General features: G+C 43.4%; 6 protein-coding genes and 2 long non-coding RNA genes across 14 annotated transcripts; 2 read left to right on the plus strand and 6 right to left on the minus strand.

Moving 5' to 3' along the window:
• Window positions 1-32,024: 32,024 nt before the first annotated feature.
• Window positions 32,025-78,540, minus strand: Lgi1 (leucine rich glioma inactivated 1). Its single transcript, XM_005063633.4, has 8 exons — window positions 78,007-78,540; window positions 77,524-77,595; window positions 59,651-59,722; window positions 59,482-59,553; window positions 46,557-46,628; window positions 43,798-43,967; window positions 43,351-43,515; window positions 32,025-35,420 (listed from the first exon to the last, which is right to left on the minus strand). The coding sequence occupies exons 1-8, from the start codon at window positions 78,219-78,221 to the stop codon at window positions 34,585-34,587; spliced, it is 1,674 nt and encodes a 557-aa protein (XP_005063690.1). The 5' UTR covers window positions 78,222-78,540; the 3' UTR covers window positions 32,025-34,584.
• A 10,978-nt stretch (window positions 78,541-89,518) lies between these two features.
• Window positions 89,519-98,648, minus strand: LOC121134263. Its single transcript, XR_005871333.1, has 2 exons — window positions 98,545-98,648; window positions 89,519-90,255 (listed from the first exon to the last, which is right to left on the minus strand). It is a non-coding gene; the product is annotated as an uncharacterized LOC121134263 (long non-coding RNA).
• A 20,419-nt stretch (window positions 98,649-119,067) lies between these two features.
• LOC101831558 (protein FRA10AC1 homolog) lies at window positions 119,068-148,094 on the plus strand. 2 transcript variants are annotated; one of them, XM_040744923.1, is made up of 14 exons: window positions 119,068-119,247; window positions 121,788-121,864; window positions 123,525-123,620; window positions 123,745-123,790; window positions 126,238-126,314; window positions 128,314-128,397; window positions 129,364-129,448; window positions 132,789-132,834; window positions 135,130-135,243; window positions 136,930-136,972; window positions 138,311-138,423; window positions 141,247-141,285; window positions 146,661-146,742; window positions 147,773-148,094. In XM_040744923.1, exons 2-14 carry the CDS (start codon window positions 121,788-121,790, stop codon window positions 147,813-147,815), a joined length of 945 nt encoding a protein of 314 aa, XP_040600857.1. In that variant the 5' UTR covers window positions 119,068-119,247; the 3' UTR covers window positions 147,816-148,094. The 2 variants fall into 2 exon arrangements, with proteins under 2 accessions (XP_040600857.1, XP_040600861.1); XM_040744927.1 differs by having other exon boundaries at window positions 119,072-119,247; window positions 146,664-146,742.
• LOC121140210 lies at window positions 123,098-127,365 on the minus strand. Its single transcript, XR_005877011.1, has 2 exons — window positions 127,289-127,365; window positions 123,098-123,473 (listed from the first exon to the last, which is right to left on the minus strand). It is a non-coding gene; the product is annotated as an uncharacterized LOC121140210 (long non-coding RNA).
• Window positions 148,095-149,839: 1,745 nt separating the features above from the next.
• On the minus strand, window positions 149,840-198,960 carry Pde6c (phosphodiesterase 6C). 2 transcript variants are annotated; one of them, XM_005063635.2, is made up of 22 exons: window positions 198,338-198,960; window positions 194,327-194,479; window positions 194,136-194,225; window positions 193,138-193,278; window positions 184,859-184,933; window positions 184,312-184,376; window positions 184,149-184,215; window positions 182,368-182,415; window positions 175,128-175,277; window positions 174,067-174,210; window positions 172,707-172,775; window positions 171,097-171,243; window positions 170,749-170,856; window positions 170,230-170,339; window positions 164,260-164,347; window positions 159,777-159,877; window positions 157,095-157,199; window positions 156,944-157,007; window positions 153,269-153,343; window positions 153,096-153,179; window positions 152,435-152,609; window positions 149,840-150,157 (listed from the first exon to the last, which is right to left on the minus strand). In XM_005063635.2, the coding sequence occupies exons 1-22, from the start codon at window positions 198,767-198,769 to the stop codon at window positions 150,096-150,098; spliced, it is 2,553 nt and encodes an 850-aa protein (XP_005063692.1). In that variant the 5' UTR covers window positions 198,770-198,960; the 3' UTR covers window positions 149,840-150,095. The 2 variants fall into 2 exon arrangements, with proteins under 2 accessions (XP_005063692.1, XP_021080377.1); XM_021224718.2 differs by lacking the exon at window positions 193,138-193,278 and having other exon boundaries at window positions 198,338-198,959.
• A 6,939-nt stretch (window positions 198,961-205,899) lies between these two features.
• On the plus strand, window positions 205,900-212,307 carry Rbp4 (retinol binding protein 4). 2 transcript variants are annotated; one of them, XM_040744940.1, is made up of 6 exons: window positions 205,900-206,017; window positions 206,352-206,480; window positions 206,572-206,708; window positions 206,857-206,963; window positions 210,488-210,700; window positions 212,010-212,307. In XM_040744940.1, exons 2-6 carry the CDS (start codon window positions 206,370-206,372, stop codon window positions 212,045-212,047), a joined length of 606 nt encoding a protein of 201 aa, XP_040600874.1. In that variant the 5' UTR covers window positions 205,900-206,017; window positions 206,352-206,369; the 3' UTR covers window positions 212,048-212,307. The 2 variants fall into 2 exon arrangements, with proteins under 2 accessions (XP_040600874.1, XP_005063693.1); XM_005063636.4 differs by lacking the exon at window positions 205,900-206,017 and adding an exon at window positions 206,109-206,242.
• Window positions 212,308-214,494: 2,187 nt separating this feature from the next.
• Window positions 214,495-234,003, minus strand: Ffar4 (free fatty acid receptor 4). The gene is made up of 3 exons (XM_005063638.4): window positions 233,344-234,003; window positions 223,203-223,331; window positions 214,495-215,127 (listed from the first exon to the last, which is right to left on the minus strand). The coding sequence occupies exons 1-3, from the start codon at window positions 233,908-233,910 to the stop codon at window positions 214,738-214,740; spliced, it is 1,086 nt and encodes a 361-aa protein (XP_005063695.1). The 5' UTR covers window positions 233,911-234,003; the 3' UTR covers window positions 214,495-214,737.
• Window positions 234,004-260,830: 26,827 nt separating this feature from the next.
• On the minus strand, window positions 260,831-279,534 carry Cep55 (centrosomal protein 55). Of its 4 annotated transcripts, none has more exons than XM_013112445.3 (9): window positions 279,404-279,534; window positions 276,923-277,117; window positions 274,450-274,725; window positions 272,347-272,415; window positions 267,459-267,609; window positions 265,731-266,038; window positions 264,577-264,648; window positions 263,279-263,404; window positions 260,831-261,969 (listed from the first exon to the last, which is right to left on the minus strand). In XM_013112445.3, the coding sequence occupies exons 2-9, from the start codon at window positions 277,103-277,105 to the stop codon at window positions 261,769-261,771; spliced, it is 1,386 nt and encodes a 461-aa protein (XP_012967899.1). In that variant the 5' UTR covers window positions 277,106-277,117; window positions 279,404-279,534; the 3' UTR covers window positions 260,831-261,768. The 4 variants fall into 4 exon arrangements, with proteins under 4 accessions (XP_012967899.1, XP_021080405.1, XP_021080411.1 ...); XM_021224746.2 differs by having other exon boundaries at window positions 279,199-279,464; XM_021224752.2 differs by having other exon boundaries at window positions 279,183-279,464.
• Window positions 279,535-283,957: the final 4,423 nt, after the last annotated feature.

Genomic DNA, 283,957 nt, shown 5'->3' on the forward strand with positions numbered 1-283,957 from the left:
AATTCTCACAAAAATCCTAAACATGACTACTGTAAAAATGTAAGTGCTGCTTCTCTTAGGTATGCTTTATAGTCCTGTGGGTCCCTTTCCCTTAATCTTCATGCTTAAGCCTATATTAAAAAGATCTTCCATAAAATGCCTAACTCTGCTTTACTATAACTGGCTAGTCCTGAATTCTTATCAATGTTAGTTTGACTTGAGTTGAGATTCCTGAAACCCTAAGGGAGCTCCTCTAGGCTTCCAAGGGTAACATAGGGAGCTGTGTCTCTTTTACATGTGCCCCTGTGGTAGTTTGAATGTAATTGGCCCCCATAATCCCAAAGGGAGAGGCACTAGTAGGAGGTGTCATCTTGTTGAAGTAGGTGTGGCCTTGTTAGAGAAAGTGTGTCATTGTGGAGGGAGGGCTTTGAGGTCTCTTTTGCTCAAGCTTTGCTCAGTGTGACACTCAGTCTACTTCTGGTTACCTGCATATCAGCATGTTGCAGCTACCTCTCCAGCACCATGTCTGCCTGTACACTTCCATGTCCTGCCATGATGATAATGGACTGAATCTCTGAACTATAAGTGAGCCACCTCAATTAAATTATTTCTCTGTAAGAGTGGCCATGGTCCTGGTGTCTCTGTACAGAAACAGAAACCCTAAAACAACCCCCAAATGTTGACACTGTGACCTTCTAAAGTCACAATGCTGCTAAGACTTGGACCATGACTGTCCAGTTCTTCAGACATCCCATTCAGTTAGTACTGCCTGGCAACACAAATGCCACAGCTGTCATCTTAAAGGAAATAGGAGATAATTTATTCTAGAGCCATTTGGAATGATCATGGCCCAGGAACACATATTTAGGTTACTCTAAATCTCATGTTCCAATGTGGAAGCAGTTTCATGAGGTTTTTATAGCTTTGCCAGACAAAGAAAGTCATAAGTCAAGGCACGCTTAAAATGCATTTGTGGTACATCAGAGAGGCAGGGAGAGCAAGATGGGTAAAGCTTTTTTATAGGCCCAAGACATTTTTATTTTGGGCATTGGTCTGCAAAGGTTTTTATCTATTAATATTAGTGACCTTGTAGAGGTGAGCAAGTTCCAGAGGGTTAGAACTAGCCCAACATAAGGCAATTAACCTCTGGCCCTGCAACATTCTAATCTCTCCCTGGTACTGAGAGTTCAGCCAGTCAGTCTCTGAGACATAACTTCTGTTCAGGAGTTTCCATTCACAGTCCTAGGTAAATTTTCAGACACACCTTTGTTTGAATGAGACATGAACTAATCTGTCTTATGCAGAGAGTGACTTGAACTCATAGATTCTCAGGTCCAAGAGCACACACTGTTCACCTCATTTTTATTAATCCCAGGCTCCCTTGTCACTGTCTCTAGGCTTCCTTTGTCAAACCAGCCATCAAGTAGACTAGAATCCTAGGTGTTAGCCATCCAGGCAAAGGCAAACCTGGCCCTGCCCCTTGGGAACCTGGCACGCATGGCAGGTGGCACTCTGGCTCTGTAGCAGGTGCAAAGGTCCCTTTAAGAGCCAAGCTCCGCCCACTTCTGCTGTCTCTCTGAGGAGGCATCCATCTCTGTCTCTGTCTCTCTCTCCCTTTCTTTCTCTTTCTCTCTTCCCTCCCCTTACTCCCTTACCATCCTCCAATATACTTTCCACATTAGTTCTTCCTGATGGTGTATTTGTATCTGCCATGGGATCAGCCAAAGGTCCCATCTCGAGCCATATTCATAACACTTGGATGTGTTGAAGCCAGGGTTTTCTTCACAGTATTCCTGTTATCAATGAGCTAATGAAGGCCAATTACAAAAACTGTTGAGAGATAATTAGTGAAATGAACCGGAAATGTGAAACTACAACTCGGAGTGTCCCTTACAGAACCTTCATCAGCCACTGGGAATGATAAACACGAATGAAGATAACATGACACACATTTGTGTGGATGTTTGACATCTTACCTGGGGGAGACTTTTTTACCCAGTAACCGCTGACCTCCAAAAGCTCACAGAACCTTTTAAAACAAAAAGAGCATTAAGAGAGTCAGCTACAAACCCAGTGAAGATTACTTCTCTTCAAGGGGACTATGGCAGCAGAATGTAGGTTCATTTTCTATGGCCAATTAATTCTGTCTTTCTTAAGCAGCGTGTCTGATTGCCTCAAGCTACAAAGAGCCTTTTTCTTTCTTTCTTCTTCTTCCTAGAACAAAAAGCTATCTGCATAGCCACAGTTAATACAGACCAGCAGGTGGTAAATGGCTGCTCTTCCCGATAAAGGCAGCTGGTTACTTGGAGAAGCTGAGATGCATTAGAGCTCTTGATTTCAGAAAAAGAAAACACAAGAGCAAGAAATCAATTGGTCTTGAGCTATTTGTGAACTAATGGGCACCCCACGGTCCCTTTGTAAACCCTGGGTTCTTGGGGGGCCAGCCAGCACTCTTTCACCTTCAGCCAAAGTCCCCATCCCACCTCCTCTCTGCTGTGATCCTGGAGTTAATGAACTCACGGGTGCTGAAGGAGGATCCTTTCAGTTAGCTAAACCACAGCTCTTTATAAGTCTGTCCAAGCAGGCCTTTGTTAGGTCCAAACCTCGGACAAAAGGCTGGGGTACCTATTTAACATATCAAAGCCGACCTGGCAGCTGGGTTCTTCCTGCATCCCCCTAGCCATTACCTGCAACAGGGCCCTCCTAGCTGGTATACCCTGCCTTCCCCCCCTCCCCCAACTCACTATCCCAGGGGCTGGCTGGCCTGCCCTTCCCTATATAATCCAGACATTTCAGTTACCAGCTGTCTTTGTATTGTGAACCTCCTGGCTGCTATACCTGATTTCCCACACACACACACCTCCCACATGACCCAGCTCAATCTGCTCAAGTCCAGTTTGCATTACTCCAGAGATCCCTGCCTCTGGCTATGCTGTTTTAGTTTCTTTACTGTGCCCATTTTTCATCCAGTAAGTGTGAGTGGTAGCCAGAACTGCAGTATGTTAGGGTAGTTTTCCCTGACAAGAAGGCTCGGACTTGACTGGTTAGAGTAATTCTAGCTGGTCTAGGATGTAGTGGTTGTCTCTGGTTATTTGACAACTGACCTAACAAGACTTAGGGTTTCTGAATAGTGGCAACAAGGAGCCTCTGGATTGGTTAGTCTGCATAGACTGCCACACTACCTGAGAGTTTTCCTGTCTTTGGGGATTGGTTAGCACCATAAGGGCTGCCATTCTAGGTCAGTGAGCCAGGAGATCTAAGTATCAGAATGCCAAAAATAAAATTTCATACAAGGGCAGAAGAAGTGTGGTGCTGGACTGTTTGCTCTGGTTATCACCGTGAGCTGTCCCTGAGGGAGGACAGATAGTCAGGAAACGGAGGGAATGTGAGGATGGAAAAGCTCACTAACTTATATATACGTATAATTTATTTATTTTATTTTATGTGCACTGGTGTTTTGCCTGTATATATGTCCGTGTGAGGGTGCCAGATCCCCTGGAACTGGAGTTACAGACAGCTATGAGCTGCCATGTTAAACCCGACTCCTCTGGGAGAAGACTCAGTGCTCTTAACTGCTGAGTCACTAGTGTGAACTGCTGAGTCACTGGTGTGAACTGCTGAGTCACTAGTGAGCATCCCACACACAGAACTGCTGAGTCACTAGTGTGCACCCCACACACAGAACTGCTGAGTCACTAGTGAGCATCCCACACATAGAACTGCTGAGTCACCAGTGAGCATCCCACACACAGAATTGCTGAGTCACTAGTGTGAACTGCTGAGTCACTAGTGAGCATCCCACACATAGAACTGCTGAGTCACCAGTGAGCATCCCACACATAGAACTGCTGAGTCATTAGTGAGCATCCCACACATAGAACTGCTGAGTCACTAGTGAGCATCCCACACATAGAACTGCTGAGTCATTAGTGAGCATCCCACACACAGAACTGCTGAGTCACTAGTGAACATCCCCCACACAGAACTGCTGAGTCACTGGTGTGAACTGCTGAGTCATTAGTGTGCCTGCATTCTTCTAAAGCTTGCATTTGATTCTTCTGCTGTCCTGTCTGCTTTGCCAGTGAACTTGCTGACTGTGTTTTGTTCCTGCTTGTCCTGAAGTTCTTTTCTGTGGGGGAAGTGCAGATCCTGTCTGCCTTCAGTGGAAGACAACCCTCATCGATCAGTCTGCTGGATTCCAGAACCTGTCCTTGTCTCTGTCTCTGTCTCTGTCTCTGTCTCTGTCTCTGTCTTCCTCCCTCCCCCTCCCCCCTCACACACACACGCACACACACACAAACACACACACACATACACATACACACACACACACACACACACACACACAGAACAGACAGGAGTCACTGAGCAAATAAGTAGAGGAAAATGCCAGTGATGTGACCAAGTGTTTGACCTCTGTGTGGTATTCTATGACAGGGACAACAGTGAGACCTCAGTTCACTAGCACAAATGTGCAGAAAGAATTTTTAAATTATTTCTCTTTCAAAAGTTCTATGTAACTCTCACTATCCTAATAAAATGAAAGCAAAAGGGAAATAGATTAATATTTAAATAAATTTAAAATCTATTGGCCTGGACAGGACATCTGCACAAGAATCTTGCAATAATTCTTCAAAGACTGAACGTTTTCTGAGAGTTATAGTTTGTGTTTGCGTTTTGGCAGCCAAATATCCCAATAGACATGCCTGAGCAAATTCTAGGGCATTTTAAGTAGCTATTATCTCTCTGTCTCTCTCCTTGCCCACTTTTATGCTGTTCATTTTTCTTTAATTAGACAAAGTCCCATTCTGTAAACCAGGTTGGCCTGTTTTGACCTCAGCCCCCCAGGTGCCAGGATTATAGGCATGAGCCACTGTCCTTAGCTTGTCTCTTAACCCAGTTCTCACCTTTTCCCTCACCAACAACGTCTCAGCGATGCCTCCTGAGTGCCTGGCTTACTGATTAATGAGGCTGCATTATTGAATGATCACATGTGCTGTGTGGCACAGCGGTTACTGCAGTGGGTAAGCCACAGGCTTGGTTCTCAGGACGCTTCTGGGCTTGGGAAGAACCACTCTTAGTTTTTTTCTAGTTATAAATGTTTATTATCCATGTGGGTGGTCTATGGACTGAAGATTAAGAATCTTAGTCTAATGGGAGGTATTTGCTCCAACAAGTGGTGTTGACAGCTGAGATTCTGGGAAGCTGGCTGTACATCAGGAGTGTCATTAAAAACTCCCCTGGAGATCCCAGTCCTGAAGACAGGTCAACTTCAAAAGCCCAGCAAGGGTGCCCTTAACTCTAACACTACCTCCAAGCAAAGTGACCCTACTCAGTTCTGAGAACGGGTGAACAGCAACCAGAGCTACAGACTCCACACAGAATCAAATTCAAAAGGAGAAGAAGCAGGGCAGTCTTGCATCAAAAGAAAACTGTGTGGACAGATTGGGGAAGTGGTTCCAGTCTCCCTAGTTCAAGATGGACAGGAAACTAGGAAGCTCTGGTTTTGGCCTGCATTAGAAAATGGAATTAGGGGGTTGGAGAGATGGCTCAGTGGTTAAGATCACTGACTGCTCTTCCAGAGATCCTGAATTCAATTCCCAGTAACCACATGGTGGTGCACAATCGTCTATAATGAGATTTGTGTATAAAGAGATCTGGTGCCCTCTTCTGGCACGCAGGTATACATGCAGGCAGAACACTGTATACATAATAAATCTTTTTAAATATGGATTTTAGACATGAATCAGGGAAGTGCCAGCATAAAATCCCATTGCTAGAGAGTCTGAGAAACAGAACCTTCATCCAGAGACTGACGGAAGCAGAGGCAGACACCCACAGCTAAACACTGAACTGAGCTCCTGGAATCCAGGGACAGAAAGGGAGGAATGATGAGAAAATGAGTTAAGACTGGGCTGGTTTAACCCACAGAAACAGGAACAAGGGGGAGCTCTTGGACCCCAGATTGATGGCTGTGTGGAAAGCATGGGACTGACCCAGACCCCCTGAATGTGGGTGTCAGTGAGGAGTCCTAGATAATCTATGGGGCCTTGAGTAGTATTTATCCCTGGTGTACAAATAGATTTTGAGTGACCATCACACAATGAGGGATGCTTTCTCAGCCTGGACTCTTGGGGGAGGGCCTAGCCCTGTTCTGGATGAAATGACAGACTCTGGAGATCCACCATGGAGGGCCTCACCCTCCCTGGGGATAGGAGTGGAGATTGGGTGGGGACTGGGGGGCCTGGTGGGGAGGCATAAGGTGGAGGGGAGGGAGAAGGAACTGGGATTGACATGTAAAACAAGCTTTTTTCCAACTTGAATAAAAATGAATAAATAAGTAAAAAGAAAGAAAATGCAAGCAGGATGTGTTTAGTGTTCATAGTGGTTGATTCAAATACATGTGACCAAATTTCTGAAAATTTGTCTGGGACAATTCTGTCCATAAAGGAAAATGCATATCAGTTGGAAGTTTTAACTTCTTAAACTTAAGACATGGTGAGTGTAGAAAACTTCAAAGATCAGAGCTGGGGTGCGGGTGGTGGGCAGAGTTATAAAGGCAGGAATACACTTCCATCAAAATATTCACTGGGCATTTATTATAATTTATGTTCATTATTTACTTCCCATAATTGTCTTTAAGAAGTAGCACTTGAGCCAGGGAATGGTGGCAAATGCCTTTAATCCCAGCACTTGGAAGGCAAAGGCAAGCAGATCTCTGTGAGTTGGAGGCCAGCCTGTTCTACAGAGATTTGTTTCAAGACAGACAGGGCTACACAGAGAAACCCTGTCTAGAAAAACCAAACCAAACAAACAAGTAGCAATGATTGCTTGCTTTTTTTTTTAATAGATGAGAAAGTTAAGTCTTAAAAGACTGGAAGATAAAATGAATGCCCCCAAGAAAACTTACCCAGGCTGTTGCAGGACAGGGTTCATTTTGAAGACCATCTCAAAGAAAGGGAAGGGGCTCTGGCTTTTATAGTCACAGGAAGAAGGGAGTAACCCAGATAGGAGTTCTAAAGGACAGAGACCGGTCTTATGAAGAAATAGGGGAGGGCAGAGAGACCCTTTGCTGCTTTCAAGAATACAAAAGGGTGGTAGAATTTCTTTACTAGTTATTTTCTCAGAGCTCAAGTAAAGTTCGGTGTTGTCACAAGGTTAATCAGCCAGATTTCAGGCCCAGAGTGACTGGTGCAACCCATTCTAGAGCTGTTGTCTGAACAATCAGAGAGATTCTTTAGTCAGAAAAACCAGCAAAGGAAGATGCAGAGAGCAAGATCCAACCCTGTGACTTCTGATGTGACCACAGGACTTAACTCCAATTAATTGGCTCCCAGGACCAGTATTTGGAAAACCTAGCAACTCGGGACCCTTGTCCTGGGCTGACAGAGTAGTTTTCCCAGGCCCTTATACACAAGGGGAACAGCTGGGAGCTAAGAGTGTCTGGTTGTGCTTTTCTTGGAAGACTCCATATGCCCCCCGTGGGTTTGAACAAGCAGACAAATATGCAAGCTCCCTGGGAGAGTGCTCCTACGCTCCTTGTCTGAGCCTCTGGGTGACCTGAGTCACTAAGTTGCTAGACTACTTCACGTTAATTAGCTGTCATTCTCATGAACTCATTAAGCAACTTCAAGGACCTTTACCGCTCTGTTGACTGAAGGGTAAAATGAGAATGAGCTTCTACACTTCAGTGGCTTAATAATTAAAAGGCTAAGAGGCAGTTCTGTGTTTCCTAGTGTGAGAGGCTTCAGATAAACTTTCTCTAGGGCTTCTAATACCAATCTTTTGTGGGGAGTTGCCTCATTATATAGCCGAGACTGGCCTCCTAACCTAGCCTTTTAAATGCTGAGATTGAAAACCGTGTCCCACCATACCCTGGATGGACAGTCTCTTATTTAATAAATATTTGAGTATCCATAATGTGCTAGCACTGATGTGGACTGTTAGGTCCCCAAAGTAGACACATTCTTCCTCTTTTAAAGCTTACAGCCTGGTGGACTAAGAACAGCAAATAACTAAGTTATGTAGAATGATAGAGCATAATGTGCACATTGGAGGGAAGCAGAACCTGGCATGGGAACTTGGGAGTGACATTAGCCAGCTTTCCAGTACTGCAGACACCACCCATGGTCAGCCCACTTACCAGGAGGAAGAGTTCACTTTGGTTTATGCCTTTATAGTTTTCAGTCCATGGCCACAGGCCCTATCCCTTTGGGCCTGTGGCAGCACAGTACCGCATGGCGGGAGACCGCACGGTGGGAGACCGTGGATGAGAAAGTTTTTTCAGTTCATGGCAGCTGAGAAACAAAGAGGAAGAGGAAGGGCGAGGTTCCTAATATATCTCTTTCCAAGTCATGCCCTTAGTAACTAAATTTTTTTCCAGATTTTACCATCTCCTGGCAGCATCCCAGGCTGGTGACCACACCTTTAGCACGAGGACCTTTGGAGGACGAGTAAAGACCAAAGTTTAATAGAACTATAGACTAGGTGGTACCTTTTATTGGTGAATTTATTTAAATTAAAATTGCATAAAGTAAATAACTATTTAAATTAAACTACTTAAATTGCTTTGTGAGATAGGGGCATTGCTATATAGCCCAGGCTGGCCTAGAACTTATCATCTTAGCTTAGCCTCACAAGTGCCTGGACTATAGGCATGCACCACATGCCCAAGAAATTTTAAATTATTTTAATTGATATGTAAAGACATATAAACTGTATTAATAGGATACCATGAGCTGTTTCTATATGTGGATGTTTCCATATGCAATGTGGTTAAATATATCTATGTCCTCAAGAATTTATTACTTTTTTATGGTGGAAACTTTCAAAATCTTTCCCCCTAGTTTTTAAAAACACATAGTACATTATTGTTGTCCACAGTCACACAACCTCTTACTCCAAACTCTAACTTTGCAACCACTGGCAACTCTTTACAGAGGTGCAGTTTAGATAGTGAAGTCAATATGGGAGTTGCTATGCCACAAAGATCTGGACAGGAAAGAGAAAGCCTTGGATATATCTGTGGCAAGGTGTTGCTGAGAGTAGGGGAACCAGTCCCTGGGGTGTGAATGTGCTGGTGTGTTCAAGAATCTCAGCACAGGTCCGGCACAGGTGAGGATGGGGAGAACATGTGGGCAGAGGTTGGAGAGGAGACGGTGGTGATGTCGGGAATGCTGTTGCAAGGACTTCACTTTGAATGCAGCAGGGACGATAGCAGTTATGTTACCAGAGCTGTAGTCTTCTCAGTCCACTCCCAAGGGAAGAGGCTCGGTGCTTTGGAGTCACAGGGGACCCAAGACATGAACCAGGATTGTAACTGGCAAGGTCCAGACATCATTGTAGGACACAGACAGAAAAACTAGGCCTGACACAAAGATGCCAACATGGTGGTGACATGGAGGGAACAAGCAGAAAGGGCCAGACAATGTTAAAGACACCGGTCAACAACCTCTGCCTTTAGGAGCCCTCCTTGAAGGGTCTCCCACAGGCCCTCAGACTGTTCTACCTGTCCATCCATCTATGGCAGTCTGTCTGTCTGCCTTCCCTCAGAAGCTCAGCTCCCATCTTACTTTTCCATGGTGTCAAACTCCATGCCCTGAAAGATTAATGAACAATTAGTAACACTTTGCATGTATTGAACACCCATCACAGGCTAAGCACTGTTTATATATTTGAAATGCATGAACTCATTTCCTTCTCTGAGCAACCCCATAAAATATAGATCATCACTGCTCCGTAGTGAGTAAGTTGAGGCTGGGAATGGTTAATAACTTGTCCAAGGTTTACCTGGTATGTTATGATGTCACAATTTTAACCTACTCAGTTGGGATTCAGAGGCTGTGCAACCATTACAAGATGGATAATTAAGTGAACGGATCCAAGTGTGATGGCACGTGCCTGTAATTGTAGTAGTCTGAAGCCTGAGGCAGGAGGATCGTGATTATGAGGCCAGCTTCGGATACCTAGTAGGTTTCAGGCCAGCCTGGGATATACAGCAAGACCTTGTCTCCGACAAGAACAACACCAACAATATCAACCAAAGGGACAGACATGCCAGAGCTGTAATTCAAAGTTTGAATTAGTGTTCCCAGAGGGATCAAAAATAAAGAAAACGTCAAATTTATGTTTGGTTCTTAGTAACTTGGTAGCATTGATGGACAAAAGCCCAGGGAGTGGAAACCACCTCGCCTGTGACTGAAAAGAAGGTGCTCAGTGCATGCAACTCTTGCAACACTCACTGGTTCTCCGGGCTCACTGGGCAGGCCACTCCCAGGTCCTGGAACTGCCAGCCTTGCTGAGGCAGAGGCAAAGGTGGGAGGTGGCACCAGGAAGGAGTGTCAGGGGAATGGAATATCTTTATAACTTTCGCATTTTGAAATACAGCTTGCCTGTGTCAGAATCCAGTGGGTTTTGAGAGAGCAGGTGAAATTCCAAGGTGTGTCTTGGAAGACTGAACAGCAGGCAGGTCAGCTATCCACAGCACATGCAAAGGCACGTGCTGAAGAGCACTGGGTTCCCGGGCAGCGGTGTCACCAGAGCAACCCAACAGCCAAGGCGGGGAAGAGGCAGGAGAGAGCGGAAGCTGCAGCAGCGAGACGGGGAACTTTCGCCTTCTCATAGGCTCAGAATTGCTGGGGCTTTTTGTTTTGTTGGTTGTTTTTGCTTTTTGCTGTTTTTGTGAGTAAAACCTCAACCCAAGCCTGGTGTAGGACTAGTGCTTGGGGGGCTGAAACGAGATGTTTGAGAGTGTGGCTGGCTTGGCTATGTGGTAAGATGGTATCTCAAAACACTATAGAACAAAGCTCCCTTAACTCCCAGCGGCAAGACTTGCTGGTGTGTCTGTGGCCGTGTCTTTGGAAGTCCTGGGATCATGTCACCTTCCCTACTGAGCATGTGGCCTCACTTCCGTTTCCTGAATCTGAGCTGCTGCGTGTCCATCTGCGCTCTGACAATGCCGACTCATTCATTCTTGAGGCTGGGGTGTGAACTTCTACCGTCTGCAGGGTCACGATGTGCAAATACATTGAGTGTGAATGAGCACAGCTCTGGGCAGGGTCGATCTCTACAAACAAGCACAGTAGCTCTGGAGAGGAGTAGAAATACCAAACACTGGAGAGCCAAGAACCCATCTCCATGGTTCAGTTACTCACACAGACATAATGAGTGTCTTTACACCTCTAACTTTCCCATTGTCTTAGTTAGGGTTTCTAGTGCTGTGAAGAGACACCATGACCATGACAACTCTTGTGAGGAAAACATCTAATTGGGGTACTTTGCTTACAGTTTCAGAGGTTCAATTCATTATTATGGCCAGACATGGGGGTGTATAGGCAGACATGGTACTGGCTACATCTTCAGCAGAAGGCACAGGAAGTAGAGTGTGACACTGAGCAAGGCTTAGACAAAAGAGACTGCAGAGCTTGCCCCCACAGTGACACACTTCCTTCAACAAGGCCACACCTCCCAACAGTGCCACTCCCTGTGAGTTTATGGGGGCCAATTACAGTCAAACTGCCACACCCATCTTCACTCATATGCCATCTCCTCCCTTGAGCCTTTTTCTGGTCACATTACCTAAAATTTCCCCCTCTATCCATATAAATGTTTTCTATGGACCCTCCCCAATCTGGCAGAGGATGTATGGATGTTTCCAGATGTCTGTGTGTAAGAAGTTTAACCCTCCAATTTACATGCAAAGGTGTTGAGAGGCGGAGCTTCTGAGAGGTAACCGAGATTAGAAGAGGTCATGAGGGTGGGGGTGCCTGGAATGTTATCTGTGGCTTTGTAAGAAGAACAAAGGAGATCTGAGCTAGCAAATTTGCTTTGGCTCCCTAAGCGGTGCCCTTCGCCAGGTTATGGCGAGGCAAGGAGGCCGTCATCTGGCTCAGAGTAGAACCTTCTCTGGTATGTCCCTGGCTTCAGAACTGTGAGGCAAGTTGGGTGTCTGTGTGATTCTTGCTTTGTTTTGAGACAGAGTTTTATTGTATAGTACCCTGGCTGTCCTGGAACTCACTCTGTAGACCAGGCTGGCCTCGAACTTACAGAGATCTGTCTGCCTCTGCTTCCTGAGCACTGGGACTAAAGCTGTACACCACCACACCCAGCACTTCTGCTCTTACGAATTGCCAGGCTTAGCTACTTTTTTAACAGTAACAGAAAACTGACCAAGGCACAGAACACATATTTTACTAATTTATATACTGTATTGCCTGCTGATTCCCTAACATATGAGCTTTCTGAAGGCAGGGGTCTTTGTCTACTGTAGCATGAGATTAAAGTAACAAAATATTTTTGAAATTTTCTTTTCTTTTCTTTTTTTGTTTTGAGACAGGGTTTCTCTGTGTAATAGTCCTGGTTGTCCTGGAACTGGCTTTGTAGACCAGGCTGGTCTCGAACTCACTGAGCTCCACTTGCCTCTGCCTCCCAAGTGCTGGGATAAAGGCGTGTGCCACCATTGCTCAGCTCAAAAATTTATTATATTAATATGTATAGGCTTTGCTAGGGATACAGAGGCTCTGAAATTCAACTTTAACTAGATAGAACATTGTCCAGTCATGAGAAAGAGACCCACAACTCAAATAACAAAAGAGAGATGAATGAAAGACTAAATAAACACAAAAACCAGGAACCCAATAGCCTATGTCAAGTTAATTAACCACTTAATAAGCTTGATAGTCCTTTTTTCCCCTCAAGACAGGGTTTCTCTATGTAGCTTTGGAGGCTATCCTGGAACTCACTTTGTAGACCAGGCTGGCCTTGAACTCACAGAGATCCACCTGCCTCTGCCTCCTGAGTGCTGGGATTAAATCCATGCCCCACCATTGCCCATCTGCCAATTTGAAAGGCTTAATCAAACTCGTTTCAAAAAATATTAATTTTATTTTATTTGTGTGTGTGTGTGTGTGTGTGTGTGTGTATGAGTGCCACACATGTGTGCAGGTATCTGTGGAAGCCAGAAGAGGGAGTCAGATCCCCTTGAGCTAGAGTTACAAGTGGTTATGATGGGCCTGACATGGGTGTAGGGACCCAAACTCAGGTCCCCTGGAAGAGCAGCAAGCAGACTTAATCACTGAGCTGTCTTTCCAGGCTTCTTAATCATATTCTTGGTTATTTCTTGAAATGGCATAGATAATTCAGCTGCCTCCTTTTTCACACCACGTCATAACCACACACATATAGACTTTAGAAGGGTAACGAATTCACGAGTATTCCCCCCCCCCACATACACACACCTCGGGTTTTGAAAAACTTTATAGTTTTCTGGTAAGAAGAGATCACCCTCTGCAACAGATAACTAAAAATTTGGATATCATTGTCTTCATATTGGAAACTAGTGGACATGCTTCATTTTATCCATGTGGGGAAAGGTTTAAAATTCTGTTTTCCAATTTTCTTCTTTTGTTAACTGAACCCTGAGTTTCTAGTGGCTAACACAAATTGGCTTCTTCACACCTAACTTAAAATTATCCATCAATCAACAGATTATAGGATGCTGTGCTTACATTTTTCATTGTTTTAAGACAAGGTCTTATTATCTAGCTCTAGGTGACTTTCAAACTCCCTGTGTGAACACAGAGGCTGCCTTCAAACTCATAGGCATCCACGTGCCTCTGTCTTCCAGGTGCTGGGGTTATAGGTTTTTGAAAGTTGATTTTTATTTATTACAATGACTCACCTACATTTACTTTTTCTGATATAAAATAAAACTGAAAAAATTCATTTGTCTGCCTTAAGTCTCTTCATGTTGGAGGGTTTTAGAAAGCAAGAGTCAGGAACATATCTCACTTCTGGATTTATGCTGGATAGAAACTCCCTTGCTCTTTTCTGTCTGTGCCAAATCAGAAGCTTCACACAGCTCGGCCAACTTGTACAGTCAATGGATTTTCAAAGGTATGTCAGGATCCACAATGGTCTGTATGTATTTTGGAGAGTGGAGCAGGAACCCACACTTCTCTTCAGAGGATTTATGCTTGTATGCACCTGTAGATTCTGTTATTCTAGAATTTCAACCCCACAGAAGCCCTGTGCTAGGGCTAGTGCTGACTCAAAGTCATTTCCTCCTAAGGCTTCCCCTCCCCATGTAGTTCTCTTCCTCAGTCTCTGATTTCACAGGTCTGCGTTCTCGTAACACTTGCACAGGAGACAAGGGCCAGCCTGGTCCAGGTACTTACTCCCGTCCAAGGGAGATTCAGAGGAAAAGGGAGGGATGATGGGCCTGGTCCTGTACCTCCTTCGTCTTTTGGTGACTTCAGATGAATCTGGTTCTTTGTTCAAGATGCTGTTCAATGAGAAAGGTTCTCATCTCAGACCTTCCATGGAAGATCGACCATGCACGGGCTGTCTCCGTGCAGGTCTTTGGGGCAGTAAATTTACATCTATAATAAGCACCCTCAGGTAAATGCGAATGCTGATGTGCGGCTGATCTGTGAACATTTTGAGAGATGCTTATGTGATGCGGGCCCACCTCTTCTTTCTGACAATCTGCTTTGTTTTAAAAACAACCTAAAAGCTTAATTCATCCAACAAACATTTGTTTAAGCCAAACACCTCATGAGGAATATGGATCAGAGCCATAAAAAGAGCTGGTCACAGGGCTGGAGAGATGGTTCACAGGTTAAGAGCACTGGCTGCTTTTCCAGAGGTCCTGAGTTCAATTCTCAGAAACCACATGGTGTCTCACAGCCATCTAAAATGAGATTTGGTGCCCTCTTCTGGTGTGCAGGCATAAATTCAGGCAGAACACTGTAACAAATAAATCTTAAGAAAAAAAAACTGGACTTGATTACACTAAAATTTGGTCATAAACTGCCCCTGCAGCCCCTCTGCAGCGGAGGTTCACTGTGGCACCAACTGAAAGGATTCTGCTGTTAGCATTCCCGGCAGCCGAGTAGGTCCTTTCTAGCTGGGGATCCATCTTCCTGCAGGCAGTGGGTATCTGTGTGCGCCCTAACTCTGAGAGCCAGACATGAAGACAGCGTGGGTTCTAGACATTAAAAATGCATGCACTTTCATTTTCTGCTGGAGAGAACACGATAAATACCTGGATGTGGTGGTTACACTGATTTGGCAGAAAGCCTCTGGCCTCCAGTGATGTATTGTCACAGGCTCCCCTGAGCTGCTTCACACTGGGGTATTTTTGTGGAATTCTGAGAATGAATGAGTGGCTTGCAGAAAAGCCTCCAGAGTTGAAAAACAAAACAAAACAAAACAACAACAAAAATATGCTGGAAAGAAGCAAGGATTTCTAGCTGATTTTGGGGGTGACAGACACCTTCAGTTCTTCCTAAGGTGTGACCAGGACAGTTTACCTGAAACTGTCTCAGGATTACCTTGTTTCCCATTTTCTACCCATCCATCCATCCACCCATCCATCCATGCATGCATCCATCCATCTGTCTATCCTTCCATCCCTTCATCCACCCAACACGTGCTAATTGACAGAGGATACATGCTCACATGCTCTTACTCACCACACAACAGAATTTCTGAGAAACCTCTGCCATATGAGTGAAGATTTTAAAAAGCTGTTAATATTTTCATTTTAAAAAATCTCCCCAAGCCTCATTTGCTTTTCTTTGAGATAGGCATTCCTGCTTCTCTTTCATCTACATCAATAATTTATTAAAAAAAAAAGAATTACTGGTTCCCATAGCAACTTCAAAGGTTAGCAGCTGAGCTAGGCCAGCAAAGTCTTCAGAAACTGTTTATCACAGAATCACCAAGTCTTCTAAGCGGGCGGGGGGGGGGGGGATCTGCTTAAAGCATTTAAAAGCCAAACACCATGAGAGAATAAACATACCCACACACCTCTGCTGCCACACTGTTGGGTTTCCCAAATGCTGGCATCTTCTCACAGTATAGAAAGGAGATAAAGTCCCTTGAAAGACGTGTGTACTATGTGATGCAGTGTTGGAAGAAAGAACTCTTCTAAAAAGAGATTAACATATTTTTTTTGCAACCAAGTTTCCATGGGTTGCATCTGGGTATGGAAGTTCACACCTATAATCCCAGCACCTGGAGGCATGGTGGCTGGAAGCTGCAGGCTGGGAGCTCACATCTAAGCTGAAAGCAGGAAGGAGAGAGAGTATTGGGAATGGTACAAGGCTTTGAAACTTCAAATACTGCCCCCAGTGGTATACGTCTTTAACAAGACCATACCCACCAAGCCTCCCTAAACAGCACTGCCAACTGGGTACACAGTATTCAAATATCTGAGCCTATTTGGAGCATTCTCAATTAAACCGCTACGTGAAGCAAAGTATCATGGTGTCCAAAGAGTGAGGACTGAAGTCAGTCTAATGTCCTGAACCTTGAGCAGGCAACCCTGAAAAGTATGGTTTTTTGGTTTTTTTTTGAAACAGTTTCCCTGTGTAGCCTTGGCTGTCCTGGAACTCCCTAAGTTTATATTTTATTTTTATTTTTAAATTATGCATATGCATGGGGGGGGGGCTCTGTGCACATGAATGCAGTGCCTGCGGTAGCCAGATGAGGGCAGTGGATTTCTAGTCTCCAGAATCAAACTGAGAAGCTACTCTGTAAATCCATTAAGCATCTCTGCCAACCCTACAACACATATTAGAGATTATCTATGCGAAAGAGGGAAATTAAAATGCTGACTTTCTTAAAAACTTGCTGGAGCCTGTAATTCTTCTTATGGGTCTGATCACTCGATGCATAGCTACATAGCTGGATTTTCTTCTCGTTAGTGTCCCCAAATGTCTTCATTCTGCCTCCTCTTCTATCACAAACCACAGGAGCCTTCATCTTTATTTTTATAGGTTTTTTGCTATTACAAGTGTCAGTGTGTGTGCATGCATGCACACTGGTACACAGGTGTAAGTGTAAATGCCCTGTTTCTCATTCCAAAGAACTTGGAGCACAAAGAAAATGGATTCATTTGCTCTGAGGATTCTGCCCTGAAAAGGTAAGAATGACAGTATTTGGCTCAACTGGAAAACACGTGCTGGGGGCCAGAAACTGATTCCAGAAATGTCACTTGAGGAAACCAAGTAGTGGAAATAGAAGGCTCATGACAAAGGCGTTTATGGGAATTTTACATTTTTATTGTAAAGATCTGGATATAATACATTTTCTAACAGCAGAGAAATATTTGGCAACTGTAACATAATTATTTTCAAAGAACATATAATAAAAGCAAGAACGTTGTTCTTGACTACTTTATTTTTTAATTCAGGGAAATCAAGGCAGGACATTATATACGCTAGGTGTGGTGCTCTGAATGAAAAAGGCTTATAGGCCCATATGTTTACAGGCTTAGCCCTTGTTTGGTGGAACTGTTTGGGAAGAACTGGGAGGCGTGGCCTTGTTGGAGGATGTGTGTCATTGGAATGGGCTTTGAGGTTTCAAAATCCCATGCTGTTCCCGGTGTGCTCCCTATAGCTTGTGCTTATAGATCAGATGTAAGGTCTCAGCTACTTGTCTAGTACCATGCCTGCCTGCCTGCCTGCCTGCCGCCATGCTCCGCACCACGATAGTCATGGACGTGCTCTCTGTAGCTGTAATTCCCAATGCCTGGTTTCCTCTCTAAGTTGCCATGGTCACAGTATACCCAGCAAAAGAAAGGTAACTAAAGTAACTAAAAGTAGCTAAGACACTAGACAAATACTCAATTCCCAGGGTCATAGCTTCAACTGTCTTGCTATTTTGTTGTTGCCATCACTTCACATAAGTGTGCCTAAAAAGAAATAAATAAAAGTGCAGTAAGAAGATAGAATGATGGAAAACACAATAAAATGCCACAATTGCTAATCTCTTGGTGACTTTCTTACTTTTTCAAAAGCTAAAATTGTTTACATCTTGATTTTTTAATAATGTATATTATGTTTTGGAATCATTTTAAATGCTTAATATTTTATTTTATGCATACCCTATGCATGCCTGGTACCCACAAGGCCAGAGGAGGATGCTGGACCCTCTGGAACTGGAGTTACGGGCAGTTGTTCTCTGCCATGTGTGTGCTGGGAATCAAACACTAGTCCTCTGTAAGAGCACCAGAGGCATCTCTCTAGTTCCTTTAGGAGTCATTTTTATAATAGGAAGAAATACAGATATGTTGACAAAAAGCCTAGAGATAGAGATAGGGATGAAGTTTTAAGAGGGTTTTTTTCTTAGTGATTTCAGATAGTACATAGGCATGCCACAAAGTGGCTGATTCTAAATCATAATTGTGATGACATGCAGGTGACAAAAGCAGCTCCCATGTTATGTGATCAAGCAGATTTTCAATTTCAGAGCTTATGCAGTTTGGAGAGCAAAGAGGCAGAATTGGCGGGTGGCAAGGACCCATAGACCGCAGACTAGTGACCAGGAGCCCTGAGATGCCGATACAGGTCTGTGGACAGCGGCCTGACAGGAGCCGGCAGGTTGTGCGGGGCTGCTGAGCTGTGCCAGACACTCTTGAGGGTACCGAAATACAGACAGAGAAGATAGGCACGGGTCTTGCCCTCATGAAACAGTCCAGGGCAGGGTTCAATCTCCTCTTTATTTTTTTAAGGAATTTGTTCTGACTTTGTTTTATTTTGAAGGCATATATAAGTAAGACAAGCAAATAGATGAATAAATAAAAGTTCTTAAAATGAGAGGGTGGGGAGGAAGGTGAGAAGAAGGGAGGGGAGATGAGGAAGTGAGGAGGGATGGGAGAAGGTGAAAGAGGAGAGAGATACTTTGTGGGCCTCAAATCTGTCTTTCCTTTCTCCCCTTCTCTCTGTCTCTCTCTCTGTCTCTCTCTGTGTCTCTGTCTCTGTCTCTCTCTCTCTCCCTGCCTCTCTCTCTGCTTTATTGGGTCGCGGGAGAAGCACAGACTAGTCCGTTACTCATCATTTGCTTATTATTTACATTTAACAGATGACTCTGGTTTGCTTTGCTCTAATCTGTCTATCCGGTCTTGTAGGGAGGGCTCTGGTTCCATCACTTGAGCTGCAGAGCAAAATCTCCTCCTGGTATTTGAAGACACCCGCCACCAGGGGGCAGCCCTGCGCTGTGGTCACTTGGGCGCTCTGGTCGCCTTCCCACAGGTCTAAGGGCGCCTTCTGGTCCCATCTCTAACTGCAGCTACCTCCTCATCAAGCTGTGTCTGTCCGTCCGCACTCTAAAAGACCCTGTAAATCGCCTTTCTAATGTAAGGGACCCACGGTTGCCTGAGAAGCCCGTCTTCCCGAGTAACTGCAGTTTATTTTAAAATTCTTTCTTTAAAACTCTGAGTTTAGCTCCAGCTATTCACATTCCTGGCCCCTGAACCTTGACCTGGTGACTCCTTTTCTCCTTTTCTCTTCTGTCCTTGGTTTCTGATGCTCTTTGCCCACTCTTCTCTACACCTCCCACCCTCCTGCTGCTCTGTCACTATGGTTACGGTGGGGACCAGTTTCCACGCTGCCGGTTCCATAGCTTCCGGAGTAATTTCCCCAGTGAATTCCAACTCAGTTATCTTTGTTCCAGTCTCTTTCCATCAACAGATGAGAGAGAGAGAGAGAGAGAGAGAGAGAGAGAGAGAGAGAGAGAGAGAGAGAGAGGGAGGGAGGGAGGGAGGGAGGGAGGGAGGGAGGGAGGGAGGGAGGGAGGGAGGGAGGGAGGGAGGGAGGGAGGGAGAGAGAGAGGGAGAGAGGGAGAGAGACAGAGAGAGAGAATTAGCAGCTCAGATACCACGATTCCCCAGGTACCAGAATTTAGTTGTTTCCTCTCCTTTTGTATGAAAGCCCTTGCCTCCTTCTCTGCTGTAAACCCAAATTCACACAATACTTATTAAACCAGCTCTTGGTTTTGTGGATGTGAAAACATTAAATATCTGTGTTCCTTAAATAGTTTTAATTGGGGGAGTTAAAAGGATCTATTTTTTAGAAAACAGTAAACTCAAGTAGGAACCCATGCTGTCACATGGGAGAGACAGCAAGGCAAAATGTCAACCAAGTCAGCTCAAGCCAGAGTTGAGCCCTCCTAGGGAACAGCCTATAGCCTGTAATGAGGTTAAAAGCCAATGCTGGGGCTAGGGATGTTCCCAGGGAGACAGACAGGAAACATTTCCATGGATTTTTGAGCAGCAACAATGATTCTGGAAGACCTTGGTATAGTAGCATGGGTTAGAGCAGGGACAGCGTGTCAGTGAGTGTTTGGGATTCTGTGTGCTGGACTTCTGGGTGCTCAGGATCCTGTGAGCTGGGGAATTTTCCAGATTTCTCTTGAGGTACAAGATAACCTGCTCACATCATGCAAATACTCATTCAAAGGAAGCAGCGGAATTATGTTAGCCTTTTCCCTAATCCTGTTCAAACTATGATTCATGGAGTCTATTCCCAAAGAAGACTCATCTGATGGACGTGGTCCAGTGACATGCATTTAAACAGTGTAAGGGCTGGAGCCCACAGACACACTTCTGAAAAAGTCCCCCCTGCTCCCATCCACTATCCCTCCAGGCTCTTTTCTGAACCCCTGGATGTGAGAACACCACTGACCTTCTTCCCAGCCTATCCTCTAGCGGACTTAGTGCTCTCTCCAGCCCACAGACACTTCTGAAAAAGTCCCCCGTTCCCATCCACTATCCCTCCAGGGGCTCTTTTCTGAACCCCTGGATGTGAGAACACCACTGACCCTCTTCCCAGCCTATCCTCCAGCGGACTTAGCGCTCTCTCCACCAGCCTTTCTCGTTTCTGCTTCACAGAAGTCCTCAGACAGCTCCCGGGAGAGCTTGGGAAAGCTTGGGAGTGAGTAGCAAAAGCCAGACATTGAACACACAGGTCTCCTGGAAGAGTCAGTAACACATGAAAGTAAGGCCTTTGCCTAATCAGGAACAGGAACAAAGCTAGTCATGTCTTCTCTGAAACACCTAATGGCAGGACAGGCATCTCAAGTGGCGGTGGCCCTTGTACCACTGACTCCCTATTCAAGTATACGGAGTCTTGCAGCAAATTCAACCACTTTGTCTCCACACTTAATCATCTAAGAAAGAGGCCGCTTCTGCTGGTCTGTGAAGCCAGCTCTCTGTCTGTGTGACCCGTTGCATAGGTCAGAAAATTGCCCCTCTTCGTAATAGGACGGGAGCTGAAGGACTGTGGGGAAAAGGAAAGAAAGTGTTTATGCCATCCCTCTTCGTAGGGGACAGGAGGACATTGACAACCCTGATAGTGACTCTGTTTGGGCACACAGGGAAAGCTGTGTGATTGTTCCAAGGTGACTGAATTGTTCTTTTTTTTTTTTTTTTTTTTTTTGGTTTTACGAGACAGGGTTTCTCTGTATTGTTTTGGAGGCTGTCGGTCCAGCCCGGCCTCGAACTCACAGAGATCCGCCTGCCTCTGCCTCCCGAGTGCTGGGATTAAAGGCGTGTGCCACCACCGCCCGGCGACTGAATTGTTCTTATCTTAGTTGAGCCCTCATGAGTTGCTAAGTCCGGACTCTGAAGTTGGTGTTTTGAATGCTCGCTCACCAGCCTGGTGGGCGGGGCCACCAAAGGAGGCTCTTTGAAGGCTCTTTGATGTCTGTCCTTATTCTGCCTCCTGATCTGCGGTGATGTGAGCAGCCTCTACCACAGACTCTCACTGTGTGAACTGGGGTGCTCTAGGATGCCTTCCCTACTCTTCCTCTGTCCCCCCAACCATCCTTCTCATCGGGTACAGGCTGGACCTTGGCAAACATTCAGCAAGGCTAATATCATTCTAGGTAGTCTGGGACTCTATTTTTGGGCGAGATCCCCAGAGTACTCTCTGGCAAGACATTGTCTTTTCAAAACTTTCTTGCGCAGGTTAGGCAAATCTTTTCCAGTTTGTTTCTTGGAGTGTAGATGTCCACAATTACTACATAGGGTCACTTAAACTACATGCGAGGGCTGGCCAGTTCTGCTGGCAGCTCTCTGATGGGCGTGGTAGACCTGTTCTTGAGCCATGGCCCCCTCCCCCAAAAGCTGTGCTCCATCTTGTTCACCTCTCCTTCTTTGGGACCCCTTGACAAGTACCAGGCCCCTACTGTGAGGGTACATGGCATGGAGCCATATTGCAACTTCCAGGTAGAGTTGATCTCTCATGCCTAGATGAATGATTCTGGCGTTTATCATAATGGCTAATGGTTTGTTTCTGGGAAGGACCCAAAAGTACAGTCAGAGAATGTCTGAGATCATCAACTCTGCTCTGGTTCTTATTCGATTTGTTGTCAGGCAGCGGTATCTTTTCATCTTGTACCTGCACACTGGGGTTGTTCTAACCCAAGGGCCTTTGTAGGATAAAGCCGCTCGCTATGATGTAGTAATAATTGTTACAGCTGTGACTCACTTTCCATAACATTCATGACAAAGGAGAATATAGAAATCTCCTCTATTAACATTAGTCACCCACCCTTAAACATTCCTGTTTTTAAATGTGTGTGCATGTGTGTGAGTTTATGTGCACTATGTGATGCAGATGTCTGTGGGGGCCTAACAGGGCATCACTTCCACTGGTGGAACTAGAGTTACAGACAATCCCCTGATGTGGGAGCTGGGAACTGAAGCCAGGTCCTCTTCAAGAACAGCAGGTGCCCTTAACTGCTGAGCCATCTCTCCACACCCAGCCTGACCCTTTATGCTGAGAGTAAAGACTCACAAGATGCCAAGGGAGTGGAATCAGAAATCCTGGAAATAAAAGAAACTGAATTTAGAGGGTCAGTTATACATGCCAGGTTTCCTTTTATCACGCACTGAGTCTCGTGCAGGTTGGAAGCGTGTGACCTGGGGGTGTACTTCTGGGTAGATGTGCTTGTCTTTGCCATGGGAGCCTTTTTAGTAGATGGATCTGTTACAAGTGGTCTGTATGCTGCCTTCAGTATAAATATAACATTGACCATCTGGCTCAGTCACCAATGTCTGCCAGGATACTGGCATCCGAGGCTTGGTTCAGGTGTATGAGGAGGCAGGCCCACCATCAAGCCAACAGTGGTCTCCACCAGACAGATGGACTGGATGGGGGTGGAGGGGGTTGGTGCCTTTTTCTTTGTGAGGAAAATTTCCCCTTTTAAAAGCTGTTCAAGTGTTATGTGAAAGTCACATTAGGGACAGCAAGGTGGATCAGTGGGTAAAGGTTTTTGCTACCAAGCTTGCTGACCCGAGTTCAATCCTAATGACCTACAAGATAGAAGGAGTGAATGGACCCCTGACAGGCACACACACACACACACACACACACACACACACACACACCACATGCACACACATACACACACACACCACATGCACACACATACACAATAGGTGGATATAACAAAAATAAGTTTATTTTAAAAAGAAAATCACTTTAAAAATTAAACAAGACTATTGGGTGGTGGTGGCACATGCCTTTAATCCTGACACTTAAGAGGTAGACGCAGGCAAATCTCTACAGAGTGAGTTCCAGGACAGCCAAGACTACACAAAAAAAACTCTTTCTCAAAAAACAAACAAACAAACAAAAAACAAAAAACACCCCCCAAATTAAACAAAGCAATTCCAGTAATAGCAGGAGTCCCCTCCCCCACCGCTCTCTAGCCTCCTTCTCCAGAGACAGACACTTTCAGCTGTTTTATCTATTTCTAATGGTACCTACTTCTGTTGTCTAATGGAGGAGTGTGCATGGGCTGAAATTCCTTGCATTATCTGCTCTGGATGTGCATCTGTTGATTTATTATTAGAGTAGACGAAGATTTTGCTCTAGGCACTATCTCCTAGTCACCACCCCGTTTTCCTCCTTTCCACAGGACGGGGGTGGGGGGTGAAATGGCATTATAGTATGAACAGCAGGTCCCCTGAGTACAGGCTGCTAAAACGCGCATCCCAGTTCTGCGCGCTCAGGAAACTCGGGTAGTTATCCGGCATAACAGGATGCTGACGAAAGGGCACATAGGTGACTGGAATAACTGAGTGGGTTAAACCACAGGAGCAGTGCGTTAGCTCAGAGTGAGTGTTGCATAATGCAGACTTCCAGTTAAGTCTTGTTAGTGTTCAATTAAAAATTGGTATTTAGGGGCTGGGGTGATGGCTCAACTGGTAATGCTTGCTGCTTAAGCATGGGAACCTGAGTTTGATCCTCAGCACCCCTGTAAAAAGAGAAAACCAGCTTTGGCAGCCCTGGTGCTGGAGAGACAGAGGCAGGAGAATGCCCTGGGCTCACTGGTCAATCAGTGGGAGACCCTGTCTCAAATAGTAACATAGAAAATTGAGGAAGACACCTGATATTGGCCTCTGTTCTGCACACACACACACACACACACACACACACACACACACACACACGCGCACACACACACGCACACACACACACACACACACACTAACATGTACGAGCCCACACACATAAACACACATGCACTTGTTTCAAATCCTTATCCTCTGTCCCTTTCTTGGTTTATTCCTTCATCTTGGTGGAGGACATCTGCAGTATCTTCTAGGGAAAAACTCATAGGAAGTAAAAGTTACAGTACCATATGAACCCAATACTTCCATCTTCTGTCTAGCAGGAAGGTCAGGAAAACAGACAAGGTTGGGGAGCCCTCTGTTTGGGTCCGGGCTTTAGGCATTTCGTTTGTTTAAGGACTGCGCTTCTCACAGGTCTCTGCTGTGCTTTGCATCCCTGGGTCTGGAGTCTTCATCTCTTCATCCAGACAGTAGGGCAATAATGATTATTGTGATGATTAAATAATTAAATGTGAGGAGAATAGAATCTCCCCCCCCCTCTCTCCTCCATCCCCCCCTCTGTTTTTTGAGACAGGGTTTCTCTGTATAGCCCTGGCTGTCTTGGAACTCCCTCTGTAGCCCGGGGTGGCCTCAAACACACAGAAAGCTGCCTGCCTCTGCCCGGAGTTATAGGATTAAAGGTGTGTGTCACCAATGGCCGGCTCCAGGTTTGTGGAAGAGCTCTTTCTGTTTAGTCTTTTAATATAGCGTGTCTGCTTGCTCACACTCTATTCCAAATACCAGTCTTTTCCCCTCCTCTAAACCTTGGTGATTCTGTGCTAAAAATACTTCCCATTTGGTGAGTGAAATGTCACACCTGTCAAACACCAACATACCAAATGCTGCTTGCAGATCCTTAACCAGGCAAAGCCAAGTGAGCAGGAAACTGGCATGCTCTGTAGCCTCGTTCGGGACACCTCAGCAAGTTATTATGCAGACTCAGCTAAGTCATCACGGTTGCCTTGGGATGCTGGACACCCAGAATCCATCTACTCTAAAGAAGGTAGGATAAGGTCAAGCTTTTCAAACCTCGTTTGTCTTTGTTTTTTGTTTTCTATCCTCCCCCTCTCCACCCCCACAACAGACTGGTTTTTTTGTTTGTTTGCTTGCATTTGGAACTGGAAAGGACTTTAGGATCATCTGATACAGTTCCAACATTTTATTTAAAACAATTGAAACCCAAAGAAACTTAAACATTGTATTCTGGGTGACACTTTATTGTGCCCAGAGTGTTGGGGAAACTTTCACAGCTATAGGCTTGGTTCTGTTGGCCTACTGCTGCCCCCTGGGATGTGACTGTTTATTCCAGATGTTCCAAACCCAGACTATCAACTTCAGCATCCTCCAGGAGGTATTTCAAAAGAAAAATGAAAATTCCTTTGTCTTATTCTTTGAAGTTTCAGGTCCTATGAGTATGAGGCTGGACCCTAGGGGATTAAGAGGTGTATAATTGGTATAAGAAGTATGCCACTGGCAGTGGGCTTTAAGGTTTCAAAAGCCATGGGTGTTCCCTGTTAGCTCTCTCTCTTTCTGCCTCATGGTTGCTGTCTCAAGATATAAGGTCATACCTACCTCTCTAGCACCATGACCGACTGCTTATTGCCATGCTCCCAATCAGATGGTCACGAACACACTTCTCAAACTACAAGTTCCCTGTAAACAGTGTCTTCTACAAGTTGCCTTGGTCACGGTATCTCTTCACGGCCATAAGAGACAATGCATGCCACATTTCAACTACCTCAGTTATGTTTCTGTAATGCAGTCAACAGGACTCTTGACTGCCTTGATACCACAGAGATCTGAATCTTGGATAGAGACATGGTTATGTGCATTTGGAAAAATCCAGATAATTTTGATACATTCCCTGAGCATGTGGCTGTGAGGAAATGGGAGTCTGCTTTTCCTCACTGGACACTTCTGCTTGAGACTAACATAAGATCCTTTAGAAAACTCAGCCATAGTCCTACAACTAGAATGCAGGAAACCTGTCCTGAGTCAGATCTGTCCTCTTTCACATACGCATCACCACACACCTTAAAAGCAAAGGCACACATCACTTCACAATGCAACTTTGCTCCATTTTGTCATTCAGACATGTTTGACTTTTATTGGCACAAAAGAGAGACAGAAGTTTGAAAAGCTATCCTTCACAGAGTGTTCCCTTCACCAATACACCATTGGCCATGTTTAAACAAAAGCAAGTTCTATTAAAATAGGAGCAATTTACCAGAGGCCAAAATCCTTCCATGAAAATCACAGTCCTGCTGTTTTGTGAAATAGAATATTTGTTTAACTATGTAAAGATATATTGCATTTGTTTATGCTGAAATTGTTTAATTGTGGAAAGGAGTGTTACTGTTTCACCTTGTCTGCCTAAGGTACCTGGTTAGTATGATAAAAAGTTGTACAGCCAGTAGCTAGGCAGATGAGAGATAGTCCAGGCTGGTGGGCAGAGAGAAAAGGGGAGCCAGCCAGACATGGGGCAAGCAGGGAAACAGAACAGACAATACACAGATAAGGGAAACAAGCCTTGGGGCAGCAAACCCATTAATGGAAATTGGTAAATTTATGCTTTAAAAAGCTAGATAGAAGCAAGCCTAAACTAAGGCCGAGTATTCATAATTAATAATAAGTCTCTGTGTCATGATTTGGGGGCTGTTGGTCCAAGAAAGGCTGCCACACTGTTGCCATCTGTGTTGGAAAACAAGAATGCCACTGGTGCTTCCCCCTGGATGTCTGGCCTCTCCACTCAGTAAATTTGACGGACCGTAATGGCAGAACCTACTGGGTTTCTCTTTCATCTCCTCTTCTGGAAGCCCACGCACATTCTCGGCAGTCACAGAGAAGGATAAGACCACATATAGAAGTCTTCACTTACCTTCTTGATTATAGCCCCTATACAGCAGGGTATTGCTGGTCAGTTACCCAGTACGAGCCTTGAGAACAAACTGGAATGGTTCAATGCATGTCCTACTCAAAGTTGTTCCTCTGGACTCCACCATGTTCTGTGGTTTTCTCACACATGTACTCTCTCACACTCACACCACCACACATACACACACTCAAAAAAAAACAAAAAGAGGCAGGAAACGAGTTTAGTAGATACAGGTTCCTGCTGCCAAGTCCAATGACCTGAATTTGATCTTTAGGACCCACTTAGTAAAAGGAGAGTGTCTCCTACAGGCTGTCTTCTGACCTCCACAAATGCACCACACACACACACACACACACACACACACACACAGAGAGAGAGAGAGAGAGAGAGAGAGAGAGAGTGAGAGACAGAGAGACAGAGAGACAGAGAGACAGAGAGAGAGAATGTGAATTTTAAAATACATAGATACATTGTAAAAAGTATGGCCATTTATCCCTGGCTTTAAATGGGCTTTGTCTGCCCATCCCACAATGAAGGATGTTCTCTCAGCCTGGACTCTTGGGGGAGGGCCTAGGCTCTGCCCTGAATGAAATGACAGACTCTGAAGATCCCCCATGGAGGGCCTCACCCTCCCTGGGGAACAGAGTAGGGATTGGGTGGGGGCTCAGGGACCTGGTGGGGAATGGTGGGGGATGAGGGGAGGGAGAAGGAGTTGGGATTGACAAGTGAAGCAAACTTGTTTCTAATTTAAATTAAAAAAGAGTAAAAATAAGTATGGCTATCTAGTAGAGTTATTCAGCAGCTTAGATTTAATCTTCCAACCTTCCCTATAATTAGCATTATTCATAATTTATAGAACATGAATTAACTTGTCTATGATCATAAAACTAGTAAAAAGCCACACTGCAATACAAACCCAGGTTTTCCTAACTGTAAAACATGTGTCACCACTACACCTATTGACCCAGAAAGAGGAATGTTGGGGGTAGCAGCAATATTGGTCTATAGACCAAAGAACCCCTACAAGACAAGGTTGTTATTGCTGTCCGACTCTTAAAGGCCTTATTTCTGCCGTATTTGCCCATGATCTGCATGCTGGCTTTTTATAAACAACCTTTATGAATAAGGTTAATAAACCCTTTAAGGATAGATAACTTCTCTCAGATTATTTTCATTGTGCCATCTACCACAGTGTGCTGCACATAGTAGGTGTTTAATAAACGTCCTCAATAAAATTGAACTTTCTGTATCCTTAAGTGTGGAACTTACCAATGTGTTACCTGGGACAGGTTCCTGAGTGTGTGCCTGTGTCTCTGGCAGTTTACAGAGCCCCGAGTTTTTAATTCAGATTTTGTCCTTGGGCAGTTCCTGGAATGTTACCAATGATAGATACCATCCAAGGGAGCCTTTCTTTGTTGCTTAACCAGCAAAAATGACCACGAGCAAGTTATCTAGCCTTTCTAGATGCTTTCCCATCTGTGGAACAATGCTATCTATAATCCTAGAATTAGAGGAAGGAATGATACAGAAGAAGCTGGCTAGTAGTCAGTACCTAGTAAGCATCACTTGCGATATTTTTTGGTTTGGGGAGGGGGGAGTTTGAGACAGGGTTTCTCTGTGGCTTTGGAGGCTGTCCTGGAACTAGCTCTTGTAGACCAGGCTGGTCTCGAACTCACAGCGATCAGCCTGACTCTGCCTTCTGAGTGCTGGGACTAAAGGCATGCACCACCACCACCTGGCAACACCTGTGTTATTTAAAATATTAAAGGATGCATCCGATGCTATGGGTGTTTTATTTATAACTGTTAAGTAAATACAGAAATACAGGGCAAAGGACATGAAGGATAAAGGTCCCAGTGCCTGAGGGACAGTTTTTCTGAGGTTGGCGTTTAGGTCCTCAGCATGGGAGGAAGCTCCCTGGTTCCCACTGACTAGTTGGTTGTGGGTCTGCGCTTCTCTCCAGGATGACCATGTCAAAGGATATAGATGTTTAGAAAACACTGCTGTCAACTTTCCTGCCCCTTTGCTCTTGACTTGTGGGTAATCGGTGGGCAGGAGTCTCTGTGGGGCCGAGAACTAACAGGAAAGTAGGAAGCTGCTCCTGAGACGTTCAAACAGGAATGCCAACTTGTTTTCCCCCTAGTAGGTAGCGCTGTTTTACAAGCTGGAGCTTCAGGTAGAATGAAATGGAAGGGTTACAGGAGCCTGGGATGCAGTCTTGACCCTCAGGGATGCAAAGTCTGCTAGAAAAGATGGCTGCATCAGCAACTAACCACATGCAAGGCAGACTGAATTATGACCCTTATTTGTAGTAAAAGCAATGGGTTGGCAGAGCCAGAAGAGGGAGAAATCCACGTAATGGTAATGGGTTAGATGTGGGCAGAGGTTCCAAAATGTAGGAAAGACGGGGAAAGAGTGCTGTAGGTGGCTGAGTAGCCTGGGCACAGAATCATGAAGTGCTTCTGTGATTGGGTACCGGAAAGTAGAAGTGTATAAATCACGAAGAATGTTGGGGTAGGAGGATAAGCATCATTTTAGGACTCCAAATCGTGGCATCTCTAAGAGGCCAGATGTCATAGGTATCAATCACATTAAAATGCCTTCCCTGTGCCCATCAGGATTGACATATTATGATAATAGCTATGCTGAGTGAGTTGAACTGTAATTAGCTAGTGCTGCGTTCCTACAGATGAGTTTGTAGGACCAATGCCAGACAAGAAGGGTTTAGCATCAGTGTGAGCTGAGGTTAACAAAATCTGAGGTATTGTCACAACAATTAAGCATATGATCATTTCCCCAGAAATTGAGATTAATTTTAATTGCAAACATTATTGATTTACAATATAATTACAAATCAGTGGGTCCAAAATACATCAGAAGTCTTTTAATTTTCATGATCCAAAACATTTTGATACATTGAAATTTCGCTTTAAAAGTTGAAAAGTTATGTTCTGGTTGAAATAATAATTTTTAAATTAATTTCACAAGAGGACTCAATGAAATCGAAGACAGTAATAGAAAAGATGTAGTTTGAATTGCAGAGAGAGACGAAACTATCTGGGATTTTTTTTTTTCTATCTGGTATCTCATCTCTGTCACAGCAAGTTTCGCCCGCACATTCTCTTAGTTGGGGATAACTGATAACAATATTGACCCAAATAAAAAGTGTGTGTGTGAGTGAGTGTGTGTACGTATGTATGTATGTATGTGTGTGTTTGGGGAAGTATCTCAGATAATTGGGATCAGACAGCACAACCAGACCTCTTGAGGTGTGGTGCAGGGAACAAACATGGACTAGCTGCCTTCCTTCTCCCTCTCTCCCCTCTGGGGTGACATGTTGAGCTACCAAGAGGCCCATTCAGGAATATAGGACTTATTTGTCTAGCTTCAAGGAGTGCGGAGAGAAGATGGGCTTTGCAGTTGGTGTCTTTGCAGTTGGCTTTGGCTAAGCAAAAGCCTTACCTGAGCCCATGCTTCCTTTCAGGAATAGCTACCTTCCAAATCTAAGGAGAATGTGCATCTTTAAAGTGGTCCTCTTGCCCCAGCTTGGACCACTCAGAAGACACATCTCAGTCCCAGAGTTCAAGACGGAGTCATCAGAGGCTTTTGCTGACATCCGGCCCCTCTACCTAATCCTGCTTCCATTCCCTCCTTCCTAGATGTTGACTTCATGAATTCACCCTAAAAAAATGCTCCCACAACAGTCTTACAGTTTGGTTGACAGGGAGTCTACCCTGGTACACCACACCTCCTCATCTCTCTGTTGCTGTCCCTCCCTGCCTGACTCTCTTTCCTTTGTGATCTCTTCCTTCTGCCCTCCCTTTCTTTTCTTTTTCTCACCCTTTCTTTTTCTCTTCCCCCCTTTCTCTGCTCTTTCCAGTACACCTGTTTCTCTTCTTATTCTTCAGACCAGCATCATGGTGCATTGGCCACCACAACTGCTCAGAAATGGTGACTTCAACCCCTTGGTCCCTGTCATGGTGGTATAAACTCCTGATACCCCACCCTGACTCACATTCCCAGTCCACGCACTCATTCCACAGACACTGGAGTCAATGATCAATGACAGCTCATGGGTACCATTCTCTAGAGGAGTATCCTTAATTGGCCGAAACCTCTTCTAAAGTTGCCTGAGAAGTGATACCTTGCACCCTTATGCTAGTGGTGCACTTCACTCTCTTGAGTACCCATGGGATGAGTACCCATTGGGATAGGCTGAGGCCAGGCAACTATCTTTGCCCAACATCCTCCTCTGCTCTGTATTGCTCCTCTCAACCCACCTCGGGAAAGCACTCTGCTTCTAAAACCCCTGATTTAAAACTATCATCTTGCATATCTGGTGCCTGTGCTTAAAGTCCCAGCCTCTGTAGTCCTGGTTCCAAATGTTCAAGAGAGATAATTGACTGGGCCTCATACCTGGACCGGGAGTGCACCCAGATCCTGTCACCTGTGGTCAGAGAGGGTTGTACAAGTTGTATAGGATATTGTAGGTGAGGGACATATAAAAGGCTGGCCAATGTCTGTGAAAGTAGGCCCTACCTCAGGAGGGTCTTAAATTTATTTTCTCCATCTCCCCACTCTTTCTTGCCCTGTCAACAGTATTCAGGTTAGAGAGTGACAGAGTGACTTTTTGAAAGAACACCTTGCGACAGAAAGTAGACAGGCCTGGATGACAGTCTGAATTCACCCAGCTCACCTCCCAGCTCCATGGTCAGGCTTGAAGGTGAATTACTAACACTGCACAGTCAGGAGACTGTTGATGCTTAGTTTCCGCATCCTGGAACTATGCTCGGAACAAGGTAAGAGCACTGAAACAGTATTGATAAAAATGACCACCCTTTAAAAGATAGAGTGTGATCCAAAAGTGTTCAATGTGCGGGACGGGAGTGGAGCCAGACAGGTGACTACCATGTAGAGCGTGTTTATACAGGCCACTGTGCTCCAAGTGTTTTGTGCACCTTCTCATGACAAATCACCCCAAGCATGTCCGTTTCAAACAATCACTTTATTATGCTCACGGATTCAGACAGGGATATTGTGGATAGCTTGATGCTTTCTAATGGCTGCCCTTCTGCTGGGAAGGTCTGATGTCCGATAGTAACTTGACAGAAGGATCTGGAGTTGCAGGCTTCCCAGGACTGGTGGCTGATGATGGCTGTTGGCTGTGACACCAGCTGGGTCTGTTGACCAAAGCACCATGAGGTGATTGCTCCATGCGGTTTGGTTTTCAACACAGAACAATGGCCTCTGGTTAATAAGACTTCTTATGCAGCTGTTTGGGGCTCTGCAGGCAAGGTGTCCCAGTTTGCAAGGCAAGAAAGAGTTCATGGGGTTTATGACCTAGCATGGAAGCCAAACTGTATCATTTTCACCGTAGTCAATGAATTACAAGCAAGTCACCAACCATTCAGACAAAGGACAAGTGAGTCAGACGCTAACCTCTTAATGAATTTGGGGCAGGGAGGGTCTCACAGAGCATGGGGCTGTGGGGTGTGGTGGGGGCTATATTTGGGAAATACCATCTGGTACTCTTGAGTCTTCTCATTTAACTCTCCTCCTTGGTAGTAGGTATTGTTGTCCACCTTTACAAACAAAGAAGTGGGCTCAGGTGGGCTAAGTACCTTGCCTGTGGTAAAGCTTATGCATGGAGGACCTGGAGTTCTACCCAGCCTGTCCAGAGCAGGCCTCCACCAGCAACCCATGAGCTGCTTATTGGAGCAGAGAAAGAGGGGTTCCAAGGCCACGTCTCCTAGGTGCAGGATCAGGAGTAGTTAAGCTTTCTTCTCTCCTCTAACCCTGAAGCTAGACCTAATATCTTTTATATACAGGTAATAAAATCTGGTCCTTATGAACAATGATCCAAGGTGTTGCAAACTTCTGTGGAGACTGTGTCATTTTTGGTTGTGAGCATAGCCTTTAACGGCTAAGACATCTCTCCAGCCCATGTCATTTTTATGGGGACCCCTGATGCCTCAGTCTACCACACTTACACTAGGCCTGGGGAGCTGCTGTCTGCCCACCTCCACCCAGTGGGGGAACATAAGCAAACTCAAAAGTCCTCCATAAAGGCAGCGCACACAACCAGTTTGTGCTAGCCATGTCTTCTCCCACACAACCCCCTTTTGAAATTGTGTCTTCCCGTATGTCAAACAAAGAGCATAGCTTCTCCAGAGCCACAGCTGCTACTCCTATGACTCTCCAAATCTAGACTGTTCGGTGACTCTCCACACTCATTGCTTACTCTATAGACCTTCTTGTACTTTTAGCCCACTTCCATCCTTCCTCTAAGACTGCAGAGGGCAAGCATCACACCCCACTCCTACATTAGTTCCCCACCACCACACTACATTCTCAACAAGTACTCAGGAAACACTAGGTGGGCCAGAGGGGCTTGTGGAGGTTACTGTAAGGGAAGAAGCCACACATGTTTTCAAAAACACTTTTGTTTGGTGCTGGGCATTGAACCCAGGGCTTGACACATGCCACACAAGTATGTTTCCATGAAACTATATCCCCAGCCTTTGACAAACATTTTTTGAAAGTCTACTATGTACATAACAGGCAGTGTGCAAAGTACTAATGACTCAAGTGATCTGGAAGCAGGAATCTAGAAAGTCAGACATGAGCCTCGTAGGCACTGTGTGGCAGGTCAGTTACAGCAAATCCAGTGTCTAGAAGCATAAGAGTTCTTCATCGGAGAGAGGCCTCCAGAGCCAGCGTGGGAGGCAAGTGCTGTTCATGAAGTTACAATCTACCAGCTGTCAGGCGGCTCTAGAGTTAGATATTTAGAAAGTCCTGGATCAGGGACTATTCAATCCTAAATCTTAAATTCTTCTATAAAATGGCTGAATGGTATTTGTAGCTGAGTCTATCAGATGGGACAGGATGGCCTTCCTCCTCATTACAGGTTAGTCTTAGCATAATAGGTAAGCTCTCTCCCTTTCATTTAAACGTGTTACCCTTTTTATCTCAAAGTGTCCCTAGTAGTCATGACTCTGAGTGTTCAAAATCCACTAATAGAACCCAGATAAACATGTTTACAAATTATGGGAAATCATTTCTTTTTTTTAACTTTACTCAATAGTCATACCATAAATCCTTGATCCAAATATAATCCTATTATATAAAACTATTTCTTCAACATACAATCAACAAGAATCAAACAGCTCTTGTAAATAATTACCTTTGGGATATGAAAGAAAATGTAAACATTTTATTTGGCAGTTGTTTCTGAACACGTGAATAAATAAATGGAAAAGTACATATGAATATTTCTTTTTCGGAGTAACAGATACCATTAAACACTTATGTACACATCTTCACTGCAAAGAACAGTTATATAATGAAACTTTGTCTTATAAAAGGTAACTTCCCACACCACTGGATTGGACAGTTAAGGATGGTGATACTGGTAGTATTGACTTCGACAGTCTCAATGTTGAAAGGCATTCATCTGCAAGTGTGATAAGAAGAGTCATCATGCATTGAGTTCATCCAGGTCACATACTGTAGAAAGTTTCCGATGGCAGCCATGGAATTTGGTGTCTCATGCGCTTAAGTCAACTATGACATGTTTGTAAATCTGTGTGTTCCCCTTAAAACTAGAAGCAAAAAGGAAATTACGCTTATTAATGGACACATGTGTAAATGATCTGGGTGCTTGAACATTTAATTCCTGAAATTTCACAAATTTGGCTTTCTCTGCGTCCCAGTTATATACTTGAGTAAAGGAGTAATCACTTCCAAGAATTGCATATTGGTAATTATTTATCTGAAGGGGCTGGAACACCATGGATCCCCGCGACGGCATCCTCTGAATGTCCTGGAAGGAAGAGCCACCCCACTTCATGACTTTGGAGTCGCCAATGAATCTGGTCAAGCAAATGTACACATCGCCTTTTACAGAGAAGTGTTTCACAGCGTACACGTCCTCCATGTTGGGAATGTCAGTTTGGTTAATAAATAACTGTGTTGCTTTGCTCCACTGGTAAATCACAGGGCGCTGGGAACTACTGGACAGGATTAAGTGAGGTGTTCTGAGCGTCAGTGGTGTTCTGGCTATTTCGAGGTATTCCACATCAGTATCTCTGTACCAGGCGTGTAAGGATTGGTGGGAGTAGAATCCATTTCCATTCCATTTGTAAATGGTAGTAAACCCAGCTTTGGAACTGTCAGCAACCACAAAGTACCAGTCGTTTTCAATCTTGAAGGTTTCGATGTCATTGGGTTTTCGGATTTTGAGAACTTCAATATCCTGGATTTTTATGAATTTGTTTGCAAAGCCATCTCGCTTATAGATATGAGAGCCACCAAACAGCTGGGCCACAATGACATAGAGCTGAGTGTCAATGACTATAGGCTTGCACACCACAGTGGACGTGCCTGAGGAAAACAAGGGAGCTGTTAGTTGTATGGCCATCCACTTTGGAACATGTAAACACACAGGCTAGGGCTATACAACTTCCACAGAAATCAGTCTAAAGGAGAGACTCCCTTGGTCTACTAGGCAGGACCAATCCCCAAGGCCAAATGTCCTCAGGTTCTGAGCCTTTACACCCGTGGGCCTTGTCATAAACAATGAAGTTGCCATCTCACCTTCAACCTGCTCTAGATCTTTAAGGCACAGAGATATGACCTGAGCTCATTCCTCTCACTCCTTGTATTAAGTATTGTTTTCCCTGACATACATGATTTAATTCCCCCAATTGTAATTCAAAGTGCTCATTTCTGAACATTCACTATATGCTTTGTCACATCATTAAGTTACTCCAACAACCTTGAGATAAATGTGTTCCCCTTTCTTATCTTTGTTTTTGTGTATCTGTTCTTTGGCAACAGAGTTTTGCTATTTTGTGTCCAGGCTGGCCTCAAACTCAAACTCACATATCTCCTATTTCTGCCTTCCAAATGCTAAGACTAAAAGTGTGCACCACCATGCCTGTTCATCTTTCTTTTTCTAGATGAACAAACTCTTCCAGACTCAGAGGGGCTAAATTCTGACTCCAAATGACAGAGCTAGGGATTCAAACATGGATCTATCTGAGTCTTTGGGCTAAGTATTTATTTAGACAAGGTCTCACTATGTAGCCCTGGTTGGTCTGGAAGTATTTACTGTGTAGACAAGGTTGACCTGGAACTTTAGGACACTGGCTGTAGAGGAAAATAAAAAGGCAGAGGAAGCTTTGTGAAAAGTAAAAGAGGAGCAGGTATTGCCATGGGTTGACATTCCTTAAAGTTCTTTAGTGGAAACCTCAGATGAAAATAAAGGTCTATCAGTGGCCTATGCTGGTGTCTGTTAGCAACTTTTATAAATACAGTCTCATAGAAAGAGTTCAGACTTGGAGACCCAAACACCTACATCACAAATCTCTACCCTAGACTTTTCTGCTATAGCTCTAGGGTATTGAGGGAAAGAGTCCCTCTAATAATTGGAAAAAAAAAAAACAAGGCACACGTGCACACTCGTGAGTGTGTGTGTGTATGTGTGCATGTGGAGGTCAGAGGTCAACCTCAAATATCATTCTTCAACTGTTGCCATCTTGGTTTTGGAAGTTGGGTCTCTCACTGGGACCTGGAGTGCCCTAATTGGTTTAAGTCGACTGGCCTATAGCCACAGGGATCCTCCTATTTCTGCCTCCTCAATGCTGGGCTTATGAGTGCACACCACCATGCCCAGGGTTTGTTTTTCTCGTTGTTGCTGTTTGTTTGTTTTGGTTTAATTTGTTTTTTTTTTATGGCTTCTGGGAATCAGACTCAGATTCTCACACTCACATAACAAACATGTTACCAACTAAGCTATCACCTCTGCCCGTACTTGAGACTTCTTTCAAGTTTTCTCTTCTGCACAATAAGGATTAGAGTGTGTTAGGGATGGCCATCGGATTTCATCTTAGGTACCCATGGAGACTGAGTTATTGTGACTGTTTGATGAGCATGTGTTGAGAAGGATTCTGTGCTACATATGTATTCTGCAAGAAATAACATTACAGGTGGGCAGTGATGTCTGTCCATGATGGAGAGACTAGCAATCATAATGATGTGTTATTTATGATCTGTGTGCTTGAAAATGTGTAAATCTCCAAATCCATGTGGAAATATAACCCTCGATGCAACAGTCTGAAGAGCTGATGCCTCTAGGAGGTAATTAAATCACAGCAATGGGGCCCTCAGAAAAGGCCTTGAGTCATTTTAACGTTTTTTTGTCCTTCCTTTTGCTCTGTGCATCCATAGAAAAGGGGCTGTCTTTGAAGTAGAAAGCAAGTTCTTACAAGACACTGAATCTGTTGGGCTTCCCAGCTCCCAAATCTGTAAGAAATACATTTCTGTTGTTTATGAATTACTCAGCCTAAGGTATTTCATTACAGTAGCAGAAACAAACTAAACTGTCATCTAAAACAAAACCTATGAGCAGGTGAGTCATTCCTTCTAGTCTACAGTGTCATCCAGAGCAAGCTGAACACAGTGGCTTGTGTATGTAATCCTAACACTTGGGCTGAAGCAGGAGATTGTTGGTTCAAGGCCAGCCTTGATGACGCAGCAAGCTCCTTAATTAAACAGTGGCTGATGGAGTGTGTATTCATCAGAAGGCCTTAGGTTAGATAGCAAAGAGCCCAGCTGCTCCACATTGGGAAACTCAGGAAGAAAGAGAACTATGACCTTTCTTGGAGAAAAAGGGGGGTTCTAGAAGAATCTCAGTTTGGATAGATCAGTTCACCTCAGTATCAAGCAAGGATTATTTGCCATCTCTGGCAAATGGATGTCACTCACCTGCCGCAGGCAGGGAAATTAAAATACATGCATGTCTCGGTGGATACATATTCTAAACTGATTTTTGCCTCTCTCCATTCAGGAGAGAAGATTAAAGATGTTATTTCTCATTGCCTGCAGGCCTTTGCCTACATGAGCGTTCCTGATGCCCTAAAAACGGACAATGGCCCTGCTTATGCCAGCAATCGCTTTGCTGCCTTTTGCAGGGAACATCACATTGTCCATTCTTTTGGTATTCCTCACAACCCCACGGGACAGGCTATTGTGGAGTGCACCCATGCCACTCTCAAACAGTATTTTAAGAAAATAAAAAAGGGGGAGTATGTTACCTCCCCCAATATTCAGTTATCCACCATACTTTACATTTTAAATTTTTTGACCATAGACCGTAATAATTTGTCTGCTATGGAGAGACATTGGAACAAACCCTCCCAGTCCTTGGGATGGGTCAGATGGAAGGACTTAATTACAGGAAAATGGCAGCCACCCACCCCCCCCTATTAGCTAGGGTCCGAGGGGCTGTTTGTGTTTTCCCTCCAGGAAGTGAGAAGCCCATTTGGGTCCCCGAACGGTGCATCAGGCATGTCGACTCCAATACTACTCCGGATACTAGGAATGCTCACCATGATAAAGATAATCCAACCATTGCTGAACACTCAGGTAAGGGAAATATGGGCGTTGGTGAGTATTCCCCCCCATGTTGATGCCAGTTAGTCATTCCAGCTCCCTGTTCATCAAATTTTATAACACCAATAATACATTGGGAGCGGCTGCCGCCAATGAGATTGAAAAGTCAGAAACTAGACATTCTGAGTTTCCCCCTCCTAAGCCTGATACCAGGGTCAGAAAGTAGGGGAATCCAAGAGATTGCCAGCGGCATACGCCTTTAATACCAGCGGCATACGCCTTTAATACCAGCGGCATATGCCTTTAATACCAGCGGCATACGCCTTTAATCCCAACACGCCTTTATGAGGGAACATCCTGGGTTGAAAGTTGGATTGAAAATGGGTGAATAGCCGGGCGTTGGCAGCACACGCCTTTAATCCCAGTACTCGGGAGACACAGGCAGGCAGATCTCTTGAGTTCAAGGCCAGCCTGGTTTATAGAGCAAGTTCCAAGACAGCCTCCAAATAATACAGAAAAAAAAAAATTGGTAACAAGCTGGGCGGTGGTGGCACACGCCTTTAATCCCAACACTTGGGGAGGCAGAGGCAGGCGTATCTCTGTGAGTTCGAGGCCAGGCTGGACTGACAGCCTCAAACAATACAGAAAAATCCTGATTTAAAAAAAAAATGGGTGAAACAAAAAATTTGTAACAGTAAAAAGGTACTGGTATTAAGTAAAGAAAAAGAAAAAGACAAAGGTATATAGAATGGAAAATTTTGTTTACATTTAAGTTCTATTTTGTGAGTCATCTCTAAAAACTTTTGGCCAAAAGCTTGGCCTCTCCACCTTGCATCTACAGAGTTACAAGGAGTAGGTACAGCTGTACCCCATGACTGTAGCTCAAATGGAGGAATGATAGAGAACATACAGGACTTTTTAACCTCTTAGTTCAAGGATTGGCTGGAGTTGTTCTTTTACATAGATTTCAATTAAGGAAGCTTCATTGCAACAGACTAATCATGACCTAGGGAAAAAGGATGACTGAAAGATGCATGCATGTTCTGAATGTATGGTGTAGCCACACCGGTATGTATGAAATGTGATTGTGAATGCGTGAGTGTGAACTGCTTATATGATTAAAAGGATACTTAAATCCCTTCAAAAATAGTTAAGAAGCTACCTAGATTGCTTTAAATATAGCCAAAAGGAACATCCAGCCAGTCTGTTAATGTTTTAACAGAAAAATTTAAGATGCAAATGAGGCCTTGTCAGCTAGTGAGAGCTCTACAGGTTAGATTGGGAAAGACTGCTCACAGACTTCAAATAATTTTCAAAAGTTATTTGGACACAGTATAGTTTACAATCTTTGAGTGATTTTCAGAAGTTTTTGGGAAATATTTAATGGATATGTCCTTTTTAATGGGCATCTACAAATAATCTAAGTAGTAATCCCAATTTATCTAGATAGTTAACCAAGGAGGGTAGACAAATCCTTCTACTATTATGGTCCAGCTTCAACAGTTCCAAAAAAAATTTTTTTTTAGAAAATAAAAAAGGGGGAATAATGTCCCCAGTCCCCACATGACTCATCAAATAATACACTCCTCATTCAAAAATTTTATAATGTGAATGCCAGTGAGCTTCAGACAGATTCTGGCATGATGGAACTTGAACAACCATTGCTCAGGTCAAATGGAGACATCCATGCACTAAACAGTGGAGAAGACCCTAATTTGGGGTTGAGGGCATGTTTGTGTTTTCTTGTAGGAAAAGAATAAAAGCTTCGGCATGGAGCAGAGAAAAACTGGACCTGAGACCATGGGAGCCTACCTAAGCCAGTTTGAGTGAGATCTCCTAAATCAGTGTTCCTGACCCTTGCTGTCATCGAATCTAGAGCCCAAGAAAGAAAGAAAACAGTCGGTTCGAGATTTCCAGTTTCTCAACAGACCTGCTGCATCAACCTTCCGGACCCATGAGTTTTCATCGTGAAGCCAATAGAGAAAAAAGGACCCATTTAAAACATTTGGACAATGGTATGGACTGTGATGAGGGGCAAAAGCCTCTTTTCAATAATTGAACAGGACATGGTCACTTGAAATATCAGACTTGGTGGTTCCTGTTTCTGGAATCGTGCCTAGGCCAGTGTATTTTTCTGGAGAAATGCAACTTGTCCTAATGTGACAAAAAGGAGACTTTGACTCAAGTCGCATAATCAGCTGACGTTAAATCAACAAACTGCATCACCACAGGAACAAATTGGTGCTCTGTGGATAGTGCAACAAGCCTATTGTTCATATTTTTCATAATGCTACATGTGTAACATCAATGATTGTACCTAATGTATCTGTGTAAGTGCACTTTCTAAATGCTTTCCTGAGCAGATCTTGGAACAATTGTAAACTTCATCAAATTGTAAATGTAAATCACATGCGGGTTACCCTTGTAACAGAATGTAAATCACGTGTGGGTTACCCTTGTAACAGACGAAGGCTGGTAGAATGTTATGGCCCAGATCTGGTGATGGGTACGGTGATGGAGAGGCGCTATGTCAATGGGGGTCCTGGAAATGGTGGCAGTGGCGGTAGGCATTCTGGCTTTATGCCGGGCTCAAACGTGCTTTGTTCCAGAGGCAAGAGATCGGTAACCAAGTATTGCTTAGCCTAGCCCATGGCAATCCCGATAGCCATGAAGGTTGGTTACAGATGATTTAAAGTTGGGGTGCTCTGATGCCGGGCAACTTGTGGGGAAGACCCCTCCCGCCTAAGACAGGGGTTCAAGGTCCCCCAAGGATGGGAAAGGGAGGGTGACCCTACTTGACCTAAGCCAGGAGTGCCTCATTTAAAAATAAAAAGGGGTGAATTGTGGGAACACCAGACCTTGAGCAGAGACCCACTTCCCCTTCTGCCTGGGAGTAGGCAGCTGTAAGACAATGTTTACTAAAAACATGTTTACTAAAAACAATACAATGCCTGGGGGCATTAAGTTCCTGGAAAAGGCCTGCCCGCAGAAACCACCCTGACCTCGACCTTGTCCAAAGACTAACCACCTCTTCTGCCACGCCCAGATCAGTTTCTGGGGTCAGGGCAGAACCAGCCAGGGTAGAGGAGAGAGCAGAAGCTTCTCTGGTGGGAGCCTTTCTTAGGAAGTTTTCTTGAACCTTTTTGGAGCCTGCTTAAAGTTTTCTTTACATCGTTGAACGAGTCTCTGTGTTGTCAATCCCCGACACCCTCCGCACGTTCTCAGACACAGGCCGCGCAGCAGACACGACAATCAAGCAAGGATTATTTGGACATTTGATGATGGATAGGTTTGACGGTCACTGGTAAATCTAATTAATGGCTGTGACTCTTTGTACCTTGTCTAGTGGTACACCTTATACCCTGCTTTGCTGGAGATAGAGTCTCACTGTATATCCCAAGCTGGCCTTAAATTCATAAGCCCTCTGCTCCAGCCTCCCAAGTAAGTACCAGGGTTACAATGGTGTGGTACCCTGTCCAGCTAATGATGGCAAGAGCGTGCCATCCTGCCAGTTCATCGTCAAGATGTTAAAAAAGAACAGCTTTCAGAACTATGTTGATTGATATCTTACAATTTTAAAAACTGTTGAAATGGCAACAAAAGTTAAGAGAATCTCTCAAGTAACAGTTCTCATGGATAAAAAATGGACTCTATGAACAAATTAAGAAAAACATTGACAATAGGTTTCCACACTGCAGGATTTTTCATAATCTACTATGTTTATTATGAACCTTCAAGAGGCAGATATGGCTTACAGATTTACTGGCCCACAAAGCCCTTTTTGTTTCAAGGAATGCATTAACATTTTATTAAAATGTGCAGCAGAGTCTGAGAGTTGAGAGTTTGAGGGCCTTCTTATTTAATTCACTTACTCCAAATTCAAGCAGATTTAATTATGATAACCATATTTTTGTGCTGTGTGTATTCATTCGTGTGTTTGTGCTGATCCCAGCCATACAAACTCTTTCTTAGGGCTAGAAACAGGAAACTGTTCATTTTCACTTTCTTTTTCATTTTAAAAAAGTTCTCCCCCACCCCACCCAATGTGTGTGTGTGGTGTTTATGCATATATGTATTGGGGGTGCACTCACCCTTGTGTGCTGTGCAGAGTTCAGGGGTCAATGTTTGGTGTCTTCCTCAATTGCTTCTCCACTGTTTTGAGATAGGGTCTCTCACTGAACCTGAAGCTCACTGATTTGGCCAGATTGGCTAGCTAGTGAGCCCCCAGGCTCTGCCTGTCTGAGCTCTCCAAAGCTGAAGTTACAGGCAGATACTTGCCACTATGGCAGGTTTTTGCAAGGATGCTAGGGATCCAAACTCAGTTCTCTGTGCTTGTGCAGCCAGCACAGCACTCAGAGAGCCTTCTCCCCAGCCATGCATCCTTCTGTTAGTGGGGTCTTGTTTGTTTAGGGACAGGGTTTTGCTATGTGGTTGGGCTCAGTTGATCCCCTGCCTCAGCTTCTAAGTGCTGGGATCCCAGATGAGCACCACCAAGCCCAATTTATTTTACCTTCTTATTTTCAAGTTAGGAACAATGAGATTAAAGCTAAGGCAATGGACTTGTCTAGCTAAATAGTGGCAGAACCTAGGTTAGAGCTCATCATTGTGATTCATTGCTTTTACTCTGAAGAAAAGTAATCCTTTAGAGTATATTTAGTATGCTCAGTACTATGCTAAGTTTCTTAAATACACGATCACATTTCCTTACTAACAGCCCTGTGATTCAGATACTATTCTTATTTAAGTAAAGGAATTAAGGATTAGCTACAATTTAGCAGGCACTCTCAAGTCACTTAGTAGAAAGTTGGGGTTAATGCCACTAAGACCAGTCAAAGCATTTCTTATAAACTCTTCCATTTCTGTTGCCCTTGGTCAAAGCAGTTTAATGTTCTACTCAATATTGTTAGATTCTTCATACCTGTAATGTTGTCATAATTCCGGAAGGTCTTCTCTACATGGTCCCATTCCAGGAAAATACATTTTCCAGTAAAAGGCTGAGCAATGACCACATATTCATCATTCATATAAGAAAAAGTATCTATGGACAGTGACTGATAAGGTAGATCTTGGGATTTTGCAAATTCTGCAAAAAATAGGAGAGGAGGATGAATAAATGTGAGCTAATACTAATGCCTCGCTCCTTGGCTAGATCCCAAACACTCACAAGAAATATATTTATTTCAGAGAAATAGTAAAATGGCAATTCTACTGTTTTTAAAGCATGTAAAGTTTTAAAGGTTCATAATGTTTCACACATTACATTTCTCAGATGGTTCTATACATATTAAAATCAATTTTTATATTTGCAAAAACGTACCCTTTTTAAAAATAATTTTCTGCTATAAAATGGGTTTCCATACATTACCTGTAATGATACAATCAAAATCCTTGGGGGAGAGGCTATTGATTTTGCGTTTCTTATATTCCGGGGGGCCTTCGCAGTAGATGTCTTCCACGGTTGCATTGGTGTGGCCGAGCCATTCCACCAGCCACTTCAATTTACAGTCACAATTAAATGAGTTCCCTCTCAGGTCCCTGAAACAGAAACCTCTGCTGCATTTGCAGTACATGGGTCCTGTCATGGCCCAAGCATGACCAACTTCAGCATTAACCTGCACATGCTCTATCATTAATGTTGAACTTGACTGACTGTTCTTTCAGCTTGGGTTCAGATAATGATCACAGAGCACCCTTTAAGGCTACCCCAGAACCTCATAACCTGTTCTTGTTTGGATTCAATGGTGTCTTAGACCAGAAGAGTGGACTCTAAGGAAATAATGCACGAGTCATATGTCTAAGCTGCATTTTTTTTCTATAGGGATTCTAAAGAAACCTAAAGAGAAATAATGTTTCATTTCTTCCAACACATTAAAATTTTCATCATCTGGGTGTGTAATCAATATAAACACTGTAGACATAGCAAGTTGATTAATCAATATTCTATTTTCTCCTTTTTTGATATTATCTTTGGCGACCTCTGTAGAGTTTATCCTTATATCTCAGTTTAGATGCTAAATTCTCATCAGAAGTACATGATCTGTATTTAGAGTTCATAAAGTTTATAGTTCAAAAATAGATTCACATATATAAGTTATTCCAAATGTGATTTTCTAATATACTAAAATGAGAAAAAAAATTCGACTTAAATCTTTAAAAAAAAGTAATGGCCCTGAGTGTATCTGTGCATGTTTAGCTTATTAAAAGGTCAGGCTCAATACCTAGGACCAAAATAAATAAATAGACAAATAAATGTAAAACTGAAAGCTTGGTGCCTCATTTGTATTAGCTGTGCACTCTAGGGACCCGTGGCTATCAGCGACCAGTGGCTAAGTTATTCGATCTAGAAGACAGAGTGTGGTGATTGCTGTATGATATTTAATTAAATCCAGTGAGCCACTGGCTTTTCTTCTTCATAGACATAGTTAATCTTGACCCAATTCTGTGGTCTACAAATTCCACTTTAATAAGAAATGACTTTGCCATAGTCGAGTTAATGCAGACATACTACCTACAACAACCCATGCCTGTAATAAACTGTGTGGCAGCATTTAAACGAGTTTAAATTTCCACACATGGTTCTGACTCACCAATTCTTTATTTACTCTGCGAAGATCTTCCATTTCTTTTCTGGTCACACAGAATTCATAAGATACATGCTGCCCATTCTTCACACAGCACATAAATAATTTTAAATGTGTGAGTATTTAAATATTTGGTAAAGTATATGTTCATTAAAAAATCATAACAAATCCACTAAAAGATAAGTTATCATGAATCCTTGTATTTTCTAAAATAATCCTTGATTTGGGTTGAACTCATTCTGGGATTCCCTGGGAGACTGAGCCAGATTTTAAGTGTTACACTGACACAGAATGAGATACAGGCCCCAGGATGAACTAACTATACACTAGGCAAACCATGGGGCATTATCTAACTTCCAAAACATTCCTAGAAGTGACCTTATCCCAAGAGTGCCAGCCCTTCTGGCTATTGTAAATCAGAGCAGATATTTGTGGGGTTCTCAAGGAAGGTTCTTGATTTGGACACTTGCTCAAATGAATCAGTTTTCAGTAATTGGAAAAGTAGGCGTGATGGAAGAGTTGGTTACAACTGCAAAGAACAAAGAGGATTTTATCAGCTTTTTGATTTGAAGTTAAATTCTAGACTTAGGAGGAAATTCTTAACTTGGGTTTTTTGTTGTTATTAGAGAAAGCTGTTTTGTAGATATTAATATAGATCAATATTCTCTGTGTGTGTTATTACATTTACTTTCTCTCTTGGTTCCATCAAAATCTGAATGAAAAAGTAATTTAAGTCTCATGACACATTTATATTTAATTTTCTTTCTATATATTTAATAGCAAAGTAAGTGATAGTAAAAAAAAAAGTTCCCATACATCTTTTCATTTGTTCCTTTATTCTACTTTATGACATTTAAATGCCCTGCTAATGTTCTGGAAAATTTAAGGAGACTAAATTGCTTTGGGGAGGGTTGAGCATATAGAACTTGCTTTGCTTACCACAAAAATATACAAATTCCTTGCGAAGATCTTTCACTCCGAAGCTTAAAAGTCAAAGTTTGAAAGCTCTTTTGTTTGAAAAGGGGTCAAAAGTAATTAAGTTCATTCCCTTCCTGGGGCTTAAGCCAAATTCCTGGGGATTAAGCCTAGAGTTGTTGTTCAGGCTAATGAGAGAAAAGGCAAACTCTCCTCCCTTCCCCCACTTCCTGCTCTGTTTCTGTTGCCTGACCAACCCATGGGTGTAACCTTTCATCTTACTCTGTCAGTTTCCCAGACTCCTTTATGTTTTTTCTTTGTAGCCCTACTTCCTGGACCTCATGAGAAAAAAGAGATCTTGAGATTTTTGTGGCGGTCTCTCCTTTCCAGGTTCCCCCACTCATCCTCATGGACAGGCACACACTTTGTCAAAATAATGCAGTACTGTGTATTCAGAATTTCCTATGCTAAATCATAAAAGAATCCAAACATTTAATCTATGTAGATTTAAGAGTGAAGTCAATTAAAACACTCTAATTTTAAAGCCAATTAAAAACACTAATCATCAATATCAGGTCTCACTAATCATTTCACATTAGTTAGCCAGTGATTTCTTAGGTCCTCTTACACATTTGTTAAAGAATCCAGGCCTTTGAAAATATCTTTTGGGAGTGTCTGCAGATTGTTGTTTGCAAGACTCCTGGAAAGAAAAAAAAAGTGATACAAAAATGTAGTGAAAAATTAAATAAACACTATTTATGATAAAGGTTATTTATAAGTTCTTTTTAAAAATCATTTTCAGTCTATTAAATTATATGGAGTACTTTTGTTTTCCCAAGATACTACTCAAATTTCTGTTGTTGAATTTTCAATTTCTGACCTCTTTGTTTCAACATCCACTTAGCACTGAGATAGCACTTGATACGTCTTGATACTGACTTGAGGTAACAGCATCAATAAATAAACCATCAGCAGATTGATGCTTGGGCATCCTTCTTTGAATTCATAATCCGAGGCTCATACTCTACAGGTCCAGTCTAGAAGGTGCTTCCCAAGTGATGGCTGATGGCCGACCAACCACACTAATGGTAATTTTCACACCCAAATGCCCTCCGGCTTTTGGCTGGGACTTTGACTTCCTCCCCCACCTCCCCTGGCTTCCGAGAGCAGCTAAACTTCCAATTCCTTTGTCTTCGCGTCCTTTCTTCTTTCTGAAGGACATTCTCTTGTTTCTGGCTTTTGCCTTTTCGGTTCATCTTGGCAAAAAGCTTTCTTACTAATGTTCCTTAGTCCATCCTCTTTAATTATTCCTGTCTTCAGATTCTTACCCTGTTATCACAGAATTATTTTCTTTCTCTTCCTAGTTTGTGCTTCACACATGACTAGAACGAGTCTGATAATGGTTAACAAGCAGGAAATAGTTCTGAAGGTAACAAGGTAAGAGAAACCGATGCATATTACAGAAAAACAGACACGATCAAGCCCTGGGAAGGAAACCAGGTACTGACACTTTTGGGGGTTTTGTCACAATAGCATTTAAACTAGAGCAGAAGGGCTTCTTGTTGGTCTCAAAGATCTTTGAGAATTCTCTTGACATCCTTTTAAAACATTCACCAGGGTCCTCTCTGTCTTTTATCTATTCCCCTTAAATAACAAGCATGCATGGGTTTTAGAAATTAATTATGCTGTTTTGTTGGTTTTAGAAATTACTACTATAGCCTGGCATTCATTGGTGGCTCACACCTTTAATCCCAGCACTCTGGAGGCAGAGGCAGGCAGATCTCTGTGAGTTTGAGGCCAGCCTGTCTACAGAGCGAGTTCTAGAACAACCTCCAAAGCAATACAGAGAAACCCTGTCTCGAAAAAAAAATAGAAAAGAAATTACTACTAGATGCCAAAACTTGTTTTTCAATGAACCATGGAATGTAAGAATGGAAAAAGAGTCAGCAAGTTCAAGTCTCCTTGACAGTGGGTTTGGTAGTGAAGGGCGTGGTTTTGCTGTCAGTCTGAGCTGGGTAGAAACCATCACCGTATTGCAGCTGGATTACTTAGGTTCTGCATCTTTAAGAGTCATGCTACACAGGTGCAGAACACCTGCTGCAGGCCACGCGTTGGGGTTTGGTCCCCAGCCTCTGCTGTTACTGGGAAATGGTAGACATTTAAAGGAGAGGGGTCTAGTGGGAGACCACTTGGGATGCATCCTGGAAAGGTGATTGTGACTCTTGTTCCTGCCTATGCTGGTTAGGCTTTGTCAACTTGATACAAGGTAGAGTCATCAGAGAGGAGGGACTCTCAGCTAAGACAATGCCTCCATCAGACTGGTCTATAGGCAGGCCTGTGGGACATTTTCTTGACGGATGATTGATGTGAAAGTGTCCAGCCCTCTGTGAACCGTGCCATCCTTGGGCAGGTGGTCCCAGGGTACGTAAGAAAGCAGGCTGAGAAAGTTGCTTCTCCTTCAAGTTCCTGCTTCTTGCCTTCAAGTTCCCGCCTTTGCTTCCTTCAGTGGACTGTGACTGGGATACAGAAGCCAAATAAACCCGATCCTCCCTAAGTTGCTTTGGGTGGCAGTTTTTATCACACAATAGAAAAGTAACTAATACACTTCCTATTTGTCTATGTTTTGTGTGAATATTATGACTTTAATTCCCCCATGCATTCCCGCCATGATGTGCTACCATAGCCCTAAACCAATCACAAACCTCAAGTCTCTAAAAGTGGGAGCAATATGAATCTCTCCTCTTACAAGTTGATTATGACAGGTGCTTGTTACAGTAGCAAAATAAAATAAAATAAAACTGACTAAAATACAACTCAACTTTGTAATTTTCATTTTAAAATGAAAAAATAACGATCTCATCTCAAAGACTGTTAGAAAAAGAAAGTGAAAATAAAGAAAGAAAATGAGATAACCTAGGATAATATTTGCTATAGGGATTGCTCTAAAGAAAACAAACAAACAACAACAACAACAAAAAAAACAGGGCTAGGCTGTGGAGGCAAAGGAAAAAGTCTCCTGTATGCACATTGTCCAGGAAACAATATTCAGAAATGGATGAATAAACTGTCATGGTTGCCCACATGTAGCAAGACAACGGATGATGTGAAGGGTTATTAGTCACAGAATTGGATGGCACCTCATGTCTACGTTTGGTGAACAGTAAGACCGAGATAGCTGCCTGGCCTAAGAAATGGACCAAGAGGAGATAAGGCGGACACATGAAGAAGGCGTTCCTGTGCTCTCCGCCCTGGACTGGATTTCAGACAGCTTCTCTGGGTCCTGGGAAGCCCTGGTGACATTAGTGTCGCATTTGGATGAGCAGAGCTCAGGCAGAGGGGTGTGAGAAGACAACACCCAGGAAATAAAGCTGGCAGAGCCTGGGAGTAACTTCGGAAAACCGAACGGGTCCTGAGAAAGCAAGCTTCTATGCAGGCTGAGTGGCAGGTGTAGAAAATATACCACAGGCACAGGAGGGGATCGGCAAAACTGTAGGCAAACGTGAGGTGGGGTAGAATTAGGGTCATGGGCCAGTTAAGGGTGTTTAACAATTCTTGAATGAGGAGAAATCGGAAATACTAGCATCCCATTGCATACACATCTGCCATTGTCTGCAGCTGTGAAGAATTGGGATCAGGCAACATTTCTGTTAATAAGCGAATATGAAAATAAGCTACATTCACAATTAACACTCGATACTTCATAGATTTACAAAAAGGGGGCAGATTCTGATGCATTATAAAATGCCTAAGTGAAAACAGACTCAGAGTCAACAGTATGTAGAGTGTGCTCTCCAGGCAGAGAGGATATAGGTCTATAGGTTTACAAAGGTCTATGGGAATACATACACACTGTTGATGGAGGCTATCCCCCTGAGGCACTGCTGTGAGTCCTGTGTATGTTAAAGCCAGTAGTGAAAAGGGCCTGGGGCCTCCAGAGTCCATCACAGGTGCCTGAGGGCCACAAAGGAGGGATGCCTAGGGCACTAGGCCAGGGCTACCAAGGGTAAAAGGCTCTTTGCAGCTTGCTCAACATTTGATTTTTACCAAAAGAGTAAAGAGAATGAGATCTGGGGCCTATTAGGCAGCTTGGACAGATGCAGGACCTGAGACAGCACTTTCTGCTTTACTTTAAGATTAGGGTTATTGGGTTAGGTATCCTTCAGATTCCACATTGATCCTCAGCATCAAGTTTTCCAATCTGCAGTACATTTCCTCAGACTCCCCACATCCCTGCATGCCAGCTTCACAGAGAAACAGTTTCATATTATCCTCTTCCACGGCAGAAACTCTCGTTGAAACGCCTGATGTAGCTCCAACCCCCGGTCTCCCTTAGTTAAGGACCTGTCTGAGCCCCATCGTGGTCAGGAATGTGCCCCTGCCAGGCTGGCCTCTCTGGGTGTCTGTTATCACAGCTGCAAGAAACTGAGCAAAGAGTGGGTTTCATTCACTGTGACAATTAACAAACACAGCTACTAATGACTTTGTACCTACTCCTTTGCAATGGATTCTAGGAAAACTGTTGTGCCTGTGGGAGAAGTTTTATGGTTTACGTGTGTCAAGATCCCAAAATGAATCTTTTCTTGTCATGAAAACTTATAGCTTATACACTTTAAAAGATGTAGTATTTATTTGTGTGTGATTTTGTTTGCATGAAATTCTGTGTGTATGCCTGTGAATGTGTGTGTGTGCCTATGTGTGTGTGTCTATATGTGTCTCTGTATGTTTATGTGTGTGTGTGTATGTGTTTGTGTGTGTGTGCCTGTGTTTATGCCTATTTTTGTGTCTGCATCTGTGTGTATGCCCTTGAGGTCAGAAGCGTTTGCCAGATCCCCTTGGACCTAGAATTATTGGTGGTTGTAAGCTAGTTACCCAACATGAGTTCTGGGAACTGAATTCCAGTTCTCTGGAAGAGAAACAAATGCTCCTAACTGCTGAGCCATCTCAATTTAGAACAGTGAAACCATCATTTTCTCTTTCTTAGGAAGAAAACTCCATGGCTTAGTAGTCCTAGGGGTTTATCTTTTGCTTTTATTGACACACATATTGATACATATATCCATGTACTAATTATTTCACCACACTAAGACGTTTTTTTGAGAAGGCAAAAATTATTTTTAAGGCAATGAAGAAGAAAAATACTCATCATAGCCAAGCCTTCTTCCCATCACTAACACAGCCACCTAAAACAAGTGAGTCTGGTACCACATCACTGATCCTGTGCTCCAAGATCTCTCGTCTTTGTTGTCCTAAAGAGCAATGACCTGCAAGAATGGAACTATGAACTGGTGTCTGGACCTCGTTTCTCTTCAAAGCTCTCTTCTTTGAGATACTCTGATAAGTGCAAGGGTTAAATCAGAGCCAAGTTTTATTACTAGCCATGAGAACTTCTCTTAGGAATAAGAGGAAGAAACCTTAGGAGTGTGAAAGGGAAAGTGGTCTGGGAACCCCATGGCCTCCTGAGGTGTCAGGCTTTCATCTGGGATGAGCTGAGGAAAAGTAGGGCCTTGCTTTGACCCAAGTCAGCCTCTGCCAGATTCAGTATCAGGTTCTGCAAATCAGCTCCAGAGTGCAGTGGAAACTGGTGGGGGCTGGGAATGGGAGGCAGGCTTGAGTTTTGGCAATTTTCTATGAAGCCAGTTCTCTTAGGTCGGAATGCTCTCCAAGTTCTAATCTTGCTCTTAAATCACATTTTTGTACTTTTCCCTGTGAAATGCTTATGGCTTCATCTTTAATAATAATCAGATGATTCTGGAAGCGGTACTTTAAGCCACATGGTTAAGAGTCACTGCCTCTGACAAGGGTTTTTTTCTAGGAAGTAGAGAGACTTGGACTATCAGGTGGGGCTAATGGAGGGGTGAGGACAGGGCAGCGAGAGACTGGAGAGAGTGATTCCTCGCCATTCACTACTCCAAGGGTGGTTCTGCTTCCAGAGCTTGAAGAATATGTTGGTGCCCTCAGCATATAACTTCAAATAAATAAATATTGTGGGATGGCAGGGAGGGAGGGAGTGGGGCAGGGAGAGAGAGGGAGGGCGGGGTGAGCCAGGAAGGGAGGGAGGGAATCAAGGAGGGAGAGAGAGGAAGGGAGGCTGGGAGGAAAGGAAAGATGCCAAGGGAGGAAGGGAAGAAGAGAGAGAGGCAAAGAGGGAGGCAGGGAGGATGGGAGGGAGGGAGGACGGAGGGAGGGAGGATGGGAGGGAGGACGGGAGGCAGGGAGGACAGGAGGGAGGGAGGATGGAGGGAGGGAGGGTGGAGGAAGGGAGGACGGGAGGGAGGGAGGACAGGAGGGAGGGAGGATGGAGGGAGGGAGGACGGGAGGGAGGGAGGACGGAGGGAGGGAGGACGGAGGAAGGGAGGACGGGAGGGAGGGAGGACGGAGGAAGGGAGGATGGGAGGGAGGATGGGAGGGTGGGAGGACAAGAGGCAGGGAGGACGGGAGGCAGGGAGGACAGAGGGAGGGAGGACGGAGGGAAGGAGGACGGGAGGGAGGGAGGACGGAAGAAGGGAGGACAGAGGGAGGGAGGACGGAGGGAGGGAGGACGAAGGGAGGACGGGAGGAAGGGAGGATGGAGGGAGGGAGGACAGGAGGGAGGGAGGATGGGAGGCAGGGAGGATACGAGGGAGGGAGGACGGGAGGGAGGACTGGAGGGAGGATGGGAGGGAGGGAGTACGAGAGGCAGGGAGGATGGGAGGCAGGGAGGACGGGAGGGAGGGAGGACTGGAGGGAGGATGGGAGGGAGGGAGGACTGGAGGGAGGATGGGAGGGAGGATGAGAGGGAGGGAGGACGGGAGGCAGGGAGGACGGGAGGGAGGGAGGACGAGAGGGAGTCCACACTGGGTAGAGGAAGATCTCTTATCTAGGCACAGAAAAAAGCAGGTGACACCTCTCCAGGATTCAGCCATGTGGGCTTCAGCCCAAAGACATTATCCAAACCTGGTTTATTTTCCACCCTTTTAATGCCATTAGCATAGACTTCAGGGACTAAACTCCTTCATGAGCTGTCAGGTACAATCCATACCCAAGCTATTGTAGCACATTTAACTTTAAGGCCTAAATAGTTGGTACAGATCTGAAGTTTCCTAATGAACAAGCCTTTTTTTTTTTTGTAATTTGGAATAAAAGAATAGTTTATGGGCAACGATAATAATATGCTAAACATATTGATTTCTGGTAATATGCAGTGATCCTTTCTCCCTTCGGTAATACATTACCAGACAGTAGCTGTGGACCAGTGGACCCAGGACTCTTTGCACAGGTATGTCAAAGTATCAGCAGCCTATATGTTGTGGAATGGCTGCTGCTAACTGCTGAGTATTGCCTGGGGGTAGGAAGGGTGTCTACAATAGCTGCCAAGCAAGGTCCCCCCTTGTGGTGGTTTGGAAGAAAACAGCCCTCAAAGGGAGTGACACTATTAAGAAGGATGCCTTGTTTGGGTAGGTGTGGCCATGTTAGAGGAAGTATGTCACTGTGGAGGCAGGCTTTGAGGTCTCATTCATATATGCTCAAGCCATGCCCAGTGAGACAGACCACTTCCTGTTTCCTGCAAATCAAGCTGTAGAACACGGGACTACTACTCCAGCACTATGTCTGTCTGCATGCCACCGTGTCATACCATGATGATAATGACATGTAGACAAACATGGTAAGCTATCCCAATTGCATGTTTTTCCTTTATAAGAGTTGCCATGGTCATGGTGTCTCTTTCCAGAAATAGAAACCTTAACTAAGTCACCTGTGTTCCAAATTCAGTTAGGAGGTCTTCATTTTAGCCTTTGTGTTGATGCATGTATAAGGATTAGTATGAGATAGTGGGTAAAGAGGAATTTCTGCCACCAGACTGCCTAAATTCAAGCACCAGGGCAAGTAATTAGCTTGCTTGTTCCCAGATTGCTCATTTGTAAAATCCTGGTGTTGGTAATCTGTAAACTGATGGTGAGGATCAGGGATGCACCTCGGAAAAAAGAGGGCTTGCCTAGGATGTAGTTTGATTATTAGAATGCTTGCCTAGCATGGGCGAAGTCCTGGGTTCGAGTCCCAGCACTGCATTAACCAGGCATGGCAACATGACTGTTGTAGTCCCAGCACTTGGGAGATAAAAGAAGGAAGATCAGAAGTTCAAGATCATCCTTGGCTACATAGTGAATTTGAGCAGGTGGGGCACATACGCCTTGCCTTGAAAATAAAGAAAGAAAAAAATGGAAGAAGAAGAAGAAGGAGGAGGAGGAGGAGGAGGAGAAGTGAGAACGAGAAGATAGAATCAATTTGGAGCCTCACTGGCCACAGAAGAACCCTGCTGATCTTAGCCAGAGCTGCTCCAATAGAAGGGAAAGTGAGTGGCGCTACAGTGGGTACTAGGTGTTAGTTAGCACTCCTCAGGTATGCCTAATCAAGAGGAAGTGTGTCACCAATGTCCAGGGATGAGGGGCTATTAAACCCCAGTTAACTTTGCTCACAGAGAAGGTGGTAATTGTTAAAAATGAGTTTCCCTTCACTGACAGTGAGGATAGCAAGGTACTGGGAACACGTAGCTCTCAGGCTTGTTTGGAGATTAAATGAGTGGATAGTTGCAAAGTGCTTAGAAGGGAGCCTGGAGAGTGCCCGTGCACTCTGGAGCCTGGAGAGTGCCCGTGCACAGGGAGACGCTAACCTGCCAGTCCTGAGTCAGGACGGCCAACGCTACAGTGCTCTCATGACCTCTCTTCATTTCATAGCAAACATAGCATGTGAAGCTGTAGACTCCTGGAGACACAAGCCCAAAGTGAGGAGGGTTGCGGGGTGGGTGGGTGGGGAGCACCCCAGATGGCTGTGGGTGTTGCTTTCTTAGCAGCACAGCCCCGTGGCACTGAAACAAATGTGTTGTCTGAGCCAGTCTAGTCTGCCATAGCAGCAATGGGTTCCATTGCCGTAATCAAAGGTTTTCTCAGGCAAACTCCAGAGCACCAAGGTGGGTGCGATGACGGGAAGAATGACTGTGTGCCTTCCAAAATGCCTGACCCTAATCCCTAGCTTCAGAACTAGGTGTTCAGTGGGGGATGCGTTCTAGGTAGACTCTGAATTGAAGCTACACTTTCAAGAGCCTCTGTGGCACTGTCACTATGGAGAACCTGGGGGAGAGTGAGCGCATGCGTGAGAGCAGGCCCGTAGGATGTGGAAGGTGGTGGTCCCAGCCATGAAAATTCACAGTGCTGTTTGCTTTTTCCCTACCCTGTGTCTTGGCACATGATGCCATAGGCTACCTTAGAATTCTGACAATACAAAGGCCATCATTAGAACTGAGCCAATCCCAGTGCCCTACCCTAGACTCTCCCAAAACTGTGAGCCGAGTCCTCCAGTATTTAATTAGAGTTATAAAAGTATGCCTGCATGATATTAGGGCACTCGGAATGAAGCATTTCTTAGAGGGTCTCTGTACTTAACAGCTTTTGTAGGGGCTGAATTTACAAGATGGCCACTATACCTGACTTTTTTTTTCTGTGCTTCCTGGAGCTTGAACTCAGATTCTCATTCATCTAAGACAAGCATCTTACTGGACTGAGTTATCTGTTGTGACTTCACATTAGGAAGTAAACCTAGCAAAACAAATATATTTTAAAAATTCATTGTTTCTAAAGGAATGGACCCAGCAGTCTTTGCAGCAGATCTAATATCAGGCCAGAATGGAAAGAGTTGGGTTTAAAAGTGTGCATTCAACTCTAAGTCTCTGCATTTGGAGAGCGGGAACAAAGGCAGCCTCTTCAGTGTCTCTTTCATTCTTCTTTTGAAATATTTGTTATGTCTATTTTTGTATATGTATACAGAAGCTTGTATGCGAGCATGTACACAGCACAGTATATATGTGGAGCCTGGAGGATAATTTACAAAGAGTTGGTTCTCTCCTTTCTCCACCACGTGGATCCTAGGATCCAACTCAGGCCATCAGACTTAGTACCTTTACCCATAGAGGCACCTTGCTGGCTCCGGGGTCTTTTTCTTGTCTCAAATATACATCTCAAATCATGTACCAAGATCTGGTCAGCTTGATGAGAGCTCTCTGGTTCTGCTTTAACAGACACAGTAGAGCCTTCACTGGATGCCTTGCTGAAGACCTGGGCAATGTCTGGCTTTGTTATGATGAGAAGGGGAGCAGCGTCCTCTCAGGACATAATTGACACTTTCATTTCATGGCTCCAGGAGGGCAATGTCACTGCCCACTCCTTCTGTAAGGTCAGCTAGAGACTACAGGGAGGTGAGAGTGTGAGTCAGCTTTATAAATTCCTGCTGTGGTGTACACAGGCCAGAAGGCTCGTTGACAATGCCTCACTGCTAGAATGCTTGCCTTTCAATTGGAAAGAACTGACCAAAGGTGGAGGAAGTGCTCTTTGAAGCCTAAAACCTAAAAAAAGAAAGAAAGAAACGAATGGCCCAAAGAAACGCCAGGCTTCTTTATAAGCAGTAAATAATGGGAAGTGAACCAGATGTACTGCGCAGACAGAGACACTGGGCTTCAAGGGCTGCCTGCTCCATCCTTAAAGAGAAGAGAGAGGAAGCAGGAAGCACGCCTTCGAGAAGAGCATAATCAGAAAGGAGGCAAAACATGAACACAGTGATATGGAGTGAGAAGATATTTCTTTATCCAGTTCCTTTTCCTGTTCCAGAAGGGGCTCCTTCAAGGTGGAATGGATCTCACTCATCTTCATGGGTCTTAACTCCTCGTAAAGGGTAAAATGTACCCCAGCAATGACAGCTTGGACCATACAATGTTGCCACTTATGTAGATCAAAATAATAGCAGTATCATGGATTAGGTACAGACGCAAAAGATGAAGGGTCCCCTTTGCTCAGTCAGCTGTAACCCCATTCTTTCATCGCTCCTGTTCCCCATCTTCAGCACCATCTCATTGCTCGTGTGATCCTTAAGGTGCACACCTTTCTCTTGGAAGATCCACTTTGATTCCCCCTTTACCTTGAAAGGTTCTAGGGAGTCATCACACGTTGCACCAGTCTCCTGTCCTGACACCATTAAAGCAGGCCTTTGTTTTCATCTAAACTTAAATTACCACGGCATCTGATGGGCAAAATGGGCTGCAGTCAGACAAGATGTGTTCTTCCACTTGGCGCTGTGCAGAATTTTCCTTTCTTTCCCCATTCTTGGCTTTCCCTCTTCTCCCTTCTTTTCTCCTTTCCTTGGCTCCTCCTTTCCTCTATCCTCTTCTGGTGAGTTACTGAGAACATTTCCCCTTATCCCGTGCAAAGAGGCAGAGGAAAGCTCCAGGTGCTTAGATTGGAGCAGATACACCCTACCAAGTTGGGCACAACACGCTTGTATTGCAGGCTCCTAGGGAGGATCTTACAGCCTCTGAGTGGCATGCTGATGCTGTTAGACAGGGACCCTGTTGGATGGTACATATATGCATCAAGGAGATGTGCCTTAGTTATTTTTCTATTGCTGTAACGAGATACCATGACTGAGGCAACTTATAGAAGAAAGAGTTTATTGAGGGCTTACAGTTACAGAGGGCTAGAATCCATGGCCATTGTGGTAGGGAGCATGGCAGCCGGCAGGCAAGCATGGCCTTGGAGCAGTAGCTGAGAGCTTGTATCTTGACCCACAGGCACGAGGAATAATGTAAGTTTTGAAACTTCAAAACTTACCCCCAGTGGCACACCCACTCTAACAAGTCACACCTCCTAAGCCTTTCCACAAAGTCCCACCAACTAAGCCCATGGGGCCTATTCTCATCCAAAACACAACAAAAGATAGTGAATATCCACTCCACCTTCGTGTTTTATTTTATTTGGTTTTGTCTGAAAAACATCCTGCAGAACTAGACTCTCTGATAAAAAATTATGTAATATCAGTTCTGTTCCACAGCTGTCTTCATATCATATTATACCACTTACAGGAAGGGCATTGCAAATGGCGTTTATATTGCAATGACCATAGACAAGCCTTGAGAGAACAGGATTGGGTTTTATAAAATAAATTTGGCTTTTAGCTTCCTCTTGTTGCAAACCAAATAGCAAGGGATACTGGGGCCTGGGAGGTATAGCAGGATGCCCACATGGACACACTAGAAAGTAGGTTTTGGGGGCAAATGTTACTCTGCTTCAACAGGGCTTAGAAAAATCTGGACTGAGGAACTGTTAGATTAGCTCAAGATTGACACAATGAAGATGACACATAGATCTCCTACATCATCAGCACAGATGAGGCTCATTTTAGGTGTTTAAGAAGTCGCCACTGAATGATTGAGTGGCCAGTCCAATTTAGTGACTGAGTTGCTGTTTTTATAGTTACATAGGAATCAGTTCAATAATCATGTATTCTCCTCAAGATTCTGTTTCTGATCTGAGCCTGGTGCTACAGGCCCATAGTCCCAGCTACTCAGGTATCTCAGGCAAGAAGATCACAAATTCAAGGCATGTCTAGACTACAGAACAAGTTCAAGGCCAGCCTGGGCACCTTAGTAAGATGCTGTCTCAAATAATAAAGCAGGACCGTGGTGGTGCACACCTTTGATCCCAGCACTTGGTAGGTAGAGCATATGGATCTCTGTGAGTTCAAGGCCAGCCTGATCTACAGAAGTAGTTCTAGGATAGCCAAGGCTATACAAAGAACCCTGTCTCAAAAAAAAACCCAAAAAATATAAAAATGGGGGTTCAGGGATGCAACTCAGTGGTAGGACCCTTGTTTCAAATGAAGGCTCCAGGTTCAATTTCTAGTGTCACAAACTGTTTCTTCATCTCTAACACGAGTAGATGTTATATCTCTAATGTGTATTTTCCGTAAAAATACCTCACTGTTCTTTGTATTAAAGAGGTGGAATAGACCAGAAGAAAAATTTACATGGTTCATGTGTTAGAGGGTTCCCCCTTCCCTGCTATGCCACAGGCTTGGTGATCCCTGGCTGAAGAGCTTGCCCTTTACATTACAGATAACTAAGGAACAGCCCTTTCCTCTACCCACTAGTTAGATCCCCATGTTGTGACAAGTAAGCACAGCTCTTAATTCTTCACGTTTCCTGGGAAATAAAATTGTCCCTAGTTAAGAATGACTGCTGTATCTTTAATCATCCATGGAATAGCTACTTTTTCAGTTGTAAAATAGACTGTTCAGGCACTATATAGACACTGCTGATGGCTACATCAGGTTTAAATACAGATAATGTCAGAACTTATACAGTGAGAAAAGAACAGCAAATACCAAATTAAAGTCAACTGATAATCCTCCAATGACATAGATTTCTTTTCTAATTATGCTCCATCTGGGCTAAAAATAGCAATCATAATCAATTTCCTGAGAACTTGCTGACACATGACAGAGAGGACAGCATGGAGAGAAAGAATTTGAGTTCTTAAATTTTCATGGGCACTCATAAAATGGGTGCTTAAGCTTAGGTACCAAACTGAATTCATGAGCTCAAAAAATGAAGGCTAGGGCGATGGCTCAGTGGTAGAGTGCTCACTCAGCATGTACAAGGCCTTGGGTTTAATCCCAGCACTGCAGAAACACCAACAGACCCAAATCAGCCCAACAAACAAAGCTTGAAAAGTAATAGCAACATCCATACTTACAGGTGAATTAAGGACTTGAGTCCCCGGAAAGTATGCCTTGAAATGGACTTGATATTGTTGTTTTCTATGAATCTGCAAGAGGTGACAACATTTTTGGTCAGGCAGCCATAGGAACTGAGGGGTACCTGTCCTCAATCAGCTTGGGCAGGGGAAAGGTTGTCTTACTTACAAATATTCTAGATGTGGAAGACCAATAAAAGCATCATCACTGATCACATCAAAGGAGTTGGATGTGAACAACCTGCCCAGAAAAAGTACACAGTGAGAACAGTTAAACTGTCGGCCTGTTGATCTTCAGTGCTTTCATCTCTCAGAGAGACAGGTGGAGCTTGACACAGATAAATGGTGGTTTTCTGTAGTGTTTATGCAGAAAACCTTGGAAGCTTGTCTGACTCCTCCTGAAATGCTTAGTGAAGGGTTTGCTCGAAGCTCCTCTCTGCAGGTCATGGGGTCACACATACAAGCAGAGCAAGTGGGCAGCAGACAGAGCCGGGTCTACATTTTCTGTGGTACTACGACAAAGGCACTAGTGATCATTTTTATGTGAAAACATGCTCTGGAAACTTCTGGAAGAGTCTGACAGGCCAAAGTAATGGGGGGTTGGGAGTTTAATACTGGGAATTGTAGGGGGAAAAATGTAGCCCCATTATTCTGTGATAGCTCACGGCAGGTATAGTGAATGGTCATGAACAGCAAACACCAACGAACCTTCTTTGAAAACGGGACAGGCTGAAGATGGGAAATGATGACACTTAGGAGGCAATTGAGGCCATTTTATTACTAAATAGTTAAAAGAAACACTTTTACGTGGACAAATTTGTTGGCACTTTCAAAATCCACAAGGACCTGGCTTCATAATCACTGAGGATAAAGGGCATCAACAAATCTGTCACCACACCCTGTTGAACCCTTTGGAGAAGTTGCCAGTTTTCTAACTGAAAACCTAAAAACAGGTATTTTTAGACTAAATAATTGGATTGTGTGCCAGGCAATTTAATGACAATGTAATAATCCTGTTAGTAAATCTTGTGATATTTTTACTTTGGGAGTATAGGTTCATTGTAATTGCCAGTAATTTGTCAAGCCACTTCCTTCTGAGCCCATTAATCAAGAAGATTAAACCAGGAGTTTTTACTTTCTGAAGTATTTTTAAATGAGTAATTTATTTGACAGAATAATCAGGAGAGGGTTAGACATGAACTTATAAGTTTTGAAGCTGAAGGATGGGAACACAGGTGTGAATTTTACGGTCAAGTCTATTTTTAGAGACGATATTTTTCCATAAAAAGATGGAGGTAGAGGATGAACCAGCCTAATGAAATAAAATGACCTCTTCTGTTTCTTCCCAAACTATCAATCCTGGAATGGTGTTGAGTTCCCTACTAATCCCTCTTCCCTCTGGCGTCATGGCTTTTTACTCAAGTAATTCACTAGACTCTGAAAAGCCAAGAGCAACTAATGAGACACATATTACAGCCTGTACTTATTAAAACGAAGTCCAAGGTTCATGACTTCCCTCTGGTAATTGTCTCCTCTCATTTTATGGTTTTGGAAAGCTACACGACGCTCAGCTTTACTCCTAGGTAAGCTGCCACCCAAAGGCTTGAGCAGGGTTAGGGTTTTGTTTCTGTCCGTAAGGGCAGCCACGGGAATGAAGAAAGAGAAATACAGCAAGCAGCAATGGAAACAGATACGTGCCTCTCGGGCTCAACAGTTTACAAACTGCCCTGTGGTTCACCAGCAACTTCATCCCATACTTCAAGATTCCAGAAGAAATAGCTTTCATCAGTACCACCCCTGATGTTAAATCAGAAGCAAGATAGACTGGAAAATGGGTACCAGTGCCCATCCCTTGTTTATGCATGTCATAGAGATGAAAGATGGGATTTCTTCTAGAATTTCTGTTGGCCTGTTCAGTACTTATCCTTAGTACTTGGGATAGCAACCATTTCATTGTGAAGACTGAACAAATATTCGTTGAACAAATTCACTTCCCAGCACATTGTTAGATTACAATATTGGATATAATCTTAGAACAAGGACTTGCTCTTATTTGTTTTAGTGCCTCCAACTCCATCCCATTGCCTAGTTTTTTTTTCCATTGCATAGTTTTGAAAATGAAATGTTTGCTGAACTAAATTTCAAAGATTAAAACCTCTGGCTAACTATAACTACAAGCAAGATATCCTAAGTAAAGTGGTCAGAACATGATGAAGTTCATGCTACATGGTTAACATAGAAAGAACAAAACCAGCTGAACAAGTCTATGCAGATAGACATCGACACAGCGGTTGTTCTTGGACATTCTAACTGAAAGTGAGCACAAAGGCTGTCTCTAGGGTGTAGTAACACTTGGTTTCTTAACTTGGGTGTTACACACCACACAAGGGTGCTTATTTGTAAGCAAACAAAAAGCCATTGAGAAGTAGTATACTTGCAATGGTGTCCTTTTCTTTATGTATAATTATACTTCAACTTAAATTTTTCTTATAAAAGCTAAAAAACATTCTTCTGGCTGAGATAATAATGAATATCAGAGCTTTTTAATTCTAAACTCAATAGTGGTTTCTATGAACATGGGATTGTAAAATTATACATATATTCTAAATATACTTGAGTGACTTATTCATTTTATTATTCAATATAAACTTGAAAAGACTCATAAATAGAATCATTCTATGAGGAAAACAAAACTCAAATTCTTAATTTTTATAGAGTCTTACAAATACATTTTATTTTGTCAGGAGGTGGTGGCACACGTCTTTGATCCCAGCACTCAAGAGGCAGAGGCAGGCAGATCTCTATAAATTTGAGGCTTACATGGTCTACAGAACTATTTCCAGGCCAGCCAGAACTGTTACACAGAAAAACCCTGTCTTGAAATTTAAAAAAAAAAACATGTTGTTTCAATGTTATGATTTATGATTAAATCAGATAAATCAAGTATTCTATGGTCTCCATTAAGGGAAATAGTATCCTCCCACGCCCATATTCATACACGACAGTTCTAGGGCAAAGCAGAATGAATGTGTTTTATTTTACATAACCCCTGGCCCTTTTCATGGATTATTATGGCTAGAAAGACATAGTTTTTCCCTCAGAGTAGCCAATTCCTAGATTGGGTAGCACTCCACAATCCAAATGGCCTGGCCCAAACAGGTATTGGCTAAGATAATAATACTCTTCTTCAGTTTGTGGAATTGATGGCTGAAAGACAAAGTCAGCCTGTAGAGGAGCTAAGGAGAGCTCTTGGGTCAACGACAGTTAAGCATGTGCAAGGACCACATATGAATTGACCTCATGTGGAGCCCTCACAGAAAGAACAGTGTTGAAGTCTGCATGGGGGAGATGCCTTGATTTGTGTGGGATCCAAACAGGGCTTTGCAGTCTTGGATGCACTTGGAATCACCCAAGGAACTTAAAAATACTGACAACTCATTCCCACTCTCAAGGATTCTAGTTAAATTCTATACTTGGAGGGTGGCCCAAGCTATTTTAAAGCTGCCTGAGTGGTGTGTGCCGCCAGGGTGCAGAGAGAGAAGCTTCTGGGTCATGTGACACCGGTGTACTTGTGGTGACCAAGAGTCCTCTGATCCTTGTAGTAGTTGCTGTGAGGCATGGACAGGTTATGGGTTTCCCTGTCCCCAAAAATATGCATAATGAGAGTCTGCAATAATCTGAATCAGATGGGACGAGCGTCTTCACAAGAGCCAAGTCCTGGAGGTGTTTGTGGGGACCAGTGTACAGTCTGAATGCTTTGGTACCCTGAGCAGGAATCAGAGGTCTGGCCAACAGACTTGCCAGTAGATAGCCCACTTTGTAAAGGTGACGTGTGCTGTCCCATAAGACCTCTGAAGTCTCTGCCACTTCCTCTGTTTCTAGGGAAGGAAGAAACCAGGCATTTTCCCACTGTCTTGGTGGGGTAAGTCAGGGGTGTGCCTTGACCTTTCTAACTCCCCCTAAGGGATAGCATTTTTTAATATTATCATGAAACAGGCTGTGGGAGGAATGGGGACATTTTTTTAAAGCCCAGGGAGTGTGTTTCCTTATCAGGAGGAAGACATAGAAAGACTGCATAGATCAACTATCAATTCCAGGCAGGCACTGGCCTATTTTAAAATGGTAGTTACTGCTTTTAAAACACTGCACACTTCTCTGCCTCCTGCCTGGGGCATCTCATGCGGCCTTCAGAACTAACAACTATGAGAAAGTGTAGATCGAGTATTGCTATCTGTTTGATAGAAGGAAAGGGAGGTCCAGAGGGTTACTCCAGGCTTTGCTGAAAATCTTAGGCCCAAGACCCCTCAGTCCAACACCTTTTCCTGACACAGGGTGGCTTCTCAGTGTGGGATCGAGATGACATAAATAACAAAATGCCAGTTTTGTTCTGGTGAATATCTGTCACACAGCTCAACTCACATAGACTTACAAGATATGAGTAAACGATAATTCCTTTTTTTTTTTTTTTTTTTTTTTTTTTGGTTTTACGAGACAGGGTTTCTCTGTATTGTTTTGGAGGCTGTCGGTCCAGCCTGGCCTCGAACTCACAGAGATCCGCCTGCCTCTGCCTCCCGAGTGCTGGGATTAAAGGCGTGTGCCACCACCGCCCAGCGATAATTCCTTTTTTTGGAAGGAACTAAATGATCAATATAAATAATCTCAAAATCACGTCTAAATGTTATCATAGCAACCTAATTTGGGGGGGTTGGTTTTTTGTTTGTTTTTTGAGACAGGGTTTCTCTGTATTGTTTTGTAGCCTGTCCTGGAACTCGCTCTGTAGACCAGGCTAGCCTCGAACTCACAGAGATCCACCTGTCTCTGCCTTCCAAGTGCTGGGATTAAAGGCATGTCCCACTAAGGCCCGGCCAACCTATATATATATATTTAAAAGCAGAACATTTAAAAATTTGAATGCAATTTTCACATGATATACATGTCTCATAGAAGTTCAGGAAAATAGAGAAAAACTTAAAAAGTAGAGAGCACTGTTATACTACCCAGGCACTGATATGTATACACATGACACATATCACATATGTTATATCTGCATGTGTATGTTTATCAAGTTGACAAAAGCTGTGTATTATTGTGTGTTTTTATTTTCTGTTTTGGAATTTGGGAGTGGGTTGGGGGGTCTCACCTTGCATTAACACTAGCCTAGAATTTACTTTGTAGTCCAAATTGACTTTGAACTTGTGATCTTTGCAACCTGGCCTCCCAAGTGCACAGCATCCCAACTTGATTTATGTACTTTCCATTTGTTTTATTTTATTTTATTTGATCATGAACTTTTTTTCAGGATGATGTTTTAATAATACAGTTTAATAGATGACTGAGTTTCATATTATGGCATTATCTAAAGAGAATTCCAGTTTTTAATTATCTACCACAACCCCCTTTGTATGCAAACTCCTTACATGTCTCTATTTCCTTGGGACTGACTTAGAGTAGATTCCTGTTGAATTAAGGATTTTGGTTTGCTTATTTTTTTTTTTTTTTGCTTTGTTTTGCTTTGTTTTTGGATTAAGGATGGTTTTAAGTCCCTAGCTTTTATGAAAGCTCTGCAAATCACATGTCTGACTCTGGAGTACAAAAAGGCCTATTTCATCATTTCTTCACTAACATTTAATTTATCACTTTTTTCATATGAAATCATGAGTTCTTAATTCACTTGGGACTTAGTTCTGTGTATAATGTAAAGTAGGTCATTTCCTTGGTTCTTTCATAAACATTACTCTGCTTTTTATTAATAATTAAAGGACCTCTAACTTTTGAGTGTTGTTCTTTCCAAATGGCTACCATTTTACTAGTTTTTTAAAAAATCCAATAGTGAATTTTGGACTTATTTATTATACCCACTACTTCTTAATATAAAAATTGTTTTATTTTCTAATTATCACTTATTTTTTTCTAATTTCCTTCTGGTATTTATTGAGTTTAACACTCAATCATATTTTTATTCTTTCTGTGTAAACATGAAAACACAGAAGTATGTCTTCACTGCTGTGTACAATAACAAGCAAATTTTGATTCATAATAAGCTTTAAATTACATATTTCATTTAACCATCAATTAGAACAATATTTTCCCCTTTCTTTCTTTCTTTCTTGTTTTCTTTCTTTCTTTCTTTCTTTCTTTCTTTCTTTCTTTCTTTCTTTCTTTCTTTCTTTCTTTGTCTTTCCTTTCTTTTCTTCTTCTTTTCTTTCAAGACAAGGTCTCACTGTATAACCCTGGCTGGCCTGGAGCTCACAAAGACCCACGGGCCCCTGTATCCTGAATATTGTGATTAAAGGTGTGTATCACTATGCCCAGTTTAGAATAATGTCTTTGAAACTGTCTTGTTTTAACAAGCTTTCATAAGTTTATTGACAATGCACACTGTGGCCAGAGGACATGACTTGACGTGCTAAGTCCTGCCCCCACGCCTGTGGGGCTGTGTACGCCTGTCTATAGGGGTTAGGCATGGCTTTTGGCCACAGCTATGGCCATAGGTTGTTGGGGGAAGGGGTTCTGGTTGGATGAAAGCTAAGATCAGCTTTCAAAAGGAAAAGAGTAGGCAGCGCGGCTACCGGGGAACATAGGTAAAAACAGAACCTGGGGTCAGCAGCGAAGAGAGTGAGGTGGCAGAGGGCGTAAGAAGAGAGGTCTGGCTGGAGGTCTTCTAACTTAGCCGGGGTGCAGCTGACGAGCCAGCACAAAGGTCCATTCAGAGAAAGGACAGGGCAGGCCCAAGGAGTCCAGAAGTGGTTTCTTGCCCTGGTTTCTTCTTCCAAAGGCCAAGAAAGAAACACTTCAGAAGGACCAGAAAGCCTACATCTTGATTCCCATTTGGCCACAGATTCTCTACTACATGCCAATTCTCTCTGTCTTATTAGAGAAGGGAGCTGGATGAGATAGTTTCAGAGGCCACCTTCAATCCTAAAGATATCTGAGTCTAGGTTTGTGGCACTGTAGGCATGTAAGCTGGGATGAAGGTCTGTCTGCAGATGGCAAAATGTGGGGGAGTACAGTGCTTGCTGAGAAAATCTCATTCTCCCAAGTCAGGCTGCCCACTTGGCCCTGCCCCAGGACCCCTGGCCCTAATGATATTCACTCAGGTACCACCTGAACATCTTGACTGTCACCAGAATTGTCACTGGCCTATGAAAGGCCCGCCCCCATTCTTTCACCTAAAGCAGGTCCTCCTGGCAACAGAGGGAGGATGGTTGAGGAAATTCTTCCTCACAATCCATCTCCTGTAAAGGGTGAAGAAAAGAAGGGCCAGCAGTGGCCTCTGGCCGTCACCTGGAGACTGCATCAACGGGATATGGAATACAGAACCAGGTTTCAAAGCGTGTATCTATCACTTATTATTGTATGTTATTACATTAAGTAGTTGAATGTGCTCACTCTCTGTTAAAATGGGAATTATAATAACAAAAGGACTCCATGGATGAGCCTACAGAATCCAGTGAGAGAATGTAGATGAACAGGTCTCTTGTGCATCTGCCAGGGAGTATCTACACGAAGAAAACACCAGAGATGGGGTGAACCCAATTCAGTTTCAGGTTCTGGCAGCCATTCCTGCCAGATCAGACTGATAGGTATGCTCCGGGCTATGGTCCACGGGCAGTGTTTGACAACATGCAGTACATATCCAGGTTCTTCTGGGTCTGGGCATATGTATACTATATATACACATTAAGGAGGACAAACTGCACACATTATAGCTATTGGAGGATGTGGCAGCATTGCGGGAGGGACTTGTCAAAGTGTTTAGAGTCTTGCTTAGCCAATTCAGACTCCCTGGTTGTTGGTAATGTTCATTATCCAAAAGAACAGGGCTGACTGAAGAATAATTAACAATAGGCTGATGGTTCACGTCGGCTAAGCACCCATGTTCTGAGTGCATGTGCCACGTGAATAATTTACATCTGAATATTTAAAAATATGCTCTTAAGACGGAGAAGCACTAAAGTGGGAAGCCTTGCTGAAGAACACATTATTTGACAGTTATTTCTGACTTTCATCTTTGAAAAATATTTTCAATGTAATTCAGCTGATCTGCCTCCTTTCCAATAAGGATTGGTTGTGAAGAACCTTAGTTTGGCTTCACATAACCAAGGGTGTGTGTGTGTGTGTGTGTGTGTGTGTGTGTGTGTGTGTGTGTGTGTGTGCACTCTAGAGACATGAAATCTAATTCCACTATAGACAGGCGAGGAAACAGAGCCTGGCAGAGGATAAGCAATATGTGACAAAGGTGTCTTTTTTTTGTCATTGGTGGAACAGAATTAGAATATAGACTTCAAATCTGTAAGAGTTTTCTGGGCATGTGCCTACCCTTTATGATCTAGTTCATCAAATCTCATCTCACGACAATCAAAATGCTTCCTTTCTAGAAATGGGCACAGCTAGCCAACGGTTCCCTCTCTCTGTGTTTGTATGACATTATCATCTATCTCCCAGGAACACCAAGGAGTGATTTAAATTTTATCTGAAGCTGGATCCGTGACAGGCCTCCTCTTCAGCAGCCTGACATCTCTTTTATCCTCCAATGCATGCTGCAATGTGGGTTTTATAGTCTCCACTTAAAACAGAAAGAAAACTGAGGTGAGAGGAGGTGAGGCCATTTAAACCTTGTAAGTGGCACAGGTGGAATTCTGGGCTCCTACGTGATTGTCCCACTGGGACTAGTTAATGTCCATGAGCACAGCTAGCTTCCTCACCTTGGTCCCACCAGCCCTGCCCAGTAGCCACAAACCAGAACAATGTTTCCCAGGCTTCATTCCCTTGCACTCTGACCCAAGACCTTCCAGGTACTGAGGGGATCACATGCAGAAGAAATGGTAGCTAAGTTTAGAAGAGTGGGTTGAAGGGATTAATCAGGGTTCTTAGCTTTGCAAGTCCTTTCTTCCCTTAAATAGACTCTTCAAAGGGGGAATTAAACATGCAGGTTCCCAATCTAATTGGTGGCAGGACCTGTCAATCACTGAAATCTACACAAACTGAGGATCTCATGGGACGTGTCCGGGGCAGTGCTGGTTCAGCCACAAAGAAAACAATAATGAGAACATTCAATTAAAAACAGTGAGAGTACTTCCAAACTGTGCAGCCTTTTATCCGATGCCTGCGCTGCAAGTCATTATCTACTTCCTGGGAGAGGACCATCTACTTGGAGGCCCCTAAGGAAAAGACAGATACATGCCAAACTACTTGACCAGGTGGATATCCTGGAGGTGAGACACAACAAAACCATTTTGAGTCATCTCTTGATGGATCAGATGGCTTTGTCTCTCCTTTAGAATGGTAGGCGTGACCTGTCCACGCTTTGCCACCATGTCACTTTAGAACAAAGTGAGATATCAATGAGAAAGCTAATAACTCAGTTTCGTGTGTGGACAGTTCTAAAAGACGTTCTGTAGAACCTGTGTTCTAGGGGACATTGAGAAGAATAGAACAGCTTTAGTTACAGTCTTTTCTATGCCAAGGTGCATTGTGAGCAGCCAATCAGGGATGGAGCATGCCGTTGTCCTCATTGGAGCGCCCAACTTTATTCTTGCAGATGAACTGGACACAGGTTTAGAGAACACTGCTCTCTGATGTAACTCTGAAGGAAAGAAGAGGCCTTTTCTTTTACTAGTTCATTTCTCTTTCTGTCAACTTGCCTGTCTCTCTTTTCAAGCAAGGAGACCAGCGCTTACACATACAAATGAAGGCTGCAACCTAGGGAAACTAGGAAGTCCTTGCCAGCGATTCTGCCACTCTTTTGAGAGAGCATTTGGAACTCCATTTCAGTCATTGTCCCCAGAAATCGGGCCACATTTGCCCTGAATAACCTTGTTAATGGCAAAGGGTGACCCTTTGACAGGGGATTTGACTTGGGGAACAAAACTTTGCAAAGCCCAAGATTTATTCATGTCAGAAGGAAGTAAACAGAAGCAGTTAGCAGTAAGGGCAAAGGTTCCAGTTCACTTCTGCTGCTCATTGGGACTCACCAGACACTGAGGGGGCTACCTGGGCTTAGACTTCCTCTGTACCAAGTGCGTCCTCTGGACTTAGTGCATTCCTCCATACTCAGTGTTTTCTCTGGAGAGAATTCTGTGCACTTAAGAAGCTCATGATGATGAGATAAAAATTGAAATATAGAGTGGACAGCACCAAGCAATGGACAAGTATCCAATGCCTCTAGCCAAAACTTAACTGGTTTTATTGATGGCTTGTAAACCTTGAGTGAGACTTCTTAAAGAAGAGTAGATATACTTAGCTGTGGAGACATGGGATAAATTCATGACTCTTCATGGGGGATTCTCTGACTTATTTGTACTTACACATTTTAGCTTCTATTCTTTAGAGATTCCTTTGATTTTTTTCAAAAATATGGTATGTGTATGTACGTATGTGCATGAATGTGTGTATGCATGAGTATGTGTGCATGTGTATGTGTGTGTGCATGTGTGTATGAGTGTGTATGTGTGTGCATGAGTGTGCAAGAGTATTATGTACATGCATGTGTGTGTGCATGCATGTGTGTATGCATGAGTGTGTGTATGTGTGTATGCATGAGTGTGTGTACGTGTGTATGCATGAGTGTGTGTATGTGTGTATTGCATGAGTATATATGTGTGCATGCACATGTAGAGATCAGAGGTTGATATTGGGCATCTTTCTCTCTTGTTTGCCTCTGCTTTTGAGACAGGGTTTCACACTGAATCTGGGGCTCACTAACTCAAGAAAATTAGCTAGCTAGCAAATTCCAAGGATTCCCCCCACCTCTTCCTTCCCAACACAGATATAAGTCACGGTGCCTGGAACTTTTACCGGGTGCTGGGCTTGAACTCAGGGTCTCAAGCTTGAGTGACAAGCTATTTATAGACCAAGGCATCTCCACAGCCCCAGTTCATTGCCTTTTATTGCACTTTATGTAGGCAGACAGCCACCGTCTTGCTGTGTAAGTGGGTCCAACAGTTCCTTTTTAATCTTAGATCTATATGAGTGATACTAAAATACTGTTTCTTTTCAGCTACCACACAGAAGGCCCAGTTAGGCCCCATTTCACTATTTAGGGGACTATTATTAGTTTTGGTTGTTTTTGGTAGAGATATAAGGGGCTGAACCTAGGGTGTCATGAAATCAATGCATTAGTATTTTTAGCAATAACTATAAAGCCAATGCTATATCATGGGTTCTTTTAATTACCAATCTAATTTGCTGGTTTGTGAGAATTGATATAATTTTTATGTTTCTTTAACAAAGTGATTTCTATGTTATTGTAAACTGTTCATAGATTAGAATATAGCAGATTTCTAAAAATATATTTTTGAATTTCTATTTTTATTAAATGTATTTATTTTGTATGTATGTAGGTCCACCATGTGTGTACATTATCCACATAGGTAGGAAGAAGGTAGTGGAACTGGAGTTATAGGTGGTTGTGAAAAACATATGGGTGCTAGGAACTGAACCTCTGTCCTATGCAAGAGCAAATCCTCTTAACCACTGAGCCATCTCTCGAGCCCCACATAATAGAATAGAATTTTAAAATTGGATAAAGCCTCAGTCTTAGTGTAAATGTCCCCCCAATGCCAGCTCATGCTTTGTTTTGTCTTTATCCTGTTTAAAATATGCTTCCAGATTTCTGCTTTCCCTAAAGGGATGGGGGGGGGGTAATGAGCACTTCTCTTGTGCCATATTCCCATTAGCAGTAATCAGTGGGAGACAAGGATGCCACTTTTGAGTAAGTCATATCTTCTCCAGGTTGCCTGTCACCACTGCTTCCTATTGCCCCACACCAACTGCTTTCTTCATTATCTCACCACCCCAACTAGCATGTGAGTTTAAAGCCATAACTTAGTCTTCCTTTGGTGTTTTATGCTTATAAAAGCTGAAGCCCAGTAACATTTCATGTCCTACCCAATGCTACATAGTCCATTTATGGCCAAACTGGATTTTAGAGTCCTACGTCCTAAATCCCAGTTTAGACCTTTTCTCATCCTACTGTAGGGCCACCCATCTGAAGACTGGCTCGGGTTCCTTATTTTAAGCAGACTCAGACATGTTTTACAACCCGCAGTTCTGCTTATCCATTCATGAGGGAGAAGGGAGAGGGTTGCACATTTGTTTACAGGTGAATAATATACACTTCCTACGAAAAAAATTGAAGGCAAGATTTCTCAGCAGGTTCTGAGAGAGACCTGTGCATAGACCCATAGAACCTTAGAGCTGGGGTTATAGATAAGCTCAGATGGTAAAAGATAGCAGTGTGATACAATGACAGGTTCAAGCGGAGAAAAGAAAAGAAACCAATCTCTGTCATAAAGCCAGTTTCCACTGATTCAAAGGAACAGTGTCATTCATACAGTTTAAACCTTGTTGCTATCCAATGCAATAGGTTGTATTGCAAATAACCATTCCATACCCATAGATGTCAAAGCTTGGCTCAGTTTACCCCGAATCACACAACTAGTAAGCATCAGAGAGGGGACTCAAGAGTGTCTGAGCACAAAGCTACTAATGCTTGCCACATTGCCAGCTCACCAGTGACGCAGAGGTGACGTCACAGCTCCTACAGAAAAGCACCTGCGATAATTCCTCTGCCCATGTTAACACCACCAGCTGGTGTCACCATCGCCACCAATGCTGCACATGGTTCTGATGACAGATTTTTAGGGTGACCTTGCATGTCAATCACCTTTGTGTCCCTCACAAAGTCCAACACTGTACCTGCTATACGGGTCACCAAAATCTCTTGTTCTAGTTTTGTTATTGCTTTCAACTACACCATAAATACTTGCTTTTTCCCCTCCATTGATACCTGATAAACACTGATTTTAACTAGGCAGGTACAAAGAAGCAGGGGAATTACGTGTTCATGGTTTTCTCATCTTAGCAATGCTTCTGCGGCCTCTGGACAGGGTACATGGACTATTTACCATTCACAGACGAGAGACCTGTTGGCGCCTTCAGTCAAACTAAGAACCCAGGAGGCTGAACATGCAGCAAAGTGGAGAAAAGGAGGCTGGAGATAAAGTGGGTCTCAGATAGGCTAGATGCTTTGCCTCCAAAGTGCTGGCAGTCTCGTTAGAAGAACTTGGAATATCTCTTTGCATTTGTAGTGTGTGTGTGGGGGGGGGGGGTTAGGTCATTGTGACCGACCATTTTCCAGTACTCTACCCCATGAATTTCTGTGAAGCTGGGATCTATCAAACTTTAGAAAGATTGAAACCATGGCCAAGGTACGAAAACAAAATGCTTTACTAGAAGTCTGTGGCTCTGGGGATTGGCATCCACAAATAGATAGGAAGCAAAGTTTGGCCTTTTACAGTCCCAAGGCTCTTTCCTAAGCATGGCTCACTGCTGAGCCTGCATGTCAGTCAGTCATGGACCAGATGTAAGCACAAGTAAGTAACAAACTCCAGTCAGTAGTAGAGGCATTCAGAACATGGGAAACCAGATTAAAACCGAGACGACTCCTTCTCATGTGGTTGTCCCTGGTGTATATGGGGAGAGAGAGGCTGGGGTCAGTATTGTGATTGACAGTCCAGGACAACAGGAAAGAGCCAAGTGCTATTAACACCAGCAGCTCTGGCACTCTGACTTTCTCCCTTCCTAGGAACCATTAAAAGCTTCCAAGCACTTGGGTGGCACAATGAGAGCTATTGTTTCAAAGAAGGTAACACTAATGGAGAGGGCTCTAACTGGGGGCAGTGCTGCAGAAGCCTGCAAGTCCCTCGGGCAGGAAAAGTTCTGGGAGAAGAGGAAGAGGCAGCTTCTCAGGCTGCTCAGAAGGGAACTCCCCAGGTGAAAGTGGGCATCAAGGGAGGAGGAGCAGGTCACCCTCAGGCTTCAGGCCTGAATAACTGGAAGGATAAAATGGGTTTTCAACAAAAGCACCCCCCTACAGAAGTAGTTTGTGCACACAAAAAATCAGCCATTTGGGCTGGGGTGTAGTTTAGTTGGTAGGATGCTTTCAAAGCATGCATGAAGCCCTAGGTTTGATCCCCAGCACCGCATGGTAACAGAATGTGATGGCCAGGTGTGGTGGCGGACCCTTTAATCCCAGCACTTGGGAAGTGAAGGCAGGAGGGTTAGAAGTTCAAAATCATCCTTGCTGTATTGAAGACACTGTCTCAAAAAACTTTAATTAAAAAGTTAAGGAGATCAGACCTTACATACCTATAGATTCTAGGGGAAAAGGGAAACTTGGGGTTGGGGGGAGCTTGGTAGACAAAGCTGCCTCAGTGGCATCTGTGGGACACATACCAAGACATATCCATCTACATATAACCAGCTAGGAAAGTGTCCTCACACTCTTGAAGCTGACTGGTCTAGCTTGAGTGTATTCATTGAGTATTGCCACATAGAGAACCCAGGGGCTTTAAAGGGCAAGAGCATCCATGGATATCAGCTCTGAATGAATAAAACAGTGAAGGTCTTAATGAATTACTTTGGAAAGAACAAATTTATTTCTTGTTCATGCTATATGTCTCCTATTTGTTTTGTTTTTTTATTTCTTACAGACTATATATCTATGTGTCAATTGTGCATTAATTTTATTAAATACTATTTTCTCCACATCAAGGTAAATTATGCATCTCACCCAAGACTAAACCTCATTGGGGAAAAAAATGGATATTTTTTTCTGGCCTTATTGAATCTGTACAGTTTTTGTTCTGTTTGAGTGTGATACTAAAATTACTTCTGGAATTCATTGCCAGAAAAATAGGAGTGTTTTAAGAGTTGAAGGGCCTTAATTCATTAACATGGCATAAACAAATTGCAGCAAGGCCACATTTTATTCTCTTAAATCTGAGACTCCTGTCATGAGCCCGCATCACTGGGGATTTCAGTCTGGAGCTGGGAAGGAACAGGGTTGTAATGTGTGAAAACACATTTCTCCAAATCGCACTCACTAAAAGCACCACTCTAGCACGGAGAGCAACCGGGAATGCATAACCATGCTCATTGGTTATGTTTCAAAATTGGCCCTGTGAAAAACATGAAGGAAATGACATTTGCTTGGAACTTTTTTCCCCAGAAAGGATATTTTAAAAGAATGTTTTGTACAACTCATCCGATAAAATTTTTATTGGATCATTTTAATTTTTCTCTCCTCTCTAGCAGAGTGTGGGTTTTATTTTTCTTGTTCTCCAACACAGCCTACCACACAGCCAGCCACAGCTTACCAGTATATTTCCCCAAATACTGCATGTAATTTAGGGTACCCCATTTGCTTCTCTAAGAACCTGAGGCTGACATTTCAAAAAGAACTTATCATCTCTCTTATGTAAGGTATGAAGAAGCATGTGGGATCATAAGCACCATATCAGGTTGTTGTGGTGGGTGCTAGAAATGGGTTACCCCATCACAGACCCCCTCCTTTTATTTTAATGGGATCTCACCGTGTACGCAGGCTGACCTCAAAATCTAACCCCTCCTGTCTCAGCCTCTCCAGCACTACTAGGGTTACACGGGTGCACTACCACATTTAGCTGGAATCAGACATTTCTTGTTCTATTCAAACAACAAAGAAACCAACTTCCTTCAATAATGGCCAAGCAGAATTGATTCTAAAATTTCTCTTCACAGACATATAACGGATCAGTAGGATTCATTGCCAACCCTACATGATGCCTTTGGTCTTCCTGTCCCAGGGGCAGGTCGGTAGCAGGGAGGGTTCTCAGGGCACAGGGCAGTAAGCACTGTCCACAGGCATGCCAGAGCCACTGAGTTCCTTACTCAGTGAAAATTATTTCACTTGGCCTTTTCTTGAGAAGAGGAAGAAGCAGAGACGATGAGCAGGATGCATGGGAAATGGTCTTTAGAAACAGGGTCCTGGAGCCTGTGGACAAACTTTGACCTTTGATGGTTTTGCATAAGGTCAGTGTGGCCAAACCTACCGAGTTGAGGACAGCTAAATGAGGTAACTAAGGACATACAGGAGAGAACTACCAGCTCCTTTGTTGTTTCTGAAACCTGAACTGCTTTTAGAAATAAAGGCTGGAATGTTCCATAGGAACTCAGAGCATGGGACAGAGGGGCATGGCACACACTCGGTGTGGGCTATTTAAAACCAGTCCCTTGGCTTCCCTCTGTGATTCTAAATAGGTGAAATCACATTACCCCCGCGGCAGCCGGTAACTATTTCCATGACACTGCCCAGCATCTGTGCTCAGTGTGGCCGGGTCCACCCAATGAAAACAAAGTAGAGCGCAGTCTAGGCTCTCAGTGTCCAGCTAATGTCCACCTAGTGTCAGGCTGACAGAACACTGGGGTGAATGAGAATGCTTGAGATTTAAGGACTGATCTATTGGACTATCCCAGGAAGAGGCAGGTGCCTTAGCACAAAAAAAAAAAAAAAAGGCATTTTAAGCAAGTCATTTATTTACATGACCAAGAGTCACCATAAGCAGAACTAATCACAAAGACATAGACGTTGTCTCACTCTGTATTAAAAAAAAAAACTGTCGTAAAATTCTTTTCTTTGACATGTTAACACTTTGTATAATCAAACGATAAACCCTTAGGAATTCTTCACTTAATTGGCAATCGCTCAGAGGCGTTAGCCAGGGGAAGGACATTAACGATCCTTGTTACATAATGTCAAAACACCCAATCAAGTTTATAAATGTAATGAAACAGTTGAACCAGTTTGGGGATTTCCTGTAGACCCCACAATATCTTAAGTAACTTTCAGCATCGTATCTTGATGTAAAAATTTAAAGCTGCAGCACTTATAAAATGCGTAAGACTTTGTCACATGCTGAGCTTGACCTAACCCTGCATGTGATGGGTCTCACCTTTGACTCCAGCAGAGGGGAGGGAAAGGGAGAAAGACCAGAAGCTGAAGGCCAGCCAGACTATGCGGTAAGGTCAAAGTCTGCATGAATTTTGTGAGACCCTTCCTTTAAAAAAAGTTTTATGTACTTGAATTTCTCTTTGATTACAACACTTCAAAATATGTCTTATAGCTTCCATTTTGTAGCTAAGGAAGCTGAGGGGAGGGGACATTCAGTCTGCACAAGACTACGTGACAAAGTTCCAGTGAGTAGTGGGGCAAGATCAGTGGCATGAGATTTGAACACAGGATTCTCCAATATCAAATTCCCACTGTTTGCCTGTGTCTAAATAGCCTCATGAAATGGCAAAACAAGGAAACAAATATAAATCTAGAAAGCAAATAAATTAAAAACTTGGATCTTGATCACACAGTTAAGATACCTCAAATTCAGTATATTGACAGCAGACTGTGTCTGCCTTGGGAGTGTCTATCTGGCAACCCAAGACTGATTCTGTGGGATGGAAAGACCCCTTGACCCTCATGTGATACCCCATTAAGAACTAGACTCCAACTGTCAAACATTACACATCAGAACAAATTATACATATTTCATTACGTCTGTGAAGAGATCTCATTTCCTAGACCAATGCTATTTTTGAATATTTTCAGACATGGACTGAATATGTGGTTCCCTTGTGGCCAACTCAAAACACAGCATGGAGTATTTGCTATATTAATATCATCTTTCCCTTACTGTGAGGGGACTAGTTATAAATTAGATTAGATTAGAAAGCAGTCTCTTGAGAATTGGTATTTTAAGGAATTACCTAGAAAGAACCAATGGTGTGGTTTTTTCCCCCCTTCTTTCTCCCCACATGGTAAATCATACAGAGGAGCAGCCTGCCCCAGATCCCTGAGAAACAACATCTTGAGCGCATATGTTATGCTGGGCTCTGCATTGACAAATCCAAGAACTCCAGCGCAAAATAACCAAAGTTCCCAAGTTAAAAATGAAAGTAAGATCATCAAAATTGGTATTCTTGTTACGACATCCCAACAACTTCATAGACAGCATTACAGGTTATCGAATTTTCCCATGCAAGAATCAACCTGCATTGTGGGTGTGAAGTTACAAACAGCCCCATCTACCTCCCGCTGTACTGATATCCTCACCCTTTGCAGAAACATCGTCACATTCAACACAAATAATATTAAGCTTATTTTACAAGAAGCCTTATCCAAATATATGCCACATTAAAAATAGTCATGATATAAATATTTCTCACAAGAGCTGCAGCGATGGTGTGAATAAAAAACTCCCTTCTGAGATTTCAGTAAAACCAGATCTCACAAAGGATCTGAAAGAAAACAAAACACACACACAAAAACAAACAGACACACACACAAAGAGACACACACAGAGAACAGACCTTATGTTAATCCGATTTGCCACAACATTTGTTATTTCCACACTGTTTTATAAAGTAATATTCTGCTCCTTCCCAGATGAAGCAAGAGAGAGAGACGAGCTGCTCCAGGTACCTCAGAATAAGGTCCAGGGTGGGGGCTAGCTAAGCATGGTCAGGAGCAGCTTATCGAAATCACAAATTTTCAATACAGCAAAATGTTAGTGCTGTCAAATGGCCAAGCATGCGAGAGGAATCCCCCCCCCACTCCATGCCCCTCTCAGAATACATACAAACCCCCAAATCTACCAGCTGGAATTTTTTAAATTGCAAATTAGATATTAAAATGCTTACGGGCCTTACAGTGAGATAACATCAGGAGGGACGGTGCGTGGAATGGATCTTGCATTCTCACATAGAGCGTTATCTTTGGTACAAGTACACACGGCAGGGCATTTTGGCTTCGCTGGTTTCTTCCCCTCAGTCAGCAAAACCACAGAAAAGAGGCATAGGAAATAGGCAATTCTTTTCAGGGGGATGCAGGCATTTCCCATCCTTCTGCTTCTTCCTGATTCCATGCAGTCGAGAAAATATCCCCACACATGAACAGGGCTTCTGGAATTCAGCTGCTGATTGTCTTGCTCTAGGAACAGGTCACATAGGAGTCCACCCTTCTCTGCCTCTGTGTCTGCCTTTTCAAATCAGGGACCTCCAGCTGATTCGTGAGCTGTTCCTCGCTCAGGCAGAGAACTGCTCGGGGGGAAGAGACCTGTGAGGTGCTGTGAGATGGGAGCGAGCCAACTGCTGGAGGAAGAGAGCCGGCTCGCATCACAGCAAACAGTGAGCACAGAGCAGTCTTCGAAGGCAAGCGAAGTGATGTAACAGAAAATAAACAGCTTTCTGCGTTCACCGGGAGGCCCTTTAATTGTTACCAAAAATAGGACGGCATTATGTCTTATTAGTGGGTGGGTGGGCGGGCGGTGGAGCAGTCATCTCGGCATAGGATGCGGGCAATCTTGGGAACCTCTGGGAATTTGCTTGTCGTGCAGCAAACAACCTAGTAAGGAACACTAGCTTGGGGGGGCAGTCTTGGTTGGGAAAACGAAGTTAAATGAAACTCTGTCTGCCGCTAAAGCCATGCTATTCCTTGCAGAGTCCACCTGGGTGATGCCACTGTTGAAAGATAAACCCGAACGCATGGAGACTGTCACTTTCAAAGGAATGCATGTGAATGAATACTTTTCTGGCACTTATCAGCTATTATGAATTATTGTATTTTCATAATCCTCTACCACTATGTACAGCCCACTTCTTCCACGGTGAGGGAGGTGACAGAATTGTAAACCATCTCTGTGTCTAATCTACTCTCCTCCCTTCCTGCTCTCTCCCTTAGGCAGAGTTATTCCAAAAGGCTGGAACGAACTCCCTGCCAGCAGGAGGCAGCCAACTCGGGCTTCCTGGGGCTTTGAAAAAAAAAACCCAGCGGGCTGTGATAAAGGGGGTGGGGAAGGGGGAGAGGATGGCGGAGTAAGCAGGAAACCAGGCTTTGAGATCTCAGGTCATTTGGGACTAGCTGATTTTAGACAGGGGAGCTATCAGGTTTGTAGATTGGGGACCATAGGGTAGATGGTCTTGTCATGGCTGTGAGAATCAAATAAAAACCGCAGGCTCTTGTATTGCCATATATGATAGGAAAGAGGACACTCCCTTGGAAAAGGAAATTTGTTTAATGACAAAATCAAGATGACCTGGCCTTGAGGTGGGGTTGTCCAGTCCAACAGGGTGACGATATCCTTAGGAGGGTAGAAGAGAAGGTCTTTACCATGCCAATGGCAGCCACCTTAAGGTGGCACAGCCACTCTAGTAAGTTAGGCATGGTCCTTCCTCTCCTTGCTTCTTAAATTGAACATATGAAAAGGATTGTCCACCTGCCCGTACCATTATGAAACAAACCCACCCCTCCCCAAGGTCCATTCATTGCCATTCTCTTCCATCTTGTAGCTGACCTTAGGCTAACTCCAGTTACCCCTTTCGTTTGTAGCGTGTGCTGGTCTTGAACTTTCTTTCATTCTGTCCCCAAAGATGTGGGCTTGCAGGTAGGTGCCACCACCCTGGGCTCAATTGCTCCTTTAACTCTACTGGCTTTGTGAGAAGAAGGTGGTAACAGTCCTAATCACTCTCTTATTGAATTGCTGGGATGACGGTGGTGGTGGTGATGATTATGATGATGATTCCAGAGGACTCTATGGAAGTAGAAACTCTGCTTCAAAACCAGGGCCTGCAGTCACCGTGCACATGGGGGACATCAAGCGTGCCTTTGGAGCAACACCAGAATGCATGGTGTAGTCACAGTAACCATATATTCATCTTCAAGCATAACACTCCAGTGTTAAAATAAAGGGGATTGCATTGGTCAAAGAAGTCAGGGCATGGTTCCCTGAAGAAACAATGAATGAGTGAGTTCCAAAGACAGGAGGGAGGAGGGGCAGCGTGTGCAAAGTCTGGGGTGCTCTGAACAGTCGGAGGATGCTTATGCAGTTTCAAGCAGTAATTTTTTCTGGTGTATGTTTCAAAAAGACCATCTCAGAGAAGTCCTGACTTTGAAATGGATTGTACTATTGCTTCATTGTAGGAAAAGAATGCAAGAGACTGTTCTTAGAAACCCAGACCTTTGGGCAAGTCTCAGTTAAACATTACTGTGTCACTTAAAAGTTGGCTGCAAGTTGAATTTTTTTAATTGAATTCTTCTGCAAGTGCATGATGGGAATCTCTCTCTATAATGTGATTACACTGTGAAAATTTTATGCAGACTCATTTTATTCAAACAGCTGCTGTCTTAATTTCCTAATTTCTAATAAACTTTGTAACTACAAAGCAATGACCTCAAAAATTTTCAGGGACCTTGGATTCAATTCCTTGCACATTGATGGGTACATTGAGGTACTGAGCCACCATATAGATGCCTGTTCACAGAGCCACTACCCTGCATGGGGCAAAACAAATGGCAAATATTTGGTTCAAACAATCAATGTAATCAAACAGGGCATTTGCTCCCTCGGATTCACTCTCAAATAAAACCAGCTATCAAGTCCGATAAGCCTTTGGCTTGGGGCTTCTGCCGCCACACAGTCTTTCTGTTTTGGTGTGGTGAAGCCAGGATGAAAACTTTACCCCTGCCATTCGCTTGTAGCAGCTCAGCTCAGTTTAAGCAGAGAAAAGACCACTAGGGGGAGGGGGGCACTAAGGACAATTTACAATGGGCATTTTGAAAAGACAGTAACTTTTTCTTTTTGTATGGCATTTAAAGCCCAGACTTGAATTCCTTATTCAGTTAAAACGCCCACCAAGATCAGGCATAGTTTAAACCATGCCACGCAGGGTGCTGATAGCCTTTCTGGGAATATGCTCCAGAAATGAATCTGAGGAAGGGCTTAGGAAATCTCGAGAGATTTGAGATCAGACTAGAGACCATACTGCTGGTGATGCCTCCCCTCCTACTCTCCCGAGAAGTTCTCCCGAGAAGTTCTAGGAGTAGAACGCCTAGATGTACAAGTGGCAAATCAGTGCTTGATAAGACCGGCAACCTACCTGTGGACAAGGTGGCCTTTGGGAGAGGGGCCCAGGAAAGATGAAAGAAAACAGAGATGGCGTGCGGCCCAGGGGCGCTGGAAGGCCTAGCTGAAATGGGCTCAGAACCCAGTCAGAGATACAGAGGAGCAACTGAGAAGAATCTACGACTGTCTCTGCAACTTGACAGAGGTGCGACCATGGACCTACTTAACTCACAGTTTTCTCCTTGTTGATGGGGACAATCATCGCACGTAGCACATAGTTATTGATAGGACTGAGTAAGATCACATATCTAAATGTTTGGTGTTGGTTTGATACATAAGAAAGATTCTTCATCATCATCATAGAAGCAAGCCATTAACTTTTGATCATGTGACTCCCAGTACTTGGGAAGCAATGTTTTCACATAAATATGAGGTCAGTTGATGTGTATAGTCACCCTAGGAAGCGGACACTTCTCTTAGATGGCAGGTTCTGGTGGTTTTAAGAGTCTAACCACGTGAGGGAACCAAAAGGAACCCACCAGTCTGATGAGAGCAACTACACCTAGAGCTTGAGAAAGAGGAGGCTACACAGAGAGAGGGTGAGTATTCTTCTTAACCAAAGCTCTTGAACATGTGTGAGCTGAAGAGGGTGAGAGGACCCGTTCTGAGATCCCTGTACCAAGGGGTCTCCTCTAGTTAGAGACACCGCTGTGAGTGCTCAGAACAACTGCACTGAGTGGAGGTTGCAGGCTGCTGAAGAGATTGAGGCAAACAGCATCCTCATCCCGGCCAAGGCTGAGGTGCCCCCAGTCACTGGATTCTTTCCTCCAGGAGCAGCTAGGTCAGCCTTGGTGGCCCAAGCCCCGCAGCCGTTGTAGGAACTGGCAAATCACCCCAGCTGAGAGCCAGAGCCAAAGAGAAGGATACCACAAAAGGTTTGGGAGCACGGGTACAGCGTTCCCGGGCCATCCTCGGAATGACTGAAGTGGGTCCCAGGAGTGTGCTGGCCATCTAGAAGAGCTAAGGAAAACAGGGCGGAGAGGAACAGCCTGTGCTGTGGGTATGAGCCCAATTTTCCCCTCAGGCTGGCGTGGCCTAGGAAACCCCACATTAGCTGTGGTAAACAAATCATTAGGAACCTTAAAGAATCAGGCCTGGCCCCACCTCCTTCTGCAAACACTCGGACAAGCAAAGCAGTGTCATTTTGAGCAGCTTTCTCAGCAGATCTGGGGTTTTGAGTTAGACGCAGCAGTTAGCTGGGAAATCAACCTGGTGGGTACAAGTGGACTTTACAAGTACACAATTCTGAATACAAACCACGGACGCCTTTGACTCCATTCAATATGAATACGTATGCGAGCCCGTCCTGCTGAGATGAATTTTGTTTCTTATAAGTGACTTACAACTGGAGAAAAGAAAGAATGGAGTGCAGCGGGAAAGGGGAAGGAAGGAGGGAAGGATATAAACCCTCCCAAACACTGTATCAGAATATGCTAAGGGTCTTTGATCACTCCAGGAGTCTGGAAAGCAGCAGGGGCATGATCCAATAAGCTGCACTTGCTGATGGAAGGCAGAAATTGGACCTGATAAAACATTGTTTCTAAAATTTACTAGCTCTGTGACCTTGAACACATTGCTTAGCTCCTCTGTGCCTCATTTTCCACATCGATAAGGCCAAAATAATACCTTATTAGCATTAAGATAAATTACATTGTGCTTGTGAAGAAGGCATGGTTCTGAGAGAGTTACACAGGAAGTAGGTGTGGTAAGGGTGGCCAGTGAAGGGACAGATCTCTACAGGGATTCAGGAGTAGTACCATTTAGGACTCCTTGGTAGCAAGTGACAGACTCAGTTGTCAGCTCTGCCAACCTAAGCATACAGGAACCTGTTTCCATGGTGATAGGGAGCCTCTAGAATCCCAAGAAAGGGTTGGCCAAACAGGCTTTGAGCTAGAAAAACTTGTGAGAGCTTAGGGACCTTGGTGGCATTCTTGGATGAGTCCTTATCCTCATGTATCCCCTCAAAGGAGAGAGTCTGAAGGCTGAGCTCCTGTCAGGTGCCCATCATCCATTTGCCATGAAAAAGCGAGGATCTTGACTGGCATTGCCATGGAGGTGTGTGACGGGATAGGGATGGCTTCTGAAGGAGAGCTAGGTGCTGCTTCTAGAGGCACAGGAATGGACACTGGGCAGACAAAACCAAGGTGCATGTATCATGGCACCAGGAGATCCTAGCTAATATCTGCCTTTTCTCTGGACTCTCACACCACACCCAACTTCACTGTTTAACAGAAAAATGATTAGGAAACAGATTGGACAAACAACTATGGATAATTTCTCAAGGACAGCTAAACTTTGGTCTTCTAATGATAGAATCAATGGATTTTTACTTTTTCTGGTCCAAGAAAATAAAGCTTTGGCTCAGAGGAGAGTTGAGAAGCTATAAAAATGAAGTCAGATGCTTACATAATGCCATTACATGACAGCTGACATTCTAATACACATTCCATGTCTAACTCACAGCAATTCTTTATGCTGGAGATTATTATTATTCCCATCCCTGTTGTTTCCAGAAAGAACTATATTTATTTGCTCTATAGTCACAGAAAAGGAAACACAGGAGGGAAGAAGCTTGGCCAGGGCCCTGCAGCTAGTGGCATTGGTGCTGGGATCTAACCTGGGACTTCTGACTCTGACGTCCACAGTACTAGCTGCCTCCCTAATGAGCCATGGGGAATGGGATATACTGTATGCTGCTTTAGAGGACAACAGTACCAGCACCTTAAGACATTGCTATGGAACTACATTTCCCAGCATGCAGCTGAACCAGCTATCATCTTAACTCCTTCTTTACCAAAGTTCCTCATTGTCTTGTGTAATATCATTTTTTTTTCAATGACTAAATCCAACCTCTCTTTAGGATGACTGTGAAATTACATGACTGTAGACTAAGAGGCAGTAGATAATGGAATGGGTGAACTTCTAGGTTAAAATAGCTCCTGTATTGTCTACAAGAGGAGGTTGGAGATTCAACACAATGAAGATTTATAAGCTTAGAATATATGCACTGTGAAAATTCAGCATGGGTCTCAAACTGCACTGATCCTTGGAGTTACATGAGGAATTTTTAACGCTTATGGTGCATATGCCACATAGAGGTTATAATTTAGTTGTCGTTATTGTTTTGAGACAGGGTTTCTCTGTGTAGCCCTAGCCGTTCAGGAACTCACTATGTAGAGCAGGCTGGCCTTGAATTCAGAGATCTACTTGCTTTCGCCTCCTGAGTCCTGGGAGGATAGGCGTGTGCCACCATGCCTGGTTATAATTTAGCTGTTTTTTGTTTTAAGTTCCCCTGTGGAAATCTAAGGGATCAAGTAGTAGCATAAAGCAGGAGGCAGTGTGATGCTTAGGGAGGTGTCAGGGTGGTCAAGAGGCAGACAGAACAAGGAGAAGCCTCTTCTGAAGAAAAAGGTGAGGCACAATAAGGCTGTTCCTGGGTGTCTTGTTCTTGGCTGAAGTGGTCAGTAGATGGTTCCTGGAGTGTGAGAGTTTTATAGAACAATGCTTGGTAGCGGATGGAGTCTGGACCATTTGGTTCATGCGTGAATGACACACCCACCTTAGGAAGTCAGCTGCTATCTCTGGGGATTGGCTAGAGAAAGGCAGTCCCTCCAGGTCAGCCTGGTTCCAGATGCCAAAACATCAGAGTCCAGAATAGAGTACAATTTTCTACCTACTCTTCAATACGAAGCTGATCAGGTCATATACAACTAGAGATAAAATGGGAATTTGAAGATCACCCCAGTCGAAGTGATAGTCTTCAAGAAAAAGACAAGAAGAAAGTAAAGTGAGCACTTCATCTAGACTGGGATGGCCAGTATTGCTCATCTCAGTCCAGAGAGAAGAAAGGCACCAAACTTGACTGCTTATTGTTGCTTTTATCTAAATTTATTTAACGATTTTTACCAACAAAGACTCTGGAGTCAGAGGCTGGGGTGAAAACCTACTAGTTCAGAGAGGTTGAGGAGCAACTAACTGAACTTCCTCCTTCACTGGCATCTCAGAAAAAGAGGGTTCTTCTGCCTCTCCAAACCAAAAAAAAAGACCACCACACTCAAAGTCCTTTCCTACTATTTCTTGTGCTTCTCTCTATCCATCTTCTGGACTCCCTCTGACTCTCTCTGACTAGTTTCTGTCGACTAGTTTCTGGCTCCACCTCCTTATCCAAGGTTGATTTTATTTAATTAACAAAATCTCAGGTTTCACAGTGTGACTGAATATTCCCAACAACAGAGACAATCATAATATAACTCCATTTCAATGTTTATTGCAGGGCAATAAAAAAATCTTCTTTAGAGGCCACGCATGCAACTTACTTCTCTGTCCCTTTAAGGTAATGGTCAACAGCCAGGAAAAGTAGACAAAATGGTTTTGTAGAAAAGAGAAGTCGGTTTAGAAGTGGGAGCTTGAACTTTCGTTTACTCTAAAAACATTAAGTCACATTTTGTTTAATTTTACCATTGATCTTTATTTCTGACTTTATACATTTTCTCCTTCCTCTTCAATGCCGAGCAGAAAGTGAATGGTGGCTCTTGCTTAGGTCTTCAAGAGAAGAAGCAACTCCTAGCTCATGCTAGCAGCAGAAATTGAGCCCCCCCCCCCCCGCGCTTTTCCTCTGATTCAGTTCCTTCCCAGAGAAGGAAAAACAGTCGTTTTTGGTCATGATGATGACAGACAGTGTGATGATGATGATGATGATGATGATGATGATAATGATGATAACCTATATCATTGCCTTATATTGTTCCAAACTGTTTATAGTTTTGGACTCATATCCCACTTAGTTATTATAGCACAGTTTGGTTATTGACCTCCATCTTCTAACTCAGGGAACAGAGGTTTCTCAAGCTGTCCAGCTGGCTTTACAATAAAACATTCAGATCTTAGATTCAGAGCTTAATACTCTCTCCATCTCCACAGAACCATCTCCTTGCATCACAGCCGTTTCCTGGAATAAAGATAATCTAGCCTCATTCACAAGGGAGCAAGCAATATCTGTGTGAGTGTAGGGCCTCCATGAGATGGTGAGTGTTCGCTGTCTGTACACTAGTCTATTTGCATAGCCCAGGATTGGGTCGTGGAAATACTGGGTATGGAAAGATTGTCTCTGAAATATAGAAGAGAGCAATGGATCAAGGTGTAACTCTGCCATATGTGAGCTGTGTGACTTGGGTACCACTCTTAGCACTCTGATTTTCAAAGGCAATTGTTGGGCTGAGTAGTCTCTAACAGTGTTCTCCATATAAATTGCTTTTGTCAGTAACCAAATCAAGGACAGTACTGAACAGAGAGTTGCTTGAGTGTTGTACAGCTATGAAAATATTAGTCTATTTGCTTTTTTATTTTTTTCTATAAACCTGAAGCTAGTGAATCTTTGAACATTATTTGTGGATATTCCTGGATGCTAAGGGAACTTTCAAGACAAACTGAATGATTAGCAAGGAGAATGTTATAGAAGGCAATGGGAGCAGAGGACAGGGAGGCATGTGAGGACTTATTTGTTTTGGTTCTAGAATTTCCATTTTGAATTTTTGGGTATCAGTCCAGAGCACTATTGCCTTTCTAGCAAGTCTTTGGAAACATGGGAGGGCAGTTTTGCCATCAATCTAGCTAGAAAATTCCATCTGCATGTGTTGGATGAAGAATGCTGTGACTGAAATTTTGGGTCCTTCATACACAATGAAAAAATTATCCTGTCCCAAATGTACTTACATCTCAGGGCAATAAGGACCAAAAGAAGACTGTGTTGTTGAAAATATAGCAAAAACTTTTGGTATATTTTTCTGAATGTTGATCAATAAATTATTCATTAGCTGGGGAACCTGAATACTGCTCATACAGAATCAAAAGCAAATAGACAGTTCTGGTAAGAACTGTGTAGTGACTGTGTGGCATTGGCCAAGACTTGCCTTTTCTTTAGACCTCACTGTCCCCATCTTTACAGACTAGAAGAAATGCTTTCACTTTGTGTATGTGTACTGCCTTTAACCAGAATGCATAAGTTCAAAACAAAAACAAACAGAACAGGCCATATGGAAATGCCACAGTGAAACCCTTAACATTCACAATTTGTATGCAGTAATAATTATGATAGCCCATACAAGGTGATCCGTGCCTGTGGGAGGCAGAGGCAGGAGGAGCATAAGTTTGAGGCCAGTCTGAGCTACGTAGCAATTTCTAACTAGTCCCGTTACATGAAAAGACTGTCCAGAAAACAACAACAGGTAAACAAAAAGAAGTAAACAGGACTAAGTGATCTCAGGTAATAAATTATGATCTTAACTTTTAGAATTTTCTCAGAATTATGTATGAATATTTGAATTTTATCAGATCTAAGTACTCTGTTCATGAGCTACCCTGGCACAGAAATCTGTTCTACAAAGGAAGGTTGTCTGGAAATAAATAAGGATAATTCTAAACCGTGGGCAGAGTCAAAATAGCTTAGCTAAAATATATTTGGGGGGTGGTGCTATCGAAGAGCCATGGCCCTCAGAGGTCCTGCCAGTGCTGGGACACTGAATTATAAAACAGAAAACAAAGGCTCTCCATCCTCCTAATGCCCGCCAAAGTCACTCTGAAGACAGCTCTCAGCAGCCCAGAAAAAGTGTTAACTGTCCTTTGAATTTTTCCTTTTCTAAAAAAAATGTCATGTTTGTGCTCTGGTTTAAGATTGTGAAATTAAGTGGAAAATCATACAACTAAACTGGGAAAGCTTCAGAGACTTGGACTGCGTGTTGTTGGATGTTAGGCGTTTGTCTTTTGTCTTATCCCTTCCGAAGGCTTCTGTTTCATTTTGTCTCACTTTGTACTCTCACTCTGGAAGAACTAAGTGTGTTCTCTTGCTGCTATGACTTGCGGCCTCTATTTTACCCCTTAGTTTCAGTAGGAATGGTGACCCGAGAAGCAAAGAATTTGACCCCAGAAAATAGCAAGGGGATGAGAGAACTGGCTGTGAGCACGGGATTAATACCCTGTGGATCCAGGGCCAGGGTGACTTGCAATAGCTTCTGGGCTGTGCTTTAGCTGGGCCTCACATGTGGCAGTGCCCCACTGCTCTGAGTAGTGCAGGCAGGAAAAGGGAGAAAGCCTGACCTTAGGCATCCTACAAGCCCAGTGCTTCTCATGTGTTGTCGTGACTGCTACTTCACCAGCCTTGCACGAAGGCACTTAGGTCCTCATTGTGCAGACGAGGAACCAGAGTCCTGGGAACTGTAGTGATAGCACAAGAACATATACTTTCTAATCTGACTTCAGTCAGTTTCCAAACCGTTCATAGTGTACTTCCTAATTTATGGGGTCTATGAAATCTTGGACAGTTCTTACCTTTGTGAGCTCCTCCTGGCTCTAGAGGCTCTCAGGAGACACCTACTGGTTCTCAAGACTCTGGGGACACCCGAGAGATATATCTAGTGTGAGGGTTATGGGTCAGGTCTTGACTTTTCCATTTAACCATTGGCATCTAGTCAAGTATTTTTGTTTTTTGTTTGTTTGGTTGGTTGGTTTGGTTTGGTTTGGTTTGGGTTGGGTTGGGTTTTGTTTTGGTTTCTTCAAGACAGAGTTTTTATCTGTGTAGTTTAGCTGTACTGGAACTCCATTTGCAGACCAGGTTGGCCTCCAACTTACAGAGATCTACCTACCTCTGCCTCCTGAGTGCTGGGGTTGAAGGTGTGCACCACCACCACCGGCCTCTGGCTAAGTTTTTGTGTGTTGGGATCCCCAGTTTCCTCACTGATGGTATGGATACACTATGTGCTTCCCAAGGATTGCTGTGACACAGAAATGATATACATATGACAGTGCTCTGTTTGTGGTGAGTTGTGATTATTCTAACTGGCCTCCTGTTATCCCATGTCTTCTCACCTAATATGTTTCCTCCTGAAGCTGTCACAGGACCATGGAAGGAGAGGATTAGAGGAAAAAATAGGTCTTAGAGCAGAACGGATCTGAAACTCTGTGATCCGGATCAAGACCAGCTCCCCTACTGCTTCTCAGCATTTTGGCTAAGATCAAGCAAAGACAGTATCCACTGAGCCTCGGACCTGAGTTCCAGGGACTCTCCTTCAGTGCAGGAGTAAACCTCAGAGCCGTGAAGAGGCATAGCTCAGGCCTCTTTTCTGGAGCAGAGTCGGGTATAAGAAGGGTTATGTTAATGAAAGATCCAGAACTTTCAGGATGTGTTAGTATCAACAAGAAAATAGGTCTTTTCATTATTCTTCAAGATTAATACTAGTAATAGCACAGAATTTGGTTTATACACTGCCTGAGATTTGCTGGCTGTAATTATACTGCTTAGATTATATCTATACAACACTGAATCTGTTTAATATTTTTTACTATGAACAAATTTTATTCCTCCATTACCTCTTTCAACAAATGTATGTCCTCCATGTGGAACACAGTGTGTGTCACTAGACGTTCTGAAATAAAGAGACCTACATAGTTCCTGTCTTCAAACACCACATGGTCGTGATGTAGAAGCAAGCAATTAAGCAAGAAGACACAAAGTATAGGGGAGGGTCAGACCATCAAGGGGGCAGCAACTGCCCCACAGAATCCTGACTGACTTGGGAATGTTTACACCAAACTCAAGTCTCTGTGACTGTTTTAGTCCGTCCAAGGGGGCTCTACCAGGGGCTGTGGCTTTCCTGAGCCCATTAACTGTAGGCGTCTGTCAGCTGATGTGGCAGTGGACAGGTCCCCTCTTAGACATTTTGCTCAGAGAGAGAGAGCAGGAACAGTCATCCCCGCTTCACCTTCTAGTCCTCACAAAGACGATGTGAAGGGGTTCAAGACAGGAGAACAGGGAGAATGAGGACTAAGGGAAAAGGTACAAGAAAAAGGCACCGTTCTCATTGTGTTTTCCATTGAGCACTGCACTGAGAATCTCACAATGTAGTACACTCCATCATTCATTTTTCACAACAGCTCGATGGGGTCTGTATACAGGATGTGCCCATCTTCACAGGAAGGAAGAAAGTGCAGTCAGTCATTCGTAAACCTGGCAATGGCAGAAATAAGATCTGAACCCAAGGATATATAGTTGGTCATTTCCTTTCTTTTAAAACAACACATTTATTTGTATGTGTATATGTGTGTAGTTGGATGTTTTTCTCTATCCCATTGGTCTCCTTGGACCAGTTTCTCTCCGGCCCACCAGGTCCCCAAAGCCAATTATGGAGTAATAACTCAGAGGCTAATATATTAAATACAGTTGTTTGACCAATGGCTCAGGCTTCTTAATGGATATCTCTACCTATAAATTTACCCATTTCTAATATTCTGTATTTTACCATGAGGCTTGTAACTTGTTACCTCACATCTTGCTTCTCCAGCAACTACATGGCATTTCCTGACTCTGTCTTCTTTCTCTCTGTAACTCTGAATTTCCTGGCTAGCTGTATTTTGCCTGTCCATTGATCAAAACATTCATCAACCAATAAAAACAACACATATTTGCAACATGCAGAAAGACATCCCATATCATGCGGGCACACGTGTCACAGTGTATATGGGAGGAGTCAGTTCTTTCTATCTTCTGGTCCCAGGGATTGAACCAAGGTCACCCACCAGGCTTGGTGGCAAACAGTGTTAGCAGTTGAGCCATCTTGCCAGCCATGGTAATTTCTCATTAAGCCTATTTTTCCATCTTTTTTATTTTTCTTTTTAAATTCCCCCAAGGACAAGAGTGAGAGACACTATTCCTAGAAAGGGCCTTCAGGCAGAATGAAGACAGAGATCCACGGTAGGAGTTATGGCAAGGGGAACATGAGGAAATAAGTGCCATGTCCCAGTCTCTCCCACCTTGTCAGCCCCTGTCCTGGCTTTTGTCTGTCACAGTCCAGTGCCCACACCCTTATCTTCCATGCTGCAGCTCCAGGACTTTGGGTCAGCCTGCTCGGTGCCTCATTTCTAACTGCTGACTGTTTCTTGCAATCAGAATTCTTAGTATCCCCGCTGTGCCTGGGACTCAGTGTTGACGATGTTGCCTGGGAAAACAATTATCCCAGACCCTTCCATTGTAAAGAGTGCACTGAAGAGCAAACCGAAGGTTGCAGAGCCGGTCAGGACCTCAGCAAGATGGCCAGAGTCTTGTTACTTGGCTACCCCTGGGCATTTATGAATTCTTTTTTATTACATCTGTGAAATGAATCTCAATGGGAGTGAGCATTCAAGCTAGCTGTATGCTTGGAAACCCTTCACTGAAGGAAGTGCTCTGTACTTTCAAGTCCACACACGGAAGACCTCAGTGTCACTGGATTTGAAAACAGCAGTTTAAGAAAGGTAATTAAGTTGAAGTGAGGTCACAAGGTAGGGCCTCGTTGGGGAAGGAGTGGCTTGGGCTGTGTCCTTGAAAGATTGACTGGAGAGAAGGCTTAGTGGTTAAGAGCACTGCAAGCTCTTACAGAGGACCTGGGTTGAGTTCCCGGCATCAAACAGGGCAGTTTACAGCCACTTGTAACTAAAGTTCCAGGGGATCTGACACCCTCTTGTGGCCACATTGGACCAAAGCATGCATATGCTCACACATAAAATAACTTGTTTTTGTTTGGTTTGGTTTGGTTTGATTTTTTAAAACAGGGTTTCTCTGTGTAGCTAGCACTGGAGGCTGTCCTGGAACTTGCTTTGTAGACCAGGTTGGCCTCGAACTCACAGAGATCTGCCTGTCTCTGTCTCCTGAGTGTTGGGATTAAAGGCGTGCGCCACCAATGCCCGGCCAATTATTTTTTTTAAGGTAAGAAAAAAAAAAGAGAGAAAGGAAGGGAGGGAGGAAGGGAGAAAGGGAGAAAGAGAGGAAGAGAGGAAGGAAGGAAGGAACACTTTTTCTCTTGCCTTTCTGGTTGCTCTTTCTTTTTCCTCAAAAGCTGTGAATCTGCTAGACGGTCCTGCTCTACCATGCCATTCTGGGCCTATGAACAGTTCCTTTCCACAGGCCCAGAAACAACACAACCAGTCACCATGGACTTGTTGCAGGTTACCCTACTCAGACACCTTGGGGGAGGGGGTGAGAAGACTCAGCACCAACAACTCAGACACTGAGAGTCAGTGAGTAGCAAAGCTGCAGGCTTTCTTAAGGAAATTAGACCGCCTTTATACCCCTTCCCAAGGTCACATTGGCTCAGGCGGCTGACTCTGCTTCCTTGTCCTCTCCTCATTGGTGTCTCTGGGTCAGGTGTCTCTCTGTCAGAGTCTCTGGGTGTTGAGGTAGGCTTGGCGGCTTGACTCAGGGAGGAAGAGCCTAGCTGGCCTGGGCACCAGAGACAGGGCAATTGAGGCTTGGGTAGGCTAGCTGAAGTTTCTCCTACATGGACTGAAAACTCTGAAACCAGAAACCAAAGTAAATCTCTCCGCTTTGAGGTTGCTTAGATCAAACACTCAAAGGTTCAGGACTGGGGGTCATACCTCAGCTTGCTGACCCGAGCTCAGAGCAGATGAAGTGAATTTGAAAGGTTAAGGTGGCCTGAGGCTTTGGTTCTGTTGCCTGTGTATGTATTAACTCATCTTAGAGAGCTGCTGTGGTGTTTTTCTCTCCAGTTCCTGCCTTTAACTCTCCTCTGAGCCTCCTTTACTATCTTGCACTAACAAACCAAATAAATTCCCAACTCATATTCACTCTCATTCACATAAGGGTCAGATCGTTGACTTTTTAAACAGCATACAAGGGACTCTCATATTTCAAGAGTATAAAAACCTTTTGAGGGAAGATAAGGTATGTTTGGTTGGGATTTACTTTTCTTGTGAATCCTAGATTTTTCCCCATTCCTACATTAACAGTTTAAAAACATCAGTGATAAGAACAGTGAACTCTGCTAGCTAGAGGTCTTGGATCCTTTCTCCAGCAGACCAAGCCTGAAGCAAACATGGAATTGTGAGTTGCTCTTCCTCGCCCCTTCCTTCCCATTTTATTGTGCTCTGAGATGCTTAACCTGGGCCTGTTATTTAATCCCTTCCTCTCACGTGGTGGGGGTCCCAAAGGACACTATAGTGGCTCACCCTAGGCTATTTGCATCTAAGCAGGGTCTGAAGTTTTAACCTCAACAGTCCTTATTTCTCGGACTTGCCTCTAAACTCCTAAATTACTAATCCCGGTAAATTTCCAGTTGTAGATTAAGATTTGGGAAGATTTCTGCTTGAATGATCAATTACTTAGTGAACATTTGATCCCAAGGAATGAAACCTTAACTGTGGCAGACTCTAATACAGTAGAAAGACCATGAAGCCTGGCTATGTGGGCAAGTTCTTGCTTTGCCTTTTACTAGATATAAAATCTTGTACAGATCATTTGATTTTATGGAGTCTCCTTGTCTGTGACTGTATCTATGCCTTGCAGGAGAATTGTGAGGGTTAAAAACATCACATATGTAATTTTAGCATTCTAGAGGATGGGAGCATGGAAGATAGTGAGTTCGAGGCCAGCCTGGACTACACAGCAAGCCTGTATCTCAAAACCAAAAATATAAAGTGGCATATGATCGAGCTGCTGTGAAAAGCTTCAGGCATTGCCAATTTGCAGTGAAGGAGATGTCTGAGGTCCTCCAGAAAGCAATCCTGAAACTACTCTAATTGTATTGATTAAGTGCTTCCATCGATCCCAGCTATTGATTTTTAACCTTAGTCTATGGACACTTGTTCTCTAGTTACCTTAAATTCCTCTTGCCACCCATCTGCTCCTCCTGTTTCTAATTAAAAATTGGAAGTTGCATGAAAATTCGACAGGAACGGTTTCTATGCAATGTTTTCCCCAAGAGAAGCAGATTGCACTGCTCATGGAGTTGGCTCCCAAACTAATTTAACTCTCAGCCCTAACCTTCGTACAGAACTGTGGGAAGAAAAAATGGAGCTGTGTGAGCCGTGCCTGTTGGACCGCCTGGTGCTTCTGATGGCTTCAAAACGATTATCGTGTCAATAGAAACATCCCCTCTGCACCCTTCCTGCATTTCTGCAAGGAGATGCCATTGGAAATTCAAGGTGTGGGGGGAAGCTGTTCACGAAAATTGTGATCAGGCTAGAAGACAAGGTAAAAGACACCTCGGGGGAGGGAGAGGCAGGATCACGTGATCGAGGGGAAGCAAAAGCAGTGGGGAAAATCCATGTGCCTCAAGTGAGGTAGATTTCATTCTAAAACATAGCCCTTGCTTGTCAAACATCTAATATGTGTGGTATACTTGTTGTATTAATCAAGACAGGTTAATTTCTGTAAAAAAACAAAAATCCGAAATTTCAGTGACTTACTAAATAGTGATTGATTGTTTGTGTTTTGGGACAGGGTTTCTCTGTGCAGCTTTGGAGCCTGTCCTGGAACTCACTTTGTAGATCAGAGTAGCCTCGAACTCACAGAAATATGCCTGCCTCTGTCTCCTGAGTGCTCGGATAAAAGGTGTGCACCACCACTGCCTGTCTGTAGCTGATTTCTCATACCACAGTATGACCAAAAGCAAGGAGAGAAACCTGGGTTGCATTTTGAGAAACTTTAGCTTCTCTAGGACCCTGGAATCATTTGCAAATTGCTGGACAAAGCTGCAAAGGGAGCTCAGATGACAAGGACTCCACAGATTTCTTAAGGTACAGGCCTGATATGGCATATATTTCCACCCACATTCTAAGGGCTAGAACTTAGTCATATGGTTGAGTTAGCTGCAAGAGAAGCTGGGAATGTCCACTGGAACTGACCAGGAGGAAAAGGAAACATCATTTCTGCCATAACTACACATTCTTGCCCCCATATTGAAGATGAAACTGCACTTCAGGCAGGTAAAGTAACTTGTCCAATAGTACCCGGCAAACAGATGGACTGAAGCAAGACAAGTTCTTGGTGTGCTGAGTTCTTGGAGGAGAAGGACTTAAGAACCTGACTACAGCTTATAGTGTCTTGTAGTTGAAGAAGAAACTGTCATGCCTCCTGAGCATTGTCTGACATTTGCAAGACAGCATGTGACTGTTACAGTCTTCAAGACCACAATGGGAAGACAGAAGTAACAATAGTGTGAGGACAGGGGATCCAAGAGTGTGCATCTCTCAGGATCTGATGCTCTCCACAGACATCATCCTGGCCTCCTGGCTTGCTCCCTTATTGTTAGAGGTAGGCTGAACTCATCATGCATCATGGCTATACATGGAATTGTTGCACTCTTCTTCCAGGACATCTTTGAGTCTCCCACTTAATGCCATCTACTGTTGTATAACTCTGAGGATCCCTGCCACATTCTAGACTTGGGGACACCTTCCTTGCTATATGAATGTACCACAGAGGAGCGGTGACCTCTGTGGGTCATCTGAGACATAAGGTGAAGACTATTTCCTGATTCTGTGTTCCAGCTGTGTAGAACTGTGAATAAGCTCCTAAACATACCCCAGGCTTTTATACCCCCTGTCCCCTCTTCATGGCTCTAGAATCGCTGGTGTGGATCTGACCATTGGGAACTTAATTTTAGCCTCCCAGGTAGTTCTATTTTATGGACACAGTTGAAGACCAGGGACAGGATCAGCTTAAGGTGATCAGTCACTCATAGTCTCCTTGATCAGATGGGCAAATGAGATTTGTTACTAACCAAGACAGATGGGACTTTAAGAAGGTCCACTCCCCTGACCTGTTTGTCATCTTCCGGATTGTCCCGGACCCATTCCAATATATGTTCCAAGGCTCTAAAAACATCTTTAGCTGGTTCCCATCATAGAATCAGTTCATGTTATACAGATTTTCCTTGGAGGTTCTCCTTTATGGATTTGAAAAAATGTCTATTCCATGTGCCATTATAAGTCATTAGGGTCACTCTGAGGCCATCACTGGTCTACTGGACATTGGAACCATGACAGTAGCTCTATTTTTCTTTCTGAGTTTAAAACTGATGTAAATAGTAGCACTCTAGGGCTTTTTGGTCATATCTTGAGGCTGTGGAGACTGCTTAATTTTGATTCCTCTTTTCTCTATTCAGTCCATGATGGTGTTAGAATCATTAGTGGCCCTGCCTTCCTGTACCTCCTGTCTGTCCACCACTGCCTGAGTTACGTGTCCAGACAAATGAAGATTGTTAAGGTCTGGGTCACCTGTTACTGTCTTAGTTCAATTTACCTTTCCTGAATGCTTACCATCTCTTTGCCTTTCCATTTCCAAGGTTCTTCTTATATGTTATCCCCTTGAACTTGTGCACAAGAGCCTTGGGTTTTATAGGAGGGAGAAGATTAAACAGAGGATTCTGAGCATAGCATAGTGTGGTAGTTTTGAATGTAATGGGCTCCCACAATCTCACAGGGAGTGGCACTATTAGGAGGTGTGGCTTTATTGGAGTGGGTATGGACTTGTAGGAAGTGTGTCACTGTGGGGGCAGGCTTTGTGGTTTTCTATGCTCAGGATAACACCCAGTGTCTCAGTTGACTTCCTGTTGCCTGTAAGATGTAGGACTCTCAGCACCAGGTCTGCCTGCCACCATGCTCCCTGCCATGCTCCCAGCCATGATGATAACGGATTGAATTTCTGAAGCTGTAAGCAAGTCATCGCAATTAAATGTTTTTTCTTTTAAGAGTTGCTGTGTCAGGATGTCTCTTCACAGCAATAGAAATGCTAAGACAGGTAGGTTAGATGCTGCATCTGCTAATCTAGCTGCCTGGATCTCTTTAAGCATGCCTAGGTATGCTTTGAGGTCAAACTGTGTGTGTGTGTGTGTGTGTGTGTGTGTGCACTCGCGTGCGTGTTCAAAGTTCCATATTCCATGAATGATACAACCAGAAGCTCACACCTGTTTGGCTCAGGCTTTCCAAGGATGGCCAATGAAGGAGGGGAAAGGAGGAGGAGAAGGAGGTGGAAAGAGAATGGAGAATAGGAAGAAAGAGGAGAGAAAGAGAGAGAGAGAGAGAGAGAGAGAGAGAGAGAGAGAGAGAGAGAGAGAGAGAGAGAGAGAGCATTTAAGTCCTTAAGCCTTTAGACTCTAGGACTTTTGAAACTGACCAGTTTTTCTGTTTTCTTTGGTGAAATTAGAAAATTCACCATCCTAGACTCTGCTTTGGAACTCTGGGTCTTGTTCACAAGACTAGTACCTATTAAGAACAAGATAAAGTGTCCCCATCAACAAAATAAAACTTGATAGTCACAATTTAAATAATAAGACAAATGTGGCCTGGCTTCGCTCTAAAGGAGTGTGAAGCAGGAAGTGCCAATGAAGTTTACAAATTATAACAACTTTAGTTCCCTTTCTCAGCTCCTTCCTCCTAGTGCTGATGCACTGAAGTCATGCAGTAATTGTACATTGAGTGCTACTGTGTGGGGAACATTCTGGAAAATGCTGGGAGGTGGTGGGGGGTGGGTCAGGTGGAGTGCCTCCTGTCCTCAGGGAGCTGTGAGGCTGTGTTCTCAGAAGTTCTCCTGGCTGTGTTAGGAGGAATGCAAAAGCATTAAAACAGTTTCCGAGTCCCCCACCCCCACCCCGGGGAGGGGGAACAGAGTAGCAGGAATTCGACTGGAGAGAGAATTATTAATTTGACATTTAAGACTGAAGGACAAGTGTGTAGTTGTCTCACTTGCCCGGGCTTGTTTTCTCCACCTGAGGAGCAGCCAGCATCACTGATTGTCAACTGTTGATGGCAACCTTTCTATTTTTCTCCATTGAAAATGTGTGATTTAATGTGAAGTGTCTATTAGTGTACTATGAGCAGGAAGAATTCTCAGGATAATGAACTTGATTTTCCATTTGAAAAGCAATTCACATTCACAGAGCATCTTTTATAAAGGAAATACGGAGCAAAGTGGCTCACATATACTGACTGCCTCAATTGACTTCACACACGCCTCCTAAGTGAGCATCATTAGCTAGCTTTTATAGACAGCAAGAGGAAATGGCAGCTTAGGGCTCTGGATGGTGTTAGTTCACTTCTGATAGATGAATACCTTATTATCTTATTCCCCTTCTTTGAATTTCTGTAAACATGTTAATATTAACACCTGCATTACATTTAGCACCATTCAACTCTTCAAAGCCTGAGTCATCTGTCTTTTCTGGCTACCATGCTCACCATGTGCTGATAACAGCTCCATGTGTAATCATTTGTAAGCCCAAATCTCTGCAGCCCAACTTGCTTTTGTTGTAGACTAGATCAATAGCAGTCCAGCCTCCAGAAGTCTAGTCTATGTCTTCATTTGAAGGGTCTCTCTGGGGTGATGCCAGTTGGTCAGAGCAGGGGATGTCAGCACGCTCATGTCAGAGGGATTACTGTCATTACAGTGACCTCTCGCTTCTCTGAAGGGTCAAGAGTTTAGGATGTAGGTATCTCAAGAGTTTAGGATGTAGGTGCCACCTACCTTGCCTGGAGCTTCCTGCTACTCTGTCGTTGGAGTCAACGATAGGCAAGGAGACAGAAGGAACACACAGAGAAGGGGAAATTCAGATCTGTATGCTGTTTGCACAGTGAGTTGCAGATATTTTCAAAATCCCCAGGAAGCAGCCCAAACGAGCCAGGGAGGTGGGGGTTGCAGGCGAAGCTGGAAGCAGGTGCTTACTTAATTGCTCCAGCTGCTGCCAAGTGTTTGGCACAATTTCCCCCTGGTTTTTCAGTTATTGGCACAGGCACTCATTTCATTTTTCAGCCAAAGCATCTAGGAACTCTTCCCTCTCTTCCTCTCAGTTTTACAGGAAAGCAAGCAGGCAGTTTTTCTTTCAAAAATTGCAAATAAACCCAATTCCTTAGACATTATTATTTGCCTCAAAACACATCAACTATAGAAAGGGAAATTAGCTTAAATGTAATTTGATGTTTGATTTGATTTCACCAATGTTGCTAAGGGTTGAAATTTTAATTTGCCTCAGAAGGTTTGATCCAACACTTCTGACCGGCTGATGGTTTTGATTTCTGAATTGTTGTCTGAGCCCGTCTCCTCCTCAGCCGTTATTGCTTGAAGAGACAATCATTCCCCCACTGGTGTGGCACATTTGGTTTGCTATCTGGCTTCCCTTTAAATCTGGAAGGCAAATATTGCAAAAATATTGACTTCGGGTTCTTTTACATCTTATCATTCTACAAATATTTATGAAAAGTAAAAGTCATGTTGAAACCGTGTGTGAACAATGCCAAAGCCAGGCTAAGCAACTAGGAGGAATACGGAAGTATGTGAGATGTGGTCTTTCCTCTTCAGCAGGTTTGGTCCCTAAAGGAATGTAAACTGAGAATGAGGGACCGTGACTTGGTTCAGGAAGAAGAACCATTGTGGTGTGGTAGAGAAAGGCCCGTGCATATCAATTACTGCTGATGGCAGATAAAGAATGTGAACATTCTTTATTTTTTCCCCTTTCTACAATAATTCTGCTTGGAGAATGCTACTCAATTGTCATTGTCATTATTATTATTATTATTATTATTGCTATTCAATTATTGAATTGATGAAGATGTTTGCATTTTAGGTACTTTTAATCTGACCAGTGAGCTCTGGGTTCATTGACAGACCCTGTCTCAAAAAAAACGAGGTGGGCCGGGCGGTGGTGGCGCACGCCTTTAATCCCAGCACTCGGGAGGCAGAGGCAGGCGGATCTCTGTGAGTTCGAGGCCAGGCTGGACCGACAGCCTCCAAAACAATACAGAGAAACCCTGTTTCATAAAAAAAAAAAAAAAAAAAAAATGAGGTGGACTTCTGGACCCCACAGGTGTACATATGCATGTGTACACACATGAAAACACACAAACCCAAAACAATCTCCCTCACACATTGCTAGACATGCCCTCCAGAGTTTCTGATGCAGTTTCTAACTAAGGTGCTGCCTTAAGTGAGGGTCTGACATGCTCCAGGGTGGAGTTTGCTCTGGGGTCGCACTGCCAGCTTTTGCTATGACTCCTTCCTGAGTTCTCATGGATAGAGTGGCTAGCTTCTCATAAGCAATCTAGTGTCCGTCCTTGGAACTTCCCTCCCGTCCTCTCTGCGGGCTAGCTCTCAGTCCCGTTTGTTTCCTTCCACGCTTGCTGTCTGCACCACGGATATCTTACTGGTATTTCATCCGTCACCCCTAGTCATCGCTATTTAATTAACCTCCTCTTGCAAGTATAACCGGCCTTGTATCAATCCTATTGCAAAATTTCCTTTTGAATTTATAATCTTCCTCTCTTCTTTTGAGTCTTTATCCATGTTATTCCCATCTTAATTCCTGGAAAATCTCCTCTTCTTCTCATACCCAATGGGATTTCTTTTTTAATTAAAAAATGTATGCCTGTATATGTGTCTGTGTGTGTGTGAAAGAGAGAGAGACAGAGACAGAGACAGAGAGACAGAGAAAGAGGGGACATGGTGCCGTGGCACATGCATGGATGTCAGGGGGAAATTTTATACAATTTTCTCCTTTATAATTTTCTCTTTTTACCTTTACCTGGGTTCCAGGGATCAAAATCAGGCCCTAAAGTCTGCACAGCAGGCACCCTGACCTGTTGAGCCCTCTCACTAGTCCCTGGTGAATTTCTTTACTGTATAATAACTGTTAGCTCTCTGACTCCTGATTGTGTTGCAAGCATGTGCTAAGCACTGCATAGTCTGTGGACAGAAATATCTTATGTGAAGAGTACCCTAACTCAACCTTAGAAATGGATTAGGTATTGCTTTATGGATGAAAACAAACAAAATAGGCTTAGGGGAAATAAATAACTTACCTAATAGCCAAATGTTTTAAAACACTGTAGTTACAGGAACGTCCCCTGTCCATGGAAGATGGGTGCCATCTACAATTGCACATAACATTCAACCTTATGTTAGCTGTGTTTTTGTCTCATACATATATACTATGGTAAAGGTGAATTTGCAAATTAGAGACTGACAAATCAATAATAAAACTGAGTAACCATAACCATACTGTGAAAAAAGTAATATGTTTATACACTGAGGATTTCATCACCAGAACTGTAAACTGACAAGAGGACTATTCAAAGTTATGGTTAAGCAGGAGGTTTTTATTGTAGACAGGAAAGATGGTACAGCTAGAGGCATCTGGAAGAGTCCAGAGCAGAGAGAGAGAAAGTAGGAGACTGGACATGGCCAGCAGACTAGACCTGAGAGATGGAGAAAGGAAGAGGGGGCAGGGAAGATGAGAGAGGAAGACAGAGAGTGTAGGTAAAGGAAGACAAGAAGAGTGCATGGCTGAAATAGCAGGGTTATAAGGAGAATGAATAACTGCGGGAGGGGGAGCCCATGAGCTGGAGAAATTTAGGGTAAGGGGCAGGGTGAGAAGAGCCAAGATGCCAGCATGGACTCTGAAATACGGAACAGGTACTTGGTACTGAGGGGGCCTAGAGGCCACCACATGCTTTCATATGCTAATAGGTACCACAGACAGCCATTTGTCCCTTCTGTCAGTGGTAAGGGAAAGCAGAACCAGTTTCATAAATTCCTGAGGAATGTTGGCTTTTGTTTAACTGCCAAAATTTGGACCTGACAATGTGAATATGCTCTCTCACTTTCAAAAGATCTTCCGGATCCGTATTAAGAATTTTTACTTAAAAGAATCACTTTCCCACTTCTCTTTGGAGTGTCTGGATTGCCAACATCAATAGTCTTGCACTTTGGGGACTTCTAAAGTAAAACAAAGGTTGCTTGACTATAAACACTCTGGTACAATATTTCATCGGATAATGGGGGCCGGGGCCCCACTCAGTGACCAACAGGCAAGTAATAAATGCAGTATGCATACACTGGATGTAGGAACGGTTTGTTCAACCAGTCTAGATGGAGCCAGCGAATAAAATGAAGACATGACGGCCCCAAGGTATGGATGAAGGTTTTACTGCAGGTTTGAGGGAGAGGCATCTGGAGGAGTGCAGACTGAACTGAGCCACACTGCAGGGAAGCTACAGAGAAAGAGAAAGGAGGGGGGGCCAAGTGGACCAAGAGAGCCAAGAGCGTGGGGGGAGAGAAAGAGAGAGACAGACAGACAGACAGACAGACAGACAGACAGACAGACAGAGACAGAGAGAGAGAGACAGACAGACAGACACACACACAGACTGAGAGAGAGACAGAGACAGAGAGACAGAGACAGACAGAGAAAGACACAGAGACTAAGAGAGAAAGAGAGATAGATAGAGAGACACACAGAGAGAGACAGAGACAGACACACAGAGACAGAGAGAGAGAGAGAGAGCTTGTCTCTGAATTAGCAGGATTATATAGGAGAGAATCTGGGGGAAGGGAAGGGAAGTCCCTGTGCTGAAGATATTTAGGGTAGGGGCCATGGTGAGAGGCGCCAAAAGGAGACAGGAGTCTGTAACTGGTGCTTGTGTTCAGAGAGCCAGTATGTGCTTTGGTGTGCTCATAGCCACCTCAGGCATGTTTCCTGAGTTTCTTTGGGACCTGACAGCCAGGTAAGCTGAGATTCTGATACTTACCATAACAAACAATCTAGGACTCATTAGTTATTTATTTCTGGGATTTTTCCATTTAAGATTTTGCACAAAAGTTGATGCAGGTTAGTAAAACCATTGAAGGCAGAACTCAAGAGGCAGCAGGAGCCTTCCTGAATACCCATGAAATCTCCCAGTCCTGGTTCCAGCAGACATTACCAGCACCCACTGAATTCTTACCAGCCCCGAGTGACTCTCATGTGGGCGCTCTCAGAACCACATTTTGAGAAACAGTCCTCTGTATTGACATAATTGGCAGCATCCTTTCTTTAAACACTTCCCTTTGGTTGCTATGATACAGCCCCCCTTCCCAAGTTCTGTGGGCTCTCCAATTCTGTTCTCCATCTCCCATTTCCTCTCCTGTCTATATCACTGCCCTCAGACTCTCTTGCTCCTTCCTCTGCTGTCTGTCCCCTGGGGCATGGCTCCAACTTGGGCAGATGGTTCCCAACCTTGCCCTTCTAGTGCCAACCTCCTGGTGAGGTCTATGGAGCTGCACAGACTGATTTTGGAACAAAGATGCACTTCATTCAGCCTGGATCCAGGACTTAACTGTGAGGCAGGTGACACTGACCCTCCTGCCCATCCCCCCCTCCATCCCCTCCACCCTGTTCTTGGCCTTTCCTCTTCCTCTAAGATCTCTGTGCTTTGCAGTTTACTAACCAAATCAGTTCAGCTGGGAAGAGCTGATCATTTTACACTGTCACACTAATGTGCCAACTCTCCCAGTCATTTGCATTTGTAAAGCCTTTTATGGTCTTTGTGGTTTCAATCCTGTTATTTCAGGCTTCCCTCAGCAGATAGGAGGATTCAGAAGGGCCCTCACTAAGGGGAAAGGAGAGCTGCTTTGATAAGGGTTGGCTCTTCTCTTCTTGGACATTTTTAGGACTGAAAACCAGCCAATCAAACTACTGGGCAGGCAGGGCTTGAGTCCTGGGCAAGGATAAGCAGTGTGGGTAGCTTCGGCTGGCCTGCCCCTAGAAGCACAGAGGGTGAGGGCAGACTATCGAGTTGGCCACTGGGCTGATGCCCTGCCACTGCTACCCATACGCTTCTCTGGCTCCTCTCCACCTGCCAGGTCTCAGCTACAATGTTCTCTCTTGGGAGCAGCCTGTCCTGGCAGCCAGTTAGAGGCCCCTTTCTTGTGATTCCGTGTCAGCAACCGCTCGCCTTCGTTTCATTTATCACAGCTTGGAATTATTAGATTGACTTCTTCCTGTCTCCATCTGGAGAGTAAGGCTCGTGGGGGTGAGACTGAGCTGCCTCACAATCCTTCTAGCGCAACGCTGGTTCATAATAACCATCAAATGCAGCCGGAAGTGCTTCATGATCAAACTCTACCACCCCACCACCCCACACAGTCACTGAGCTGAAGCTACCTGTCTGCAGTAGCTATCCTGGTGCTGAAAGGCAGAGACAAGGGAGAGCAGAGTGTTTCTGCTGTGTGAAAGCGCCTTGAAGGGCACAGGACAAATTATGAAAGGTTCTGGAATAGTCCAGGAAAGAAAAGAAAAGAAAAGAGGAGAAAAGAGGAGAAAGGAAACCTGTTTCCCTGTTTGCTTTGGCCAGTACACTGTTCAGAATTTACTGTCTTTGAACTATTTTGCAACGCTGTAGAAAATGGATAGCAATCCAGCCGATCCTTGTGTGTAAAGATGCCGGCACCCTTTGCCCAGCAGAGAGGCAGTTGACACTTTCCCTATGGCTATCAACCAGTTTTGCATCAATGTCTGAATTCACCGTGGATTTCCTGACTGCCTATGTGAGCTCTTAGAATTCTCCTTTGAGCTGGTTATAACATCTTATTGACAGCCTCATGAGCTAGTAAAATAAAATCTCTGACACACTGGTTTCATATTTGCACATGAGTCACAATTCTAGCTTCATGAAATATTTTTTTGTGCGTTAAAAGATGCAATCGAAAAAAGAAGTCCTCCTACAAAATGGAAGAAAACACATGCAAACCATGTCGAGAATATGTGTCCAGAATACATAAAGAACTGAACTTCAATAATGCCAACAGCAGCAGTGGCAAAAAGCAATTGAAAGTGGTCAAAGGTTTTGACTAGACAGTTCTCCGAAGAAAGTATGTGAAGATGTTACCAAAGCTGTTAGGGTCACGGCCGGGGCTCTCCTGGAAGCAGAGTAAGACTGGGGCAACAGGAAAGAATCAAGCTGGCAGAGGCCAGGAGCCTTTCCCGTCTGGCTTCACATTCCTAACACCAGGCTGGAGAAAAGCCCTTGGCATACAAACCAGGGAGACAGATGCTATGTAAATGTCCCATAAAGGGGCACAAACCCCGTGACCCAGTGCTTCCTGTTGGCTCCCCCCACCCCCAGCACTCCACCCCCAGACTCTAGCCACTCCCATCTTCAGGGGTATTTTCCCTTCTATCTGTTTCTATCTCTGACCATGTGCCCCCGGTGGACTCCTTTGACAGAGAACACAAAAGCCTGGCATGGGGTGACCTCTGAACTCCGATGTACAGCCTGGCACAGCCTGCATCCCCCTTTTTTTCTTGTTTGTTTTAATTGGCCAAAAGCCTAAGCTTGTATTCCCTGACACCTTGGACTTCCTCACTCTTTTTCTGAAGGTCCCTCCTGCCACACAGCTGCTTGCAGACCGGCTGGTTTTCTCAGACCCTCACTCAAGAAAGATGCCTTTTCCTCTTCTCGCCTCCTTCCTCTCCCAAGCTACTGAGAGATACAGACTGCCAGCCTTGGTTTTCTCTCAAGCACTAAGAAAACTGTTCCTGAGCCTCCTATCAATTCAGTTTTAAAATTAACTTATCAACAAAGCTCTGAAGCCTCAAGGGGACACCATACTCTCTGGTGACGCTCGGGCAGTCCACACAGGCTTAGCCACTCATCACCTACAGGCCAATTAGAAAGTCAAGTCATAGTAAGAGGCCCAGATAGGAGATTTACTCAACAGAAAAACTGCAAAGGCCATCTTCCAAGTCCTGACTTGAGGTTTAGGTTTAAGTAGAGTGTAAGGGATATGCAGAGCTAAGCAACTCTGATGGAGTCCTGGTTTCACCCGTCGTTGGCCAATCAGCATCTTAAACAGCCTCTTCTGCAAGGTGGTCTGACAAGTCATCCTGACAAACCAAATTCCTCCTCTGGCTAGCAGCAAACTTCAGCATTTTCCTGTGCCAGTATAGGATTCCTGGGGAAATTCCAACCCCTTTTCAGTATCGTATATAGTCAAAAGGAGGGATATGCATGTACTTTGTCTGAGTTAGGGTTTCTATTGCTGTGAAGGGACACCATGACCATTGCAACTCTTTTAAAGGAAAAACATTTACTTGGGTTGGCTTACATTTTCAGAGGTTTAGTCCATTATCATTATGGTGCGACACAGTGGCATGTAGACAGACATGGTGTCGGAGAAGCAGCTGAATGTTCTACATCTTGACTTGCTGGTAACAGACAGTGGTCTCAGTCACTGGGTTTGGCTTGAGCATATTTGAGATCTCAAAACCCTCCTCTACAGTACCGCACTTCCCCACAGCAAGACCATACCTACTCTAACAAAGTCACACCTTCTAGTAGAGGACATTTTCTTCCAAACCACCACATACTGATCTAGAATATCCTTCTTCCTTCGGGATGATTGCAATAATGTGCTTGATGTTATTGGTCACATGAATATGAAAGTCAAAACTACAGTGAGAAGCTCTCACACTCACTAGAATGTCTGTATTGGTCATTTTTTAAAGGAATAATACATTTTGCTTAGGATGTGGAGAATGTGGGAGTGTTGCTATTGTAAACCGGTTAGTGGTTTCTCAGAATATTAAACCTAGAATCCCCATATGCTATGACAGTCTACCCCCAGTTATAAATACAAAAGACTGAAAACACACAGATTTGGCCAGCTGTTTGAATGACCGTGTCCATAGTAGCAGTGCTAATAGCAGTCAAAGGTAAAGTAATGTGAAGCCAGGTGAAGTGGTGCATACCTATACTCTTTGTACTCAGGAGACTGAGGCAGTAATATCATGAGTCAAGGACCTCCTGCAGATCCTGCCACAAAGTGAAAAAAAGCAAAGAAGGAAGGAAGGAAGGAAGGAAAGAAGGAAGGAAGGAAGGAAGGAAGGAAGGAAGGAAGGAAGGAAGGAAAAGATGTTGTGGGATAATCTTTTTGTACACTGTGATTGTGTCTCTGCCTAAGGTGTCTTCTGATTGGTTTAATCAAGAGCTGAATGGCCTATAGCCAGGCAGGAAAAGGTAGGTGGGACTTCCAGGGAGAGAAGAACTCAGGAAGAATCTGAGGCATGTCTGCTTAAGCCAGCCAGACTCAGAAGGTGTCTGATGTACAGTATGGAGGGAGAGGTAACAAGCCATGTGGCAGAACATAGATTAATATAAATTGGTCAGTTTAAGTTATAAGAGCTAGTTGTGAACAAGCCTAAAAGCAAAGCCAAGCATTCAAAACTATCATTATTTGGGAACTGGCCATCCAAAGAAAGTCCAACTACAAAGAGAGAGAAGATTAAAGTATTTCCAACAAATGAATAAATGAATGAAATGTTGTATATAAATACAGTGGAATATTATTCAACTGTTTCAAGGAATAAAAATGTAAATATAAGCTACAACATGGATGGACTTTGTCTTAGAGTTTCTATTTCTGTGATGAAACAACGTTACCAAGAGCAACTTGAGGAGGAAAGGGTTTGTGTTGCTTACACTCCCAGGTAACAATCCATTCTAAGGGCAGGAACTCAAGAGCAGGAATCTGGAGGAAGGAGATGATACAGAGGCCATAAAAGGGAGCTTTTTACTGACTTGCTTCCCCGGAGACTGCTCAGTCTGCTTTCTTATAGCACCCAGGACCACCAGCCAGGGGTGGCGCCATCCACAGTGCACTTGGCCTTCCCCCATCAATCACTAAATAAGAAAATGCCCTGAAGGCCTGCCTACAACTGTATCTTATGGAAATATTTTCTTAGTGGAGGTTCTCTCCTCTCGGGTGACTATAGTTTGTGTCAATTTGATATAAAACTGGCCAGCACAATTGATCTTTTGTCAGTTTGACACACAAACACATCACTTTCATGCTATAACCTTACCTTTCTTGTTTATCCCCAAGATCACATATTAATATCAAGATCTCAATATAAAATATTTTTACAAACTTAAAAAGTCCCACAATGTTACAAAATCAAATGCTTTAAAAGTTGTCTTTTTGAAAATATTTAGTTTTTTTAAAATCCAAAGTCTCTATAGAACTCTAAAATCTCCTTAAAAGTTCATAGTCTCTCAACTGTGGGCTCATGTAAAGTAAAAAAAAAAAAAAACTTTCTTACTTCAAGAAGGAAGAACCAGGACATAGTCACAATCTAAATGAAGCAAAACCAAACTCTGTGTCAGTATCTCAGTGTCCAATGTCTAGGATCCATTCAGGACCTTCTGAGCTCCTCCAAGTGCTAGGACAGCCATCCACAGCTCATGAAGTGTATTTTTTTTTTGTCTTAGGCTGGCTCTACTCCACAAGTGCTATTGTCCTTGGTAGTTGTATTAGTCAGGGTTCTCTAGAGTAGCAGAGCTTATGGAACAAATCTTGATAGATAGATAGATAGATAGATAGATAGATAGATAGACAGATAGATAGATAGGGAATTTATTGGAATGACTTACATGCTGCAGTCCAATAATGTCTGGCTGTGAATGATAAGTCCAAGAATCTAATAGTTTCTCAGTCCCATGATGCTGTGTCTCAGATGATCTTCTGTATATGCTGGAATCTCAAGGAGGTAGGCTGCAAGGCCAGTGAAGAAATGGATTTGCTGACAGGGTGAGGGCAAGAAGGAGAAGAATGAATGAACCCTTCCTTTTTCCCTTGTCCTGATACGGACTTTCAGCTGAAGGTATGACCCGGATTAAAGGTGTGCCTTCTCACCTCAAGATCTGAATTAAAAAAGCGTGTGTCAGCCCACTTCAAGATCTGGATCAAAGGCATGTTGTCTTCATGCCTTTTCATCACAAGTGTGCTCTCCATTTATAGATTGTAGTTCCTTCCAGACATAGTCAAGTTGACAACCAAGAATAGCCATTTCAGTGGTCATCCCATTGTATGGACATCTCCAACATGCTGGGGTCTCCTGCTACAACTAGGTTGCACTTTTTTTTTTTTTTTTTTTGGTTTTTCGAGACAGGGTTTCTCTGTATTGTTTTCGAGGCTGTCGGTCTAGCCTGGCCTCGAACTCACACAGATCCACCTGCCTCTGCCTCCTGAGTGCTGGGATTAAAGGTGTGCGCCACCACCTCCCGGCTTAGGTTGCACTTTTACTGATAGTTTTTCTGGGCTCTCTTCGTGGTGCCAGGCCTCAACTTCTCTTCATGATTCCTTTAATCCTGGTCCTCCAATGGCTTCTGAGGCTGCATCTTTACCAATGGCCTCTCCTACCCTATCATAGTACCAGCCAAGCCTCAACTGCTGTCTGTGACTTTTTTGTTGTTGTTTTTTTGTTTTGTTTTGTTTTTCAAGACAAAGTTATTCTATGCAGCTCTGGCTGTCCTGGAACTCTCTCTGTAGACCAGGCTGACCTTGAATTGACAGAGACCCCACCTGCCTCTGCCTCCCAAGTGCTGAAATTAAAGGCATGTGCTACCATGCCTGGCTTCTCTATGACCTAATGCCCTCAAAACCTATACTACCTGGAAGACTCTTAAACATGACCAAAGTTCTAGACCAAAGTTCCAAAGTCTTTCAACAACCCTCCCATAGACAACACAGTCAGATCTGTCACAGCAACACTACACTCCTGGTACCAGTTTCTGTCTTGATGTGAATCTGGAGGTAGCGCAGAGAGATGTTAGGTACAGAGGTGAATGTGAGGGTCTGGAGCTCAGCTTGGATTAGAGAGGCACACCAGTATAGATAGTCCTTTTGGCCACATGAGAGGTTGCTAAGAGTAAGATAGAAAGAATATCCACGCCAAGAAACAGGGTTCCCGGGCCGGGCGTTGGTGGCGCACGCCTTTAATCCCAGCACTTGGGAGGCAGAGGCAGGTGGATCTCTGTGAGTTCGAGGCCAGCCTGGTTTACAAGAGCTAGTTCCAGGACAGCCTCCAAAGCCACAGAGAAACCCTGTCTTGAAAAAAAACAAAAAACAAAAAACAAACAAAAAAGAAACAGGGTTCCCAGATGGTACAGACCCCGAGGAAGAGAGGAAGCTAGTATGGTGTTGTGGAAGCTTCCCCTACACAGGGAATGGTAGTGATCTTACTCATGACTGCTAGTAATTCTCTAGTGGGGTCAGTTCAGTGAATACATAATTTCTACTGAGAGAGTAGACACCGTAGCTAAGATTTGTGTCTTTAAACAAGAACTTTTTCAACAACATACTATATGTCAGAATCTTTGCTGTACAGAGTAGCTGGCATAACAACACTGCTAAGTAACAAGCCAATCTGACCTTAACAGGAGGAGACTTAATTCAAAAAGATTGTAGCCAGAGGGAAAGGGACTGTTGCAAAGGGGAGATAAACCATTGCAATAGAGAGAACACTGCAACCGCAGGATCTATAAGGGTTAGGCAGAGACAGATTCCCTTAGAAGTGAAGAAACAGCTGGAAAGAGCAGGCTGTGGAGAAATAGGACAAAACGCTTAATGGGATAGTACATCAGAAGGTCTCACTCAGAGACTAGTCAGTTCTCAGGAGAGGCTGTGTGCTGGCTAGCTTGAGGGTGGTCAACGTGTCCGGGCAGTGGATCTGAAGAAAGGAGAAATGCTAACCAAAATTTGGCTGACAAGCAGTTTAGTTTGTCAGCAGAATGGTGGGCTAAGCAGTCTCACCCATCATTTATGAGACCAAGAGAGGGAATTTGCTGAGTCTAAGTGAACTTGCTTTTGTATCCCTTTTTTTCATTGCTGTGACAAATGCCTGATATAAATCAATTTGAGGGAGAAAGGGTTTGTTTCAGTTCAAAAGTTTGAGGGTATAGTTCATCTCATCAGGGAATGCATGGGGAGGCTGGTCACATTGTTCCGCAATCAGGAAGCTTACAGGAGCTGAGATGCTAGTGCTCACCCATTCACTTCCTGTTTTGTTTGGTCTGGGACCCCCAGCTCACTGAATGGTGCCATTTACATTCAGGATGGGTCTTCCCACTGTAGCTGAACCTCTCTAGAAGGACACTCACTAACAGACATTTTCCTAGGTTTGTTTTCTAGGTCAAACCGACCCCCAAACACATCACTTTTACTCCAGCCAAGCTGGCGATCATAATCGACTATCACAGCCCCTCTGTTGCCCTAGTTAAGTCACACAGGAAAGAGAGATTCTTTATGGTAAGCCATTTTCCGGAACACAAGAAAAGATGGTGTAAGGAAGAGGAGGATTCCTTTAACCCTCACACGGCTTCCCAGCATCAAAGGATGCAGCTGAACCCTAACATTCTCAACACGCTCTGAGATGGGAATTGCATCCCTTCAGAAGACACACGCTTGTTTCCTCCTCTGCACCAGGAGAGGCTATTGAGAGCTACTGGTGGGTGCAAGAGGCCTGAGGGAACATTCCCACACTCCTTTTCTTCAGGACACAAAGCTAACTTAACTTGGGGCATAGACTTAACTCCTGCAGTTCAAGCATGTGGAACACAAAGTCTTTGATCTCTGAGGTCCTTGATCTCTGAGGTGTTTCTGGTTTCCCTTCTCTTAGGATGGGCTCCTTCCTGGTGTCTCCATAGCTTCCTGGGTCTGTTCCTGTTCTTACTCACCACAGGGTACTATATAGCATGTTACTGTGCTCCACTTATTGGAGACCCATGACCAGCACCCCAAGCCTCATAAGCTCTTGAAGAAAGGTTCAGGGACCCAGCACACAGGCCCCTTTATTCCCACATTAGCCTTTCCCCAGAGCAGTTCCTGAGCGAGGCTTGAAGCCTTGACAGCCTTAGATATCATGTGACAAAACTCAGCACATCAATTTTCCTGCGACATTTAGTGTTCCTGGGCTCTGCTTTCTGTCTCATCTATACTCTAAGTAGCTTCCTATCTCTTGATCACAAGGTGCCTCAATCGCTACTGCCTCACAGAGGGTTTTATGGACAGCCAGTCTCTTCTGTTGTCTCCTGGGAACGGACCTAAAAACGTCAATCAATTAATTTAGCTGGTTGGTGTTGTGCTGTCTCTGTGTCGTTTCCCGGTGCCCATTCCAATCACAGTATTTACTCACCCCAGCCTGAGTGGCAGCTTCCTCCAGGCTTTTACACAACTGAGTGCATGACCTTTGGCCACTGGCAAAGGATATGGTTGCACCCTTTCTCTCTATCCAAGGGCTGAACTTTACTGTGGAAGTTCCCTAGATACCTTCAAGATCTGGGCTTGTGAAGTGCAAGCCAGCTCTGCCAAGTGGAAGGTCCTCTGGGTACTGGCTGTGCGTACTCAGTGTTCACAGAGCTCCCCACCGCTCTGTCTTGGTGCCCACAGGATGCTTGTTTTTTGATTATGTGAGCATTTGTTTGGTATGACTTCTGAGGACACACTAATTCTAGTTACCCATTCTCCAATCTGTTTAGTCATGCTTGAAATTGCTTTGACAACATTTTCATTTTCAGTTAACATTGTTAAGAGCCACAGTACATATATACATTATATTATATATCATATATTACAAACTTATATGTTAATATGAACTTTTCACTGGCCATAACACACATACAGGGAAGTCTATAAACGGTACTGTAAAAGAGCCACTCACACCATGAACACTGAGTCAGATAGACCATTCCTATTCTCAGAGCACTTACCTCATGTTTTCTTCCCTTTTCAGTCTTGTTCCTTACACCTCACCGACGACTTACAGCAAGATATTCTGCATTCATTGCTTGTTTTCAAATTGCTGAATAAAATTTTATCTACTTACCTGTACAGCATATTGCTTTGAACTATGTTTACAATGTGGAAAGACTAGATATCGCTAATTAATACAAGCATTGCTTTACATAATCATCACGTTTGTTTGTTTTGCTCTTTATATAGATAGAACCATATTATGTATCCCCTCATATTTGCAATTCTTCTCCCGCACATTATGTTTTTAAGATTCACCTGCACTGTTGTGTTTAGTTGTAGTTTGTCCATGTTTTTTGCTTAATAGTATTCTATTGTGCACTTAACCCAAAATTTATTCAACTACCTTAATTGGGTTGCTTCTAGCTTCCTTCCCTACTAATAGATTTGCTATGAATAGTCTAGTGACTATGAGCATCTTGTTGTTGAAGAACGGAACGAGACATTGATGTTTATTCAACATTAGTCAGTATTATTCAGCACTGTTTCCAACTGTCAGCACCAGGACGTCAAGTTAAGGTCAGGGCCCATCTTTATCATCACTAGATCAGCCTTCTCCTTTGTCCGCTCTGGCATGCAATCACCTGGTCTGCATTTGCCCAGTAACAGTAAATATGAGTGCTTTGCTGTGTGTGTATCGGCATGTGCTGTCTTCTGTGGATGATTTCTTCAAGTCTTTTGGCATTTTTTTCCTCCTACAGGGCTTCTGATTTTAATGTAATACGTTTTCAGTGCTTTTAAAAGCAAGTACTTTGTTTTTATTTTTATCCATATGAGTGTTTTACCTGTATGTATGCCTGTACATCTCATATGTGACGTGCCTGTGGAGGCAGAAGAGGGTATTAGATACCCTGGAAATGGAGTTACAGATTATTATGAACTGACATGTGGGTGCTGGGAACCAAACCTGGGTTCTCTGTAAGATCAGCAAGTATTTTTAACCTCTGAGCCATCTCTCCAACACCTAGTATAATTATATATATATATATGTATGTGTGTATGTATATATCTATAATGTATTGTCTATGTGTATATACTCATATATATGTGTGAATGCATGCATTTGTGAATATATATATGTATGTATGTATGTATGTATATCAGACTTTTTCTCCCAACCTGCAACTTAACTTTTCATTTTCCTAATCTTTTAAGAGAACAGAAGTCTTCACTTATTTATGTTTCCTTATGGTTAATTCCTTGTGCATTCTATTTAAGAAAGTCTTTCTGGCTCTAAGAAAAATATTTTAAAATACCATGAAGATGTTTTCCTGTTTTATTTAAAACTGACTTATGTATGGTATAAGGTAGGGATCAGGCTTAACTTTTTAAACCATATGTTTTGCAGCAATTTCTTCCAAATTGAATAATTTATTTTTATTTTTAAAGATTTATTTTCTTCTTAATTATGTATATAAATATGTGGATATGTGCATGTGGGACCAGGTGTTGGAGGAGGCCAGAAGGGGGCACTAGACCCCTTGGAGCTGTAGTTACAGGCAGTTGGCAGTTGCCTGGTGTGGGTGCTGGGAACTGAACTCAGGTTCGTTGTAAAAGCAGTATGCATGCTCAACCACTGAGCCATCTCTCCAGCCCCAATTTCCTCCAAATTGAAATATTCCACTCTGAAGGAAGACATCTTAAGATTCAGCCAGTAAACAACTCCCAAGTCTCAAGAAGTCCTTGAAACTTACCAGGTTCACAAGGCCTCTTGCCCCTCAAGGCTATCTATATACTGCCCGGGAGGGGGTCGCTGACCTCCTGAGCTGCCTGCTAGTTGTGCAGAGAGCTCCAGGATTCTTGCTTTCATGAGTCTTCACCCATGCTGGGGTGAGCTTTGCTGATGCCGCTGCCTTTGGGTTGTCTGTGCTCTTGTAAGTAACCCCTTCCCATACTCCTCTAAGTGACCCCATAAACTCACTGGTTCACTGTGTGGGATTGTTATTTTGGTCTGTCTGTTGGTTCCCTGTCTGCAATGAGTAGCGGGGATGAGTATCATGTTTCCCCAGGAAAAAAGATTCTCATACAATATTATTTTATTCAGTTGATCCAGAACTATTTATTGAACAGACCATATTGAATCCCTTACTGTTAACCGCCAGACTGTGTATATGTTCATGTATTTCTGGGGCATGCTTGAGAAGCAGTTAATAGTTAGTCTCTGTTGGTGTTTGAATTCTTTTCTCAAGCAACACTTATTATAGTCTCTGTTGTCAAGACGTCATTTCATCTGAATCACTTCATTTTAAACATCGTCAATCCCTGTAATACAGATACTCATATCGTCCCATTGGTAAGGAAATTAAGACTAGAGTGAAATAATTTGCCAGAGCTGTCTAGCTTGTGAGCGGCTGGAACATGCCTCCAGGGGAATTCTAGTTGATTCCGAAGTCAGAGAAGCTTTTGATAGGGAAGACGGTGATGATACTATGTTCACAGGAGAGAGGTGGAGAGGAGAAGGGCTCTACAAAAAGACAGGCTGGAGAGATGGTTCAGTGGCAAAGAGCACGTAGTGTTCCTGGCTTTGGTTCCCAGTACCCACGCGGCGGATTACTACTGTCTGTAGCTCCAGTTCAAGTGTGCTGCCCCCTTCTGGCCTCTCTGAGTACTTTGTGCATGCGATGTACAAGCATACATGGAGGCAAAACAATAATACGCATAAAATAAAAATGAGTTAAAAATCTTTAGAAAAGAATAAAGATACAAAAATGTCTAAACCAAAGTATGAAAATATCAAAGTTTTCCACAGAAGAGGTATTTTAATATTTTTGTGTGCTTTGTTAAACTTTCTAATTCCCCCCAAAGCAAATTTATTATTTTTGATGAGGAAGTATTGTTTTTTCTTATTTTTTTAGTAACTCTCTTGGGTTTCATTAGGATGCTTACAATCCTCCAATTTTTTCAGCTTTAGACACACCTTTTGTTCCTCTATCCTTCATCCTGTGTACACAATTGGTCACAACTTCTACCATAATTCTTTCAATTATTAAATTATTTCTTAGTTTCCAAAACTGCCTTCCATCTGTCCTGATGAACTCCCCACTGACCTTCCTGCTTCCGGCCATTCCTGTCTTTCTGCATTCCATTAAAGAGATGATATGTTATTAAAACACTACACATAATGTCTCCTTTTCAAAACAATGGTGAATACTTGTTAAACCTTACTATGAGCCAGGAATGACACTAAATCCTTTAAATACAACATATAAGCTGATTTTCATATCCCTGCCCAGCCAAAATACCACCCTGTATTTTATAACTCTCCTTTAGCACTAACCAGATGCCAAAGTCTAGCATTCGTGAACATTCTAAATCTGCCCTCAGTGGCCTTTCCTTTACTATTCCTTTTCAAAAATTCTGCATTCATAGTTGGTATTAAAACCTAATTTGATATTTTGCCACCATCGTAATCCATTTTCTCTCGCCATTATCTCGTATCTACCATAGCATTTTGTTGCTTTGGGTTACATGACGTCAATGCACATTTTACATTTTTGCAAACATCTTAAAGTCTGGGACTCATAGGCTTCCATATACCATATGCTTATGGTATATGATAAAATAATTAATTTTATTATTTTATAATCTCTGTCTTTTGGTTTTTGCATATCTGTGTTCCCGATGACTGCTCCATACAGAGCAAGTACTTAATGGGTGTTTATATCTTTTAATAGTGAATCATAATTGCTTACTTGAGATTTTTCCATCAGGTGGGTTTTCTGCCCCGTGTTGTTTCAAATTCAGATTGTGTGTTCTATTTATAGTATATATTTTATATTTACTGTCTCCAGTAGCAACTGACCTCAAAGCAAAAAAAGGGAACCTTTGATTGAATGAAAAATAGAAACACCTGCCAAATCAGAAACTCCTTCCCACAGAATCATGAGCTGAGGGAAAGGAGCTAAACTGTGTAGAAAGGAAAGTACTGCCCCACTTCAAACCCTCATCGATTTGCAGAGTTCGGATCTGTGCTGCTTTCTCTCATGTGTAAAACAAAGCATGTGTTGGAGAGGTGGTGTCTTATACTTCTATTGCTGCAAAGAGACACCATGAGTAAGGCAACTTATAAAAGAAATCATTTAACTGGGGGCTTGCTTAAAGTTTTGGAGGGTAAGTTCATGGCATTCATGTCAGGGAGCTTGGCAGCAGACAAGTAGCTGAGAGAGCTCACATCCGACCTACAAGTTGCAGGCTGCAGGTAGGGGCAGGTAGAGATGATAGATAAATGGATAGATAGATAGACAGACAGACACACAGACAGACACTAGGCCTCTGGGCTTTTGAAACCTCAAAGCTCACCCCAGTGACATACCCCCTTCAAAAATACCACACCCACTCCATCAAGGCCACACCTCTTAATCCTTCCCAAACATTTCAATAAATGAGGACCAAGCATTCAAACATGAGTCTCTGTGGGTCCCATTCTCATTCAAACCCACAACAGTGGCAAAGCTGTTGAAAGCCTTGCTGGTCTTTCATAGGACCAGGGTTTGGTTCCAAGTACCCACAACAGATGGCCCACACCACTCTGTAACCACTATTCCAGCACTTCCTACACAGTGTTCTGTCCTCCACATGTAATATTACACAGAGAAGCGCACACACACACACACACACACACACATTTAAAATTTAAATGCAGGGCTACAACAGCCGCACAGAGTTGTTGGAAAAGCAAAATGAAGTAACAGATAAAATGCTAAAAAAGAAACAAAATGCTAATGTATGTCAAATATTAGTATAAAGGAGTTGGATATAAGATACAGGGTTTCTTTTACTTTATTAGTAATAAATAAAAGAACAAATATTTGGTTTTCAGGTATTTGTCAAAATGGGTCAGGTATTCTGGCACTCGGGAGCCACAAAATACTGAGTGTTACACAGCTCAGGTGGAAAGGTATCCTGGAGCTTGGGAGGCAAGGACCACCACAGGTTGTAGTAAGCTTAGCAGCTTACGGCCTTGCTTCAGGGAAAGGCTTCCCCAGTATATTGGCTATGCTCACGCAGGACAGGGTCTTCCAGCTGGGGATGTTCGCCCAGTGTGGCAGTTTTGCTCTGTAGGAGGTTTCTCGCCACGTCAAGCTCATTGAAGGGGTTTATTAGAAGGAAGCAGCTGGACCAGACAAGCTGAACATACACAGGGTTTATATAGGGATTCTTGGGGGCGGGGAAGTTTTTCCAGGGTAGGGATTGGTCCAGTTTCAGTGCTGAGCAAAGATTGGCTAGAGCTCTGCTCAAGGATTGGTTAGTTTTCTGCACAGGATTAGGGTCAGATTTGGTTCTGGTTTCAGGGCAAAAGTGTGGTTTTTTTCTCTGGTTCTTTTTAGCCTTTTGGCTCCAATCTTAGGGCCAGGGTGCATTTCTTTCACTGACTCAGATCCCAGGGACGAAGTGTGTTCCTTTGGCACTGGTTTCAGGGTCAGGGTACATTTCTTTGGTTCTGGTTGCAGGGCCAAAGTGTGTTTCTTTGGCTCTGCTCAGGGTGTGTTTCTTTGACTGGCCCCTTTTCCCTACAGACAAAATAATTAAATATGTTATAATAGTAAAGTATGAGGCTTCCTGTTATCTTTAGTTTCTTAAGGAAGTATCTTTATTGCAGTATAGTTCGTATGCATCTTGAAATACATGAATTTATAATCATGTAACTAACAGATCACACTTACTGATCTGGGTAAATCAGGATGTATCTATAATTTACTGTCAGGAATTAGAAGAAGTCTTGAACTGATTGACAGGGATATTGTTATCTACTGTTTAGGATAAAAAGATGTAAAAACGAAAGTGTATTACGTGCCAGAGTTTTTCTTTAAATGGACCTGTTATGAAAGCCAGAGGCATGCTGGTCCTATTCAACGAATATTCTAGTAGCTCCTGTGATTTCAAAGACACTGTTGGGTGCGAAGGACGAGATGAATAAACGCTGCTCCTAGAGGGAGATAAGATCTGAACCCAGTGGAAAGGGGAGCGGGACACGACAAGCAAAATGCAGGAAGAACCGATGGGGCTTAAAATAATTTAATTTTGCCTGCCCCTTTTTTCTTTTTAATTCTATTTTGGATGCCCTTTTGCACGTGCCGAGTCGCTTATCGCCCGAGGAATCCGCCACCCAAAGGAATCTTTCCCATTCCTCATTTCTTCCTTTCCTCGCCAATTCGATTTCTTAAGCCTCCAGCACTGCATTTGGAACAGTATCTATTGTGTGGGTGGCGGAACGCGGAGAAGCTATTTTTGTTCTAATTATGAACACTGTTTTCCTGGGGGAAGAGGAGGGTAATAAGGCAGATCTGAGCTGAGCCGCTCGCTGGGCGAGGATGCTCCGTGGAAGCGTTACTAAGGTTACTGGAGAGAAGACCGTAGGCGACAGGCAGGGCTTCTTCTACAGCAAGATATATTTCCCAATGAAGGACGTGGGCTGGGCTGCGGGCAATGCCACATTGTACTACATGTTGGATTCCTTAGAGGGAAAGGGAGGTGGCCCAGGGGGTTAATGAGGAACCAAATCAGGCAGTCTCCTCTTCCTCTTCCGGGCCTCTTTTCCTGCCGTCCTTGTGTTTCCCGAGCCGTTTTGGCTGAAGCACCAGGTCGGCACGCCGGAGAACGGTGCCTTGTAGATGTGACACGCCTCTGAGCCGGCCGGAAGCTGCTCCCAGCCGGTACCCGTAGGGCTTGGCGTGCGGCGTGCGGCGGCGGTGGCGCGGGCGGCGGCGTAGCGCGGCTCCGTAGGACCGGCGCGGACCTGCAGCGGCTCGCTGAGGCCGTGGGTCGTCGTTGCAGCTGCCACGAATCTTGGGACGAACTTGCCAGACAGAGAGGAGCGGAAGGGAAGGGGTGTGTAAGGAGGGCCGTGGGCGTATTGGGTGTTAGAGAGGACTTTGGAACGTGCCCTCAGTATTTGTTGTAATTTTTATTTTGACAGATTCTGGGGGCAGCAGATGCCCTCCATTCTCCAGATTTTCTTAACTCCCGTGGATTGATACTATGATTTGAGTGAGAGCTTTTTGGTGAAGGAGCTCTTGGGATTGGTGAAGCTGCCAGAAGAAAAATTAATGGGGGGTGTGTGTGGCTCGGAGCAGGGAAGTGGTGTCGGGGATGAGGGGTCAAGATGATCCACTAGTTCATATTTTCAGGGTTTACTGTGCCACGTGCCGTTCCCAAACCTTTTAAGCGTGGTGGCTCATTTACCTCCTGTTAATCTTCACATGAGTGGGAAACCGAGGCTCAGACAGATTAAGAAACACTTAAAAAAAAAAAAGATAAATGAAAAGCATATGTGCCAGACCTTGGATTCTGCTAAAGCCCCAGGCTCCACACTTTGGTTTCCCACCATCAAAATATGAAGAAAGTGAAGATGTAGGATTAGAGGGTGGTATAATTTGAACAGCTGTGATAAGATGTTGATGTGATTGTGACGTCTCAGTGGATAAGGCAGCGATAGATGTCAGCCAGGGAAGGTGGGAAACCGTGGCCTGCAAACCTGTGTCTCCAAGCGTGGCTGTGGCCTTTTCTTTAGCAGTTGGTGGGAGAGGAAAGAAAGGTGTATATTCACACACCTATGTTTGAAAATGGAATTACACAGACCCATAGACTTCAACGATTTGACGTAGCCACCTCATTTAACAGATGAATGAAGCCACAAGAGATGGAGTGACATAAGGAAGATAGTCAAGAATGGGGACATTTTCTGTCTTAGCTGTGCTTGCCTACACAAATGCTAAAATTAAAGCTAATGTCACTTTGCTTGGACTGGTTCCCACTGTAGAGATTGTAACCCACCCATACCCATCCTAATGTGTGTCCTAAGTTCTGTACACTGGCTGACACAAATATTAAGGCTAAAAGTAGTGGCACCTGACCTGGACTGGCTCCTTTCAGCTGTAGGAATTGAATATTGGTGGCACACAATTGTGAAATGACCCATCTGTACTCCTGCTTGTGTGTGTGTCCCTGGTTCAGTGTAATGCTGGAATCAGATGCCTTTTCAGATACAATTGAGTGACAGCTGGGGCTTTTGAGCAACTCCAAGAATGTCAATCTAAAAATAAGCGATAAAACCGACTAAGCCAAGTGTTAGGGTAATTTAATTTGAGGAAACTTTTTTTTTTTTTTTTTGGTTTTTCGAGACAGGGTTTCTCTGTGGCTTTGGAGGCTGTCCTGGAACTCACTTGGTAGTCCAGGCTGGCCTCGAACTCACAGAGATCCGCCTGCCTCTGCCTCCCAAGTGCTGGGATTAAAGGCGTGCGCCACCAACGCCCGCCTTGAGGAAACTTCTAACAAGACAAAACTCATGTTTTAAAAATAAGGGGGAAATTTTTTAATCGGTTGATAATGTACTGTTTACAAACACTAAATCTGGTAAATTGTGCCTTATCATGGTCCCAAGAGACAGCTCAAACTGGGGCCTTAAGACTCAAGTAGATCAAGGGCCCAGTGGTGGTGGCACATGCCTTTAGTTCCAGCGTTCAAGAGGCAGAGGCTGGAGGATCTATGTGAGTTTCAGGACAGACTTCAAAGATGCACAGAGAAATCCTGTCTGAAAAAGGGGAAAAACAAAAATAACCAAGCAGATCAGTTTAGCCACTTGCTCTGTAAAATTGTAAGACTGGTTGTGCCCTTGATTCTTCTCATTCCTAAACTTCTTGGTACTTCTTATTAGCTTGAAAAACCATAAGCATTGTTTACAAAGTACTTAGCACAGTGTCTATGACAAAGTGACTATATAGTTCAATTCATTGCTTAATAAGAGCAACACTTCAGAAATACATCTTCTGGCAATGTCTCTGTTGTTCAGCCATCACAGAGTATGTTTACTCAGTGGCACACCATCACATACCTGAAAACTAGTATCTCTCTAGGCTATAAACCTGTGTATCACATTTTTGTAATTACTACTGCAGATAATTGTAATGGTACTTGCACAGTTAGGCATATGTACACATATGAAATGTGTAGTTGAAGTACTGGACACTAGTTTCCTTTATAAAAGTTTCCAGTGGTCTGTCAAAGACTGAAACATCCTTAGGAGGTGCACACTACACAGTAACTACCACGAGTCAAATGAAAGGGATGTACTATTGCCCCTTGCATGCAGTCACATTGCAGCATCCAGGCTTAGGTTTCCCTGGAAAGGACAACGATTAACTTCCTTAACAGCAATTAAAGGAAGAAAACATTTTTGCATTTCTGAGCTGTCAGCCCATTATTTCAAAGGGAGTGAACGTTTTAGATGGCTGTATAGCCCATAGACAGCCATCTGCCTGCCTTGTCTTAAAAAAACTTGCAGCTGTTTGAGATCACTTAATTTTCACGCTTGTGTTTCTTGAATACTGGCAACTCAGGGTCTTCACAACTGACTTGGTACTCCTTTGCAGATGCACGGGCATGGGGGTTACGACTCTGATTTTAGTGATGATGAGCAAGGTGGAGAATCAAGCATAAAGAAGAAGAAGTAAGTCTACTGGTCTGTAGTTCACATCATTCTAGACTGACATGACGTGTAAATAAATAATACTGAAAGGTTTGGGGCCGAGTTTACATATAGAAACAACTGCTGTGGCAAGTGAGGTTTCTATTCATTACACTGTAGTAAATGGATCTACGCTTGGAGGTAGTTGTGGGAAAATGAAGTTTTGTTGTGAAGGGGTTTACTGAAAAGGACGGTGGGAAAAGGAAAGATTTCTCTATTGCATGTGTTTTATTTGGTTTTGTTTTCATTTGTTAAGACTGTGCATGCAAACCCTTAAAGGGAGTTTACTTGCTAGTGCTTGCCTTCCAAGTGAGGTCTGTGTGCTGTGTACTTGAATAAGAAGGTCAGTGGAGGGAACTCATGGGAAGTTTTATTGAATTGGGGGACCAAGATCTTCTAGCACAAAAGCCTGGGTGTCACAAGGAGGACATACTCTTTTGTTGTTGTCATTTTTGTTTTCTGAGATGGTTTCATATGTAGTTGAGGCTGGCCTGGAATTCCCTATATGGCCCAGGCTATCGTAAACTCATAATCTCTTTACCTTAGCTTCCCAAGTGCTATGATTCCAGGTATGAGCTCCCTGTCCAGTTGCTGTGTTTAGGGAGGGGCATTGTTCTTAGCTTTCAGTGCTTAGAAACTTCATATGTATTCACGTTGGAGTGCTTGATTAGTACTAATGGAACTTAGAGAAATTGGTTTATTATTCCACAGTAAGACTAATATGTTTACTTACTAGGACTGACTATTATGAGATCAGTCTTCATGAATAACAAAAAGAATAGTAATAATTATAAGATAATAAAACAATGTATGTTTTCTAGATTTTCATTAAAAACATTACTTCCTGGTCTGAGAATGTAATTACCTTGGTAGAATGCTTGCCTAGGCTACATGAAGTCCCAGATACAGTCCCCAAGAATAGAATTTGAGCAAATTTCCATCAGTACTATGATCTAGGGTTCAGTTTATCTATATCAATAAGGCTAATCATTTGTGGTCAGTGTCTCTTATAGTCAACCTTTTCCATATTGTTTTTTTGTTAAATCTTCATTTTCCTATTTTACAGATAAGTAACCTAATAATAAGATTAGGGTGGTAAATGATTGATACAGTAACCTGCTGGTTAGAACCAGCCATTTTGTTTTTGTCTTTTTCATTTTATAAATATTAAATAGAGTTAAGATTCGGAATGTCTCCTTAAAGATCAGTAAATCGTTTAAAGTTAAGTCTTTAATTCTTTGAACTGAGGTGTTAAGTTACTTGTCTTGTGAACCAGGGGTTACAGTCAGGGAGGAGAAACACCTGGAGTCGAGGGCTTAAAGGGGTACAGTCAAGCATGGGTAACACCTGGAGGCAGGAGCATGCAGTAGCTGGACACGTGTCTTCATTCAGGAAGCCAAGAGCAGCTATGAAGTGAGGCCCAGGTTATAAAATCCCTCTGCAGTGCTGCTCCACTTCCCAGCAGGGTTCCTCCTTCCGGAAACAGCATGCCATCTGGGGCCAAGTGTTCAGGAGTAGTCAAAGGAAACTTTCACCTTCAGACTGCCGCAGCTGAAATGCAGGTCACTGGTAGAGTGCTTGCTAAGCAACCCTGAACATGTGAAAAATTAACTCTTAATATTTTTCCTTTTTAATACACTAGGACAGCTGAAGATGAGTTGCTGCTTACAAAACCATTTCAAAAAGAAAAACATGGAAAGGTGGTCCACAAGCAAGTCGCAGCGGACCTGCTGGACAGGTGTGGTGTTTTGTATTAGGACATTCCTTGGTTTAGGCTGTTTTATAATCTCAGAACAATTGAATTTGATTATGTTAATAAAATATGGATATTTGAATTTACTTAGTCTTTTTTTTTTAAACAGGGAAGAAGCAAGAAATAGAAGGTTTCATCTCATAGCTATGGATGCTGTATCCTTTTTATAGTCTTGTTTTTGTAACTAATAGAATATTTCAAAATCTGCTTGTTAACCATGTTTTCTAATTTAAAAAAAATCAAAATCTTGTGAGTCAGATAGACCAGTTTTATATTTACAGGCTAGCAATTATTGATATGGGTATTTACCATTTATATTTTCAGGTATAATTCTCTACTGCTAATATATAAGAAAAATTTAGAGGTAAAAATAATGAATTTTTTTTTCTATAAATAGACTTAAAAAGTCCATGAACTTGAAGATGTTCCAGCCTGTTCTTGTCAGGCTTTCAAAATTTCCCTTTTCTGCTCCTGTCTTTGTAATATCATTTTAATTTATTCCCTTCACACCTGGTTCTCTGCTATTTTAAATTTTCTGAGTGCTTCTGTTTTAAAATTAAAGCTGCCTGAGTGCCGTCTCCAGGCCTGCTGTCACTCTGTTCCTCAGGTGTGACTGGAGACTGGTCTGTGAGTCAGTCAGACTGGCTCATGGCACTGCTGCACTGAGGTCACACTGCTGTGCAGATATTAGAGAGACGGAGAGGCCAAGCAAGACCTGAGGTGTTTCTGAGTGTCTGCTCCCAAGCCATTGGAAGCTTGGCTTAGCTTCCACATGGGTCTTCTCTCCCATAAGCATTTAAATATATGCTCTCCCTTCTCTGACACCTTCATTGAGGGAGTTAGGAGAACGAAATTATAGGTGCTATTTTTCTGGCATGGATGGCAGAGGGCCCCAGTGTTATTTTCTGGCATGCTTTGCTACAGAGGAGTAATTATGTTAAAAGTTAGTGGTCTTGCTGGGTGTGGTAGCACACACCTTCAATCCCAGCATTCAGGAGGCAGAGGCAGGCAGATCTCTGGATTTGAGGCCAGCCTGGTCTAAATAGCAAGCTCCAAGCAACCAGGGTTACATAGGGGGACCCTGTCTCAAACAAAACAACAACGAAAAAGAACAGTTAATGATCATCCTAGAATGAGTCTTAGCCTTTTAAAGGTGAAGGGGAGCAGGCTGTTGTTAGGCAGGGCATTGTGTTGGTGAGGGAGAGCAGACTGTTGTTAGGGAAAGTTGGCTGTTGGTGAGGGCGAACAGGTTGTTAGGGAGAGCACACTGCTGTTGTAATTATTCCAGTGTGTGCTTATTAGTATTTTCAAGTTGGCAGCCTCACTTCCAAAAAGAAAGCTTGGGGAATGTAGCTCAAGGTAAGAACAGTTCCTGGTGTGTCTTTCAGTCACCACCTTTCGCAAGCTTGTGTTTGTTTTCATATATAAAGCCTAAAGTTGGAGTTGTTAGTATAAGGAATAGGGAGGAGTGTGTCTTTTTCTGTCTCCTGGAAGCCAAGCTCCCACTGACATGTTTTTGCTCTAGGAGAAGTTGTGTTGGCCACAGCCCTGCCTGTTGCTTTTGACTGCTTTATGTTATACTAGCAGAGCTCAGCAGTGGCAGCAGAGACTTGAAACTGAAAAGCCTGCAAAACTTGTCACCTGGATCCTTATGGAAAAATTAGCTGCTCCAGCAGCACGCCCTGCTAGTGGGAGTTGAAGAGTTTGAACCCAGGCCTTGAGGTATTTGGACTCCCCCACCTCTACTTCATGTTCTGATTAAGTGTCTATTAGACCACAGTCTGATCAGTGAAATCACTGAGGCTTAAAGATGTGGTCACAGCAGTTGAGACGGCTCAGACTGCATGTGTTTGAGTGTGGAGAGTGCTGCTAAGGTTTTAAAAACTAAACATTAAATATTCATGTATCTTCTTACAATGCATGGAAAATATACATGGTTTTGTAGACTCTCTGAATATTAAAATTGAAAACTTGCCGTAGTTTGCTTATTTCATTTCTTGTCCTCTCTTTTCAAGGTACTACCTTACTCTGTAGCTCAGGATGACCAAGAACTCCTGGTTTGCTCCTCTTGCCTCCGCTTCCGGAATGCTGGGTTATAGGTGTGAGCCGTCATGCCTGCCCTTCTGATTTCTTGTTTGCTTTTTGAAACCTTCATGTTGGTGGGGCTTCATTTTATAAACATTATATACTATTTTGTATACTTTATCATTAATTATTATATTTTGTAATAATAGATGATAAATTCTAGTTTTTACCTTTAATTTAGAAGCCACAATTTCTTTATTTGTAATATTATTAGACTGGATGAGAGAATGAGGTTGTGTACAATCTGGAAACAGAACAGAAAGCTCCCTTTCCCCCTCATGGCTATACATTTTTTATCACAAGAATAATGTATGCATGAACATTCCAAACATTACAAGCTATACATACTTAAATGTTTTCAGCAGAAAGTGAAAGTCTACTGTACAGCTATCTGTCTTGATATACACATTTAAAAATGCTAAATAGACTCATGTCGCACTTTCTTTTTATTTAGTAATCTATTGCAATGGAAAAACTCTCGAACAGTTATAAACATCCTTAATGTTTTGCATTTTAGTATCAAAGGCACACAAAGTTTGTAAATGACTATATTTTGTACTATGGTGGCAAAAGGGAGGACTTCAAGCGTTTAGGGTAAGTATTGTGAAGCTTACATAGAATGTAGGCTAGATATGGATGGTTTTCTAGGCTCTTTGTTATATCTTCCTTGGCAAGCAGGCCTCTGGTAGCTTCCTCACCTGTTGAGGCAGGTATGGTGTGGGAAATAACAGTGTGTGTGAGAAAGACACTGTGTCTTGTTGACAAGGACCTTTGGAACAATAACCTGTTTAAACTGTAGTGTCCAGGATTGCTTTTGCAAAAGTAAGGCAATGTCCAAGAGACTCTGCAAACACTATAGGCTATTGCTGTTGCTCTTGGTTGAAAATAAATCTCTACTGCTGAAGACACCAGACACTTAAGACACACCATCCAGAAAAGGATCTGAAAGCCTCCTTCCTAAGTCTAGCTTTCATGGTACCAGAGGTGCCGTGCAAGTGTCCAAAGGAGGGAAGCAACCAATAATTATATATATACATTTGTGTGCATGCATGGGTAACAGTTGAAAAAGTGACCATGAATCTGAATGAGAGCAGTCAGGAAAGGGGCTGGAGAGAGGAGAGGGAAGGATAGAATATCTTTTGTTTGTTTTGTTTCTTTGTAACTTTGTCCTAGAACTCACTTTGTAGACCAGACTGGTCTCTAACTCACAGAGATCTGCCTGCCTCTAAAAAGTAATAATATTATTAATTTAAAAAGTAAGACAAACAAGAAACTTCTCTGGAATTTCCCACTCATGAAAGTTCTTCCTGTGTTGAGGCTCTTGGTCTTACATGGATTTCCCTCTGGTTTAATTTCTGAGTAGGTAGGGTCCTAAAGACTTTGGCACACTACCTTAGTTATCCCAATTGTATTTCCCCTATCCCCTGAACCCATACTGCTCAAATGTTTATTCTGCTTCTGTAGCACAAATTCTAATTGGTCTTAATAATAAAGACTCAGAGTCAGCTATCAGGGAGTGAAAGCTGAAGGATCAGAGAAGCAGAGCAGCCAGTCACTAGAGTTCTTACCTCTACCAATGCTCAGACCAAAGGGGCCATCCTGTCCACAGACTGCATTGCAGGCTGACTGCTCCACAGACTGCCTGCCTCAGACTGCCCTGAGCTCCTTTCTCCTTCTGCCTTATATTCTTCTCTCCTCCCAACCATATCCCTTCTTGTCTCCACCTCCCTAGGGCTGGGATTAAAGGCGTGTGATCCCAAGTGCTAGGGTCACCTTTGTGTAAGCTCTGTTTCTCTTTTAGACTGGATCAATTTTGTGTAGCCTACAGTAGCCTTGAACTAACAGAGATCCAGTTGCCTCTGTTTCCTGAGTGCTGGGATTAAAGGTGTGTGTTACCACTGCCTGGCCTCTATGGCTACCTAGTGTGGCTAGCTTAAGTTTTATTTGTTATAGCATAAACAAAATACCACCACATGCTTCCACACTGAGCTTCTATTTCTTCTCTTCCTCCCTTACTTGTCTACCCGGGAAACTACTACAATGATGTAGCATTATATATTATGAAGAGCTAGTTACTTGGACCTATTCTGAAACTTGTTCACATTCTCATTTTCTCACTTAGAGTCTATTCAGCTTTCTCATCCTTGCTTTGGCAACATAGCACCATTTGTATAGTCAGACCAGCTTAGAGATGAGTGAATTTGTTTCTCTACTGAACTTGTGTCTTTCTTGCATTTTTTCCTTAAATAGCTTCTGAAAATACTGAAGTAACTGTTTTTATAAAATCTCCAGCCGGGCATTGGTGGCCCACGCCTTTAATCACAGCACTCGGGAGGGAAAGGCAGGCGGATCTCTGTGAGTTTGAGGCCAGGCTGGTCTACAAGAGCAAGTTCCAGGACAGCCTCCAAAACAATACAGAGAAGCCTTGTCTCGAGGAAAAAAAACAAAAACAAAAACAAACAAAAAAAAAAACTTCAGAGTTCAGAGAACTATATATTTTTATTCAAGTTTTTTCAAAAGTTTTAGCACTATTTAACCTAAATCGGACTAATTTTGTTTTTGTACTAAATTAAAATGAAAATTTTATTTCTAGGGAGAATGATAAGACAGACTTGGATGTTATACGAGAAAACCATAGATTTCTATGGAATGAGGAGGATGAAGCAGATATGACTTGGTAACTTTCTCACATATTTTGTATGTATATGTGGGTGGAGGTCAAAGGGCAACTTGAAAGAGTTGGTTCTCTTTCACTGTGGGTCCCAGTGTTCAGACTCAGGTCAGCAGGACTGGTGGCAGGAGCCTTCACTGCTTCAACTCTCCTGCCAGTCTGATGGCTTGGAAATTTCAGCCACTAGCTTCTAGTAAGCAGATGTTTTAGTCTTGTCTTTCTCACTCTGTTATCTCTTTTATTATTGTTTATTAAAGATGTTATTATTTTTATTTATATGTGTGAATGTGTCTCTGTGTGTGTATACATGCCACATGTGTGTGGGAACCCGTGGAGGCCAGAAGAGGGCGTCAGATTCCCTGGATCTGGAATTACAGGTGGCTGTGAGCCACCCAGCGTGGGTGCTGGGAATTGAACCGAGGTCTCTTGAAGAACAGCGCATGCTCTTAATCACTAAGCCTTTTCTCCAGCACCAGTCTGTGTTGTCTTATCATCATTTATCCAAGGCATTCAGCTCTTTTATAGGCCAGTTTCTGAATCAAAGATAGAAACTTATATTTAGGACTCGACTCTGGTTTGCTTCCTTGGGTAATCTTTGGCAATTTTAATTAACTTCTAATTGCTTGACCTCATCTTCAGAAATAGTTGTTATTGTCTTAAATAAGCTATTGTATGCTACTTATAAAATGTTTTGAATACTTTGGGAAAAAGAAATCATAAAAGTGGTTTTCAAAGTCCAGACATCACAAAGTATAATAAATGAAGAATAATTCTATTTGTCATTTGTCTATGTCCTTTAGTTTGAGAGAGCTGCCATTAATAGCTCATCTCCAGATAGTCAGCACATCTGTCTGTATTAGGCCCCTTTTAGCATTAATATTTATGTCATATGTTACCTATTTGGTATTGCTTAGAAGTAGCAAACTGTGATTGGATTTCTAAATGTATAATACATACGTTTTATGGATTTAGGGAGAAGAGACTTGCAAAGAAATATTATGATAAATTATTCAAGGAATACTGCATAGCTGATCTCAGTAGATACAAAGAAAATAAGGTATGCCCTATGGATATTTATAGCTGGAGTTCTTGTTCAAGTACAGCATTAATGTTTATTAGCCACCATGACCCACAATCTTCTTTAATGGTACTGATAGGAATCTGTTGTCTTGCACTTTGGGATATCATTTTGGCTGCTTAACCTCTGTGGTCATGGGGCTTACAGAGGGTCTATGAAATTTATGAAGGACAAGGTGATTTTGTTTGTGAAATCAGTTGTAGAAAGTCTAAAATTACACACAGTTGGCAATTGGATCCCTTCCGGGCTCTCATCTTGAGCCTCTAGTGACTAAGCACTGTAGAGTGATGTCTCATTTCACAGATCAAGTTTGAAATTAATAGTTTTGATTGATTACCATTTATGGAGTGGCAGATGTACTTTCGTTACATAAATATTTCTATTTTGGTAAAATTAACATTCAATCAGTGCTAATTAGTAGTTGCAAATTCCCATTCCTACTTTAATCTTTAGTTAATATTGAAGCTATTTTTATTCCTAGCTCAACTTCCATAGGAACTAGAAAATGTAATCGAGGAGCAAAAATCTCAGTTGGAAATGTGAAAAGAAGGACTGCGTGTATGGGCAGTGCATATTCTGTTCTATTAAGAAAAAAATCTATTTTAGAAGAGTCTCTAAGGTTTCTTTTTCTCTTAGTTTGATCTCTTTGGTGTTTCTAGTTTGTGAACTGTTTCCTAGATCTGTACAGACAGTAGCAATAATTACTTTGCATAATCCTGTTACAAACCTTGTGGTTGCAATAGCCCAGAGGCTTCTCAGTTTCTTGCATTATTAGTTGTGGATGCTATTGCAGAGCTCTTGTCTGTACCAGCTAATTACCATAACCAATATGGAATCACCACAATTGGAGTTACTTGCAGTTACTACATTACAAATCAAGTCTGAAATACCTTCTTTTGAGGCTATATGATAAAGTAGCTTTTCAGTCACAGGCTTTTTGTGGGTCACTCCAGTATTTATTGAAATTGAATGACACAGTATACAGTGACTGCCCTTCACAAAAAGCTGCAATCTAGTTAGATGTGATGGTCTATGACTGTAATCCCAGCATTCAAGAGACAGTGTCAGGATTGTGAGTTCAAGGTCAGCTTAGTATTGTGAAGCAAGTGTGAGGGGAGATCCTGTCTCAAAATAAAGTTGTGGTCTAGTTGAGGAGAACTGATACACACAAATAAAGGCTAAGTGTTTAAGGTCTCTATTAAGAAACATTAGAATCAGGGAGCCAGAAAGATAGCTCAGTGGTTAAGTGTGCTTATTGAGTAGTCATAAGGAACTGTGGACCAGAGTTTGGATCTTAGTACCCATGTAACAAGCCAGACACACACACACACACACACACACACAGGATCTTACTACCCATGTAACAAGCCAGGCAAACACATGTACACGCACACACACACACACATACACACACACACATACACACATATCTGTAGTTCTGGCCTTGATGTGGTCAGAGATAGGAAGATCTCCGGGGCTTGCTGGCTTCCATCCTTCCCTAAAAAAATAAAAAATTGCAAGCCTGAAGGTCAGAGAGAGACACAGCTTCAAAGAATAGGCAAAGAATGATACAGACACTTAATGTTCTCTTCTGGCCTCTCTGAACCACACCCCCATACACTTAAGGCAAACAATTTTTCTTTAAAAAGAAGGAGGAGGAGTAGGAGGAAGAAGAAGAAGAAAAAGAAGAAGAAGAAGGCGGCGATGACGACTTAAATGAGCCAAAGGCCATTTTTCTTTTACAAAAAAAATCCAGGTGTACAGAGAACTAGTGTTGGGAAAGGGTATAAAGATACAAAAGTTACCTAGTATGACAAGTGTTGTTTCTCATCCCCCATATATTATAACTTTCCTGATGATGGATATTGCTTTGTAAAGATTTATTTATTTTTATCTTATGTATATGAATGTTTTCAAGCACATGCATAATGTGTACTATATGGGTGCATGGTGCCTGTAGACACCAGAAGAGAATGCCAGATCCCCAGGACTACAGGAGCAGACAGTTGTGACCCACCGTATGGATGCTGGCACCCAAACCTGGGTCTTCGGCACAGCGCTACGCACTCTAAACAGCTGAGCCGTTTCTTGAGTCCCCAGCCCCCACCTTTTTTTTTTAAAGACTTAACAGACATTATTTTAATAATTACCTGTTATCCTCATTTAAATGGGTGCTTAGTAAGTGTATTTGTTAAATAAATTAACGAAAGGAAAGGTTTGGGAAACTTGCCAAAAATATACTAGATTTTGTACTTCAATAGGCAGTCCAAGATAATGTTGAACAGTACACAATCTGTGCACACATATATAAGCTTAAGCATAAAATGAAAAGGGTTAGTCTAAAATTTTTACTTTTTTTTCTCTGCAGACTTGGAGGATTTTATTTTCATTTGGGTTTTAACTAGAATGTTTTGACGTTTTTTGAGTCTTTACTTGCATTTAAGATATATATTTGACAAATTAAAAAATCAGTGATTAGACTGGAGAGATGCTCAGTGTTCTTACAGCACTGACTGCTTTTCTAGAGGACCCAGGTTTAATTCCCAGCACCTACATGGCAGCTCACAACTGTCTATAATCCAAGATATGATCCCTTTATGCAAACATACATGTAGGTAAAACACCAATGCATATTAAAAAAGAATAAAAAGAATAATCGATTAAATTTTAAACCCAACGTTAACAAGAAATTGTATCTTATCTGAATTCTTTTTATTTAACTTTTCCTTTTTCCTCTCCCTCCCCCTCCGCTCTCCTCCTCCTCCTCTTTTAAATGTGTATGACTGTTTTGCCTGCAAGATTTCTGTGTACCACTTGTATGCAGTACCTGTGGAGGCCAGAAGATGTCAGGTCCTTTGAGCTGGAGTTGCAAGCAGTTACGAGCTACCGCATGGGTATTGGGAGTTTGAACCTGTTTTCTGTATTAGTAGCCAGTGCTCCTAAGCACTGAGCCATCCCTCGAGCCCCTGGATTCTTTCTTAGAACAATGATCCTACAGGGTTAGCATGTTGAAGTGCTGTCCTTTGCCATAACCACAACCCTTTCTTGTCAGTATTGCATACAGCAGCATATAATATAAATGCAGGTATTTTCCTGCCTTGACACCTGTAACTTTTAGGGTAGTTTAAAAGTCATTTTTAACAGAGGTTGGTAATTGTTCAGAGGTATTTTCAAGTTACTGTAAAAAGATAAAGCCATCACACTGAGAATTAGATTTCTTTTTCAGGTTGAAAATGTCATCATACTTAGCTTTATGTTTGTTTAGATGTGAATATATATGTAATTTATATTTTGTACTTATATTTATTTTCAATACCAGTTTGGATTCAGGTGGCGAATAGAAAAAGAAGTAATTTCAGGAAAAGGTAACTTTTTAAAAAAATTACTTTTTAATAGAACACAGCTTATTTTGTTAATAGAATGAAATCATTGGGTGAGATTTTTCTTGTTATAGATAACAAATTATTTTCTATAAAAATAAAATTACAGAAAATGTATTTCTGATGAATATATTATTAGCAAAGATCAGAATTTAGTGCTTTCATGACTTTTCCTTTAAAATTTGACCTTTAGAATATTTGAGAATATGTAGAAAATGTTATGAGAATAGGATTTAATAGCAGGGAACAAGTGAGTGCTTGATTACCAGTTATTATAATAAAATCTTGGTAGTACTCTATTCCAACAAAAATCAACATTCTGAAAGTAGAAATTAAATATAACACGTGAACCCAATAGAAGTTTTGTACAGACCAATTCTAGGTTCGGCCCAGGTATTTAGTATGATAATGAAAGGTCAAATATTCAGGGCAGTCAAGAGCACTATATCGTTGCAGGGGATCCAAGCCTTCCTCTGACCTCTCCTAGCATCAGGTGTGCCTGGGGTGCACATATATATTAATGGCAGGGATGTTTTCTGTAGAAGAAAAGACAAAACAGTGAATTCAAAACAGCTCAGTGAATGGTCAGTGGGTAAAGACACTTGCCACGCCAGACTAATAATTTCAGTTCAATCCCTGGAACTCAGAGTGGAAGGAGGGAACAGACTCCACATGCATGACACACACTCAGTGCACATGCATACACACACACGCATGCACGCATACTCACACAGATACACAGTACTAAATAAACATTTAAAAATAAGGCAGTGTAAAAGTTTTCTTAAGGTTACATTTTATTTTATACTTTTGCCTAAAATAAGGATAGATCCTGAAACATCTTTTACTAATAAAAATGTCTCTGTTAATTTTGTCAATTAGAATTTTTAGGAGAGTATATAAAACTGCCTTTAAAAAGGTTGGTAGGTGTTTAGTTCATAAGTGAATATAGGACTAGTTGGGACAGAGAGCAAACTGTTGCTGTTAAGATAGAATGTTGTGGTTGCTATTTAACAGTCATTATTAAGTACTAAACATGCTCATGTTTAATTAACTCTTCATTTGGAATGAATTTTAAAGTCATCCTGTACTTCTTTACATATGCCATGGCATGACATGTAGACACACACACACACACACACACACACACACACACACACACACACAATAAATAAATATATAGATAAATGTAAAAAATGTGTTTGAAGTTCATTTTCTGCTACATAGTAAGTTTGAGGTTAGTATGGATTACATGCAATAGATTATGTTTCAAAAGAGTTATAAGTTAGCCTTTTGGATGCTAATGTTATAAATTCATTTTGGTTCTCTTTTACATTTATGAAAAGGATTTTGTGGTTTCTACTTGTTACTTAGTGTAAGTTATTGTGGTGGAAGTTGTTCTTTGTATAAATCATTTTTATTTTTCCTTTTTCTGCTAAAATAGATAATTTTGAGTTGTCCCTTCACCTCCAATCAGCAGTTCTTGTTCTGGTTTAGAAGTTTTTAATATAAGATAGAGCATGAGGTGTTAAAATTTGGAATATCAGGTTTAAGTTTTTAAAATGTTTTTCATGAACATTTTCGCTAGAACTTTAAGTAAATGGTATAATACTTGAAAACATTAATTTTAATATTGCAATTAAAGACTGTAAGGACTCACATCTAAAAATGTGTTTTGGGAAATGATTTCTCCTTTCCCAGTTTTAGTGAGTACACTTCATGTTTTCACTTTCCAAAGTATGAGATTATCTGATAAGGACTAACTAAAACTCTACTTAAATGAACAGTTTATCATCAGGAATTTTGGGACTGTATGTTTTTAGGAGTTTGGCTCTTTATCTGGGTCTGGTGGCACAGTGTGGAGTCCCAGCTATCACTTAGGGACTGAGACAAGATGTCTATAAGTTCAGTTTTGACCTATAGCATAAGTTCTAGGTCAGCCTAGTAATCAAGTAAGAAAAAAAAAAAACTGGGATGTGTCTTACTGGTAAAGCCTATGCTTAGCACACACAGGACCCTGGGTTCAGTTCCCATTGCAAAAGGGAAAAACCAAATTATCTCTTCGATTTCATACTTAGATACATGATGCTATAATTATTATGGTCAGTTATTTTTAATAAGGAGCTTGTGCTACAATTTATTATATATATTTTAAATATTTATTTTACATCCCACTATAGTATTATTTATTTTACAGTTTTTAAAAGAAAGTTTTAGAGATAATAGGTTTATAGTCCAATCATGTCATGTGTCATGACTGATAGTCCTTTCTTTTTGCAGGTCAATTTTTTTGTGGAAATAAACATTGTGATGAAAAAGAAGGCTTAAAAAGCTGGGAAGTTAACTTTGGTTATATTGAGCATGGTGAAAAGAGAAATGCACTTGTTAAATTAAGTAAGTTGAATGATTTCTTCCAAGTTTATCTTTAATTTAGAATTGAAAAATGTATAGACTATTTATAGTTTAATTTTAAGAGATTCAGTGTGTTTTCCTAAAAGTATTCTTTTTCTCTGTAGTTTCTCTAAATCTCAAAGAAATTTTGAGCCTAAAATTTTTAGCATTATGGTAGCACTTTGATAAAACAATTCTAATGTCAGATTTCCAGCTGGTAACTTGTACAGTGAAGATCTCACAAGCTTGAGACTGTCACCAGATAATGTGTCTAAGTGACAATGTCAGAAAAGGTGATGTAAAAACCTCATGGCTGAATGTGTAGCTATAATGTGCTATTTGACAGTGAGAGACAATTTTAGGAAAGAATCCTATTAAAAAGTTTACTTAACGTATATTAATTTTACTTAATAATAGGTCTCACGATGACATTTTCATACCTTATATAATAGCATATTTTGATAGTACTCAAACCATTCACTTTCTATCCCCTCACTCACCTCTTCTTCATTTGTCCTCCTTTTTCCTTTTGTGACCCAATGAGTGTATTAGGGTTACTTACAGTGTCTATACCACTGAAGAAATCTTCAGGAAGGTACAGGGCCTCATGAGTCGTGTCTACCCACACACACACACACACACACAATGATGGAATGTTCATTTATCTAGTCGTGTGCAGGTTTTATTCAAGTAGTCACAGCTGATGAGAGTTCAAGAGTGTAGTAGCCATGCTCAGAGGACAGCATTATACAACAGACCGTGCAACCTCTGGCTCTTCCTTTTTTTCTGTTTACTTGTTGAAGATGTTCCCCGAACCTTGGAGGGGGTGATATAGGTGCCCTCCGTAGACTGGAGCGTTCACAGCCAGTTACTCTCAGCCCTTTGACCAGTTGTGAGTCTCTGCAGTGATTGTCTTCCGCTGTAAAACAGTGGACCACAGCACCGCTCCATCATTATTGTTGTTAATTGCATCTTATTACATCATGTTACTAGGAGATATCTTTGATGTCAGATACTAATTCTGCCTATGAGACACAATGGATGACACTTTTTCTAAAGTCCCTTTCAAACAGTGTTTTCCAGACACAACAGGGCTGATAAACATGTGAACTTGGAGACTATGAGAGCATGCACAAGACCAGCACAGACAGAATCCCAGCAGCAATAAGGGGAAGTGGGTACAAAGCCCTAACCCTAACCAAGAAGCTCTTTGTAGCTGAGAACCGAATCTAGAGAGTGGGGGCAGTTAGGCTGGCACAGGGTCACTCACCTGCTTCTGACTGGTGTGGCCTGTGCCTGAGCAGCGGGAGTCTGCTGGAGTTGGGGGCAGAAGGTGAGGTGGGCACTGTTTGTAATTGGTAGCTGTTGGGAAAGGGAACATCTGCTTTCCTCAATGAGTCATACTTCTTTTCCTAAAGAGAGAGAAAGAATATGAAGTGAGGTGGTAGAGAGGCCTATATTGGAGAAGCAGAGAGAGGAAAGAATATGACCAAAATGGATTATGTGAAAACATTTAAATAGAAAGTATTTTCAGTCCTCAAACAGTTTAATATAATTTTGAGATATAATGTTAAGATTATTTTCTTCATATTACTTCCTATGTATAGGACATGAGAAATTATAATTAAAATAGAGTAACAACATAGTTACACAGATCCGGAAGCTCAGTGATATTTTTTTTTCTCTTAGGATTATGTCAAGAATGTTCCTTTAAGTTAAATTTTCATCACAGGTAATTTTTTTCTTGTAAAATACTATTTTTAATATTTAGCAATTAGACCATACTCATGTTATTGTACTGTCTAAATCTCAATTGGAAAGTGGACTTAATTTACTGTTTAGAAAGTAGAATGCTAAGCTGCACAGTGGTGCTGCACGCCTTTAATCCCAGCACTTGGGAGGCAGAGGCAGGCGGATCTCTGTGAGTTCAAGGCCAGCCTGGTCTACAAAGCTACACAGAGAAACCCTGTCTTGAAACAACCCCCCAAAAATTGTTTTTATTTAATGTATGCAGTGTTGAATGAGTTAGGAGTATCACTCGCCTGTACCATGAAGTACGTATGAGATCTTCGGTTTTGGTTTTATTGGTTTAATAGTGTCGTTATTTCTTTGTTGTTTTAGTTTTGTTTTTTTGAGACAGGCTAGCTTTCAATTCATAGTGTATGTGAAGCTAGCCTCAAATTTGTGATTCTCCTGTCTCAGACTTTTGTGGGCTGGGGTTATAGGTATATGTCATCACACCTGGCTTAAAATCAGCTATATTATAAGCATATTTATGTATCGTTTTAGCTGCTACAGGTAAGTAATAAATTCTTAAAATCAGCAGGATTTTTTTGTTACTTAAATAGCCAGCCCCAACCTTAATTTCCTCTTTCTGTCAGTGATGCTGAGAGAGACTGATGGTGGTTTGTGAGTTTTCCCTTTTTAAGTTTCATTTCAAATTTGAAATGACTTTGATAAAGAGCAAATATTATTAACTGCTATGGCAGCATGATAGCATCAGCATAGATGTCTTAATCAGAAGTCTTTGAGCAAATACTTAAGAGCTGTTTTCTCATGTTTCTTTTCTTAAGCAATTAAAATTAATTGCTTTTTACCTATTGTACTGGCCAAATTATAAACCTGGCCTTGAAGAGGTAAAGCCAGAGCAATAAGAAGGTAAATTATAAGTGTCTAATGTTGAGATGTGAGTTAAAAACAAGCCCTTCTTTCTCCATCCCAAAATGCTTTTCCTGTAGTCTTTGTTCGGAGAGGAGAGTGTCCTCTCACTGGCCCTGAACCGTCAGAGCACCTGCTGCTGGCTCCTGCTTTCCCAGGGCCCTGGGGACACGGGTTATGTGCTGGCAGAGGGCCGAGAGAACTTACAAAAATAGTTCTTTGTCTCTGTTTAGGCTTTATTATTTTACAGAATTATCTTTATTTGTGTATTGAGCTAAAATACTTATGTACTCATTCAAGGTTCTTTATTATATAAGTGATATGTACTTTAACTTTTTTAATTCATTGGATTTTACTTTTTATAAAATCAGTTGAAAAAATTAACTTCAATATTATGTTGTTTAACATAAAGGAGAAAAGAAATCAAGTCCAAAAAAAGAAAGGCTAAAACCAAGACTGAGTGTGACGATTCACCACATAAGAAATCCAAATCTTCTTCAGAGGTCTCCAAGGGGAAAGATGAAGGTAAGGGGTCTAAGAGCTCCTCATTCCCAGTATGCAGTGCAGTCTGCCACAGTGCAAATCAGAGTCTTGCTGGTGAGTGCAGTCAGAACTTTGTTTTATAGCAAGTAGAAGGAAAGTGGTTGAGAATTCAGGTCCATTTATAGTCACTTACGGGAGTTGTAAGAACAGAGTTGGTTTTGATTCCTTTTGGGCAGGTACTATAAATATCGTGGAATACTGCGGTGTCAATTCCCATTGTATGCAAGCCTTGTTACATGGGCGAGACACTGACTCTCAAGCTTACTTTAACGCCCACCTCCATATTTGTCAAACTTGGGAAGAGTCAAATGAGAATGTGAAGGCACTCAGATCTGTAAAGCAGTGTGACAGTCTGTCGTTCAATCTAAAATCATGATTGTATTACCTGTCTACAGGATTATGAGAGAGATTGAGATAATTTATTAAGCAATTTGACCAATGCTTGCCGTGTAATTAGCTATTTTGAAGGTTACTTCTAGTTGCTTTTTTCAGCACCAATAGTTAATTGGCTATAGCTTCTACTAAACCAAATTTAAAACTAGGTGGGCAATGTAAGCAAGATTCAACTGAATTTAAGCTAGTGTTAATATAAGATTTGGACAGGAGAGGGCTCCCTTGCTCTGGACAGGAAGACAGTTGGGGTACTCTTAAGTGCATTCTTGCAAATTGCTGAGTTGCAGTGGATGGTTAGTAGAACTGCTTTCCTATTGTTTATTGGCAGTTGGCACTTGAAACAGAAAGTGTTTTCATATCTATCTTAATTATTTCCAAACTCCAAAGTAAATCTCAATTAATGAATGTGAAAATCTCATTTGAGTTTAAATTTTTTAAATTTATTCTAATATAGTAATATACCATTTGAAAATTTGGTTATATTCATTATTGGGTTAATAATATTGTTACCCACCTAGTGTAATCATATCATGTAATCATGGCTTATTCTAAATTAGGAAGAACTCATCTCTAAACATCACAGTTGCATATGGAACTTTGGCATTCCTGGCCTTATCCACACCTAGACATCCTTTCCCCGCCTATGTGAGACTGTTTACTTTGTAGCTTCATGTTACCATCATAGAGAGTGTTAAGTATGTGAATGCCTTGGTGGACAACTGAATGTCACATGGCAGAATGAATGTGTAAAGAGGAAAGTATGACAATAGCTTGTGTGTGAAGAGCATTTGCCTTGGCAGATAAGGAAGAACAAAACCCTTAGATGTAGATTCAGTCTCTTGGCCAGATTCAATATCATCTCTCCCTGTTTCCCTTTCTCTCAGCTACCTCACCCTTCACGTTTCAGTTTGGCTCGATTGGAAAGGCCCTTAATACTGTCTGTTTCACTTCTCCAGACTAGAGTGGGTCCCTGTTATACAATCTGAAAGCACCCTGTGCTTGGTTAGAAATGGTCAGGACCCATAACTCATTTTCTGTGAGAGAGGGGGATTGTGTGATTATTTAACTCATCTCCACTTTCTAACACCATAGGCATTTAGTAGGTGGATCAGTGAATTCACAGATGAAGAAGCTCCAAAAGTCAGTTCCAGACTCAGAATCAAAATGATGTTCTGGAGTTTTAGCTTTTACACTACAGTGCTCTGACCAGCAATGTTGTAATCAGTTGGTCTGAAGTCACTGAGACCTCTGTGACAAGTGTGCAAGAAGCTCCACCCTGTGGCCTGCGGTTGTTCTGACTTAGCTTCAGTGTCTTGGGGAAGAGGAATGCACTTCCACCTACAGTAGCCCTTCACATTACAAATGGTTGTGTTAGCTAGCAGCTGCTCCTTGGTGTGTGGCCTAACCTACACTTCCCAGTTTGGTTCTGCTTATGTCAGTAGGCCCAAAGTGTAAGCCTGACCTTTCCACCTACCCTTTTTTGTTTTTATTAAACCCATTGAATACATTTCCATGTCTTTACCCTGAACTTCTTATACCCCTTTAGCCTCTGAAAGACTAACACTTAAGCTTCTTAGCCCTCTCCAGTTTTGTTAGGGTGTCATTCTGTCACCTATGCTTTTATTGCCCTCCAGAAATGTCTCCCCGAGGTCTCTGTAGAGTGGTAATTTAAAATATATATAGCTGGCAGTAGGGGTGCACACCTTTAATCCAACAGTTGGGAAGCAGACGCAGGTGGAGCTCTGTGAGTTCAAGGTCAGCCTGGTCTACAGAGTGAATTCTAGGACAGCCAAGGCTACACAGAGAAACTCTGTCTCAAAAGACCAAAAAATAATTACACACACACAAATACACAATAGATGTTGTGTACTTTTGCTTCTTGCCCCCCCCCCCCAATAACTGCTGCTGAAAAGTTATATTTTAATAGCCACATATGACTGGACAGGCTTGGCTGGGGCGTGGCTCAGTGGTGGAGCACCTGCTCAGCGTGCCGTACAGAAGGGAGAGGCTGCAGCCCCTCGCCACCTCCCCTTTCAGCCGTGGAAAGAATCCTGTGGAAATAAGTATTTGTACACTGTTCAGTGGCAGGGCTGAACATCTCCACAAAGAAAAAGAAATTGTTATTATTACTTTACTATTATTATCACTTTGTAACCTGTGAAGTGTTTTTAAGCTATATTGGACTTTTTCTAGACTCTTAGTTTTTATGTTAGATATCCCAGGCTCTATGAACACATAAGATGATCTCTATCTAAAAGAACCTAACATTTTAATTGAGTTGATAAGACTAAGGGACCTAAAAGATTAGAAAGTAGTAGAGAGCTTTTTGGGGGGAGAATTTGTGGTTTTAGCTACAGCAGTTAATACCACCTACAGATGATGCTTGGTAAAATGGTGGCGTTTTCCTTTCAGGACATACATCCTTAAAAAGGTCGGAAGATTCTAGAAACAGTAAGTATCAAGCATTTCTTTTTCAAATAGATATATGTAGATGCAAAGCATTTGTAATTTGAATTTTTTATTTATTTGTGTCCTGCTCTGATGTGACTTATATTTTTACAACATGAGAAGAATCACAAAGGACAAAAGGTGACTATTTATTCTTCAGTTAAAATAATTACAAGTTTCTTATTTTAATCATAGAAAGCATCAGAATTTTTTCAGTAAATACCATGCATAAACATTCAATTTCACACTGTACAGTGTGCAGGGAGAGAAATAGGGATAAGGTTGGAATGGGAAAGGAAAGGCAGTTAAGACTTTAGGAAAATTGCTCATTTTATGTGAGTCTGAATGACCCTAGGGTGGTGTGGATTTGGAGAAGTTGGTGTTGTGAATGGTACATTAGTGTTGTTTCCATTGCTTATATTAAAGCAGTGATTTAATGAATGATTGCTACAGAGTTCCCAGAGTGTTCACAATGACTTACAAAAAGTCTGTAAGGTTGTTTTAAAATTAGAGGTGTAGGAATAATGGGAAGCAAGGTAGAATAGCAACATGAAGATAGAGGCAAAATTGTATACTTCTACCAAAGCATGTCACGTGACTGCAAAGGCAGACCACAGCTTTGTCACTGTTCTCCCCATAACTAAAGCAGTAAGGAAACCACCAGCAGAGTGACAATGCCCTTGTGAAGTAATAAGGAGACCTCAGTGCTTATTTAGCTTTTTTTTTTCTGACAGCTTTGAGAAAAGAATCTCCTGTAGGATATAAAAGGGAACATTTGTAGTTTTTTTATCCTGTCTGATAAATATTTTTTAAATGGTGAAGGTTTATTTTTATTATGTTTAAACTATGTATGTGAGTATATCCACCTGAGGAGAGGGGCCATTGACGTGCACAAGATGGCGTTGCCCCTTGGCGCTCGTTACAGATGTCTGAGCATGGGTGCTGGGAGCGACACTTAGCTCCCCTGAAAGAACCGTATTCACTTTACACTGAGCCATCTCATCTCTCCAGCATTGCCCCTTCCCCTCCATTTTAAAATATTGTTTTTATTGCTTAAAAATTTGTACATATTTGAGACAAGGTTTAGCTCTTCTTGAGTTCATGATCCTTCTGTCTCAGTCTCCCAAATTTCTAGAATTACAGGCATATGGCACTGTACCCAGTTAGAGGACATCCATTTGTGGTGAGTTAAGCTCTAGGCTATTCATTAGATCCCCTGAGAACCAGAAAACTCAAGCAAATTATCCAAGGCTAAGCAGTTAATGTCTAAGATAAGGTTAGATTAAAGTTTATAATTCCCAACACAGTACCTTTTTGTTATTTACTATCGATAACTGTTCATTATTGGTGAGTCAAATGTAGGCCTATTGTTTACATTGTAATTTTGACAGAATAGACAAAGAGATAGATCCTTCTTAAATGATTGATCTGTCCATGTCTTACTTTTGTAGAATGGTTGTGTAAACAGGCCAGCTTCATTGAATTATTGTCAAAAGAGAAGACACCCACACAAGGCCTGTGCGTACACAAAGGAAGTCCTTGATAACCTGTAGTTCTGTTGCAATGCCAGCAAAAAGAAAAATGCCAGACATTAAACAGAGTCTGTATTTGCTCTCTAGAATTGATCAACTCAAAAGTTAGCGCCTGTCTGGTTCTTATAGTTATTACAGACATTCACCATTTCATCAGTGGAGTAAGTTTTTAGTTATAGTATCCACAAAATGCAAGCATTCAGGAAAACCCAAAGCATTTAAGTGCCATACCAAGGATGTCATCAAAAGCTAAGGTAGAACAGACACAAAGCAGCCAATGTGTTAGGAGAACTGAAATTGTGCTGTGGGGAGAATGTTGGTGAAACTATAGATGTTTAGTTTAGAGAAAATTGAAGGAGTGAGGCCAGAGGGAGGAGGAGGATGTGGAAATTGGAGGTGTTTGGAGGCTGTTACTATGTGGGAGATTTATTTTTGGTGATTGGTTTACAGAACTAGATTCTATAGATAAAAATGGCCTGAAAACATATTTTTGTGTCGGTTTAAGGAAGACTGTTGCTTGGAGCTGTCTGATAAAAGGAACAGAGGAAGTGAGCTATCTCAGGAGACAGACTACACACTACTTGTTATGGGAAGTGTTACAGTGAATGGATTTATTTTCGTAGGTAGTGCTGATGAAAAGATCCACAGAGACCAATAGAGCAGCACATCATGGCTCAACAAATAAAGGCTGTTGCTGCCAAGCCTGATGACCTGGGTTCAATCCTTGGAACTCACATGTCCTCTGACCTGCACACGTGCACTGTGGCATTTTCACACCACATTTCACACACACACACACAAAATGTGAAGAAAAAAGGAACTATAGGTTCTTACTAATAATTACTGCAGAGACTTGACAGTGATACTGTAAGGATGTCATTGTGTATTAGCCATTCTATTTATCATTCCTTAGCAGTGCTCTTTGTCACCCCTGGTGTTGGTTAGTTATAGCAGTGTTTGTAGTGACTGTCACCCTCAGGTAATGAGGAAATTTTAGGTTCACAGGGTGGAAGGAACTTCACAGATCACTTACTATAATCCTGTGCATTGGATTCTCTGAGGCAACTTGGGCACTTTTTCAGTGAATACTCTCTCAGTGGGATTTATTTGAAGGTGATTCAACTTTTCAAAAGTAGAGTTGTATTATCTGGTTTCAGAAATGTACAGGGCTGGGTCAGTGGTCCATTTGGTACAGTGCTTCCATGAAACAAGAGAAACTAAATTCCATCCTCAGAACCCACTTTAAAACCTGGGCTAAGGTCAGCTCAGTCGGTAAAGGTGCTTGCCACCAACCTGACAGGTTTGATCCCTGCAGCCCCCATGGCAGTGGGAGAGAACTGGCTTCCACAGCTTGTTGTCTGATCTCCATACTGTGTCCTGCATGTGCACACCTCATGCACACACAGCCAAGTGTAAAGACAAATGGTCCAGGTATGGTACCACACACTTTCAATCCTAGTGCTTAGGAGGTGAAGACAGGCAGATCTCTGGGTACTTGTCAGCCAGCCTTGCCTATTTAGTGAATTCAAGGCCAGTGAAAGACCCTTTCTCAAAAAAAAAAAAAAAAAGTGGACAATACCCAAGGAACAGTCCTGGAAGATGACCTCTGGTCTCCATACATGCACACACTCATAGACCTATAGATACCACACACACAGACAAACATTCATACAAAGGAAATTAGTGTGGAAAAGCCTCCATGCATGCACACATACATGTAAACCTATATACACCACACATGTAAGCAAATCACTCATACAAAGGAAATTGGTGTGGGAAAGCTGACTGGTGGAACGTATTCTTGGAAGGGAACAAGAGTGAACAGTAGCGGTTTATAGTATAAAACTTTTTAAAATCAGCTGCTGGATTTTAAAGGTCGTGTAGGTTCTGTTCTCTGACATCTTAACAGTAATACCAGAGTGATGAATTTATTAGGCATTCTTATCTCAGTGAGTTGAAGATTATATATTCTCTTCCTGTGTTATCAGTTCAAGACACTGGGAACTGTAGTGATGGCTGTCACAGAACAAGAATCTTCCTCCAAGACTTTATAGTTTCACCACCGTTTGTACATACATAGCTCCCTTCCCCTGCTATTTGTTAAAATCGGTGCCACAACATATTGAGTTAGGATCAAAGTTCAGGCGTACACATTGATTCCAGGATCAGAGTCCAGCAGGTAAAAGGCTAGCACCACCGTGACAAATCAATGTTGCTTTATTTTTGTGCCGCGCTGAACTTAGGGACATTCTGTACTGACAAGCTAAATCTGAGTTAAGTCGGAACTCCAGTGTTAACTCCTACAAGGGGATTATCTCTTGTAATGTCATTCTTGACTGTTAATCATCGAGGTCGTGTAAGTTAAGGTTTGTAAAGAGCATAGTGTGTTAGGTTGAGCACAAGTAACTAAGCCTCTGAGACTGCAGTTACCTTACGAAAATACATTTGTCAGACATCTTGTAAAAAGGATGTTTATTACTTTAATTATAACAGCCTGTCCTGAGAGGAAAGAGGCTTTTTCAGACGTTGTTCAGGAGAATGGAGACTCAGTAACCTTTCTTCTGCAGTAAAACTGGCCCTATGACTGCTTTAGAGCATAGGTCTGGTGGCCAGTGATGCTGCTTTTGGAATTTGAAATTTTATTTGGAATAGATGAGCACCTCAGATAAATGCGGACAGAAATGTACATCATGCAACAAGAGGAACAATTCGGCTGGGCTGTGGTCCCACTGTGGAGCCTACAGTAGCATTTAAGACCCTGGGTTTAATTACTAGCATTGCCCCCTCGATAAAAATAGAAAAGGAGAGCATCCTAAATCCCCACCAATCAGGAATTGAGGATTGGTTAATCCAATTCTGTATAGCTGTTTCTATTTTGTTTTGTTTTGTTGTTTACTTATTTGTTTAAAGCTTTCGTGGGGCTGTTGGCTCTATAGTTAAAGCATACATTGGTCTTACAGAGGACTCAAGTTCAGTTGCCAGGACCTTCTTTGGGAGTTCTGACACCTCAGGCTTCTGCAGACACCTGTACACACATGTGCATCGTTAAAAATAAAAATCTTAATTATAAAAACTGAGACACACACACATATACATATATCTATCTATAGATATAGATATATAGTCAAGGAAAACTATCTCAAATCTTTTATAGTTACACAAAACATGTACAGTACTCCAAATTATTTTAAAAGGTGCAATATATATAAAATGTAAACTTAGGCAGCATAAGTTTGTATGGGCCAACCAGACTTAAATGATGATAGTATGATAGTATTACCGGTAAGCTCGGGATAACTTTTCCTTTGTTCTTTAAACATTTTCAAATCACTTTTATTTTAGACAGTGAGCACATATTACCTCTAAAATCAGTAAAAATAATATATTCATATTTTAAAATATTAAAAATTAGACCTCAAATGAATCACCAATATTTAACTAAAATTTACTCAACACTAGATAATATATTATCAGCAGACAAACTATCCCATCATCACATCAGTGACCTCTTTTCAATGACAACCATTAGTCTAAAGGAGCTGTTCTTGAGTGTTGGTCCTAATACAGATAAGTTCTCTATGTAAATCTTCATTTCATTTCTGTTGTATGATCAAGGAAATAAGCAAATCAGCTTTTCCTTTTGTTCAGTGTAACATTAGTTCCATTCCCTTTTTGCTGAGACTCTGATATTTCTCATATTGTTTAATTTTTAAATTTTATCATATCTGGAGGGATAACTTAAATTTCCAAGGAATTTAGCTGTTACTGTTAAATTCATAGTTAAGCTAATTGCACTGGTAAATGATTCAAGATGTGCTATGTTAAAAGCCTGTTCTTGTAAATGAGCAGGAAACACGGATGAGGAAGACAGTGCTTCAGAATCTGAGCTGTGGAAGGGCCCTCTGCCAGAGACAGATGAAAAGTCACAGTAAGTCTGAGATTCATAGATGCTCCCTTCTGTCGTCAGCCGAGGAGGCTGTGGATACAGCTGTTCTTGGTATCACTTAATGAAAATATTTAATGCTATGAGTGTTTATTCAGTGCCAAAGACTCCCTGCCCTGGTAAGGTGGAAGTTTATTACCAGCCATTATTCTTGGCTCTAAAGAGCCAGTGGGCCCAACATCCGTTCACTTTAACAGACAACCCTCTGTTCTTGCTTGGATTCCTTCTGAGGGCGCTGTTCCCTGGCATCTAAGACAGCCTGTCTCTTGATGTTATGATTCTCCTGACCCATGCTGGGGAGCCCCTTGAAGGTTTACACAGGAGTAGGAGAATCCTTGCCAACACGCCTCCCAGCCTCCCAACAGCAGATAACACTTGCTGTGTGCAGCGGCTGATGCAAAGCCTGCAATACTTGGCTGCAAACACTACGTTGTTTATTGCTTGATGCTTCTCACTGTACTTGACAGGTTATACTGAAAGTAATGTCCCCTCAAAGTTCTGTTCTTGTGTTTAGACATAAACTTTTCTAACACAAATACGTATTTACTATTCCCAGGCTAATAAAGACTGTGGCCTGAGCAAATGTTCTCACATTCCTGGGAGTAAGACTTGTATTTTTTTTTAACATAGTTAGTTTCTGTTTCATGCATTTCTTAAGCAGGTTATAATTTGAAATAGTGAACAGAGAAGATATAAGGTCAACCAAAAGAGCAAAGAGAAGCAATAGTGTTTTACACAGTATTTCAAAGAAAACTGAGGGCCTTTGAGAGAGGTACCAGCATGTGAGATATTCCAATTTTAACAGTTTTGAGAATAGATGTTTGTCTAGAAACTCCAAATTATTTGAATTATGAAAACATATTGGTATGTAGAATGACCAGCTAGTATACTGAAAATATTTTGTTTTTATTAATCTCATAATGTACCTAATTTTTTACTCTATTGATTTTTTTAATTTAATTTTTATTATTTTGAGTACTCTTGATTATAATCAATGTTTGTACTTTTTTAATAGGGAAGAAGAATTTGATGATTATTTTCAGGACTTGTTTCTATGAGCAGAGAGAGAGGCTCATTCCTTGGTGAGGAAGCGTACTATGAAACTCCATGAACATGCCCATTGCCGTTGAGTCTGGACAGCCACGGACAGATGTTTCGGAGGCTCAGGGACTGTTTCAGACACTTCCTCCTTTGTTTATGTAGCATCTTGGTTGCTTATGTACAAATCTGTTTTGGCCATAGCTCTCCAGTATATGATGCACTGTTTTAAGTGGCATTTGAACATGGAGTAATTGGCATTAAACTGTAAATAAATTATTTAGTGTCTGGTTTTAAAATGGTTGATGTCAGAGTCTTTTCTTTTATCAGACAGTTGTTCATTTACTCTATAGCTGCTGACCAGGCTTCTGTTAGGCATGAGGCGCTGTGCTGAGCTATTACAGTCCTTTCTGAACCAGCAGAAAATGGTAAATTAGTGTCGGCTGTACTGGTGTTAAGTATTGTGTAAAAGTTCCTCATTTCTTGAAGATGTTCTTCAGCTTATTGCTTACACTGAATAAAAAGGAATTTTATTTGTAAGGGAAATTATCTGAAATGTCCAACATCAAAGTTGGTATTAGTACTGGAATTCCTATTCTTACAATAAAAGAATATTCATCGTCCAATGATCATCAGAAAATAGAGTTGTGCGAAATTAAATGGTAACTGGGAAGACTACACATCATTTTACAATAGAACAATATATTTTGGAATGAAAACATAGTTTTGATATTAAGTTCACGTGTGAATTCCGATCATTAGGTAAAAATCACAGCGATCTTCTTGTGTATCAGGTGTGGGTTCACACGGGTCCCTGAAAAGAACACACAGAGGCACTCTTTGGATGATGAAGACACAGAGGCACTCTTTGGATGATGAAGACACAGAGGATGAAGAAGACACAGAGGCACTCTTTGGATGATGAAGACACAGAGGATGATGAAGACACAGAGGCACTCTTTGGATGATGAAGACACAGAGGATGAAGAACACACAGAGGCACTCTTTGGATGATGAAGACACAGAGGATGAAGAAGACACAGAGGCACTCTTTGGATGATGAAGACACAGAGGATGAAGAACACACAGAGGCACTCTTTGGATGATGGCTAGCCTTTCTAGCTACAGGGGGCCAGCCTCTGCAGACTGACTCCATTGCTTAGCAAATGGCTTTTTTTTTTTTTTTTTTTTTGGTTTTACGAGACAGGGTTTCTCTGTATTGTTTTGGAGGCTATCGGTCCAGCCTGGCCTGGAACTCACAGAGATCCGCCTGCCTCTGCCTCCAGAGTGCTGGAATTATAGGCGTGCGCCACCACCACCCAGCACAAATGGCTTTTTTAAATTATTTAAATTAAAAATAATCTTATTTTCATATTAATCCCAGTTCCCTCTCCCTCCCGTCCTCCCATTCTCCCCATCCACTTCCCAGGGAGGATGAGGCCTTCCATGAGGGATCATCAAAGTCTGTCACATCATTTGGAGCAGGACTGAGGCCCTGAGAGGCAGAGCAAATAGGCAGAGAGAGTTTCCCTCCATAGGGATTGGGCTCCCAAAGCCCATTCATGCACTAGGAATAAATACTGGTTCCACTGCCAGAGGCCCCATAGACTGACACCCACGTTCAGGGGACCTGGTTCAGTCCTATGCTGTCAGACTGGGGTCCATGAGCTCCCACTTGCTCAGGTCAGTTGTTTCTGTGGGTTTTCCCAGCATGGTCTTGACAGTTAATGGGAGTCATGTTTGAAGGAGTCTGTGATGTTTGACATCCACTGTGCAGCTGCTTCATGATTTGGCTCATTACATAGTAAGCTATTTCATACTTGGGGCTCAGGCTGGAGATGGCGCAGGAGTTACTACCACTTGCTGTTCTCCCAGAGGACCCCTCTTGGGATCCCAGAACCCATGTCAGGTGACTCATAACTGCCTGTAACTCAAGTTTGTGGGCATCTGAAGCCTTCTTCTGGCCTTCACCAGCAGAGGCACACACATCACATAGACTCACATAGACACATACATATAAATAAATCTTAATATATCTTGTGACTCATTTCAAGATTGAAATTTTTAATTTAACACAAACTGGCAGAAAATTCATTGTTTTTGTTCTTTAAACTTTATTTACCTCACAGAGTTTCTAGGTCAGCAGTAGATATTCTGTGGATAGTCACATGGCAGTGTCTCTGGGGATGTTTCTGTTTTGTTACTTCAGGGTGACTGGACAGAATTCAGCAAGGTTCGTTTGAATGCTTTTTTTCTTGGAAACTAAGATGATGCTTGAAATATAAACCAGTTGGGTTGTATTACAACATTAAGCACGTTTTAGACTTTCTGTCATTGGTGCCACCTCCTAAATCTGTGGCAGCTAGTGAAAAACCAGAAAAAAACTTTATTAGGAGTCAGTATGATATAATGCTTTTATCTGTGCCAGGTCTATAATTAATACTAGCTTATAAAAACCCCAATGGTTTGACTGTTTAAAACCGTTTTTTATTCACATGGCTCACTTAAAAATGAAAGTCAAGGAGCTAGAGATGGCTCAGCAGTTTAGAGCCCTTGTTGCTATTGCAGAAGTCCCAGGTTTGATTCTCAGTACACACATGGTGGCTCTCCACCATCTGTAACCCCATTCCAAGGGATCTGAACCCTCTCCTGCTCTCTGTACGCACCAGGCACGTGGTGCACATACACATGCAGGCAAAACACTCATACATGAATTGGGGAAAACGTAGTAAAATGTAAGAGCCAGGTGTGGTGGCGCACGCCTTTAATCCCAGCACTTGGGAGGCAGAGGTAGGCGGATGGATCTCAGTGAGTTTGAAGCCACTGTGAATTCTAGGACAGTCAAGGCTACATGGTGAGGCTTTGTATAAAAAAAACGTTTTTGATACAGAGATAGCCAAGTGCCAGATGTGGTAGTACACACCTGTAATCCTAGCATTCAGAAGGCAGAGACAGGCAGGTCTTTGTGAGTTCCAGACAGTCTAGGCTACATTGTGAGACTCTCAAAAAGCAAAGTAAAATAAAACTTGATAAGCGGTCACTCAGTTACCATGTCAGTGTTTCAGTGAAATTAAACAAGCTGGAATCTGAGCCAGAGGTACAAAACCTGAAGCCCAGGAACACAATGGCCTTAATTCTCAAAGAATTCAAGTAAGAGACAGAAAATAAAAATAAATGTATGCAAATAATGTATAGAAGACCTGTGTCCACTCTGGGAGGAATTAGGGGATGGACTGCAGTCAAAACAATCCAAATACATTGTATACATACATGAAATTATCAAAGAATTAATAAAAATGTTGTATTAAAGAATGAAGACTAAATAAATATAGGAGCCGCTTGGAAAAGGTGGCAGTATCTTTATCATCAAACTTTTAGTCCTAAGGAATTTCTCCTCATGGACTCATATTCTAACAGGGGAGACAAAGTAACTTCAGAAGTTTAACAAATTAGTCAAAATCTCCTGTCTTCCTGAAGAGCAGGGCAGACCTCCCTGTGCTAACCCCTCCTGACTGTAAAGCAGCTGGCTGCAGGCTGTTCCCTGTCCATCCACATCAGCCACTGCTGACACTACCAGCTCCATTGGTACCTGGTACTTAACTTTCCATCCCCTCTTCACTACACACGAATGTGTTTTTAAATGATTCTGCCACACCAAGCTTATTCCCACTTCAGTAGTAATTTTGCAGATCTTATTTTTTTTCTTCTCCACTCACCTCTGCTCCTTTGTACGAGTTGGGACTTACGTTGTGGGACCTCAGCACAGACACCCCTTTTCAGGGACACCTTCCTGTGCTTTCACCACGGCTCACTGTCAGACTTCAAATTGGTTGCTTAATGCCCAGCTCTCTCCCTTTAGAAGCAAGAGCTTGGAGAGAAGGTCTCTGTCGTTCCCCAAGACCTATCTAACACAGCTTTGTGAGAACACATACCCTGTGACTATTTTGATGAGTGGGCATGAAGGCATCAGAAACTCTCACTGTTGAGGGACACCTGTAACTTTGATAAGGCAAATATTCCCACTCTAAATGAACTGCTTAAAATCTGGCCAAATGGTGCAGTTGTGTAGAAGCATGTTCTTGTAGGGCCTTCCACCCAGAGGTTTCTTCTATGCCAATAGGACAGTTTACAAAATTGTTACAGTGCTAACCTTTGGAGATGGACAATAACATGGCAGCCTGAGGAAATATCTCAGTAGGAAAAGGGTTTGCTGCCTCAAACACAAGGACCTGAGTTTGATTCCCAATACCCGTGTGAGAAAGCTGGTCACGGTGGTACATACATCTCAGCCGGGGAGGTAGGAACAGACGATACATCAGTCTTGCACTGTGTTCTCTCATCTATTCCTGACCTTCTGAGCCATGTTTTCTAGAGATGCCCTAGAGCCACCTTCTAGAGGGTGCTAATGCCCTCTAGAAGCACCTGGACCAGTCTGGGCCTGTCAACTCCTGGAGTTGTATAAGATCTTGTCTGGGGGCAAACCAACCCTGAAAACTGCAGACTTCTTAAACTCCCCTGCCTGCATCAGCAAAGCAGTCTTCCTGTTAGCACTTCCATTCCGTACTTTTGTCCTGTGACACCTACACCCCCGCCCCCTCAACCCCCCACCCCCGCTTCTGGCTGCTGGGTTCCAACTAACCTTTTCCACGCACGGCTCCTCCTTCCTGCTTTGCTACCTCCTCCTCGGTCACCCTCGCCTTCGCCTCATACTCCTCCTTCGCCTCATACTCCTCCGCTAGTGACTTCCATTCCACTCTGTTCTTCTGAAGGCCGGTCAGCATGGGGGTGATTTCCTTGTGAAACCGTGAGAACTCCTGCAGAGGATTTGAGGCGGGGAAACTAGTTAAGCATCTCGTTGACTTTGGTGTAGAAGAGCAGCGGTGAGGTGGGTGGGGTCTGGAGGTGCGGGGTGAGCCTGGGTGCTTCCCTGGCTTGGGAAAGGCAGGTGCTGTCTGTCAAGTAGGTATGTGCGTGGTTAACATTTGAGTTCTCCCACATTTTATTCCACTCTGAACAAACCAAAGTCAATGGAGGAAATGACCTAGTGGTTTTCTTCACTGGTAACTTTTTTTTTTTTTACTTCAATTAGCTTTTTGTTTTTTAGGCAAGGTCTTGCTGTATAGCCCAGGCTGGCCTAAAACTTGTAGTCCAAGGTGACTTTGAACTCTTGATCCCCCTGCCTCCTGAGGGCTGAGATTACAGGTGTGCACCACCACACCTGACTCACTCTAGTTATGCTTTGAAAGGAAAATTCTCATTTAAATGATTATCCAGTTAATTCAAATAATTTGTTTACGTACCTTATACACAAATGTACAAACAAAATCAATAAATCCCACTTGAAGTTTGGGGAGCTCATCTTTTTTGTTTCTGTCCATCATAGGCTAGAAAGAGAAGTAAATCCTTTTAAGATGTTTTCCTGAGATTTAGGGAGAGTTTTTAATAAGTGACACTGCTATGACAAGGTCTTTACAATTGGTTGCTGCTGCAGCACTGTCCTTTCCAAATCACCTTGTTCCCAAAATTCGTTTGCAACGAGAAGTGCTACCTGCAAAAGACAGAGGCATGGTTTGTGATACCCATTGTTAGCAGAGAGCTTTTGCCATGTTAGCATGATTGACATCTAAGGCTAAGATTGTCCTGTCAATGCTTTCGGTATCATCAAGCCAGCTTCTCTGAAGCTGTAAAAAAGATGCTACTTACAGGTTATACTGAAATGGGGAGGGGTTTTCTTCCCATTCGAGGGTTCTGGACTCTAAGAGTATATCTTCTATTTGTATTGCTATCACTTCTCAATTAAGAGGGGTGATAGGAGTTTCTCAAACCAAGATGCCTCGAGCCCTCACATTTTCCAATCCTCTTAGCGGCTGTGGTCATCTAGCATAGGTTTGCATATGATGAACACACACACACACACACACACACACACAGAGAGAGAGAGAGAGAGAGAGAGAGAGAGAGAGAGAGAGATTGGTGCACATGTATCTTGACAGCATGTGAGGATAATCAAGTGTTAATTCATGTAAAAAATGAATATAGCTTGATTGACAGGCATTTGTTAACTACCTGACATTGGTGGAAGCCAGGCTTGCCATGAAGGAAGAGATGGAACCTTGTCTTTCAGATGCTTACAGTATAGTGAGAACAGTTTGTCCTCAGTGTGGTACCTTCTACAACCCTAACAGGCTTACTGCTGTGGAGAAGGAAAGAGGCACATCAGGCCAGAGGGAGGCGGCATTTCTGTTGTACCATGAGAGTGAGCAGTAGATCTCTAGGCAAAAAGGAGGAGAAGGCTGTACACAGGGAGATACAGACTGCCTGGGTCTTATCCCAGAGCTTGGAGTGTGTCATGACAGCATGGGGTGATGGGTAATGACCCCAGGAGGGTGAGAGAGGGACAGATAATGACAGACAGGCCTGTGCACTCTGTCGGGGAAGATGAACTTATGTCTCCAGGCCAAAGTTCCCATCTGTATCTCGTGCTTGTTTCTGTTTTTTTTTTGTTTTTCGTTTTGAGACAGTGTCTTGTTACACTACCCGGGGTAGCCTTGAACTGACAGTCATCCTGTCTCATTGTCTCAGGTGCTGGCATTACAGGTATGTATCGTCACAACCAGCTCAAAAAAAAAAAAGTACTTCTTAAAAACAAATAAGTGAGTTTAGCTCACACAGCAAGTTCCGGGTTCCGTAAAGAGACCTTATCTCAAAAATTAAGGTGGAGAGTGTTTGAGAAAGACATCCCAGCTTTGGTCTCTGGCTTCCACTCCTGCTCTTCCAGAGGACCTGAGTTTTGTTCCCATCACCCACATGGGCTCACAGCTTCCTGTAACCCCAGCTCTAGGAGATCCTATGATGCTTTCTCCTGCAGCACCACATGGGTAAACTCTCTCCCTCTCTCCCACTCCCTACCTCCCACTCCCTCTCTCTCCCCCCCACACAAACACACACAGGCACACACAATTTAAAGGTTATTCAAAAATATATGAGGATGATTTCCTTCTTTGTTTGCTTATGAAGACTCCCGTGTCCTGTATGTAAAGCTTACATAAATGTATATACTTTTCTCTTTGCAGGCCTTCTTTTACATAGCTACTTTTACTTTTACTGCAACCACAAACCAAGGATGGCTGGGGAAAAAAGTATTTGTCCTCCCCCACAATGGGTTCCAAATGACTTTTTCTTTCTAACATAACAATCAGGATGGGTCACTGAACCAAGGTAACTCTGGCTCCTCTGCAGATGGTTTCACCTAGGTGTCATTGAAAAAGGCAGCTTCTTCCAACCAATTAATGAGAAAGCAAGTAGCTAAGCCTCACCTTCACCCTTGGCCTCACCCCAAGTAGATAAAGAACAGACCTGAATGTGGATGCTCAGTCAGCACCTTCCAGAAGAGCCCAGGGAGCAATGCCAGCTAAGTAGAGTGAACAATCCCTTCCACCAGGGCCTGTTCTGACTTACCTGCCTACTGAAGAGCTCACACGTTGAGGTCATTTAATAGGCCTTATTATGTAGCCCAGGCTATCACTGAATCCTGTATCCTCCTACATAAATATTTTATAGCTTGTTCAATAATAAGGAATTCTGTACCCCACTTTCACCACCCCTCCATTTTCTTTGCAAAGCCTTCTGTATTTCCCTTGTTCTGAGACATACTCCTATGACCCACTGACCTGTTACTGTTTGTAAAGACCAGAAGAGGACTCTGGGTTTGCCAAAGAATACCCTGTGGCCCTTCATGGGATTTAGGCAAAACCTGAGGTGTGTGACAAGAAAAGAAATGCCTCAGGGTTTGCCTGACTCTGCACTTCCCAGGGCTTGATGATGGCAGACTGGTGTGTGATAGGTCACAGATGTGTGATGGGTCACAGGTATGTGACAGGACAGGCCATGCTGCTGCACTTACCTGACTGTACCACCTAAGTGTCTGGTTATAGGTATGTGATGATGGGTCTCAGGTGTGTGATGATGGTCACAGGTGTGTGATGATGGGTCACATGTGTGTGATGATGGGTCACATGTGTGTGATGATGGGTATCATAGGTGTGATGATGGGTCACAGGTGTGTGTGATGATGGGTCACAGGTGTGTGATGATGGGTATCATGGGTGTGTGATGATGGGTCACAGGTGTGTGTGATGATGGGTCACAGGTGTGTGATGAATGGGTCACATGTGTGTGATGATGGGTCACAGGTGTGTGTGATGATGGGTCTCAGGTGTGTGATGATGGTCACAGGTGTGTGATGAATGGGTCACAGGTGTGTGATGATGGGTCACAGGTGTGTGATGATGGGTCACATGTGTGTGATGATGGGTCACAGGTGTGTGATGATGGGTCACAGGTGTGTGATGATGGGTATCATGGGTGTGTGATGATGGGTCACAGGTGTGTGATGATGGGTCACAGGTGTGTGTGATGATGGGTCACATGTGTGTGATGATGGGTCTCAGGTGTGTGATGATGGGTCACAGGTGTGTGATGATGGGTCACAGGTGTGTGATGATGGGTCACAGGTGTGTGATGATGGGTCACAGGTGTGTGATGATGGGTCACAGGTGTGTGATGATGGGTCACAGGTGTGTGATGATGGGTATCATGGGTGTGTGATGATGGGTATCATGGGTGTGTGATGATGGGTCACAGGTGTGTGATGATGGGTCACAGGTGTGTGATGATGGGTCACAGGTGTGTGATGATGGGTCACAGGTGTGTGATGATGGGTCACAGGTGTGTGATGATGGGTATCATGGGTGTGTGATGATGGGTATCATGGGTGTGTGATGATGGGTCACAGGTGTGTGTGATGATGGGTCACAGGTGTGTGATGATGGGTCACAGGTGTGTGTGATGATGGGTCACAGGTGTGTGATGATGGTCATAGGTGTGTGATGATGGGTCACAGGTGTGTGATGATGGGTCACAGGTGTGTGATGATGGGTCACAGGTGTGTGATGATGGGTATCATGGGTGTGTGATGATGGGTCACAGGTGTGTGATGATGGGTCTCAGGTGTGTGATGATGGGTCACAGGTGTGTGTGATGATGGGTCTCAGGTGTGTGATGATGGGTCTCAGGTGTGTGATGATGGGACACAGGTATATGACAAGTCACAGGTGTGTGACAGGACAGGAAATGCTGTGGGACTTGCCTGACTCTGCACCTCCCAGGGTTTAGTGATGGCAGACAGGTCACAGGCAGTCATCATCATGGCCCTTATGAAGGAAAGAAAAAACATTAAACTAGAAAAATTACAAAACCTGCTGTTTTGCTAAAATGGAATTAATATTCTGACTGCTCACATAATGACCTCCTTTTTGGTTGGGTCAGCAGTTATGTATTTGATGGTTTCTTCATGTGGCATTTGTTCACAGGCATCAACAATCTTTTGAAACATGGTTCTCTTCCTGGAAAAGATACAGCTGTGCATCAATTTTTCCAAAGAAAATGATCCTAAGTTTGTGCTTTTGTATTATGTGTTCCCTTCTGCCTTGGGCTGTCTGCCTAGCAGGGGCCAAGAGCCAGGGTTGAGAGCAGGCAATTCTGACTATCTCTGGCATAGAGAGGGTTGGAGGCAGAAAAAGTACAAATCACAGAGTGGAGAGAACCCATGAAAGTTTGGATCCAATAAAACCAAAAGTTCAAATAAGAAAACAGCAAAACAGAGACACAAAAGCTAGGAGCTGTACCATCATAGCACACACTCCCAACAAAAGCACAGAAGCCAAAATACTGGTCTCGTTGGCAATTGGGAAACATAGACCTAAACAGTGGAGTATCGACTCATACTCAATAGGTTAGCAAACTAAAATCTAATGTGTCCAGATCAAGAGTACTTCAGATATGGGACCAGAGGCCTCAACATGCTGCTGGTATGATGTAAACGGTGCAGCCCAATACTGCAAGGCGGCATACACAACATACATGTACATCTTCCCACACCCCCACCTCTACGTATAGAAACTTGAATATATGCACAATGATCTGCAATGTGGCATTGTGGGCAATAATGGAGATAAGACACAATCTGAATTTACTTGTGTGGAGGAGTATAAGGTAATTATTGTCTATCCAACAGTTGAACACTGTCTAATTGAAGCAAATGAACTGGCTGTCTGTGTATTACCAAGTAAACCTTCCTTCCTTACTCTCTTTCTTTCTTCCTTCCTTCCTCTCTTTCTTCCTTCCTTTCTTTCTTTCTCTCTTTCTTTCTTTCTTTCTTCCTTCCTTCCTTTCTCCCTTTCTTTTCCTTCCTTCCTTCTTTCTGTCTGTCTATCTATCTATTGTCCATCTATCATATATCTATATCTGTATGTGTGCATGTTTGTGTGTAAGGGGTGAGTAGGGATGACAGGATGGGTGCACATTGATGTGTAAAGGCCAGAGGTAGACATCAGGCGTCTCTCCTTGAGGGGTCCTTTCCAACTGTCCTCACTAACATTCTCTCCTTATGCTGGGGATACGGTTGCTTCATGTCACCCTCAGCTTTTTGTATGGGTGTCGAGGAATCCAAACTCTGATCTTCATACCTATATGGCATTTGCTTTACCTACTGAGCCCTCTGGCGTTCCCTTTCATCCATTTTTAATTGTATGTTTGTTTGGTTTCCTCAGGGTCTTGTCTTGAATCTAACATGCCAGAGAATGCCTTGTAGTGCTTCAACATGAATATTTTTAATCAGTCTACAAGTGTCATGTCACCAAAAGGCAAATCTTTAAAAAACAATGCTGTGTGGGAAGAGCAAGTTACAGAAATATATTTGCAAACAGTATGGTGCCAGTGCCACGTAGGGACATGAGGGTAAAGCATGGAGCATACCAGTTCCAGATGGCTTTCTTTGGAAGGTAAGAGGACTTTGGGATGAATTGGGGATGGAGTGCCCCAACTATATCACTGCTTCTCTTTCTGTCCTTAAAAACTCAATTCTGAGCCAGGTGGTGGCACACACCTTTAATCCCAGCATTTGGGAGTCAGAGGCAGGTGGATGCTGAGTTTGAGACCAGCCTGGCCTCCAGGTGAGTTCCAGGATAACCAGGGTCATACAGAGAAACCTTGCCTCGAGAAAAACCAAAGACCCATGGATTCTGAAGCACATGTAACATGATGGGTCACCACTGGTGGGTTGTGAGCCCTGGGTGTCTGTCTGGGTACCATTATGTTGTCCTAAGCATTTGCAGTCATAGCTGGACTGTTTAATGGTTAGATTTTTAAGGACGATTAGCAAGGCAAAATTTGACAGTGCCAAAATCACCAAATATTTGGATCCTATAAATAGCCTACCTCTTTCTAGTCAGTGTTCACCATGAAAATTATATTTCACTTAGAAGAAAATGTGTAGATGCTTGGCATATCCGGTCTCCTTGTGTAAAAACTCAAGTTTTGTGAGTTTAGTTTGTGTGTTAGAATCATCAAGATTGTTCAATCCAGAACTCTCGCAAGATCAAATTTCTGAGTCTGAAATAGCAAATACCAAATTCTGGGCAAACATTCTAGCATTGAACAAATCCAGTTAATACTAAATTCTAGACCATGGTGAGTTACTGGGACATACAGCCATGGTGTGCAGTTTCATGACATTATTCTGTACCCTTCTGTTTGTGCTTCAGATCACAAGCTATTTAACACAGCAGGCCTGTGCTTTCAAAGTATATCTCCAAAACAGAGTAAGTTCACTGTCAGTTGACTATTTTGACGATAACTGCCATTCCAAAAAGAAAACAGATTTGAGAGCCTGATTTTTAAAATGTATGCATTTGTGTGGATGCCTACAGAGGCCAGATGGAACATCACATTCCTGAAGCCAGAGTTAGAGCCCATTGTGAGCCACCCAGTGTGGGTCCTTAGAATCCAACTCCAGTCCTTTGCAAGAATATCAAATGCTCACAGGTCATCTCTCTAACCACATAAACAAGTCCTTAACTTCAGTGCAGCTCGTAGAACCATGCTGGGCTCAGGAGCACTCTGATAGCCATCCTTCTACTTACTTGAAATACAATGCCAGGTCAGTGGCTATTATTGCAACTTCAAACAAATGGATCACTGTTTCAAACTGCCGCTTGCTTAGACTCTGGAAGATGTTTAAACTCTGTAAGATGAACAATTCACAATAAAATACAATCAGCAATTGACCTTTGGTTCAACAAACAAAACAAAACAAAACACACTTAGTGAGTTGATATAGCCTGTCTTTTGATTTTTTTTGGTGTCTTTTTTAATGATTTATTTATTTTTATTTAATTGCATTGGTGTTTTACCTGTGTGTATGTCTGTGTGAGGGTGTCAGATGTCCTGGAGCTGGAGTTACAGACAGTTTGAGCTGCCATGTGGGTGCTGGGAATTGAACCCGGGACCTCTGGAAGAGCAGCCAGTGTTCATAACCACTGAGCCATCTCCCCAGACTCTGATGTCTATTTTTTTAATCTCATGGTTGAAGTACACGTCTCTACTCTACTTTGAGTAGGTAATTTAAACTCTAAAAATAGTTTCAGCTACTCTGTGCTGACATTTTAGAATAAATAATTTGTTCTCTTTCAGTACCATGTGAAAATATAACAATAAATAGTGCCTCAAATTTATTAGTTGAGGCACTGTAAAAAAGGATTTCTGGAATGTCCAATGGCTAGCCATGGGTCACTTTTGACCAGCTAATTCTAGAGTAACCACAAAACCACTGTTTCTCAGAAACAGCTGTCTACACTAATATTCACATATATAGGGAGAAAAAAAAAAACAATGACCCTCCCTGTGTTTTCCTTAAAATGTTTCTTGCAATATTTTACAAAGAATTAGTAGATCTCTTTTTCAGAGTTTCTCATTAATAATCTCTTTATATGAATCATTTTCATTTCTTCATTTTCTAGATTACCAGACTATAAAACTTGGAGTGGTTATTAAAAGTTGTGGTATTCTGGATGGATCATTTTAGTCATGCAGGACAGAGGACAGATGTACAATGGTTTGCCAAATGAAGGTGATAGTGACACTATACAGGACAGTTCCACTGGAGAGAAAGGCAATAGTCTGTAGACCTGTGTGGAGACAGGAGGAATATCATGCAGAAAGAAATATTGAGTATTTCATACCCTACCAGCTTCTAAGTGCTTAATGAATGCTTCTATGACAAGCCATAAAGCAGAGAGGTTAAGCAACTTGCTTTGGGTTCCACAGCCAGAACAGGGCAGTGTAGCCTGTCCACACCATGGGTGCTCTCAGTTTTTGCCCCCCATGCTGCCTTTCAGCAAGAAGCCTGGGGCCAGGTCTCAGCTTTACCATTGATACCTGCATAAGCTGGACACAGCTCTAACATCTGCCTTTGTTTTCTCAATTGGGATAAACTTGTCCTTTCAATTGTTTAACACATAGTCTGTGCTCAATAAAGACCTACGCAAGGTCAACTCCAGTGAAGAAAACATGGGCAATCAGTCAGAAATTAAAATTGCTACAAGTTAACTCAACTGTTGTATCTTTATTATGATATTATTTATTATATGGGATTTTGAGCTCCAGGTTAAAATAAAATTAAATCTTCAACACAAAACCAAATCTGGCTATCAATCATTCCAGAAGACTTTTGAGTTTTTGCCCAAGAACTCAAGTTCTAGACATGACAAGTTTTCACAGAGGCCATCTTTTTACATCATCTGGAACAAGAACTGGCGTTTCTCAAGGCATATGTAGCTGGTAGACAGGAATCTATCATTCTTTTTTGTTAAAATGCTGAGTTCATTGTAACTATAGTCAGTATTTATAGATGAGCAGAGTCAAGCAATCGCCAGCAAACTCCCACATTACAGGGAAAAGAAAATTGTCTGGATTAAAATCATATTCCTATTTGGGACTTTTCCCAGTGACTCCACTAGGCATCTCAGTCCATACCCAATGTGGGTTTCCTCTGTGTAGTCTCATCTAGCCTAGGCTATGGAGCCAAGAATAGCCTTGGTTGGATTCCTTATCCTTCTGCCTTCCCCTTGTAAGTGTGGAGTTACGGGCAGTCCACCACACCACCACGTTACAGCAGCAAAGTTCATCCAGTATGAATAGAATGCCCATGTCTGGGTGGTAGAATTTGAATGCCATCATTTCCATTTATATTTTTCCTCCACACTTCACCTATTACTTGAATTTTTATAGTGGGGCTAGGTGGGGTTATTTTTAATTACTAGCTATTAATTCTTAAAATATACAAGCATGTAATATTTCATCTCCCTATCCCTGCACATTGTTCTGAAAACATTATAAAGAGAGATGCAGGTATGCCAAAACAAGCCAGGAAGCCCAGTTTTAGGCACCCTAGTCCCTAATTGCTTAGCTTGTGTGTGTGTGTGTGTGTGTATGTGTGTGTGTGTGTCTGTCTGCGTGTATCTGTCTGTGTGTGTTTTCTTACAAATTTGACTAACAATATCTCCACCTATTCACTCAGGTCACAAGCTGATTTTTATCTGGTTTGGAATACAGGCAGTCCTATGTGTCAAACTCTATGTAAGATAAGCACATTTCAACTCAATGTATAACAATATGAAAAACAAAATGTCTGCATGATGCCCACAAAAGCCAAGATCGCTGAATAAATTCCAAGGATTTCTCCTGTTAAAAATATGAAAACTTTTTGTGGACTTATTTTCTTTACAGAATAATAAAAAGCTACACTGTTTTCCTAAAATATAAAAGGCATATATTATGAGCTAAAGTGTCAATTTTCTGTGGTCAATTTGACTGCTCATAAATAGGCTGTGTGATTGTGTTGTCTAGCAACCATATTGACAAAGCTTTAAACATCTGCAATTAGAGGTTGAATAGCATTGTAGACAGGTCCTTGAAAAGACAGTATACGATACTGAGAGGCAATATTCCTTTTTAGAAAGAATAATAATCGTTTGCATAGCCATCAAAGCCAGGCTTTCTATTTTGTGTCTCTGATACTATCAAACAACTTAACCAAAAGCAACACGGAGAGGAAGCGGCTTGTTTTAGCTTGCAGATTACAGCCCATCATTAGGGGAAGCCATGGCAGGAACCTGAGGCATGAGCTTGAGGAAGGCTCCGATGGAGGAACACTCCTTACTGGCTTGTTCCTCAGGTTAACACTCAGCAAATGTCTGGTACAATCCAGGACCACCTGGCACTGCCCACAGTGGACTGGACTAGGCTACATCAATTAACAAAGAAGAAAATGCTTGATAAATGGGCCCACAGGCCAAACTGAGGGAGGTAATTCCTCAGCTGAGTCTCTTTCTCCTCAGCAGTCTCCAGTGGACAATTAAGATTAGCCATCACACCAGGTTAGGCTGCAAACCAAAGACCATAAAAAAACATAGAAAAGTTTACCTCTATTATAAACCATCAAAACCCAGAAGGGGAAACATGTAAGCCACTAGGTGTCTTCTCTACATTATGAAGTGGCGAACTCAGCTGAAGTTCTTTAAATGGATTTGCCTGATGAAGCACAGTGGAACTGACAGATTAGAACTGACTTTGCCTCACTGTGGTGTGAAGAGGGACACCAGGAAATACTTCAGGAATACTGCCCCAAAAGACTGTCCCACAGCAAAACAAAGGCTCCTAACAAACGAGGCATTGACAAGAGACTCGCATCTCCCCGAACCCCTTTCATCTGCCCTTCCTTTCATTATTGTAAAACAGGTATCAGCCATGCCCTGAACTGTGTTCTGTCTCTAACTGGAACCCGTGTGTCTCTTCCCTTCCTCTGCCTTTAATTGTACCTTATTACACAGGGTAAGGAAAAGCCCGCCCTCCAGACTGCAGAGCTTTCCTGTGAACATGCAATGCTAAGTCGTCTCTCTGTAAAACACCACTTCCTTCATCCTAAAAACAAGTCCTCTGAGTTGTTCCACATGCCCAGAAACTCCTGAGATAAAGTTACTAAAGACAAGCAGCATACTCCCTATGGAAGGTTAGTGCTCTACCCTGAGTCCCAATCCTGAGACTTCAGGGAGCTGGAAGCTACTTCCTGCCTAAGCCATCATGGCCCTTCTTTTTCTCCCATGAATGGAGCTTGACACAGGGCCTCTATTGAGGAAGCTATTAGATTTTATCTCATATCTTGATCTGAGCCTGTATTACTAAAATGACTTTCTCCAAGGTCCACACCACACTCTGTGGGGTGTACCCCATGAGCAGGAATAGCAGTGGCTGCATACTCCCCCTTTACATTTATAAATAGACGCTTCAGTGTGCACAGAGCCCTTTTGCATTCTTCACCAATGGACCCAGATCCTGTGACTTTTGTCTCTCTTTTCTTCTTGGTCTTAATGACTTAAAGCATGGTATTTCAAAGCCTAGATGCAGTATAGCAGCTTCTGCCTTTGCACTGAGGTAAGAACACGCAAACTACACTTGGATAAGGGGACACATCGCCAGTGTACTGAAGACCATTTTTCCCCCTAGCACTTGGAGTAGGTAGTCTTAGATCCAGAACCTGTAAGCTTCCCTAGAGACAATCTGTCATACCTCATCCTGCAAGAGAGTCTTGCTATATTCCAGGTGATGTCGCTCTAAAATGGAAGTCCCATGAAGCTTTGCAAGTGGCGATGAGGATCTAGGAAGAAAAGGGTACCACATAGCTTTATCAGCTTAGAGATTACATAGAAGAGATCCATCCAATACAGCGTCTTCACTCTTCTAGAATTCTCGTTCATGTCTTGTCTCCTTCCCTACTCAATGTCTACTAAATGGTCAAATGCAAAATATTGGAAAATATTATTTTTAATTTAGAATGTGAGAAAGTGTTTTTTGCCAGGCATGGTGGTGCATATCTTGGGAAGCAGGCAGGTGGCTCTCTGTGAGTTCAAAACTAGTCTGATCTACAACAGCCAAGGTTGTTACACAGAGAAACTTTGTCTCAAAAAAAAAAAAAAAGTAAAAGAAAGAAAACGTGACAAGAGGTTGAAACAAAAATTCTGCAGGTTATGGGGAGATTTTCCATGGAAATAGTAATAAATCTTTTAAAAGAAAATTATCAGAAGCCTAAGTGGCAGCTCTAGAGAATTTTCATTTTGCACAACAAAGAACAGAACTTTTTGGGGAGGAGGCATTGCCAAGTCACTAACAGGTGTCGCATATTATAATTGATCATTTAAAGCAAATACTTCAGTATCTATACAATGTCAGCACTGGAGATTTTTTTTTTAAGTTCAGTTTCAATTAGAAGAGAGTGAAATGTTTAATTCGTTTAGGACATTTCAGAAAACTCAGCACTAAATGGGATACATATTCCACATGACCTCCTCCCAGGGCTCTAGGAATCACTACACAATAGGGAACAAATGTCTAAAAGGGGACAGAAAGAGAACCAGAAGCAGTGGATGACTCCAATGAAATGATGTCTTCTAGACACAGCAGGGCAGCAGCACCTATGAACTCCCACAGTGGTGGTGACATCACGCACAAGACCTGTACAAGGCCAAGCCAGACCAAATCCCAGCATGCAGTAGGAGCTGAGCACAGATTCCCACTCCTAGCCATAGAGCTATTGGCAGTTATTAGCCGCTAGGGAAGAGGAAGGGTCAGTTTTCTCTAAGTGTGAAGCCCCTGCAAAATAGATCTAGCTCTAGTAGAAGACCACACATTGAAGAATATTTGGGCAGCACAAATTGGTTTGTGTGACAAAAAGACACAAAGTTGGGTGGATGAAGAGGGGAAAAGGGTGGGTCTGGGAAGGGTCAGAACAAACCAGGGAACATATGATTAAAACATGTACAAAAACTCAGAGAACTAACAAAAATTATTAAAAATTTAAATTTGACAAATTTGTTATTGGGAAGCTAAATATCTACTCATTCTTGAAGTAAGTGACAGATGACTGTTACAGAGGTGGTGAATGTTCCTCTATACAGAGAGATTACCAAATAAGAGACAGCAGCATGCCCATCTAAACCACAAGGAGTTTAAAATTTCAGATAATGGGACACATTGCTATCATGAGCCTCCTTACACAAATATCCTGAGAGCACAGGGCATGTAGAAAGAACCGCCAAAAATACTTATGATGCATTTAGTGATAAGGAAACACTGAGTATATCCAGATGGAGAGGGATGCCGGAGAACAAGTTGCCTAGAGTCTTCAAAAACACTATCCTGAGACACAACAAGATGAAGAAACTACCTTAAGTGAAAGGAGAATAAAGATAACCAACAATGATATGCAACAAATAATCCTTGATTATATCTCAAATCAATTGGGGGTGCTGTAAAGGACAGTAGTGAGATAACTAGAAAAAATTATTAATTTTATTTTAATTAATTAATAATTAGTTTGCACTGAATAATAGCACAACTGTAAAATTTCCTTGGGGTGGGGGTAGGGCCACTGTGCTGTGTCTCTCTGCCTGTTTGCCTCTTATGCCAGGGGAGCACATGCTGAAATAATTAGGAACAAAATGCCTGGGTGATTACAGATGACTCACAAATCGGTAACAAACAAGAAGGAGAAAATGGTGTGATTTGTGCGTGAGGGAATGGGGAGATTGCTTCCGTAATTGCTGAAACAGATGGTCGATAAATAATCACAGAGAACATCAGAGAAGATTTGGGATGAGAAAAGGATGCCAGGGCCGTGCCGTGTGAGGTGCACTTCTGAGGAAACCCAGTGGCCACGGGGCGGTGACTTCAGCCAGTCGCTGGGGTTGGCACCTCCCTTATGGAAACCCAGTGGCCACGGGGCGGTGACTTCAGCCAGTCGCTGGGGTCGGCACCTCCCCTATGGACTCTTTCAAGATTGTTGGGGTATGGATTGTGTTCACCCAGCCTTCACTCTTATAGCTGGAGTGGGGCTTCATTGACTGTCTCACAGTTGATTTCCTGAAGCATCTTTCCAGTCACGTGCCTGGAGCTCTGCCCTTGGCTCTGTCCTGAAGCACTCAAGTGAATATCAGTGGGAACATGACTACCTGATTCCACACGACAAAAACCTGGGGGAAAATCTTAAACCATGGTCTCACAAAGTGTGACCTAAATGGACATTTATTTATTTATTTCCTTTATTCTTCGCTCATACATTACATCCTGATCTCTCCTTCCCCTCACTCTACAACTCCCAGTTCCTTCCCCCACTTTCCCTCCTCCCCAGATCAATTCCTCCTCTGTTTCCCACCCCAAAAAAGAGCAGGCCTCCCAGATATATCCACCTAGCATGGTCTAACAAGATATAATAAGACTGGGCACAGACTCGCATATCACTGCTGGATATAGCAACCCAGTAAGATCAAAGGGTCCCAAGGGCAGCAAGAGAGTCAGAGACACCCACCTCTCCCTCTCTCCCTCTCTCTCTCTCTCTCTCTCTCTCTCTCTCTCTCTCTCTCTCTCTCTCTCACACACACACACACACACACACACACACACACACACACACCATGCATTTCCATTGTTGGGAGTCCCACAAGAACACCAAACTACAATTAAGAGCAGATTAAGGAATTAAAGGCTAGTAAGATGGATCAGTGGGTAAAGGTACTTGCTGATAGGCCTGAGTCTAATACCCAAAGGATCCACAGGACACAGAGAAAGAACTGGCTCCTAAAAGATGTCTTCTGACCTCCAAATATATACAGTGGTACTCACACAACACACACACACACACACACACAAATAAATAAATATAATTTTAACCTTTTTTGAAGAACTACTTTTAGGGAGATGACATTTCAGTAGGATTGAAGGATTGAATATAGAGTACTTCAAGGCATGTCTGGATTACCATGTCAAAATTTGGAATCCAACGTTTTGAAATAACAGAAAGCCTGGAGTGAGTGTAGAGGATCATGAAAAACCATGTGGTGGGAACTACTGTTAAAAGAGTAGTTCAAGCTGGGTGGGGTGGTACATGCCTATAATCCCAGCATGCAGGAAGCTGAGGCAGGAGGATCCTGAGTTTGAGTCAGCTTACACTATATAGCAAGATCCTGTTTCTCCAAAGCAAATGCCTCAAAGTTTTCAAAACCTTAGTGTGTTCAGCCTGGAAAGAAAATATTTTGGTAAGAAAGATGTTATAATTCTTTTTAACACATAAAGGAGGAACAATGGGTGAGAAACCATATTGTTCCTGCAGATCCAGAGGCCCAAGCTAGGAGAAATAAAAATTATGTATAGAGAGACCAATTTCAGTTCAACATCAAAGAGAGTAGTCCATTGTTAGACCATACCGGAAAAGAGGGAGCCTCTGCCTTGTGATCAGATGGGCCCTCCATTATAGAAAATAATCAAGGGCAGACTACAAAATACAAGAGGATGTATAGGGGAAACTGAAGGGAAGTCTATAATTCTTAATATTTTTCTGCTAGTTGCTGCAGTTGTGCAAGAAGACAGAACTATCAGAACACTAAAATTAAGGGACCAAAGGGATGAGAGGGAAAAGAAACCCACAAACACACACAGGATGAAACAAACCAAGTGGCTGGGAAACAAAACGGGCAAAGAGTCCACAGGAACTTGGAATAATCAAAGTGGGAAACCCGGAGTTTTCCGGTTGTTGTCAGAGGGCATAGTCTGAGTCTGAGAGATAAGGGACCAGACATCCTGGAGGCAAGTGATCAGACCAAAGGCACTGATCAGACCAAAGGCACAGGGTCAAGCCAGGAGTCCCCTGTGTCCCAACAGCTTCTGGTCACTCTGCAGGTGGTCTTCCTGCTACAATCAGAGCAAGAAGAACGATTCCATCTTAGTCAACCTTTACAGTGACTGCATTTGCCAATGGAGCAGTGTCTGTGAAGAATCCTGAGCAATTCTTCCAATGCACAATGCCGTGGGAGTAATGAATGGGCTCATGGCCAACTTTTTGTTTGAAGGGCAGTTTGAGACCATTTGGTTCCAGGAACTTAGTGGAGCTGCCAGGGGGCTCGGCCCATGCTGAGGATGAAGATGGGTTTGACCCTAGTCTGATTTCAAGAAACTCTTCTGTCAGCACACATTCCTCCTGTCCAATTTGCAGAAGATAAGTGGCTGGAAAACACCAACAGAACAGGAAACCAGGCCATTGTGAGGCCTGGGCTGTGGCTCCATCCATCCTGAAAACCTGCAGGCAAGAAGGTGCCTTATCCAGCACTGCTGCTGACTGTAAGCTCTGACAAGTCTGACTCCATCCTTCTGAGCCTGTTTATTCATCCAGGAGAGAGGGGCAGTGGGAGGTGAGGCAGTGGGAGGTGAAACGAGACAAGGCCTACTGTGTGCTCAGATCAGCCTCCAGCACACAGGAGGTGTTCAACACACCAGGCATGGTGGCACATAACTGCCGTCCCGCATGAGGTGGGAAGATTGTAAGGCTGAAGTTAGCCTTACATAGACAGCAACACTATCTTGGAAAAGAAATAAATTAACAAAAGAAAGAAAATTAAGTGAAAAGAGATGCCCAATGAGTCTTAGTTTCTTTGGAGTAGAATGAGGGGACTCCATTGCCCCCTCTCCCTGCCCCAAGACCTTTGCCTCAGTTGAGCACAAAATGGGCAGCATGGGCTGGACCCTCAGGCATGGTGATGTCCTGGGAAAGAGCTTCAGTGGAGATGCTCCTCTCAAGATGGAGGTTGACAGCACAGCTGTTCAAAGTGTGAGGAGACTGCTCAACATGTGCTTTTCATTCACGAGTGCCTTTATCTGAAGTCCCCGGCACATGGGTAACCTCACTTGACTCCCACAGCAGCCTGTGACAGGTCAGTGTCATACCCATTTTCCAGTTAAGAAACCGAGTTTCAGAATAAGCGAGTTGCCTAAGGTTTTTTCCACCAGGAAGTAGTTGGAGCCCACAAGTCCACACGCCAAAGTCTGTCATTCCTGGAACACTTGACTCCCTCCGGAGGATGCTTGGCCATGTGTTAGAGCTGGGGGTGATGCGTGGCTGAGGATTTTTATATGCATGATTCCATCTAATCTTTGCAGCTGTGCATCATTATTGTAATTCCTATTGTCCAGATGAGGAAATCAAGGCTTAGAGAGTAAATGACTTATAAATCCAAATCTGTCTGCACCTGCACCATTACTTCCTTTCTCCAGCCAAGAGAGGGAGACACCATGATGCTACACTAGAAGGGGGGGCGTGGTGGAGCCAAAGGACCAAGAAGCGCAGAATCACAAGCCCCCAAAAGACTCGTTCTAGCCTGAGCAGGGGCACGATCCCTGGACATACACTAGTGTAAGCCTAAGATTAATACACTCGGACATTCGAACCCAATACTCTGATCAAATCTACACAAACAAAGCTGGGGGACCTCAGGAGTGGAAGCAGAAAGGATGAGGCGTAGAGCACCATGGGAAAAGAGCAGATGTTGTCATGAGGCTATAGTTCAGGAGAGACAGAAGAGCCCTGAAACCATAAAGAGGCAGAGGCCGTGACGGGGCTGTGGATCATGGAGGACAGGGGAGGTCTTTCTTCTCTCTCCAGACACCTTCTAGCATCCATCAGCACAGGCCAGCACAATGCATACATTCACTTACTTCATTTGGTACAAATTATTGGTGCCTCTATGGTCGATATCATGGCAGAAGGCAGCAGCGAGCATGGCAAATGCTTCAAGGTCTGTATAGTATTTCTTTAGTCTCCCAGTCTAGAAAGATGTATGAGTACATATTGATAGAGGTCAGCACATCTTACACCAGTGCCACTCAGCCTGACAGCAAGGAAGGCGGGGCTGGGGTGTCACCATGTTGCCACCAAAGACTAGGCTTGTGTTTAGTGAGTCTTGCGTCATCCCAGGCAGTTTCAAAACCTAGGACGTATCTGGATTTTCTTTAAAATGGCAAGCATATGCATTTCTGGTTGGTAATCTAGCCACTTGCCCAGGGAGACCCACACCTCTCAAAGCACTGAAGAAGGGTGAGAGTCTGTGGGATCCTGTCCATGAAGGGCAAATGGTAGATCTGACACAACAGGCCATTCCCATGTCTCGGCATTTCTCAAGTGGGACCTAGTCAGAGTTGCAAACCCTCTCAATGGCTTCCAGCGTCGGTACCTACCATCAGCAAGGTGAACATGGTCTGCCCCACATTGAATCCATGCCGCCAGTTGTGGTAGGTGACAGGGCGGTACCCTTTCCGCACTGTGTACATCCACCTTGTAAGAACCTGTTATCCAAAGGCAACAGCACTGGTCAGACTTTAGAACAGACTTCTAAAGGATAGGAGGCTGGGGGCATGCTTATCTAAAAAGCTATGTTGGTCCTGTTGACAGAGTTTAAGCCGATGCATTCTCAAAGTTAATGATAATTTGAAATCCTAACTTGGGCTAATCTTTGGAACCACAGAAAACACCAGCAAAGCACAGCAACAGAATCAAACCACTTTTCAAGCAAAATGCCATCTGACCTCGACCGGTACTTTGAATTTCTCCACCGCATTGATCTCAAAAAATAGCCGCAACCCGCATTTAACTAACTCGTGCTCTGTAATGGGGAAGTCGCTGAAACAGAACTCATACAGGTCTGTTGCTCGTGGGTCTGGCAAATCTTCCTTCTGTTGAGAGGACAGATCGGTTCAGATTACGTTCAGATGATGGCCCCTTATGACACACACCCAATACCAATGGTAAAGGGTTAATAGGAAGGGCTGGGGAGATGGCTCAGAAGCTCAAGGTATTTGCCCCCAGGCCTCATGACCTGAGTCCTGTCCCCAAACCCACATGGTAAGAAGAGAACTGACTAGGGTTCGTCCTGGGCCTCCACAGGTGCACTGTGGCACATGATCCAACTCCCACCCCACACAGCTAATTCATCAATCAATTAAAACAGATACACGGATAAAAAGTCCCTGAACCACACAGCCAAGTCTGCCTCTTGGAGCTTTCTCTTCCTCCCTCCCTGTGTCCCGTCTCTCCTTCCCTTCTCCCTTATACAGCGCAGTTACACAATGAACAGCACCTGACAGCTAGTACAATCTCAATCTAAAGGCATATGTTAAATGTTTCTGAGTGAGTTTGACATCAATCCAATCTCGGGGCTCTTTCCTTTCTACAGTGGAAATTTTTTATTTTAAATCCACCACAAAGGGTTTAGGAATATGTGTGTGGGGGGGGAGAAAATGAAAAACATAGTCATGACTGTGAATTGGGAGATAAAAAATGAATCTTTGCAATAAGGAATTTAGTTTAGCAAGATCCTTATAAAAGGCAGACCAATAAAGGACGAGTGCTCAGGATAATTGCAGGAGAGGGCACCATGCACTCAGTGCTGTGGAATAAACAGGATGCTAATCAAATGAGGGGATTCTGAAGGGCATCTCTGAGGCTAAGCTGCTAAAAGGAGGAAGGGGAGGAACAGAGGAGGGGACGGAGGGAGAAGGAGATAGGATTTGCCACAAGGCAGAGGTAGGTAATAGTGGACACAGAGGAGGGGACACAGGAGGTCTCTGGGGATCAGGAGGGAACAGAGCATTTGCCATTTGGTGTTGAAATGTATATGGACTTCCAACTCCTGGAAGGAAGTTCCAACTCCTGGAACTGTGCTTTTGTATCTCATCAGCATAGTGTTGAGGGCACAATGTGCACTCAGCCAACTGTCCCTGAACTGAGTTCCCCTGCAGGTCTGCGGTACCTCACATAACTGCTGCCCACTACTCCCGTTTGGTGTTTTCCCACCACGGTCATTGCCCTGAGAAGGGCTGAGGTCTGTCACCCTGGCATGCCCTCTGGCATGACTATGCTACAACCTGAAGCTACTAAGATAAACCTAGCCATGGTCTCCCTAGACTCTGGGGTGCCTCTTGCAGCCATCTAGGAAATGATCTTTGTAGGCTGAACTATATTGAACAATGATGGAGAAAATCAGGAAACCCAAAGATCAACCATTAGAAGAAATCTTTCTTCCCAGTCTTGAAAAATGTAGAGGAAGAAGAAACTCAACATTTACTTGAAAAATGAGAATTGTGTACCCAAATAGATTCTACTAAAAGAACATGGGCATCAGTGGAGAATCACTTACCAGTAGGGCCAGGAGCTGTCTCTCTTCACACTCTTCAATTACATCTACGTGTAACTTCTCTTTAAATTTCTAAAATGGAAAAGCAATAGAAGTATGGAATTTCTACAAAGATTTCCATCTGATCCCTCGCCTATTAAAACCACTTCGGATACAGTTGAAACAGGCTACACATCTGTTACACACAAAGACATTCTGTATGGGAAGAGCCTTACAGCAAGTGACTAGGAAGAACTAGAACAAAGAAATATGGTTGAGTTCTCTCCTTTTCCAAAATGTAGTGGTAGCCATCTTAAGACCAAGCTATGGGTTTCAGGCCAGCAAGAGAGGAAAGAAGGAAACAGAATGGCTTGCATCTCCTTCTTTTTCAACTGCCCAATAGCAGTTGCACATGATTCACGCACGTGTTCTCATCTTTATCATCTCAATACTTTAGTCAGATGTCTTTTAACTCTTAATGGCCCCAGAAGCAAAACCAATACCTCACACCACACTACACCTGTATACACACTCAAAAAAGAAAAAACATAAAAAAAATCAAGGAATAAAAGTGATTATGTGGTCAGGCAGTGGTGGCACACACCTTTAATCCCAGCACTCAGGAGGCAGAGGCAGGTGGATCTCTGTGAGTTCAAGGCCAGTCTGGTCTACGGAGTGAGTTCTAGGACAGCCAAAGCTACACAGAGAAACCCTATCTCAAAATAAAACAAACAAACAAATCAAGAGATTATGTGATGTAGTTCCCCTTACTTTTGTAGTAATTGGAATATTGTCAGCAAAAATCCACTGGCTCTCTCAACAGAAGACAGTGGACTTGATCATGTGATTTGGTTTAGTCAGTGAGACTTCTAGAAGACTGCCATGTGAGCAAAGACTTTAAGTCCCCAGATTGCTGCTGGCCCACAAAAGTTGAGAAGTCATGGTACAAACTAGACTCACAGCTTGGTCACCAAGGCCAGTCAGAGTCCACAGCTATGTAAATAAAGCACAGCTGCTTACTGATGTAGGTAACTGAGATGATACACCAGTTGTTACACCGCATGGGAGGATAACGGCTGATTGATACATTGCTCTTCTTCAAAATACTGTTTTCTTTGCTAGTATACTTGAGTCTAGCTGTCACTGCTTCTGCTCCTACACCCCCAGGAGCTGTTTGTCACAAAGTGCTATTGGGACACTGCAGTCTGGATTTCCAGAAAGGCTAGCTCACTGGCTGAGCAGCTCCTCCCTGAACCTCACTGTGTCCCCTCTCCTTATCCCAGAACTAAGCCTCTTGTTGGCGTGACTTCCCAGTGACGAGGTGATTTCCAGAAGCTGAGGTTAAATGCCACCCGCCGTCCTCAGGACCGGACTCCCCACTTACCAAAATAGAGCCGATTTCATCAGGGGTGGCTTTTGTGTGGCTCATAACCATTTCCTGAGCTAGGTCCTTTCTGCTTTCCAGTTTGTTCACTCTCTCATAGGTGTCAGTGTTTAAAAGAGACCATCCAAGGAACTGGGTTAAAGTCTGAAGTGTAGGAAACCGTGAGTCAGGACCTCTAAAGTTAAAGAAAAGCTACTTTGTGCACAACAACATGCAGGCTTTCCCGTAGTGATCTCCCGTCCACCACGACCGACCCAATTATTTTTTTAAGATTACTTTTATTGTTGTAACTATTGTTGGAGGGTTTCATGTGTGCGTTTTGGTCAAGTTCACCCTCGATCTCTTCTTTCCAGTTTGCCTAGTGCGCCACCAGCGCTGGCCCCTCTCAACCCCGTGTGCTCTGTGCTTACACCCACTGGATCCACTGAGCGCTGCCCGCATGCGCGAGGGTGTGGGACCATCTACCGGAGCATGGGTAGCATCTCAGGGGCTCTTTCCCAAAGAAACTGACTCTTCTCCTGAAGCCACCAATTTACAATCGCTCCTCAGCTAAGGGGTGGGACTTCACGAACCCTTTCCCCACCCATGCTGACAACCCAGCTCTTTGTATCAACATCAGGAGAAAAAAAAAATCTGAATTTATTGCCCAAACAGTGAGACTGATTAAGCTTTGCTTTTCAAAGTGCCATGCCTTCAGAATATTCTACTGCAGGAAAGGAATTACAAACAGAATTAAAAAATAGGACCTAAAAATTAGGTAGGAGTTTGAGGTTAAAGATGGGAAAGATTATAAAAGAAGAAGGATATGGGATAAAAGTATTCTTTGCTGTTTTTATAGGATTGGAAAGAATTTGGGTGAAATCAAAACTTTATACTTGAACATAAAAGGTTTCAGTATATAGAAATCCAGAAACAGAAATGACACAGCAACAGCATCTTGATTACAGCCGTGAGACTCACGTCTTAGTGTTCTTTGGAATGTCATTCAGACCAAGGAGTATCTATGCAGCTGCTATCATTCCACGATGTTCAGATACATCTGTTGCTCTTCCCTAACTTACCTCGGTGATGTGCTCGTCATGCTCATCAAAGGGCTTCCCATCCTTCCTGTTGTAAAATGTTGCCACTCCCACAATGTCTTCTTTCTTGTTAACAATAGGAAGGGACAAGACGTTTTTAATGGTCCAGCCAGTTTCATCTACTGGTCCTTTCTATAAGCAATGAGGGAACTTAAATTACTTTAATATTTTCACTTTTTAATTTTGAAACAACTATAGATTTACAAGATGTTTCAAAAGAAGCATACAGAGAATTCCATGAACTCTTCATTCAGTTTCCACTGAGGGAAACATCTCCTGTAACTGCAGTACAATACCAATACCCAGGAAACAGACAATACAAAACCCATAGACCTTACTGCGGTCTCATTAGATTTATATGTGTCTTTGTGCTTGTGTGTTTGTTTATCTCTTATGAAAAATATCAACTGCTATTAGAATCAATTGAAATATCCCATTACTACAATATTCCCTTCCCACTATACCTACAACTACCACTATCCAACCTCCACTCAGCTTATTTTAAAGTAAATCCTGGGGTACACAGCTAGGATAAATATTCTAGGCTGTCCATTCAAATGTCCCAGCACTAGGGCAACTGTGTTCTGACACTATAACTTTCCCCTTTGCTCCCCACCCCTGGGGGTGGAAAGGGCTTCTTATCCATTTGTTATCTCTCTGCTTCCTTTGCAACATTTGTGTAGTTAATTTCACATGTTAGAGTCTCGCTGTTGAAGTACTTAGTGTAATTTCTATATAATCCATCAATATTGTCTTTAAGCTTATGGTATGTTCTGATTACTAAAAACTGTGAGACCCTATGACAGCCAAGACCCAAGCCAGTTGCAAGGAGTCAACCACAGGTCCTATGTCAATATGTCCCCATGCTCACTGGAGAGATGCACACAAATAGCTTCAGAAGTGTTTCTCAAAATGTGACCCAAGGACCACAGTGTTGTGGAATACTACTTTTAACTAGGCAAAGATGTGTGACATTTGTTTATGCTTTGGAATATTACTTGAATGTGTAAATGTGTGTTCCTTTTGTTTATGCTGCATCTATTTAATTATGTAAAGATGTGTTGCGTTAGTTTCACCTGGCCTGCCTAAGAGACCTGAGTGGTCTAATAAAGAACTGAATGTCCAGTAGCTAGGCAGAGAAAGGATGGGCAGGACTGGCAGAGAGAGAGAATATATGGGAGAAGAAAGCTAGTCTTGAAAGGAATGAGAGAAGAGAATGAGAAAGAGAGAGAGAAACACCAGGGACAAGAAACCAGGCAGAAGCCAGATATGAGATAGCATGAAAGTAAGATATAGAAAGAAAGAAGGTAAAAAAAAAGCCCTGAGGAAAAATATGGATGAAGAGAAACAGATTAAAATAAGAGCTAAGATAAGGATGAGCATTCATAACTAATAGTAAGTTTCCATGTCATGATTTGGAAGCTGGTTGGTGGCCTAAAAGAAAAAGCCTGGTACACCAGAAGCAATAGATTCTTTTAAAAATTTGTTTTTACATATAATTAAAAATTTTAGTTACATATTGCGGTAGTTTCAAAGAAAATGGCACTCCAAAGGGAGTGGCACTATTATGAGGTGTGACTTGTTGGAGTAGGTAAGGTTTTGTTGGAGGAAGTGTGTCACTGTGGAGGTGGGCTTTGAGGTCTCATATATGCTCAAGATACTGCCCAGTGTTGCAGACCACTTCCTGTTACCTGCGAAAGATGTGGAACCCTCAGCTCCTTCTCTCCAGCTCGATGTCTACCTGTATGCTACCATACCTCACAATGATGATAATGGACTAAACCTCTGAAAACGTTAAATCACCCCATTAAATGTTTTCCTTTATAAGAGTTGCCATGGTCATGGTGTCTCTTCACAGCAATAGAAACCCTAACTGAGACACATGTATATATGTGGGGTGGTGAGCGGGTGAGTGGACACATGTGTGTGTCTGTGTATGGGTTTGTGCATATACAAATAACCTGTTTATTATTCATCACCAGTCATTGTCCTTGGAGTGAAAAACAGAGAAACTAGACCTCAGTGTGTGGGCATTAAAAGTCAAAGCTTTAGAAAAAAGGATGCAGTTTATACAATGTTCCCAAGGTTCCATCCTTGGAAACAGCCCAGGAGCCATATCCCTGTCCTTCATGTGTAATCTAAAACCTTCCAAAACAAGCTTCACTAGCTGCTTCTGGATGCTTTAGTAAACGTCCATTTGCTACGTGTTCATTTTCATTTGTTTTGCTGTTCATTAGAGATTTTGACTGCAAATTCATAGAAGAAATCTAAAATTTAGGACAGAAACTTTAATTAAACAATTCTATGTACTTCTTCACCACTGTCTCAAACCCACCCCAGAGTTGAAGTTCTCTTTAAAGGAAGGCTTCATTTGTCTAATTCAAGGAACACTGACTGGTAAGCATAACAAAGACTCCCTGGCCAAAGATGCCTGGGCCTAATTCAGGACCTGTGAAAGTGACCTTACAGATGAAATTAGAGTTATCAGTCAGTTAACTGAGAAGCAGAAATTTCCCTGGATTTTACAGGAGGACGAATATAATAACCAAGAACCTTAAAAGCAGTGAAGTCAAAATCAGGGAAGGAACATCCCTCAGAGAAAGGTCTGGTGGTCCAGCTGCTGATGTGGAAGACAGAAGAGGCTGTGGACCATGGAATCCCAGCAGCTCAAAGGAACCAAGGGTCTGGGAAGGTCAGGACACAGACCCTTCCCTAGCATCTTCCCAGAGGAACACCATCCTCTGACATTGAGAGTTTAATATAGTATGAAACGTTTTGTGCTCTGGCCTTCAGAACAACAGGCTAATACTTGCCATGCTGTTTCCAGGGGTAAGGGGCGCTTTGTTGTTTGTTGTTGTTACAATGCTGTAGGAAACATATACATTGATCTCCAGGGAACACAATTTGAGAATCACAGCCCTCTGTTGGTTTGCTTCCCAAACAGCTCATTTTCAATGTTTGGTTTCACATTTTTTAGTTACAATAGAGAATAACGAGAATCGGGTAGGGTAAGAACGGGAAAGCAGAGAGTGAAAGGATGCTGATATTCCGTATGTCCTATCACATACATATCTGCTCTGGGGACTGGCACACAGGGCCTGCTTGGGAGGAGATGTGGGGAAAGAGCTGGGAGGTAGTTAGATAGAAGGGGTCCTCCCCCAGCTATGGAGAAAAGGATGGACACGAAGATGAGTAAAATCACCTCCCCACAGCTATGGAACAATACAGAGGGCTGCTGGGTTTTCCTAGATCAATATTGCCCAGGAAGGGGCCTGCCATACTCAGTCACCGTCTGGGAGGCAGGACCTTGGAACAAACATGAGTGCAGAGTCCAGCAGTCCTGAACCATTGGGGCACATTTCCGTGGGCACCACACTGAAATATGCTGGGTTTCTGGGAGATCGGTATAGACAGGGACTCCTGAAGGCACAGGGTCCCCCCCCCATCCTCTGTCTTCACAGTGTGGCTCCAGGGTCCCCTCAAGCCTCAGTGGGCACCTGCTAAAGCTGGGTGAGCTCCATCCTCAGATTCCACAGCAGCTGTCCCAGGTTCAGACACTTGAAAATTCGCGGTTCACCTTTCTTACGGGGGCAGTCTATCCTGGAACACAGTTGCTACAGATTTAGGGGCCAGGGCTGAGCACAACGCAATCCCAAGCAGGCTCCAGTTGCAGGAAGGGAGGGCCAAGAAGCAACAGGACCATATGGTGTTTGTGGGTTTCCACATCAGTAAGCAAAGGGATGGGCAGGCAGAGCCAGGGGAAACCTCCATTTAACCAAACAGCTGTGTACAGGTTTTCCCAAGACAGGGTTTAGTTTGCAGCTGTGGCAGGATCGCCCATACCCTAAGGAATCTGGCTCTTCCGTTCAGGCATCAATGGGACTCCGTGTGTCTACACAGCACAGAGGAAGGCAAACATTAGCCGTGATCCCTGGGGAGGACAGTCTCTACTCCTGACTCAGATCAGGAAACCCAGAACACCCAGAGTGCCAGCTTGCATAGAAGACAGGCTGTAGCAACCCGGTACAGCAATTTCATCTAGTTCTCCAAAGGGGCCAGGAAGCTCTGGCAGAGGTGATGAGCAGGTTCTTTTGGAGAATCAGATAAAGCTAGAAAGAAGATGAACTCCCAAATCCTATCATTGCTATCAACTCCTTTCTGCTGCTGTAATAGAATACCACAGGCTGGGAAAATTATTTAGAAAAAAAGTGAGTTTCTGTTTCTCAGTTTGAGAGACTGAGAGGTCTAAGAGCAGGCTCCGTAATCTCAGAGGCCAGCTCACTGCATCCTAGCAGGGCGGAGAGCATCACAGGGCCTGAAAGCGCCAGCTCATGTCTCTCTTCCTTTTCTTGGGAAGCTAGTGATGCCTTGTGCCTTCTGGCTTCACCCTCATCTATCCGCATCACTTCTAAATACACCAACCAAGGGAGAGTATGTGTGTGAATTTGCAGATTAAACTTTCAACACATGAACTCTAAGAGGTAACATTCAAACCACCGCTGTGACAGTGGGCAGAAGAGGGTTAGCCCAGACAGGTAATACAGAGGGGCTAGTTGGGGGGCTGTTCTGTGGTAAGTGGAGGAAGATTCTCCCAGAAGTGGATTTCTGAATGGTGGTTAAGAGGAGGGAAAATCCAGGGCCTGTAAGAATTTCTGTTTTCTTCTTGAGATCATAGTTACAGTACAGTGTAGGAAGGCTCCACAGGGCTGGGTTTGAGCCAATGTCTCCAGACAATCGTTCATGCACACAGAGCTATGGAGCCTCTGTCACACACCAATCTGTTGTTGCCCCTAGAGAACCAAGAATGGAAGGGAATGGGAGTGTGTCAGCATGCACGAGTGTCACACTCACACACACATACACTCACATTCACACACACATGCACTCACATTCACACACATTCACACACACTCACACACATTCACACACACACTCACACACACTCACACACATTCACACACACACTCACATTCACACACACTCACACATTCACACACACTCACACACATTCACACACACATACACTCACATTCACACACACACATACACTCACATTCACACACACTCACATTCACACACATTCACACACACTCACATTCACACACACTCACACACATTCACACACACACTCACATTCACACAAATTCACTCACACTCACACACACATACACTCACATTCACACACACACATGCACTCACATTCACACACATTCACACACACTCACATACACTCACACACACACTCACATTCACACACATTCACACACTCACACATTCACACACACATACACTCACATTCACACACACTCACACACATTCACACACACTCACATTCACACACATTCACACACACACACTCACATTCACACACATTCACACACATACTCACATTCACACACACTCACACATTCACACACACACTCACATTCACACACACTCACACATTCACACACACACTCACATTCACACACACTCACACATTCACACACACATACACTCACATTCACACACACATGCACTCACATTCACACACATTCACACACACTCACACACATTCACACACACTCACATTCACACACACTCACACATTCACACACTCACATTCACACACACTCACACACATTCACACACACACACTCACATTCACACACACTCACACATTCACACACACTCACATTCACACACACACTCACATTCACACACACTCACATTCACACACACTCACACACATTCACACACACACTCACATTCACACACACACTCACATTCACACACACACTCACATTCACACACACTCACACATTCACACACACACTCACATTCACACACACTCACATTCACACACATTCACACACACTCACACATTCACACACACTCACATTCACACACACTCACACACATTCACACACACTCACATTCACACACATTCACACACACACTCACATTCACACACACTCACACACATTCACACACACTCACACACATTCACACACACACTCACATTCACACACACTCACATTCACACACACTCACATTCACACACACTCACACATTCACACACACTCACATTCACACACACTCACATTCACACACACTCACACACATTCACACACACACTCACATTCACACACACTCCACACACTCACACACTCACATTCACACACACTCACACACATTCACACACACACTCACATTCACACACACTCACACATTCACACACACTCACATTCACACACACTCACACACATTCACACACACTCACATTCACACACATTCACACACACTCACACATTCACACACACTCACATTCACACACACTCACACACATTCACACACACACTCACATTCACACACACACTCACATTCACACACACACTCACATTCACACACACTCACACATTCACACACACACTCACATTCACACACACTCACATTCACACACATTCACACACACTCACACATTCACACACACTCACATTCACACACACTCACACACATTCACACACACTCACATTCACACACATTCACACACACACTCACATTCACACACACTCACACACATTCACACACACTCACACACATTCACACACACACTCACATTCACACACACTCACATTCACACACACTCACATTCACACACACTCACACATTCACACACACTCACATTCACACACACTCACATTCACACACACTCACACACATTCACACACACACTCACATTCACACACACTCCACACACTCACACACTCACATTCACACACACTCACACACATTCACACACACACTCACATTCACACACACTCACACATTCACACACACTCACATTCACACACACTCACACACATTCACACACACTCACATTCACACACATTCACACACACTCACACATTCACACACACTCACATTCACACACACTCACACACACTCACACTCACACACATACACTCACATTCACACACACATACACTCACATTCACACACACTCCACACACTCACACACGCCTTCCATTTCCTCTTATTTTCCTTCTCTTAGACCCCTTCTTCCTTAACTGAGGAATCTGCTTCTTGGTGGCCATTGGCCCAGCTAGAGTTTTGCAACTTGGGCTGCATGTGTGCCTGCTGACCACACCTAAGGCACAAGGAAAGCAGACTCTATGGATAAGGAGGCAGAGAGAGCACCCACCTTGCCTCCAGGGATGAGGCAGGGTCATGGCCACCTTACCTGAAATGTGAAGTACTCGTCTGCAGGGGCATTCAGCATGTTGCAGATCTGTGAAGCAGGAGACAGAGTCCTTCTGAAACATCGTGACAAGCCCACGGGGTTGGGGGGGGAGTGAGGAGTGTGTGTGGAGTCAGAGTTTCCCACTCGAATCTTGGCAGCTTGGTAAACACGTTAACACACACTCCCTAGGTTAGACCACATCTAGTTAGCCCAGGTTAGGCTCACTGAAGTCACTCCTCTTCTGCTACCTCCTGACTGACATCTAGTGCCATCTTGGCTCCTCTCTACTTTCCCACCTCCGAGTGATGTCCTTTGCCAAACAACTCCTCAGTCCAAGCAAAGGAGAAAGGTGAACGGAAAGACTGCCCTGCTAAGGCAGGTGTTAGCGGTGTGGGCCTGCTTTCTATTCTTTCATAAAATAAGGTGCCTGAGGGGTAAGAGGAAGCGGCCAGGCAGTGTTTTAGTCACTCCAAAGTAAGAATTCCCTATGAGAAACTGCTCTGACAGCCGGAATTCAGAGAATGCTGCTCAAGGCCATTTTGAGTTGCTCTGAATCATCTGTACCTGGGTCTTATTACAAACAAGTCTTAACAAAAGATTTAACACCAAGTTCAACAGACAGCATGCTAAGCCTGGATGGTAATGGCTGAGCTGTACTCTCCTTTCAAAGTTGAGGACATTGAAGTCCAAATGAGTTCAGGGCTCTGTTCAAATTCACTGGATGAAACTCAAATTGTCATCTCCAAAGAGGGCTGGTGGGATGGGTCCTCTGGGTAGGGTTTGGGGAGAACCTTGGGGTTGTATAAGTTGCCCATTCACCTGGTGTAAACACTTCTACTGTGGAGTGTGCAGGCTGCCAACACTTACCTGCTCACAAAATGCCTGGAAAAAAAACCTGACAGCTTTAGGCAAGTTCTGAAGGATTATCTCTCACCCGATACAAAGCTCCGTGAGCCACGGAAACTGCTAGGGTTAAGTGCTTTCTAAGAGTGGGTGAGACATATCTACTTTTTTTTACACTAGCCTTACAAGGAAAATGTGAAGATCTTCCAAAGCTTTTAGTTATTTTGGTGCATATTTTCTTTGGGTTTTTTGTTTGTTTACTTGTTTTTTGTGTGAGTCTGGATTTCCCTATGCTGCTCTGCAGTGTGTGGGATTAGCAATGCCTTATAGTCACCCTCCTCACTGCCAGGATCACAGGCACGCACTCCCCCCACACACTGCATCTAGCTGTTTCTATGGGTATTGGTAGTTTAAGAATTTGAGGACTCTTCAGTGCCATTATTAATTTCATTATCTAATTTGAATGTTTGGCATTGTCTCATGGACCACGGACCTCGAAAGTGTGGCTTAAAGATGCAATACCATCAGCCCTTTTCTTCTAATCTTTCTGTCATGGACATGCTTTTCTGCCTTTTCTATGAGGTCTTGGAGAAAATGCCCATGGTCATTAACACCGGAGAGCATTTGAGATGGACTTGACCTATCTAGAGTCACAACCCTTGACTTCTAAATACCCCACTTTAAATGGACGTCTGAAAATAATGCACTTGAGAAGTAGATGAATCTTTCTTAAGTTAACTAAGTATTTTCACATAATTTCAATGCTCTGATTAACTTACATTGTCTTTTCCTAGCTGCCTTCCCTTTCTCCTGTGCCAAAGAAAGTGGTCATCTCACCCTTATCTAATGTGTTCTTGGTTCAGCTCTTGTGTTTACTTTCTAACGGATAAGAGTTTTACACATTGGTGTTTAGTATTTAAGTTTGTCTAATGACTTACAAATCCATTTTCAGCAACGTATGTTGGCAATCCACTGAGGAGTGTCCAGTGGTCTGCAGGCGGTGACCTTGGAGAAGATTAGAAAAGTCATTGGCATATATAGAAATGATCAGGTACGAAACCCCAGGGGCAACTCCTATGGCTACTTCAGGGAAACACGCACGGAATCACGTTGATCTCTTCTTTTCCATGTAAAATGTAATCGATGATTTTATAGAAGATGATTTCCTAGGAGGGAAGGAGATTGTGGGTACAATATTACTTCCCAAAGAAAACAATCATCACTAGAGAATGTGTGCTTTGAAATTCTTATAAATAGCACCAGTAGCCAGGTGGTGGTGCATGACTTTAATTCCAGCACTCGGGAGACAGAGGCAGGCAGATCTCTGTGAATTCAATACCAGCCTGGTCTACAGAGTAAATTCCAGGACAGCCAGGGTTGTTACACAGAGAAATCCTGTCTTGAAAAACAAAACAAGCGACAACATTGTGCCAGTGGCTCTGACGCCTCCCTGATGACAAGAACTGCAGACCCACCCTCCACGCCTGGGGTTTGTGGAAAAGGAAAGCAAGAGTTTAATGAGATGTTACAGTCTACCCTGCTGTACAGGACAGAGCTTGTCAGAGTCCCAATGAAGTTTCTTTCCTCCATGCCCTTCAGCTTCTTGGCATTATACCCAGACAGCACTAAAGAAGATGTTTGAATTTACCCTGCCATCTGGAGTCTTTGGTCCTCTATAAGGTTCGACTTCTCCAAGCTTGATTGGCCACTCATCATAAAATTCCTGGAGGCAATTATATTTAAACATTATTAAACAAACTGTCCCACCATTCACCATACCTGACCTAAAGTATATGCACTCTCATACTTTATGTTAATTTACATAGTTCTGGAATTTTAGACTTGAAAAACAATAACCCTATAATTCTCAGTAATATTGCCCATGAACCTGTGACTATGTCCAAGTTCCTTAGCTTTTATTCATCTATAAAATGGGGATAGTACAACTTCAGCTTGCTGTGAAGATTAAATGAACAATATGTGCCAAACACTTGCTAATGGTTCAAAGAATTCCATGTATAGCGTCTGTTTTGTAGACAACCAAATTGAGACCAGGTAGGTTAAGAAATTTAGTTAAGGTCACTCAGAGCAGCCAGCAGTATCAATTGCCTTAACTAACACCTGTTCTCCTCCATGTTGCTAGTTAAGAAATTTAGTTAAGGTCACTCAGAGCAGCCAGCAGTATCAATTGCCTTAACTAACCCTGTTCTCCTCCATGTTGCTAGTTAAGAAATTTAGTTAAGGTCACTCAGAGCAGCCAGCAGTATCAATTGCCTTAACTAACACCTGTTCTCCTCCATGTTGCTAGTTGGACCCCATTTCATTTGGCTACCAAGGGGTAATTTGCTCAGGAAAGAAAGGCATATCCCATAGAGGTCTATGCGACGCACCCAGATTAATTTCAAGCATGTGTCTCAGTTTAGACCAGTGAATGGGGTCGGGGGAATATGCTGAAGCGCTAAGATGAAGGTGTTCTTCGGATGGAAAGTGATGTTTCCCTTATATCCAGAAGCATCCTAAGCTGCTGTTAGAACCTCGATCTTCTGCTGCCTGGTCCTATGTTACCTGCTTAGAACACTGACTTTGAAAAGCAACTGCCAGTCACATGAGTAGTAAGAAATATAAATGGTACCGAGTAAGTTATATTGAAATCCCAACCTTCCAAGAGAATTAAAGATGAGTGTGGGCATCTTACTGTGAATAATATTAATTGTTCCTTTCTTTCTATGTTAGAATAATTGTTTAAGTAAAAAATGTCAAATAAGTACTAACATTCATTTCACACCTACAATGTACTCAGTGCCTTATAGCTCCCAGATTTTCAAAGCTGAAAAAAAGAGAAGTTCCTACTTTGCTGATGAGAGAGCCAAGAACCAGCACAATGGAAAACCTTACTGACATGAAGGACAGAGTGCTGACAGTGCCTGCCTTGGAGCCCTGCGTTAGAGCCATAGCAATATCAAGTCCTGTGTTAGAGCCATAGCAACCTCAGGCCCTGCATTAGAGCCGTAGCAACATAGACAGTGTGGTATCAGCACAGGAGAGAGAAATCAGAATGTGGAAGAGAGAGGAGAAGCGGACCCACACAAACATAACCAACTGGTCTTTGGCAGAAGAGCAAAGAATAATGAGATAAGCTCAAATTTTATTGGAACAATGGTATCCAGGAAGAAAAGAAATCTTGTTTCTTTAATAAAAATAACTCCGAATTACTTACAGATCTATTAACTATAAACAAAAAACTATAAGAATTCTGGAAGTTGACATGGGAGAAAAATCTAGATGAGCTTGAGTTTGGAGAGACTTTTTAGACACAGAACTAGGGCACAATATATACAGAAAAAGGTATTGGACGGTATTAATTTAAAAAATTTGCTATAGAAATGTTCCTCACAAAAATATGAAAAGACTGAGGGAAAACATTTGTAATACAGGACTAGTATCCAGAATATTCTCTAATTTTCTCAGACTGTCTAAAGTTCTAGTTATTCTCTTGCCTCCAGAGTGCTGGGATTGTAAATACACACTATCACTTCTGGTTGCTGGAAGCAGAGAAGTCAGCTTAAAAATGGGCAAGAGATCTGAATAGACATTTCACCAGATGAGAAATACCATGGAAAGTAAGCACATGAAAACTGTTCAACATTTTATGTGGCCGGGGACTGCAAATTCAAACAGTGATGTACCACTACATGTCTTGAAATGGATGAAACCCAAATACAGAGAGCACTAACTCTTGGGAAGAATGTAAATATGCAAAAGGACAGTCACTTGGGAAGACAGAGTGACAGTGCTTTACAAACAGTCTCCCTGGATTATCAAACAACTGGACTTTCTACCATTTACTCAAGTGAGTTGAAAATATTTATATTCAAAAACCCATACATGATGCAGCTTTATTCATGATCACCCCCAAATTAGAAGCAACCATAATGTCCTTCACTACGTGAGAAACAGGGTGCCTTAGGATGCACTACTATTCACTAACAAAAATACATGATCTCTAGCAAGGATGTGGAGTTGACCTAAATGTCCAGCAGCAAATTAATGGATAAAGAAAATGTAGAGCATATACTCAATGAGATACTGTCCAACCAGAAAAGACAAGAAACAAAACATGTGTGATTGTGACAGTGTTGGTAAACCTGGAGAGCTATGCTAAGAGAAACTGGCTAGGCACTGAAAGACACACATGTGGTTCAATGTGCATGTGCAACCTGAAAGTCAAACACAGAAGCAGAGGGTAGAGTGTAGTTACCAGAAGCTTGGGAGTAGGCCATTGTCAGGACAGGAAGGAGCTGCGCAAATACCACAGCATTCCAGCCAGGCAGTAAGTTTGCAGGATTTATTACAGAAAAACACAACCAAAGTCACTAGGTACTATATACTTGAAAGCTGTTAAAAGACTAGATTTAAATGGTATGACCACTATGTAAAGTAATCAACATGTCAACCACTTTACTGTAATCTTATAATGTATGAAAATATCACACTGCACCCCATAAATAAGTGCAACTATCACTTTTTAAATCTTAAGATATAAAAATTTTAAATGAGTTATCAGAAAGTTAGGCATGGTAGCACATGCCTGTAGTTCTAGAACTCAGAAGGCTAAGACAGGAGCATTGTCTTAAATTTGAGGCTAATCCGGGCTAAATATAGTGAATACTAGGCCATTTGGGGCTACATATTGAGAAGATAGCAGAAGGCACTTTAGAGAAGGAGCTTAAGAGAGACAAATGAGAGGCAGCCTCAGAGCATCCATGTTTGTAACCTGTGTCTCCTCCCGGCTTTCCCTCCCTCCTCTTCCATCCCACCTATGTTTAGTACCCAAGGCCATCTTAGCAGGCCGTCTCAACTCTGTTCCTGCCCTATATGGCTTGCTTTCCTTCTCATTTTAGATTTCCCTTTCCTTTTTCTTTTGCTCTTTTCTCTTCCCAGAGAACATGATCTGCCTGGCTTGCAGGGTCCCTGTGTCCCAGCCTTCTGAGACAAGACTATTCTTCGTTGTCCTACAGCATGTCTTTTTTCCCCTTCAGTCTGCCTCTCACCTAAATTACCTCATTGCCCTGACATCTCCCTCTTCCACTTTTTTCTGTGTCCCCAGTACTAACCACATGTTTACTGTGATTTCTTCTTGTGCTCCCTGACACTGCTGGCACCTATGATAACTAATCTAGTAAAACACATAGTGTTATCAACACCCTTTATTTCCTAAAGTGATTAGTATTTAAGGAGTGATTGTGGCACAATAAACTATTATTATATTTTCTTAGTGCATCTACCTACCTCTGGATATCAATTGTTGTTACAGGATAGGGCTGGGAATAGAGTCTGGTTCCCTGGTGTTTTACAAAGAAGAATGATGCCTCAACTTCCTATGACCCAGCCTCTTCTGGATATCGCTAACACTCCCAACTGGAGGGAATAAAAAGGTGACCTAAATTCAAAATAGTTTTTTAAAAATACAATCAACAACCTAATTCCTGATACACAAATCTCAATACAAAACATATGAAAACTCAAGACAGCATGTCCCTTCCAAAACCTAGCAAATGCCATAGTAAATGCCCCCAATGACAATGACTTACATGAAATTGTGGACAAAGAACTTCCAAAGGAGTAAGGATAAATATATTCAAAGAAATGAAAGAAGACAAAGGTAGATGTCTGAGTAAATTTTGTGAGAACATAGAAACAGTTGGATAAAATAAGGAAGTCAATGTAAGATATGAAAATGAAGTGTGATAAAGAGACAAACATACTAAAGAAAAACCAAACTGAAAAGGTGCTGGAAATGAAAGTTTCACTTAGTCAAATAAAATGTTCAATGGACAACCTCACTAATAGAATGGTTCACAGGAAGAGGGAACATCAGGACTTGGAGACAAGATATAGAAGCTGGTACATTCAGTTGAAAACAACAACAAATTTACATACAAAGAGAATACACAAGAATTTGGGATGCCACGAAAAGATCAAATCTATTAATTATGGGCATAGAAGGAGAATAGTATCATGCAAAAGGCATAGAAAATGTTTTCAATACAATCAGCAGAAAATTGCCTAAACCTAGAGAAAGAGAGGTCCATCTAAGTAGAAGAGGCATACAGAAATCCAAATAGGCGAGACCATGAAAAATAACAACAGCAAATCCCTACATCACATCACAGTTAAAACACTGACTGACTAGATAGCACAAGGAACACAGCAGCAAGAGAGAAAAATGACACACACAAAAACAGGCTCATGAGAATAACAGCTGACCTCTCAAAAGAAGCTTCCAAAGCCAAAGGGCAGGGAAAAGTGTATTTTAAATTCTGAAAAACATCAGCTGCCAACCCAGCTTCTATACCCTGTAAAATTATCTACTACAATTGATGTAGAAATGAAAGCATTAGTGATAAGAGCAGGCTAAAGGAGTGTGTGATTGCTAAGCCAACTCTGCAGAGGATATTGGGCAGAATTTTTCAGACTGAAGAAAATGGTAAACACACTTATGGCCGGTAGGGAAAAAGGGGGGTATAACTGTGGTTAAACAAATGAGAATTAGCGAAACACCAGATGCTACATGATCAACAAAATGACATGAATTATTACACACCTTTAAATAACAACTCTTCAATGTCTTAGTTCCCAAATCAGAAGAGAAAAAAAATCCATTTTGTTTCTGCCTCCAAGAAACACACTTTGCCTTAAAAAACAGGTTCTGTATAATGGCAAAGGAATGGAAAAAGGTATTCCAAGCAAAAGGAATGGGAGTCAATATCTTTGCATTTAACAACATAGAGTTTAAACCAATTTAACTCAAAGGAGATCAAGAAGGTTGTTAAAACATCCATCAAAAGGATGTTTCCTTTCTGTAAATTAATTATATAAGAAATAAGAGAATAATTTAGATCGTAGACATTGCAAATCAAGTTTCCTTTTCAAAAGGACATTTGCAATTCTAAATGTACATACAGCAAACATAGGTGCACACAATTTCATAAAATGCTATGTAAAGTCACAGGTTAACCGTAACACAGTAGTGGTTATTTTAATATCCTACGCATACCAATAAACAGGTCATCCTGACAAGAAATATGGAGATCAGGGAGTTATGTGACAACCTACATGAAATGGATTAAAAAGATGTCTCCAGAACATTCTATCTAAACACTACAGAATATACATTCTTCTCAGCAATCCATGGAACTTTCTCTAAAATAAGATCACATTTTAGGGCACAATGCGAGTGGATTACTTTTCTGTTGCTGTGTAAAATATCACGACCAAAAGCATCTGAAGGAAGAAAGGCTTTATTTTAGCTTATAGTTTCAGAGGGACAGAGTCCATGATGGCAGGAAAGGCATGGCTTGGTGGCAGGAGCAGGAAGCTGAGGGATCACATGTGCACTCACACATGGAAGGCAAAAAGAGAGAACAGGAAGTGGGCAAGACTATAAACCTCAAACCTCCTCCTTCCACCACCAGGGATGGACTGCCTCCAGAGAGGCTCCACTTCTTAAGGTTGCATAGTCTTCAAAAACAGCACTACAAACTGGAGAACAAGGGTTAACATATACAAACCCATGAAAGACATCGTTCATTCAAACCACCATATATCAGCAAATATATGACAATTGAAGTAGCCGCTTGTATCACATCTGACAACATTGAATAATGCTAGAAATCAACAGTAAGATAATGCCTAGAAAACACACAAGCTTAGGGAAATGACAACTGAATGATGATTGGGTCACTAAAGAAGAAAATTAGAAAATTGCTAGAATTGAAAGAAAGTGAAGATATACCCAAAGCAGTGGGACACAATGGAAGTAGTTCTAAAAGGAAATCACAGCTGTAAGTGCCTACATTAAAAACACACACACACACACACACACAGATTTCTCAAACAGGCAACTTAGGATGCACCTTAGGGCCTTGAAAAATCAAGAACAAGTAAACCCAAAAGGAGTACACAAAAAGAAAAAATTGTGGAAGAAATGAAATAAAATTTAAAAATGCAAACAATCAATGAAACGAACAGTTGGATCTTTCAAAAGATAAACAGGAGTAACAAACTGTTAGCCAAACCAACAGATCTGTGTGTGTGTGTGTGTGTGTGTGTGTGTGAGTGAGAGAGAGAGAGAGACTGAGAGACAGAGAGAGAGAGACAGAGAGAGAGACTGAGAGAGAGAGAGAGACAGAGAGAGAGAGACAGAGAGAGACTGAGAGAGACAGAGAGAGAGACAGAGAGAGAGAGACAGAGAGAGAGAGACTGAGAGAGAGAGACTGAGAGAGAGAGACTGAGAGAGAGAGACAGAGAGAGAGAGAGACTGAGAGAGAGAGAGACTGAGAGAGAGAGAGACTGAGAGAGAGAGACTGAGAGAGAGAGAGACTGAGAGACAGAGAGAGAGAGAGACTGAGAGAGAGAGACAGAGAGAGAGAGAGAGAGACGATACGCCCATGTTAATAAAACTGGAGAAGAAAAAGTGGGATACTACAACAGCTACCATGAAAATTTAAATAAAATTTAAATTTACATAAAAACTACTAAGAACATTTATATTCAACAAAACAAGGGGGTGCCTAAAGAAATTAGTGAGTTAGATGAGTATGACCTCCCTATCAAAATTAAACCAAGAGAGATAAGTAATTTAAACAGGTGTATAGGAAACAACAAGATTCAAGCAGTAATAAAAAAATGTCTCCAAACTAAAAGAAAAGTGCAGGCCAAGGTAGATTCACTACAGAACTATAGCAGACCTCTGCAAACAGCTAACACCAATCCTTTCAAATTATTCCACAAAACAGAGAAGGAAGAAATGTTTCTAAACTTATTTTGCAAAACCAGTATTATCAAGTTACCCTGGTATCCAAATAACACACACATACACGTACTCATTACAGGTCAGTTTCCCGGATACACATAGATGCAAAGGTTCCAAATAAAATATTTGCAAACTAAACTTAAGAATACATCAAGAAGATTATTCATCACAATCAAGCTGGCTTGAAGTGCAGACAGTTCAATACATGTAAATCAATCTCTGTAATTCATCATATACATGAACTCAAGTACAGAAATCACATAGTCACTTAATAGAAGCAGAAAAAAACTTTGACAAAATGTAACATCATTTCTAATAAAGGTCCTGAAGAAACTAGGAATGAAAGGAACATGTCTCAATGTAATAAAGGACGTGCAGGATAAACTACAGCCAACATTGTGTTAAATGGGAAAAAAATCTAAAAACATTTCTACTAAGACCAAGAAAAAGACAAGGATGTCCACTCTTTTCACTCCTTTTCAACATAATGCTTGAAGTCTTAGCTAGGACAATAAAGCAAGAGAATAAAAGAAAGGGACACAAACAGGGAAGGAAGGAGTCAACATACCCATATTTGCAGATGACATGATCCTATACATAAAAGACCCCAATAACTCCTCCAGAAAAACCCTTAGAGCAGACAGGCACATTTGTCCAACTGGAAGGCCACAAAAATGCCAGTAGTCTCCGTATACATAAACGGTTCTTAAAGTTGAGCTACTCTGTGTATACCACAGGAATGCAACATTTTTTAACAATAGGAAATCTAATGGTGGGAGTGGGTGGGAGATGATACTGGAATTTTGTACTTTCTGCTCCATTGATTATAAGCATAAAGCCAGTCTAAAATTAAAGGCCAATAACTAATCAAAACAAGACTGGCTGGTGATAAATACAGGTATGAAATAGATTAGCCAAATCTTAAGCCCGTGTCACTTTGCTCCTTGTTGCTCACGTTAGCCTCTGTCCCATGCCTTTGTAGCACCAGACGTTGCTACCAGTCATGACTGGTTATTCACATAGCATATCTGTTTGTCAATGGACCATGTTTCATTTTGGTATGCACTCTCTAGGTGACCTGAGAGGAGACGAGACATATAGAACATGAAAACCTTCTCCTTGGTCATGTCCAGAAGACCAATGGAGTAGCGCTCGCAGTTCAGGTATGTTCTGATGGTGTACAGTGCTTTATGAAACTGCCGCTCAACATCGGTGAGCTCTTCAAATACTTTATTGGCTGACCACATAAGGATCTGAAAGTGAACATTAAAAAAAAACAGAACAAAATGAGAGAGGGGAAGGGAGAGGGAGAGAGACAGATGAAGAGAGAATATTAGTTCAAAAAATATGAAGCGTATCAAAAAAAATGAATACATCTCACAAGAAACTGCAGTTCTGTTTTGAACCTCCAACAAATAGCATGGGTTCCCAAGTGGAGTGATATATAATCATGGGTCATAAGCCCATGACCTTTTCCAAGCCACCAGCTTGTGAAAGGGGAGGACACATGATCAGTCTAGCATAAAGAACAAATGCTCCCTATCTTTACAAAGGATTCAGTATCAGTGGGCTGCCAATGGGCCTCATGAGTAGAAAGTCACATGACTCCCCCATGCATCCTTAGTTAGTCAGAGTTAGCCTAACCTGGAAAGTTGGAATAGGGAGGGACCTTACACCATTCATCCCAAGACCTGAGGATCCTAGCTGCAGATATTCCTCTTTACCCCTTTATCTCCTGGAAACAGTAAACCACAAATGAATGATTCTTTTCTTACAATAGCCCTGAACTAAGAGCTTTAAGTAAGAACCTGTGACAATTTAAAGTCATTCCAACTATATGAGATGGGTAATGTAATCACCACCACATCATAGGTGAAGAATCCGCAGGCAACCGGAACACAGACTGAACAAGGCCAGCTGCTTGTCCATACAGATGGAGAGCTGAAGGCTGGGAGAGAAGGCAGTGAGGACCCCTGGACTAAGGTCTGGGGATCTGCTCCCTGTGGCTTAAACCCTCGTGAAGGATAAGAGGGGTCTGGCTTGCTGCTGCTGCTGAGTCCCTCTGCCAGAGCAGATGAGCATGGAATGACTATTGCCATTGTCCCATTACCTGGCTTCTCCGGGACTCCACGCTGTACAGGTAGCCAGTGTGCTGCAGCCTTAGGGCAACAGCAACAAAACCAAGGTACTTGGAAAAGACCTACAGGCCACAGAGAGGAACAGGTTACAGTTGGGATCCCTTCTTTTGGTTGTACAAGTCACTTGCTGTGTGTGTTTGATGGGACACTGGGTTAGCATTACCTCTTCATCCTGTTTGGAAAACCCAGGAGCATTGATTTTGTTCACTGCCATGGCCACAGCAAGGACTTCCTTCCCCACCACAATGGGGACTGCCAGCAGGTTCTTGGTGACATACCCAGTTTGCTTGTCCATAAAGTCAGAAAAATGGCTGTTCTGGAAAAAAAAGAAAAAAAAAGAAAAGTTCACAAGCTTGCCAATAGAGGACAGAATCGTAGAGTGGTAGCTCTGAGACACTGTAATTAAAATCTTAACAGCAGATGGCAGGGACTCCGCCCCCAACCCCTACCCCATGTCTTTCTACATCCAGCGTGGGATGGAACTGTCCATGTTGGAATGTTCATTTCCCACCCAAGCAGCTGCTTATCTGGATCAGGCACAGGTGGGGCCAGGAGGAAAGAGGTGCTATCCCAACCTGGTGGAAAGTGAGGTATTAAGAAGATGAAAAGGGGGTCAGAGGGTTACAGAAGCATGTATGGGGAGGGGAAGCACACCAGGACAGCATTGTCTAACTGCAAATGCAACATGGACAGTTGAAGCCCTCTAGCAAAGCAAAAGGAAAAAAACATCAGTAATCTCTCAAGACCACTGTTTCTCAACCTGTGGGTTGCAGCCCCCTTGACAAACCTGTCTCCAAAATATTTACATTACAATGCATAACAATAGCAAAATTATAGTTATGAAGTAGTGACAAAATAATTGCATGGTTGGGGAACACCAAACTGGAGATACTAAAGGACTGCAACATTAGGAAGGTTGAGAACCACTGCTTAAAAGCCCCACTTGTGAAATTTGGTAGTGACTGCTTGGTGACCTCCTTCTAGATCTTTCTCTGTGATTAGATAAAGATGTCTCTAGTTTATATTTATTTTTCTAACTTTATGTGATACTTTTATCACTTAACCTCGTCTTAGGGACTTCCCTCCAGAGTGATGCCTGTGACTGTGGACTCCCCTCTTAGATTTTAAAATGACACTCCATGTAACTGTCCTCTATTGAGCAGTCTGTTCATAATTTCTCACAAGATCAGCACTGCCCCAGGTATTGGGATTGCAGGATTGTGCCATCCTGTCTGGTCCGTTAAATTCTTGTCCCCTCTAATTGTTCAGTGAGATCACCTGGCTGCTGTCAGTACTTACTAGTTCTCCAAAGGTATTCTCAAGCTAAGGTCTTTCCTTTCATACTTTTTTATTTCTTTTGAGAGAAGAGAAAGAAAGGAGTCTTCTTGGATATAAACTCCTACAGCAGCTGCAGGAGGTCATGCTGATGCATGGCGAGAGTTGACTGCTGAGTTTGGAGGGTAAGTGTTCCAAGTCAAGGACTTGAGAAATAGGTTGGGGAGGCACTTATTATATGCCCTGCATTTTCAGAGGACACTCACTCTAGAGGGATGAGACTCATTGGCCCAAGTATAGGTTGCTCTCCACGAACTGACCTTAGGGCCCTATTGCTGAAGACAACACCTACACAACTCATTGAACATGGAGATGTCGAGCTGGAGACTACACAGAGCCCTCACCCCTGTATTCTAGTGTCTTTGGCACAGGAAGGTATTCTGCATGCTACCAGAGGAGAAATATAAACACCAACCTAGGATTCTGTTTTGTTTTTAAGACAGTGGTATTTGATTGTACCTTAGGTCCCTGGGCTATGAAGTCAAAGGTAGTAGTTAACTGAGCAACTATTCATTTTATTTAGTTGTCTCCATCCTCAGGGGGTGGAAACTCAGTCCATTACAGTGACTAGATCTCAGACATGGATCTGCACGCAGGCCTATCATGGCTTCCCTGTCACCGCCTTCATGGTTCCCAAGGTCAGAAGCAACCACCTCTGCATCTTTGTCTAGGTGTCACCTACACACCCACCTATGTCCACACTGTTACCCAGATGAGAGATGTGTGTGGTCAGTGGTGTGTTGGAAAAGGAAGGTCTTGGGGACCTCGGTGACTGCTCCAGACCTCATGCGCTGCCTTTCTGACTATAGATCCTTACTACAGAGACAGAAATATCAGTCATGAGCCACGCCATCTGTAAAGAATCCTTGTCAAATAAAGCTAAGAAGTGAAAATTCTTTATTAATTGGAAAATTCGATGGATAGGTAAATAGTGAGTCCAATTTCACTTAAAACTTCAGCTCCAACCTTTCTTTGCTGCAGATTTTCCTGCAGCAGCCAAAGCATGGTGAAGCTGTGGGGATGCAGAGAGGAGATAGGGCACTAACCAGAGTCAGAAGGCCTTGCTTCCATCCCAGTTCTTCTGGTCACTGACACCTGCCATGGACTCTGGAGAGGACTCTGTTCTGTGGCCTCAGACTTCCCATCTGACATAGAAGAGGGCTGGGCTGGAGCTTCACCAAGCCTTCCCTTCTCAGATATCCCACATTTGAAGAAATTCTCTGCCCTCCTGTAGCTGCTCACCCAACAGGCCTGCGGTTTTCTGCACTGCCTGTATATTGGTACCAACTGGGGAGCCTGTGTCCCGAACTAAGAGTATGCTATGGTTGGTCTGTTGGAGTCGCAAGTTTCGGCATTATCAATTTGATTTAATGCATAGCTGGAGTTGAAAATCACCTCTCTAGTGGAGGAAGTGCTTCTAACCTACAGACATGGAGAGCAATGAGGCCTCAGACTCCGCCTGAGCTCAGCATGTCTGGCTTCAATACATGTGCCTCTCCACCCGATTCTAAACAGCAGGAGTGCTGAGGGAAACAGGGAGGCTTTTCCCCTGCATCCACCAACCTAATAGCAAAGCTCCAAGGACAAGACAGGCCAGAGGGACATCACCTTTGAAGCAATGCTTACTGTTATCTCCTCATTATCAGAAATCATTTTACCCAATTCTCCTTGGGGAAAAAAATTGTGCACATCAGACTGTGAAGTTTGATGTCTTTGTAATTTTGGAGATGTGAAGAAGCATGCTCTCTTCAGAAAACTCCAGGCATCAGGACACAGCCTGTTAGCTGGGGTCAAGAGAAGCTGTCTTAAGAGCACATATCAACCCTTGGACCTGAGGGGCGTCCTGCAGTTGTTTGCGTATTGGTGCTAATGTTTGACGCACTGATCCTCCCTGTCTGTGCAAACCTTCTGTAATCCGCTTCAGGAGGCATTTGGAGATTATCTCCGACCTCTCCGCTGCCCTTAGTCACGAGCCAGTTGATGGACCCTGAACAGAAGGCACTGCCGGGGCTGCCCTCTGACTCATCTCCTCTCCATCAGAACAGGGGTGTCCCTTTCTGTTAATAGCAAATCACAGCAATGGGACACAGGTGGAAGAATGCACTGCAGGCAGAAACTGCAGGCTGGTGCTCTCCGAGCTTGCCAGAGGGGGATCATGGGTGATTAACATTTTGTAATGCTTTTCTAAAACGATCACGTGTGTCAGTGGTCAGATGGAAGAGTTGATTCTCTGCTTCCGTGAGGAGCATAGCGATGCCTTGTATTAATTAGCACAGCGCTGTCTTGGTCTTCGGTAGGATGCAAATGCCTCCTTATAATATTGGAATTTGTGACAACTGGAATTTGTGACTGAGCATCCCAGGTGTGGGGGTGGGGACAATTGCACGGAATCACTTAAATCCATATCTGTGATGATTCAAGTCAAATACTTTAACCTTTGAAGAGTGGAAAGGATTTCTTTTTTGCACAGTGACCTATGGATGCAAGAATCTACCTGAGTCAGTTCATCCCAGAGAAACCTCCACGGGTTGTGACTGAGAGGCATGGGAAATGTTCCCTGTGCTAGCCTTCGGTGTGTCAGCTAATCTCCTAGGGGACTTGGCAGAACGGTAGTGGCCAAGGCAATGGAGGAAATGGGGAAAGATGAGGAACACACTAGGCCCAGCCAGGAGCCCCTGATTTAAAAACAGCAGCAATAAAAACACTTCAAGACACACTACAGAGCAGTACTCACCACACTCTGAAATTCCAGCTTCACTGGGCAACTCGTATTTTGTTAATTGTAGCCTGGCTAGATCTGTGACAAGACCTCTGCCCGACTACAGGAAGGGCCACCTACCTTTTTTACATCTGAGACATTAACCGCTGTCTTCTCATGAGCGACCCAGCCCACTATCCCAATGTCCAATGGAAACACAACTTCTCTGTCAGGGGCCACAAGGTTGTCCTCAAACTTAGAAGTTGGGGTGATGTCCAGCAGCCTGGAGGCCACTTCGGGTATGCCATTTCTTGCTCGGCATATGAACATGCTGCAGCAGTCAGCCTGTAGAAGCTGAGCCAGCCTCTGCAGGACCCTGTGAGTCACCCGCTCGGCGCTGCCTGCTTCATCCTGCGTAGACTGCAGTAGCTCCAGGCACAAGGCTGTCTCCTCCACCTGCATCGTCTCAGCGCCCGGCGCCTCCACCCGTAGCTTCTTGTCAAAGTACTCCTTGGCAAACCGAGGGTTCTCTTCCAGGTATCTCTCGACAGCATCTTGGCTCATCTCAGCCATGGTGTGGCTTGTGTTGCTGCTGCTGTCGAGAGAGGAGGGTTCCTCAGAGTGACACCTAGGCTAGTACGACAAGAAGGAAATACATCCTGGTCGAAGGCATCAAAGGAGCTCCAGGTGGTGCCTCATTAAGCCCCCAAAAGGAAAGCAGGAAGGCTGCTTAGTGGTTCCTTCAGACAGCCTGGGATGTGACACAAGACCTTGGCTTATGGCAGTCAGGAAGCAGTGGATTAGAGAGTCCTTTAAATCACAAAATCTCTCAGCATTATTAGCCCCTAAGTCCTCAGAGAGTCATCTGAGAATTTTTGAACAGCCAGGCAGGAGTCAAGTGGCAATGTCTGTTCATGAAGAATCTCAGCTGCTGTTGTCCACAGCCAAGAATGCTCACCGACATCTCCCTTGGTTACCTTACAGACACCATAGGCAGGCCCGTTTAGTTGTTCCTGTTTGATAGCTATCAGGATGGTTTGTATAGAGACCTCAGACGTGCTTGGGGCTTTGGGTTTTGTATATGGAACAGCTTTAACCACTTCAGTGAGCACAGGTGGGGTTGACAGCGTCCAAGCAGCACAAAAATGAGTATTAACTCTTCCCTCTTCTCAAAAGCTCTTTGATCCCCCCCCCCAGTTGTTTTGTCTACTCTTATTGTGGAATACTATTTTAACTAAGCAAGAACGTGTTCCATGAGCCAGTCGGTGGTGGCACGCGCCTTTAATCCCAGCACTCGGGAGGCAGAGGCAGGTGGATCTCTGTGAGTTCGAGGCCAGGCTGGTCCAACAGCCTCCAAAACAATACAGAGAAACCCTGTCTCGTAAAACAAAACAAAGCAAAAAAAGAACATGTTCCATTCGTTTATTACTTTAACTGTGTGAAAGTCTGTTACATTTGTTTCTGTTTGTTAATGATGTAAAGATGTGTTACATTTGTTTGGGCTGCATTTGTTTAATTATGTAAAGATGTGTTGCATTCATTTCGCCTTGCTTGCCTAAGGAACCTGATTGGTCTAATAAAAAGCTGAATGGCCAATAGCTAGGTAGGAGAGGGATAGGATGGTGGGCAGAAAGAATGAGAGAACAGAGGAAAAGAGAAAAGGGAATAAAGAGAGAGACACACCCTGGGCCAGAAGCCAGGCATCTGTCAGCCAGACTTGGAAACAGCAGGAAAGTAAGATACACAGAAAGTAAGGATGGTTAAAAAAAAAAAAAAAAAGCCCTGCCGGGCGATGGTGGCACACACCTTTAATACCAGCACTCGGGAAGCAGAGGCAGGCGTATCTCTGTGAGTTCGAGGCCAGGCTGGACTCACAACCTCCAAAACAATACAGAGAAACCCTGTCTTGTAAAACAAAAACAACAACAACAACAAAAAAACCAAAAAACAAACAAACAAAAAAGCCCTGAGGCAAAATGTAAATGAAGAGCAACAGGTTAAGTTATAAGAGCTAGCAAGAAACAAACCTAAGCTAAGGTTGAGCATTCATAACTAATAAGAGGTCTCTATGTCATGATTTGGGAGCTAGTTGATGAACCAAAAAGAAAAAGGAAAAGAAAGAGAGAGAGAGAGAGAGAGAGAGAGAGAGAGAGAGAGAGAGAAAGAAAAAAAGAAAGAGAGAAAGCCTGTTATACCCTTTCCCTAAAAGTCTCCCTTCTCAATGGCCCTCACATTGGAAAGCTTGATCTTGGAATTGCTTGAAAGGAACAAAACTGGGGCTTATCACTAAGAGAGTTAAACATAGTCTTATAAAATATGTGTGCAGTCTAAGTGCAGGGGAACCACAGATTTCATGACTACAGAGGGGACCATGCCATTCCTAACTGGCTTTTCTGCCTCTAAGCATGTTAGTTTGCTTAATAGAACAAATAAGCATATTTGTTTTCATGCATTTCCTCACTCTAAGGCAGTTTGTTAAATCTAGTAGGGATATGAAAAACCCAAATCAAGCAACAATAGATTGGATCAGTAATAAGTTTCCTCTAAAAATAAATGATAACAGACAAAACAAGTAGAGATGAGTCTAGGAATGTTGCCTGAGCCCTAATTACAGGACTTCAGGGGCTATACTGGGGGTTTTGGAGATTTTGAGATAGGAAAGGACTCTATGAGCCTCTTCTTTACAGTTTAACCTGGTAGTAAGATTGTGTTGGACTTGTAAGTAAGGTCTGAAGAGTCCCTCTCTATGGCTGTGGGGGAGATAGAGCAACTGTTGGGAGCACTTTGCTTACTGCCCTTGAAGAGAGCCAGAGTTCAGATGCCAACACCCACTTAGGTGGCTCATTATCACCTGCAACTGCAACTCCAGTAGACCCAATGCCTGCTTCTAGCCTCTGAAGGTACCCTCACACATACATGCATGTGCTTACAGAAACACACACACACACACACACACACACACACATTTTAAATTTTTTAAAGTTCCCTTTCAAGCATGGGGGGCAGGGAGGAAGGTGGAAGGGGAGAGGAGGGGAGGAAGGGGAATTGAGAAAAATGTAGAGCTCAATTAATAAGGAATCACAACAAAAAGAAATTCTCAAACAATACAAAAGAAATGTTACCAAATGCTTCACTGAACAACATTCATTCTTATGGCAAAGTCACGCAAAAATCACATTTTTCTAACATCTTAGATTCCAAAATAGAATAAAAGTTAAATTTATACAGAAAATAAAATAAATTTTTAAAAGAGTTCCTTTTCTTTCAATTCTATAAAACAGTTTGAGAAGTATTAGTTCTTCTTAAAGTCTGGTAAAATTCTACAGCACAGCCATCTAGTCCTGCCAAGTTGGTTTCCTTCCAAGAATGCAAGGATGGTTCACCACAGATAAATCAATACAAGTAACACTGGGTCTGGGGAGATGACTCAGCAGTAAAGAGCGTTTACTGCTCTATCAGAGAACCCAGTTCAGAAAATGACGTTTTTCAGCCGAGTGGTGGTGGCACACACCTTTAATCCCAGCACTTGGGAGGCAGAGGCAGGTGGATCTCTGTGAGTTCGAGGCCAGTCTGGTCTACAAAGTGAGTTCCAAGACAGCTGGACCTATTACATAAAAAAAAAAAACCTCTTTAAAAAAAAAAAAAGTGAGGTGGAATCAACCTGTATATCCATCAACAAATGAGGAAAAAATATGTACTTTGCATATAATGTATAGTTATGAATTATACATATATATAATTGTATATAGTGGAGTATTATTAAGCCAAAAATAAAATTCTATCATTTGTAAGAAAATGGATAAAACTGGAGTTCAGTGTGTTAAACAAAATAAGCCAGATGCAGAAAGACAAGTATCACGTGTTTTCTCTCATACGCAGAGACCTGAAACTACAAGAGAGCTTATCGGGGACTAGGAAGGGGGTTGGAGACGGGAGGGGGGGGAAGGATGGGGGAAGGGTAGAAGACTCGATAGGCATAACCAATATGTGCTATATGAATGTTTGGAAAAACCACAGCGAATCCCATTGATTTGGCACAATTAACATATTCAACATTATAACAAAAATGTGACCTTGCAGTACTGAGCAAGATAAATTGGAAAACATAAACACTTGGCATCAGTATATGGATTTATAATGTATACTGCATTTGGGTCATCATCAAATGTGGTTCTTAGACTGTTAAAAAAATCATTCTTTTTAATCTTTGGTTATACTTTCCTGATGGGTGTTAAGATTTATGTAGGTGACCAAAATTAACCCTTTCTTAACTGTCAAGGTCAGCTGAAGGTCTGGTCCTCAAGGACTACATGAGCTTGGAAGGAACCCCAGCTCCTTTAATCTCTCTCTCTCTCTCTCTCTCTCTCTCTCTCTCTCTCTCTCTCTCTCTCTCTCTCTCTCTCTCTCTCTCTCTCCCTCCCTCCCTCCCTCTCCTCCCCCCCTTCCCTAGTTGTACCACCTGTTGGGGAAGAGTCAGGCTCTTGTTGACTGTACTACTTCCTTTGGAAGTATGGAGGGCATTTCCTTCTGTGCTGACTCTCTTCTTGGTAGACTGTACACTGCTTATGTCGGGCCTCTGGCTCTGGCCTCCATCAGACAGGTGACTTGATGCAGATGGCCCATAGTCTCCTAGGACCTAGTTGACCTTGGAAGGCAAAGACCAAAATATTTATCTTTAGTCTCTATAACCAGACTGGTATTGACTTCCAAGCATGGTTATTTAACACCCAGAAAGTCAGTTGTACCAGGCTGCTGCTTTTTACATTTTTTTTCCCATTTGAAAAATACTTCTTTTAAGCCAGATGGTGGTGGCACAACAAGAAAATAAACAAAATCGATTTCATTCAATGTGTGTCAACATTTTGCCTGCATATATGTCACATGCATGGTTGATACCCACAGAGGGATCCCCTGGAACTAGAGTTGTGAGATGCCATATGAATTCTGGAAATCCAACCCGAGTTCTCTGCAAGAACAAAAAGTGTTCTATTCCACTGAGCCATGCACTTTTAACTTGTGTATCATTTAGATAAAGCTTAGGTAAAAACCAAACACTTTACATTGAAAAGTCATTGATTTCGGTGAAGGAATGTAAGTCACTATCTGTTATGTGCAAATGACGTGTGTCTCATAGAAGAAAGAGAGGCAATAGCCGCTATTGGCCTTGAAGTGAGGGATGGCAGAAATGAATGTTATGTGAATTATATTCAAACTCAAAACACAATACTACTAAAAAAAACCTAGAAAAATGTTGGCAAATGATGTATTTATGTTTGACATTTTACTTGTAAAAAAATTGAAATAATACAAGAGAAACAAAGAAAAATAAATCATACCATATAAGGGTAACCACTGTGAATATTTTCCTTTCGGGCACATATAAATGTGTGGTTGAAAAGTTATTTGTGATGTTCAAAGCATCAGTTGACCTGAATTCACATATTTGTAATCATGAAGAAATACAGGACAGAATGCCAAAATAAACTGTTCTTCTTTGCTGGGATCTAAAACATCAAGGTTTGAGAGAAGAGGGAGCACCGGAGAGGAGGAGGGAGGGGGAAGGGGAGAGAGGAGGGAGAGGAGAGGATTGATTGGTCGACTTTCTAAACACCTAGCATATAAATGAATACATACTGTTGAGAGAAGACACTTTGAACCTCCCCCCCCCCCATTTATTCCATACACAGCAAGCATGGGAGCCACCAGGACACGTTCCAGGAGAACTGGCTGGAAGGACCAGAGTGATTCCAGAACTTTTCTTTCAGAAATACTCATCCAGAGGTCATGGGCTCAGCCAAGCAGGAGGTCATGCAACAGGCAGACTTCTACTCTGGACTATGAAGAGGGAATGTGGTGGTGTGAGGTAGGCGCCAAGGAGGTACCCTGAAGTCCTTTCCTGGGTGCAGGGATGTGGACCACACACACACGCGCGCGCACACACACACACACACACACACACACACACACACACACACACACACGACAAAACACATGGTTCCACCACACCCCTCCTGAGTTTGGGATGGCTGTTAGACTTTATCTGTGGGTTCAACTAACAGTGAGCCAAAAACAGTCAAGGAAGAAGACACAGAAAGATCCAAACACAAACACAAAATGAATTTGCTGCAAGTCAAGCATTCTGCTGAGCCCCTGGGGAAATGTGAGGTGTGCTGCACAGCCTGCTGTGGCCTCCCACAACCCCACAGACTCCAGCCTCTCTCCAGTGTGTGTGTGTTGGAGTACTGGACGCCTTCGGCTGTTTTATGAGCTATGCAGTTAGGCCCTAATGTCCATATCTCTACTGACTTGTCATGGTTTTCTAAACAATACAGTTAGTAACTGTTTGCAAAACCAATATGCCACAAGTCTATACTGAACAATAGTGTTTTGTTTTCTTGTCATTCCTTAAATAATACAGTACAATAGTTATGCACATAACATTTACATTTTATTAACATTATAATCCAGAGAAGCCTGAAATCTATACAAGGCTTTATGTAGATTATATTCAAATGCATCTTTTTATTACAAAGAATTTGGACATTCTTGAATTTGAGGAGCCCATGGGGTACTGAAATCAAGCCTGGGTTGACACTGAGAGGCAAGTACACACATCTTTTGGTAAAACTGGTCTAGTTTTAGCCTGCAGGCCAGAAATAATCTTCCCTGGTTGTGGAGTCCTATGGAGTGAAAACACACGGTCTCTGGTGCCACAGAGGCTACAGGGAGCACAATGGATGCAAGATTTGGGGGGCAGTGGGCATAAACCAAGTAAGTGAATGTCTAAAAGGTCACAAGAAGTTGGAGGAAGCTGCCGGTGTCTTTGCCAGATGTGGCTAAGGAGCTTGTTGAAGGAAACATCATAGTGTGTCTCCTCTCCTTTCCCCATCTCCTCTCATTGCAGGCCTAGCTATGGAAGAAATGGTTGTCTACTCTCTGATGCTCAGACTTAGAGCCATAGAGACACAAATACTTTCTTGGCAAATAAATAAATAAATAAATAAATAAGTCTCATTTGGTCAAAATCTTCTTTTGGACCCCTTTGATGGAATGCTGAGGCAAACGTAGTAAATTGTGTCATGTGATAGGCAAACAATCAGCCAATCAACAGACTTTTGACTACAGACTGCTAAGGTTCCGGGATTCTTTTCCTCACCTTTGTCCCCTTCTGAGCCAGTTTCCTCCACTGTTTTGGAAAATAAGTGAAAGCCCAATATGGCTTAGAAATAAAAATGCATGGTAAACAGTTGGTAGTTATGTTTTTCAGTGTGGTTTCAGAGAAGTGTGACAACACAAGTGGACCATCAGCCACTGGGCCACCAGCGCGGCAGAAACATTTCCTGTCCTAACCAGGTGGAGTTTCTAGAAAATATTTAACTGGGAGCGTTTTAGTTCTTCTAAAGATGATGAAACTAAAGAACAAATATTGACGCAAACAGTACCACAGCTCCTCAAAGAGTGAAACATGCCCCCTTTCAAAGAGGAAAAAAAAATCTCAACCAAAATATGTAAAAAACAAAAACAAAAAAACTCCGCATAACAGGTTCTCAAAAGAAGCTGGAGGAAAGCCAGGGACTGAACACTAATGTCCCAGGCTGCATCACAGGTTGATTTCTCGCCCAGTGAGGCCATCATCACCACACCGTGGCCACGTAGGCCTCCAGCCAGGCCAACAGAGCCTGGAGGCCACTCCAGACCGCAGCTGGCTGACGCTTGGTCCCCGAGCCAGCCCTTGGCCCCGTGGATAGACGTCTGGGCTGGAGAGTTTGGCTCCACTGAGACCACCCTGCGCGGACCTCTGAGCAAAGGCGACACCGAGCGGTGAGGCTGGCAGAGGGGCCCTGAGTACGTTCGGGTGGTGAGTCAGGGAGCATTATGCAAGCCCGGCCACCCCCGCCCCCGGCACCTCCCCGCGGTCTTTCACCCCGCGTGGTTACGAAAGCGCGACCCCCTCCCCCCGGAGCTATAAAGCTGGGACAGCCGCTCGCCTCCCTGGCTCCTCGCGCGCGCGAACGCGGCGGCCAGGCTTGCACGTGGCTCCTGCTGGTGAGTGGCCGCGCGCTCCCCCGGGGGACTGCGGGGCGGGGTGGGGAGGAATGGAGCGGCCCGCGGCGCGGTCCTCCTGCCCCGCGGTCACCCGGCGCTTGTCCCGCAGGGCGGACTCCTGCTCGAGATGGAGTGGGTGTGGGCGCTCTTGCTATTGGCAGTGCTGGGAGGCGGCAGCGCAGAGCGCGACTGCAGGGTGAGCAGTTTCCGAGTCAAGGAGAACTTCGACAAGGCTCGTGTAGGTATCAGTCCCCACCACTACCCCTGATTCCTCCAGGTCGGCGATGAACCCCAAACTTCAGTCCCCAACTCTCTCATTTCTTTCTCAGTTCTCTGGGATCTGGTATGCCATCGCCAAAAAGGACCCCGAGGGTCTCTTTTTGCAAGACAACATTATCGCCGAGTTTTCCGTGGACGAGAAGGGTCATATGAGCGCCACAGCTAAAGGCCGAGTCCGTATTCTGAGGTCAGTGGCCTCTTGGTGGGCTGTGTGCGGCTTCCCAAGGTCCCTCCAGCCTTCCCCTGGCCCAACCTTCGCTTTAAGGGAAAGAGGCACCTTGGATGGGGTAGGAGCCCTTTCCAGGCTTGGCTCAGGATTCTCTTGGCTTTTGCAGCAACTGGGAAGTATGCGCAGACATGGTGGGCACTTTCACAGACACTGAAGATCCTGCCAAGTTCAAGATGAAGTACTGGGGTGTAGCCTCCTTTCTCCAGCGAGGAAGTGAGTAGTGGGGCATGCGTGGCCAAGTCAGTGCATTTCCATTCCGTGGCACCACTGGGAAGGGCTGAAAGAGACAGAACCCGCAGCCCCGTCTGAATTTAAGGGGCTGGGATTAGAAGTGGCTGGATTCCCAGCCTGAAATACCTGGTCCAACTTAAGAAGGACCTTTGGGCTTGTCGGGTGCCATTTTCCTGGTCACCCCACTGTGACCTGTTTCGTGCTGCCTCCCCACGTCACTACTCCACTCTGTGTCCTTGGGTGGAATCCCTGATTCCAGTGTGGCAATCTAGAACATCAGAAGAGTTAGAGGCTGATATCCAAGATGAAGGGACGGTGATGTATAGAACTGGGTCGCAGCCCAGTGCCCTGCTTGTGGATTACCAGCCAGGCTGTATTTATTCTGGGTGCAATAGTGTCTCCTTTCCTGAAACACTAAAATTTATATGCAAGGCAGGATTTTGAGAAGTGTCGACAGAGTTCCCTACAGCTCAGGGTACTTTTCAGAATACACAGTCTACATGTTCTTTAATGCCCACCCCACCCGTTTCACTGGAACTATAAATCTGAAAGCTACTTGATAACTAAGGGATGATTTAGGGCAGGAAGAAATACCGTGAGCTCGCAGAGAGGGAGAATTATCCCTAGGGTAGCAGTTCTTGACCTGTGGGTCCAAACGCTTTGTGGGGGTCAAATGACCCTTTCACAGGGGTCACCTGAGACTACTAGAAAACACAGGAATTTACATTATGATTCGTAACAGTAGCAAAATCACAGTTATGAAGTAGCAATGAAAATAATGGTATGGTTGGGGGTCTCCATAGCATGAGTGGCTGTAGCAAAGGGTTGCAGCTTTAAGAGGTTGAGAAGCACTGCCCTAGGGAAGGTGGCTGTCCAGAGTAAACTCCTCCTTAGTTTGCCTTCCCAAAAAGAAGCTGTGCAGCAATGGTTAAGTGTGTCCCTGAGGGGTGGAGTTATAGTTCATTGCCCAATTGCCTAATAGTCACAAGGTTCTAGATTTCACACACACACACACACACACACACACACACACACACACACACACTTCCTGAGTTCAGATCCTAACTAAACTATCACCTGTGGCACCCAGAGTTGTAACATAACTTTTCTGTGCCTCAGTTTCCCCATGTGCAAAGTAGACAGAATCGCAGCACCTACATCATGGAGTTGTAAAGATACAGTGTGTGGGAATGCAGAAAGCACTTGGAAGAGTGCCTGAGTGACAAATTCTGTGTAGATTTCAGACTCTTGGGGGGGGGCTTGTATCTCCATTTTCAATAGGCTTCTTCAGTGAATCCCTTCTGCACAATGCAGTTTGAGAATCAGTGGACTAGATAACTCACACCATGGAGGTCTCAGACGTCATTCCCTTACCCAGCTGTTGGGATATTGGGATGTTTAGTTGGAAATAGGCTAGGCTCTGGCGCACCCAGTTTAGTTGGATCCTTAGGCCTGAGAATCATGGGGAACTTCTCATGTGGGGGACACAGTCTAGGGAGCCAAGCCAACATTTTCTAGGGCCACAGCAGTGGCAGCCGTGAGAGGCAGGTCTTTAAAGAAGCCAACCGCCAGGACAGTTCCCTCTGTTAAGCATTTGAAACCAGGAAATCCTAAGTTCTCAACGTATCTGTTCAGTACAGTGTAGACACAGCCATAGTGTGACGTCTGTTCTGGGGTGTTGGAGGGGAGTCAGGGGCTGCCAGCCATAGTCTCTGTCTCAGACACTGTCTCCACAGTCTACTGTGTGCAGTTGGCTGATGTCTGGAAAGACTTGGGGTGTCTTTTTCTAAGAGAACCCTTACCCAGCTGCAGGAGAAAAGGCTGGAGGACTCTGCCCTGGCAGAGCGCTAGCAGACCCTCTGAGGAGGGAGTATCTGGCAAAGGCTTTTAGGCTGCTTCATTACTGAACTATTCTGCTAAAAAGAACCTGGAGGTCAACCAGACCAGCTCAGTCAAAAGCAGCAACCAAGGGCACTAAAATCAAACATTGAAAGTTACCTCTCATGTCGTATTTTATATCCTGGCAACAATTTGGGGGTGAAATGATTAAGCTGCAGGTGTGCTGGACCCCTAGCTGCCTGGACCATGAGTGTCTTTGTGTCTGAGGTAGGCTCCCGGATGCCCCTTCATGACACACTGATCCAGAGGTGGGAAGATTCTGCCCAGATGCTCAGGAGCCTGGGGAGGGTGGAGCCTGTGATGAGGGGGTGACCCAGCAGCAGCAGCCATGGGACTTCTGTTCATGTTCCATCTACTGAGGACTTCACGGTCACCGCCTAGCTGATCAGTTGTGGGCCAGGAACACTTCCGAGCCAGGCCTCTGAAAGCCGGGAAGATACAGGAGTGGCTCATTCCTCTTCTGTCTCCTGTGCAGTGCTCCCGTGGGTCTAGATTTGAGCTGAGCCAGACTCCAGGCTGGTATCTCAAGGGTTGGTAGAGCACTACACCCACTGCTGATGTGCAGTGGAGACTTGAGTGACCTCACACCCTGTGATGTTTGGACGTCTGGGCCTCTCTGCCTCCCTCCAACATGAAACCCAGCATGGGCAGATGGGGCCTTGCTTTAAGACCTGGGTGTGAGAGATAAAACACCTGTTTGTCCTTGTCCCTTCTGCCCCCAATTTACCTAGTGTTTGGAGACACTGGTGGAGGTTAGGTGTGCAGACTCTGGCAATGTGCCCTGTGTCTGGTCCTGCTGGAATTATTCCTATTATTTCTATTTTTTTTTCTGTGCTCCTGTCTCCCCATCTGTAATATGGAGTAACGGTATATGCTTTTGGATAAATTCAAGAAATACCCCCCTAAATATGGAAATATCCATGAAGTAGCTGGTTCCAGCCTTGGTTAAATGTCAGAAAGACAGTTAAGCTGAAATACAGCACTCTTACCTGTACATGGGGTTTTGGATAAACACATCTCTCTCTTTCTCTGTGCCACTCACATAGGTATTCTCCCTGACTTATTTCCCAGTCTGCCTTTGTTGATCTTTATATCACTTGCTTTTTGTTGCGTCTATACTACTTAGACCCCAGCCTTGAGGAATGAATATGATCTGCATTTTTCAAGGGTTCAGCTCTGCCAGGCAAGTCATGAAAAGACGTTTCTCTCCATTCCCCCGTGCGTGTGCACATGCATTGTATGCATGTGAGTCGGTGAAGCTGGAGAATGAGCACCCCACTTTTCAACCTGGGGAAGCGAATAAGGGCTCCTAAGTGTGACTAAGGGTAGAGCATGAAAGACTATTACCACCAGATTGGCGTCCTCCATCCCACTGAAGTGAGAGCCGTGGGGCCGAGTGAGACGCTGGGAGATAGATTCTGCAGGGCACCGAAAAAGTCACGGCCTGTAGCTGGGGATGACGTCAGTTCAGGGCCATCAGACATTTGCCCGGTTGTACAAAAGCTGTCAGGAATCTCTGCTCACTAAGGAAAGACAGCCGCTTCCACGGAGTCGGTGGTAACAGGTTGGTCGGGCCTCCGGGCCCTCTGTGGCTCTCTGACTTACAGACGATGACCACTGGATCATCGATACGGACTACGACACCTTCGCTCTGCAGTACTCCTGCCGCCTGCAGAATCTGGACGGCACTTGTGCGGACAGCTACTCCTTCGTGTTCTCTCGTGACCCCAATGGCCTGACCCCAGAGACGCGGCGGCTGGTCAGACAGCGGCAGGAGGAGCTGTGCCTAGAAAGGCAGTACCGGTGGATCGAGCACAATGGTGAGTAGCTCCTCCTGAGGGGCGTGGCTGGCCTGGGCCAATAGGAGGGCGCTGCATCTTTGTAAGAGGGGTGATCTGAGGAGCTGCCTTTGGGCCAAGTCTTCACCCTTCTGGACTAAATCTTTCCCAGGACTTTGTCACCAGCCACATGGAGAAGGGACCAAAGGGCTCTCTTTTCCCCAAACCCTGGCACTTCCAATAAGCAAGGCCTCAGGTCTGCTTTCTTATATTTTGCTACCCCATGCCATTTTGCTCCTGGTGCCGTAGCCCTCAGAAAAGGTTCAGCAGAAATTAGAGTTTGTTGGTGACTTTTGTCCCCGGTAAAGAACTGGATGGGATATACAGCCATTTTATGTAAACAGAAATATCAATGTAGCAAGTTCCGAAAAGACTGGTGTCTGCGATGTTCTTTACAAAAGCCAAGTATCACTCAATTGGCCCACTGGGTTTCCACTTGTGTTTCTTAGGGAGAGCCTCTGGGACAACAGTGGGATACGTTAGTAGCTACTGCGCTTAACGGATCCTAGTTTAAGACAGAAGCGTGGTGAAGAAGTGTGCTGTCTATTTTGAACTGACATGCATTCACTTCTATGGGGAATTGGGCTTCAAAATCCAAAAAGGGTCACACTGAAGTGTAGAAAAAGACCATTTTTTTTCTTAGACAATGCAATGCTCAAATATACCAACAATGTGAGCTTAGATATACATAGATATAAAAGTGCCACCCTGGGGTATTGGGGAGGCTGAGCATGGGACTAGTGAAAGATTACATCACCTCCAGGCACCACACTGAGCCTTTCGCCTAAGTCACCTAAGTTAACCCTTAGACACACTTTATTAAGGAGGAGCATCAGCTATATTTTACCAGTGAGAAAAGCTAAGCACATTGCCTAAGATCTCCAGTGGACAGCTAAGTTGAATACAAACTCAGATTTTTGTCACTCTGAAGTCCCTTGTGGTGCCTCCTGGTGACACAGGACAGGGACATCATGAAGACTATGAATCTACCACAGTGATGCTGATCTCAGGCTGGTGTGGCCCTCGTGTCCCAAAGAAGGGGGATGGGCTTCAAGGAGAAGTAGGGTTAAATGAAAACTGGTCACATAGCAGGTCCTACGCCCTCGGTGCTGCTGTTCCCTGGGGAATGCAAAGAGTTTAGGTATCAACTGTGAGAGAATTTGTGAAGTACAATCACACAGAAGCATGTGAATGGCCGCTTGGCTGTAAGGCTGCCTGGGTGTTCATTTATACACAGAAGCACTGTTTTCCCCTCAGCTGTTCGTTAGTGGTTCTATTTTCTGTATTTCAGGCTACTGCCAAAGCAGACCCTCAAGAAACAGTTTATAGCGACATCAAGGAGGTGAAGTTTCATTCGACAACTTCTGAGTAACTCTCATTCAATCCTCATCTCTATTTATCTTAGAAGTTCAGTTCCCCACCTCTCCTTAACCTTCTCTAGGTGGACATTGAACTGTCGTGGGTTGGATAGAGTATGCATGGGGATGACTGAATCTGTTCACACAAATGTATATCTTACTCAAGTTCCCAGAGAGACTGCTTGAGGCTTGGGATTCTAAACTCAATTTATTAAACGTATAGCCACCGTCTTCCTAGGAGTTGAAGACTTATTTGTGTTCCAGTTGCGGGTGGGTTGCACTTCTAGAACCCAAGACATTCTCTCTTCCCACTCTCTGTGGCCTTTAACCTGACCTAGACATCCCTGATCTCCATATTAGCGATTGGCTCCTAACTTCCTGAGAATGGTTTCCTCATTAATCCAGGAAGGCTTTAACAGCATCACTACTGAAACCCAAAGATGGAGTAAGTGTGACCGGGCCATCAAACGCAAGGCTGTCAGCCCAGGGCCCATGAGATGGGCAGGACAGAAGGCTCACCTCTATCCAGAGCTGAAGAGCAGACTGCCTTGGTTTTAAGTCTAATTCAGTTCAGAGCTGTGAGATTTCGGCCTGATTATGTGGCTTCTCTCAGTAAACTTGGGGAAGCAGTCAATCCCTGCTGTAGGATGGAGTGAGAGTCAACACAGTGTCTGTGGGCGTGCAGAGGGGCTGTGACAGCACTGTCCAGACTGGAGGACATCTGTGAATGTATTGGGGATGGGAGGGCTGATATTTCTAAGGACCATGGGGAGCTCCCACCAAATGCCCAAATGGCCATGCACGAGAAAAGCCCAGCTGGTTATTCCCATAGAACAAGCTGACAGAGAGGCTCCTTGGCTTCAGTTTGAAGCCACAGACCTAAGATACATATCCCTTCAAAAGAGGCATCGATGTATCAAATCTATTGACCAAATAGGAACAAAGACATCTTGTTATTTTGTCCTTGATGTCATAGTCACCACAAATCTTACCTCAGACCTATGTGTTGGCATATCCTGGGGCTCAGCCTTTGACTCTGGTTTCTTTCCTTTCTTCATCTTCTCGGAGACTATTTCAGAAAACCATGGGTCCCTAAACACCCTCTGTAACTGTCTCGCTGGGATTTCCAGCACATGCTCTCACTGAAACCCCATTTGCTTCCTAGTCTTCCTCAGTTTTGTCGCCTGCCCCACTGTCTAAGCAGGGCCAGTCTTAAAGTCCAGGAGGCACCTGGAAGGCTGTCTTCTCTCATCTTCATTCTCCATAAGCAGACAGTTTGTCCCACCTTCCCAAGCATAGCCCAGGAGTATTTCACACAGTCCTTCACTAGTGTCACGTGCCTTCAAGGTCCCATCAACGTCTTCTCCTTCAAGCAGCCGCACACCCGGTCTCCACTTTTATTCTTGCTCCTTAAAGCCTGTGCCTTACAGAGCAGCCAGAATAAAAGTGCTCGTTGTTCAGGTCTCCCATTGCAAACCTCCAGTTCTGCCCACTGAACCCTGGGTGAACTTCTTATGCTGGCCTGCCAGGCCCTCCCTGTCCTAGCTCTGGAACTTCATTGGCATCCACTGTTGAGCTCCAGGGGAGCGATCACCTAGCATCAAGTACAAAGAAAGCTCAGTCAACAGTTTGCAATCCCTGGACCCGATAACTCACCAGCCTGTCTCTTCCTGCAAAGGTCCTTCCTCTGGAGCCACATGAGAGCCTCTTTCTTGCCTTTAGCCTTTCAGCTCAGCCGCTGTTCCTCAGCTTTTCCCAACCCCACATAAACAACCATCACCCCCACAGCACCCTGTCCTACTTTTCCCATAGTGTTTATTCACTCTAGGGTGCTCCATTGTTCATTGGCCTCTGTTTAGCATTTGGGGTCCCCACACCCCATGAGAAGGTGAGCTCCCTAAGAAGGGAGCCAGGGCTATGGGCTGTACCACTGGCTGGATTCCTAGCACACACACACACACACACACACACACACACACACACACACACACACACATTGCACAGCCACAGCAGGTGTTTCAAAGGACTCTGATGGATAGAGTGTTAAAGCAACCACTTCTGACCTCCCTCTCCAGCATCAGGGTCCATCCTTTGAGTCTGTGGTATTGCTTCCACTTTTGTTTTGGTTTTTTAATGTACTGGGGATTGAGTCCAGGGTCACACACTTGCTAGGCAAGCATACTATCATTGAGTCATGTCTCCTGCCCAGTCTTAATACATGAAAAAAAAAAGTCAGGTGAACTGTTCCTTGGAAATTCCTTAAACAGTCTCGACATGAATGAATAAATGACCTGAAGACTTTATATGTGCCCAAGGTGGGGACTTAACGGTGGCCATGACCTTTTACTGAGAAATCTGAGGCCCGAATCAACTCCTAGGTTTGTTTCGGCAACCGCAAGGCACAGCTTTATATGTAGGAACAGTTATAAATAAAAATTTATTAACTCAATCATATTACAAACACACTAAAAAAGTTCGTAAAAAGGAGCTCGTAAAGTTTTTTTAAGGAAAAATATTTTTATACAGAGTGAGCATTCCTTAACTTGCTGGCCCTGTACATGTGTGCTATTAGAAGCTGGATCTTCTTAAAGCAGGGTGCCTGCTGGCATTCCCGGAAGGCAACTCCCTCGATGCACACAGCAGTTTGCCTGGCTCCACTAGTTAGCTAGAAATAACAGACAAGTCATTTCGCCTGACAGACGTGTCTGTAAAAATGGCTCCCTTCTCTGGGAAGAAGCAGCAGCAAAAGGTCTTCCTCCACTCGTTCTTGAACAGCGACATGTTGTACAGAATGGGGTTTAGGGCAGAGTTGGCAAACGTGAAGGCCACCACCCAGAAGAAGAGGGATGGCCAGATGACCAGGTCCTGCCTGAAGTTCTGGATCAAGAGCAGGAGGATGGTGACGATGATGGGACTCCACATGATGAAGAAGGAGACCATGAGCAGAAAGAGGGTGCGGAAGAGTCGGTAGTCCTGCTGGGACACTCGCATCTGGTGGCTTTCGGAGTACGCCAGGCTCAACGTGAGCCTCTTCCTGGAGGCTTTTGTGACCTGCAGGGAACACAAAGAACTGGAGTTGCAGGTCACTGTGGACGTCGTCAGGCGTCTCCTGTTGGTTGGTTTTTATTTTGTGGGACTGAGGATTGAAGCCCAGGTGGATTGAGGTGGGGCTAGAAATAGTGGATTATAGTCTGGCTGGGCACCTCTAACCTAGACCATGAAGGACATTGTGTCTATTGGCCTCACGTGCCAGTGTGTTACCTCTGTCCTGAAGGAAGAGAGACAAGGGGATATGACTTACCCATGTTAGTAGTCCTTACTAGCTTCCGTTGCTGGGGCTGGCCCAGGCCCTGTCTCTCTTAGCCACTTGGCCAGTTCTGTATGGGGGTGGGATGGGATGCAGGGGAGGAGGGGGACTGTTCTCCTAAGATCCCTGTATCTCAGAGAGGAAGTAATTTTAAAGTCATTAGCATCATTCACAATTTGGGCAAATTTAACTCATCAAAATGGCTTAAAATGTTCTCCTTACAATCCTTTAAATTCCCTAATTGAAGGATAGATGCTTAACTGTGGCATGATTACATGATTGCTTCTCACTCTGTGGGGTGTTTAGAGCCACCTGTTTGTGAGCCAGACAAGGACAGCAGGTGCCCGGGTGAACTCACTCACTGGAACCCTCTCAATGTGCCCGACAACCAGAACACCAGGATGCGAGCAGTCAGGATGGCTGTGCTCTCCTGTTGGCTCCCGGCCACGAGCTAGGCATTTATTTCATCAGTTGTCACCTTCATCTTCACAAGCCCTCTATGCGTTCACACGTTCACACCGCTGTTCTCACTGTTGTTCTTGCAAATGGATTCGCAGGAAGTGCAAGTTACCGGCTGGAAGTCATTTTTCTGCTGCTAGAGAGTAACAGCCCCCACCTGTGAAAATGGAGCTCCCTGGGGCTTCCCATCCTACTCAGGACCCACCTACTCCGCTGTGCAGGTGGGGGTGGCTCAGCAGACAATACCAGCTCCCTGGGGCCCAGGGCTCTTGCAGGTGCCTGACAATGGCTGGTGAGTAAACAAAGCTGGTTTACTCACACATAACCAAGCGCATAAGAGATTTTTTTCCCCTCAGTAACAGCTGCTACTTTTCTTCCTAACACCACAGTCCCCACAATTTGTACAGTCAGGAAGAAAATGAGGCATTGCCATACGATGTGAGTCCTTCCTTGCCCCCCAGGCCACATTAGACAGCCTGGGTAGTCAGCATCTATCTGGCCAGGGTTTCAAATATCTCTGGCTTTGGTGGAATGCCTCCTGTGCCTTTATGAAGAGCTCTGCTACCTTCTGGGAATTAACTCTCACCCTCAAAACAAGCCTGGGGGACGTGGGGGGCGTCCTAGGGTTCCTCCACTTTGGGAGCCCCACACAGAGAGGCCCATATGCCTCTTCACCCTGGCATATTGCCAGTTGGGAGGGGGCCAGTGCTCATGAGAACGCATTCCGTGACCACTGGGAACCTGGTAAAACACAAAATGTCTGTGAGCCAAAGTTCCTGGAAGGAACACACCTGCCGCTAACTACCCCCACTACAAGGCTGATAGCCACCTAGAATGACAGTGATAGCAGAGAGGCTGGGGTACTGCAGATCCAGAGCCCAATTATAATTTATCTTTAGCCACTTTGAGCCCTCTTAACAGCTATTCCACACCTACCTCTGTGTCTGGCCTAACGTCCTTGGGACCAACAGGTGCAACCCTTGAAAAGTATTTACTCAACAGACCAGCAGCTTCCAGCAACCAAAAGGTTTAAGCATGTCACCAGGTGACATCTGGGGTCTACCCCAGAGGTTTTCCTTGTTCTGCCTGATGTTCTCACCGATGTACTTGAAACCATCTTGATTTGTGACTTTCTTTCTTTCTTTTTTTTCTTTCTGTCACCACAAAGAGATCTTCACGAAACAGTTACCACACTGGAACATGGAATTGGAGGTAGATTGAATCCGTGCTCCTGGGCGGTGGCCACTCATATTTGGCTTCAGCACAAATGGTGTCTTATTATCCCCTTTTTGAGCTGAGGGTTGTGTTTGTTACATGTCCAATGGGCCCCACCTTGACACACTTGGATTCAGTGAGGGGACCCAGGGACACACACTTCTCTTGAACTGTCAAGGTGACTTTGGCTCCCTAGGGCATAGGAGCTGCTAATCCCACACAGCTGCTTGGCTTGGGCTTTTTCTCTCTAGACCTTTAATAAAGCCCATTTTTAAAACAGTCCTTTGGTGACTCACCGGAGCCACATGAACCTCTGAAGGCCGGGAGGGAACCCTATTTCCACCCAACACCCCCAGGCCAGGCCATACCAGCTAGAGGCTGGCAGGGAAGGGGATTCCCACTGGCAGAAGCTGGGGACCTGAGGGTTTAGCCTCCGTTGTGAGAGATCGTTGGCTAGCCAGGAGTGTCGTCGTTAGGGCCATCAGACAGGAGGCCCCACCTTCCCAGAGGTCTACCTGCAAAGAAACGTGACTGGAGGAGGAAAGCAGGGACTGGGGAGACTAGCCTCAAGAGCAACATGCAAAAGAAGCCAGAGTACTGGAAATGCCTCCCAACCCTAACGCAACAACAGCGCATGATCAAGAAAAGCCTGCCTGCCATATACAAACGCACATGCAACCAAAGGAGCAGCAAGTGCCTTGCAAATTACCCATACAGGGCTGTAACACTAGAGCCAGCTCCAGCTCAGTTGGGTTTTTTGTTTGTTTCCTTTAACGTGGAAGCCTTCCCCCCCTGCCACCCCACCCCACGGCTCTTTAATTTGGGTCACTCCCATTCTCGGAAAGGTCCTTCTCTTGATAACCTATTCCTATTTCTATTATTAATTATGTGTCCCTGATGCAACCTGGAAACTTCAGCAGGTACCTTCAGAACTCAGGACCCAAATCTAAGCGTACAGCATGACCACAGCCCCCCAGTGGTCGGCAGTGAGGGCCAAGCTTTGTGTTCTGTTGAAGGAGATTTTTGTTTCTCAGCTAAACTCTATGATAGGCAGAGGGATTTCCATCTGCAGGCCATAGAACCACTGGTTCATTAAGCAAATATTTACCAAGACCCTGCTATATGCTAGGCTCTCTTGAAAAGGCCGGGGACCCAAGAGTAAGAAGCAAGGGAGCCCTGCCCATGCTACACTCCCACGCCATGTGTATGTGGGGGGGGGGGGACAAGAAACACAGTTACAAGGGCAGAGATATCGCAGCCTGTCATCCTTATGGTTTCTGCATGAACCTGTAAGCCTGGAAAGCTGCCAGCCTTGGTAGCCTGGTCCAAGGCACTGAGGAATTACTGAGAAGCTAGTCCCTTGGGAAAACTGTCAATAGGAAAAATGTCACTGAATTGTATGGCATGACTGAGTCACAAGGAAAGAGGAAGCATAGAGGGCAGAGGGCAAAACAGTCCCTGCCCAGCATACCAAGCAGTTCCTAAAGGGATATCAGCAGGGGAAGAGGCTGTTGGATGCCCACTCACTCTGAGCCAGAGCCCAGCTCAGAACCAGCAAAGGTTAGATAGAGCAGGGCTTCCCATTGGGAGAGATGCTCTGTATGCAGAAACGGCTTCTGTGATCAGATTTAGCTCTACCTCCTGGTTAATTCCTGTCCAAAGCGTATTAGCGCACAGCAGAGAATTCCATGCAACTAGCTCAGTGTTTCTTAATTTTGTTTGCATGGCTCTTTCTATACCTGTCATCCCAAAGTCTCTAGAGAACAGCATAGAAGATGCTACTCTGCAGTTAAGGAATGGGGTAATATGAGAAGAACACCTTCCATGCCCAGAAATGGAACCCAAGTTAGAGGTGGAGAGGAGGCGAGACTGGTGGGGAAGGGTAGGGTGACAGACCGGCACTCAGTGAATGTAGCTAATTGAAAACTGATGTTCAGTGGAGTCTATAGCTGTGCTCCTGGCAGAAAAAGCCTGGGCAGGAAGGCCAGCTTAGTGTGCCTGGGCTGTGCACCTTCTTGGGGAGGAGATGCCAACTCTGAGACCCTGTCCCAGCCTCTGACACACTTCCCTGACAAACTCACAGGTACAGAGTGAGAGTTCATGTCATGGTCCCCATAGAAAAAGGTGGAACAGTCAGTTTCAGTGGTGGTATATAAGAGAAGTTTTAAAAATCTTCTGTTTGTACTAGAATTGGGATTTTTTTTCAGACATCATATCTGTTCTTTCTGTGTTAATCAGTCCACAAATATTTGGCTTTGGTGGAAACCGAGGCCCACATTACTTCAGTGGTTTACTCAAGATTACATGTTGGCAAAGCTTGGTCTTGAATCTGTCCAGAGACTGCCACTGCCCAAGCAGAGAGCCCCGAAGACCATCTCCCTGTGCTCCAAGGCCTGGGCCTCACAAAGAGGCAAGTACAAAGTGAACAAAACAGCAAAACAGCCTCTGCCCTCACGGAGCTTGCAGTCCCTAAGCAGTGGGAGTGACCAACGAGACGATGCAGTGTTGAGAGACCTGTTACTGAGAGACTGCTGGTAACAGAGAACCTTCTAGAGAAGAACTCTAGGTGAGAAGTGATCCACACAGCAATCCAGAGAGGAGAGATCCTGGAGAGGAAATGGCAGGTGTCACGCCCTGCGGCAGCCCTGTGTGAGGGCATTCCAGGGGCAGTCTCCAGCCCACCTGGACATGAGACAGGAGGGAGTTCGGGGGTCAGGCAGAAGGCTGGTTGCACAAGACTTTAGGCAGGGGCTTTGGATCTGATTTGTGTGTAAGGAAGCAATGGGTCTAAATTCCCACTGTGACCTAGCTCAGGTGGCTTTCCATGGCTGCAAACCACAGAGCCCTTCTGCTGCGCACGGAAGCTGTGCAGGGGTCTGGGAGGTGGAGACGTGCAGGGCTGTGAGTTTAGATTCAAGTGTGGGGAGAGCACGATGCCCTGTCCTCCAGAGGAGGGAAAGGGCTCTCTCCCCTTCCTGATCCTGAAGGCGTTTTCTGATTTTCCCCGATTGAGATTGAGATTGCTGCGGATGGGAGCTAACACGCCCCACAGGAGGCTGTGTCACACGAGGAAAGGGGGCACACCAGAGCCCTCCTGACTTCTCCGGGCCCCACAACCAGGGGAGCTTAGGTGTTGCTGTCTCTCCCAGCCAATCTGCTCAAGCCATGATTTCTTACTCTCATTCCAAACCTTGACCCGCTGTTTAACCTCCGGGAAACCTTCGTGATGCCATTTCCTAACATACGCAGAGGGAAGGGTTGGAAGGACAGTTCAGCCTAGCAAATAGCATCTGCCATACTATTCAGGGCCTACTGTGACCAGGTGGGCGGTTCTCACACGCTTGCTTTATACACCTTCGCACTAGAAAATTAAGGCTGCCAATCTGCAAATGATTGAAGCAGGGCCCAGAGAATGGAAGTAGCGCATCCAAGCAGCACAGCAAAGTAACCTGGCAGGAAAGACTCAGAGCTAGGCAATTTCAAAAGAACCTTCCAAGCCTCATGTCTGTTCCCATGGTCCTTTGCTCTCCACCAGGCCCGTCATTGATCCTTCACGTGTGCAATAGCTACAGCTTGTTTTAGCTCTTCACTCTCCCTTGTGCTGTGGTGTTCCTTGCTTTAAGTCTCAGTCACTGTCCAGCTGCCTCTTTGTCAAAGGTCCTTTGATAAAGTCTTTTAGCTTGCACGCTCCTGAACCACACCCTCTTCCTCCAACATTCTGCACATAGTACTCTTTTTGTTGTTGTTTTTGTTTGTTTATTTTTCCAGACAGGGTTTCTCTGTATTGCTTTGGAGGTTGTCTTGGAACTCGCTTTGTAGACCAGGCTGTACTCGAACTCACAGAGATCTGCCTACCTCTGCCTCCCGAGTACTGGGATTAAAGGCGTGCGCCACCACTGCCTGGCACACATAGCACTCTTAACAAACCTCTGAGGAGTAGAAGTGTTGGACAGGACTCTGGGGTAGTTCTGCTTGGGTTTAAAGACTGAAGCTGACACCTTATAAGCCCCGTGACGTTGGGTAAATTGCACAACATCCCTGGATTGCTTCATCTGAGAATCTTGTTAGGATAAGAAGAGTTAGTGCTTGCTGCATGTTAAACACTACTGTGGTGATATATTATTTATGATTTATTAAAGCTTGCCTGAGGGTACAGAAAGCAAAGCTAGGCACAAACCACAGAGCCAGGCAGTGGTGATACACACCTTTAATCCCAGCAAACATACTAGCTAGCCATAGAGCCAGGAGGTGGTAGCACACACTTTAATCCCAGGACTCAGAAGGCCACACTGAGCTACAGGGAATTGATCCAGTCCTAAAGAGAAACAGCTCACACAAAGGTGATCTCAGCACTTGGGATCACATGCATTTAATCCTAGCACTGGAGAGGTATAAAAAGAAGAAGCAAAGTCAGTAATAGGCAATTATTCTCCAGTCACGCTGAGGAGAGGACAGCCCTTTCAGCCTGAGGTAGAGGTAAGAGCTAGTGGCTGACTGCTTTGCTTCACTGATCTTCAGCTTAAAGCTTGAAACCCACTATCAGTCACTGGGCTTTTATTATTCATGTTATACACTACATGGGTACTTACTAAAGAAAAAAATTAAAATGTGGCCCAGCACAGTAGTGCATGCCTGTAATCCTAGTACTTGGGAGGTAAAGGCAAGCTCCAGGCCAGTCTAGTCCACACAGGGAATGACGGGCTTGCCAGGACTATAGAGTAAGAAGACCCTGCTTCAACAAAACCAAAACAATGTATTTTATTTCAGTCTGTCCTCTTTCTTTTCTTTCATTGGGATTTTATGACACAAATTAATTCGTTCATAACATTAAAATATGGCAAGTCGTTCATTGCAAGTGCTTTTCAGGGCTCCACACCCTGGAATTTGCCTTGCGTATTAGAATAAGCCTAAACTTGGGAGAGTCGTCTGGTGGAATGAATCTGGCTAAAGAATTAAACACTATCACCCACAGAAGCAGGGCCAGGCAGCCTTAGTGAGGTTGGCCTGGGGTGAGTTCTATTTGTAAAAAGGCTACAAATCCACAGTCATAGAGGGTCATAAAAATGGCCAGAAGGTGATCCGGGTCTTTTCAACACACCTATTTATCAGGACCCACACAAAAGATGCTACAAAACCAAGATTCAACTGCTGTACACCTCCAGGAGGGCTCAAGAGCTTTGAGATAAACCTTACAAGTGAGCATAAATATACATGCTTGTGTTAGTTAAGTGGCACCTTCCATGCAAGTATGATCTCTTTGGAGCCAGGAAGCAGAGGCCAACCCATCTTTTATGTCTGTGTACATACATTTACTTTTCTAGGAGATATTGTCTATTTCCTGTGCCACACACACTGAAATTAAACATTCCCAAGGATAAAGTCACTGACCCACAGGGACAGGAAGGGCTTCTGGCCAAGTTCTATTCTCCATCCAGGAGCCACTTTATGAGAGTGTTCAATTTGTGAGCAGAATACATAAACTGGGTGTGATTTTGTATTAGTATATGGTGCTTCCATAAAAACAAAATCTTATAAACTAGACCTTGTCTGTCACTGCTGTGTTTGTGGGGAGACTGTGGACACAACTCCAAAGTCTACCAAATGATTATATCACACCTATATGACGTAGGCTGTGTAACTCTTAACCAACAACAAGATAAAATACAGGAACTGATATAGACCGATGTCCTGATATGGTGTTGAGTGGAAAAAAAAAGGATGTTATCAGGCAGTAGCATCTCCCATCTGAAGAGAACAGTGAACAGGGCCAACAGTCATCTGACCATTTGAACCTACACTCAAGTGTCCATGGTGCTGTAACATTGCAGAGGCACAGTAGGGTCATTAAGGTTAGGAAGAAAATAGATTTTCAACTTCTGTACCTGTTTTCAACTGAATGTTTTTATAAATCAGTATTTTAATGATGAAAAGATATACAAGAACATAACTGATTTAGAATACAAAAACTAAAATAAATATACAAACTCTTGTCCCTCACCGTCCCAAGGGGTAGCAGAGGATCTGCACAGTGAATCAGGAATGGACTGCTAGAACCCCCAAGGTATCCTCTGACTCGGAAGTTCTAAGATTTTACTGGAAATGCCCAGAGGGAGTGAAGTTCGGAACAGCACAGAAACAAACATACCTGTAAGATTTTGGAGTAGCTGATCACAATAACCAGTCCTGGCACCAGGAAGTTCAAAGTCACAAAAAACACATCCCATGAGATTTCTCCTATGCGGTTGGGCCAATCCAATGTGCAAATCAGAATTTCCTGTTTACAAAAGAAAAAAACCAATATCACCTAAATGCTGGCTTCTTCCTTATCCTTTAACGCAGTCCTAGTTTGGGGCTGCGGTACACAGTGTTACACTACTGCTATGACAGTGAGCCCTGGAATCCACTCCTCCTCTGCCCATGGCATTGCTTCTTACAATGCCCCAGGTAGGTAGGATTACCTAATTATAATTCTCCTTCTCCAGAAAGGCACCTGAACCTCAGGGTCATAGAGAGGTAAGAGCTGGAGACATTTCCCAGGATTGGTCTTTCCACTTCTCCAGGCTGGCATGCCAAGGGTGTTTGAGCCTTCTCTTAGAAGCTTGGTTCTTCAAAGGGGAGAAACTTGACTTCAGAAAGGTCATGTAGACTGGAAGTAACAAGCCACACACAAGCATTTGGAGACAGGAATGAGGGTCCAGTGCAGTAACACTTTGCTGAAGCAACAGGGACTGGGCTAAGGTATTGTTTCCTTGGGGGTGTTCAATTGCCTAAATGTGTTAAAGTCAGGTACACTCATGAAGCCCAGATATTCTGACCCAGGCAAGAAGACTGCAAGCACCAAGCTCAGGTAATACATACATGCATACATACATACATACATACATACACACACACACACACACACACACAGAGAGAGAGAGAGAGAGAGAGAGAGAGAGAGAGAGAGAGAGAGAGAGAGAGAAAGAGAGAGAGAGAGAGAGAGAGACCACTGGGGACAGAAGAGATGACTCCGTAGTTAAGAGAACTTGCCACTTTTGCAGAGGACCAGGGTTCAGTTCCCAGCACCCACATGGCTGCTCACAATTATCATTAACTCCATTCTGGGGTATTTGATGTCCTCTTCTGGTCTCCACAAACACCAGGCATGCACTAGGTGCACCGACATACAGGTACACAAAACACTCATATGCACATAAAATAAAAATTAACAAATCTTTAAAAAGCAGAAACATGAAACTCCAAAATATTAACAATAAACAACACACACACACACACCTACTGTGTCAGTCTGCCTCAAAGAACAGGCCATCTCTCTTGAAGAAAATGTATGGAGCCCAGACTTTGGAGCCCTGTTTCTCCATAGGAATAGGACAGAGCCCCAAGGCAAACAGCTGGAATGTTTAAGGGTATGGGGGCTTATGGTTGCACTATGTTGAACTCATAAGTGTGATACTAACTACGAAGCTGAGATGTGAGGGGCCTACTGAACAGTAAGAAATCTGTTATTGCAACAATTCCTTCTATTAAGTAAATATATCATTAGAAATGGAGTATGAATGTGAATGTATTTCCCCATGCCTGAACTTGTTGTGCCTACTTGACCATAAGAACAAAGATATTTAGAAAACAAGTTACCCCAAACATCAGAACATATGTTTAAGGGCATGTACAATGTAAAAGGTCATATAAATGTTTTTTTGATATAGTATATGTATATGAACAACAGGCATTTGTTCATTAATTTGAGCAATAATTATTGAATACTAAATACACCAGGAAAAAACAAATAATTTTAACATTTGCCAATGTGAATCATAATTGAGCAAACTCAAATGTTGTCAAATAATTTCATACCCAGTATTAGCAGAAAACAGAAACATTTCATATTTATTAAACATTTACAGTGCACCAAAACTGCTTCCTACACTGTAACAACATGTAGGAATGTTGTTATGCTTCCAACAACCTTATTGAAATGCACACAGAAGAGGTCACTAAAGCTAGAAACATCCTTCAAAAACAACATCCTAAAACACTAAAAGTTGTTTTCACTGACAACAAAACGTATGTAGTTAAACATCAAAAGAGGTACAATAAAACTTTCCAGGGCAGAAAAGTAAGGTAGAATGTTTTAACCATGCAGATGTCGCACCATCTACCTGTCATCTCAGCCTTTCCAAGACTGAAGCATGACAACTGTAATTCTTGCCTACATAGCGAGACCCTGTCTCGCAACAACAAAATAAGAGGTTTTAGTCATATCCACACATTGAAAAGGGAGATGAGAATGTTGCTTCCCTTTCCAGCTTTGTTATAAATGGGCTGGACATTCTAAACTCACTCCTGCTCCCACCATCCCCAGCTAATGAGAGAGGGCTTGTTAAATTGCTCCCCACTTTGGTGAGTGAATAGAGCTTGTGTCTACTGGTAATCTTGAGTACTGGCAGCTGTGCTACTGCTGCTCTTGGAACAATCCATGTTGCCTCCAATTTGTAGTCACATCTCTGCACACTACATGACCCTCAGTTAGCACACTGAAGACCACAGGTATGGGCAAGTGTGCTGAAACCCCAGTCAGCAAAAAGGGTTCCAGCCCTAAATGGGATTTGGTCTCTAATCCCTGTATTTGTAAAAGAAAAAGGTATCAAAGGGTAGGAAAACATGACCTCAGAACTATTTCTTAAAGTTCCTAAGATCTCTCTCCAAAAGCCTCCTTCTGTACATGGGCCAATCCCCCCTGGCTTTATAAGATTTTATTAAGAAAATGCTTATGATAAAGTGAGGCATTCTCCCTACATGAGGGGCCAAAACACAGGTCCTGAAGTCACACACTTGCCTGGTAGTTAAGAGAACCGTGTGGAACTGCATGTGTCAATCCTAATATAAATAAATGAATGAGTAAATAAATCGAGCCAGAAGGTTATAAAGAAAGGGATTCCAATCATAAAGATTCCGCAAGAACCACAACTTCGATGGGTAATCTTGGTTGTCTACTTGATCTGGCTGAGAAGAGCAAAGGAGATTAGGAAAGAATAAAATCTCTGGATGTATCTGGGAGAGGGTTTCCAGAAAGGATTAATTAGGGGAGAAAGACACCCTCATAGGCTGGGAGCCAAGATGGAATAGGAGGGAAAGAATGTTCTTAGTAGAGGTGCTTAGGAGGCCATGCATTCATTCTCTCTGCTTTCTGACTGCTGCAATGTGAGCAGCTGTGCTCCACAGGCCCCTCCCCACCATGACCGACTGAAACCGTTGAAGCTTTGAGCCAAATGAAACCTTCCTTCCCTAAGCTGACACAACTCTACCCAACCTTACATACTCACAGGAAGGATAGCAGCCTAATAGCAGTGTCTGTCCAGCCCCAGATGGAGAGCATCCCTGTTTTGAAACCTTGCAGGCAAGGCTTATTATTTCAAAATAATTTACATACCCCTCAAGTCCCCTGACTTGATTACCTGATTTTCATATATTCTGTTGATTTATCTCATCTCCCTCCCTCCCTCCCCCCTTCCTCTCCCATTCTCCCTCCCTTCCTCTTTTGTTAAGTCAGGGTCTCATTTAGCCCATACTGACCTATGCTATACAGTATTTGCTGTACAGTAAGAATGATCTTGAACCTCTGAGTCTCCTGCCTCTTTCTCTCAGGTGCTGGGATTACAGATCTGTATAAGGACATCTGATTTATGAAATGCTAGGAATTGAACCTGGGGCTTCATGCATGTTAGGCAAATGCTCTACTAACTAAGCCACATCTCCAGCCCTAGAATTTATCAATATTTCTGGATAGCATACAAAGGAATGAATTTTACTCTGACATTTCCATCCACATTATTACTAGATTTTTTCCTTATTTATCTTTCCAGTGCTCCCCACTCCCTCCTCCTTTTGCTTATCCTTTCTTTCCCCTGCAAACATGGCACATATTCCTCCCCTTCTGCTTTTAGGATATATGTTTCCATTACCCTCTGTTGCTTTCCTTCCCTCTTCCTTTAGTTAACTATATTTTCTAATTGTTGCTATGTAGCTTCCTTTTCTTTTCTAATGAGAGAAAAATAGAGCTTGCTTTTAGGAAACAGCGGTTATCAGATATCAACTTACCATCAGAGTTGAGTAAACATGACCAGCAGAGACAATACACTTATGCCAGGGAGCTTCCCAAATTCTACTCATGAAGATACCCTTCGACTTCTGATTTATGGTTCTCAACTACAGACAGGAAGTGTGGCAAGACATTAAAGGAGGAACTATTCACAGTACCTTCTGAGCTAAGAGTCAGTGGGACTGGCCTAAGTGACAGATTTATATACTCTTTAGAAGGCACTGTATAACATTAGTGATTAAGTATAATGTGTAAGTAAGATGGCTTGGTGGGTGAAGGCATTTGCTGCCAAGCCTGACTTCCCAAGTTTGATCCCTTAGACTCCCATGATGAAAGAAGAGAAGTAACTACTGTAATTTGTCCTCTTACTTACACACGTATGCTGTGGCTCATGCAAGCACACACACACACACACACACACACACTCACACACACATGCATGCACATGCAACAAATAAATGTTTTAAATGTAAAGCTTAATTATTAAAACAACAAAAAAAAGGCGTCATACCACCATCAGAGATCTGAGCTGGTGTCATAACTTTATTTCTATGGAAACGCCATCTGACAAGTCACATTGATCCCCTCTTCTCTGGCAGACGATGATTTACAGAGGAACTGTGCAAAGCCTGACACTTGAGGGTAGGCACACAGGGTTGTCATAGCCTCTGGACTGTTTTTGTACATCTGAAATATTTCCTGCTTTCATAAAAGAAACTTGGGAACCAAAACTGATCACCCCGACTTGCTTACCGAAATTTGAAACTGGAATTGGCAACAGCAACAGCAGTGTTTTAATGCTATCTGCTCATTCATCACCAGTGCTTGAGCCAGTGAGAGGCCACAGTCTGAAGAGTACAGCTCTGGCCCTGCCCTAGGAAGTTCAGGTGCTTACAAGGGCCAAAAGGGAGCTGCCCTAGCTGTACCTGGAAGGGAATGAGGGTGTGCTGCTCAGGTGTTGGGACCAGGCAGGATAAAGATGGAAGCACAGAGCTATGTGTGGCCACCATCCCCACCCCCTCCCGTGTTCTGCTCCTTCCAATCTCCAGCTCTTCCATTTCCATTGCGTTTTATTTGTTTATTTTAGTTCTAGGGATTAAACACGTGCTTAGCAAGCTCTCTACCACTGAGCTCTAGCCTCAACCCTCCGTAGTTAATTTTGGAAGATGATCTATTCCAGTTTTCTGCTCAGTGTTCTCCCTAACCCCAGCCCCACTCCCAAAGGACACCCCTGCAGAAGGCTTCACCGACCTACACAGTTTTGACCACCCCCTCCCCCATATGGCTCTACCTCCTACATAAACACAATGGGACTTGAAGCAGCCCTTCTCTGGGTTTCCAGAACCTTCATGCCTCCTGCTTCCCACCAGCTACAAGGACATTCTGAGGTCTTAGTAGCCCCCCCCCCCCAGTGTACTCCCTCTCTCTCCCAGATGTCCTCACTTTCACCAGGGCATCTCAGGCCTCACAAGGGTGTCTCTGGCTCTCCTGCTCTCCCTGTTGGCACATCCAGTGCCTCCTCTGCCCATTGCTACCCAGAAGAGCCCTTTTCAACATCCTTCTGAACTTGAGCAGTAGTCAGCTCACTTCCTGTAGGGACCCCCACCAAAGCATGCTGCAATGGGGGAGAACCAAGCCCATCTTATTCCAGGCACATGATGCCTGGCACACATTAGGGACTCAATGCAGAGTGAAAGGTCTCCTGAGACTCTGGATGGGCACACACACTGTCTACCGACTCCACCCAAGTGCCGACCCTTCTCCACTTTGGGGATTTATTTAAGTGCTATCTGAGTCTGGCTCTATACATCTCAATTTCTCTAATGATTCTCACTGCATCGCTCCAGGAAACCCCCCAGGCAAACCATCTTCCATGTCCCAATGCTTTAACCAGAATGGAAGGTCTCAAGACTGTTTTAAGGAGTGAGGACTCCCCACTAGTTACCTGCTCTTTTATCAACTTTATTTATCTATTCATATTTATCTATTCATGCATTCATTCACTCACTCATTCATTCATTCGATTGAGATAGGTTATTATAAAGTTCAGGCTGGCCTCTAACTTACTATATAGCCAACTATGACCTTGAACTTCTGAACCTCTTGCATCCACCTCCCTAGTGCAGAATTCCAGGTGTAGATAATGGTGCCTGGTTTAAGTGGTTCTGGGGATGAAACCAGGGCCTTGCACATGCTAAGCATGATACCAACGGAGCTACACACACACACACACACACACACACACACACACACACACACCCTCAACTCTTTTCTTGAGACAGAATCTCACTAAATTTCCCAGTCTGTCCATGACTTTATGACCCCCCCCCCCCGCCTCAGCTTCAGAGTACCGGAACTGTAGGATGTGCCAACACAGACTTTCAAAAGATATTCTCTAATATTTGCTAACAAAGGAAAGCTAACTATGGTCTCCTTCGACAATCCACACTTGACGAAGAGGCAGGGTAGCTCACTGGCCTTGCATTATCACAGGGAAGGGTGAGTGATAGGTCCACAGGGCTTTAAGACTCATGAGTTCGGAGGCCGTGACATCCAGAGGAATCAGAGCCAGGCGAGGTTCTGCAACTATTTTTCATAAAATAATAATGGGAACCCTACTAGACCACAGACCACACTGGACTACAGACTTGGGCAGTATCTGGGACCATGTGCACACTTACTAAAAACACCTCCTGATGTGTGTTTTTGTGGCTTGTGGTGGGGTGGGAAGAGGGGTGTTCAGCAAATGTTTGTGGAATGAATGGACAGCATATTCTAGCCAAAGTGGACAGTCTTCCCCACCCACAAGTCTGGGTCATCACCAGGCCAGGGCCATGGCTCACACAGGCGGGCATCCCGTTGGAGCAGATGGAGCTGACCTGGCTGAGAAGTTAGTGTTGCTAAGAAGGGTCCACCCTCCTGAAATGGCAGCTGCTTACAGCAATCAGAAGAATTATGCTGTTTGAAGGATGTTTAAATGCTGATGCCCCAAGATAAGGAAGCTAATAGTAGCTAGTAATTCTTGAGCTCTTAACTGTATATGTGCCAGGTGTTGGTCCATTTATCAAACACAAGTCCCCATGGCAATCTCATGGAGTTGATCCATGAGACCTGTACTTCAAACAAGAACACTGTGGACAGAGGTGGGAAGACTTGTCCTCTGTGGAGCAGGAAAACTGTTGGAGAATGTGGGCTCCAAAGCTCACACTCTAATACCAAAGAGATTAGAATTGTTAGCATGGCTATTGAGTCCCCTGGCTGGCAAGGCACCCAGCCTACACGGATGAAGGCTTTGAAGGCTCTCCTGACAGCAGAGACTCCGGGGAGGGAGCTGCGCTCGGTTAGAGGGCAGGAGATAATTCATCATCCAGAACCTCCATTTGTACCATCCCGCTGGGAAAGGCAAACAAGAGCCACAAATAGGAAGCTGTCAACTTAAGGACTGGAAAAATGGACGTCTGTTATTTGCATTTATTTGCTTATTTATTCATGTATTTATTTAGAGACTGGGCCTCACTCTGTAGCCTTGTCAACCTCAAACCTAAGGCAGTCCTCCAGCCCTGTGTTTACAGAGGTGAGTTGCTACTGCTGGTTCTTCTCATTTTAAATGGGAAACTTGCCTCGGTCTAGACCAGATCCTTCTCTGCCATTTTCATTCTTAAGTGGCTACACAGCCTCACTTTCCTCGTGCTCACCCTGCCCCCTCCTATTCTTATTTCTTCAACTGCTAAGTTTATAAAAATGGAATGCTTTCCACAAAGCCAGGCCACAGTCTTTGAGGAACTGGGGCATTTTTCCATGTAGGATCCTTTGGCATGAACACAGAAAATAATGGAATGCACAGGTCCTCTTATTCTTTAGGGGGACATGTTCTAGAACCCCCTAGAAGATAAGGGAAACCACAGGTATACTGACCCCTATATGCACTGTCTTTCTGTACATATACCCTTAGGCTAAATTTTAAGTTATGAATATGGCACAGTAAGAGATTAATCAGAAATTAACAAATTATAGCCATAGACTGAAATAAAATTTTAAATTATTTAAAATTTAGGATTATTTTTCCAGAATTTCCACCTAATATTTTCTGACCTCAGTTGTCAATGGGTAACTGAAGCCACAGTAGCTAAAACGGTGGGAAATAAAGCCTCAGAGAAGAGGGGACAGCTGCATTCTATAAGAGAAGGGATATTTAAGTGGGCATGATGGCCCATGCCTTGAATCCCAGCACCCTGAGACAGAGGCAGGAGGATCTCTGTCCATTCAAGGCTCACCTGGTCTACTTAGAAAGTTCCAGGGCAGCTAGGGATACACAACAGACACTGCCTCAAAAAAAATGAGAAAAAAAGAAAAGAGAAAAAAAAATTAGAAAGAAGAAGGGAGGGAGGGAGAGAGGGAGGGAGGGGGAGGGAGGAGGAGAGAGAATAACTCAGAGAGTAACACAGAGAGATGGGAAGAGGGAGAGAGACAGTCAGCAAGGGGGAGATGACAGTAAAGACGGGGAGGGAGAACACTGCTGCATTTTTTTCATTACAAGTTTCCCCATCCCAACCCTACTGCTTTCGATAACAAAGGCTCCTGTCACCTGGCCCCTAAAACAGTGGCAGCCCATTCTTTAGCAGCTTTGCCCAAATGCCCCTCCAAAGACCCTTGAGATCCAGCAGGTGCTCTTTCATTAAAACGGAAGGTTCCTAACCTCGGATCTCCACAGAAGCACCTGCAGTAAAATTCTGGCAGTGCTGTAGGTGTCTCCGGTCACCCACACTCCCTCCCAGCAGGAAGAATACACACTGAACAATGCAAGCAAGGGCCTCCTTGCTCCAGCCCCAGAGACCACAGTAGTGCACAGTTTCGCCTGGGGTTTGGCTGGGAGGAAATAAGACCTTCTTTTCTTCCGCTTTCTTCTTCGTGTTATTTGCCAGCTAAATGGGATTGTACCTGAATGAATTTTAAAAGGGACAGACAGTACACCTGGAAATTTGAGATATCCTATTTGGTCTTAACTCTTGGAACTGAAATCTTTCTGTGTTAAGAACAAGAAATCCTTTAAATTCTATGAAAAAATAAAGCAATATTGTTGTAACTCAGTGAACAAACAGCTTAAACAGATAACTGATGGCACAGCCTTGCTCTTATTGGGGTGTCCAACAGTTTGAGACTGTGGCGCGGCACTGTCAAATGTGTCAGGCCATATTCATAACCACCCACATAATAATAATAATAATAATAAAATAATAATGATATCCACATTGGTCTGTTGGATACAGGTTGGATATACCTGTTACCTACTTGCCCCTTTGGTATGAAGTTAGGCCTGAGTGTTCAATTATTCCAGAAGCATCTATGTAGCCTTCCCTAATGCCCAAGGCTAACTGTGCTAAGGACAAGCCTGGAGTGAAATAGAGAACCTCAATCTCTTCCAGGTCAGCAGTGTTAACAACTCAGCTAACCCTATCTCCCGTACTCACCCAGGGAGACTTGGACACAGGCTCACAAGTTCTTTAAGGAAGTGCTACAGACCTGATGGGTTCCTGCTCATTTGGCATTCAAAGTCGTTGTCAAACAAACATCCCCCTCTACAGTTTTCCGCACAAGAAACAAACTTCTAAGAACAGGGTTTCAGGGTTCAGGTGGGGTCACACAACCAGTGTTTCTAGTCAGAGTATGTTTAACTCCGCAGCAGGACCCCCCCCACACACACACTATAGGTCTTCTCTTTGGGACAGCCCTTTTAAGTACTAGCCCAGGTCTAAGGGAGATAGATGGTGGGCGCCCCGGCTTCTGTAAAATACATGTGATAGTGACAGTAGCTTGGCATCTGAAGAGAAAGTAGCAACTCCACAAGGAGCCACCTTACACCCCGCTGTCCCATCTGGGCTTAATTCACGTTGCTTAATTTGCCTTACAATAGTCGCTTTATTTTGCAAAAGTCCGGGGAGAGTCCTTTTAAACAGCATTCGGGAGGATTTACTTACCCACTTGGCACTGGAGGAAAACTGCTGAAATTAAACTTCAGAGCATTGGGCAGTAGGTCTGCCAGAAAAGATTCAGTTCCACAGATGACCTATTACTGTTACTAATCACAATCATCCTAGCTCACCACTGCGGTCAGATTCCCCCCAACCCCCATCCCACCCTACTCCGGCTGCCCCGGACACCTGTTGCGTTGCGTGCAGCCAGGGCTCACCTTATCTGCTCCGGGAAGGCGCTGCTGGACCACGCGGAACAAGATGCAAAGGGGTAGTGCGGTGAGCGCTGAGTAACCCCAGATGAAAGCCAGCAGCGCTGCCTGCGCCCGCCGCCCCGGACCGCTCAAACCCCGCTGCAGGCGCACGATGCACACCATGCGCTCCAGGCTGACCGCCGCCAGCGTGAGGATCGTAACGCTGCCGCTCATGGTCATCACATAGAAGAGCAGGTGGCAGACGATGGGGCCCAGCTGCCAGGTCTCGGTCCAGCGTACGATGAGCACTAGAGGGATGGCGCTGGTGAAGAGCAAGTCCGCGCAGAAGAGGTTGAGCACCAGGCTGGCTGTCACCCCGCGGCGCCGACGGCGCGCCACGAGCACCAGGGCACACGCGTTGCCCAGCAGTGACACCACAAAGATGAGCCCCAGCACGGTGGTCTCCACGACGCTCAGCACTAACCGGTGGTCGCCCTTGACATCCGAGAAGAAGGGGAAATGGGTGCGATTGACTTGGTCCAGGGTGCACGAGGGGCCAGTGCCCGTCCTCTGCACACACTCAGAGGACATGCCGGGCGCCCGGCCGCCCGCTGCAGTCTGAGAGAGCGCTCATCTGCGAGGTAGCTGAGTGCCAAGGCGGGGAAAGAGGGAGGGAGGCGGTTGCGACACCTCCCCTCTGGCCCCCTCCCGCCTGAGTTACCCAGGCACTGGGCGTAGGAACCGCGTCCAGGGCGCCCCGGAACGAGGAAGTGCCTGGCGACACTAGCCTGAACACCGTGGACAGGGATGTGGTCACCAAGGCAGAGACCTCAGACCCTTGAGCAGTCTGAGAGCTCTTAAGCCAGAAAACTAAAATAATCCTGCCCCCTCCCCTAGTACAGCTTTCATGGACACTGATTATTGGAAGCTCTATCCATCCACCTATTTAGCTAACCTCGATTGAAGAGTCTCAGAGTTGACCTTTGGAAATGGTGCGGACCTGTGCGGTTCAGAATGCACTAAAGCAGCTTGTAATGTGGGCCGGGATTGGTTTGACTTTAGAATGAGTTAATCTCTTCGAACACCAGTTTGTTTGTTTTTATTTGTAAAACGGGAATTACTTTACCTGAGAATTTGGTTCCTTAGTAGAGCCATTACCCAGGACTTAGGAAGCCCTTGGTTTGCTATCCAGCATGGAAATACAGGGGGTTGGGGGGGGGGGGGGGGAGGAAAAGAGGTCGAGTGTACAATCAAGCTGTAAACGTGCCTCAAGCACCCAGTGCGAGCCGCACAGGGCAGTCTGACTCTGTCTCAGCAAGAATGACTTGTCCAAGGTTGCCTTTGGTGACTCATAAGATCCTGGCCCCTCAGCTTCCTCCTTGCCACCACACCACCTGACACTGCTTTCTAGTTTCCTTCTCTAGAAAAGGAGGCAATTAGAGAATGAAAAGGGAGTTTGGGGCTTGGGATCTAGACACCACTTCTCCATTAAGTACTCCAGTCACCTATGACCTCATGCCCTCTCCCCCTTGCCACACTCCCAGGCCTCCCCCTCTACCCATTGTGCCCAGCGGTTGTCTCTGTGTGTGCATGGAGAACAGCATGTGCCAGTTTGATGCGGTGTCTGGAAATGCATGCATTTGTGCCCCTGCTTGTCACCCACGTGTGAGGACACGATGTGACTTCTAACGTGAGGTGCAGATCCCATGTCAGTAGGACAGGTTAAGCTTGGGTTTTGACTAGCTTCAAGCTGGAAAGTAGAACCAACTGGGCTTTGGACACAGTTGAAAGAGGCAAAAGAATTGAAACAAAGGAGTCTCAGAGATGGGATTTTGGAAACTGTCTGATTGGGGTCAGGAGATACCGGTTCTATACAGAGAGATGGGGAGACGGGCAGAGAAAGATCAGTATGGACAGCTGAAAGGGATACTGGAATATTCTGTGTTATGAAGACGCACACATACTCTGCATTGTTAAAAAGGAATCACCAGATGCACAGTTGTTTATTCTGAGTTAACTATCCCACCCCAGACCAAATGCCCCTGGAGGAGTTCAAGGTTGGTACTAGCAGACACTACACTCAGCATTTCATGAAGTGCCTGAGCCCAACCAACCCCAGAATGAGGAAGGAGTGCAAGAGATAACAAGAAAAGCACAGACATCACAGTTCTCAAAAATGTGGCTGACTACCTGACCAGAGGGGCAAAACTGGACTTTCTGCCCCCCCCCTTCCCTATACAATCTGCTGACCAGAAGTAGAATTCATATGCCACATTTCTAGGATGGTCCTCTACTGTCTTCTCAGATTACCAGCTTTAAAATTTGCTATTCCTATCCCTCCTCACTGGAATCTGCAAGTCTAATTAACCAACTAGGGAAGTATATCTGGCCTAGAAGGACTTCACTATCCATACCCTCTGGGGTTCTGCCAGTGGTGAAGTGATGTGGGCAGGGACACCTAAACCTTCTCCATGTGTATCACCTTTGTGAGCCTCTGGACTAAAGACCCACTTGATCACAGACTGCCTGTCCTACTTCAGTGACAACTTCCTGGAATGGATGTACCTTTGGAGCCCTGACCAGCTTTTCAAAATCAGGCATCAGGTTGGGCACCACCTGCCTCTTCTCTGCTACATAAAGATTTCTGTGCACCATCTGCTCTTTATCATAGTCACCCCTGAATGTCCTGCTTCCTAAAGATGCTCCACTGTGACTCTAAGGTTGGTAACCTAGAGCGTCACCGGGCTAGTGGGTGTGTAGAATAGAACATATAAAGTAGTGCTACTTCCCTCGGATGCCTGAGTACCAATGATCACTAGTTAAGGACACGGGCTTTGAAACAAGTCTACTGGGACCACAATCCCCACCATACAATTCTTTGTGTGATTTTGGACTTCTTCCTTCTTCAATGTTTCTACACATGAGAAAGGGACGATAGTGAGGCCATGTAAGGTTTGGGAAGATCAAATGAAGTTTATATGTGTGATGTATTTTGCAACATAGTCACACTGGGGACATGGATTTTATGAACTAATGAGCCCACCACTTTGCTAACAGTCTCAGTTTCTGTAATTATTATTTAAAACCCTTTCACTCCCAGTTTTCTCAGGTTTGGAGGATAAATTTCCCTGGTTTGTAGCCTAGTGTGGTGATTTGAATGAGAATAGCTTCCATAGGCTCATATATTTGAATGTTTGACTCTCAATCAGTGAAACTATTTGGGAAGGATTAGGGGGTGTGTCCTTGTTGGAGCAGGTGTGTCACTGAGGGTGGGCTTTGAGGTTTCCAAAGTCCAGAACATTTTCCAGTGTCTCTTTCTCTGTCTTGTGATTGTGTCTCAACATGTACAGTCTCAGCTACTGTTTCAGTGCCATGCCTGCTGACATGCTGTCATGAACTCACCCTCTGAAACTATAAGCAAGACCCCAGTAAAATCTTTCTTTTGGAAGTTGCCTCCGTCGTGGACACTTAGCTATAAAAATCCCCTTACCTTCATGCTTATTAACACAGTGAGGTTCCTACAAGTTGAGGCACTGTGCTAGGAATCATGGCAATATGACTCCTAGAAGCCTTGGTTTAATCACCCTGGAGTGATGCTGCCTAACTGGTGTGTCAGTCCATGTTCAATTGCTGTAGTGAAGTACTGAAACTGGGTGCTTTAGCTCAGTTTTCCATACTAAAAGACCAAGGCCAGGCGCTCCCAACTGTCCAGCCTCTGGTGAGGGCTCATGGTGGATGGCACCAAGATGACAGTATTGATTTCAGAAGATATCACATGGCAAGGCCAGATGCCAGAGCCATTATGTAGTTGGGCTTGAACTTTTACAACTTACTCTCACAGGAACAAACTGGAGGTCCCACAACTCCCCAGGCCAGTATCCACAATGGCCTAGTCACTTTCCATTTTTAAAGGTTCCAAAAGGTCAGTATTGCCACACTAGGACCAAGGTCCCAACACATGAAACTTTGGAAACTATATCAAAACCATAGCACTGGGGCTGGAGAGATGACTCATCATTTAAGAGCACTCACTGCTCTTCCAGAAGACCGGGGTTCAATTCCCAGCACCCACATGGCAGCTAACAACTGTCTGTAACTCCAAGATCTGACACCCTCACACAGACATGCAGGCAAAATACCAATGCAAACAAAATGAAAATAAAAAAATTATTAAAAGACAAAACCGTTAACACCAGGATGTTTGGTACCATGTTTTTCTTGTTACAACTGTGTGTGTGTGTGTGTGTGTGTGTGTGTGTGTGTGTGTGTGTGTGTGTGTGTGTGTGTGTGTGGTGGGGCGGTTATTACTGGCTTCTAGGAAGATAGAAGCCAGTGATGCCACTGACTTACAAGGCACAGGAAGGCTCCCACGACAAATAACTATCTGCTCCCATATGTGGTAGCATCTACCTGTAACCCCAGCTCCTGGGAGGCCAAAGCAGTGTTTCTGTTGAGTTCAAGGCCAGCCTGGGCTTCACAGTAAGCTACCACCTGCCTCTCCCCAAGGAGAAGTGGTAATGTTGAGGTTGAAAAATCCTAGTCTCTTGAAACTTGACAAAATTACTTCCTGCTGTCCTCTGTGGTAGAATCACATTTAGTTAAGGAAGCCTAATGTGTTATCATTTTTGTCATAGAGGTTTCAGTACCAGCTCTGGAAACCCTCAACCTACCAGCTGAGGCTTACTTTGCGCTACGACACCAGACATCCACACCGTGAAATCCCCCTCATTCACACAGCTGTGTAGAGTCATTGGGGCATCCACACCTTCGGTAGACACCCAACCAGGAAGCTGTGGGCTAAAAGTCAACTGATTGCTCATGGCCATTAATTACTGTTAGCATGCGCTTTTGCCTCTTCCGCTCTCAGGTGAAACCATGGGAACAAGCCCAGGATCCACCAAATGTAAACATGGACAGCTAAAGGGAAGTCCAGCATTGTGCATAATTTTGTTCCTCTTTACCTCACATTTTTAACCAAGCTGATGGGTGCGGGCAGAGGGGACTTTTTCTTCACAGAGTTTTGTTCTCTTCTTGCAAAACATGTATCATGTCTATATGGAGATCTTTCTGATCTATCTGTCTCTTTCTACCTCCCGTGCATTCACCAAGTGTGCTCTCTCTGTCTCCACCTTCACACCTTTTCCTGTGCTACTGTCTGAGTTTGAACTCCACTCAGAGCCGCGTTCATCGGAGATCTCTTAGGTTCTTAAAGAAAACGCAGTAAGCATTGGAGAGTAGGGTACCTGGGAATGTATCCCAGGTGGCAGAGTGTTTGCCTGGGCTGTCGGAGACCCTGGGTACAATCCCCAGCATGACCAAAACCAGGTGTGTCTCAGCCTTTTTAGAGGGGGAGGCATGAGGACCAGAAGATCAGGGTTACCTTTTGACTACATAGTGAGTTCAAGGCCAGCCTGGGCTGTAGAGGAAACCCTGTCTCAAAACACAAAATCAAAGTAAACTTCCTAAATGGAGGAGTCAGGAGGGACATTCCTCGGAGCACAAGATGCACACCTCCCACTCAGGGGTGTGGGATCCTATCCTGAGAAGATGGGGCAACGGGCAGGAGGGAAGGAAGGTGGCTTTCAGGGTAGGAGGGGCACTCTGCCTTCTGCTCTGCAATGGATCCCTGCCTGCAAGGGGAGAGACGTTAGACTGCAGCGACGGGACCACCCAGGAAAGGGAAGGTACACAAGGTGATGTTCCCTCATGCCTCAGGCCCGTGAACTCACACCTACAGCTAAAGGAAAGAAGTCCAGGTAGAAACTGAAATGTGAAAGGGCTAAACCCACCTCGATGAGCTACCTCATTCTGGATCGTTCACAGGTAAGAGGCCAGGGCAGGAATGGAAAGCACAGTGGCTAGGCCATAGCTGGCACACCAGCCTTTCCATTAGACACAGAACCTGCTCTGAGCAGGCCTGTGAGGAGGCGGCATCGCTTCTTCAGGGTTGATACAGCCAAGGCTACGGGGTTGGCAAGCAGGGCCTACTTGGGTTTAAGCCTCTACAAACAGCCCAAGGTTGCTGTTTTCTGCAAGGTACAGCCTACACCCTGGAGAGAGGTGGCTCTGCCTTTTTACTGATGGGCTTTGTCCAAATTCTCAAATTCCACTCCACTCTGTGACACCTGGTACCAGGTGGACAAGGGCCCTGTGTATATCCACTGACCTGACTGGGTGTTTTCCCAGGCTCATTGTTGTGAACATCTCACTGAGGAGATGAAGAAAGGAGAGCAAGGGTCAACCCTTTAGCAACCATGAGGATAGAGATGGTCCCTCACTGGACAGTCCTGCCTGCCCCCTGTCCCGGAGTCCTGGTGTGGCTCAACAGTGCCTCTCCTGGGACCAATCCAAAGAGGCTGCTGCTACTCTCAGGAGGTCCCAAAAGTCAATAAAGGGGACTATCTCCATTGCTGAGATGACTTTAGGGAGAGGAAACTGACGAGCTGGCAAGGAAGGCAAATAAAACAGTAACCATAGTAACAAGAATAGTATGAATGGCAATCACCCAGGTGTGAGGACCATGTACCTGGCAGTCTCAGGCACTTCCTTGCATTAATTCATTCAGTGTTCACTAACGTCCTGGAAGAGTGCTGGTTATGAAACACAGCTGCTCACTGGGAGGGAGTGGCAGACTCAAAGTCCCAGCCCTAACTGTGAAGCTGTTTGTAACTGAGACCTGCTGGAGAAGGGAAAATCAGTTTCTCTGATCCAAATCCAGAGTGTCACTGGGTGTACCAACCGTACCTGAGTGTAGGTCCCATGCCCAAGATGACAAAAAAAAAAATGAACTCCATGGTTTGTTTTTTTAAGTGCTTTTTGTTTGGTTTTACTATCATTTTTTCTTTTTCTTTCTTTCTTTCTTTTTTTTTTTTTCCGAGACAGGGTTTCTCTGTGTAACAGCCCTAGCTGTTACTAGCTAGAACTCACTCTGTAGACTAGGCTGACCTGGAACCCACAGAGATCCACCTGCCTCTGCCTCCCAAGTGCTGGGATTAAAGGCGTTTTTGGTTTTGTCGTATTGGGTTTTTGTTTGGTTGGTTTTTGATTGCTGTTTTGTTTTGTTTTAAAAAGAAAAAACATGGTTGGGTTGATAGGATTTGGAAGGAGTTGGGGGAAGAAGAAGAATATGATCGAACTATATTGTAAGAAAAATTTAAATAAATTTTTAAAAACTAAAAGATAGGCACAGCTGCTGAAAGTCAAAGCTTATTGGCATTGCCAATGCTTGGAACTTATGCCTGGCATTAAATATGTATGTGGTTACAGAGATAAAATTATTAATCATACGAATTAAGGGAATTGGACCTTTGTATATGTGAGGATGTGCTGTGTGCATGCATGGTGTGTGAGATGTGTGTGTGCAAGGTGCACGCTGTGCGTGTGCTCACAGAGGCTAATGGAGAACACGCGGTTTCTCCTCTATCTCTCCACCTTATTCCTTTCAGGCTCTCTCACCGAACCCGGAGTTAAGCCGGCATCCAGCAAACCCAGTAATTCTCCTGCCTGTCCACAGCACCGAGGTTACAGGCACATGCAACTAACTACACCTGACTTTTTCCATGGACACTAGGGATTTGAGCTTAGATCTTTACTTCTACATAGCAACTATTCTTACCCACTAAGCCGTCTCTACAGGCTGTTTGTTTATTTTGTAAGATTTCACTATGTAGCCCAGCTGCCCTTGAATCTGTTATCTTGCTGTCTCAGCCTCCATACTCTGCAACCTGTACTGAAATCACAAGTATGAGCTATGCGCCTCCACCCCTAGGTGGGAATAGATTTACTGAAATAATAAATCTGCCTTTGGGGGAAACACAGTCTCTCGCTCTGTCACCTTGGAGGGTGGAGCCAATTCTCTGGCTACTTGGGAATACTGTGAAAGTAGTTTATTTGGGAAAAACTGAGTCCTCCCATCAACAATACCAAACTTAATGGCCATGAGGACTGAGATGGCCCTGTTGGACAGCCATGCCTGACAACTGTCAGTGAACTCCTGGTGTCTACCTCATCTGGTTTATAAAGGGTTAGGACCAATCCAAAGAGGTCGCTGCTGCTGCTCTCAGGAGGTCCTGTTGGGAGACAGATCCTCCAGCCTCGATGGAGCCTTCAGATGATCAGCTTCTGACCAAAGCCTGTAAGGAGTCTCAGTTCCTGATAAACCATTCCCAGACACCTGACCCTCAGAAATGGAGGTGACAAATGTTTATTGTGGGTTTAAGACCTCGGACTTGGGGAGTTATTGTTGCACAGAAATGAACAATTAGTGCATGTTGGTGTTTACATTATCCCCCTTTGCAGATGTGGGGTGAGGTCAAGGGATTTGCCTCAGGTCCTGGGAAGCATGATTTTAACCTTGGCTCCAAGGTCATGTCAAGACTCAGAATTGTAAGATAGCAAGTTCTGTTCGAGAAGAAGGGCTCAGCCTGTATCTGGCTGGCTGCTGGGTGGCTCTCCAGCCCCCTTACCTGGGCTCCACAGTCTTCTTTTCCCAACTGGGAACTCCCAGGAGGATCTCCAGTGCACCTGTCTCCTGCTGGGCCTGGTCAGAAACAAACAACTGCTGTTGCTGGTCACCATGAAACCCCAGGAATCCCCAATACAAATTTTTTAACTCAGGATGGGCAGTTCCTTTTCACTTAAATGGCAACTTTTCCCTGTGGGCTTCTCTTGGCTAAGAGTCACATGGCTCACCTAGTGGGGGAAAGGTTTATTCAACACACACTTCTTAGGCACGTACTGTATGCCACCAGTGCCAGGACCACAGAGATGACAGGTCAGTGATGCCAGAGCCAGCCCAAACGAGCAGGCTATAGTCCAAGAGCCACTGGAACTGTGCGTGTCCCAAGCAGACCATGGGCCAAGATCTTGCATAAGATTCCTCTTGTGTTTTTTTTTTCTTCTTCCTTTTTTGGCTTCTTTATTTATTCTATTTCCAATTACAAAATATAAGAAATTAACCCAGAAAAAAAAAAGCTACCCATTCTTCCATGCAGAAATAACCTTGTGGGATTTTGCTGTAAAAGATGCAGTTCATTGTTTTGTTCTATGGGGCTGTCTACATGGATAAGAGTCTTGTACACAATGAAGATCATGGTGTACACACCTTTATTATAATATGCCCCTGTGATTTTTAGTCTGACCCTAAAAATTCATGTGTGAGATGAACTATTTTGGCCCACTGTCCTGTTTCTGTGTGGGTGCTATTTGGATGTGGGGTGTTTAGAAAGTGATTAAGATTGAGTGAACTCTAAAGGTGGTCTCCCCGTGATGGCTGAAGTAGATTTACAAGAAAATAACATTCTAAAATATTTATTCTATCTCACCAGACATCCTCCACCATGTTGTGTTGTTATTCAACAAAAAATTCCTCATCAAATGCTAGTACCCAGACGTGTAAACTATGCAAACCTCTATTCTTTATAAGTTACCTACACTCAAGTATTTTGATACAGTAACAGAAAACAGATGAAACACATGTGGCTGAACGTTTGCTTTTCAAGAATACTATTTTTCTGTTCTGTCCTTTAGTTCCCTCAATGCCTATAACTAACATGTTTAGTTTTTCTCCTAGGACATGGCTGCTAGGCAGGAGGCATCCTTCAGCAGTGGCTCTCAGACACCAGTCACTGCTTAAGACTAGGCAGTTTTCCCCTAGGCTACAAAACCATGCCTACTTTTTCAGTGGACCAATTATGTCCTGACTTTTTGTTAAAGACAGAGTGTTTGTGTTGGTCAGAGAAAAAGGGAGATGAGAAGAGGGAGAGAAAGAGAAAGAAATCTTATGCTTAAAAAAAATGGCAATCTTGTTTGAATTCCAAGATTTTGGTTTTTTTGTTTGTTTGTTTTCAAACAGCTTCACTATATAGCTCAGGTTGGTCTTGAACTTGTGGCAATCTTCCTGCTTCAGCTTCCAAGTGCTGGGATGATGGGTGTGAGCCTGAGATTTATCATAGAAAAATATAACCCAAACCTGTGCAGTCCCAAAGATCGGAGTGACAGCTTGATGCCGGTCTCAGGCTTCATCAGTCTTTTACTCCGTGGTAGTAGTACTCTTATACAAGGAAACACCTCAGAACTTAAAACCCTTTTCCTGGGGCTGTGGGTGTGGCTCAGGAGTGGAGCACTTGTCCAGCAAATGTGAAGTCTTAGGTTTGATCCCAGGCACCACAAAACAACAACAACAAACAAACAAAAACAAAAACAACAACAAAAAAGAAAACAACAACCTTTCCCTTTTATGTTCTTATCTCTATCTTCCTCCTGTGGACAGCTCTCCAGGCAGGCAGGAAAGTCTCCTGCCCCACAGATGAAGCAGCAAGCCTCGGGGAGATGCCCTGGTTGGCATGGCTTGGCAGGCTCAAAGCCAGCTGACCCACCAGGTCCCTGATGCAGCCCTGTTACCACGATGGACCTCTTCTGTGGATCTAGAACTCTGCAGTGATGCTGGGCTCCCCAAAGTGTGCAGAGAGGGAACTGAAGCCAGGAAAACATTCTGGAACTCTATTCCAGGAGTCAGAAAGTTACAAGGCACGTCTGTGGCGGAAATCCAGGTGTGTGTGGGGGGGGGCAGCGTGAGTCTCTGCCTTCCTGCTCCTCCTCTGACTCTCGTGGTTCTGTTCCTAACCTGCGCTTTGTCTCTGGTGGAGGTACAGCTGTGTGGGGACTGTCTAGACCACAAACCCAACAAGGAACATCTTCAGAAGTACCCAGTCATGGACAGCCAGCCTCCTCCTGGTTCCCCCTGTGTTTGTAGCGGAGTGATGGTGATCCCTGGACAAGGGACACTGCTTTTCCAGACCTCTGTTTCTCATCTGTAAGATGGAAAAGACTGGTTCCCTCACCAGCTTGTGAAAAGATGGTAACACCAGACAATGACACCTTTGGAAGAGGAACGATTGATAAAGAATAGGGTTTTCTTCTTCTTTTTTTAAAAAAGCATTTAACACATTGTATACATTTTAAGTGCTTATTTTTTATTATTGTACATGTATGCTGGGGGTAATGCATTCCATAGTCAGTACACAGGGGTCAGAGGATAACTTTGTGGAATCTGTTCTCTCCCTCAACCCTTACATGGGGTGTAAGGATTGAACTCATGCAGCCACGCTTGGGTGGCTGGCGTCTTTGCTAGCTGACCCATAATATTTTTAAATAGTTGAATAATTCAAAGAATGAATGAAAAGAAAATCAGGTTCTGTGTTTCTTCCGGATGACTGTTTGTCATAGCCATCGGGAGACTGTGGTGAAGGTACACAGAGACAAGGGGGGGGGCACAGCCAACGCCATAGTACAGTTGTGCCTGCTTCTGCTACCCTGGGAAAACGCTGGAAGCTGAAAAGCGAGGCTGGGTGGAACGGTACACAGGGGAAGCCAGTCTGAGGAGACAGACAGACAAGCACTGGATGACAAGCGGAGATGAGTTTGCAAGTGTCAGCCTTCAGGATGTGGGCAGCGTTTAACAATGTGAGAATCTCTACAAGCGTCACCAGTTAGCCAGCTGAGGGCTCTGATAGACGGCCACTTTGGACTGTGCTGTTTTATCCCATGTCCCAGGCGTCTCGCAGGGAGTAGTCCACTGGAAGCAAATTCTCGAAAACTGGATTTCATCTAAGGTAAATCCAATCCCAGTTTTCAAAATTGCTTGTAGGAGCTGGAGAGATGGTCCAGCATTTAAGACCTTCTGCTCTTGCAGAAGACCCAAGTTCCTTTCCCAGCACTGGGTCAGAAGTCCACACCCCCTTTTGGCCCATGTGGGCACCTGCACACATGTGACATCCACTTAAAACCGCACATACATATCCATAAGAATGAAAAAATCTGGTTCTGACTGGTTTTTGTTTTCTTTTGTTTTGTTTTTTGAGACAGGTTTCTCTGTGTGAGTTCCTGGCTGTCCTGGAACTCACTCTGTAGGAATTCAGGCTGACCTCAAACTCACAGAGATCCAAGTACTAACCCTGAATTCCTACAGAGTGAGTTCCAGGACAGCCAGGAACTCACACAGAGAAACCTGCCTCCCAAGTACTAGGATTAAAGTCATATACCACCACCATCTGGCAGAATCTTTTAAAAATTGCTTCATGTTTGTGTCTTATGCTTAATGTCCAATTTATCTTTGAGGGTACTTTGACAAGGGCTCTAAAGTCAGTGCTTTGGTGGCCTCTAATAGCGCCTTAGGGAAGCCAGACAAAAAAGGCCACAGGGGTTCCTGCTGTTGGAAGTGACTTGAATGGTGGCCCTTGGATTTCTAAAATCCTAAGGGACCTAGGAAGGGGACCAGACACAGGTTACATGCCTACTCCATGAATGCATGCACACATAATACAGATACTTGGCTGTGGGGTGTATATCATACTTAAAATGCCTCCTCAGGGTACAAGGTCAACACTAGCTTCGGCATTCCCTTACAACATGGACCCTTTCCTGAACTTAGCCCGTCAGTGACATTGCGAGAGATGGATAGTTCGGGAGAATGAAGAAGCCAGATGCGTACAGATGCAAGGGATGGGATCACAGACACTGACGTGGGCTGCTGACACCCAGAAGGGCAACACCCTCAACAGGTGTGCATCACATCACTCCCAACTTCCAGACACTGCCTCAGGCTGGGATAGCTAGCTCCAGGGCCAGTCTTCTGGTCCTCCCACTGGAGAGTCTATGAACTACAGAATGCCCTTCTCTATTAACCAGATAGAGTGTGTTCCTCCCCGTGCATTCAGCAGCTCAAGTCCATTTCAGTCCTGCTGTGCTAACATCTGGCTGAGCTTCAGGCAGAGCCTTTGAGAGGCTTGGCTTCATCATACTCTTATCGCCCTGCTCAAACAACCCATCTTCACCGAGCAGGTCCCCAGTGCCAATACTGCGTGCTCTATTTCTACAGCCAACACAAGGCAGAGGCTCCAGGCCAGGCTAACTCTCCTCTGGATCACTTTCCTTCTCTCCAAAGTGCATTGCGAAACCAGCCGCTTATGCACTGCCAACCACCGCAGCTCCCGTCCTCCATGCCCAATCCTCCTGCTGTTCTAAAGACTGCTGACGTGGTGGCTCGGGTTTCCCCCGGACCCAGCACCACTGGGATCCTGAGAGGGTGAGCATGTGTGTTCGTGCATGTATACACGTGCACGTGTGTGAGAAAGGCGGGGTTGGCGATTCCAAAGTCATAAACGCTGGACTCTCAGGTTGCTGGTGAACTCATTAACCCTTTCCTCACGCTCGGGGCTCGGCTTTGCCTTTGCCTTTTCTTTTTCTAGAAAGGAACATTTTCCTGAATCCAGCTCTTCCTACGACCTTAGAAGCGATGAGCTTCATTTACCGACCTCTCAAAACACGATAAGCTCCGTGCTTATCATGATAATACGGATTCATGCAAGTGTCACAGCCTGTGCAGAAGGTGAATGTTGTTATCGCCCTCAGTCTAAAGAGAAAACTGAGGTTGCAAAATATATTTTTCAGGAAATACGTTGCTGTTGACAGCTAGCAGGAATTCCACAACGACAAAATCAGAACAGAGAAGAGGGAGAGAAGCAAGAAGAATGGTAGGAAATGAAGGAAGGAAAAAGAAGCTGTCTCTCCGAGACACAAGTAAGCACAGAGTCCAACGGACGGATCTACTCTAGGCACATCTGGGCTGAGCTACCCAAAGACTTGGCTGGGTGTCACCCTGCTTCCTCTGTGTTGCCTTTGTGTCGACACCAAGTCTTACAGACGAAGCGAAGCCACAGCAGCTCTTGCTGCCTCCTGCCCAAGCCACAAACTCTTTTCTAACATTGCTGGCAGGGTTCCAAGACAGGCTCTCAAGGGTGGGGCTGAAGTCACCCACACCTGGAATCTGGACAGGGACTGGGGAGGACAGGTTTCCCATGCTGACACAACTAAAGGGTGGAGTGAAGGACTCTGGGTAGCTAAAGTCGTAGGGAGTGTAGCTGGCACATCTGTGACGTGGCATAGAAAATGGGTTCTCCAAATCCAAAAGCAATCATGAGCTCGCATGAATGGCCCTGGAGATCTGGCTGTCCCCAATTAGCCAGGTTAGCTTTAGAGATTTGTAGAAATGACACTGTGGTCCAATCTTCTGGAGTTGTAGAAATCAAATTAGACCTGGCATTAAAATGCATTTGAAAGGGTTGGATGCAGGGGACTGTCCCTATGCATACCTTCCATCTTGGTTGGTGAAATCAGCTTATATCTGACATTTTTTAATAAATAAAAAAACAAAAACTTCCACCAAAAGTGATACTGGTGCCAATGAGATGGCTCACTGGGTAAAAGTGCTACCACACAGATCCGAGGACCTGACTTTGATTCCAAGATCCCCAAGTGGAAGGAGAAAACTGACACCTGAAAGGTGTCCTCTGGCCTCCGAATGTATGCCCTGCAAGCATGAACCTGCACATTTGGTCTAAACACAAGTGTGCATGAACATACAGCACACACGTACACAGATAATAACAACAGTAACATCTGTAATGTGCAGAATATAAAAAGGAAAAAAAACGTGAAATGAATGAAGCACCACCCAGAATGTCCATTCTGAGACGAATTTTACTACTATTCCCCTTTTGGGAGGGTGGTTATCTTCTGCAAGGGATGGTAACGTGAGTGTGTTAATAAAAAAGAGAGTGCGGGGCTGGCGGGACGGCTCAAAGGTTCAGAGCACAGGCTGTTCTTACAGAAGACCCAGGTTCAACTCCCTGCACCCACATGGCAGCTCACAACTGTCTGCGACTCCAGTTCCAAGGAGTCTGGCACCTTCACACCAATGCACATAAAATAAATTTAATAAATTACAAAATAATTCAAAAGATGGTAATAAATTCTTTCAAAATTTCCCCTTTTCCCTATAAATAATGCTGCAATCATTTGTGCGGACTAAATACTTTTCTGCAGCATCATTTAGAAAGAAGAGTATTCTGTCATGGTTTAACAGTTTTTACTCAACATTTAATTTTTTCTTGTTTGTCTTATTTTGTCTTTCTTGTTGCCTTGTTTTTGAGAGAGGGTCCCTCCCATATATTACCAAGGTGGTCTCTGAATCTCTAGGTAGCTGAGGTTGGACTTGAATTCCTAATTTTTCTGCCTCTGCTCTCCAGTGCTGAGACTCAGGAATGTATCGCAATGCCGGACTTACTCAGATGCTTAGTTATTCTTGATTTTAACTCTGAATTTTAATTTTCATATATAAACAGAGTCTGACTACGGAGTCATGGCTGGCCAGAAGCTTGTATGTAGACCAAACTGACCTTGAAGTTAAAGGTATACTACTAATTTTCAAATCCTAGATAAAGCCTTAGAGAGCACATAGCAATAGCTGAAGATTTCTGGATATTCGTGTAAAGGATGGGTCCATATAAAAATATTTTCCTTAGAAAATGTTCTGGATGTGAATCTCCCAGCCAAACTCCACAGCTTTTAGTATTTATAGCATGTCTGGAAGTTTATGAAAATAATACTTTGGGAAGTGATGGATTAGTGTCAGTTTCTCAGCATCTATTTATCTGATCACACGCTGAACTGCTTACCATTGTGCTATCCTTTATGTTTTAAACATTAACTCCATAATCCCTTCCATTAATTACACCGAGCTGATGGAGACTCTGTCTTCTCCCGATTTCATGCAAAGTGCCCAAGAGTTCTGAACTTGGGGACTTAGAGAATTCTGTGAAGTGCACTAATTCTGTGGAGTCTGAACACCGAAGTTCCGGTCCTGTGTGGTGAGTATGTGGTGTACAGTGTGTGTGTGTGTGTGTGTGTGTGTGTGTGTGTGTGTGTGTGTATGTGTTGTGTGTGTATGTGTGTGTGTGTTGTGTGGTATGGGTGTGTGTGTATGTGTGATGGGTGTGTGTAGTGTGTGTTTGTGTGTGTGTGGTGTGTGTTAGAGATCTATTTGGCTGCCCACCTCAAGGCTATGAAAGGCTGTGCTAGAGGGATGGGAAAGTGCCAGAAGCTCCTGTACATTTTGCTCACAGAACTGCCAGTCTCTAAGACAGTTCCCAACAAAGCTGAGTCCTGGCCATCGTCCTCTTGTGTAGTCTCCTCCCCTGGAATCTAGCTTGGTCTTGTGGCCATTTCCAGGTAACAGAACGCAGTAGATGTGGCACTGAGTGGGATTCAAAGCTAGGCCACAGGATGATCCAACTGCAAGTAAATGAGAAGCTAAAATGGACCAAGCAGCTGAGCCTGTCAGTAGAGGAATGCTTGAGTGGGAAGAGAAAGATACTATTGTTACAAGCCAGTGGATCTGGGCCAAGAGTCCCACCAACTTGTTTCCAGGACCGCAACGCTGTATCCAACTAAAGCCTGATGGTTGGAATCTGTTGCTTTTGGAATTAGAGAGACAGCCTGCTTTCCATCTTCCTTAACATCACCCCAGAAACTAAATAATCCCTCTGTAGCCGTCAGCAAAACAGGCACAGAAATGGGACCTGACTCAGGGCCGAGTCGGATCATTAAGTACAGTACCCCGCAGAATTAATCCTCCACACAGTTTGGCCACAATGGGGGTGACAAGCCTTACTGGTAGTGTGCCTCACTTGCCAGAGTTCCTTAATTAAATTTCCTGGAAAGTATACATCAAGCTACCCTATGTATTTTAAACTCTTTTTAAATGATTTATTCTTGAGAGAATATAATTACATCATTTCCCTCCTTCCCTTTCCCCCATCCAAACACCTTCATATACCTACTCCTTACTCTCTTTCAAATTCATGGCCTCTTTTTTCATTGTTATTATATATACACACACACCACACACCACACACACACACACACACACACACACACACACACACACATATATATATATATATATATATATATATATATATATATACTTCCATACATATATATTCCTTAGTATAACTTGCTTGGTCTGTATAATATTAATGTATGCATGTTTTTAGGACTGGCCATTTGATATTGGATAGCCAATTGATGTGTCCTTCCCTGGGGAGGACTATTTCTTCTGCTCTCAGCATTTCTTAGTTGACTGTAGTCCTTTGTGTAGGTTTGAGGACTCATGGGCTTCCCATCTACTTTGGCATGCCTATTGTTATTGCCCATGTTCATGCTTGGCTAGTCACATTGGTGAGACTTTATTCATGCACCTTCTGGCATTCCCAGAAGACACAATCTCACAGCAAACTCCCTGTTCCTCTGGCCCTTACACCCACTCACCCCCTTCCATAATGTTCTCTGGGTCTTTGGTGATGGAGTTGTTTTGTAGATGTATCTACTGGGACTGGGCTCCACAGCTCTGTATTTTGATAAGTTGTGGTTTTCTTTTTTTAAATTTATGTATGTTTTTTATTTAAATTAGAAATGTCAATCCTGGCTCCACCCTTCTCCCTTATCATCAGGGAGGGGCTATTAATGTAGTCTCCCTGCTATTACTTAGTTTTCCAGTTGGTGTTATCCTTGTAGCTCTCTGGAAATCTCACTAGTGTCAGCTCTCTCCTCAAAGCTATAATGACTCCAACTATTATGGTATCTCTCATCCTGGTCTCCTCTATTCTTACCCCGACTCAACCTTCCTGCTCCCCCATGTCTTCTTCTACCTTCCTCTTATCCCCCTCTCTTTTTCCTGGTTCCCTCTCTTCTCCACCCCTGTTCCCAATCTGCTCAGGAGATCTTGCCTCTTTCCACTTCTCTGGAGTATCATGCATGTCTCTTAGGAACCTCCCTGTTTCCCAGACTCACTGGCCCTGGGATTGTAGGCTGACACTCCCCTGATCCATGTCTAAAATTCATATATGAGTGAGTACATACCATGTTTGTTTGGTTTTTTTGTGTGTGTGACTGGGTTACCTCACTCAGGATGGTTTCTTCTAGTGCCATCCATTTGCCTGCAAATTTCAAGATTCCATTGTTTTTTTTTTCCTGCTAAGTAGTACTCCATTGTGTAAATGTACCACATTTTCTCTATCCACTCTTCAGTTGTGGGGCATCTAGGTTGCTTCCAGGATCTAGCTATTACAAATAATGCTGCTATGAACATAGTGGAACAGACATTCACTAACCCCACATCTGACAGAAGGCTGATCTCCAAAATTTACAAAGAACTCAAGAAGCTATTCTCCAAAACACTAAAGGATCCAATTAAAAAGTGGGGGACTGAACTAAATAGAGAATTCTCAATAGAAGAGACTAAAATGGCTGAGAGACACTTGAGAAAGTGCTCAACATCCTTAGCCATTAGGGAAATGCAAATCAAAACAACCCTGAGATATCATCTTACTTCTGTCAGAATGTCTAAAATCAAAAACACTAATGACAGTTTATGCTGGAGAGGATGTGGAGAAAGGGGAACACTCGTCCATTGTTGGTGGGAGTGCAAACTTGTACAGCCACTTTGGAAATCAGTATGGAGATTCCTCAGGAAAACGGGAATCAGTCTACCACACGACCCAGCAATTCCACTCTTAGACATATAACCAAAAGATGCCCATTCGTACAAGTTGTGGTTTTCTATCATGGTCACCCTCTGTTGCAAAGAGAAGTTTCCTTGATGAGGGGTGAGAACTACACTTGTCTATGGGTGTAAGGATAAATGCTTAGACTATAGTTAGGGATTATGCTGGTTTGGTAAAGGTTGTTGGTTCTCCCCAGAGATCAATGTCTAGCCCTGGGTAGGCTAGGTTTCCAGTACCAGGTGTAGAGAGAAGCCTTTTCCTTGCCAGATGCTTTGGTTTTTCCCCACCAGTTGCCTGGGCTCTGCCACGTTGCAGTCCCCAAATAACACACAGGACACTGTATTAATTATGAAGCTGTTGGCCTTGCTTGTTTCTTACTGGCCAGCTCTGACTTAAGTTTTATTCCATAATTGTTATTCTAAGTATTTCTCTTACCGGAGAAAAGGGTCCGGACTTCTTACCCCTATGGCAGCTACATGGTGACTCTCTATGTTTCTCCTACCCAGAGTCCTCCTGTCTTGCTTCCCTATTGGCCAACAGTGCTTTATTGACATATGCACAGGACTTCCCCATCAACGAGGCATTGTTTCTCTCTTGTATCAGCCACCATTGCTGTGACTATGTACTGGGCACATAAAAAACTTTTAACACCAGCCTTGGAGAAGGACTTTCAGGTGCAGTTCCAAAGCCAGGTGTGTTAAGGCACCTTGAGTTTCCAAAAGTGAGTATCTTTAAAGAACTGCTTTGCCCAGGTCATGTCATTGCTCAAACATTGACTTTATTTATGGCCGAGTTTGTGAGGTCTACTTTACAGTCTCTCTTAAGCCATGTTTGCTTAGTGGCTGATTCATACCCCTGCTCTGCCACGATTCTACTGGAAATTCTAAAGACTGAAAGGCCAGGCCTGTCTTAGACACAAATGGTTGACATCACTGTTTGTAAAGATGCCCATTTTTATTGGGGTTCTTAAAAACATCTGTGGAGCCCACACCATGTGTCAGGCATGAAAGCTGGGAGGGAAACACAGCCTCCTGCCTTATAAAACTTACAGCTTTTGAGGGACGGGAGGGTGACGTGGCGAGTGAAAGATGGCTGAGGTACTGAGAGAAAGGACTGGGAAGAAGGGCACAGGAGAGACCATGGACACCCGAGGAGACTCCTCTCTCTTCGTTTCTTTTGCTCTTCTTCCTTCCTTCCCTTCTTTCCTTCCCTTCCCCTCCCTCCGTCCTTCCCTCCCCCCTCTCCCTTCCTTCCTTCCTTCCTTCCCTTCTCTCCCTCCCCCCTCCCTTCCCTCCTCTTTCTTTCCTTCCTTCCTTCCTTTGACTATATCCTTCAGCAGGCTTCTGGTCTGGTGGTGGATCCATTCGCAGGTCTCTTCTTCCCAGGCATCTCTGAGTGGCTGTGTGGCACAGTGAGCTGCGTTCACCACACTATCTCCCTTCCTGGGGGGATTGTTCCCTCCAGCCACTGTTGCAGTAAGTGGAGCCATGGGACGAGTTCTGCCTAGTCAGAATGTGTCCCCTTTGGTCCAGAAGGTAGAACTAGTGAGCCACTTTCCTACTTCTCTCCCATGCTTGAAGGTCACATGTTCTAGGTGTCATAACAACAAGATGAGGGAGACTCCCCAGAGCACAAAGATTGAGACAAAAGTAAGGAATAAGCCCCACTGTGCCAAGATACTGGGCTTTCAGGGTGTACAGGGTACCAAAGTCTAGCATGACCTTTGTTAATATACAACACTCTAGTCAATAGAGCACAGAGGACATGCACCCTGGAGTTTCTGTATAGATCCATTACTCCACGTAGCTATCTTCATGGTTTCAAATAAAAGTGATTAAACCATGAAAGTAGGAGCTTCTGCAGCCCTAATGTGAACACGAAGAAGGGAACAACAGGATTACAGAACTTAGAGACCTACTAGTATTAAATTGCTGATCTAAATTGGTATTGTCTGGGGCCATGATTCATTTATCATTTCCAAGATTTCAATTAATTAATTAATTATTTCTGGAACGGGGCATATGTGTGCCACATTAAAGATCAGGAACTACTCTCACTCTCTACCTCCACAGCAAGGTTTCTCTTCCTGTTTCTGCTGTTCTGTGTGCTCAGGTCAGATGGTCTGTCCAGTCTATCTTGGTCCCAGTGGACAGGTTTCTCTCTACCCATCCAGTCCCTGAAGTCACTATGAAATAACCACTCAGAGATTTAATCTATTTTTATAATTGTTTGGCCAATGGCCTAGGCTTCTTACTGGCTAGCTCTCTCTTAATTATTATCCCATTTCTATTAATCACCACATAGCCTTGGCTTACCGGTGATGCCTAGGTCTCGACTCCCCTTCATGGTGCCTTCTCATTCTGTCTTCCTTGTCTCTCTGTTTGGAATTCCCACCTAGCTGAATCCTGCCTGTCTATTGACCAAAACAGATTTATTCATCAACCAATAAGAGAAACACATAGTCACGGCATACAGAGGACATTCCCCATCAGTCCACGAGCCCCAGGCTATTCTCCTGTCTTCATCACCCTTATCACTGTAAGGATGTTGGGCGTATGGATGCATACCAACACACATCTGTCTTTTCTCATGGCTGCCAGGGATTGAACTCAGGTTGCCAGTTTGTAAGGCCAGTGTCTCCCTCTGCTGAGCCTAAACTTATTGTTGTTTATGTGTAGTGTGTGTGTGTGTGTGTGTGTGTGTGTGTGTGTGTGTGAGAGAGAGAGAGAGAGAGAGAGAGAGAGAGAGAGAGAGAGAGAGAGAGAGAGAGAGAGAGAGAGAGTGTAGAGGTCAGAGGACAGCATGGTAGAGTCTGGTCTCTCCTTCCGCTTTACATGGTTCCAACCGAAGATTGACCTCAGGGTACCAGGCTTGTGCAGTGAGCATTGCTATTGGCTGAGCCATCTCAATGAGGTTTTGAAAGCAGTAAGTATCCTTAATTGTGTAGTTCCCTTCAGTTATTCATATTTGAATGTCCCTGTGCTGAGACTGGATAAGGATGAAGAATGCAGTTGAGATTAGATGGACAGGCAAAATGAATGGGGGATCTTGGCATCAGGTGGTGTTACCCTCTTCTCCTGTATCCTTTCCACCGCTACTCTCCCCACCCCCATCTCCGCCATAGTCACTGCTAGAAAGTGGAAATAATTCTGGGTGTTATCTCCATCTGCGGTGTGCTCTCCCCTGTTTTCTGGCTTTGAGTATTCAAAAAGTAGTGGCCTGGCTTGGGGATGGGTGGCAGTAGCTCAGTCTCTGGAAGCAGATACTCATGCTCACATTTTAGCTGCTACTGTCTTCATTGTCACCTCGAGCAAGTCACTTACAGTCTCCAAACAGCTTTCTTATCTGTGTGATCACAGAATCACAGTCACAGCATGACTATGAGAATAAATCAAATGGCCCATATGAGGTGTCACTGGGACACCTATGGGAGTCTCTGACATAAAGCAGACATTGATGGTCAGAACACCCTGTGGTGCTAGCTGGGTGCCTCCATTCCTATCTTGGAGCTGAGGAAACTGAAGTGCCTTGCTCAAGGTCAGTGAGGACTAGAATTTCAAGAAGAGCCAATGGTTCCCCTGTCCAGATTTTCCCAGGGTATTGCTTTCTGCTGATGTTGTCTAAGATACAGAAGAAACTTTCCAAATGGAAATGCTTCCCTTCTCATCTGCAATAAACAGACTCAGTTCCATAAAGCGCCTTCCTCCAAGGGAAGAAATCAACACTGCGGCATGCAGGCATTAATGCCATGGAACACATCTAAATCTATAAGTAGCTCATGAAGTTTATATTGATGAAGATATGTTCAGGAAGGCTGTCCTTAGTTCTGCTGTCTGGGCCTGGCATTCACCTCTACCTCATGAAGATGAAGTGAAAGTAATCTTCATCATCTTCGCCTTCATGCTCCCCCATCATCCATGGGAGGTAATTTGCCTTCACTGACCGTGTGAAGCTGCTTGCCTCTGTCACTCATGCCTTCAGCACCCATGGGAGGTGACTTACTTCATCATGTCTTCCACAGAAGGTGGTTCATGTCCCTTAGCATAATTTGTGACTGAAACAGTCAAGTGATGTTTTACCTGTTTTCTTTTTCCTTCCACAAAACCCCAGCTAATTTATTTCCCATATAACAGGTCAACATTTAAGTTTGCTTTCCACATATATGAGACTATGTGGCTCCCAACATTAAGGCACTAGGTAGGCTATGGGAAATGCCCTGTATCAGAATCCGGGTCAAAGCTATTGCCCTTCTCCTCAGACCTGACATCAGAAAGTCACCAATATAACACAGGCCATTTTTTCATTAACCTCTGCTTAGTGTTCTCTTGTAACAACAAACATGATTCTTACTTGAACAGTGTATTTCCTTAACTAATGAATCGGCCATCGCCTGGTTTGGGAAGATATCAGATGGGGCCCTGTAACTTCCTCTACAGCTGTGTGGCACGGATGGTTAAACATTTGCTGGTCAAGTGATGAGGTCTGGGCGTGGTAGTCTCTGTAACAGGTAAGATTCCTCAGGAAATATATGTCAGCTTTTGGTCACTAGAAAAAAAATAGCTAAGTTCAACTCATAAAGACAGTTTTATTCTGGGTGTTTCAGTCATGATTCTTGAGCCGGGGCCTGTGCATAACTGGGAGCCCAGAAACAAGTCAAGACCACAGTCCCACAATCCCCTTCAAGGAGATGCCCAGATCATCTGAAGACCTCTCATGAAACTCGGTTCTTTGAAGGTTCTACACGTCCCAATAGTAACGCCCTGAGGATCAGTCCTTTAATGCATGCGTCTTTCTGGCACATTTGAGACCCAAACTGTGGCATGAATGAGTGAGCCTGGAAGGTGAGAGAGTGAAGGCCATTGTCAGATGTTTGGTTTGGTTCTCTGGGGACTCCCACTTTCTCAGGACTGTGGGACAATCTCAGGGCTTTGTCCTCTCAGTTCCCTCTGTGTAAACCTGGCCCCTGATTCTTGACCTCCCAGCTTTGTTTGAGCATGAGCACTAGAAGCAGACAGACTTCTCTTGCATGCCAGCCTGGTATTTCCCATTCACCATCCAGAGTCACCATCACTAAAGCACAAGGGAGAAATATGGGTGAGGCCCACAAATGAGTAGATCTCACTTAGGAAAACAAAATACTGGGGATCTCTAACAGAGTAACTCCACTGGAATCGTAACACACAAGGCCAGACCATAGGGCAGCTACTGCCTTGAAGAACCTTGGTTCTCCCCTCCTCTACAAACCTGCTATGTGACCTTGGGTGAGTGAGTCCATCTCTGGGATCTGTTGTGCCACTAGTTGGATTAGTTCCAAACAGTAATGCCCAGAATGCCCCAGAGAGATTGTTTAATACACACTCTCCCAAATATTCAGAGGGAGATCTAGAGGCCCAGAGTCAGCATCTACAAGAGGCTCCAAGGGCATTTCCTGGGCCTGAAGCCCTTATGTAGATGGTCTTGAAGCCAGTTCCTCCCAGCGCTGACCTTCCTTCTATGTGGGCCTGGGGGAACAGAAGGTAATCAGGAAATGCTGGCTGCTAAGTCAGCTCTGTCCAGAAATGTAGCCATTAAGAGCTGACAGATGGCAGGTGGCAGGGAAGGGTTAGGGAGGGCTGTATTTGCCCTGTCACTCAAACAGCACCTGTTGAACTCAAGTGGACACAAGGAAACCTCACTGCTCACATGGCAGGCAAGAAACCTGTAACGTCCTTGGCTTCATTTCCATCACAGACAAGTCACTCTTTGAAAGTCACCAACTACAAGTTTTGTTTTGTTTTGTGGGAGGTTTCATATTTTAAAATTTCAGGGTTTTCTCAGAAAAATCTAAAAGTTAAGTCACTGTGGTGGTTTCACTGAGAAGCCACAGGCTCCAGTGTTTGAACACTTGTCCCTTGCTGGTGGCACTGACAGGGGAGATATGAGAGGCACAGCTTTGCTGGAGGAAGTGGGCTTTGAGAGCTTATATAGAACTGCTCCGTTTCCTGTTTGCTCGCTCTCTGCTTTGTGCTTGTGGGTAAGATGTGAACTGTCAGCTTCCTGTCCCTGCCACTACACTTCCTGTCATACCTGCCCCTACTGCCATGCCTCCCTGCCACGAAGGACTCATCCCTCTGGAACTATAAGCAAAAATAAACTCTTCCTTCTAGAAGTCGCCTTAGTCATGGTATTTTATTAGAGTACCGGAAAGTAACATGGTCACATTGTATTCATTGTTCCCCGACAAACAGCTCTCCGGTGAGAACATGCATGCCCAGCCTCCACTGTGGCAGCTGCCCTGACTCACTGCCCATCAGGCCCCTGAGAAGCAGGTATTGCAGTTCTCCACTTTAAAACGTAGCTGGGATAAGCCAGAACAGACGGTTGGACGCAGCTTGCCCTTGAGGACGGGCAGTTGCCTCTGGGCCTCAGGTTTTCACCTATGTAGAGACATTAAGAAAGCAGCGGTGTATTTATAGCAAAGCTGTTGCAGAGGACACTGACCACTGTGCACATGGTTCTCCCCGGTGGAGGCTCATGAGAAAAAAGAATTCCTTTAGTCACTGAAAATATACCCTAGGATAGGTGTCAATAAGGATAAATATCACCGTTTGTGACCCACTGTAAATACTCCCCTAATAGAAATGAAAAGGCAGACCCTCAAAAATATTTGCATAAGAGCTGTAGCTCAGCAATAAAAGTACATACACAGCAGGCATAATGCTCCGGGTCTGATTCCCACATCACCAAAACTAACAAACAAGCAAATACCCATAACACTTATGCAAGATACAATGCAAATTCCCACCAAGAGAAGCACAGACAAATACATTAGTAAAAAGTGTTTATAAAATAGAATGTAATTTGGCTATTTAAAAAACAAATTATATATACATGGAAGAAGTGCATGTATTTGTGTGTAAATGTGTATGTGTAGATCACCATGAGAAAGGAGGAAAATAGTTTTGCTGTGTTGTTTTTTTTCTGAGACAGGGTTTCTGTGTGTAACAGTCCTAGCTGTCCTGGAACTTTGCAGACCAGGCTAGCCTCAGACTCACAGAGATCCACCTGCCTCTGCCTCCCGAGGGCTGGGATCAAGGATGTGTGCCACCACCATTCTTCAAATCTTAAGAATGAAAAGAAAGAATAATGCAATATATGTTGATGAAAGCAGAGGTCTACAAGGCTATCTGGAGGAAGAAAAAAAGGTTAAAAAAAAAGTAGCAAGACACATGCATATGAGGATACTTTGATGGAACCCATTACTTGTATGCTAACCTACCATTGTAAAGAAGTAATGAAAATTTAAGAAATAAAAACATGGAAGAGTTTAAAAGTCAAAGAAGCAAGATCCAATATGTCATATATGTGAATTTCAAGACCTTACAACCAATGCATGGTAAGAGATGCAAACTGCCTCTGTGAGGGATTCTGGGTTGGAACTGGAATAAAGAAACTTTTAGGGGTGGTGCTGTGGTCTATATGTCTGTTTGGCTGATGGCTACAAGGATGCATATGCCAAAACTTATTAATTTGGTAAATGGGGAGATGGCTCTGTGGTTAAGAGCACTGGCCGCCCTTCCAGAGGACCCAGGTTCAATTGCCCAACCACATGGTACTTACAAGCCTCTGAAATTCCAGTTCCAGAGGATCTGATGCCCTCTTCTGGCCTCTGTGGGCACTGTAAGCATACACAGATATCCATGCCAGCAAATACTCATTAATAAGATAAAATCTCAATTATTTAAAAAACCTCCTTAATTTGTATATATTATGTATAAAATATTGTTTTTCTGTGGGCTTCTTTTTAAGTCTTTTGTTATTTGAATCAGTCTTGCTATGTAGTGACTGGCCTGGAACCCAAAGTCTCCTAAATCAGTGTCCTGTGTGTTAGGATTAGTGTGCCAACATGCATGGCATAATGGACAAGGGGAATGACAGCCAAAGTCTTTGGCTTTTAAACTCTGTTAATTCCACACTGTGGAATTAACAATATAATATAAGAGAGGGATGATGGATTCTTCTGTAGACCCCGCTTTCCCAGTGATGACCCTGGGTGCTCTGCTTCATCTCTGAATGGTTCTGGTATCAGTAAATCCTTCACAGAGCTATAAGTAGGAATAAGTATTAATCACCTAGCAGTTTCTGGGGCAGCACACTGTCCTGCAGAACCAACCATGACCTAAGCATAGGTGGCCGTGTGCCATAAAAAAGGCAGACAGTGAAGAAAAAGAAGTCTGACTCTTCAAGTGTTTTCAGGTCTTAAATGCTTGACTGACCCTTGCTACTGTTAACATGATCCAGGAAAAAGGACTCTTCCTGTTCTAAACATCTACAGATGAAAATATGTAAAAGAACTGAACATGGAGAACACTTCAGAACTGTTCCTTTTTCTTGACATCTTCCCAAAGTACATTTTATACTGGTACCCTGATGGTGATTGAAGCACACATGGGAAGCACCCAGGTCCAACTCTCCAGTCAACTACAGAAACGTACTCCAGGAGTCAGATTCAGGGGATGCCAGGTCAGAGGGGCTGCTAGCCCTAACTTCTGCCCAAACAGCCAAAGACCAAAGGCCTAGTCTCTACTACGGAATGGGTAAGCTATTACCCACTGTATGGGCAAGCCATTCTCCATATCTATAAACTGTATAAGATAATGCCTGGCTTACTGAAAAGCTGTGAAGGGAAAATTGTTCTTATAGCACATGTTTAGAATTAAATACTATACTCTCTAACATAGCAATGTGAGTTAAAGTAAGAGCTACCTGAAAAGTATTCTGTATCTTTTGTCCAATTGCAGTTGAAGATACTAGGCATCTAGGATGACTAACCCCAAGGCAAATTTTTATTTACATTGACAGATCTAAATAATTGTTATGCCCCCCCCAAATCCAAAACCACATATACCTTCCCAGGCTTACTGCTTTGCCTTTGTGCCAACGGCTCAGGAAAGTATTAAGAGCTGCAACCTGCTTGGCAGAGGCACCTCCACTCCTTACCTCCCTCACAGATAGTTCTGGTATCTCTCAGCTCTTGTCACCTATGTGTGTCAATCTAGAACCCCAACACCGCTCTGCAACTAGAGATCTTAAGACTATATACGTACACACAAAGTAGACACAGTAAACTTATTAAATAATTTTATTATTTCCTCCTTCATATTGCTAATAGTATACCCAGGTTTAAGCATGTTAGAAAATTTGAAGAAATAAAACAACTTTTGGTTTACATAAAGCACATATAAAAATATCTATTCAGAAAACAAATAATTACACTGCTCACTCATCTTTGAGAGTGCCAAAAAACAAAAACAAAAATAAAAACTCACCAAGATATAATAAAATACCTGCTAACTGAATGAGGAGGCAAGATAGTTTTGTTACAGTTTTGTTCATTTGGCATTTTATGGAACCAATCTGTGCTAATGAAATTTAAGTCAAAGTTATGGTCAGATAATACGAGTGAAAATGTGCAGCTACTTAAAGACAGTCTTCAAAACAAACAAAACCTGCTTTGTGCTTAGAAGAGTTAACAGCAATTAAGATTACAAAACTCCCCAACTTTTCTAGTAACCGTTAGACAACAGGAAGAGGTATCAAACTGGAAGTGTCAGTATACTAAGTCACTTACATAAAAAATATCAGCACAGTAAGAGCCATACTTGGTTACCTTCCAATTCTCTTAAAACCCCCAAACATAAAATATTTGCTTGCTGGTCAAAGCTTTAAGCCATAATCAATAACCCAAATAGCTCTTGTTCATCGGGGACTAGAACAGTATGAAATAAGTGCTAGTTAGAAAAACAGTGTGAAGTGCTAATAGTCTGGATACCCACTGCTCACCACATTCTCTCACTGGAGCCTAACAATGAAGCAGCTCAGGCAGGTATCACTACCAAGGAAAATGCAAAGTGGCCAGAAATATATAAGGATGCCCTCATACACCGGAGTGCCAAGGGCAGACAGGGATTTTCTTGTGCAAGAGATGAACTCTGTGATTCAAAGTGCCCATAAACAAACAGGATACAGTGTGGACTTTTTCAGTACAAAGGAGAGAACGGTTCTACTACTTCGTGCAGTATTCAACATGGACGAGCAGGTCTCGATGTTCATTGGCTGGGTACTGTACACTGCACTTGGGACATTCCACCAGGCTTTCGTTGAGTGCAGCAGTGGGACTTTTGGGTGAGGTAACTTTCACTCTGTTTTCAGGCTCTCTCTGGAGTGGGAACAACTGCTCTGTGTATGCGAAGCCATGTAGCTGCTTCTGCAGAACAAATTTCAAATGAACACGTTTGAACATAGGACAGTGTTTGGCAGCTATAACTGCTTTGCCCCTCAACATGCTTCAACCCTACAGACAGCTTATTTTGGATTTCTGCTCACTATTATTCTAATGGTAACATTTGAGGCAGTCATCAATAAGATGGATAATGTATTAATTACTCAGGAAAGTAGTGAGTTAGTGCTCATATACATAGGCTTTGCTAAGAGGCATAGAGTCAAATGTAAAGGGAAGACTATCCCTTTTTAAAATTCAGTATACAAAATGGGATTCCTCATGACATTTTCAAGAGTGTGCATATATTTGCCAGTTTTATAAAACAGAGGTAACTTAAGGAATAAAGAAATACAAAGTCCCCAGCACCCAGGAGGTTGAAGTGGGAAGATGGAGATGTTCACTGGGGGAGTGTTTCACACCCTGGGAAGTGAAACCATAATGCACAAAGAGAGCAGCAACAAAACCCTACACAGGACAGAGAGCAGCAGAGAATTCCAGTAGTTCAGATAGGTTATCTACACGGATGACCAAGATGCTACATACCTTTGAGACTTTGCTGTTTCATTTCTTTTAAGAAGAATTTAGAATAATCAAGAAAGCTTAAGCATTCATATTTTAGAGCACATTGTAAAGATATTTATTTATTAGTTTGGTTTGGTCTTTTGAGACAGAGTTTCTGTGTATGTAGCTTTGGAGCCTGGCCCTGAATTAACAGAGATCTGACTGCCTCTGCCTCCCAGTGCTGGGATTAAAAGTGTGAGCCAATACCAGTCGAAGATATTTAATAACATACAAGTTGTTAACTTAACAATTGCTTTTTCCCCCTCCCTTAGAAACTAGGAGTTATAGCTATAATTATTTCCCCATTTCCAAATATTCTGCAGTTCTAGGACAATATATGTATGTGCACTAATGGGACATCTGGGCACATTCACAGACATATAAATGAACACAAATTGATTAGAAATATGAAAAAAATGCCATAATGCTCTGTTTTCTACTTTCTGCCTTCTATGTAAAGTACTGTTGGACATTTCTAGAATGGTAGCAGCCAACTTGGGTAGGAGATGATCCCAGACACCAATAAAGTATGAGCAAGAGTGTTGTAACTCCCCTCCTTCTAAGTCCTGGATTGATGCTGTAAGGTTATGTACCACATAGGGGGCAACTACTGATTTGAGATAAAGTTCGCTTTAAGTTGTATTTCTGGTTTGAGGACTGAGCTGACACATCAATGGGGAGGTAGCAAAAAGAGAATGAAAAATAAGTTTTATATTAGCCATTCAAAACTTACCAAGGATTCCAATTGTGTTATTTGACTTCTTGCTTTTCGGAGTTCTTTAAGAATCACATACAGTTGGTGCTGCATATTCTGGCGGTCAAGTTTTTCATTTTCAAAGTCTAGACTACATGCCTGCATCTGGAATATGTCAGGAGAAGGCAGTTAGAGCTGGTAGATCCTACCAAGTTCTCTTCATTGAATGTTTGATGGGGGATGTCCTTCTGTATATATGTTCTCTTACTGATTGATGAATAAAACACTGTTTGGCAGATAGAGGCAGAAAGATAGGTGGAGTAAGGAGACAGGAGAATTCTAGGAAAGGTAGGCAGAGAACCGGAAAGGTCGCCATGTAGACCAGAATGGAGTAACAGGTCTGGGCATTCTCCAGTAAGTTAAGACCAAGTGGACATACATAGATTAATAGAAATGGGTTAATAAGACAGAGCAAGCAAATAAGAAGCCCTAGTCATTGGTCAACAGTTTTATAAACTAATATAGCGTCCATGTGTTTATTTGGGCCTGAGATGGTGGTGGGACCTGGCAGGAAAGAAAACGTCAGTAACAAAATGTTTAGTCTTTATCAACACAAGAGAATACTTGCTGGGCCTGCTTATCAAGCACAGTAAGATTATTAGTAAATGACCAGGTAGTGGTGGCACACACCTTTAGTCCGAGTGCTGGGAGGCAGAGGCAGGCAGGTCAGTGAGTTCAAAGCCAGCCTGATCAACAGAGCTAGTTCCAGGACAGCTAGGGTTGTTGTACAGAGAAACCCCATTTCAAAAAAACAAACAACAACAAAAATTATTAGTAAATGAAGTTTATGGTTAAGATATGCTTTATGAACTAGCAAAGTCAGGACCTAAGGTACTGATAAGTGGAGGGCAGCTTAAGAAGTTACTAATTAGAGTTATTCCTTCACATTCTTAGAATTCTTGGTGGGGAGTGGGAGACGGCTACTTTCTGGTTTGAAATACATTAAGAAATTCTACTATACAGTCTAAGAATAAATGGTGTCCACTCTGCTTGAACTCACAGGGTGGCCTACTAAGAGACCCTGTAAGGCTAGAGTAGGAACTACAGTCATGGAAGAACAACATTTGCCAAATCCAAGCTATCAGGAAAGCTGCCACCACACCTCTAAGAACAGTCACAGAATATGTGAATGGTACAGAGTCTCTAAGAAAATGTGTGTTAGTCTTTTAAAACATTTTGTTTTACAACTTTCAAGTAGTTCTCCATAGAACAGTATAAATACCAGGGAAAGATCTGGTTTTTAGCAGCTTAGCAAATTGAACATCCATAGTAAGTACCTGCTGCTCCAGCAGAGCTACCCTGGTCTGTTCCTCTTGTTGCTTTAACAGAGATTCGGAAAGAATGCGGACCTGGAGAATACAAAGAGAGCCGGCATTACCTCACCTGCCTCTCCTCACTAGACTTGGTATACACAGGAAACCTATGTCACAAGTCCCACCTCTAACCAGGACAACTCCTACTGAGCAATGACTCATTGCAGCTGGCTATCTGAGGCCTTCTACTTAATCAGGATAAGCAGTGTCATCCTGACTGAGTTCCCCAAACAGCCAGACTTTGTGATGGACACAGCTCTGTGTGGCCATGCCCCCTTTCCTGAAGGCTTTGCTATCATTTCAGAGGATAACAAAGAGGGATGTGCCTCATCTACACAGAGCAAGAGCAAAATTTACTTACTTCTGTTTAACCTTTTCCAAATGTCACTACCCACACTTAATAAGTCAAAGTTAGCAAAGTGAAGATGAAGGAAGAAAATATTAGGATTACTGACTCTTCCTTAGCTCTCAACTTCTGCAGGATGTTACAAATTACAATAATAGTTGCAATAACCTCCACTGGCATCTACTTAGTTTACAAAGCGCTTTCATATTACTCAGTTGCCCCATACAACAGTTTTATGAGGCAAGTAGAGGCTATTATTCATTTGACTAGTGAAGGCTGTGTGAGTCAGAAGACAGGTGATTTGTTGCAGGCCATGTCTAGAGTCCAGGTGTGAATTCCAAACACAGTTCTTTCTAAGGTACTCTGGGAATTCATTTGAACACATCAACACACTCAAGAGTATAGTCAAGGAATCAACTGGATTACTCTCACTGCCTTTACTTCCCATATAATCTACCTCTTTACTCATGTGATGTCCTCCTCTGAAGGGGAATTCCCAGAGAGTCACTGAGCAGGATTCCACCATCGAGTCTCTAAACACTATCACTTCTATGAGGCCGCCACAGACCCTGTATCTTCATCTCACATCAGCTTGTTTAATTTCCTTAGCTTATCCATTGACTTGGGTACTAACTCGTGGTCTGCTTCCATGCTAGACTATGAATGCCCAAAGGAGGCAGGGGCTGTTCTGCTCCTTGCTGGCTCCCCAGGACTCTGGGCTCCCTGACCCTGGTTGAAGTGTGGAGAGCAGACAGCTCAGGGGCTGGCTCACCTGAGATAAGAGTTCTTCACACTTTTTCCTCTCCTCTTCCAGTTTTCCCCTGAAGCCACTGCTCTCTTCCCTGAGTTTTTGGATCTTTTCCGCCTTATGTCTGTCCTCTTCCAGGTGTTGTATGTCTGCCTTTCTTTGCGAACTCAACAGCTGATTTAAATCTTCAACCTCTTTTTGAGTTTCTTCATATTTTCTTCTAAATTCATCAAGTTCTGACCGCAACTGAGTTACGGTTTGTCGTTCAACTTCAAGATCTTTTTTGGCATTTTCCAAGAGATGATCATATTTTTGCTTCTCTTGAAGATAACCTGTAACAAACAACATTAAGGCACAATGCATTTTGTAATATCCCAAGAAATTAAAATCCCAAACATTTTCCTACAAATGAGACCTCAACATTTCTTCAGCTTATAAAATGAAGAGTCAGGAGGTGGGGGCTATGACTGGCATTTTCTATGTGCAAGTGATATGTTATTTATGATTAATTAAAGTTTGACTGGAAGATTCAGAAAAGCAAAGTCAGCCTCAAGTTATAGAGATTAGACAGTGGTGATACACACCTCTAATCCAAGCAGCCAGAAACTAGGAGGTGCTAGTACAGACCTTTAATCCTAGGACTCTGGATTGAGATTAAGAGATAGACTTTGAGTCCAAGGCCACCCAGATCTACGCAAGAGTGAATCAGTCTAAAAGAGAATTATAGCTCTCACCTTTAATCCTAACATTATGTAAGCAGAGAAGACAGAAGCAAGGTCTCTGAGAGGTATTTGTTCTCCAGCCACAGTGAGGAGAGGCAGCAGTTTGAGACACGATGAAGGGCTCATGCATGGATCAGCCCTTTCAGCCTGAGCTAGAGGTGAGAGCTAATGACTGGCTGCTTTGCTTTTCTGATATTCAGCTTGAAGCTTGAACCTCAGTATCAGTCTCTGGGTCATTTATTTTTTGTGTTACATATATGGTAGATCTTTTCTTCCTAGCTCACTACTGTTGAGCCTATTTCTTTATCTGTTCAGTATGATCCTTCCTGGCCCACCTCATAAGAGGTGTTGTCTAACTCAGCAGAAATCAGTGTAAGGAAAACTGTGGAACACTGGGCAGATAGACAGCATCATGGATAACTTCAAGCTCCCAGCAAGGATTAAATGGTCGAGGCACCATCTACAAAGCCTGTTCTTTCTCCTGGAGCTGATATAAAAGCTAAAGGCAAGCAAAACAAAATGACAACTCATGTCCAGTGTAGTGGCGCACACCTATAATTCTAGCACTTAGGAGACGGAGACAAGAGGACTGCTCTGAATTGGAAGCTAGCCTGAACTAAATTTTAAGTACCATGCTAGCCAGAACTATGTGGCAAAACCTTATCTCAATCCATCATCCAGCCCATCTACCCCCCCAAAAAGGAAACTGGTGCCTAGGCCAGCTCTGAAGGGATTGAGAAGAACTTTGAGGACGGGGAAAGGTGTTCATATAGGGAAAATCACCATAATTTCAGAACTCTGTGATGGATGGCTCTCTCACCTTGGCCTATGGCCTCTTACATCTGAAAACTGGGGGAAAGGAAATAGACTTGCCAAATGCTATTTCTTACTTCAAGCTTAAAGGACATAATGCTATTTTACTTTCTAACACATATTTATAAAAAAAAAAAAAGACAACCTAAATTTGATGAATCACTCCTTTTGGAAAATGTCAGGCTCATTCCAAAAGAACACTTTTATAGTTCAGTACCTTCTGATTCAGTCTTTTTCCTCTGCTGTGGGAGTGAAATATCGGCTGTTTCTGTTCTCTTCTCCAGCTCAAAGATCTTTGCTAAAAGTCCTTTAACGTAGGCCTCTCGCTGCTGGTCATACACAAGCCACTGCTGATTTTTCTCCAGAGCCTTACAGTGAATGAAAAAATCAACAGTAGAAGAAAAAGTCCAGATCTTAAAATGAGGGGAGTCCCCATGACATTGTCTTTTTCAACACATACAAAATCTTACAGCTTATAAGTTACTTACAGGCAGTCACTCATGTATTATCCCTTTAGAATACATGTCAGTCAGTTTCCAAAGAATTAATTTTGCCTGTATGCTACCTCCCATATGCAGCTCACTTTGTGTTTACTACAAAGTTATTGCCTGTGAACTAGAATGTTCAAATGCCACTTCTAGAAAGAGCTTTAATTCTAAGCCTCTATCCTTTACTAGTTGACTCTTGGAAACCTAACCAAATCAAAACAAAAGGGGTCTGTCGGGCAGCACAGTCATTCTACAACACATATACCACTCCTCCATACTCCCTTTCACTACTTTTTGCTAGGGAAGGTGGCAGTTTGTTCAAGTGAGTAGCTACAGAAGGGCCAGGCTGAAGCCTGTAACCCCAGAACCACAGAGCCCAAGAGAAGACCCTGAGTCGGCTAAGTGGTGCAACCTTGTCTCCAAGTAACTAAATAGCTGGGTGTGGTGGCGTACTCCTTTAATTTTAGCACTGGGGCATCAGAGGCTGGAGGATCTCTATGAGTTTGAGACAAGTCAGGGCTATATAGTGAGACATTGTGTTAGCTAGAGAAGACTACAAACCTGCTTTTAATGGGGAAGGGGACAAAGTCTAGATATTCTAATACAATGTGAATATGCAATAACATTACAACTCCTCTCCAATCTACTTGTTCAGTCCAATAGAACAGATTAATTGCCCCCTCTTGTCCTATGATCCCGAGAGGCTGGAAATAAGTCTAAACAATTATTTGTACAAAAAGGTCATGCACATCCAAATTTGATACTATGTGCATGTTAAATGTTCTGTGTGAAGGGTCCCAAGAAACATATACAGGGTGATGTATGCCTTAAAACCTAATATTTCCTTCACAGTGGTCAATCTGCTCTGGATTGAGTCGTCATAAGGACCTCTAGCTCATGTGCAGGTTTAGTCTAAAGAACACTGCGTGTTACCAGGCCTACTGGTGCAGGCCTTTAATCCCAGCACTAGGGAGGCAGAGGCACATGAATCTCTGTGAGTTGGAGGCCAGCCTGGTCTACAGAGCAAGTTCCAGGACAGCCAGGGCTGTTACACAGAGAAACCCTATCTTGAAAAACAAACAAAACAAAGAATACCATATAACCAGAAGAGCACATGTGTATATCTAACTACCTATAAGCTGCAATATTAAAGATATCTAATTTTCTATCAAACTTTATACTTGTCCATCTTTAAGAAGTAGCAATACAAATAATTTACTATCTATATTAGATAGTCATCAATGTTTTTCAAATGAACCTGTTGACACTTTCTTTATTCAAGTACATTAACTAAAAATATATTTAAGATTTCAGTTATAGGATATTAATGATTGCTGGCAAGGAACCAGTCTTTCCCAGGGATGAGCTCTCTTAACTGCCTATCCAATACCAAGTGATGAACCCTAAAAACATATACATATGGGCAACATTAAATGAACTCCCCAGATCATATTATTTATATGTACTATATATGTAACAATAATTAAAGACAAAATCTTTTTAAATCTGTAAGAGGTAATACTCTTAAAAGCCACACGATGGTGATGTCACTTAACAAAGTAAGCTCTTCTACTCCTACCTCTGCCTGGCCTGGCCTGGCCTTGAACACACTATTGGAGCCCAGGCAGGCCTTGAACTTATGATCCTCCTGCCTCAGACCCTCAAACCGATAATATAACAGGCCTATGTCACCACGTCAAGCTAAGCAAACATTGTTTTCCTCTCCAATTCTTTTATATGTACCTACCCTTTCTTCTCTAAGACTATCAATGACCAGTTAGAAAGCTCTCATTTATACTGGGTTTGAATTTTTAGAGACATCATCACATTAGCTATTCCTTCTAGCATTGTGTCATCTACACATACAGGAGGCATGCACTTAACATTTACCTTAAAAGAAAAAATGTGAAGTGCATTCCTCCTTTGGCCAGGGATCTGCTAAGTACTCTGTAGACAAATATTTCAAAATAGATCAAAGTGCAAGCTGTACTGGAGGAATAAAATATGTGAGTTCATTGATAGGACTAGATTAGGAATGGTTGGCTAACTGTAAGTATCATGTCTGTTAAATTTACTAAGTTCCTGTGTAAGATGTAAGAAATGCATATGTAGGTAGGGCTAAATAATTACAGATAAGTGCAACTCCCTCTTCAATGACTCAGAAAATGAAGTACTTTGTGTATTTGTGTAGGTGAAAGGTAAAAGAGAAAAAACATACACACACACAAAAAATGGGATTAAAAATGTCATAAGCATTCAGGCAATGGTGGCACACACCTTTAAAGCCAGCACTGGAAGGCAGGTGGATCTCTGTGAGTTGGAGGCCAGCCTGGTCTACAGAGCAAATTCCAGGACAGGTAGGGATGTTACACATAGAAACCCTATCTCGGGGGAAAGGGGGAAATTGTCATGAACAGTTAAATTTAGGTAAAGAGTATAAAAGTGATATAAGTTTCATTCTTATTCATAGAACTTTTCCTATTAATTTATATTTTCTAAAGTTAAAAAATTAAAAATTACATATCTTCTCTAAGTTGTTTGAAAATCCAGTTTTGTAATGTTAAAACCTGGAAATGCCTACTACTTTCGGATAGTTTTCTGGCTGTTTGTACAAAAATGATAATAGTTTTGACATTTGACCACATTTATGGCATTACCGGTAGCTTTCTGAAGAAAAACTATACTTCCCAGCCAGACAAGCCAGCTCCTGAAGGGAAGGACTGTGGGGGGAGGGAGACTTAAACTCATGGTAGTCATTTCCAACCCCTGCCTTTTTTCCATAGGCATTCTCTCATCAGCCTGCATGCTGTGAGATGTATGGCACAACCATTCACGTGGGTAAGTTCATGCCACTTCCAAAACATGCATGCCACATAGCAAAACACTGGGATAAGTAACGTAATCCATTAGACTTAACTTGGAGAAGCCCCAGTTAGATTTGGTGATCCCCATATTGCTCTAAGATTCCAAGAGCTTTTCACTGGCTAAGATTGGTTGAGAACTCCTGGGGATGATAGAAGGAGAAGATGCACCTCCTGTTTTTATGGGACAAATGACTCAACAACCCACATGGGTAAGATCATGCCTCCTGGCTGTGTATCCACCAATAACATGGTCCTGCCTAAGGTCAGATGAATGAACCTTTCTGCCTCTGTATCTCTTTACGATGCGTAAGAAATCTAACAATTATCGCCAGGTAATTATTTCAAAATGTCTGACAGACCTAAATGGTGATTGAAAAACAAGAAACATATACATGCATTCTAAAGCTTATTTTACTTAACAAATACTAATTCTTAGTAAGACAAGGCTCCTTAGGCACTTCTCTGAGAACTTTGAGATGGAATTAATTTCCAAGCTCTACAAGATCGCGCATGACATCTCTTTCCTGCTCTCCAAGTCTCCCAACTACAATTTCCTCCTCCTCAGATAAAAAAACCAGAAGAGCTGAACTGCCTGGGGCTCTTCAGAAGTTACAAAAGATTCAAGTGTGCCCTGGGACCAGCAGCTATAGCACCACAGGAAATGCAGAATCGAAGACCCATCCCAGACCCATTAAACCCAAATCTACATTTCAAGAAAATCATCTAGATCCACAGAGCCTAAAGAGCACAGCTCATTTAGATTTAGCCCTTAGGTGAACTGAGTTAGAATTTACTGCTTTTGTGAAAGTCTTTCTCATGGAAACAGAGGGACCAGCCAGAGGAAACAGAACGCAATAAGGCTTTCAAGGAGTGGCTAGAAATCCAGCAGGACAGAAGTAAACAATGAGAATATATAAGGTATATAAGGTAAATTACCTAAATACAAGCATCTAATTGGTAGGTACCAATATAAACAGAGGGGCCAAAATCACTGTAAAATATGACACTAAAATAAGCCCTACTTAATAATTTTTAAAATTATATTTATTTCAATTACCTCCAGGTAAATAAGGTACTATAGGACCCTGTATATACACTCAAGATATTTAAATTCTTCTTTTGAAAGTCAAGGGATACCTGCTAGATTAAATAAAAAAGGAATCTTGAGAACACACTTATCAGTATCAGAGTAGACACACCTGTAGACACGCAGGTAATATTTCTGTAATCAGGATAGCTACCTAGTGATCTAAAAATAAAATCAACAACTTTCTACTTCACATATTTAATCTGAAAATTGAAAGAAAATACAAATAGTCCTGTGCCCTCAGTTTTTTCATTTCCAAAAAAACTTACTTATCCATTTATAAGTTTGAAATAAAGCTTTCTGGTGCATCTAAAGTAACCTCATGTGTAATTCTGGAGAAATATTGAGTATACACAAAACTTTCCTTTCCAAATATTCTCAGCAAAAGACTTGAAGATAATGAATACATACCAAACAGATAAAAGAAAATTAAAATAAATTACATTATAATGAGCAATTATTTAGGCAAATTAGATTTAGGTGAAAAAGAATGCTAAGGTAGTTAGAAGTTTCTAGAACTTTCGAGTCTACAGATACTCGACAATGATATCAGTTCTCCTGCCTCAATAGATTCGTTTTTTAGCCATAATATTAATGCTTCCAATTTCTATGAAATTTAAGAACATATAAATTAGTTCTCTTTACCCACCCCCCCAAACAACTTACATCTTTCAGCTGCATTTCCTTTTCGTGAATATTACTCATTGATGAGTTGAAGCAGTTTGCAGGCACGCTCTGTAAATAACCCAATTATTAGTTAACATCATTCACTTAACAAATTTCATTATATTTATTTCCATAAAAATACAAAATATCTCTCAAAGCATCCCAAACACACTTTTGTACTACTAAGGCAAGTGAAAGTTACCAAGGGACTAATTACTGCCAGAACAAAATTCACTGGGAATGGTCCTAAGGCAACAGTTCTCAACCTGTGGGTCTCGACCCATCTGGCAAACCTCTACCTCCAGAAATATTTACATTACTATTCATAACAGTAGCAAAATTATTTATGAAGTAGCAATGAAAATAATCTTATGGTTGGGGAGTCACCACAACATGAGGAACCATATTAAAGGGTTAAAGTATTAGGAAGGTTGAGAACCACTGTCCTAAACGATCTGGAAACCCTGAGACTTCAGATCTAATGTTACTAAGATTTTCTGGACCCCACAATCTACAGAACAATCATTAATGCATATAAATAGCCCACGGAGTTTTCGCCAAAAGGAGTCAACCAACTAGTCTATTTCAAAGAAATAAACCACACTGTTAAATATAAAAAGTTTTAGTATAGGTTGAGTATTTTAAACTCTGTATGTGAAATTCATTTTTCTTTCTATCTTTCTTTCCTTTTTTTTTTTTTTTTTTTTTTAGGACAAGGTTTCTCTGTGTAGCCCTGGCTGTCCTGCTGTCCTGGAACTCGCTCTGAAGACCAGGCAGGCTAGCTTAGAATTCAGAGATCTGCCGGCCACCACTGCCAGACTATTTTTCTTGTATATGCATAATCTGTAGACAATTTTATACAAAATGTTTAGTGTGCCTGGATTCTGGCTGTGATGGTTACATAAGGTCAGGTGTGAAATTTTCCACTTGATAACAGTCAAAAAGTTTCAGATTTGGGAGACTATAATAAATATTAATAAGTAACTCTTCAAATAGATTTCATGAAACTCAAAACAATTTCATAATAGCTCTTCTTTCTTCATTCTCCCATAGAGACAAAGAGGAAAACCAAGTGGCTATAATCCCAGACTAGCCAGCAAATTCTACAAATCCTGCTTTTCAGGATTTGGGGAATTTTGGTGTTTTTCCTAAGTATCTACAAGGAAAGACCTGTGTGGACCCTAGGGCTGTTTGGGAAGGCTGAGAGCTTTTAGGGGTGGAGTCCTGCTGTAGGAAGGGGGTCACTAGAGTCAGCCTTGAAGCTTCATAGGCAGGCCTGCACTTCTTATTCTCCATCTGCTCCCATGCCTTCCCCACCATGATGGAAGGAGCCCCTCAGACTACAAACCAGAACAAACCTTCCTTGAACACAGTGACAGGAAAAGTAACAGCATCACTCCCCTCAGAAATTACAACTCAAACTTATTCTTCTATGGATAGTATTACTAGTTGTTAGTAATGACCAACTGTCAAAAGAATCAAAGGTTTGGTCAACAAGTAAGCATTTAGTATATTCCAGGCTTTCTGCAAGGCACCTGCCAATCATTGTCATATGGAATCATCAGTGCTCTTAGCCTCGTTTTACTGATGTGAAATCAAGGCTGGACACTAACCAGCTCTAGCACTGTCTCTCCTTCCAGAAAGGCTAAGGGAATCCACTCAGTTACAGGGTATCAGCTGGCAAAACCAAGACTAAAACTCAGATGATTTATATATTTATATGTTCATTCTATGACATAATTCATCTCAAACAAGAGGGAAAAATGTATGTGCACTTAGGGAAAACATATTTGGTATACCTCTTTATCTCAAATATGAAAACTAACCAAAAACTTAAACCTAATGTTTATATAATACAAATTATAGAAATAAAATCTCAGCAAACTCTTTCTGGACTATTGTAACTACAGCATGGACTGTCTTCTGAATATTCATCTGGGTGAAACAATTGTGTGTGAGGGCAGGGAACCACATTGTTTTTATTTATAGACAAGAACTAAAAGGAAGTGATCTATAGTACACTAAGGTGTGGCATCACTTCCCAAACAAGAACTAGAAATTGTGACAGACAGGGAAAACTGAGTTTAAAGAAGGCCTCAGCACCTGTGACAGATGGAGTGTACAGGCTTTGCTCTCCAGTTCAGAGAGTCTTTTCGTTGTGGCGGACAGCTGCTTCTTCAGGACATCTGTCTCTTTGGATAATGACTCCAACAACTGCTGCTTCTTCCCACACTCCTTTGTTTTCTCTTCCAGCTGCTCGAGCAATGAGGAAGAACTGTATCTTGCCTTCAGCTGGTCTTTGAGTCTCTGTATTTCTTTGTCCTTCTCTGTGAGGTAATAAACATTCTTCTCTCTCTCAGCTTCAAGAACTTGAATTTTCTAAACAGAAACTAAGAAGAATCTTAGAATTCAGCCAGGTCAAGGATCCATCTGAACAATGTATTTCCATAAGCATTTATGAAGTAGTTACTACCTATTAAATTTGATTTTATGACATCAGGACCAAAAGTATAAGATGAAGCTCAGTGCTATGCTCAGCTCACAGGCACACACAGTCCGTACATTAACACCAGCTGTGCTCAAGTCAGCATGAACATACACCAAAGAAGGGGCAGACAGAGAAGAAACCCATCTGTGTCAAGGGTGGTGGGAGGAGGCTAAATCAATGCTCGTCACATTGCTGCAGCAAAAAAGAAGGAAAGAGCCAAGAGAAAGACGATAAAACAACTGTCAGAATGAGTAGGCTAACGGGGCAATCAAAATGAATGATAAAATGGGTTTCTAAACATTTATAAGGAACCCTAAACACTATTTAGTACTCTGAAGTGGATAAACCACTCAGGGTATCTTAAATGCATAGATTTGATTTTTTAATTTATGAACCAAAAAATAAAATAAAATCATGTAGTATCTGAGAAAATATTTTTTCTTAAAAAAAAAGTGAGAATGGCACAGTATCCTTCCAGTATTCTAGAAACAGAACATAAAATTCCAAGTTATATAGCCAATAAAAATTATAAATGGTAAGCCAGTATGTTAATCTTAAACACAGCATGCTATAGTTTGAATATGATCCCTCAAAGCATCGATGTTAGAAGTGATGAGGTCATGAGGGCACAGACCTCATGAGTGGATTCGTGTGGTGGTCATGGGTCTCTTATCAGTTAAAGTGAATTCAGCCCTGGTCCACCATATACCTCATACATGTGCCTCGCCTTCATTCATGTAACACAGCTTGATCCTTATCTGTGTAACTAATTCTTATCAAGAATATTAACATAATTAAGATAAATTAACAAAAAGTTATATGCCAGGTGGTGATGGTGCACACCTTTAATCCCAGCACTAGAGAGGCAGAGACCTTTGTGAGTTTGAGGCCAGCCTGGTCTACAAAGCAAATTCCAGGACAGGCTCCAAAGCTATAGAGAAACCATCTGGGGGGGGGGGGCGGAGTTACATGATGAATGCCAGATTAGTTTATTAGTTTGTTTTCAATACTTGAGAAAATATGTTAAGTGTAATGGTACATGCCTATAGCACTTAAAGGTAGAGGCAGGGGAACCAGAAGTTTAAAGTCATTCTCAGTTAACTAGCTCAAGTTCCAGACCAACCTGGGCTACATAAGACCCTATCTGAAAATTCAAAACAACAACAACAAAACGAGGGTTTGGAGAGTTGGCTCAGCAGTTAGGAGTACTTGTTTCTTTTGCAGAGGAGCCATATTTAGTTCTTAGCACCTATATCATAGCTTACAACCATCCAAACTCCAATTCCAGGGGATCCTATGCCTTCTTCTGACCTCTGCAGGCACCAGGTATACATATGATACATACATATACATGCACAGAAAACACCCATACACATAAAGTAAATCTTTTTACAGTAAGGGGAAAAAACAGGTCACAAGATCACAGCATTATATTAAAAGCACAAAACTATTAATCATGCTGTCTTATTTCTGAAACAACTTAATCTGACAACCTCAAAACACATACTAGGGCCAGGCAGTGATGACACATGCCTTTAATCTCAGCACCCTGGGAGACAGAGACAGGTGGATATCTGTGAAATTGAGGCCAGCCTAGTCTACAAGGCTACACAAAGAAACACTGTCTTCAAAAACAAACAAAAACAAATATTTATAGTCCAGCGTTGGTGGTTCATGCCTTTAATTGGGAGGCAGAGGCAGGTGGATCTCTGAGTTCAAGGCCAGCCTAGTCTACAGAGTGCCAGGATAGGCTCCAAAGTTACAGAGAAACCCTGTCTGGAAAAAAAGAGAGAGAAAAAGAGAAAAAGAGAGAGAGAGGGAGAGAGAGAGAGAGAGAGAGAGAGAGAGAGAGAGAGAGAGAGAGAGAGAGAGAGAGAGAGAGAGAGAGATAATTAATAAAAAAGTATGTCTAAAGGTTGGTAAAATCAAAGTAGGAACTTAAGATTCCAAATTCAAGATCAACTTTAAAGAACTAGAAAGAGTAGGCCAGTCAAACAAGGACAATGGGAAGAATGAATGCAGCGTCAGCAAGCCAGACACACTGCTTTCTAGAATGCATATACCTTTAGAGGACTCTATACCATTTACCTCCAAAAGTCTGCATTTGTCCTTATCAGTCACTTTTCCTTTCCCACTCGTGGCTTCATCCAGAGACGTTCTAAAGGCTGCGATTTCTCCCTTAAATTTCTCTAAGGCAGTGTCCGATTTGGAGCTACTAGGCCTTGACCCCCACTTGTTTTTAATTAAATCCTTGGGACTTCGGGAAGACATCTTTGAAATGATCTGTGAAAAATAAACAAACTAATTAACTAATATTTTAAATTCAGCTGCATTTGAAGTCTGAGTTTAAACTTTTATCTCAGGTCTAGAAGAGGCCTTATAGTCTATTTTGCTCTAAATCGAAGCGATTTATCTGAATCAGGAGTCCAAAAGGGAAACTGAGGAAGATTTCTGGGGTGTTGCGGTGAATATTTTTAAAAACTCAGGTAGTAGATACAAGGGAAATATCCACTTTCTAGAAATATGATAACTTGCATACTTATATTTGCTATTAAGGGTAGATTTCTCAAACCATAATGAGTTCCAAACCCAGGCTGGTTTGGAACTCACTATGCAACCAGGATGGCATTGAACTCACAATCCTGTTTCAGCCTCTCAGGTACTGGGGTTATAGGCTTGCACCACTATGTCTGGCAACAACTGTAAATTAACAGAAAGTTTTTGTTTACAATTAGTGGAAAGGTCCCCAAACCTTACATGTTCAAGGAGATATGCCCATGAACAAAAAAGCTGGTGGTAATCGAATTCTAAACTCATATGTCCTCTGTTTTAGAAGGTGTGTCTAGTTGAACTCTATCTTAATAGTCTTTTGAGAGTATGGAGGGAAGAAATGAGGAAATCCAATATGAGACATTTATAGAAAAAGAGGTGTAACAGTCAAGAGATTTGGGAATGAAAAGAAATAAGGACCCAATGAAGTAAGGACAAGTTTCACGTCTGCTAACAGTACTAAATGACAGTTTGGAAGCAAATGTATAATATGTATAATACAAACTCTAGCAGGCAAGTAAGTGTATAGTAAAATATATTGTACGTACATTGTATAAAATAGTTCTTCATTAAGGAAGTTAAAAAACAAACATTTTTCTACCTTGTATGTCCTGAGATAAAAATGATGGCAGTGTGATTAAGGAATCTAAAGGAAGATGAGAGCATTAATTAATGCATTCGCCAATCACTACAGAGCCAGGCACCAGGGTGCATGCCAATAATCCCAACACTCAGGAAGTGGAGGCTGGATAACCAGGAGTTCCAGGATAGCCTCATTTGCATATCAAGTTTGAGGGCAGCCCGGGCTGCACAGAATTGTTGAAACAACAACAAATTACTACAGAGCCTATAAACTGGTTAAAGCAACAGGAGGAGGAAATTTTCAGTATAGAGAGCCGGGCAACAGCAACACAACAGAAACACAGATTCACACATTCCCAAACTGTAATAAACACCAGGAAGAAATCTATGTCTTAGGAACCTCCTACTACGAAAGTTTCTCCCTGGGCTTCTGTTGATGTCACAAGGAGGACTTGATACCCTGGGCTGGTAAAAGGAAACTACCAAGTCATCGAGACAAGAAAGGAAGAAATATATAGAGATCAACACAACTTTAAGGAACCTTCAGGACATTTGCTTCCTAACGTTCGCAGGGGACTCCTAAGTGGCCAGGGTTCCCGCCGCTGGTCTGGACCGACCTAGCCCACTCTTCTCCACCTGCAGCCCTGCTCCCACCTGGTTCTACCGCCTTCCTTCCTCAGAATTTTCTATTCCATTCATTCATCAAGTTCCAGTCAGGGCCTCAACAGTCCTGGTGGCATCTTCTTCGGGAAGCTCTTTCTTAACTCTAATAAGGGTGACAGAATTCACACCCATGCCCGGACTAGTGTCAGTTATACCTGCTCCCAATGCTTTTGTCAGCAGCTTGTCAAAAGAGCTTTCTTTCTATTCATTTATTCATTCATTTATGTTATTCTAGAGCTTGCTTATCTATCTATCTATCTATCTATCTATCTATCTATCTATCTATCTATCTATCTATCTATCTATCTATCTATGTTATCCAAGAGCTTAAAGGCAGATGCTCGGGAATCTCTGATTAGAAACTGAAGGGACCTAAGTCATTCCGGTCAGGAGACCAAAGAAGCATTTGACTCAGTAAACCGCACCAATTATCTATGAGGGGCCAGGAAATAAAAACCGCAAAGAGAAGCGCTTGCTAACAGCAAAGGCGGAACGCACGAGAGACCAGCGTCAGGGCACCCGCCTCCCGGCGCCTCTGCGAAGTGATCAATACCGCAAACTGAACGGACTCGAAAGGACGGTGGTGGTGGCGTCGACGGACACTCAGGGGTGTCTCTCAGGAAACGAGCATGGGTCCCAGCGAGCCGAGACGGGGTCCTGCGGCCGAGATCTGCCCTGCGGTGCCGCCTCCTGTGCGGTCCAGAGCAGCCCTGGGGCTGCGGGCCCCGGCCGCCCTCTGCACCCTCCCCCGCCGAGGCCCGGGTCACTCAGTACCTGAGACCAAACACAGCGCTCGCGTCGCTGCGTCAGACCCCCTACCACGCTCCTGCCTGAACACCGCTTCCGGGAGTTTGAATCCCGCGGCTGTGCGGCGAGACACGTCACTGCCGGCCTGGCACAGGGCGGGGCCTGCAGTCTGAGGCCGGCGGGGGAGGGCGGGGCCTGGAGACTGCAGTGGGCGTGGCAAGTCTGGAACCTGAGGCTGGCGGGACGAAGGCAGACTTTTGGTGGGGCTTGGAGCTAGAGGGCAGGCGGGATAGGGGCAGAGCGGGAAAACTTAAGAGCTTGCGGGGGGCATACCTGGACTGGGGCTCCAGCTCAACCCGAGGAGGACTGCGTGTGTGGGTGTGGTAGGGGTGGGGAGAATCGGAGGGGTGATAGGAACCCGGCCAAGGACAGAATCGGGCACCCTGTTAATTCTGGGGCTGCCTGCTTTCTCTGCAGGTTCTGACCCTGCTGCTCCCCATACCCGCCTGGGAATCACTAGTGGCCTGCGTTTATTTGTTTTTGTGTGTGTGGGGGGGGGTCTTTTTGGTTTGGTTTTGTTTTTCAAGGCAGGGTTTCTCTGTGGCTTTGGGGGCTGTCCTGGAACTAGCTTTTGTAGACCAGGCTGGTCTCGACCAACGCAGAGATCCACCTGCCTCTGCCTCCCGAGTGCAGGGATTAAAGGCATGCACCACCACCGCCTGGCTGTTTTCTGTGTTCTTTGAGAACCAGTTTGTCTCTGTGTATGATGGAGCCCCTCCATCTCCGGAGTAACTGGATTCCCCAGAGAAGTACAGCTTCCTACTCTTCCCGATGGACCACTCATTTCCGCCAGTCGGGGAGGAGCGGGCGCTTATAAGATCTCCCAGTTTGAAAACTGAGATTATGAGTACCAGCAGCGACTCCAGATTGCTGCCCTATGGGTAGATGTATCTTTATCGGCCAAATCTGGGTCTTGATTGGAGTTCTTGAGAACTTTATTGTTTGCTAAGGTGTGTCTTTCTTAGACCAAAGGTAAGCATGCCTGAAATTTACAAAGGAAAAAAACTGAGTAGCAAAGCATCCTGGGAAGGTTGAGTAGTAGAAGGGTTAGACTCCTGAATTCCTCTTATTAGATGTGTAACCTTGAGTACAACGTTTAGCCTCTTTGAGCCTCAGTTTCCTGATACTGTCTCGTAGTGTGGCTGTGAGGGTTAAACAATAGAATCCATGGGAAATGCTTAGGGCTTAACAAATGTAGTATGCTAAGTAAAAGGCAGCAAACCCTCCTGTTACTAAGTGAATGAGAAAGGATGTTAGGAATTTCAGATTTTTTCTTAAAGGAGGAAGATGGCAACCCAAGAAACCGGGTTCTGCTTCCTCCTTCCTGAAGTCTGTGGATGGAGAGGCAGAGGTGGAGAAGGACTAGTGTGCTGGTATATTATTTATGATTTATTAAAGCTTGCCTGAGGATTCAGAAAGCAAAGTCAATCACAAACCATAGAAGCCAGGACTCAGGATTAAGAGGTAGATGGATCTGTTAGTTCAAGGCCACACACAGCTACAAGAGATACAGCCAGTCCTAAAGAGAAACAGCTCACACAAAGATGACCTCAGCACCTGGGATCACATGTCTTTAATCCCAGCACTAGAGGAGTACAAAAGATTGGAGCAGGGTCTTCAGTATCAGGCATTCACTCTCCAGCCATATTAAGGATAGGAAGGATTCACTGACATTGAGGATACAAAGACATTGAGTCTCAGGACTCTCCAGCCATGCTAAGGAAAAGCAGCAGTCTGAGGTTTGGTGGAGTCAGTCAGAGACAGAGTAAGAGCTAGTGTCCAGCTGCTTTGCTTTTCTGATCTTCAGCTTGAAGCTTGAACTCCAATATCAGTGTCTGGGTCTTTTATTTTTCATGTTACAGAATAGCCTTATTAACCACACAGTGACATACTAGAAGGCTTTTGCCTTTCGATGGCCATCTTACCCCCAGCCATGTTTGTCAAGGGAAGGTATGCAGCCCCAAATAGATGGAGTCTTCAGTAACCAAGGTTTCCAAAGCGCAGCCTGCCTGGTGTGCTGTGCACAGCTCAAGGGGGCCTTGAGGAATGCAGGTCAGTGCTTCCGTGTCTGGTTATAGGCGTGACCAGCTTTTCTGACAAGCACCCTTTCTGACAAGCTGACCTCTCATGATTTGGGACTAGGGTGGCCTCAGGAGGGGGTGGGTTGTGTTTCTAGCTGACTTCAGTGAACAAGTGATCTGCAAAAGGTGAATTTCAGTGGGCAGCTAATTCTGAAGAGTGCAGGTTGGAGCAAGCAGAATGGGGCATTGTGCATGCTTCCATTTCCAGGAAACAGTGTTTATTTGTGTGTTAAAGTGTCAGATGGGAGGGATTACGGGTGGGAGAAAATTTATCAGAATGAAATCAAGGTGTGAATATTTGCTGCCCAGACTCCAAATAAGAGGGAAAATCAGAATAAAATGTGGGGCTATGACACACACTCATGCATGTACACTTGTGCACACACACACACACACACACACACACACACACGGGCTGAGGGAGTGGAGGGTCTTTAAAGCCAGATGGGAAGCAGAGAATAGAGGAGGCACAGGGAAGGGATTGTGGGAAGGGGGTAACAAGTAAACCTGACTGATATGGGTACTATGGCCTGTGGGACCAGACTGCAATTCTACACCTGTCCTGCAGGACCTTGGCTCTGTTGGGAGCTGCCCTGTGTGAGAGAGAGGAGCAGAGAAGACTCATTGGGAGGCTTGGTTAGTTTTGTAAAGGCTGTCGTTGGATCTAGACTTCAGTGTTTGCTCTTAGACAGATGCTGCCAGTCAGGAAGCTTCAGCAGCTGGCTGTTGGCATATAACATGTCAAGGTGGTCGAATTCTCAAGGTGACATTGACAGTTCATCCAGGGCTCTTCCAGGATAAGCACTCAAAACTCATCTTTATTCATGGAAAGAGAAAAGTGGGGCAGGCAGGAGAGTGAGTCTTTATCTCCTCAGGAGAACTCATTTTCTTCCCAGTAGGAAAGTGTTCTTAGGAAACAAACAGTGCCAAAGGCTTTAGACTCACTAACTGGTAACCTGGAGGCCTTTTTGATTTGAAGGGTTGCATCTTCCAAAAGGTCTTTCATTATCCATTGGACCCTGCCTGAAAACAGGCCTGCATGTCTAACAGAGTGTTCTGCCGTGACAGAAAACTCCTGGCGCTCTGTCCAATATGGCAGTCCCGGCCTCATCTGGCTGATGATTGCTTGAAACATGGTCGCTGTGAGTGAGAAACTGAGTTTTAAATTTTACTTAATTTTGTTTTAGAACTGACACCTAATTCCATTATTGGAAAAAAATTAAGTACAGGAGCTAGTGAGATGGTTCAGTGGGTAAGAAAAGCTCAGGCTACCAAGTCTGAAAACCTGAGTTTGATCCTCAGGATCCGGAAAGTAGAAGAGTATTGACTCTATAAGTTTGTCCACACACAAAATAAATAAATGCCATTAACAACAACAAAAAAGGCATACACATATCCTTTGAGCTGTAAACCTTATAAAATTTAAGTATAGGACAAATATACTTCTGATGAAAACTTTTTGTGCAAATTGAGATCTGATTACACAGCATTTTTTTTTGTTGTTGTTGTTTGTTTGTTTCTTGCTTTTTTTATTTTTCCGAGACAGGGTTGGAGCTTGTCCTGGAACTCAATCTGTAGACCAGGCTGGCCTCAAACTCACAAAGATCCATCTGCCTCTGTCTCCCAAGTACTGGGATTAGAGGTGTGTGTCACTAACGCCCGGCCACATAGCCGATTTTAAAGACTTAGTATAAAAGAGAATATAACAGAGTATACTAATTCTTGTTCATCTTCTTACATATTAAAAACCATAATATTCTGGATTGATTAGCTAAAATAAAACACTGAAATCATTCTTAACTATTGTGTTTATTTTTTAGTGTGACCAGTTAGAAGTCCAAAATGGTGAATGTGACTCGTGTTACATTCTTAATGAGCATCACTGATATTCACATAAGAAATGTTCTTTAATGCAGGGTATTTTTCTAGGTTAATTTTTAAAAATTTATTTATTTATTGCATATGCAGTGTTCTGCCTGCATGTATGCCTGCATGCCAGAAGAGGGCGCCGGATCTCATTACAGATGGTTGTGAGCTACCATGTGGATGCTGGGAATAGAACTCAAGACCTCTGGAGGAGCAACCAGTGCTCTTAACCTCTGAGCCATCTCTCCAGTCCTCTAGGCTAATTTTTAAAATGTTGGTTGGTGATAAAGCTCAATGAAAGAGCACATACCTAATAAGCATGAGGCCTTGGGTTTAATCGTTAGCAGAGGAAAAAAAGAGGGAGAGAGGAAGGGGAAGGGGAGAGGGAAAGAGATTCTTTTTGGATTATTACTCTATTGTGTGTATGTGTAAGTGTGTGCTTGTGCTGTGCATGTGGAGGCCAGAGGTCAACTTCAGGTGCTAGTCCTCAGGAACCATCCATCTTGTGTTTTCTTATAAAGTTTCTCACTGGGACCTTCTCTTACTTAGGGTTTCCGTTGCTGTAAAGAGACAC

The sequence above is a fragment of the Mesocricetus auratus genome, unplaced genomic scaffold (assembly GCF_017639785.1).
Source record: "Mesocricetus auratus isolate SY011 unplaced genomic scaffold, BCM_Maur_2.0 Super-Scaffold_4256, whole genome shotgun sequence".
In the NCBI taxonomy this organism is placed as follows: domain Eukaryota; kingdom Metazoa; phylum Chordata; class Mammalia; order Rodentia; family Cricetidae; genus Mesocricetus; species Mesocricetus auratus.

Excerpts from the sequence above, each read along its gene's own strand:
- Lgi1 (XM_005063633.4), bottom strand. The coding sequence starts at position 78,221 with ATGGAATCAGGAAGAAGCAGAAGGATGGGAAATGCCTGCATCCCCCTG. Across the intron at positions 43,968-46,556 it reads CTGGATTCTTTAACAAATGT|GGACCTGAGAGGGAACTCAT; the intron begins GTAAGAGGACCT and ends TTTCTGTTTCAG. Across the intron at positions 35,421-43,350 it reads GAATTATGACAACATTACAG|GCACGTCCACTGTGGTGTGC; the intron begins GTATGAAGAATC and ends TGTTTTCCTCAG.
- LOC101831558 (XM_040744923.1), top strand. The coding sequence starts at position 121,788 with ATGCACGGGCATGGGGGTTACGACTCTGATTTTAGTGATGATGAGCAA. Across the intron at positions 123,791-126,237 it reads ATCTCATAGCTATGGATGCT|TATCAAAGGCACACAAAGTT; the intron begins GTATCCTTTTTA and ends TTTGCATTTTAG. Across the intron at positions 146,743-147,772 it reads GAGACAGATGAAAAGTCACA|GGAAGAAGAATTTGATGATT; the intron begins GTAAGTCTGAGA and ends CTTTTTTAATAG.
- Pde6c (XM_005063635.2), bottom strand. The coding sequence starts at position 198,769 with ATGGCTGAGATGAGCCAAGATGCTGTCGAGAGATACCTGGAAGAGAAC. Across the intron at positions 184,216-184,311 it reads GAAGAGATCAACGTGATTCC|GTCACCGCCTGCAGACCACT; the intron begins GTGCGTGTTTCC and ends ATCTTCTCCAAG. Across the intron at positions 174,211-175,127 it reads ATGACGAGCACATCACCGAG|ACTTTAACCCAGTTCCTTGG; the intron begins GTAAGTTAGGGA and ends CCTACACTTCAG.
- Rbp4 (XM_040744940.1), top strand. The coding sequence starts at position 206,370 with ATGGAGTGGGTGTGGGCGCTCTTGCTATTGGCAGTGCTGGGAGGCGGC. Across the intron at positions 206,481-206,571 it reads AGAACTTCGACAAGGCTCGT|TTCTCTGGGATCTGGTATGC; the intron begins GTAGGTATCAGT and ends TTTCTTTCTCAG. Across the intron at positions 210,701-212,009 it reads CCGGTGGATCGAGCACAATG|GCTACTGCCAAAGCAGACCC; the intron begins GTGAGTAGCTCC and ends TCTGTATTTCAG.
- Ffar4 (XM_005063638.4), bottom strand. The coding sequence starts at position 233,910 with ATGTCCTCTGAGTGTGTGCAGAGGACGGGCACTGGCCCCTCGTGCACC. Across the intron at positions 223,332-233,343 it reads GCCTTCCCGGAGCAGATAAG|GAAATTCTGATTTGCACATT; the intron begins GTGAGCCCTGGC and ends TTTTGTAAACAG. Across the intron at positions 215,128-223,202 it reads GCTACTCCAAAATCTTACAG|GTCACAAAAGCCTCCAGGAA; the intron begins GTATGTTTGTTT and ends TGTTCCCTGCAG.
- Cep55 (XM_013112445.3), bottom strand. The coding sequence starts at position 277,105 with ATGTCTTCCCGAAGTCCCAAGGATTTAATTAAAAACAAGTGGGGGTCA. Across the intron at positions 272,416-274,449 it reads GTACACTCCATCTGTCACAG|AGCGTGCCTGCAAACTGCTT; the intron begins GTGCTGAGGCCT and ends GGTTATTTACAG. Across the intron at positions 264,649-265,730 it reads GTGAAGAACTCTTATCTCAG|GTCCGCATTCTTTCCGAATC; the intron begins GTGAGCCAGCCC and ends TGTATTCTCCAG.